This window comes from Mustela erminea, chromosome 5 (genome assembly GCF_009829155.1).
Source record: "Mustela erminea isolate mMusErm1 chromosome 5, mMusErm1.Pri, whole genome shotgun sequence".
Lineage (NCBI taxonomy): Eukaryota > Metazoa > Chordata > Mammalia > Carnivora > Mustelidae > Mustela > Mustela erminea.
The window spans coordinates 19,881,151-20,120,201 of record NC_045618.1 but is presented as its reverse complement, the minus strand read 5'-3'; the positions used below and the strand labels follow the sequence as shown (position 1 = coordinate 20,120,201).

Below are 239,051 nucleotides of genomic sequence, written 5' to 3'. Positions count from 1 at the left end.
CCCTAGTGCCTGACTGTGTGCCTCAGATGTGTCTGTAGCTCCTAAAAGCTCAGCCCCTCCCAGACCCAGCAATACGCTCTCCAGTGGGGGAACCCAAGGACTTTAACTCACTTCTTGGGTGACTTTTTTTTTTTTTAATTTTTATTTTTTAAAATTTCTTTTCAGTGTTTCAAGAGTTCGTTGTTTATGCACCACACACAGTGCTCCGTGCAAAACGTGCCCTCCATAATACCCACCACCAGGGTATTATGGTATTATATTATGGTATTACTCACCCAACCTTCCATTGGGTGACTTTTGTCTTAAATTTGTATATGTATATTTAAAAATATTGTGGTAATGGGGCGCCTGGGTGGCTCAGTGGGTTAAAGCCTCTGCCTTCAGCTCAGGTCATGATCCCAGGGTCCTGGGATCGAGCCCCACATAGGGCTCCCTGCTCAGCGGGGAGCCTGTTTCCCCCTCTCTCTCTACCTGCCTCTCTGCCTATTTGTGATCTCTGTCTGTCAAATAAATAAATTTAAAAAAAATCTTAAAATCTTAAAAATAATAAAAAAATAAAAATATTGTGGTAAAACACATAATATGAAATATACCATTTTAGCCATTTTTTAAGGGTACAGTTTGGTGGATTTAAGTACGATTATGGACCGAATCCTCATGTCCTCCCCAAATCCTTATGTTGGAGACCCAACCTCTGTTGCCATGGTATTTGGAGGTGGGGCCCTTGGCAGGTGCTTAGGTTTAAATGAGGTCAGGAGGGTGGGGATCTCGTGATGAGATTAGTGTCCTTCAGAGAAGAGAAGAGTGGCTGTCTCTCTGTGAGCACCCACCAAAGGCCACGGGCACGCACAGTGTGTGACTTTCACTTTCACCCAACCCTGTCCGCTCTGACACGTGCTCTTGGATTTCCATCCTTCAGAGCTGAGAAAGTAAGGGTCTGACAGCTGGGCCAGCCCATCAATATTCTGGAACAGCAGCCTGAGGGCCTGAGACAGGCACGTCCACGTTGTTGTGCCACCATCGTGACCAGCCATCTCCGGTCCCTGGAACTTTTCATGTCCCTCCATTGGAAACTCTGTGCCTAGTAAAGCCTCACTCTCCACACCTCCCTCTGCCCCTTTTTCTTTCCGTCTCTGAATTGACGACTCAAGGGACCTCACCTAAGTAGAACCATACAATATTTGTCCTCTGTGACCGGTTGCTTTCACATATCCTCGAGTTCTCCTGGTTCACCCATGCTGTAGCCTGGGTCTGAGTGATCTTTCTTTTTAAAGCTGAGTAGCCTTCCACTGTTTGTAGAGACCACATTTTGTTTATCTGGTCATTAGATGATGATACTTGGGTTGCTTTTGGCTATTGGAAGTAATGTTGCTGTAAACACGGGTGTACAAACGGTTCTTCTAGACCTGCCTTCAGTTCTTTCGGGTAGATGTCAGATGTGGAATTGTTGGATCGTATGCTAATTCTGTTTTAATGTTTCCAACGAACTGTCATACCACAGTGGCTGGCCATTTTGCATTCTCACCCGTGGTATGTGAGGGTTCCAGTGTCCCCACATTCTCACCATTACTTGTTACTTTCTGTTTCGTTTGTTTTGTTGGTTGGTTAGTTAGTTTTTTGGGTTTGCTTTCTTTCTTTCTTTTGGTAGTAGCCTTCCCAGTGTATGAGGTGATACTTGACCGTGTTTTGACTTGCATTTTCCTGATGATGAGTGATCTTGAGAACTTTTTCATGGGTTTACTGTTCATTTGTGTATTTTCTTTTCTTTTTAAGAATTTATTTATTTATTTGAGAAAGAGAAAGAGAGAGAACATGAGAAAGGGGATTGGCAGAGGGGGAGGGAGAAGCAGGCTCCCACTGAGCAAGGAGCCCAATGTGGGGCTCAAGCCCAGGACCCTGGGATCATGACCTGAGCCAAAGGCAGATGCTTAACAGACCAAACTATACAGGTGCCCCCATTGTGTATTTTCTTTGGAGAAATGTCTACTCAAGTTTCTTGCCCATTTTTAAAATTAGATTTTGTTGTTGAGTGGTATCTATAGCTGATTTTTAAAAAACTATATTTATTTATTTAGAGAGAGAGAGAGAGCAGGGGCAGAAGCAGAGTGGACAGGGAGAGAGAGAATCCCAAGAAGACTTCTCCCTGACATGGGGCTCAATCTCACCCCAAGATCATGACCAGAGTCAAAATCAAGAAGAGTCTGTCACTCAAGCGACTGAGCCCCCAGGTGCCCCCAAGTTGTGTCTATTGGTGATTTTGTTGGAGGATAAAGTGAGAAACCACTTTAAAAGTGAGCAAATGAACTAGTAGAGAAGTGTCTTTTTCTCCTTGGCTTGCTAAGCCGGGATGGTATAAGCCTGGGTCCCTTGTGGCTTCTCTGTAGGAAGAAAGAAAAAGTCAACACAACGTAAAATGAGTCAAGATGAGGAAAGTGAAGAGAGAATGTGAATAAGAGAGAGAATGGTATTATTCGAGTTCCTGGATCCAGCCATACCTGAAACTCACACCCTCTTGATATTTCAAATCCATAAGCCAATAGATTCCCTTTTTGCCTAAGCTGGTGTGAATGCAATTTTTGTCACTGGCAACAACAAGTTCTGAGGAATACAGAGTCTCCTCCCCAGTTCTTCTGTCTGTCCCACAGTGTGCCCACCCACCCGCGTCCCCACCCAGCTCAGATCTGCATTCTTCTCCTTCATGTCTGGGTGAAGAGCTGCTTCTTCTAGGATCTCCAGCAATCAAGGGGGAGGAGATGGCTTTGTAAGTGTTCGATTTTCAACTCTCTGCCTGCCCTATCCCTGAGAGACCTTCTGTATCATACACTTGCCATCTGTGCCTTGTGTCAGAGGGTGAGCCTTTATGAGAAAAACAATCCTTGTGGTGGCTGGTGTGAACTTGGGAGGGAGACATTCAGCATCTCCACATTCCTCACCCACACCTTGGGGCAGCCTTGGGCAGGGTCCAGCCCCAGCCAAGGAACGTGTCCTCCACAGGGACTTATGGAGGGCGGGTATGAAAAGGTGAGTAATTGCGGAAAACATGAGCTGGTGTCTCCTTGTTGTGGGTTTCAAGTGTGTGTCTTTTTCTTTTTGCAGCTGTGCTCTCCCCAGAGGGTTTCCCACCTCCAGCCCAGGAAGGGGAAGCCACCCCCGGGTGTCAGAAAGGGTTGGGCCGCTCCCATGGGGAACCACTGGACTTTATGGTTCAGTCCCTTGGAGGGCGGTTGGAACGCCTGGAGGGTGGTGCTTTGGGTCGGAGGTTTTGGGGAATGTCCTGGCCACCCTGAGAGATGGGAAGGAGATGGATATTGGAGTCCTATTTAGTGGGTCCAGCACCCTGAACAGCCCATTCCCAGACAGCATTTCCTCTGGGCTGTGGGGGCTCAGGGGGAACAAGTCCCCACACCTACGTAGTTTGGGGCTTATACCCTGTGAACGGGTTCCGGTATGACTTGCTCAAAGACAATTCTTATTTTTCAGTGTAAAACTTTTTATCTGAAGCACAAAAAAATGTCTCTAGCACCAAGTTATTATGGAGCACGTTCTGAGACGCTATACACATTCATAGGTCCATACATCACGTGGCGTCTTTCACTGTTGTCACTAGTGCTGTTGCGACCACTGGCAGCGTACTCGGGCCATTAACTCGAGGTTGTTTCTGTCCCATCTCCCGGGTTGTGCTTTTTGAGTCCTGCTTCTGCTGCTCTGACTTGCCCAGGGCATCAAGAGTCCGGCCTGGGAGAAGTGCTCGAAGAGGGTGAAATTAGCAATAACAGTAATCGTTAATAACATTTACGGTGGGCTTTGTGTGCCTCAGGGGTTAGTTCATTTATTAGGTTTTTTTTTTTTTTTTAAGACTTTCTTTATTTACTGGACACAGAGAGATCACGAGAGAGAGAGAGTGCACAGTCAGGAGGGCGGGGTAGAAGGAGAAGCAGACTCCTCACTGAACAGGAAGCCTGATGCGGGGCTTGATCCCAGAACCCCGGGATCATGACCTGAGCTAAAGGCAGATCGTTTAACCCACTGAACCACTCATGCACCCCAGGGACTGGTTTGACACTTTGTAAGTATTAGTTCACAAATAGTGGGTGCTCAGAGGGATTTTGTGATCTCTGCAGGTGGGCACCATCTGGGACCGACACCCACCCCGCCACTCACCCCCCGGAGCCGGGGTTCACCCTCTCCTCTGGAAAGCACGCTGAGCCACCTCGAGAGCCTGCGGGTTTATTCCCAGTGTTGTTCCTGCCAGCTGCACGTGTCATAATAAGGAAGCAATCTAATTAAATATGTGCCAATTAATGAGATATGAGGGTAATAAGAATGGATTGTTTTTTTATGATATGTAGGTTGAAACAGTCAATAAAGGTGAGTCACCTTGTAAAAAATGCTTGTCCAACGAGATGTGTGCAAGACAGCTGCGAGAGACCCGAAAAACCCAGTCACAGGGCCCCCGCCCACAAGTAGCTTGCTTTACCCTGCCTTGCAAGTTCTGGCTCCACTTTGGAGGAAACAAGAGCTGAAAGTCATAGAAACATTACCGTTATGATGTATGCAAAACGCCAAAAGCAGACGTGGAATTCTACCCTGGGGCTCGTTGTCAAATGGAAGGACTGGGAGCTAGAGCAAGGTGCACTTACGGAGTGTGTTTTCAGTTAGAAGCTTTAAATTGTAAAGAGTGGTCTTACGATTCCCCACTCTAGCCATCTTTCTCAATTAGCCCACCCACCTGTGGCTGGTCGGCGGGTTTGGCTTCCCATGTGTCCAAGTGTGGAAGAGAGGTCACGTGTCCACCCCACCTTTCTTAGGAAGATTCCGGAGACACTCCCGGTGTTGGTTCCCGTCCCCTTGTCGGAGCAGGGCCTTTCCTTCACGCCCCCCCCCCTCCTCCAGCAGGTCCCCTCCGGGCTCAGGTCACGGGAGAGTCCCCGTCCCTGTGATGACCCCTGCTGACCTTCACCTCTCCCTTCTCCCAGTGTCCGGGAGACGACATCTCACCTGACCCTGCGAGCATGTCCCCACATCTTTCTGTTTCTTGCTCTCGCACCTCCTTGGAGACTCTGTCCTGAGCTGGGAGAGGGACATGGCCCTCAGGACACCTGAAAGCGCACAGGGGAGAAAAGTCCGCAGAAGACACTCCGCGTTTGGATGAATGGATAAACTAAATGCGCTCTATCCATACAGGCGACTAGGATTCCGTCTCAGACAAAGAAGGAGATTGTGACACCTTCCCCAACAGGGATGAACCTTGAGGACGTGAGGCTGAGCGAAAGAAGCCAGTCACGAAAGCACAAATCCTGCGCGATCCCACTTACGTGAGGTTCCTGGGGTGGGCAAATTCATAGAGACAGAAAGTGGAGCAGTGGTTGCCAGAGCCTGTGCTGCGGGGAGGAAGGAACAGGGAGGGATTGTAACGGGGCAGAGTCTCAGTTTGGGAAGATGACAGATGTTTTGGAGATGGACGGTGGTGATGGTTGCGCAAGGATGTGAATGTATTTAATTCCACTCAGCTCTGCACCCACAAATGGCCAGTTTGTTGTGCATAGTTACACACACACACACACACACACACACACACACACACACACACGAGCCAGGCCCTGCCCCTCGGTGCTGCATCTCAGTGGGAAATCTTGAGGTTGTTTCTGGTAGAATTGTGGGATTCTGGACATCGCCATGTTTTTCTTTGAGCCTTAATATACTTTCCCAATTCCCTGCAAAGAGCACTTATTACTTTAATAATTGGAGGGGAGAGAGGACACTCCAAGAATCTAAAAGCAAATAGGAAGGGAGAGAATGGGGACTTACTTGTCTGGATCTCATCTTCCCCTTTCCCAGGGCCTGCCTGTGTCTTGTCCCAGTGAGCAAGGTCGCAGCTGATAAGCTCCGAGGATGGACTAGAGGGTCAGGGGGCTTATCGGAATACCGGGAAGGCTCATACTGCCCCACTAGCCCCTGCCCCAAAGAGAGGTTGGCAGGGCCTCCCACTGAGCCCTGCACTGGTGCCTGCTGGAGATGCTTCTGGGAGATGGGACCTGTTCGTCCAGCAAGGATGGAAGGACCAGTTCTGGTGATGGGACCGTCCAGCTCTCCACCCTGACAATGGCCCTTGATTTAACAATTAGAGAAATAGATGTTACAAATTTTATTTTATTTTACTTTTAAATATTTTATTTATTTGACAGAAGATGAGAGAACATAAAAGTGGGTAGAGGGGAGCAGAAAGAGAGGGAGAAGCAGACTCCCTGCTGAGTGCAGACCCTGATGAGGGGCTCGATCCTACAACCCTGAGATCATGACCTGAGCCAAAATCAAGAGTTGGATGTCGCTCAACCAACTGAGCCAGCCAGGTGCCCCAGATGCTACAGATGTTAGATGCTTGATCTGGTCCTGTCACGGAGAAGGGCTTTATGTGCATTACTTTCAAAGATTTTATTTATTTGAGAAGGAGAGAGCATACACATGAGAAGTGAGAGCTCAAGGAGAGAGGGGAGGGGCAGAGGGAGAAGGAGAAACAGACTCCCCGCTGAGCAGGCAGGGTTTGATGTCAGGATCCTGGGATCACAACCTGAGCTGAAGGCAGACACTCAACCAACCGAGACACCTAGGGGTCCCTGAATGGCATTATTTTCTAAAACATTCTTTTTTTTTTTTTAAAGATTTTAAATTTATTTTTATTTATTTGACAGACAGAGATCACAAGTAGACAGAGAGGCAGGCAGAGAGAGAGGAGGAAGCAGGCTCCCTGCTGAGCAGAGATCCCGATGTGGGGCTCGATCCCAAGACCCTGGGATCATGACCTAAGCTGAAGGCAGAGGCTCTAACCCACTGAGCCATGCAGGTGCCCCATTTTTTAAAAAAATTGTTAAAAGAATCTTGTGGTTAAGGATCTTTGTCTTAAATAATTTTTCCTGTAAGATATATGCAGGGAAAGAAGCAGGTGCAATATATTTGTATGTTTATTTTGTTCTTTTTTTAATTAGAATTAATTGCATTCATTAGGGTGACTACTAGAACACAGGGACTCCCCACGTGTCTAATGGCTAAACCACAAAAACTCTGAGTTCTACTCACCAGAGCAGTCCAGGGACAGCAGAGCCCAAGGGAAGAGGGTGGGCTGTCACTCAGGGATCCTGGCTGGGGAGGGCTCTGCTATTTTCAGCTCAGGGTTTCAGAGGCTGCCCTTGGCGTTGACACCCAGCCGGCTGGCAAGGGAACTCCCACAGCAGAGTTTTACAGGCCGGGCCTAAGGGTCATGACACAAGTTCCACTTCTACTTCACAGGCTAGAAGCCGCTCTCATGGCCAAACCTGACCGCACTTGAGACTGAGAGATACAGTCCAGCCCTGTGCCCAGGACAAAGAAGAAACGGCTCCGGATTTGGATCAGGGTGACCCGTGGGATGTACAGTTCAAACTGAGACCTTACACCAGGGAAAGTTGTCACCATGGGACAATAGGACAAACTAGAATGGGGATGGAAGGTCGTTTGATTTCTGGGAGCAAGAGCAGGCAAAGGCAAGCAAATGAAAATATGTTTTCTTATTTTCCTTGTTTTCTAAAAAAAACCCAGAAACCCCAAAAACCAAAAAAAAAAAAAAAAAAAAACCAAAAAACAAAAAATGAAGGCATGGTGCACTGCCTTTTCTACTCCCTGGTTTTATTTCTCCTCCTTTGCAATATCCCGGAGATCTTTCACGCAGAGATCCCATTTTGGATGGTTGCTTTCTAGCTTTGCCACCATGACGCATGGTGAGCCTCGATCTACTGAGCCAGTCCCGACAGATGGACACGAGTTGTTTCAATCGTTCACTCTTGCAAACAGTAGCACAAGTCGTGCTGTGCAAACATCATTTTAGGGACATCTTCAATAGTCATAAAATGAACGCCGAGGCGGTTAGCACCCTCGTATGTGGGCGTCTCAAATGAATGCATTGGAGGGTTTTCTCTCATTTTGTGTTTTCTAGAAATAAGATCAGATTAAATATACCCTTTTTAAATTCTGCGACTCTTTCCCCATTTCTGCCTAAATTTTTTTTTTAAGATTTTATTTATTTATTTGACAGAGATCACAAGTAGGCAGAGAGGCAGATAGAGAGAGAGGAGGAAGCAGGCTCCCTGATGAGCAGAGAGCCCAATGCAGGGCTCGATCTCAGGACCCTGAGACCATGACCTGAGCCAAAGACAGAGGCTTTAACCCACTGAGCCACCCAGGCGCCCTGCCTAAAATGTTTTTGAGAGTTAGCCATGTAATGAATGTTGGGTGCCATTGGGTGAATGTGCCACATTTCAAAAATGATGTAGTCTACATTTGGGGATGATCTGCATCATTGCCAGTGTTCTGAGCTTTGGACCACTTACCCCATCACAGGGAAGGTGGGTAGCCCCTTGTTAGACGCTGCCAGACCGTCCTCTGGGACCATGGTGCTGAAACACTCTCCCATTTAACAGATTCCCATCTGGAAATTGGCTTCTTTGCCATTTGAGGTTAAACAATGTTTCCTTTCTTCAGGATGTGAGCTCCTACATTTGCAAATGCCTCTTTGTGGCTTTTGCTCATTTTTCCATTGGACTCCTGTCTTTTCATTTTTCCACTGGACTCCTGCCATGGATCAGAGGAGTCCTTTCTATACTTTGCCTACGAACTCTCTGTCAGTTCGAATCGCTGAGGATCCTGTCGGTTTGGGGCTTGTGTTTACCCTCTTCATGGTGCCTTTTGAGAACGGATGTTCTGTTGCTGTGTGTCAAATAAGTATTTCCCTTAAGGCTGGTGCTTTTTTGTTTCCTGCTTGAGAAAGCTTCCCAGGCTGAAGTCTCAGTCCTCGTACTGCCTGAGCCCAGACAGCCTTTCAGATGTTTGGGTAGCGAGTTGCGGGCCAAGAATTGGTGCCCAGGTTCTGACCTAGCCTGTTCCCCCTGAGGCGTTGCCAGCTCAAACTGGTCACCCAAGGCCAGAGTGAGCCTGGGAGGTACCTGCGTGTCCCCAAACCTGCCAGGGACATGTTGATGCTATCTCCTCTGCTGACCACCCCAGGCGAGTCTCCCCATCTTCACACCATAATCAGCCCTTCCTTTGGGCTTAGAGTTTGGTTTTTCTAACAGGCTTCCCCATAGTGGGACTGGTCTGTATTCCTTGGGATACAATCCAGGATCCATCTCTGTGACTGCTACATGGTGCCTTCCTGGGGTGGTCTCTCTGGGGCCGGAGTCTCTGAAAATACAGATTTCTTGGGGGCAAATGTGGTTTAGCATGGTTCTGGCTTTGATGAGAAGGGCAGTGCTGATGACGATGCTTTTTTGCTGTGTGGATTGTACACGGGCTGAGAGGTAGAGCCAGGAGGTTCACCTATCTTTACCAAGAGGCACCCAGGCGGCAGGCACCCAGGCGGCAGGCACCCAGGCAGCAGGCTCTGCCTCTTGAGGACAGGCAGAAAACCCCAATGACCTCTTTTAAAGGCAAGAAGAGGGAGTGGAAGCAAAGAAGGAAAGAATGAAGAAGGGAGGGAGGGTCCCCTGCAATTCTGAAATCCCAGCACTGGGCGGTGGGTGCATTTCATGTCAGTTACTCCACCAGCCGATTTGTGTTCCTCTGTTTACCCTTGTGAAACAGGCATCATCGGTAACAGCCACGCAGGGCTCCATGGAGCTGATAGCCGTGCACAAACACAGCCATCCTTCCGGTGCTGGACAGACACAAGGCCATTTCCAGAGTCACCTTAGAAGTTTCAGTCAAACCCTGCAGTGGGTAGCTTAAACTATGCCCCCCCCCCTTTTTTCCTCCTTCCTTTTAATTATTCCCTTAAGCTACATTCTCAGCAAATGAGATTGCTGGGTAAAACGGGATGGACTCTTGATGGCCTTTGACAGATGGTGGCAAATTTCTTTTCAAAGGTGCTGTGCTAATTTGCAAAACTGCAAATGAGTTTCTTACAATTTTTGTAAAGCTCAAGCGAGGCAGGAAAAGCTCACCAGCCTGTCTCTCTGGCAACCCAGAGGGCACTGGCCTTAGTGCTTTTGGAAGGGTTCTAATCAGTGGTGCTATTTTTGAGTGGTCTGGCTGTGGGGACAGGAAGGCTCTGGGTTATCTGGACTGATAAGATTCTTTGAAGACTGTTCTGGCCAGTGTCAGTGCCTGCTGTGTGGGGCACCAGGCTGGGGACCTGGAAGGGGGGAGGTTCAGGCAGGCAAGCAGGGCAGGCTAGTCAGCCAGAACATTTGCCTTTGGTGATTGGGCCTTCTCAGGACCGACGGGGACCCACAGCGCAGGGATGAAGGGCAGGTGGCCTGATACTGGCTGAGCTGGAGACCCACATGCATCCTCCATCAGACATGGCCGATCTTTTTGCAGGTGCCTGGTGTGACCCCAAACCCCCTCTTATGGCCACCCCCAAAGAGAGGCCAAAGCCTCAGCAGGGGTCTGCTTAGGACAAAACTATGGCCACAGTTCACTTCCCCTCGGGGAGCGGGGTGGGAAGCTCAGTAGGGACAGAAACCCGAGAGGTCTGCACACTTAGAACAAATATCATACAAAACCAAACCACTTCCTGCGTATGTGGGGGGAGGGTGTGCAATGCTTGGGGCGTCGGGACCCCAGTGGGCTTGTGTGGCTTCTAGGGTCGGGTGGGTCCTGGCCGCCTTCCCCCTTTACTGCCCCAGCCCCATGGTTTCCGGGGCTCCTCCACCCACCCTGGCTTTCTCCAGAACACCAGAAATCATAAAAGAGCAAAAGCAGATAGTCAGCCCACCTGCCAGCCACAGCTCTGAGCACCTTACAGGGTCTAGCTGTCTGCCTGATGCAACTCTCCTGACCCCCATCCTCCAGATCAGGGAACTGAAGCACAGAGAGGTTAAGAAACTTGCCCCGGGTCACTCAGCCGGTGAGCAGTGGAACCGGGAACCACACCGAGACTGGCCGTCTTGCCAGTCTGTGAGTTTACTCACCTTCAGTTTTGGAAGATGACCAATGCACACACATGCACTCCTCCACAGAAATGCATAGTGGCCCGCAGCTGGATGTAGGGCTCGGTGGTGACTTCCAGACCTGCGCTGGGGCTACATGCGAGCACCGGGGCTCACCAGCCAGGCAATGTTGTCTAATGACCCTGTTTCTCTTAACCTGCTACTTTATCTGTAAAATGGGTATAATTCCCCCGTCACGGGGAGACTGGAAGGATTAAATGAGATCACATCCGTGACCCTGAGCAGCACTGGAGCCCCCTGGCTGTGGCGGACATCTAGGAAGCGTGGGCTCCCAGCCCCGGTCCTCTTCCTTCTCTTGTGTTTGCGGAGGGTCCCTGAGCTGTCCTGGGTGCACCACAAAACAGTGACGGCTCTAGGCCTGCTGCCACATGAGGCTGTTGGAAGAGGCAAAGACACTCAGCACCGTAAGACTCTATGGCACAAGGCTGGTGCCTTCTGGAATTCTCTAAGGTGCTGGGGGAAGGATAATGCTTTCCTGACACTTCCCTGCCCACCAGAAGGACCTGTGGTTTAGCTGCCTGACGTCCCGCTCTCAGTCTCATCATTTCCTCAGATGGCTACTGGGGACGAGCAGCCTGCAAGCCCAGGGCACAAGCCCCTGTGCAGTTAATCAGTTTCTCCTTCCAGAGTCACCTCTGAATTCCCAAAAGGGCCTTTGGGGAATTTACACATCTTGCCAACCTCCCTGTTCTACAGGAAAAGTCAGCCTGCCTGGCCAAAGCAAGAGTGAAATATTTATGAATGCCATAAAAATTTAATGTTGATTTAGATTTGGGTTTGGCTTTTCGATTCCACTTAAATAGATTGGGAGAATTCCCGGTGTGTAGCTCGCTGCCCCGTGAATATCACCAAAGTGTTGTTCCTGTCTTCGATAATAGATGGTATTAGAAAATGCTTAGCAAGCTCGTTTACTCCCCTGGGCTGCGCTCTCCCTTCCCCTCCTTGTCCATCTCCCTTTTATGTTCCCAGAGTGCTGCGTGCTCGTGCTCCTCTCCTAGCACTTCCTGCCTTGGTTCCTTGAGAGTGGGGTCGTATCTGACACTCTTGACAAGCTTGCTCTCCCACTGACCACCATTTCCTGCCTCTCCCCTCTCTCCTAACCTCCCGCATCTCTCTGGCTTCCTCTCACTGGTTGACGGCCTCCCTTCACACCGCATCGTCCCAAGATGGCTGCTGTCTCACCAGCATCACGTCTCCTTTCTGTGCTGGAAGAGGAGAGGGGAGGAGAGGCAAAGGAACGAAGGTAGTCTTTCTTCTAGCAAAGCTTCAACTTCTTATCTAAAAAGGGTTCTTCTCCCCAGAAAGCCACATTTCAATGGCCAGACCTGCATCCGTGGCCACCTCTAACAGAGAAGATGAGTATTTAGGAAACCCTTATACTTCCTTCTACACCAGGACTCTGTTAGCAGGAAAAGTAGGGTGCAATGGGTCCTGGAGAGGCCGCAAGCAGGAACTGCCACACAGGCTCCTTCTTTCCTTCCAATCTCAGATCCACCCCAGCTGCAAGTTGCCTTGGGCTCCGTGTTCAAAAAGAGCTCAATTCTCTCCCCTCCCCTCTGTCTTGCTATCATCACTATCATCTAGCTATGCCTTAGTTCTCACGAATAGGTCTCTCTGCTCCACTTGTGTATCTTCCAGTCCATTCTCCACACAGCAACAGAAGAGTGCCATTCCTCAGGCTTACGTGGGAGCCCTGTGCTTCCAAGAGCTTCCAACAGCTTCCTACGTAGCTAAGAAAAAAGTCCACACTTCTTATGGCTTATATGGCCTCAGCTATCTGTTCCTACTTCTCTTGTCCTGCTCCAGCTGCCTTAGTCTTTCAGGGCATTGGGCACAGGAACTTTTTCCCCACCCCAGGGCATTTGCACATGCTAGTTGCTATCTGTCATGTTTTCCCTTGCATTCTTTCCACCATGGGCTCACTCCCCATCCTCCCTATCTTGGTTGAAATGGCATGCTGTCCGAGAGGACTCTGATCACCTAGTGTTACTGTCTCAGTCTGTTTATTTTCTTTGCAATACTTGAACATTTACTGGTCTGTAATTGTCTTATTTATCTGACTGTCTCCTTATCTCCTCCTCAGATTGAATACTAGGCCCATGAGGGGGAAGATGGGCCCTGTCTTACTCACTGAGCGGCAGAGTCCCTGCAAAAGTCGGCACTCCATAAACGCATCTAGTTTGAATATGATTTTTCTGTCTCTCAAACCTAGTCCAGTCCCTGGTGCTCCAGAAATCTCTCTCAACTCATCTGGCCGGATTGCTTAGGCAGATGTTGCCTGTAGCAGGTGTTCCTGAGGGGAAAACAGGGTTTGGCCAACCCTGTGGCCCACTTGGCTCTCAAATGGCATTTACAAGGAATTGCCCAGCAGGGAAATGTGGCCAATCAGCTGGCCCTCAGGGGGGCACAGGCCCCTTCTCCCACCCACCGAGAGTCGAGGCTCCGTGGCTGTTCACAGGCTTGTAAAAGGTGGCTCCCCAGAAGCCTCAGACCTCCTGGTTGTTTGGTATGTTGACGAGAGCGATGAAAATTCTCCAAAGACTCAGGTGAAGCGTGTTGGGGGGCAGATCTCCCAGGCAGGTCAAAGGTGTTTTGATTTATGACATATTGCCTTTTCCTGTTGGGTACAGGCCAGAGACGGTGAGCAGGATGGTTTTGTTCAGGCTTGTGAAGTTATAGGAGGAATCCTGTGGGCCTCGAGTCACTAGTTGAGAGCAGTACAGTAGGTGAGAGTGGAAAGGGGGCCCTTCTCGAATGGTAACCATGCGTAGCACTTGCTAGGCGCCAGCTGTATGCCAGTCCCCAGGGAAGCCATTGTCCACATTGTGTGCAGTCTTTACACTGTTCTGCAAGGCCGGTGGGTCTGCATTTTGTAGTCAGAGCCTCTCGAGCTCTGAGCAGCCCCCGCAGCTCAAGAGTGGGAGAGCTGGGACCGTGGCCAGGCCCACCTTTTCTAAACCCTCTGCAGGGAAGCTGAAGCCAAAAAGGCAGCGTTGGCCAGGCTCCTCTGCAGGTGAGATCACCCCTTGGGGGTTCCTGGGTTTGTTCCCCTTGTGGGGCTGGAGACTTGGCAGCCTGGGAGTGGGAGCCACAGGGCAGGCAGGTGGGGTGCTGGCCGGGGCCCCGCCTTGGCCCAGTGGCCTGGCCAAAACAGGTCCTGGGAGGTCACTCAGCCTCCCACAAGCTTCCCTTAGGGTGTTGGGCCCAGTCCCGGCATGTGGATTGACAACGCCAGCCCATCCCGGGGGAGCACCTTCTCCTCGGGGAGGAGGGGCCCGGGCGGGCTCCTTGGTGCTCATCAGTTTTTACCATTTACGGTGTCTCCATGTGGCCATCATTCCACATCTGTCAAAGCACTTGTGCCACCACTGACAGCTGCTGTGCCGTTGTCGTTGTTATTATTATTATTTTGCTAGTGGTTTTCATATTGAGGTGGGAGACTGGCTCATTTGTTTTTGTGCCCACAACGCTTGGAAGGCAGGAGTACGGACCCGATGGAAAGCAGTACACAAGGATGGATGAATGGATGGGTGGACGAGTGGGTGCGTGAATGGGTTAATGAATGGTTACATGCGTGGATGGACAGGTGCACAGATGGAGGGGTGGGTGGGTCGATGTTCCGGTGGATGGGTGAGTGGCTGCGTAGATGAGGAAGTTGAAAGGATTTGTTTCCACTTGCCCCATCAGCCAACACAGAGGCCAACGGCACCCCCATCCTCCTCAACCGTCTTCCTCCTGTCTCTGTTGGTCTCTTCTCCCTTTGGGCCCCCGCACCATCCCATTGGTTGGTGCGACGGGGCCAGAGTGTGACTCTGGTCACCAGAAGTGGGGATTGTGGTAAGGGAAGCTGCAAGGGGGTGGGAGAATGGGGGCTGCCACTATAGCTCCCCAAGTGGAAACTTGAGGACTCTGAACCTCATCCTTCTGGGGCAGGGTTGCCTCCAGAACTTTCTTCAGTGATGGAATATTCTTTGTGCTGCCCAATATGGTAACCACTAGCCCCATGTGGCTATGGAACACTTAAAATGTTGAAATATTAGTGTGATAGAGGAGCTGACTTTTTATTTAAATTTCTTGTTAACTTTTTACTGAGATATAATTATATATAACATTATATTAGTTTCAGGTGTACAACATAATAATTCAATATTTGTCTATACTGTGAAATGACCACCGCAGTGCATCTAATTAATGTCCATCACCACACGTACTTAAAATATTGTTTTCTCGTGATGAAAAGTTTTTAAAAAATATTTTATTTATTTATTTGACAGACAAAGATCACAAGTAGGCAGAAAGGCAGGCAGAGAGAGGAAGGGAAGCAGGCTCCCCGCTGAGCAGAGATCCTGATGTGGGGCTCGATCCCAGGACTCTGGGATCATGACCTGAGCCAAAGGCAGGGGCTTTAACCCACTGAGCCACCCAGGGACCCCTTGTGATGAAAAGTTTTAAGACTGTCATAGCAACTTTCAGATATGCAATTTAATATTATTAATTGTAGCCTCCATGCTGCGAATTACATCCACAGGACTTGTTTTATAACTGGAAGTTTGTTTCTTTTGACCACCTTCCCCTATTTCACCACCCACCCACCCCCTACCCCAGCAATCACCAATCCTTTCTCTGTATCTATGAGTTTGGTTTTTTTGTTTGTTTGCTTTGTTTTTTAGACTCCATGCATAAGTGAGATCATATGATATTTGTCTTTCCCTGACTCCTTTCACTTATTTGCTATATTTTCTTTACCCATTCATCTCTTGATGGACACATAGGTTGCTTCCATGTCTTGGTTCTTGTAAATAAGGCTGCAGTGAATATGGGGGTACAGATACCTTTTGGAGTTAATGATTTCCCTGCCTTTAGGTAAATACCCAGAAGAGGGATCGCTGGGTGATGTGGTAATTCTGTGTTTCATTGTTCAAGGAGCCTCCCCCCTGTTCTCCATATCGGCGGTGCCCATATGCATTCCCTCCCAGTGTGCACAAGGATTTCCTTTTCTCCACCTCCTCATGGACACTGGTTATCTCTCGTCATATTGACGGCAGCCATTCTCGTGTCTGAGAAGTGACATCTCATTGTGGTTTGGGTTTGCATTTTCCTGATGATTCGTGATGTTGAGGGCCAAAATTTATTTGATTTTAATTCATTTTAAATTTCTATGTCAACAGCCAAAGACGAGGAGTGGCTGACCATTTGAGGAGGCCCAGGTCAGCTCTGGTGGGCTAGATCAGTTCTTACTAGTAAAATGACCTCATCCGAAGAAGAGTCCTAGGCCAGAGAGAATCCCTGCCTCCTAAGCCTGAGAACCCAGAACGGACAAGGGGAAGAGATGCTGCTACAGCAAAGACGTTGGCAGGCACAGTCTTGGGCTCTCGGATGCCCTTTGCTGTGCACCAGAAGCTGGAGTCTTACAGGGCAGGCTCCGAGCATCTCCTGTTGGCTTGTGGCCTCCCGAAATAAGACCCACTTGGGCTCAGCCTCTCTGACACTCGGTGGGTATCTGTCCTCATGGAAAGGGTAAAAGTAGAAGTGTTGTTGGGCAGGGATTGCTAAATATCCTGGAGACACGTCTGTGGGACGGCCTTTGCTCTCCTTCCCCTTTTCTCCTGCTGCTGCTTAGAGCACGGATGTGATGGCAAGAATTCCACCACCTGGAATGAGAACCAGGGGTCCCCCCTGCACCCCCTGCCCCAGCCAGGGATGATGGAGGAGAAAGCCCAAGTGGCCTCGGCCCCATGTTTCCGCATTCAAGCTCACCTCCCGTGGTGGGCAATCCTGGCAGGACCCGGCTTACGGGGCCTGACTCTCTTCTGCTCTCCGGACATATGGCTGGACTCCACGAAGCTCCGGCCATATGCCCCCATCACGCATACGCACCATCTAGACCTGGGCTGAGGGGCTCAGAGTGGCCGCTGCTCCTCCTTCCCACCCTCCCCCCTCCTCCTGCCCTCCCGGACCAGCTTCTTCCAGGAGGCAGCACTGGCTTTGAACGCATTCTTTCTTTTCTATGGTCTAACCCTTGTCCTCTGGGGTTTTTTTTTTTGGACCAAAGCCAAAACACAAAACCAAAACTTTCCTTCTCGAAAGATCTGGACTCTTCGAACATTAAGCTTTGGCACCTCCTGTTCCTCTTCCCCGAGTCTCAGAGCCTGCAGTGGACGCCAAAACCTCCCCGCGCATGCTCTGTTCTCTGCTGCCTGACCCCGCACCCTGAGGACCTCTGGTCTGAAATAACGCCCCGGTCTGAATGGACTGAATGATGGAGTAGCATGAAGTACCAAAACCCCCCAGCCAGGAAACAAAGCCCTTAGATGGTCAGAGTAGTATTCCGTCACAAACAGAAATAGCTCCGCGTGAATCGAAAAGAACCCTTTCCCTCATTCTGTCAAGGAGGAAGAAACTTCTTGGCCTGAAATGTGTTTGGATCCCACAGGGAGCAGGTGGGAAGGGCAGAGTGGAGGGATGGGGCGAGAAAAGAAACCTACTCCTCCAAGCAGATAGAGGAGCCTGAGTCAGGCCCCGTGACAACCCCCTGCACACACACACACACACACACACGCACACATACACATGCACGCACATACTGCTGACCACCACTCTTGGCTGGCTTGATGTTTTCACTCCCTGCCTCTCAGCTCTGTCAAAGATTTCCATTGCCATTTTTTTTGGTAGGCCCTGGAGACTAAGGGGTTATCAGAGAAAAGGAAACACATAGAATTCTTCACTGACCATCATGAGTTCAACGTATTGGAGCCATAGAGGGCGTCTGTGCCCCAGCAGAAGCTGGGAGTTCTGCAGCTAGCTCCAGGAGCCCTGGATGGGGGGTGGTCTTGGAAGTTGCCGGGGGGGGGGGCGTGGTGATGTATTTTTTTCCTAGAGCAGTGGGTGGGCAGGGGGCTGGGCCTGCCAGATTGTGACACATGTCTGTGAGGTGGGGCTCAGGCCTAGACAGTCCCCAAAGTCTGTCTAAGTCCCCAAGCTCCTCCCCAATGCAGGGGGGTGGGGGCCTCTTTCCAACCTCAGGGCCCAGGCACCTCAGGGTATCTGTCGCATTGGTGACGTCTGCTCTTGGGAACACCAGAACCCTTAAAGTGAGCTCCTCAGGGAGGTTGTGCATAAACAGGGATCTACTCCACATTTAAGAATGAATGGTGGAATTTCAGGCATCAGCTAATGGGTGGACAGCTCGATTTCAGTGTCTGGCCTTTTCCGGTACCCTTGAAATTACTCATCGTCTGGGTTTAAGGCCCTGACGGCAGGGTTGAGACCAAGTATATGAAGAGGACCTTCGTGAGGCCTCTCGGATGACCATGAGCTCCAGGCTGTATGCTTAGAACTGAGCAGCCTAGCAACCTCTCCCCACCCCAGAGAGTCTTGGGGAGTCGGGAGGCTGGAAGCTTAGTCCCCACTCCGCCCCAGCTGCCTGTGGGAACCGGCGGGCCCCAGCCCCTCTCTGCTGTCAGATCTTTCTTCTGTAAAGGGAAGTGGGTCACCTTTGCAGCAATGAGCACAGGGACAGGACGATCCTGGGTTCTAAGTCCTTCTCCCATGTGGGGGACCTGAGGCTTTTGGGGAGGCCAGCTGGTGCTAGGCCTGGGGCAGGAGCAGCACGAGGCAGACCTGGGACATCTTGCGCCGGAAAGCAAGCTAGTGCCGAGAGATTTCTGGAATAACTGGGACATCGAAGAGCATGATGACCGTAATTGAGCACAAAGAACAATACATACAAATCATGGGCCTATTGTGATCATCGGAAAAAAAAGAAAAAGAAAAAAGACAAGGAAGGGAGAGAGGGAGGGAAGGAAGAGAGGCCCATTTCCCACCATTGGGGGTGAGCCTGACACCTTTTTCAGAGAAACGCTTGTTCCCCCCAGGGAGTAAGGAAAGATCTTCATAGGAGGATGCCCGAGGCAGCAAGGAGAGAATCAGGAAGTCAGGGATCTGCAACCCTCAGTGTGTAACTGATTCAGGCCGGGGCTGTCTGTGGAGGCTGAAACCATTCAGTGAGGTTGCTGGGGACTGGGGTGCTCACAGGACACCAAAATATCACCCTGTGGATAACTTGGCATCACAGAAGTACACCCGCCCTTTGGGAAAGAGAACGAGCCCTCTCTGAGCTGACAAAGAGCTGCCCTGGGTGAGGGTCCCTGCCCCAGCTTCCCAGACCCCTCCGTGGGTCCTCAGGAGTGGAGGGCAGTGAGTCTGGTCATGTGTGTGGCTCAGGGGTCCGGGGCGCCAGGGTCCACTGTCCACAGTGTCAGGGGCTGTGCTCCTGACAGATTCTTTCCTCTGAGCTGATGCTTTCTTTGAGCGTGGTGGGCAGGACCCTGGGCTTCTGACTCTACCCTCTGGCCACCGTGTGGCTTCTGGACCTCTTGATCTCTGAACCTGGAAAAACACCCCTGCTAGTTTTGGACAGTTTAAGAAATAAAGATACGATGACAATCTATCATTATTGTTTCTCGGTCGTTCTTTGTCTTGAGTGAGTTCTGAGATAATCCAAACACTGCTCAGCAGGGGCACCTGTCTACAGAGGACTTTCTGATGTCCCGTCAGAACAAAGACCTCCCTAAGTCCTGGTGTTAAGTGGCAAAAGCAAGTTGGAGCTACACAGATGCTACGAACACATCTCCAAGGTGCACGTGCGCATGCGTATGTGCACGTGCTCGCACACACGTGCACACACACACTCCTCATTTGGGGTGCCAAGCATATGGGTACTAAGTGTAAAAGAACAGGACCCAGCCCACTCTGCTACTGATGTGGGGAGTGTGTGTGTGTGTGTGTGTGCCTGTGTACACATGCACACCTGTAAGTCCCTGGCTTGGTCAGTCCTTGTATGTTACCTGCAGAACCAGAAACATAAAACAGGAAGCCCGGCAATCTGGAATGTGTATGGAGCCGGGAATCATATAGAGGAGGTGCTACATGTCCCAGGGTGTTCTATGTCTGTGTCCCGATCAGTCTCCATCACATCCCTTCTCAGGAAGCCACACAGCCACCTCGGTGCCAGCACCTTCCCTTCTGTCCTCACTGGCGCAAACCGGGGGACTCTCCACATTGTGTCTGCTCCCAGCTTACGCAGCTTGACACAGCTGTGGGCTTGACTTCCAGCAGGTTGGCTTGCGAGTCCCGCTTCACAGAGGAGAAAAGCAAGGCTCAGAGAGCATGGGGGACTTGCTCAAGGTCCCACAGCTGGGAGCGGATTCTCCTAAACCCACATTCTCTCCACACCCTATGCCAGGCCCCACGCTGCCCCTCCACTCCACTCCCGCACTGACGCCCAGCTCCCTGTCCGTGTCTTCTCCTGTTCTGGCCCAGAAAGAGACCCAAGTCCTCTTCTTAGTGGTTCAGCCCTGCCCTCCCTGTGTCCTTAATCCCAAGGGAATTGTTATCCACACTGCCTGGTGCCAGCTATGACGGCTGCTGCCTCCTCCTGGAGTGCCCAGACCTTGGTCTCTGCCATGCCACCATGGCCCACAAACACTACCCAGGAGATGCTGGACCTAGATTCAGAGGAATGACAGTCTTCCTGGAAGATGCATTGCATCTGGAATGAGATGTTCCTCCTGGTGGGACAGACGCATGAGGCCAGTCTGTGTGTATGCAAGATGAGGACTGCTTGAGACCTCTAGAAGAGGGCAGGTGACAGGAAGCGACACCAACAGAAACCCTCAGAGTCCCCTGTGGGTGTGGGGATTGTATCCTGTGGGCAGTGCATGGGAGCTGAGCCCAGCTCTGCACAGACAGACAGGTCTCTGCAGACACCTGGATGACCTCCGCCCAGTGCTGGTCTCTAACTTGGGAGCCTGGACTTCAGGTTCAATGAAATCCTGAATTAGCAGATTATAATAATGATAAACATTGACAATGAGCACTTGCATGTTGCTTGGCACTGACTCAATGTTTGTATGTATGTCTTCAACTTTAAAAAAAAATTATTTTGGGTCACCTGGGTGGCTCAGTCGGTTAGGTGACTTGGGTCATGATCCCGGGCTCCTGAGATAGAGTCCTGCACTGGGCTCCCTGATCATCAGAGAACCTGCTGTTCTCTCTACTTATGCTCTCTCTCTAGCTCTCTGTCAAATAAATAAAAATCTTAAAAAAAAAAGATTTGTTTATTTGTTTGTTTGTTTGTTTGTTTTAGAGAGAGCACATGAGCAGAGGGAGGGGCAGAGGAAGAGGGAGATGGGAAGCTGACTCTCTGTTAAGGGCAAGGCTGACCCTGGGCTCATTCCAGGACCCTGAGATCATGGCCTGAGCTGAAACCAAGAGTCAGATGTCTAATGATGTTTAATTGCCTGAGCTACCCAGGTGCCCCCTGTCCTAATTTGTCTTTATAGGTACTATTACTTACTTTTTCAGGAAACTCTGCATTCCTCCCCGCCGGGCCCCTGTAGGCATTGCCCACCAGAAGGGCAAAGCATAGCCTGTGGCAAGCTCTCCCTCTAGTACAGCCTCTGAGGTGAGTCTGGGGGTCAGGAGAGAGCATGACATGTGGACACTTCACAGCCCTGAGTTGAGAGCCCCCTGCCAGATCAACGGGCCCTTCCCTGGCTAGCGTTCAGAGCTGTGTTCATTGACATGAATGTACTCATTTCCCCAAATGCTAGGTAACCCTTTTGACATTTTCATGAGCCTTTTAAAGAGTGGGGTAGAAGGGTGGGGGGGAAAGATTTGAATAGATACTTCATCAAAGAAGATACACAGATAGCCAATCAGCACATGGAAAGACGGAACGTCATTGATCGCTCGGGAAACTCAAAATAAATCGAGGATAAGACGCCACCATACACCTGTTAGAATAGCTATATGAAAAACACTCACAGCACTTGGTGCTGGTGAGGATGTGGAGGAGCTGGAACTTCTGTGCACTGCCGGTGGGCACAGGGAGCCGTAAAACCATGCTAGAAACCAGTGCGCTGCTCCCTACAAAAGTAGGCAGATAACCTACAATGGGTAGTCCTACCCCTAGGTATTCACTCTGGAGTTGAAAACGCGTGCTCTCACAAAAACGTGTCCGCGATTGTTCACAGCGTCCGCGATTGTTCACAGCAGCATTATTCACCGTGGCTACGGAGCAGAAACACCCAAACGTGCATCCACTGGTGAATGAATGAACACAGCATGGTGTAGCCTCACACGCCGGCGCTACCCGGTGTAGGTGAGAGAGCGACTCTCCGAAGCTCTCGGTGATATGGTGGAAGCTCAAAAACATGAATGAAAGAAACTAGAGCCACAATTTTTAGGGTTCCAATTTGATGATCCTCCAGAAAAGGCAAAACTCTGAGTATGGAAAAGAGATCAGCTATTGCCAGTTTGGGGATGGGGGAAGGACAGTGACCAGAACAGGACAAGGTGATGGAGACATTCCTTATCTAGATTGTGGTGGTGGTTACGTGACTGGGCACTTGTCCGAGAGCACCAGGTTGTACGCCTAAAAAGCCAAATTTTATCCTATGTAAAGTACATCTCAAAAATCTGATTTAAAAATAGTTCAACCTGGGGGCACCTGGGCGGCTCAGTAGGTTGAGTATCTTACTCTCAGTTTTGGCCCAGCTCCTGATCTCAGGGTAGTGAGATCCAGCTGGGCTCCAGGCTCAGCAGGACTCTGCTTGGGATTCTCTCTCCCTCTCCCTACGCCCTCCCCCTGCTCATGTTCTCTCTCTCTCTCTTTCAAATAAATAAAAAAATAAACTTTTATTTTCAAATAAAAGTTTAACCTGAAGGGCCCCTCCTCTCCATATGATCCGGCCATGCCAGCCGGTAAAGGCCTCCCTTACAGATTCCACAATTGAGGAGGCCACAGCGGAGAGCCAGGAACGAGAATCACATTCACAGAAAAGACCCAGCCCTGTCTCGCAGACTCTGGGGAAATGGGTTGGTCATTGGGCTTCCCTTAAAGGAACACTGGGCATGCCTATCTCTGGGGAGGGATTGTGTCAGGACCTTTCAAAGCCAGATTCTAGAAGCATCCAGCCTGGGAAGGACCCCTTCTAGCCCCGGCCCTGCTGGGCATTCCTTGCTCCCCTGGTGGCTCTGGGCACCCTGGCAGGAGCTCCCTGGGGGCAGGCCAGGCCTGAGTGGGCAACCCCTCCTTGTTCCCACCCCCTCCCCCCAACCAGTGGCCTGGGAGCCCGTGGGCATGGGCTGTCCCCTTCCACCTCATGGCCCGAGTGTCAGGGAATTAGAAACATGTGGCTGAGAGGCCCTGGCAGATGGAGAGGTGTCAGAGGCACCCAGCAGCTGTGGCCCAGCCAGACCCAGGCCCTGGGGCCCCGGGGGCCTGTCAAGCAGGAGCATGAGGCTGGGGTGCGGGACGGCAGAGGGGAAAGGTCAGGGAGCACAAGGACGTTGAAAAGAGCAAATGGAGAATATTTCATAAATAAAGGAAGAGTTGCTGCTGGTCAAGAAGGGCCTCTGTGGTGCTGAGCTGGGCCTGGGCTGGGCTGGACAACTTGGCTGCTTTCTGCGGGGCTGGTCAGAGCCTCTTTCTAGAACACAGTGGCCAGATTTGGGCTGCTGGGATGTAGAGAGTCAACCCCTCATCAGGCCCAGGTGTGGGGTGTCTATGCTTCCCCCCACCATGTCACTTGGACACTTTATCTTTAGTGTCCTTATCCTTGACCTCAGGGCTGCCGTGAAGACCAAGTCAGGCAAGGTGGTCGGAGGTGAGGGACGGTGAGGGTTGGGGTCTGGGATCAGCTCAGACCCTAGAAGCCATGACCTGTCACTTTGCTCCTATCTCGGTGTGGGTTACTTAAGGGAGAGAGGCTCGGTGGCCTTTCCTTGATGGACAAGGCACAGTCACAACACTCACCTTCCATGAGGGACTATCATGGAAGGACATGGCCTGTTGAGGGGGAAAGGGGTGGAGCCAATGGGCCTCCTGGAACAGGCTGGGTGAAGACATTGCATCTCTCCCCTCCCCTCTAGCTGGCGGCACTCACTACGCTTCACCCTCCAGGCAGCTACAGGAGCTCAGGAGCAAGGGGAGCTTCTGCCTGGGTGTGAAGTGGGGACCACAAGGGAAGGAGGACAGGCTTTGAGTGGGGAAAGATGGGAAGAAAGGAAGAGGGGCCATCGTGGGAACTGCAGCTGAGTCGGGCCTCCCTACCCGGGCCGAGCAAGGCCAGCCAAGGGCCTCTCCATACACATTTCACAGAGACTTGCGCACTCCTAAGGCTAAGCCATCTCTTCCCTTGAATTAGCCTTTACGTTGGTACCATGCTTTAGTCACAGGGGCTCCACCAAGCAGCTGTGGTGGCCTCTTCTTGCCAGAGCTGAGGCCGAGGAATCACAGTGGTCAGCATTTATGAGTCTCTCTGTGCGGCCCCATGCCCTCCTCTCCAAGGGCCATGTCCCCTCCAGTCCCCGCTGGAGTGGGACTGAATGGACCCAGGTTTGTCCGTCGGGCCAAGGTGAGACGAAGTCAAGGGATGGACCAAAGCCCACATTTGCCTCCACTCTTACCAACCACTCATATCACTGGCCTGGTTCTCCTCCCCGTGGAGATCAGAAGGGGCCTTCCTGTGGATGCCCAGGGTGGTGGTGGTTATAGATGTGTCTGGTTTGGGGTCCAATCTGGGCTGTGCTACAAGGAGCACCTGCACCCTTGCCTCACTAGGGAAGAGAGCTCAACCCACACCTGGGTTTGTGCATTCACGCGTAGGTTCCGTGTGTCTTCCAAGCTGGGTGCTCACATAGAAAGACACTGAGCCATGGGGATGAGGGACTCTCTCAAAGTCAGAACAGGCCCCAGACCCCTGAGCGCCACGAAGTCCAGCGTTAATTCCCGTAGGAAAACAGGCATGGGGGGTGGTGTTCTGATTCTTCCAGCCCAACCTCTTCTCTTCCCTGGCCAAGCACCACATTCCCATGGCCAGTGTATTATATTTCTGCAACCACTTTTTTTAAAAAAAATTCTGAATTGACAGTAGTTGTTCATTGGTACAAAATTCGATATGCATCAAAAGGCACATAGTGAAAATCTCCTTTCTCATCCTTGCTTCCAGCTCGTCTCCCCTCGAGGCCAACGCTTTTCTTGGATTCATTTTCTTAGGTGTCTTTCTAAAGATAATTTAACTTACTTAAGTAAATACATTTATAGATTCCTTTGACCACGTTCAACCTGAATGGCAGCCTACCATTTCTCCCTTCCGTTTTTCCATTTACTATCCAATGAAGATTCTCCCTTGTGCTTGTAGAATTGCCTCTTTCATTTTAATGGTTGCATGGTATTTCAATGCAGCAGACAGTATTGTTTTTTGCAACTCCAGGGAGGTACCAGTGTGGTATTCAGGGTAACCCTGGAGAGATATGCTATAATTTATTTGACCCATTCCCTATTAATGGGTTTTTAGCCCATGATTCATCTGCTCCAATTGCTGTAGCAAAACGCCATAGACTGGGAGGCTTAAGCAGCACTCATCGATTTCTTCTCAGTTCCGGAGCCCGGAAGTCTGAGATCTAGGTGGCTGGGGTTGGTGTCCGGGGAGGGCTCTCTTCCTGGCTTGCAAGCAGCCACCTTCTCACTGTGTCCTCACATGGCAGAGAGTGAGTGAGCTCCAAGTCCCTTTCTCTCCTTTTCAGGCCACCAATCCTACTGGCTGAGGACCTCGCCCTTATGACCTCAGTTAACCCTAATTGCCTCTTTAAAGGTCCCATCTCCAAATACAGTCACACTGGAGATAAAGAATTACAAGAATTATAAGAATAAGAATAAGAATATAGAATAATAATAAGAAGAATATAAGAATAAGAATTATAAGAATATAAGAATTATAAATATAAGAATTTCAGGGGGAACGCAATTCAGTCCATGTAGCTTGTTTCCATATTCAATTATGATCAAATAAAAGACAAAACTGAGGATTAGGCAACCTGCACATTCTGCATCTCGGAACCAGAAGGTCGTGTTGGCCAAGGAGACAGTGCAGGACCTGATTGCCTGGTGCTCTGGTCTGACCTCTGCTCGACATGCTTGCTGCCTTCTTGGGGCTGACTGGCCCTCATCCAGCTCTGCTGGGCCATGGAACTGTGTAACTATGTGTTTAACGAACAGCCACAGATGGAGGGTGTCTTGGATGTGTCTCTTGTTATTTCTGATGAACAACAGGTCTTTCCAGAAATGGCCTCTAGGATTATTGGGCCTGGAATTTCATTGGTTGTACCTGATACAGAAGAGCTGATGATTGTGGTAAATGAAACTGTAATCTTGCCCTTATTAGCCACCTCTTTTCCTAATGAGCTGCTTATGCAAGCCTTCTTTCCCCACTGGAGATCCACATCGACAAAAACCCCCTTCAAACCAATACACTGCTTTGTCACCTTGCCAATTCCCTGGCTGGGACGTGAATAAACTTTGACTTAGGCCCAAAGCCGTTTGTGCTAGGAAATTTTGCTTCAACGCCACTACGAACAACCCCACAACATCATCGGTCATATGTCATTTCGCACGTGTGCAAGTCTACTGTAAAGTGCATTCCCGGGAGTATGGGTGATAGGTGGTGGCTTAGTAGCGAGCATCCTTTCCACCTTCCCTTTAGTGTTCTTTCAAAGGCTGGAAAGTGAGCAGCTGCATTTCCTGCTTCCCTTGCAGCTAGAGTGGTGTGCCAGTAAATACTTAACAACCAGCTCTCCAAAAAACAAACATATAAATAAATAAATAAAGTACACTCAGGCTTGTTGTAGTTCTTGCTGATTTTCATGGTGTAAATACTCCCAGCGTGGTCTATTTCAATTTGGCTATTTGTATGATGCCACAGAATGTGAACTTGGGATGCTGTGTACCACTGACCCTTGTGGGGGGAGCTGGCTCCAGCACATGCCCAATTCTGCCACTTAGGGGCATGCTACTATGGTTCGAGGCCAAGAGCATCCCCCCTCTGTTTTTGGCTGTTCCTGCTGGCCAGCAGAGTTGTGGTGGATGTTTCTGCGACAGTGGCAGCCCAGGGTCCACTTGGTCCTTTTGTGAGGTCTGGAGGCTGGTGCAGTCACCAGCGGTGGTGACCTCCTGACCCCACCTGGCTGGCAGGGCTGAGGCAGCAATATCTGGCCGCCTGGTCCCCAGGCATTGTTCTGGGCATCTCTCCAATAGGCCTGCTCCTCCAGCTCTTTCAATAAAATTGTAAGCCCATAATTTCCTGTCTAAACCCCCTTTTGCTTTAAAGTGTTTGAATGGTTTCTGTTTCCTGCAAGTAAACCCTGGAAGATATCAAGTGGAATCTGAAACCTTTTTTTTTTTTTTTTTAAACAGATATACATTTCCCTCAAGCCCATTCCCTCATCTGTCTGTGCAGAAGGACCATCATGAGTCATGAGGTCTTGGAGGACAATGATGAAAAATCAGCACATGTTAAGCTTGGTAAATCTGGCCAGTCTGGAGGGAAGCATCTGAGGGCACTGAGAAGGACAGAACCCGTTTCCAGGGTGTGTAAGGCTCTGTCCTTCCCCAGCCTCCTCTCCAGGCCCTACTGAGGCCCTTCATCAACTCTAGGCTTTAACGAGGCCTACTGTCAGGGAAAACCGTTAACCAGACCGATGCTGTTGGAGTATTATCAGAACTTAACTGTTCTAGGGGAAGACGGGTAATAAACTCCAGGAAACTATAGCTATCCTGTTCCAACTTAAGGGGAGAAAAACCTGAGACATTCCTGTGAGGTTCACAATCCAGAGAAACAGTCTTACTAAAAGATTGAGACATAATTCTAGGACCGTAGAACACTTCCCCTCCCCACACATCTGACCACATTACTAAAGGTTACTTATGGCAATTTCTTTTACCTGGTACATCATACCCAACTATCAAGAAAAATTACAAAAGCATAATATCACAGGCATTACAAGAGAAGAAGACTACAGACCAATACGTCTCATGACCAGAGATGCAGAATTCCTCAATAAACTATTATGAAATTACACCCAACAATATGTAAAAAGAATTAAACAACATGGCCAAGTGGGATTTATCCCAAGGAAGCAAGCCTGATTCAATTCTTGCAAATTATTGTAACCCATCACACCAATAGGCTAAAAAGGGAAATCACTTGATCATATGAAGAAAAAGTATTTGACAAAACCCAACAATTATTCATGATAAAAACATAGTAAACTATAAATAGAAGGGAACTTCCTCAACCTGATAAAAAGCATTTACAAAAACCTATCACTAACGTCATACTTAATGGTGAGAAACTAGAAGCTTTCCCACTAAGATCAGGAACAAGGCAAAGATGTCCCTTCTCACTACTCCTTTTCAACATCATATTGGAAGTATTAGCTCATGCAATAAGACAAGAAAAGGAAATAAAAGTATATAAATGGGAAGGAAGAAATAAAACTGAAGAACAAATCAAGAAAATTAAATATTACCAAAAATGTAGTAGTTGCCCAAGTTTTATCTGGTTCAGATATTTTGGGGTCTTCTGCCAAGATATAATTTACAGACCATAAAACTCACCATTTTAAAGTCTACAATTCAGTGGTTTTCAGTATTATTCACAGGTTTAATAATCATCACAATTATTTAATTCTAGAACATTTTAGGAAAGATTTTATTTATTTATTTTGAGAGAGAGAGCATGAGCAGGGAAAAGACAGAGGCAGAGGGAGAGAGAGAGAATCTCAGACTCCACACTGACTGTGGAGCCCAATGCGGGGCTCACTCTCACGACCCTGAGATCATGACCTGAGCTGAAATCAGAAATTTGATGCTTACCTGAATGAGCCACCCAGGTGCCCCTAGAATGTTTTAATTACCTGAAAAATACCCCCTTTAGTAGCTGTCACTCCTCATTCCTCCCCTTCCAAATCTCTGACAACTGCTAGTCTGGGTCTCTAAGGATTTGCCTATTCTGAGCATTTAATATAAATGGAATAATTTAATATGTGACTTTTTGTGTCTGGCTTTTTCACTTAGCATATTTTCAAGACCTGTCTACACTGTAGCATGTAACAACACTTCCTTCCTTTTTATGGCCGAGTGATTTTCCATTTATGGATCTATCATATTTTTTATACATTCATTAGGTGATGGATATTTGAGTTGTTCCTACTTTTTGGTTATTATGAGTAATGTGGCTATGAAGATCCATGTACAAGGTTTTGTGGGGAAATGTTTTCATTTCTCTTGGGCATATACCTAGGAATGGAATTGCAGGCTCATATAGTAACTCTGTGTTTGACTTTTTGAGGAATCACCAAACTGCTTTTCAAGGTGGCTGCATCATTTCCCATTCCCATTAGCAGTGTAAGTGTTCCACTTTCTCTATGTCCTTGCAAACATTTATTATTTGCCTTTTTATGTTTACTTATTTATTAAAGATTTTATTTTTAAGTAACCTCTATATCCAACGGGGCTTGAACCTATGACCCCAAGATCCAGTGTCTCATACTCCACCAACTGAGTCAGCCAGGAGCCCCAGCTTTTTTTTTAAATTATAGCAATTCTAATGCATTTTAAGTGGAATCTCATGTGGTTTTCATTGCATTTCCCTAATAATCAGCCATGCCAAGTATCATTTTGTACATGTTTTGTGCAAATACGCATTAGCCAGTTGTATGTCTTCTTTGGAAAAATGTCTATTCAAATTCTTTGCCATTTTAAAATCAGGTTACTGAGTTTTTAGAATTCTTCATGTAGTCCAGAAACAAGCCCTTTATCAGGCATATAATTTACAAATATTTTTTTCTCTTCCTTTGGGTCTTTTCACTTTCTTGATGCTGTGCTTTAAAACACAAAAGAATTTAATTTTGGTGATGTCCAGTTGATTGATTGTTTTATTTTGTTGCTTATGGTATCATATCTAAGAAGATCTTGCCCAATACAAGATCAAGATTTATGTCTATGTTTGCTTCCAAGAGTATTTCAATTTTAGCTCTCACATTTGGGTTTTTGATCCATGTTCAGCTAATTTTTTATATGGTGTGAGTTGGGGGTCCAATTTCATTTCTTTGCTTGTGCATATACAGTTGTCCCAAAATTGTTTTTTGAAGACTTTTCCTCCCTCCATTGATTTGTGTTGGCACTATTGGTAAAGCATCTATTGACCATATGCAGCTATTTAACGTCTCATTTCTGCTGGACCCCCTCTTCTTATCTTGAAAAATGTAAGTTGCAGACCTTGACTCTTCCCTCTTGTTTCAGTTAAAAATTCTTCCTAAATCGGTCAACAGGTGGCCCCATTCACAACCCTGGTGGTTGGTTGGCTTGCTGGCTGGTGCTTCTGTTGTCCTCCACATGCTCCCTGAAGCAGGCTGACTCGGTTTTCCTCCCAGAGAGTTCCAAACAAATGCAAGTGGAAGCTGCAAGGTCCCTTGAGTTCTTGCTTGAAGTCACATGGTTTCACTTGTGCTACAATCTACTGCTCAAAGCAAGTTTACAAGTTGGCATCTATTAGAAAGGTGTGGAAATAGACTGTGCCTTTTGGTAGAAGCTGCAAAGAACCTCCGAAGAATCTGTGGCCATTTTTAATTCACAACAATCTCTAAACACACCTGTGTATTTTCTAAGAACAAGGAAATTGTGGATTACTTATGGATTACACATGGTTGTAGAGTCAGCCTTTTCAGGGGAAGAGACATTTAATAGAGGCCCAAAGGAAGGGAATGCAACATGGGAAGAGTGCTAAAAGCAGGAGGGAGAGCATGTGCAAAGGTCCTGGGGCAGGAAAGCATTTGGTGTGTTCAAGGAATAGCACAAAGACCAGTGTGACAGGAGAGAAGTGGGGCTGTTGAACATCAAGTGGAATAAAATATGTAATCATGTTATATTATGGGATGGGAGAGGTGTACTATTGCCTATGATTGCAATTCTCTCAAGATGTTTCCAGAGGGTGAGAGAAGACAGAAAGCAACAACAACAACAAAACCCAAACCAAACATGCCTTTAGTAATAATATCCAGCTGTATCAGGGCCAGGGAGAAGCATCAGGAATGCCACATTCAAGGTGCCTGGGTGGCTCAGTTGGTTAAGCGTCTGCCTTTGGCTGCCTTGGGGTCCTGCGATCAAGTCCCACATCAGTCTCCCTGCTCAGCGGGGAGCCTGCTTCTCTCTCTTCCCCACCCCCTCCTTGTGCTTGCTCTCTGTTTCTCTCTCTCTCTGACAAATAAGTAAAAAAAAAAAAAGAAAGAAAGAAAGAAAGAAAGAAAGAAAGAAAAAGAATGCCACAATTCCCTTAGTGTCCAACTCCTGCTACCCAAAATGGGCACTGTATTGGGAACCTGGGCCAGTCCATTCTGGTGGGCTTGAGCACCTGCTTTGGATCCCCTTTCTTCCTGGCTGCTCAGCCCCAGCTAGGTGGACCTCTCATGTGCCAGCTGGCTCCCCAGGCTCCCCTGCCTTTCAGGGTCCCTGATTCCAGTGACTTCTACGGGGCAAGAGGGCTCAAAGGGGGAATCAGAATGAGCTTCCTGCCCATTTAGCAGTACAGGGCTTTCCCTGGGGCTGCTCTAGGGCCTAGAGCCAGTGATGGAGTCCACAGGAAGCCGGTCATGCTCTCAGCCGGGGCATCTCCAGAGCCACACTAGCCTTCCAGGTGACCTCAGGTGGAGGCAAGACTTGGCCGCTCTTGCTTTTGGAGCCTTTCAATACATTAAGAAAAGAGAGGGAAGGGAGGAAGAAAGGGAGCCAGGGAGGAGAGAGGATGGGGAGGAGGGGGAGAGGGAGGGAAGGTCAGCCGAGGAGAGGGGAGCTGGGCCGGGAAGCAGGGAGCTCTGCTCACGTGCTGGTTGGGGAGTTAGTCCAGCAGGAGGGGGAGCCAGGAACCCAGGCATTCAGGAGAGAGCTGCCCCACCTCGCTGTGATTTCCAGCTGCCCTTATCCTGTCTGAGAGTTAGAAGGTCTCTCTCCCTGTGTCTCTGTCTCTCTCTTCTTTGTGTGTCTTTCTTTGTTCTGTCTCCGTTTCTCTCTCTCTCAATCTCTCTCTCTCTCTTTCTCTCATTCTAGCTGCTGATGCAGGGGCCTTCCCCTCCCCACCGCCAGCCCTCCTAAAGCTGCCTTTGGACATCCCAGCCTCGGAAAATAGCAGAAGGTTGCTGGCAGGCTAGGGAGTTTCTTCTCTCCAGGCTGGCCTTCGTCCAGCTGGAGGGCCCAGCCGGCCCTGCCCCCAGGACCCCCTGCCGTGTGTGGTTTCTGGCCTGGGCTGTGGCCAGGGCCGTGGTGTCTGGTGTCTCAGTGGGGCCCACACGGTTGGAGCAGATGAAGGATGCGGTGGACCGTGAGGGCGTTTCTCGCAGGCCTGCCCACACTCCAGTGTGAGGGAGAATGTTCTGGAGAGGCCTTTCTCTCTTGGTCTCCTTCTGACCTTCTTTCCTCAGCAGTCACTATTTTCCCCAGATGCCAGGAAGTAGGGATGTGTGTGGATATCACAGGGTTTATCCTCTTTCTTGGCCCTGCCCGGCCCCTCCAGTGCTGGCGGCACGAGAGTGTCATTGTCCCAGCTGGCCGAGGGCAACGGCGTGCCTCTGAGGCCCGGGTCAGCCTGGTTCAGCCACACAAATGTGGTCTTTCAGTATTTATTTTTAGTGGCCACTAGTTAAATAGAGCCTTCCCTTTGATGGGGGCAACCCTAAAAAGTAAAAATAAATGAAATCTTTGCCTTGTCAGGAAGTACTACTGGTCCCTGCTGGGTGGACCCTGAGCCCAGTCCCCAAATGTCCAGGGCAACCGTCAAGTCTCGTGATTTGAGGGCCCCTCAGGGAGCCACGCCAGTGGTGACCACAGCCCCTCACCGGGAAGACCATGGACCTTCTCTCCCTAGCCTCCTGGCCTGCAACCAGTTCACCTGCCCCACACGGGCCCCGTAGAACCTGGCAGGCTTTAGACCATGACTGGGGGCTTGGGTTTCCTGCGAGCACTAGCTGACCTCTCTGACCTTGGCTCAGGTCAAGAGGTCCTACATGCTTGGAGAGACACATGAGAGTCTGTTGGCTTAGATGTTCTGGAAATCTGTATGAACCAACAGCACCAGCTCTCGGGGTTATACCAGCCAGAGCCCTTCTGCTTGTTCCAACTGAAGCTGGCTTTGGAAGTCAAGGGCTATGGTAGCTTCTCTTGTGCTAACGCATTGGAAGGCTCAGGTGAGGCTGAGTTCACCCTTGGGTTTGGGTTTGGATTTGAGAGTGTCGGTGGGGGGGGAGTCCTTGTCCCCCAGCAGAAAGGGCGGCTGGCCCTGGTGGGTCTCGGGGGACACTGCCCCAGAGCCCGCAGCCAAGCCATCTCCTATCTTGTTTGTCAGGGGCCTGGCATCCCCCCCGGAGAAGGGTTTTTCTTGGTTCAAGATGTTTCTCCAAAGGCATCTGGGTGCACCCGGTCCACCGTGGATAGGGTGATACCCCAAGGTCAGGGACCACCTAATCTTTACCCATGTTCTGGTTTTTAGCTGTGAAAACTGGCCCAGAGCCACCAAGTCCCTTTTCCCAGAGCTCATACCCAAAACTATCTCTGGGTTTTTGACCCTTTTCCAGGCTACCTTCTCATTGGCTTATTGTCCCTTGTCCCTATTGCAGACGGGATTGATTGTTTTATCACAGTGTTTCTTAAACCCAAATAATGTAGGACCCTCCCCGCCGCCACCTGCCTTTTGGAGGAAAAGCATTGTCTTGGTTCCCTAGGACTGATCTAAATTATTTTCATTATAACGTTACTTAAATACATTTTTAAAAAACCCCATGAAAACAGGCATAACACTTATGCTTGTAGCTGTTCTGGACCCAGACCCCCAAGACCATTCACCAATCACAGACAAGATGAAAAGAAGAAAGAGACTCCGACGAAGGCCATCAACCTCATGAGGTAGGGCGACACCCACCCAATCTGTGGCGTCTCCCCCTAGTGCCTGTACTTGAGCTGGGAAGCCCGTTGGACCATGTCACACAGTGGAGTCCCCTCGTCCTCCTTATGATAATGGCAGGAGCCTCCTCACTCTCCAGGAACTGGTCCGCGGGATGGAACACCATGGGAGTGAGGCTGGGGTCTGCGCCCTGGTCACTAAGCAAAGCCCCAGAGATACGTGGTGCTGGCCAGGGCGGTACTGGAGCAGGACTGGAGCAAGGGAGCTCAGCGCCCAGGGTGGACGGGGGAGTCCTGGGCTTGGAGCAGAGGACAGGAGGGGACAACTTTTGGCTAGAGGAAAGGTGGCAGGACAATCTCAAGGCTTTCAACCTGTAGGTACATGTGAGTGGGGGAATCAGAATGAACTTCCTGCCCATTAGCAGTTCTAGAACCCTCGTAGGCAGGTCTCCCCTGTGGCTCTTGCCTGGCCTGGGCCCCCAGAAATGCGTCACTTGGACCACCTGCCACTATTGTCTTGTTGGGCCCTCACTGACCCTGACCAGTCACTGTGTGTCTCTGAGAATGTTGGGTCAGCGCAGCATAGAGCCAGACACCAGGAAATGGCTGGCAGGTGGGGTAGGGAGTCCCTGTTCTCAACCTGGGAATGGCAGGTCACGAGCGGCTGGCTCACAGATCTGAACCCCACACCGACGGACGGACTTTGTTCCATCTCTGTTCTCAGTTACCCTCTTCAGCCCCCTCTCAGAAGGAACGGGGCTGCCAACAAGTGTGAGACCCTTTGTCTCTTGGGCCTTCTGTTTAAAGCCTCTCCACTTACTAGCCGATGGCCTTTGGGTTTGTCAGTTGATCTTTCTGGGCTGCAGTTCTTCAGTCTGTGAAATGGGTCCATGTGTGAATTCCACGAGGTAATAAGGATCTTCTGCTCTAGATTCTAACTCACCTAATCATACTTGTAACATGTATGTGTGTGCAATTACACATATGTGTATAGACATGGATATTCTTGTATAAGCAACCTAAAGACAGCAGCAACAAAAATAACCGTGAGCTTCTCTCCAGGAGCCTGGAACACTAGGCTTTGCCTCCCTAGGAGACCCGAAGCCATGTGACCCCAGGAGGAAGGAGCTGGATCAAAATGGCCGCCTCAGGAGCAACCTAGCAACACAATAACACTTTTGTTGTGTCTGTTCCTGGTTTCATTGGGGAGCAGGGGAAGAAAAGCGACTCAACTTTAGTTGACCTCGGTCAGGTCACAGGGCACCTCAGGCAGGAGGTTCTGCTCACTGGGGGCCCCCACTTTTTTTGGCTTCCATCTCTCACCATGGGCACCAAATGGAAGCCCTTTGCAAGGACTGCAAATAAGCCAAAGATACATGGTGGCCTTGGATCTCTTTTGGAAGTAGACGACATGTTAATTATTAATAAGAAGATGCAAAATATTATATCAAAGGTTTTCATGCCCAGAACTGTCCTGGGGAGCACAGTGAGCGACAGAGGATAGTCTTCCACATCTCTGAAACTTGCCTCTTTCGAGCTCTGTTTTATCAGAGCTGCCAGAGCTTTTACTTTCCCAGGAAAGAACCTGTTTTCAGATCTGGATGGGGATGGAGCATTGACAGCCCAACCATGAGGACCGAGGGGCTGTCCTTCCTTAGGGTTCCTAAGTTGGCAGGATGTATATTTCTAGCTCCCCTTATAAGAGGGAGGCCTGCCTGGGTTAAGGTTGAGATGGAGAGATGAAGAGGAGATCCTGGATCAAGCCATGCCTGAAGCCACATACGCAGATATCTGTTATATGAACTTCCCTTCCCAATCAGCAACCCCATCCCTGCCCCCTCATCTTTTCTTACAGAGGTGGTTTTAGCCAAAAGCATCCTGACCACCCACCAGTACCATTATGCAGTAAGAAGTATGTGGACCTGCTCACCCATCCACTCACAGGCTACCATTGTGTCAGGCCCTGGGATAGGTGCCAAGGGCACAGAGACAAATTAGATCTTCAGTTAGCACCTTGGTTGGCTGAGGGGGCAGAAGTGAGATGAATCCACACCACCCAGTGCTGAGCGTTAGAGGAAGGAAGGAGCGGGGAGAAGAAGTCAATCTAAGAGGGCTTCCCTGAGGAGGCGACATGTGCCTCAAACTTGAGGGAGAGATGGGGTTTTGCTAGACAGAGAGGAGGACCTATGGGCACAGACCAAGGAGCTAACAGAACACGGAGTATGTGCAGAAAGCCCAGGCCGGGAGCTGGCAGCCAGGAAGTTTCGGAAGACAGCTGCAGCCTCCACCTGGCTTCTGCGGGGGCCTCCCGGGGCCAGCCCTCCAACTCAGTCCCTGCCTGCAGCACTGGCAGGAAGAGACCGCGGGAAGCCTGGGGACACGCACGGCTGGGAGAGGGAGGGATGTAGTCACTTTCTTTCCAGCTCTTCATGGTAAAGAAATGACTTCCCTCCTGCACAAGTGGGACTTCCTCTGCAGCTGGAAAATAGATATTAATGCTGTGTTTGACGACGTGTCACCTGGCGGGATGGGGACCCCCCAGCAGCCTGGTGTGCTCACGGCCAGCCCTGCCGCCCTCCATAAGAGCCCTGGGACTGTCCCGCTGGCCCGGAGGCCCCCGAGTCCAGGCAGGGAGAAACTTGGCTCTGCCGCAACTCTCCGAATAAGTGGTTTTTATTTCGTGTTCACCAGGGAGGTTACAAAATAGAATTGGGGCTGCAGCTCCACATATTAGTTATGCCATGTTCCCCCATCTCCCTTCCCAAAAGCCACTCACAAAGGGGTCTTTGTTCTCCGCAAGTTCAAAGTCAGCTTCTTCAACGGGAAACGGATTGGCGATTACAAGGAGGAGACTGAGTTTTACTGGCCGTCCGACCAGAAATGTGGGACGCCAGGGCGAGTGCGGTCTACCGGCCGCAGAAGCCCGTGTGAATGGATTTCCAGTGTGAGTCGAAGGCAGGCTGCGGGGGGCAGCCCACAACGGCTCTCCCCCGGCGGCCACGGTCCACACTCTGCCTCCACTGCCTGGCTTTCCCCACCCAGAGCGTGAGGGTCCTCATACCCCAGACGAGAAGTAAATTAGAGGGTTTTGTTCAGTTCCTGGACCTTCCAGGGCTCTTAAGAGGGTCTTATAAGAGGGTGGGCAGGTCTCCGGGTACCCACGCCGCTACAACCCTTCCAAAGCTTGGACTGATTGAATGAACGTCCAGGTCAGGCTTTAAGGGAGAAGCCTTTTTCAAAGAAAGTTTGCCAAGGGCTGACCTGGGTGTCCTTTAGGCCTAGGAGATGCTAGGCGCCAGGAGATCGTGGGGGTAGGAGGCTCAGAGCCTGGGATCCTATGCAGCCTCGAGCAGGGTGGCTTACCTTTCTGAGCCTTGTCTGTCCCTTTGGAAAGTGGAGTCACAGTTGTCTGATGGGAGGTGGAGCCCAGGGCTGGGGACCACTGGCTCAGAGGTACAGAGGTGGGCACCCACTGCTTGGCTGAACCAGACTTTTGAAGGTCGAAGAGCCTTCTCAGGGCACCTGCTCCTCGCCTAACGTAAGCCCACCACCATGGTGTGGCCCTCACTGAGAGCAGGAGGGACAGGGGCTCAGCACTGTGGGCCCTGGGCTAGGACTCCGGCTTTCATCCCAAGGGGACAGTACTACACAATGCCTCTTACAGTGGGGGGCTCATTCCCAGCATCCTGGAGGAAACTGAGTAGTAGCATGTCTAGAACCTCGGCTCAGCTGCCCAACGCCCCCACCCCAACCATGGTGGTCCCAAGGAGGAGGCCAAACTACAGGGCTCTTGGTTGCCAGCATCGTTGGGGTCTTAGGACACAACAGGCCCACGGCGGCCCTCAGGGACGATGCTGGCATCCTTGGCTACAGAGCTGGCCCGGGACGCATGTGTGGTTGGGAGTCTTTGAGGCAGTGGCTGTGGCCCAGACCACACCCTCAGACCTCAGACCCACTCCCTGGGGCCTGCCCCCAGTGGAGCCTCCCTCCCTGCCATCCCCTGCCGGCCTGGTCCGCAACCTGCCGCGCACGACACCCCAGGTTTTGTCCCAGCAACAAGCCTCAGAATTTGGGGATGGGGTAGGGGCACGGTGGTGGGTCCTAGGTGCCTGTCCTGGTCGTAGGGTTTTCTCCATCCCGGAGTGGGGGCTGCTGGGATGACAGTGGGGACCACCTGCCTGCCCCTCTGCCAGGAGCCAGAGCTTCCTTTGGGAGGTCACTGATGTGTTTCGATGTGTTTCTGCCGCTCAAGAGTCTCGCTGGGACAGAGCAGGGAACTGCCGGCAGAAACGGGAGGGGCTTTAGGAAAACAAAACCTCCCTCTGGGCCTGTGGGAAGAGACCCTGAGCTCCCTGTGCCGGCAGGGAGAGGAGGCCCCTGTGTGAGTCTTACAAAGCTAGGAGGAGAAGGAGGGTCTCTCAGAGCTCCCCCGCCTGGCTCCAAGATTCCAGATCTTTCCACAGCCCTGCTCTCAGGATATTTCGGGGCAGAAGTCAGGCCCAGATGGAGGCTGATACAGGGGCCCTTTCCAAGTCTGGGTGGGGGCTTTGCAGAAATGGCACTTCCCGTGGTTCCCGAACGGCCTCCCTAGGTGGCCTGTCACCACCACCAGCCTTTGCGTTCCCTGATAAACACCGGCTCTGGCTATGGAGCCGTCACGGGCCCTGGTGACCTTCTGGGCAGGCTAGAGGTACTCTGTGGAAACCGTATCTCAGGGGAGTCCCCTCCGCTCACACCGTCAGGCAGAAAAGCGGAGTTTTTCAGTAACGGCTTCCACATCAACCAAGAGGCCAGCGGCGGGGGTGCAGGGAACTCTCCGCAATCGTGGGACCCTTGCCACCCCAGACACAAGTCCCCATGGGAGGCAGGATGCTCGGGCCGGCTTGCCCCGGGATCTGCTGTCATCTAACCAGAGGACGGATCGGGATTCTCCCCATGTTTTACCCGGGGAAAACCGAGGTTCAGCAAGTCAGGAGAATTTAAGGTTAGGGTCTGCTTGCTCCAATCCCGGGGTGCTCCCAGTTCATACTGCCTCGTGGGGAGCAGGCGCTATGCTCTGCCTTTCCTCTTTAATACTCTCCCCACAGCTGCGCTGTGGGTATCTACCCCTTTGACGGATCAGAAACTGAGGGTCTGAGCGGTCAAGTGAGTTGTGCTTAGTGAGCTAGGGTTGAAACTCAGACCTATTTGACCCTAAAGGTCTCACCACCCGCTCCCTGGGGGGCTTTGCTACCTTCCTGTGCTGCTCCCCTAAAGCTTTCCCTAACTATTCCCTGAGGAATTCCCCAAAAGGGCCATGTCTGGACTCCAGGCCCAGACATTCTGGGGTGTGGCCTGGGTGTCAGGGGTTCTTACAGGTCCCAGGGCCTTCTGAGACACAAAGACCCTTGGTGACTAAGCCAGTCCTCGGGACCCCAAGGATGGCTGAGAGGGGTTTGGGGAGGCCATGTTGGGGGATGGGGATTGAGCCAAGATGGAAGGTATGTAGGTTCTGGAAGGGAGCAGCTGCGTTACTAGGCAGATGCAAAGGGCTAATAGAGTAGAAGCATAGAAATCAGAGGCAGGTGGTTCATCCCGGGAGAGCCCCCAATGGAGGCAGGACACGTTAAAGTTTTAGTTCACAGGTAAAAGAGAACAGGGACATCTGCTCCTTTCCTGCCACCGCCCCCTACCCCCTCACCATAGTTAGGAATGACCTGGGTACCACCCAAATGTTAGAAAAAGTCGGTTTTTGTGAAAGAGTCCTCTCCTTTGGCATCCTGGGGGGTGAGTTGGACCCTGTTACCCTGTTAAGTCCCCTGTTACCCTGTTACCCTGTTAAGTCCCCTGTTACCCACCAATATTATTTTGTTGGACTATAACAACTAGTATCTTGGCTTCTGATTTCCCTGGGCTGGAAGCAATGCAGCGATGTTTAAGAATTACATAAATGAGGGACGCCTGGGTGGCTCAGTCAGTTAAGCCTCTGCCTTCAGCTCAGGTCATGATCTCAGGGTCCTGGGATCGAGTCCCACGTCAGACTCCCTGCTCAGCGGGGAGCCTGCTTCTCCCTCTGCCTCTGCCCCTCCCCCTGCTTATTCTTTGTCTCTCAAATAAATAAAATATTTTTAAAAAATTACATAAAGAACGTCATAGCATGTCATGAAGGCAATAAGTACCTCAAATATTTCTGTTATTATTATTATAATGTCCTTTGTGTGGTAAAGATCACCCCCATCCCCCACAAGTTGCAGCCACAACACCAGCATCCACTGTGTGCCTTTCCTCCTTGAGATCTCAGGCAGATACATCATAAACAAATACATGAAGAAGGGTCATATTTTCAGCACAAATACATGACATCCTTATCTGACAAAAAAATATATATATTTTTTTCAGATTTGTAAATTAGGTCTAAATATTGCAAAATCATTTTCACAGATTTATGATTTGCCAAAAAACACAGGCATAAAATCAAAGTATGCTTTGTTACCCAGTCAACAAAACCACAAGAATGACATGACCTGAGCAAACGTTGGGACCATTGCCAAAAAAGAGTCTATGAACGGGACATTTGAAAGTTTGAAAAGGAAACTTTCCCCCCCAGCTCTCATAGCCTGGCTAGGCTGAAATTCTCTTTTCTTCAGATTAACCTGTGGGTCACAGGGCCACAGGATGAATGTCATAAGGGCAGCCAGGAGATGGACTTCGTGAGGGGCAGGCTCCTGGGCTAGGGCTGGGGGGTGCTGACCCCTCCCCATTGTACCTCCATCCACCCTTCTGAGACTCTGCACCAGGCCATGTGCTTGCTGTTGCCTGGCGGCATTCCTTGCTTATCAGGGAAAATGACCCAGGGAGATCATGCAAGGTAGGAGCACGCTACATTGCTTCCCTAGTGGCCTCAGCTCCCTTGGGCCTCCCCCAAATATTTCCGGGCTCTGACGCCAGGGCACAAAGGGACATCCACATACGATATGCAAAACCATTGACAAGTTATAACTTCCTTTTTTTTTTTTTTTTTTTAGATTTTATTTATTTGACAGAGAGGGAGAGACATTTATTTGACAGAGAGGGACAGCGAGAGAGGGAACACAAGCAGGGGGAATGGGAGAGGGAAAAGGAGGCTTCCCACCGACCAGGGAGCCCAATCTCTGGCCTTGATGCTGGGCCCGGGGATCATGACCTGAGCCGAAGGCAGACACTTAACGACTGAGCCACCCAGGTGTCCCATTCCATTATTATTATTATTTTTTTTTTTGAGGAAATATTTTCTTCCCTCCCACCTGGGTAGATATATTTTTGTAACGATATGAAAGGCCTGGTTCACATTAGGGATTGTAATGCTTTATAAATCCTGCTGCATAAGAATGGGATAGAGAGGAGAGGCCTGGAACCCGGCCATGGCCTGCCCACTTCTCCGCCTCCCATGGAAGGCTCTGTTGGTGAAGGGTCATGAACCCACAGGTTCGAGCTTTATCCAGCCCCACGTGGTGTGCAGCCCAAGCGCGTACCGTTAGTGGTGTGGCCTCCCTAGAACGGATCAGTCTGGCAAGAGGCCCAGGCAGGCCTGTGAGGGTAGGGTGGGGGGTTCTGGGCTCTGGGGCGTGGGCTTTGTGTGGGCCAATCCCCTGCAGCCCCTCGCTCCTGGCCTCGCTGGGAGAGGGTAGTGCTGAGTAGGCTCCTCTCCACGGCAGGTCCCGGGGTCCCCACACTGCCTTTGCTGCCTCCTGCCACTCTTCACAGACTGCCGGCTGAATGAATAAACAGCCCAGAGGCTTCTTGCGAACTGGCTCAGTTCCCTGGAACCCACTGAGACGGGACAGCCACGTCCTTCCAGGTGTAGCTGGTGCTGCCTCACAGGTGGGGAGGGGGTAGGCAGTGCGGGAGCTGGCAATCAAGGGAGGACCAGCACCTGGAACAGGTCTCGAGGTTGGGACCTGGCTAGGGGGCCTGCTTCCCAGCAGAAGCCGGGGCCCCCAGCTTGGTCTCTGCTCCTTTTGCCCTCATGGTTACCTCTCAGGGGCTTCCTCTGTGTTCTGAGCCTTCCAGGACAGCTCAGGTAGGCAGGGCCTCCCGGGCCTGGAGGGAGGGAGGAGGGAGGGGGAAGGGTCCATCCACATTGTAGCAGGTACCAGACTCTCCTCCCTGGGGTGCCTGGGTGGCTCAGTGGGTTAAAGCCTCTGCCTTCGGCTCAGGTCATGATCCCAGGGTCCTGGGATCGAGTCCTGAATCATGCTCTCTGCTCGGCAGGGAGCCTGCTTCCTCCTCTCTCTCTGCCTGCCTCTCTACCTACTTGTGATCTCTGCCTGTCAAACAAAAAAAAAAAATAAAGAATCTCCTCCCTTTTCAGGACTGAGTAATAGTCATCGATGGATCGGCCACATTTAGTTTATGCTTTTATTTGTCAGTGGACACGAGTTTTGGCCACTTCTTGGCTATTGTGAATAATGTTGCTGTGAACATGGGTGTGCTGCTTTTGGGGGGAAAAAATCGTATCATGAATATTTTCCTTCTTGGTGTCTGGCTGCAGCGGGCATCAGGAGGTGGAGCTGAGAAGGTCAGGGAGGGGGTGGGTGCGTGCTGAGCAGCACGTCTGAAGGAGCATCAAGTCAGGAAAGAGGGTGCCATGAGTACGTGGCTTGAGTCCGGTCCTGGCTCGAGTGTGTGGAGTGTGTCGAGGGGTGAGGAACTCTGCTCTCGAGAGTTAGATCCACTGTCTGCAAATGGACCACGACAGTATCACTTGGCGGATGTTGGTAGCAAGCAAAGTAGCCAGTTGGCAACTGACATGAAACAAAGAGACGGGTTTTGAAAAACAGCCCCGTGTGAAAGTGTAGTCAGCCAAACAGAGAACGAGCGACTAACTTCCCAAGGAGGTTTCTGTCTCTGTGGAAGGGATGAACAGAAGGGAGCCTGGAGCGACTCTGAGAATTTGGGACATGGCGGTTGGGGGTGCGTGTAAGATCTGCCATCTTTGAGCCAACACTGAGGGCCAGGAGTTGTGGGGTTGCTTCTCAAACAAACAGTAACAATGGGGGAAAGGTTGGCCCCTGCGTCTGGTTGAATGGTGACTCCCCAAAACATCTATCTCCATCCAGATCCCTAGAAACCTGTGAATACGACCTTGTTTGAAAAAAGGGTCTTCGCAGATGTAATTCTGTTACAGGTCTTAAGATGAGATCATTCTGGATGATTCTGTCGCCCTCATCCAGCGATAGGTGCCTTATAAGAGACAGAGGAGATACAGGTCATGTGATCAGGGAGGCCAAGACTAGGGTGACCGAGTCACCAGGTCATCCCTAGAGCCTCTGTTGGTGAGCATGACCCTGGGACCCTTTAACTTGGGACTTCCAGCTCCAAAACTGTTAGAGAAGAAATTTCCATGATGTTAAGCCGTTTGGTGTTAACCAAGTTTATGGGAATTATCATGGCAGCTTCAGGAAACCAATTGAAAATGGAATCATTAAAATCTGCTGACAAGCAAATTCCATTTAATGGAATTCCGTGTAATGGAATCATTAAAATCTGCTGACAAGGGGGGAGTGGTTTAATTAAAGTGAATTCTGGGATTCTCTGTTGGTTTGACATCAGCTAGCACTTGGGCTGGGTGAGGCAGGACAGGAGACAGATGGTTAGTAGGAGGTTTGCGGAATGAAGTGGTGTTGGTCAGCATGAGGTGGGTTATAGAATCCTGAGGCTCTGTGGAAGATGGCCCAAATGTTGGATTCGAATTTCATTTATCAGGTATTTCTAACTACAGATGACCTTTGAACAGTGAGGGTTCAAACTGTGTGGGTCCACTTATATGTGGGTTTTTTTTAAAGTACAGTCCCATAAATGTATTTTCTCTCCATTATGATTTTTTTTATTATTACTATTATTTTTTTAAGATTTTATTTATTTGAGAGAGAGAGAGAGCACAAGCAGGGGAAGGGCAGAGGCAGAGGGAGAAGCAGACTCCCTGCTGAGCAGGGAGGCTGACATGGGGCTCCATCCCAGGACCCCAAGATCATGACCTGAGCAGAAGGTGGGCGCTTAAAGACTGAGCCACCCAGGCACCCCTCCCTTGTGATTTTTTTACTAGCATTTTATTTTCTCCAGCTGATCTTATTGTAAGACTACAGTATAGAATACCTATAACACACAAAATCTGTGTTAATCTATTGTTTATGTTATTGGTAAGGCTTCCAGTCAACAGTGGCTATTAGTAATTAAGTTTTAGGGGAGTCAAAAGTTTTATGTGGATTTTTGACACTGGGCAAGACCGTTGGTGTCTCTAAACTGTGGTATTCAAGGGTTAACTCTTGTATTTGTAAATTGTCTTGAAAATCTCTCCCTCTCTCCCTTCCTGCCTCCCTTCCTCCTCCTCGCACACACATGCACACTCGTTCAGTGTGACCAGCTATTTATACACCGGTGGCCACCAACACATTGACCTGTACTTCCGGCTTCACTGGATTTCATGTAAACCTTAACATAAAGCTTCTGCTATGTCTCTGACAAACTTGTTAACAACAGTTACCATTTGCAACTAATTGTCTTTGTGAATCAGAATTTCCTTAAAATTCTATAGCCAGGAAAAAAGAAAAAAAAAAAAGAATTGGAAAACAAGGCTGATACGGAGCCATCAACCATAACCTTCGATTTTTAATTGCATCCAGACCCAAAGCTGTGTCTTGCTTGTAGTGAAAGAAATACAACCCAGAACGTAATTTCCAACTTGATTCACATCTTCCAAAACATTTAAGAATCTGGTCCATAGCGATTTTTACTAAAATCTCCACATGGATTCTTTTTTTTTTTTTTAAGATTTTATTTATTTATTTGAGAGACCGAGAGAGAAGGATAGAGCAGAGAAGCAGATGGAGAGGGAGAGGGACAAGCAGACTCCCTGCTGTGTGTAGAGCCCGACATGGGGCTTCTTCACACAACCCTGAGATCATGACCTGAGCCGAAACTGAGAGTCAGACTCTTGGTCTGGGGGCAGGATCTCCCACAACTCCTCACCCCCGTGCACACCAGTGCCACCATTCTTACAATTTGGCTTTCTAGAAATTCCAAATGGCCCACAAATCCTTCTGGGCTATCAATTAATGTCAACCCCTTGAAAAGAGCATCCCATCAGTGTGAACGATCACTTGGCTGTTCTGTTTCATCAAGAGTTGGCTTCTGCAAGTCGTCTAGTTGCAACACACGGACAAGATCCTGGGCCACCAAGAACCATGGGCCATTTGCCTGTAGAAGGCCATGCTGGGGTTTCCTGGTGAAAACCCAGGTTGTCACCAGCTATTGCCAACTTTTGTCCAAGTGGAATCAGATGATGAACAACAGAGGGGTCAGCATTAGTTGTTCGAGAGTGGAACACTTTGGTGCAAGACACCCAACTTCAGGCAGACCACCACCAGGAAAGGGTTTGTGGGGCATGGGACACTCTGGAGAGACTCTGCCCATGGGGAGCTGTCCCCCATTATCCCAGCCTGAATGTCATGGTTCTTCTTCATGGATGCTTGGCAGCCACTCAGGGTCTCTGTCTGATCTGTGGCACGGGTCTTGAGGGAGGCTTTCTAGTGTGTCTAGAGCCTTGGAAGAGTTTCTGTGTCCCAGTGTCTGAGAACAGTGGCTGAGTCCCTTAGAGGAGGGTTTTTGGTTGAAGCTTGGATGTCTGCTAATCTCATCTCAAACTGTCTCTCTCAAGGAGCTGGGGTGAGGGATGGGCATGTTCCTGGGCGTCCAGGGGAGAGAGTCCTGTGCTTATCCTTGAGGCTCCCCTGCAGGGACAGACTCTAAATGAAATCAGACTGTGGACGGATAATGACCCTGGGCAGCCCAGCTCCTGGATCATGACAAAAAAGCAAGCAAACAAGCAGAAACCATGCATTTAAAAAAGGCTTGCTCTTCTACCTTTCTGGCAACGACAACGTTTTCTTCCTGACACCTGGAAAGGGAGCCACCCCCGTGAGTGCACTCAGAGCTCCTAAGGCTGTGTGTGTGGGGTGGGGGGAGGGTGTCCTGTAGCAGCTTGTGCATTTGGCTTTGAGATTGGTTGGCAGCTCCAAAGTAGGTCTGAGAGCGAAGTTGCCTTTAATTTGGAATTGACGGAGCATGCCTCCTCAGTTCCTATTAGCATGTGGGGCTTTGAAAGGAGCTTAATAAATCCCCTAATGCTGGCGAGAAATCAATGTTCTAATTAGCATTCACAGCAGAGAGCCATTTCCAAGAAAAACCTCCTGTCCCAGCAAAATCAGTGTGGATTTCCTCTCTCAAACTTCTTTTGGAGAGTAATATCACACCCTTTAAATTTATTAAGGCACCTTTCAAACAGATTAATACGATTCGCGGCTATGGGGAATAGCCCCCTGGGGTCTGGCTCCTCTGTGTCCAATGGGGAGAATGTTCTGGGATTTTTGATTTGAAGATGGTGGCTCCAGGAGGACTCTCGGGGCAGACATCTGGGCCACCTCCTCCCAGCATTACACCTGGGGCAGACATCACCAATTGATCACAGCCCCTCTGCCTGACTCACACACCCTTCCGGACACGGTCGTTCCGGCAGCCCTCGGCGTGGAGCAGAAGAGACGAAGTCCTTGCTCTAGCACAGTTTACAGTCTAAGAAGGGACTGGTGGGGTGAGGGGTCCCCAGGAAAACATGCACAATGACAGCAACAGTACAGGGAGGGAGGAGTGGTTCTAGAACATCTTATTCTGGGGACGCTGAGGAGGGACAGTTGAGTTCTGGAGGATTGGTAGGTAGTAGCTGGAGGAGGAAGGCTTGTCCAGGGCACAGAAACGCGAGGGTAGCTATAGCAGACAGGCTATGACTCTGGAGACCTGGGAGGACCAGGCTGCATGGCCTTGAAGGCCACACTGAGAACGATTGTCTTCATGGAGAAAGTGAAAAGCAGCCTCTGATGCCCAGGAGCTGGCTTGGCCCCCGGAGCGGGGGCCTTGGCTTTGGAGTAGCCTGGCCTGGCTCTCCCAGGCCAGCCCCTGTGTCCTGTGGGCCCAAACAGCCTCATGGGGTACCCATGCCAGGCAAGACGTCGCCGAGGCCATGATGGAGTACAACAGAACAAGGCCACTTTCTAACCGTGTCTAAGCACAGACACTAACAGGGTTGCTGTGCATGTCACAACACAGCAAATGTCCTCTCTCAATTACAACGGGTGACCGCCGCTCCCTCACCTTGCTCTAGGCTGCCCTCGTGGCAGACAACATTAGTTTATGGGGACACTCTTCACCACACTGCATCTGCTGCCCGAACATTGCCAATCTAGAGCCACGTCCGGCTTCTTTGGGTTGGCCCCAGAGCCACCGCACAAGCTAGGCCCTCTGCCCCTTTCTGACACCCTCTGCCCAGATGGCCCTTGGTAGCCCTGGGTGTCCGGCCTGGTTTGGCAAGGTGCTTGTTTCTGGAATCTTCTCTTCTTCTAGCTCCTCATCTGGCTCAGGTTCTGATGTCCTCCTGCTCAGAGGGCAGAAGGCAGATGAGGGGGAAGCCAGTCAGGAAGCTATCGTTGGGCTGGTATTGTCACTGTGATCTCACATGGGGTCCCCCTGGACCAGGTGGCTGGTTTTTTTTTTTTTTTTTTTTTTTGAAGAACTTGCTTTCCTGAGCACTGAGTTCTCCAGGAAACCCTACCCCCAACCTCCCTGGGGTAGGCTCTGCTGAGTGCCCTTGGCCTCAGTAAGCATGTTTCCTCGAGGATTGGCATGCCCAGCCTGTCTCTAGCTGGGCCCCTCAGCGGCTCTCCATGACACGTGGCCTGCGGGACTTATCCTTTGGACTGACATTGAGGGTGTGGCCCCCCTCACCCTCACTCTGCCATCTGAGCGGTGGGCTGGCCCACTGCATGTTTCAGATTGTCCAGGACCCATTGTGTGTCTTGTGCTGCAGGGGACAATATGAACATTCAGAGGGTTCCTCTTGGGGCTCGGCTTATGAGATTTAAGGGGAAGGCTTCTTCTCTTTTGCAGGGAGTAGAAGAGGGACTCATAGGACATCAGTGACTCTTTCCAAGACTCTGCTCCCCATCCCCTGTGATCCCTGGGGCTTTTGACCCTCAGTGTGAGTGAGGAGTTTATGTACTTTCACACTTGCCACTGGAATGTGAAATTGATTGTCCTGGTGTGCCAGAGGACACTTCTACAATATTTAGAGGGCCCTCACTGTCCCCGCTATCTGCCCTCACCCCTCAGAGGCACCCTGGCCTGGAATGAATGATATCTTGTCTTACACGTCCTCATCCTGGGGCGGCTGCTGATTCTGGCTGCACTCCGGAGGACCAGAGTTTTTGTCTCTGTCCTATGTCCCATGGTGCCAGGGCCCGTGGCCATCAGGGTGGAGTGGAGATCCAGAGCCAACGCTGGTGGTGGGACCCGGCAGACAGAGGAGCCGAGGGGCCCATGCCAGATGGCCTCCCCTCACAAGAAGAGGCTATGACAGCCACCAGTATATCCCTTGGAGGCTGTGTCAGACCCGGTGTGAGTTGAGTGGACCCCGTCTGTCCTCCTAAAAAGCGTGACCACTTAGTTTGAGGGGACAGGGGTGTCCCGAGGCCCAACAGTGGCTAAGAAGGCTTCCAGCTGCTCATCGGTCCTCTCTGCTCCGCCGCAGAAGCCGTGCCAAGGCCCAGCTGTGGGACAGTCTGCAGTTCCCCATGCCATCCACTTAGAAAGGCTCTTGGCACAGCCAGGGACCGGCAGGACAGGGAGAAAGAGCCCAGTTTTCTTTTCGGAAGCTGCAGCCAAATCAGGCTTGTTGAAGCACTTTACTGAATCCCGAGAGAAAGACCCTTTGCGTCCAGCTCTGAATGTAGGATACCCGTTCTCATGTGGATTCTCTTCCAGTGGAATTTGGAGAGAGGCCTGGGCTTGGAGGCTGCCACTCACTGTGTGATCACCGGCAAGCCACCCAACCTTTGTGAGTTTGGGTTTTCTTGTTTGCATGGTTGGCAGTAGGAAGCACCCGTATGCTGAGTTGTTTCTGGACACTGGATCGCCTCTGGTGCTGGTCACAAGCATCATGGCTGCCTCGCAGGCGGTGACTGTCCCAGGGGCCACTGGCTGGCCCCATTGGGTGACCTACTCTTTTTCTTCTGGCGCAAAGTCCCCAGCCCCTCGACTACAGAGACTGTGTCTTCCATTCCAGGCCCTCAGTCCTGTGACTACCACAAGGAAGGTTCCTGACTAGATGTTGCAAGGATGAGTGTTAATCGGGAGGGAGTGGACTTCCGGCGTTCACACGTAACATGAAGTGTTCATGAACTCATGAATCAACAAGAGAAAATAAGTAGCATTTTACCAAACACCTACTGTGCCCAGTGATTTACATACGTTTTCTCCTGTGATCTTCACACTAGTCCTGTGAGGTACCATTTCCCATTTTACTGGTGAAGAAATGGCGGAAGCTCAGGCTTGGTCAAGATTGGTCAATACGTAAGGAGGAGTGGTAGGACTTGTATGGAGTCTGACCCCTCACACGGTGTTCTTTGCATGTCTGTCTGCCCACAGACAGACATCTGGTAGACCATTACAAAGTAGACTCATGGTCTAGCAGGGAAATAATGAACTCCAGACCCGAGTCTGAAGAAGGTGCTGGCAGATGGCTCATGTCTCCCATTGGCTGTGGGGATGAAGGACTGGCATCCGGGCCTTCCCAGGGAGCACATGGAGACTCCTCCGCCCTGACTGACTCAGCCCTAACCTCAGAGTCGCCTGAGGAAGCAGCGAGGGGTGGGCCAAGCTCAGTCTGTCACCTCTTAACTCCTTGATCCTCCAGATGCTGCATTCTGCAAAAACCACACTATTTTGTTTTGTTTTCCTCTGGGGTTCCCAGAAAGTTTACTCACAGAGGTGAGATCGCCTCATAACTTAATTTTTTTTTTATTATGGTGAAATGTATGTAACGCCAAACTTCCCTTTTTAACCATTTAACTTAAGAAGTATACAATCTCATGGCTATAATTTGCAATTATGCATGCATTCCCAATGTTGCAAACCATCCCCACCATCTGTCCCCAGGACCCGCAAACTATTAAACACTTATCTCCCATTTACCTCTCTCCTCAGGCCCTGGTAATATTTAGTCCCTGTTCTTTCTTCCTTCCTTCCTTTCTTTTCTTTCTTCCTTCCTTCCTTCCTTCCTTCCTTCCTTCCTTTCTTTTTCTTTTTTAATATTTTATTTATTTATTGGACAGAGAGAGAGAGAGAGCACAAGCAGGGGGAGCGGCAGGCAGAGGGAGAGGGAGAAGCAGACTCCCCACTGAGCAGCGAACCCGATGTGGGGCTTGATCCCAGGACCCTGGGATCATGACCTGAGCTGAAGGCAGATGTTTAACTGACAGAGACACCCAGGCATCTCCCATGTTCCTTCTTTATGAATCTACCTACTCGAGGTGCCACATAGAGGAGGAATCATACAGTATTTGTTCTTTTATGACTGGCTTATTTCATTGAGCATCAGGCCCCACGAGTTCATCCACATGGCAGCCTGTGTCAGAATTTGTCCTTTTAAAGGCTGAATAATATTTCACTTTTTATCACATTTTGTGTGTCTGTTCATCTATCGATGAATACTTGGGTTGTTCCCACCTTTTACTTATTGTGAATAATGTTGTTATGAACAGGGTTGTACAGACACCTGTTCGAGTCTGTGCTTTCAGAACTTGGGGCATATACCTAGGAGTGGAATTGCTGGATCATGTGGAATTCTACATTTAATGTTTTGGGGAACTGCTGTATTTTTTTCCACAGCGGCTGAACCATTTTTACACTCCTACCCACACCGCCCGAGGGGGTTCCCTTCTCTCCGCATCCTTGCCAAAACTGGTTATTTTCAGGGTTTTTTTTTTTTTTTTTCCACAATATCTATCCTAAAGGTGTGTTCTTGTGCCTCTTAACTTTCTTGGAAACCTCATGCCCAATTAAAAAAAAATTGTCTACCCTGTTTTACCTTATTCATTATAATATTTTTTATTACATATGCAGTACCTGAACATATTTTTTGGGAAAAAAAAATATGATGGAGCACCGGATGGCACAGTCAGTTAGGTGTCCAGCTTTTGATTTCAGCTCAGGTCATGGTCTTGGGGTTATTGGATTGAACCTGTGTCAGCCTCTGTGCTGGGTGTGGAGCCTGCTTGGGATTCTCTCTCTCCCTCTGCCCCTTCCTGATCATGTGATCTCTATCTATCTCTAAAAATAAAATTTTAAAAAAAGATAAAATAAAAATGACAATAAAATAAAATCACAAATCTTAAAAAAAAAAAAAAAGGGAAAAAAACCTTTGAGGAAATGGAAGAGCTGTGTCCAAGAGTACACGGATTTGAATGTTTAAAGGCCACTGTCAAACTGCTCTCCAAGGCGGCTGTTCTTAAACACCTTTCTGTCGACAGTATCCAAAGGGTAAAGTTTCCTCACAGCCTCACTGATATTTAATATTATTCATCTTTTAAAAACTTGAAAATCAACGGGGGAAAAATGTGGTGGGTAATGAGATTTCCAAGGTCTTGTTGTTAGATGTCTCTTGGGTCCCTGTGGTCAGCCCTTGGAAAGGACAGGAAACAGCACAGTCCTGTTATATCAGCCCTCTTCCCCTCTGCTTGGCTGCCCCATCTCCCCTCACTCAGCCCTGCAGATGTGTGTCCAGGAGCTGCGCTGTGATCCTCCTTCAGACCTGAGGTGTCTCAGAGGCCTTTGGAGAAGGAAGGCAGGGCAGCCCTGTGAGAAAGAATGGGGGCCTGGGGCGATGGCTGGGAGTCAAGAGAAGGTGGTCAGCTCTGGACAGTCTGGCTGGCTTCCAGGTTTGTTCCAGCAAAATGCTCAGGATGTACTGAGTGGAAGGAACCTCCAGCCGAGCGATGCTGACTTGATTTCTTTTGAAACTAGGGGAGCTGGAATTCTGCCACTAATTATCTCCATGACTCACAAAGAAATCTGGAGTCATGTCCCACGCAGCTGGATTAGCGCTGCTCTTTGGTCTGATGTGACAATTAATCGAATGTGTGTGACAACATGAAATCACGACAAATGGCCCTTCCACTTGGAGATTTCTTATTGTTCAGAGAAGAGAAGATATGGCAACTGCAGCAGATCACGAGCAAAGAACTCAATCTTTTAACTTCCTTCGTGCATAAAATTTGCTGGTGGGAATGAAAGGGACAAATACCCAGAGGGAACTTTGGTCTTGGGCAAGAGCCTCGCACGGGTGTCTGGGAATCTGCAAGGGTTTCTGTTGGAATGTGTCTGCGCTCTGCCTGGATCAGCCCCTACGGGCCGTCTGCAGTGGGACTGGGTCCTGGAGCAGAATTTTAAAAAGTTGATTTGGTTCAGGCTTTTAAAAAAATCAAAACAAAACAAAAAATACCCGTCCCCACTGGGCCGGGACAACAACTCTTTCCCAGGCTGGGGAGCAAGCAAGCCCCTCAGCCAGGTTGCCCCTGGTGACGACACATTTTGCGTTGGCTGCTCCTCTGGGCCTTTGTTTCTCCTTTGCGCAATGTGGTGGGAGAAGGTCAAGGTTGTTTCCTGCCGCACATTGTGGGAAGTCAAACCCATACCTTGGAGCCTCTCACCTACCCCCTGGCTCCCTGGTGGGCAACCGAGCAGGCAGAATAAAGACATCTGTGTTGCTGGTTTCCCGGAGGCCTGGGGGGAGCCGATCATCTGTGGCTAACAAAGGCGGCCATCTTGGGGCCCTGAGTGCTGTGGACCTCTCGGGTCCCTGGGACTGGGAGCCCTTGTCCAGGAGACCCAGCCCCCTGCCCAGCCCCACCTCTGCAGCCCTGGGGACTTGACATCTTTTTTCCCTTTCCTGGAAACCTCCACTCATCTGTCCACTCCCCAGCAGCGAGAGTAGTTGAGGGAGAGGTGGGCGGAGCCCAGGCCTACAGCAAGGGGCAGAGGGAAGGCCTGTTCCCTCTCTAAGTTCACCAGTCGGTGGTGACAGGAGTTTGCTCTCCACTTGTGAGGACCCGGGTGCTGCATTCATCTGCCAGGCTCAGAAACACGGAGCACAGCCTGGAAGATCCAGCCCTGGAGCTCCGCCAGCATCAACGGCCACTTCTCGGCTACCAATGCCTTCCTTGGGCCTGCAGGACACAGACCAGCTCTGCCTGATGGGACCTGCTGACTCTGGTTCCCTGGGCCTGGGGCCTCAGGGGCTTGTGGTTAAGCTGTGTCATAGGAGGCAGCTCCCATGGCCCAGAACCCAGGTCATTAGCTGCTAGAGAGGGCAAGGGGCAACTCTCCAAGGGACCCGTGGCCTCTTGTGGCCTGGTGACATTCACAAAAGGGAAAAGGGACTAGAGGATGGATTGGCCCGGCTTTTGGAATGCCCTCCTTGGCCACCTGTTCCAGATTCCATCAGAAAATAACCAGTTACCCCCGAAAGTCACTGCGTACAACGATCGTCCAATGCTCACAGTTCTGTGGGTCTGGAATTTGGACAGGGCACAGGAGGCTGGCTTGCCTCTACCCAGTGATGGCTGAGGCCTCAGGCGACAGCTAAGGATGACCAAACAGCAGACAATCATCTGCAGGCACCTTCCCTCATGTTTCCCCCACATGGTGCCGACTGCTGGCGGGGCTTGGAGGTCAGGGCAGCTCTGTGTGGCACCATGTAGCTCGAGCTTCCTCACAGCATGGCGGCCTTGTCAGAGCCACACTTCTCACATGGTGTCTCCAGGCCCAGAGGCGAGCACCCGGCTTCACTGCCTCTTCTGCCTGAGTTTTGGAAGTCCCCTGGCATCGTGTCTACTGTATTCTTTCACAGGAATGAGGTCAAGTCCAGTGGGAGTAAAGCACATGGGAGGGGAGGCTGTTGTGGCCATCTTTGGAAAGCCTCATTGGTTTTCCTCTCACTCAGCCCCAGCCATGGTCCAGCTGCACAGGCATCCTTGAGGAGGCCTCTCCCATGCCTTCTTCCCTTCCTGACCAGCGATCGGGCAGGTCCTCCACAGGCCCATTAGTGAACCGGGCCTCGCAGGACGGGGGAGGTCCCTGCATCTCTGCCTTTCTCACAGGGGCTGTGCTAAAGGGGCACATTCAGGGTTCATGGGAGCTCAGAGGGCCACTTGGTTTTGTAAAAGATCCCAGGAGGCCTGGGCTTGCCTGCCTCCCTCAGTATCTGTGGCCGTTCATGTGGCTTTAGGTCCTGTGTTTCTTGGCTACTAACCTGAGGCTCTGGAATGAGGGGAGGCAGGCAAAGCCTCACTTTGGGGGCCCAGGAGCCCCCCCAAGTGGTCCAGAGGTTCCTCTGTGGATGGCGGTCCCCTCCGTAGTTGTGGTTCAGGGGTGTTGGGACAGAGCCCTTGACATGCCCTTTCCTATTTGTGTAGAGGTTGTTTTCTGTGGAATGCAGTGTCTGTGGGGCTGAGACAGAGTGAGCTGCCAAAGCGCTTCCTGTGGCCTTTGGGGCAGAAGCTGTAGACCGGGAAAGGAGAGTATGTCCCAGCTGTGAGAACTGTGGCATCTTTGCAGTTCCAGAAGCTACTTTTTCCAGAGACTCTCACAGGAATAGTTTTCTCTGGATTTTCCAGACCCCCTCCTCCACTCTCTATCTGTTGCCCATGTGCTGCTCACCCTCCCACCCGAGCAATCCCCAGAGTGGACATGGGGCCCGACTCAGGCCTGCACCTGGCCGTGGGCAACATGCCAGGGATGGAAGCCTGTGTGTCTGTGCACACACACACACACAAATGCACGTATCTACCACCTATGACACCACACATACCTCGTGTCACACACCACACACATCCACACCACAGGTATACCATACACAACCACCACACATGCACACATGCACACACCACATTCTACACACAACCACACTACGCACTCCTCACACATCATATACCACACCCCCCCAAATACCACACATATCTGTACCACACAGAACAGGCCAAATACACATGTACACTTCCACACTCACATCACACACACACACAAACACACACACACACGCACCCCTTTATCATATAAACACCCATTCCACACCTCCCAGATAGACACACATCCACAAACCAGACCCATACCTGCACACAGACACCAGACACAGCACACACGCATTCATCTACATGTGCCACACATGCACACTTACAGACCACACACGTACACTAGACATACCTATGTACATACAAGGACACATACCACGCAAGGACTCACATTATACATCACACCCACACCCACAAGCTTCACACGCACACATGCACACACACACCACTACATATAACACACACACCACACCTCACACATGCACACACCGTACCCATGCGTGCACAGACTACATGCGCACATGTACACACACACACCACACACATGCACACACACACCACACCACACACATGGACATACACACATGTACACACTGTACCCATGTGTGCAGACACATACCACACGTGCACATGTACACACATACCACACCAAACACACCACGCACGTATGCACACACACACGTACACCAGACACTCCCTCACATGGGGACTCACTCTACACACCACACACACACCACACCCTCTGCACACATGCCCATGCACCCCGCATATACAGAGAAAAGACTCCACACCAGCCCGCAGCGTATGCAGAAAAGCCAAGTTACATTCTTAAAAATTTCTTTCACACAGAGAATGCAAGCTGTCGGTCAGAAAGTTCCAAGGAGTCAGGAGGAGAAGACGGGCGCCGCCTCTACCGCAGTGGGCCCGCCAGGACCCCAGGCCCTCCAGGCCTGCTCTGGGCCTCCGCTCGCCCCCGCAGCTGGGGCGGCTCTATTTACATAGGTCCACACGCAGCCACAGGGTTCCTTCTTCCCCAGATGGGCTCATACTTGGGAATACTTGGTAAAGTAAACTCATCAAGCCCACAAACTCTCCTCAGAGGGCCAGGAGCCCGGAGACATCCATTTCTCCGCAGACCCCATCGAGGCGGGAGGGCAAGGGCCGGGCCTCCGGGCGCAAGGCGCCCCCTGGCTGCGGGTGGGGGAACCACCGCGGGGAGTCTCGAACTTGCTGGGGGAGCCGGTGGCTGTGAGGAATGGGGGTGGAGAGGCCGCATCCCCTTCCTTCCTGCCCGGGTCTCCAGGGAGGGAGAAGGGCTCTTCTGTTTTGGGAAACAGCATATCCTTTGGCTGAGCACCCAGCAGCTGGCCACCATGGTCTGCCAAGTCACCTCTGTGCTGTGTGAGAGGCGGGTCTCCACTTCTGGCCTTGCCCATGGCACCATCTAGAAGCTTCTAACCGGGGCCGACTGGTTTTCTGAGAGGGCCTCATAACTGCGGCACACTTGCTGGGGTGCAGAGGAAGTGTCTGCCCCCACCCTCTCCACTGCCTGGCTCAGGGTCCACCTGCCTGTCACCCATTAACTCGTAGGTCCTCTGGGAGGACTGGGGGTCCTGGTCCTGAAGGGAATATTCAGGAAGGTCGGCCTGTGAACATACCCTCACAACCTGTTGTGCCAGGCCTGTGTGAGGCCCCCAAACCCGGCCACTGCTCCAGGGACACACACACACACCCCACTGGGCATGCTGCTGGGTCAGAGACATTCATTCTGACTCTATCGAATGCCTATTGTGGTCCCCAAGTGGCCCTTGAATTCTGTGAATGAGGAAACAGGAGCCACAGGGCTGAGACACTCTCCTGGGCCTTTCAGGGCGGTGGGTAGTCGCAGTACTTGAACCTGGGTCTCCAAACCCCTCGGTCTCCAAACCCCTCGCTCACCACCTTTTTGGGGAACAGCTACTCCTTTAGACCTCACCAACCCTGAGAGGGAAGCTTGGGGTGAAAGTTCGGGCATTTGGCTTTGGGGGTTTAGAGAGGCTGACTATAGGACCTGTCAGAGACCTCAGGCCACCCCTTCCCCGGGCCTCTCTGTTACGAGGACTGCCCTGCCCCCATGCTGGGGCTGAGGGGTGTACTGAGCGCTCACTACGGGCTCTGGGTCACCGCGCAGGAGATGGGGGGGACAGGAGCTGCAGGTCCCAGCAGAAGGGGGCCGCTGTGGCGAGGCCAGGTGGGGGTAGACAGAGGGAAGCCCGAGTTTCCTGACTCCCGCCCAGCTGCTGCTCACCACGCAGCGTAATTCAGTGTGACTCTCTCTGCTCTCTCAATTCCGACCTCTGAACGTGGCTGTGAATGCAAGGCAAACCGCTAGCAGGCAGCGTCAAGGTCAGGAGTGTGGGGGATGGGTGGCCCAAGGGCTGGAAGGGGTCCCCGCCCAGCAGACCCCCGTGGAAGGAGGTCTCCCTCACTGACGCGCAGGCTAAGCGCCAGCCCATACTCCGCTCCACAGAAGGTGACCAACCCCTAGCGTACTTTAAATACAAGTTAAACCATTTTAATAAATGAAATTGAGCTGAAATGTGAATTCACTTTCATTTCTTAAGCTGGGTCTGGTTGGAGGCCTCAGTGTCCCGTCCTAGCTATCGCAGAGGTGAAGGAACCTTCTAGCTCCCAGGCATAGACTGTCTCCTCTGTGGAAGCTTCCACCCCACCCGCCTCTTTCCCGCCCTCCTTCATCTCTGCCATACCTGGGGAGAAGTACACAGCTCTGACACAGGCTGACCTTGGCTGGCCTTGAAGACAAAGGATCTATTTAGGGCCCATGGGAAAGATGTCCCCTTGCCCGGTGCAGCACACAGCACATCTCGGAGGAAGTGAAGAATCTGTCTTCCTGAGGAGGAAGTGAAGAATCTGTCTCCATGTCCGGCTGCAGCGGAAGTCCGGCCATCAGGCAGAGCCCCCGAGGGACCAGTGTGTACTTGGTGGGGAGGGCAGGACAGGCTCTCTGGGGCCGTCCTGGAGCTTCAGAACGTGCCCCGCCCCCTACTCTGATGTTATTTTTTCCCCCAACATTACTGAAGTATCATTGGCAAGTAAGAATTGTGTGTATTTAAAGTGTACAGTGTGACTTTTTTTTTTCAAGCCATGTAAATGTATTATTTATTTCAAAAGAAATAAAATTCACATTTTAGAAACAGTCCTAACATTGACTCCTTACGCCATCAACACTAGTGAGTCAAATGTCACAAAGCAAACACCAAAGACCTCTGAGAAATCCCACTTACACGAAGCATTTTACAATATAGGAAAATGCTTATAGTAAGTTTGAAGTTGGCCCCTGAATTTCTGCTTCTAGAATTCCAGGTGGGACACTAGAACTACAGTGTGACTTTTTAAAATATTTTATTTATTTATTTGAGAGAGAGAGAGAGCATGAACAGGTGCAGAAGCAGAGGGAGAGGGAGAAACAGACTCCCTGCCGAGCAGGAAGCCCGATGCTGGGCTCGAGATCATGACCCCGAGCTGAAGGAAGACACCCAAACCACAGGGCCACCCAGGTGCCCCGTGTGACGTTTTGATACAGGTGTCCGTTGTGAACTGAATACCGTAATCAAGCTAATCACCACCCATGACCTGAACCACTTTTTCTGTGTGGTGAAAACTCTTAAGATTTACTCTTTCAGCAGATTTGAAGCATGCAGTGTATTACTATTGAGTACAGTTGCAATGCTGTACATGAGGTTTCCAGAACTTGTTATTGAAAGTTTGTCCTGGGGCTCCTGACCAGCTTGGTCTGAGGAGCATGTGACTCTTGATCTCGGACTTGTGAGTTCGGGCCCCACGTTGGGTGTAGAGATTATTAAAAATAAAATCTAAAAAATAAAAAGAAAGGAAGAAAAGAAAAGAAAGAAAGAGAGAGAGAAAGAGAGAAAGAAAGAAAAGGAAGAAGGAAAGTTAGTTTGAACCATGTGATCAGCACCTGAACCTGAAAGGGGTTTCCATCTGTCCCCCAGCCCATGGTAACTACCATTCTACTCTCTTGTTACTGACTTTGACTTTATCAGATTCTGTGTGTGAAACCAACCAGTATTTGTCTTTCCGTATCTGGCTTATTTCACTTAGCCTAATGTCCTCCAGGTTCATCCGTAGCGTGGCAAATGCTAGGATTTGTTTCCTTTTAAAGGCCAACTAATTTTCTGTATGTATGTATCAACACCACATCTTTATCCATTCATCCATTGACAGACACGCTCTTTGCGTATCTCGGTGGCTGTGAGTAAGGCTGCAATGAACGTGAGAGTACAGGTATCTCTTGGAGATAGAGATTTTGTTTCTTTCGGATGCATACCTGGAAGTGGGATTGCTGTATATGATGGTGGTTCTATTTTTAGTATTTCGAGGAACCTCCATACTGTTTTCCACAATGGCTATACCAATCGAAATTTCCACCAGAAGTATGTATAAGACCTCCTTCTTCTCCACATTCTCACCAATATTTGTTATCTTTTGACTATTTTATAATGGCCGTCCTAACAGTTAGTGAGGGGCTGTGCCATTATTGTTTTGATTGGACTTGCTAATGATGAATGACATTGAGCGTATTTTCATAGACCTGTTGGCCATTTGTACGTCTTCTTTTTTGCCCATTTATAAATCCGGTTGTTTGGAGGTGTTTTTTTTTCTTTCTTTTTGTTTGTTTGTTTGTTTGTTTGTTTGCTATTGAGTGGTACGATTTCCTTAGATATATTTTGTATATTAACCCCTTAGTGGATATATGGTCTGCAGATATTTTCTCCCATTCCATAGCTTGTTTTTTCACTTTCTTACTGCTTCCTTTCCTATGAAGAAGCTTTTTACTTTGATGTAGTCTCACTTGTTTGTGTTTGCTTTTGTTGCCTTTTCAGTCAAATCCAAGAAACCATTGCCAAGACCAATGGGCTTTTCCAAGAGCTTTTCCCTTTTGTTTTCTTCTAGGAGTTTCATTGTTTCAGGTCTAATATTTAAGTCTAAATCCATGATATTTTCCCCATTGTGTATTCTTGGGGCTTTTTTTTAAAGACTAGTTGACCATATATGGGTGGGTTTATTTCTAGGATTTTGACTATATCCCATTGGTCCATCTGCCTGTTTTTATGCCAGTACCATGCTGTTTCAATTAGTATAGCTTGGTAATATCAAGAAGTTTGATACCAGGAAGATAACTCCAGCTTCGTTCTTCTTGTTCAAGAGTGCTTTGGCTATTTGGGATCTTTTGTGGTTCCAAACAAATTTAGGATTGTTTTTCCTATTTCTGTGAAAAATGCCATTTGAATTTTGAGAGGAGTTGCATTTATATAGATGACTTTGTATAGTATTTATATTAATTCTTCTAATGTATGAAGGGGTATCTTTCCATTTACTCATGTCTTCTTCAATTTCTGCCACCTGTGTTTCTGGTTTTCAGTGTACAGATATTTCACCTCTTAGGTTAAATTTACTCCTAAAGTATTTTTTTTAATGCTATTATAAATAAGATGGTTTTCTTAATTCCTTCTTGGGGTAGTTCATTTTATTTGAATAGAAACACAACTGATATTTGCATGTTGATTTTGTATCCTAAAATCTCACTGAATTTGTTAGTTTTAACAGTTTTTGTCTATATATGGAGTCTTTAGGGTTTTCTTTATATAACATCATTTTACCTGCAAAGACAATTTGACTACTTCCTTTACTATTTGGATCTCTCTCTATTTTTCTTGCCTAATTGTTTTGGCTAGGATTTCCAGTACTCTGTTGGATAGAAGTGGTGAGTGGGATCCTTGTTTTGTTCACAGTCTTTGAGAAAAAGTTTTTAGCTTTTAACTGCTGAGTATGATGTTAGCTGTGGGCTTATCATACATGATCTTTATTATGTTGAGGTATATTCCTTATATGTCTAACTTGTTGAGAATATCTTTATATCGTGAAAGAATGCTCAACTTTGTCAAATGCTTCTATTGAGATGATCATGTGACACTTGTCCTTTATTCTGTTAAATGGAATCTATTGACATTGCATATGTTGAGACATCCTTGCATTCCAGGAATAAATTCCACTAGGTCATGGTGTACCATCCCTTTAATGTGTTTTTAAATTAGGGTTGTTATGTTTTGTTGGGGATTTTTGCAGTTGTGTTCACCAGAGATACCGATCTGTACTGCTATTTTCTTGTAGTGTACTTGTCTGGCTTTGGTATAAGGATCGTTGCTAGCTTCAAAAAATGAGTTTGGAAGTGTTCTCTTCTCCTGAATGTTTTGTAAGAATTTGAGGATTGGTATTAATTCTTCTTTAAATGTTCGGTAGTATTCACTAGTGAATGACTTTTCTTTGTTGAGAGATTTTTGATTCAATCTCTACCCATTATTGATCTGTTCAGATTTTCTATTTCTTCATGATTCATCTTGGTAGATTGTATGCTTCTAGGGATTTATACATTTTTTCAAGGTTATCCTATCTGTTAGGATATAATTGTTCCTTGTAGGTTCTCAAGACCCTTTGTATTTCTGTGGTATCAGTTGTCATCTGTATCTACCCTTTTGTTTCTAATTTTATGTATTTGAGTATTTTTTTCTCAGTCTAGCTACATGCTTGCCAATTTTGTTTATTTTTTCAAAAAGCAAGTTCACTTTCATTGAGGTTTTCTATTATTTTTCTAGTCTCTGTTTCATTTATTTCTGCTCTGATCTTTGTTATTTCCTCCTTTATGTAAACTTTATTTTTTAGTTTATTCTTTCTCCAGTTCTTTGAGGTGTAAAATTACATTGTTTATTTAAATTTTTTTTTCCTTCTTATTGTCGGCATTATCTCTGTAAACTGGCCCCCTTAGAAAGCTTTTGCTGTGTCCTGTAAGTTTTGTCGTGTAGTATTTCCATTTTTGTTTGTTTCAAGATATTCTTTGATTTCTCTTTCAATTTCTTTTTTGATGCAATGGTTGTTCAAGTGTGTTTTGCTTAATTTCCACATATTTGTGATTTTCCCTGTTTTCTTCCTGATATTAACGTTAGTTTCTTACTATTGTGGTAAGAAAAGATACTGATGTGACTTCAATCTTCTTACATTTCTTATAACTTATTTTGTGACCTAACATATGTTCTATCCTGGACAATGTTCTGTATGGACTTGAGGAGAATGTGTATTCAGATGGTGGTGGATGAAATATTCTGTGTATGTCTGTTAGGTCCATTTAGTCCAAAGTGTAGTTCAAGTCCAGTGTTTCTGAAATGACTTTCTGTCTGGGTGATCTGTCCATTGTTGAAAAGGGGGTATTGACCTTCAATGCTTTAAAGAATCAGATAAAACATACATAAAATGCTACATCTATTACAAAACTGAGTACTGCTATAAAACAGATCCAACATCTACTGCCTTAGCTTCACACCTTCCTTGTTCCAGATGAGTCCCCTTCTTACTCTTAGTCATAGTTCTTCCAAGCATTTCTGAGCCTTCCTAGATTGTAATTACAGGGGAGAGGGTGGTCACGACGAGGAGGCAGGGGAGGGCGTCCTGGCCCTGGGTAGGGGGCTGGGTTGGGGCTGTCATGTACATTGCCTCTCCCGATCCCAACAGGGTGAGAATTGTCATTCCATTTCACAAAGAAGAAACCAGGGCCACAGAAGTGCGGTAGCTTGCTCAGAGTCGAGGGTTTAGATTTGCAAGACATCAAAGCTGGCCTTTGGGTGACTAGGGTGCAACCCTGAACCTCTTTGTGATTGTGGTTGTTCCAAGGACAAGAACTATAGACCAGGTCCAGCTCTCACGATGCAGAAGTAAGCTCCTGGGGTAGTTCTGGCCACGGAATGTTCCAGTTCATCATTGCTCAGGTCCCTCTGCTTGAGCTTAAACAGAGACTTGTGAAGACCAGCCTGAGAGCATCCCTTGTTTGCCTCGGGGCCGGGTTGTGCTAGTGGAAAATGTACCTTCACTTTTAGGAATTGCCCTGGGCCGCTGGTAGTGGAAAGCTGGAAAATACTGGTTTAAACCAGGAAGTGATTTCCTGGTCCATGAGGTAATGAGGAGGCTGGAGATCAGCATCCTGGGCTGGCGTGGTGGGCTGCCTCCCCATTGCTGTCCCCAGGTCTTCCTGGTATCCCTAGAGGGCCCTGCCCTCAAGCTCTGTTGAGGACGGGGGGGTGGGGTGGGGGGGGGAAGATGGGGTTGAAGGGCTCCCACTGAGTCAGCCATCTGATAGTCCTTCCCTGAAGCCCTGCTCAGCCATCTCTGCTGAGCTCCCTCCCAGCCTCACCCCTCCCTGGGGTGGGAGGCTGAGAAACGATGTGCCAACAAAAGCAGGGTCTGTTACTGAGCAGTTTCTGCCAGTGGCTCTCCAAGTGCTATTTTAACTAACTGCTCCCACCTTCCTGCCCCTATTTCCTTCAAGGCTGCTTCATTCAGCCCAGGATGGGAAATACCACTGGATGCTCAGGGAGGCAGAGGTTTTGAGGCCCCGGGGCCCTGACATATCAGACACTGTGGCTTCTTCTGGGGCATCGGTCTGCTGGCATCTAGAGGATGGGGTTCACCATGATGTCTTTCTGTACCCTTGGTGGGGGGGGTTCTGCATCCCCATGCCTCCTCTGGGGGGTCAGCAGATACTGTCTACAAGAGACGCAGACAGTCTGAGGGGCTGTGCAGGGAGGTGGGATCTAGGGCCCCTCCCAGGTAGGGCCATTGCAGAGATTCCGAATGATCAGTGGCCCTGGCAGGTGGTGACCAGCCGATGACTGGTCATCAGAAAGCCTGTTGCGTTCCCTGGTGCAGGGCGGTGGCGGGAGTTGGGAGGAGGCTGGGTGCTCATCTGGTGGGTGTTGACCCTGCAGCTGGGCTGCACGTGTCCACAACACCAGGGCAAGGGCAGACTGGGGACAGAGTCCATTGGCCTTTGCCAACTGTTCCCAGTCCCTCCCACCTGTCCTCCTCAGCCTGGGACTCTCTGCCTACATCCCAACGACAGCCGGGCAAGGGGGTGTGGTTTCTGTATGAGCCAAGCCATGGGGTCAGGTGGATGTGACAGATTACTGGCCCTGCCCCTGGGACCTGATATCCTCCAAGGGGACTTCCTATGACCTCTGGACACCAAGGTCGAGGAGTGTCCTTCCTGGGGCCCTGGGGAGAAGTCCCTCCCAGCCTGGCTTACTGTCATGGAAAGGCTTATCTATAATTTAAACAGTGCAGTGAGGAAGTATAACACAAAACCTGGGGACCTCCTGCTCTATGCCAGCCCTCGGCTCACCTCCCCAGGGGCAGCCAATGTCTGCCAGACTCCTGGGCACCTTCCGGGTAATTTCCCCTGTGCATGCCCATGGAGCTTTACTTTTTTCACTCAAAGAGTATCTATACTCACACCACACTGTGAGTCGCTTTTTAGGAAAACAATGCATGTATGATACCCCGGAGAACATGGCAGAGCAGGACCTCTGGCACCGCCCCGTTCTCTGACCAGCTGCAGAGGACGGCAGGGTTGGTGGGTCAGACATTTTTAGACTTTCCTCCTGCTAGAGGTTTAGGTCGTCTCCTGTTTGGGGCCACTACAGGTGATGCCACAATGACACTCTTGTTCTGTAGCATTGGGCCTTTTCACGGAAGGTTTGGGATCAAATGTTGAAGTGGGACTGTTAGGTCAAAGGGTATGTGCATTTGAAATTTTGATGGGTATGGCCAAAATGCCCTCTAAGGGGTGGCCTGACTATCAATTAGCTCCCCTTTAGTCCACTTGCCACTCAGCAAAAAGTTAAAGACAATCAGGTCACCAAACATTCCTGCTTAATACCACCAGCAGATTTGATGGGGATCCATGCTAACAAAGCCATGCCTAGCAGACCTCTGAGCTCCCCCTTCTTCCAAATGCTCCAGCCCCACTGGCTCTTCATCTGTCCTTCTGGCACAGCAGCTCATTCCCGCCACAGGGCCTTTGCACAGGTGGACCTTTCAACATGGCATCCTTGGATCCCCACAGGAATGCCAACATGAGGGGTAAAGGACATTTTGTTGTCCTCACAACTACTTCCCAACTGTTAGGGGAGGGTGAGTGCTATTTATGTGCTCTTCCTGTTTTCCTTTTGTGTTTCCTCTTTCTTATCGATCGGTACCAACTCTTTGCATATAAGATAAATTAGCTATTTGGCTCTCATTTGTCACCAACATTTTTTTTCTCCAGTTGACTGTCTTTTGACTCTGTGGTAGTTTTTCTGTTTAAGTTTCTAATTTTTATGTAGTGAAACCATTTCCTGCGCGGGTTTCTGACTTTTGCGCAGAGGTGCCCTAAGCCAGCTCCGTGAGGCCATGGCCTAAACACCTGGCCTCTCCTCGCGGCAGCTTTGGGCCTCAGGCTGGGAGGAGGCCAGGTCAGAAAGTGGGTTAGGACTGGATGGTGGGGGCCCTGAGCGTTGGCCTGGCAGTCTGGCTGCAGGTGGTAGAGCGTGGAATGGGGGCGGGGGAGGGACGGGACCCGGTTTGCATGTGGGGAGCAGTGGGCAGCTGTGAGGTGCCGGGATGGCAAGGGAAGGAGAGTGATGAGCACCAAGGCTGAGCTGAAGGACCGCAGCAGGATGTGGTGGTGACGTAGGTGGGAGGCATAGACCTGCAGTCCCCATTGGACTCGATGCCCGGCCAGCAGCGAAAGGAAGTGGGTGGGCTGAGGCTGATGCAGCAGCTGTCTCTGCTCACAGAAGCTGTGATGGGGCTGCTTGGATGGGGACAGCTGTGCACTGGGGGTGTGGGGGGCTGCTATGGGGCTGCTTGGATGGGGACAGCTGTGCACTGGGGGTGTGGGGGGCTGCTATGGGGCTGCTTGGATGGGGACAGCTGTGCACTGGGGGTGTGGGGGGCTGCTATGGGGCTGCTTGGATGGGGACAGCTGTGCGCCGGTGGGGGTGTTCTGCTCATTCCACCCCAGCAGCAAGCGGGCCTGGGTCCTTCCAACACGCTCTATAGTCAGAGGCTGACATCATTCTCAAGAGAACCGGTTTATTTTCAAATAAAAGGAGCCACCTTTGCCCACATATCCCAGCCAATCTTAAGTTTGATCTGCATAACTTAATTTTAGAAGAAGGTCAACAACTTGAACCAGGGGATGAGCTCACGTTCACACCACCGTTCCGGGTCCAGTGGTCTCAGATGATTACTTTCAGGAGCCACGTGATCCGTGGGCACCTGTGTGTGCATTAATTTATACAAACGGTGACTCTCAGACCCATAAATCCCTCATTAACCATTTCGCTCCTTGGACTTCGTTGTCCGTGAGCCCCGTCAATGCTGAGCCGACGCCTGATTTGGTGGAAGCCCCGTACGAGGTGATTTTACAACCAGGGCCTAACCACCGAGCTATTACTTAATTTGTTAAAGTGATAAACAAGATTATTACGTGCAAACAAACAGGGCTTGTGCTCCAGCTGCGTCCGAGTTTACTTTACGAAGCTATAAACACACGGCCCTTTCTTAAGTCCTGCTGATTGAGTTTCCCCGGCCTTTTGTCAGCAGAAGAATGTAGAGGCCGAGTGGGTGCTCCGGTCCCTGCTCCGGTCCCTGCACGAGCTCTTGGCTTTCTGGCTGTGTCACTTAAATGAACTCATTCATCCCCCAGATTGGGAGTGCTCCTCCCTGACGTCCTTCTGAGGGCTTCTCACACAGAGACTTTCCTGAGCAGGAGACATCTGATCTCTGCTTGCCCAAGCAGGGCCCCAGGGCCCCAGGGACTTGTGAAATGGGCTGAGAGCCTGGAGACCACTGGGGGAAGGGGCAGGGGTCACGGCACCCTCCCGCCCCTGCCCCAAACTGCTCCCCAGCTGAGAGCGTCTAGTGTAATTCCATCTGAGACCTGGGGAGGGACCAGGAAGACCCAGCCCCGCTTTGTGTGACCCAGGCCGGAGCGTGGCCCCCCTCCCCTGCTCCTGGACTTCCAGGGAGGAGACAGGGGCAGTTACTCCCAACCAGGCCCCACCGTCTTCTCTTGGGTTGCAAAACCCATAATGGGAGAATGGAGGTAGGCAGCTAGCTCTGCCCTGGAGAACCGGGGAGCCCCCTAGACCACAGCCAAGGTGGTGACTTCTCGGCACTTCTAGCAGCAAATGTTTCAGGGTCTTCTGGGTCCTCAGGGGGCGGCAGGCGGCAGGCAGGGGTGGTCCAGGGCAGCCAGGTCTTCACGACTGTCATTCCATAGGAATCACCTCCTCTTCCGCGTGCAAGCCTCCAGCCTGCCCAGCTCCTCATAGGACTGGTAGAAAATGTCAAACTCCCTGGTGCCCCAGCCCCTCCAGACAGCGAGGCACCACTCTGTGTTTTCATTCTCGAAGCCACACACGACTGTGTCCTTTGCCACCACGGCTGCGTCCACAAGCACCCTACAGAGAAAGGAGGGGTCTAAGAAAATCTATAGGGGTCCCCACTTGGTTGGGGCCAGGACCCTCAGTGTGCAATTTCTTGGGAGCCTGGCTGAGGGGGGGGGCATCTGGACATCCTAGCCCGGTGGCAGGCTGTGCTCTGCTGCACCGGCTTCCCCCCCCCCCGGGTTTCCAGAAAGCACCATCACCCCCGACTGCTGCTTGTCAGCGGACACTAACGGATTTGAAGCACTGACTCGGTTCTCCTTGCTGTCAGCTCAGGCCCAGCTCTTCCTCCTATGCTAAGTTCTCGGTGCTTAGGAAATCCAGGGTGGTATAACTGACGGAAACCCGTGCCAACATGCCCTAACTATACGCATTTGTTTTTGGAGGCTGTGGATTGTTTTGCCGATCTGTGCACACACCACAGGTTTCCTGCTGGGTCTCAGCCAGACCGGGAAGCCCATGTCCCAGCGCTCACTGCCTTGCCCTGTGGCCAGCGTGCAAACTGGTATCACATGCAGGGCCTCTGGCCACCTCAGGGCCCTGCACACTGCAGGAATTCACTAGTTATCTGCCGAGAGAATCAATGTCTCAGATGCATGGCAAAAAGCTGGTGGGATCAGGCTATGGCCCTCAATGTCAGCTAGCTGCCTGGGCTGCTTTCTCCCTACAGAGAGTAAACCCGTCTTTGGGGGCTGCACAGGAAAACACCACCCGTGAAAAACTTTGGGACACTAATGATGGGCAAGGTGAGGTTCCCAGGCCTGGGCTCTACAGACATGCCTGCTTCCCCAGAAGCCCCCCGACCCCCCTGACCTGTGATGTGGTCACTACTTCACCCACAAACTCAGCTGGGGCTCAGCACACACACACACACACACACAAAACACATCCCAGATCTTGCTTCTGGAATCACTGGCAGACCAGGCGTCCGTGGATCTGGTAGGTCCTTGAGGATGCCCCGTGCTTTCGGGCAAGGAAAGGGACCTGTCACAAATGTTTCCTCTTTCACCATTATCCTGCTCTGGGGCAAAGAGGCCACATGACATTTCTCCATCAAGGAGGTTCTCAGGATGGGACTCAGTAGACAAAGTAAGGTGTGCATACTGCCCGCTGGCAGGGGACTCTGGGGATACCGGCTAGTGCCAGCCTCCCATGCCCATAGCCACGCACACTGCATCCAGATAGGCTGTCTTGCCCCAGAACAACCTTCTCAGTGGAGTCTGGTCTGCCTCCTGGTAGGGCCTCCCGACAGATGGGTATGGAGCCATGGCAGAGCCTGGGCTCGGGCACAGGGAGGGATGGTGTGTGTCAGGTCTGTGCCTCCCCTAGGGGCTGTCTGGGCAGGCGGAGACCCCAGAAAGGGCCCTCCTACTTGGTGGGAAGGACAGTGAATCAGTCAGTTCCCCGTTTCAATGGCAGCTGAACTCCAGCCCTGGACATATAGACCCCAGGCAGGACCCTCAATCTGCAGGTGCACTGGGAACCCCAGAAACAGCCAGCCATGATCTGTGGACCCATGACCCGTGATGCCCAGTTCAGCTAGTATTTGCTGAGCTCCGAGGAGCTTCCTGGAGGACCTCAACTTGTTCCTTCTCTGCCTTCTGGCCACCGTCGCATTTATTGGTGGAGGGCAGAAGGGTGAGAAGCCCCTGAGGGTGTAGGGGGTGCTGGCAGAGGGGTCCTGATTCCCCACACCACAGCTGGGGGGCCTAAAGGAGGCATCTTCAGGCTTACCCATGCGGAGTCAGCTCCCGGGCTTTTAAGACAGCGAGGACGCGGCCCCGTTGGCCCCCGGCATCCTTCTCCAGGCCGATGACAATGACATCGCCGCCGCGCCTGCGAAACCAAACCCGAGAAGGGGAAGCGTTTTGTCCAGGGCCGTGCTCTCGGGGGGAAACGGAGCCAGCGTGCACAGAGGCGAGGCAACAAATGCGCCGTCTCTGTGAGAACGGATTGGGTTACCGCGAGGGCGCCGCGGCCAGGCCCAGGAGGCCTTTCCCAGCTGGAAACCGAATCGCTGCAGATCAGGGCTCTGCCTGGCAGTCCCCGGGGGGCAGATGAGCACTCATGGGGGCCCTTCTCAGGTTTCCTAAAGAGACCCCTCGAGGCTCCAGAACACAGGGAGCATGGTGGCCTCGGCAAGCTCCCGTGGGCAGTATGGGAGCGCTGCCCCGCTCGCGGGGAAACATACCTGGGGACCCAGATGACGTCTTTCACGGCTAGGATCCTCACGGCCTGCAGGTGCTGGCTGAAGGCGTCCCCGTCCACGGGCGTCAGGTCGTGCTCAGACCTGTCGGAGCTCACGGCGGGCTCGTGCAGCCGGTCAGAGTCCTCGCAGTCGGTGGAGAAAGGCACACTGGAAGAGCTGGCCGGGGAGCAGGGCAGGCTGGAGGAGGACGCGGGGGCCCGGTGGGGAGAGGATGAGGAGTAGGAGGACATGGAGCAGTAGTCAGTCAGCGAGTCCTGGTGCGTCAGGATCTGTGTGCCTAGCTCCTCGCTGTACATGATGCTCACGTCCGCGATGGAGTCCCCCTTGGGCTCTTTGGAGCCAGCTGCGTGGCTGCCTGGGGACTCTGGACCCAGGGGGCGCACTGGAAACATGTCTCTGAGTGGGCTGGGGTCCCCACAGAAGTACCGGGCACACAGCTGGTAGGTGGCCGCGTGGTACATCACCAGTGAGTTGGCCCTGTCATCCAGGCACCAGACGACCTCCTCCCCGCGGCACTCAGAGCTGCACACGACCGAGGTGACCACCGAAGGGGCCGAGTAGGGCTCCAGCCTCCTGCTGATCTCCAGGGCCGCACAGTCGATGACCAGCAGGCCCGGCCCGTTGCTGTACCAGACCTCGGAACCGCTGTTGACCACCTCCATGGCCTTCACAGGGTAGGGGTTCTGCCGCGTGTCTTCATCTGGGATGCTGAACTTGGACCTGTTGGCCGTGTGTGAGCACAGGTAGGAGCAGCTGCTGTCCGGGGCGCCCCGCACCACAGGAAACACCGCCACAAGCCCGTCATCCAGGCCTGCGAGCACCAGGTAGGAGTTCTGCGGGGAGAAGACAGGACTGCCCGTGAGCCTCCCGCAGGCCGGGAGAGAAGCAGAGTGGGCACAAAACTCCTCTTTGCACTGACCCCAGCACCCTCAGAGGAGTGATGTATCCAGAAAGGCAGGGGGCCGCCAGCAGGAGCTTCTGGGCATGCTCCCAGAGCAGGTGCAACTCTGGCCCAGAAGAGCCACACCCGCCCTCCCTGCCAGGAGCTGGAGAGGAGTGTGCAGGGGAAGAGCGTGGCCCCTGGCACATGGGGGAAGGGCGGGTGTGCCCTGAATCAAGGGGCCTGCCTGCAGGCTGGCTTCTGGCAGTGTGAGTGGGAGGGGGCTGCCTTCTGCCTCGGGTCACACGGGCCTCCTTCAGAGGCAGGACGTGGTTCCCTCCTTCCCATGAGCTCCGCTTGTTAACGATGTGACAGCAGTCATGGTCAGCATGTGGGCGTGCTTGCAACCTCCTGCCGGCTGCCCCACCAGACAGGGCTCCATGGCAGCAGGCTTGGCGTGCCCGCCACTGCGTCCTCGGTGTGGGCCTGCCACATGGAAGGGCTGAGTCTCAACCATCTCTGTGAATCCACCTGGCGTTCTGCCCCAGCAGATGATGTGTGTAGCTGAGCCTACCCTTGAAGAAATCGCTTCCAGCTCAACCCTCTCATGGAGGCACTTCTCGGACCCTGTGTCTATACCCCTCCCCCCCACTTCCCACACCTATTCTGAAATGCCTAGATGGCCACGCTAGGGTCCTGGGGTTGCCCTCCACCCTCACAGTGAAGCGTGCCATCTTCTATAGGCAAAGGTGCAGGGACAGTGCTGGATGCTGGCCTCCCTGAAGCATCTCTGTGGAGCCGAGAACAGAGGGCAGCTGCAGAGCCCGGATGCCTGGCAAGGGCTAGGTGGAAGGGAGGAATTCAGGAGAACAAAGCCGAAGCCACCACAGAGCAGGGACCCAGGCTTCGTGCCAGCACGGGTGGGCAATAGAAAGTCCCCTTTCTGGGACCTGGAGCTACCTGGGAACTGGGGAGGCCAGACTGTCCAAGGTAACGAGAGCACAACAGCAAGGTCAATGAGTCCTAAGAACATTTATCAAAATCCATCCTCAGAAGTTTCGGGAAGAAGGCAGCCAAAGCAAATAGGAGCAGCGTCTCTATCTGAATCCCAGCTCTGGGCCCCAGTCCGGGCGGTGAGCCCCACGGTCCGGCTGGGTGTGAATGTGCGCGTGCAAGAATGCAGGGGCCTGCCGTCGTGGCCGAGGGGCAGCACAGCCTCCGAGGCGCAGGCATGCTGACAAGGAGGCTCCGCACAGAGCCCGCTTTATTCCCCTTGGTCGTGCGGGTGGTGGTGCCCTGGTTTGGGGGCTCTGGCCAGCAGTGGCCTTAAATAACGCTTTGTGTCATGTCCTCCTGGGCTCTGGGCAGACGGGGTCCTGAGCTGCCCAGCCTTGCCCATGGGGCATGGTTGTAAATGATTCTAGGGTTCATTTCAGACTTTTTAAATTTATTTTTTTTTAAAGAAATAGACTGTAGTTGGGCAAAGAGCATATCTACTTCACGACTGTTAAGAAGTCATAATAATGCTCTCACATTTACCCAAGTGCACAGGTCCAGAGCTTGGAGGATGTTATGCTCAAAGAACCCTTTTCAACCTCTTCTTATCCTTGTTTTCCAGATGGAAAAACTGAAATTGGATGATGACAGCCAACATGTTTTAACCAAACACCACTGATAATGACACCCTGAGCGTTGACGAGGAGCAGGGAGAACCAGCAGGGGACGGGGCGGTGGGGCAGGGGGCAAAGGCAGAAGAGCAGTGCCTGGATTCGGAGGCCTGAGAAGCCAGACGGCACCACTGAAGGGCTGGGGCAGCTTCTCAGAGCAGGCTCGGTGGTCCCTGACCTTGAGAACTGAATAAAAGGTGGTGTGGCAGAGGTGCATTCCTAGCAAGAAGGGTCACCCCAGAGCGCGGTGCTGGATGGGCGGGGAGGCTCGTCCACCTGCAGAGGGGCCGGAGACCCAGGCTGTGGGGACTGACCACCTGGGGCTCTATTTCAGAGAGGTGGTGGCTAGAAGATCAAGGACAAAGAGGGACCCAAGGTCTAGGGCTGACTGTGGGCACTCCAGAGGTACATGGAGCCCGCTGCTCCCCAGGGGTGTGGGCAGGGCTGCCTGCACATGTCCACTGCTACCCGAAGGGGAAGGGCACACATGCAACGGCTATTTATACCATCTGTACCCCAAAAGCGCTTCACCTGAATCTGGGACTGTGGCATTTGCAGGTGAAATGCAAGCTTTCCCCTCAGCCCCGAGTTCTGCTCTGTGAGTTCCATAGGCTCCTGAAAAGGCACTCATGATGGTCTGTCTCTCTGAGGCTGACTGGGACCTGACGCCGGGCTCGGTGGTCCAAGAGGAACTGGCTTTGCTCCCGCTTCTCATACCCCCACACCCAAGCCGAGGGGGGAAGCCCCAACAGAAGGGCATCCACCTCTCCCCACCCAACCTCACCTTTTTAATAACAGGCACTGCCAACAAGCAGGTGACGACCGCCGGGGTGTCCAAAGCCCGTTGGGGTGTGTTTAAGGGACACATGCCCTTGAGGCTATAGATGTAGATCTTCTGGTCCTATAGAGGCAGACAAGCCAACATAAGACCCCAGCAGGAACATGCCTGCCATTTTCTCTCAGGGTCCCTTCTGCCTTGGGAATCCCTTTGTGCCTTAGGAAGCAACCTTGACCGGGCCTTTCTGGTTGGCTGGTTGCATCTTCCTGTGCTTTGTAGGGATCTTGAAAATGACACGAGTTTAAAGAAGAAACACAGAATTGCCCCTACCCTGTTACCTGGAGAAAACCACCACAGGGACTTGGGGCCCAGACTTTATTTCCCCTGAGTGTCTGTGTGTGTGTCTCTGCATTCCTGGCCAAAGTGGGACTGCCTGACTGCGTTGTTCCTCACCTTTCCCGTGACATCTCACGGCAGGTGGAGGGAAGTGTGTGTGAGCCCGCAAGGGAATTAGAGCGCCTCTGCGCTGCCCATCGCCCCGGGGGCCACAGCCTAACCTGCTGTCAGAGCTCGGTCTGTTCCCAAGTTTTCACTACTGGGACTTACACTGGGATGAGCTTTCTGGCAGACCCTTGTGTCTGTCCTCTGAGAGGCGGGGCAGGAGGCACGAATGCCCCGCCCCCTCACCACGCCCCCTCACCACACCCCCTCACCACGCCCCACACAGCTCTGGAGCTTCCAAGCATTCTCTGGGGCCCGTCCCTCTGGATTTCTCAGAAGACAGCTCCTAAGGCCTTCGGCTGACTTCCTTGATGTGAAGGCAAAATGCCTTTAGGGCTGAGTGGAGGACTGGCTGGGGAGCCCCTGCAGTGCTCTGAGAAACCCAGTGACTTCACCAGCCTAATGGAGTTCTTTCGCGGGGATCCCGCACCTGAGACTTCTCTCGACTGAGTCCAGGTCACAAGCAGGGACAAGGCCGGTCGATACCTTTGGGGACACACTGCGCTTCTGCTTCTCAGGGCCGCTGGCACTGCTCTGGGGGTCTCACACGTGCAGGCTAGGGTTATCTGGTAATCCCACGTACCTGGGCATCCTGTGTTCCTCTTTGCTAAATCGCCACCACCCCCCCACCCACCCACCCCCCCGCCCAAAAACGCGGCATGGACTGTGCCCTGTGTTGCCCAGCTGGATGAGAGCCCTGCGTGGGGGCACTTACCTCGGTGGCCGTCCACAGAGAGTTCTGGACCTTGAGCTGGCAGCTCAGCTTCATTCCCGCACAGCTCATCCGCTGTACTTCCATAAGGCCCTTCTCCGTGTTCACCACCGTGTAGTTCCTAGAATCGGGGACAATTGTGGGGTCAGTACACAGTGGCCTCCCTTCTCTTGGCTTGGCCTGAGCAGCCTTGGGGGAGGACGTCAGCTGCCTCCTCCAGCCCCTCCAACCCAGGGTTGAATTTGGCCACGTTCTGAGAGAATCGAGGACCCTTCTCGGCACTGGGTGCAGGTGGATTCTGCTTCCCTTGCTTGAATGTTTGGGCCATGGGAGGGCATTCCCAATGGGAAGAAAGGCTCTCTTCTGCTGTGATGTTGGAGGGTCTGAGAAGTTGTCCCCCGGTGTGAAGAAGGGGCACAAGTGGCCGCATTTCCATCAAAGCCACTCAGCCTTCCCGCTGGCCATATCTGCTACAACCCAGGAACAGGAGAGCTGCTCCATATCAGAGCAGACAAAATCAAGGCTAAAGACAGATGGGTGCATGTCAGAGTAAGCTGGGGGGTCCTCAAAACACATCCCCCAACACGAGTACTCTGAGAACTAATAAGCTGTCATATATTAGGGCTGCTGTTTGCTCACTGGAACTGACCTGCCCCTCGCATTTCTGTCTCCCCCCGATTCCTCATGGGCATCCAGTGTCCTCACTGTCTGAAGTGGAGACTGAAGTTATTGACCAGGGTCACACACATCTTTTGCACATTTATGTCTCTCAGTCTATAGACTGGCTTCCCCTCCCCTTTCTCTTTTTTCTCTGGCAGGTTATGTGCAGAGGATGCTGGGGGTGTCCTGTGCAGTCCCCACATCCCTTGGGTGTCATCTGTCTCCCCCCTCCCCCAAGTCTGGAGTCTTGATCAGATTCTGTTTTTTTTAGGCAAGAACATTTCCTCAGTGGGGGTGTGGATTTCTGTTGGGAATGTCCTGTTCTCACTCCTTTTGTGATCATGAATGATCACTGCCTTATATCCATTATTTCAATAGAGATTGCAAAAGGCTGACATTCTATTTCTGGCATTCTTTATTTATGTATTAGCTTCTTTTATTCTAAAAAGAGAAACTTCCTCCTTTTCTCTCTTTTGTTACCCTGGGGTAGAATTCACATAGGAAAGGCAGAATAAAACCTTGATTCTTTCCGAATATACTAGTTTTCAAAATAATGGGTCGGAGCCTCCAATGGTCATCAACGAGGGGTTTTTGTTTAAGACTTAATTTATTTAGAGAGTATGGGCAGAGGGAGGGCACAGGGAGAGGGAGAGAGAGAGAGTTTTAGGCAGACTCCCTGCTGAACATGAAGCCCCCTGTGGGGCTTGATCTAAAGACCGTGAAGTCATGACCTGAGCTGAAATCAAGAACTGGACACTTAACTGACTAGAGCTACCCAGGCACCCCAGTTTGTCTGTTTTTATTTTTTTTTGTTTTGTTTTTTATTTAGTAGCATTAGAAACACATGAATTAAAAAATTTTACGTGTCTCAACCCACTGCAATTCTTCTTACTAAATGGCCAATTGCCCTATCCTTGGCCAGCAGGAACCTCTCTGGGTTGACTCCTAAATCCCTTTAATCTCCCCTCATGAATATCTGATGGCATCCTTGATTCTGGTGTGTCAGATGTTCTGGCCATCTTCCTGTCCCAAGCCCTGGTTCCTTATGTACTTAGAGTACTAAGTACTAGGGTGCTTAGACCCACCATCTGGGTCCCAGGAGTCATGATTGCTAAATGGTCATTACTGGTAGGCCTTATCAATGGGCAGGGCCAGGAAACATGAGTTTATTTTTCATAAAGATAAAATCTATATGAATCCAAAAATTTAAATTCAGAAGTACTGTTTTTTTTAAATTTAATCTATCTTTCATACTTTACATGCCAAATATCACAATGTGTGATGCCCGGCGATGTAATTACTGAAAAAATATATATTTGCATATATAAATATTAGTAAAAACAAGTAAATATGCACATGCACCAATATACATATTTCTTTAGGGCATGGTTTCTTACACCATGTCTTATGTCAGAGCGCTCAGTCCCCACGGCATTCATCGTGGTGCAAACGTCACCTGGACGGATCTTGGGAAAATGGCAAAGTTCTTCCATTTATCTCCTCGTGTCTCAAGCTCCACTTTATCTAAGCATTATTCGACTGTGAACCCGCCTATGTTTTCCATGAGGCTTAGAAGACGATTCAGGCCACGAAATGCTCTTGTGACTCTGAAGATGTCCATGAGGGGGCGGGAAACACCTCATACCCTGACCAGGACTGGAGGATCTCACACCAGATGGGGGGTTTTGGAGACTACAAAGCTGATCTTCCCAATACCTGGCATCTTGGTCCTGTGACCTCCTGTTCGTTTCCCAGTGATCTTATTCTCAGCTTACCCCAGCCACCCTCTCCCAAAGTTGCATGTTGATCCCGTCTTTGCTAATATTTGCAACCCTCCTACCCACTCAGTGTCAAGGATCTATTTTCTGACCTCTACCCCTGAGTTTTCCAGAACATTGCACCCACTACCATAATATCACAGGGTTTTTGGTTTTGTTTACTCTCTGCTAAGATCTAGGACTCTCTGGTACTTTCCATTATTCCTTATCCATTTTATGGCCCCATTATTTTATGATCCATCTCTATCATGACCCTTTTGAAAATACCTGCACTGCTCATGTCCTTCTCTCCCTCCTGCCAAAAACCCAACTCTGCTTAAAACCAACTGTTGCCCAGCTTGCAATCTGGAGGCAGCAAAGCATGCTGGGGGCACATAACCCTGTGGATGAGCCTTATCTCCAACATATGACCTCCAACCCCTGGAGGGCCTCAGGGCTGCCGTCACCACCCTGGTCTCATGTGCCCATGTTCACGTCACACGCTGTGGTCTTCTCGAATATTCAAAACCTATCCCGATGCTTCATCCTTCCTGTCACTTCACTGAGAAAAAGATGTGACTAGAAGGGAAGGCCCACAAATGGCTTATGTAAGGGCACCAGTCCTGCTTGGCTCTGGGTCCCCTGCCCCTCTCGCTACTCGACAACCCCACCCCAGTCACTGTCCTTTCTCCCTGACCCCCGGCATCATTTTCTCCTTCTGCCATCAAGCTGCAGATAGCACCCATCTTAAAACAAAATCCTCCCAGGATGGGAGAACTATTACAACTAATAGGTTACCGGGGTAAAGACATGGGGTACAAAATTAATATACAGGAATCTGTCATGTTTCTGCACACTAGCAGAAAGAAAAGTTAAGAAAATGATTCCATTTACAGTTGCACCAAAAAGAATAAAATACCTAGGAATACCGTTAATCCAGGAGGTGAAAGACATTGATAAAACAAACTGAAGAGGACATAAATAAAAGGACACATGTTTATGGACTGGTTGAGTCACTATTATTCAAACATCCATACTACCCAAAGTCATCTACAGATTCAACGCTCTCCCTATCAAAAGAGCATCAGCATTTTTCATAGAATGAGAACACATAATCTTAACATTTGCATGGAGGCCACAAAAGACTGGAAAAGCCAAAGAAATCTTGAGACAGAAGACTAAAGCTGGGAGTATCACAATCCCTGGTTTTGAACCATTAATGACAAAGCTGGAGTAATCAAAATGGAATGGTATGGGCCCCAAAACACACATAGATCAACAGAACAGAACAGAGAGCCCAGAAATAAACCCATACTTATGTGGTCAGTTCCTCCACGACAAAGGAGGCAAGAATACACAATGGGTGGGAAGACAGTTTCTTCAATCAGTGTTTTTCAATCAGAACTTGACAGCTATATGCAAAAGAATGAAACTGGGCCACTTTCTTACACAATACACAAAATAAACTCGAAGACCTAAAAGGTGGACCTGAAACCATAAAAGTTCTTTTTTTTTTTTAAAGATTTTATTTATTTATTTGACAGACAGAGATCACAGGTAGGCAGAGAGGCAGGCAGAGAGAGAGAGAGGAGGAAGCAGGGTCCTGCTGAGCAGAGAGCCCGATGCGGGGCTCAATCCCAGGACCCTGGGACCATGACCTGAGCCGAAGGCAGAGGCTTAACCCACTGAGCCACCTAAGTGCCCCAGAAACCATAAAACTTCTAAAAGAAAACAGAGGCAGTAAACCTTAGGACATCAAGTTAAGCAATATTTTTTGGATCTGTCTCCTGAATCAAGGGCAACAAAAGCAAAAATAAACTGGGACCACAGCAAACTAAAAAGCTTTGGCAAAGCATCAGCAAAACGGAAGGGCAAGCTACTGGATGGGAGATATTTGCAAATGATAAATCTGATAAGGGGTTAACACCCAAAATATATAAAGAGTTTATACAATTTAGCACCAAGAAAACAAGTAATTGGATTAAAAAATGAGCAGAAGGGGCACCTGGGTGGCTCAGTGGGTTAAAGCCTTTGCCTTCAGCTCAGGTCATGATCCCAGGGTCCTGGGATCGAGCCCTGCATGGGGCTCTCTGCTCAGCAGGGAACTTGCTTCCCACTCCCCCTCTGCCTCCCTCTCTGTCTACTTGTGATCTCTGTCTGTCAAATAAATAAATAAAATCTTTTAAAAAAAGTAAAATATAAGCAGAAGACCTCAATAGCCTTTTTTTTTTTTTAAAGAAGACATCCAGAGGGTCAACAGACACACGAAAAGATGCTCAACATCACTGATCATCAGGGGAATGTGAATCAAACCCACGATGAGGTATCACTTCACACCAACAAGTGTTGGAGAGACTGCAGAGGAAAGGGAACCCTCTTGCACTGTTGGTGGGGATATGAACTGGAAAAAAAGTACGGAGGTTCCTCAAAATATTAAAAACAGAAATAGCATAGGATCCAATAATTCCACTTCTGGGTATTTACCTGAAGAAAATGAAAACACTAATTTGAAAAGATATGTGCGTCGCAGGGTATCTGGGTGGCTCAGTTAAGTGGCTGCCTTTGGCTCAGGTCATGATCCAAGGGTTCTGGGATCGAGCCCTGCATTGGGTTCTCTGCTTAGTAGGGAGTCTGCTTCTCCCTCTCCCTTTTCCTCTGCCACCCCCATGGCCCTGTTCGTGCTTCTGCTCTCTCTCAAATAAATTAAAAACAACAACAACAAAAAAGATATGTGCATCCCTGTTCACTGCAACATTTTTTACAGTAGCCAAATATGGAAGCAACCTAAGCGACATGGATAAAGATGTGGTGTATACACACACACACACACACACACACACACACCCCACACACACACGGAATATTACTCAGCCATAAAAAAGAATGACATCTTGGCCTTTGAAACAACATGGCTGGACCTGGAGGCATTATGCTAAGTGAAATAAGTCAGAGAAAGACAAACACCATATGATTTCAATTACACGTGGAATCTAAAAAACAAAAGAAAAAATAAAACAGAAACAGACTCCTAAACACAGAGAACAAACTGGGGGTTGCCAGAGGGGAAGGGGATGGGAGGTGGGTGAAATAGGGGATGGGAATGAAGAAGGGAAAAAACAAGTACAAGAGCGAAGGCCTCTGTTGACCCCACGCACCCCTTCTCTTTGCCCCTCTCAACCGCGAACGCCTACAGGACTTTCTTTTTGCGGGGACTCAGTTTTCTCTCTGGAGCGAACTCCACCAGGCTTTCAACCAGCTGTCCACTAGACTCCTCTCAGCATGGTCATCCCTGACTGCTCCCCAATTCCACAGTCCCCCCCACCCTCCAATACTAGCAGGGCGCGGCCAGCCTCGGGACATTACCTGGACTCCTCTTTCCCGTCCCAGAACACCACCATGTACTCCTGGCCTTGGGAGGAGAAGAAGGACGTCTGCTTCCCACAGGGTAGCTGGTACATGAATGTGGCAAAGGTTGGGTCCTTCATCTGGCTCACCACCGACAGGGCCAGGGGTCGCTGAGGGAGAGAGGCCACCGGAGCCGTGAACAAGGGTCGCTTGTGGCCAGATGGATGCCTACCCTTCCCATGAAACCGATGGTCTTGAACAAGGGAGGAAGGATGAGAAACTGTTCAGAAGAAGCCAAGACAACTCCAGGTGCCAGAGCGTCTGGTGGCCTGGGTCCTCACTCTCTATGGGAACTTGAACTTAGGTGGTCCCATCAGCTTAAACTCGATATTCCGAGCCCCATGCCCACAGACATGCTATCTTGTGGAGAACTTTCCTCAGACCTTACTTACTCCCAATACATCAAATCCATACTGTCTAATTTGATAAATCATTTTATTTAACCTTGAAACCCCTGGCCTTTTGCCCCAAACAGCTAAGCTTTAAAATATTATGACTCCTGCAGACAAGGGTTGCCCCATTTGTTCTAGACCCTTAGTGAAGGATGGGCAAGTAGACATACATGTGGGCTCTGGACATCCAGAGCCTCCACCACCACAGGAGCAGGAGCGGCCAGGCCCCCAGGCCCCAGGCCATCAGGTACCTTCTCAGGCTTCGTGTCCCAGCACTCCATCATGAGTGCCTGGAGCCGATGGAACTGGACTTCCTCCGGCTGCCCCAGGATAGGACGGATGCCCTTGGACAGCTTCTTGGCAATCTGAAGTTGGTGGTGGCCCAGCGCTGGCCGTTGTCCCGACAGCAACTCGTAGAGCACCATTCCATAGGAGAACATGTCTACCTGGGCAAAGAGGCAAGCCAAGTCAGGTCCCCGGCCTGGGCCCAGCAGCTTTCATAAGCTGGCCCTGAGACGGAGGGAGCAGAAGACCAATCGGACCAGGGATCCTGCCCAAAGGGACACAGTCATCAATTCATCCATCAATGCATCCCTCACTCCCCACCTGTCCAAACCTCCAACCAACCATTTGACCATCATTTTGTCCCTTTAGCCATCCATCTTCCAATCCTTCCCTCCTTCCTTCCTTTTCTTCTTTTCATCCATTATCCAACCATCAAACCATCCATCCATCCATCCATCCATCCATCCATCCATCCATCCATCCGACGGCCTATCCTTTGGTGTATTTATCTATCTATATTCCTGTCTACCCATTCATCCACCTGGTGATCTGTTCTTCCGCCCACTTACCTATCCATCCTCCCATACTTCCTTCCTTCCATCCAACCATCCACCCATCCATTCATCTAACCATCCAATAAACACACATGGCGACCCTGCTAGCCCTCAGGTTAAGGGCTCCAGATATGCTACACTCCTCATCCTTGAGAATCAAGAAAAGGCAAGAGAACACGGACCCTCAGCTAAATGTGCCTGGCACCAGAAGGACAGTGTATGCAAATCATAAAGGGGGAATATCTCCTAAATCACTAAATGTTGACTCCTCTAAGTTTAATGTTCTCAAAGGGCCCCAAAAGGAGAAGTTAGTTTAGGCCTCCGTGAGGGCCAAGAGGTAGATAACGTTTTAGCAGGAGGATGGCTGAGGTGGACCTGAGAGTTTTCAGTGTGAAGGTTCCTGTTATAATCTTGGTTTCGAGGTGCCTGGTCTGTGTCACCTGCCACTTAAGAAGCTCTTATTTTTATCACTGTGATTTGCCTTTTCTATTTTGGTTAATAGCCACAGGTGATGAGTTAACCCACACACGCTAAGGTCATTCCTTTTTTTAGAAGGATGGAGGAGAGGCAGAGGGAGAGGGAGAAAGCGATCCCAAGCTCAGTGGGGCTCAATCTCGTGACCCTGAGATCGTGATCTGAGCCGAAACCAAGAGTTGGACAGTTAACCAACTTAGCCCCGCAGGTGCCCCACTAAGGTCATTCTTTTCTCCTTTTTTTATTCCAAGGTGGCCAAAAGGTACAAACATCCAGTTATAAAATATCGTGGGGATGTAACATACAGCATGGGGACTACAGGCCTGTTTAGGTCATTCCTGAAGCAATCAGGCAATGACTCATCTATAAATCACCAAATAATGAAAGACTGTAGACCAGGGGAGTTTCAGTGCTGCAGGACTGAGGAACCAGGGCTGGCACTAGCTAGAACATGGGTCTAAGTTGTCTCTGTGCCTGCCGCTACTAAGTGGCTTTCAGGGAAGAAAGTAAACCTTCAGCTAACATCTTGGCTGAGGCTGGCCAGGCAGTGGCTCGGGGAGGCCATGCCTGTCCTGTTAGAATTCACTCTCTTCTCCTGGCTTTGGCGATGCTGCCTTAGCACTGACCTTGGGCAACGCCTTGGGGATAGCACCTATGGGCCAGGAGCCTTTGCCGTCCTTCTTCTGACTGTTCCATATGAGCGCCCACGAGGCTGGTTCACTGTCCCCACTGTATATGTCTAAACGGCAGAGCTGGGAGCCGAATCCAGACCCATTTCTGTCCTGGACTCACCTTGACTATGTCTCTGAGTCAAGGTTAGAGACTTCAGAGGTGAGAGACTTCACTGGTCCTGAAACTAAGGAGAAGTTAACCTTGACATTCCTAGTGGGCACAGACCTCTGTGCCTTTCTGGTCCAAGCCAGAGCCCCCTGGTGAAGCACGGGAGAGGGAGGGTACTGTGCCTGGGGAAACAGAGCTCAGAGGTTGCCATAAGTTCTGCCTGGCAGGCCTCCCAGAGGCCTGGGGGCCAGCAGTGAGCCAGGGTGTGGGTACCTTCTCGTCATACACGATGCGAGGCCTGATCTCTGGGGCCTGGTAGCCAGGGGTGCCCTCCACGCCGAGGGCACCCTCGTGAAATGACTGTCGTGAGATCCCATAGTCCGACAGCTTGATGTTGATGTGCTCCTTGACGTCCAGAGACCAGACCAGAATGTTGTCCGACTTCAGGTCACAGAAGATGATATTTTTCTTGTGCAGGTAGGCTAGGCCGGACGCAATCTGGTAGGCTATTTTCTGGGTAAGCATGTGTCCCAGGGGCATAAAGGAAGAATCTTTGCAAAGAAAAAAAAAAAAAAAACCAAGCTACCATTACGACAACAGTCTTTCCTCACCTTCTCTGTCCCCAGATACTTTATGTCCTATGGACACTTCTCATTCTCCATGCTGGAGGCCCACGGAGACAGAGAAGGACCTTCTGAAATAAAACAGTATTTAGGAGAGAGATGCTTATTTCTACAGCGTCATACATGGTACTTCATGTCTGGAATTGTCAGTGTTTTTAACGAAAAGGGCAAGGATTCAAAATTCCTAGAGTTCATCGCAGGCCAAGCTCGTGCTACGATCAAGGGGTGGACTGTGGGAGTAAGAGTTTCATTTAAAAAAAGTTCTCCTCCGCTGAGGGAGACATGATGTGAGATTAATTGTGTTTCTTCTGCCTGAGTCACGAGACCACAACCTCTCTCCTTCGGTCCGCTCTTTGGAACTTAGTTCCCTATTCATGTCCTGAGGAAAATTACTGTAAAATTTCATAAAAAAAAAAAAATGACCTCAGTTTTTTGGGTTTTTTTTGTGTGTGTGTTTTGTTTTGTTTTTTTTGTTGGTTTTGAGCGATGATGGACATGCGTTGTGCGTTCTGGGGAAAGGAGAGCTTTGTGTGGCTGGTGGGCATGTGGGCAGCTCAGGCTGCCCTAGGCTGCCTCGTTTGAGACCCTCAACTGCACCCCCCTTAGTGGGACTATTATCACCCTCCTTTTACAGGCCAGCACACGAGGCACTTACAGGATTACAGCAGAGAACCGTGACTTGGAATGGGGTTCCCTCTGACTCTAAACCATAAGCTTCTCTAGCCTCACCAACAACACCACCACTCAGGGTATAGACCCGGGGAAGTGCCTTTCTTGGCCCACAGGAAGTCAGTGCTCTGCCCCTGACAGCCAGGCCGGGCAGGAGGGGGGAACCCCCGGGGATCCAGCTTCCCTGGGGTCTGGGCTGCCAAACTCCCACGGCGGGGGCAGGGGGGGCTGTATCTGGCCGGGCCCCAGGCAATGCCCAGGGAATGTTCCGGAGCACAACTGGTACCTTTGGCGTTCTCCGACAGCACAGTGTTGAGGCTGCCGAGCGGGGCAAGCTCCAGGGCGAAGCAGAGCGGGTGGATGCTGATGCCGATGAGAGACACGATACAGGGGTGCTGCAGGGCGTGCAGCATGCTGGCCTCCTGCCGGAACTCCGAGAAGTTCTTCATGGCGTCGGTGGCCCGCAGGTGCCGCAGCATGGTGTCTGCGAGGGAGGGCGCGGCCGTCAGGGCTGTCCGGGGAGCCCCTCGAGGGCCACTCGGTGGGGGGAGGGGGGTCCTGCCACACTCAGAGTGGCCCCGCGGGGACCGGGGACCGGAGGGGCTGAGGCGGCAGCACTCACATTTTAAGGCACTGACACATCAGAGGTGGGAAACTGTGCCCTAGAATTCGGCCCCAGCGGTGGCGTTCCTGAGGCATTCAGGCTGGTACGGGGCCCCTTCCTCCTCAGGTGCTAAATGCATCCCAACACAGTGGGTGGTTCCCGCCCCCCTCCTGGGTGTGTCCCTGCCATCCTGTCACTCTCGGAGCCCTCACCCCACCCCCCTGCTGGGGAGGGAGGACCCCTGGAGGGTCACAGCAGTGACTTATTCTGGTTCTGCCTCCCCGAGTGTCACCTGGAGCCTGGCTCAAGCCCCAGGATGGGCAGGTAACCAGGGCTCCGGCTGCTCACCCACAGGGATGCTGAGGGCGGGCCCACCTGACTCCCTGCTGGTAGCCTGGACCTCCAAAGGCAAGAAATAGCCAGCTTTCTCTCCTCAGCCAGAGAGAGACCCGGGGCCGCCATGGGCCTGTGACACGTCATCTCAGGCCAGAGGAGCAACATCTATTGGCAGGAGTCGCCAATTTCCAGTCTGTGCTGTAACCACTGGAAGGTGGCTGCCCAAGGGGTCCCCCTCTTCCTCCCAAAGGGTCTCTCTTGCCAAGTGGGGGGTCGGCAAGATGCCACCCACTGGTCTTTGGCTGGCCCTGGGCTCGACCAGGCCTTCCTTGTCCTCCTGCGTCCCCATCTGTACCTCCCCTACGTTCAATCTCAAAATCAGGGATCCTGCTGGGCAGGTCTCTTCCCTTTGTCTCCCTCTCTAGGACTCTCAGCTGTTCTGGGGGATTTTGCCATTTTATACGCATTTAGACTCAGTGAGTGAGACCTCCTTCTGTCTCTCACATACACACAGGCACGCACATGCTCGCTAGGATTTAAACGAGAACTGAACGATACACATTATTTATCCCTCCACACTCTACGCTTTATTGTTGCCTTCACCGTCCGTGGGAACGCTGCGGAATTCTGAGGTTGAGCTCAGGTCTGGCAACTCTGGGAAGCTCTTACTGGCTCTCACATTTGTCAGCAGACTCTCTGGAATTTTTCGGTGCAGGAAGTCATTCTCTTCCTATAGTAACAATAGGTCTCTTCCTTTCTGATCTTTTTTTTTTTTTTTTTAATTGCTCTGATTCTGATTGTCCTACCAAGCGTATAAATGACCTGAATGATCGTAAGGATGAACACACTGAGCCGGACGGGGGTGGGGCAAGACACGTGATATCCCGCCGGATGGGAGTAAGGGGGTCACCCAGTACCCGCACCAGCCGGGTGTAGAGTGGGGATGGGTTGCTCTAGGTAGAGGACATCTCTGAGCTGCACACAGAGTCTGGGCCTGGATGTACCAAAGCAAGAGATGGTTTCCTCCCTCTTGCGGGTGGCGGAGAAGCCGTCCCACGCTGGCTTCCCCATCCATTCACCCGGACCTGGCCTCCCACCTTCCCTCCTTTAGTGGACATGGCTGAGAGGGGTCCTACAGGATGAGGGTCCACCTGACATCTGAGTATGTACCCACCACGTGCCAGGCCTGTGCCAGCTGCAGAGCCGATGGAAACCGTAAGGATGGCTCATGCTCTTGGGGTCTTGCCTCTAGACAAGAAAATAATCTCCCAATTTCCAAGTATGGCTCAGCCCGACCTTTAGGCATGTCCCACATCCTGCCCGGAGCAAGGCAGGTCGGCTGCCCAGGGACCTCCGCCAGCCTCGCCCACCCTCCTCCTCCAGTGTCCCCAAGGTGGCAGCAAGTTTGGACCGAGGGAGCACGGGTCTCGTGAGAAATGACATGGGGCCCTGTTTACCCGCTGGGGCGTTGGCCAAGTTCTTGAATTTCTTGATCTGGAACCGTTTCACCGCCACAGGCTGGCCTTGGTACCGGGCCCGGTAGATGACCGTGCCGCTCCCGCCCTGGCCCAGGACACTGCTGTCGTCCTCGCTGTGCTCCAGCTGGCTGTTCTCCAGGAAGAGTCTGCCGGAAGCACAGCACGCGGGTCAGACCGCACCTCCCCAGCTGGTCCCTTACCACCCCCTAGAGGGGCCTACTGAGGCGGGGGCGGCCCTGGGATGGGTGGATGGAAGGACAGCCTTGGTCATTTCTCCCTCAACAGGGAGTCATAGTTCAAAGCCACCCATGGGGTCTGAACCGGGATAAGCCATGGCCGCGGGCAGGTTACGTAGCCTCAGCAAGCCTAGGTCTCCTGCATCAAGTGGGCTCGTAATGGAAACTGCCTCGTAGGCGTGCTGGTGGCACAGGGGGACAGCACAGGGGGATGTCTTGCAGAGTGGCCCACATGGAAAGAAAATTCTTTGGGTGTTTCCTTCCCAAAGATTCTGCGCTTTGAGGGCTAACACCCATCAGACAAAATACATTTATTCACTGCTAGGTTGATCGTTTCCTTATTTCTTCTTTTTTATTAAGCGGAGCATGATGTAAGTGGCCACGGAGGGCTTCTGAGGGGCACGAGCTCTGTGTGCAGTCGCTGCCTAGGGTTTCACCCAAGGGCAGGGAGTTTAGACCCCACTGGTCGGTGTGTTCTAATTCTAGGTAAAGGGGAGATTCCTTCTGGGCTTTTGGGAAGACTGTAAGTCACTCCTGGAAGGGAGGAATAGAGAGAGAGAGAGAGGGATGCTAGGAGGCAGGGAGGGACGGGGAGGCAGCCCAGAGGTCCTCCGACTTTGGGGCCTTGCCCTGCTGTGCTGAAGTCTGTCTGGGTCCCTCACAGGCTGCCTAAGCCAGGTGTCCCCCCTGGAGCCATCCTGGCTGTACAGGCCGAGCCCACCAGGCAGTTTGGGGCGGGGGGTGCCGCAGAGAAGCCAGGCTCTTCTCCGAGTGCCCTCTCCACAAAACTGCCTGCACGGGCCATGTGGGTCTGTGGGGAGCAGCAGCAATGCTGGGGAATCCCCTCGGGGCATTCTGTTAGGACTCCTGTAAACTCGGGGCCACCAGACAGGGCTTCCCGGATGCCTGGTAACCCCTCTCCCAACCCCGACTCGCCCAAACTCCTGGTGTGGGGGGTGCGAAGCCTCAGTGCCAGGGCTGGGCCCCAGCTCAAAATTTCCAGGGAGCCTCTGCTGGGCTGGGAATCCCGTCCACATTGTCCGGCTTTTCAACTAGCCGCCAAGTACCTTCAGTGAAGGACCAGGCTATGCCTGCCATTCGATCCAAACCCAGCAGGCTTTCCTGATCACATACAGTAAACGCTCCAGCCCAGAGTCAGTGCGGGCATAAAACCCAACAAGGTTCAGCAAATAAATGAAAATCCTAACATTTGGGGCTGCCCCATTGGGCGCCCCCCAAAACATGATCCATGCTTCTATACAACTCTGGATATGGTCTCCAAGAAAAGATAACCCTCACGTTAGGGTTCTAGGAGTAAAGAGAGCTCGTTTTGCAGAATTATCATGTCGACCAGCGAGGTAACTAGGGCACCTGGAAAGGGTTATGGGGTGACATCATCCAATGTAGGAAGCAATTTCTTAATTCGATAGACCGACCCATATCCTGCCCTATTTCAGACTGCTGCACATGGATTCTCCAGGATAGGGGCAATTTGGAAAAATGAGAATATAAATATTCTTAGCCCCACCACCCAAAAGTTTACTTTTCTTTAAAGAAGCTAGGTATAGCTATCTTTTGACTAAGGCAACAACAGGACTTCATAATTGCAAAATAGTGGGTCACCGCCAATATCCAATTATTGGATATTGAGACTGAGAGACTGAGTCATAGCTTCCAGTTTCCACGACTATAGAACAGCCCCTCTCTGACCCAGCACTTGGATTTTGTGACCCTTTCCTGTTGGGTAGGACCAAAAAGCCTTTTCTATTTCTCCAGCCTTCTCTCTGAAGTAATTATCTGAGGTTATAGGTCGACTTAACTGCAGGAACAGAGAGGTAGGGGACCCAAATGCCCAGCCTCGGGGCAGCCGGTAGAAGTCAGCATTTGCCAAGAAAGGAAAGTGAGGCTGTAAGTCTGGAAGTGCCTCCTTCTCAAAGGCCAAGGAGAATTTTCCTTCTTTTCCTAGAGCTGGCAGGAGAGTAGGGGTCAGGGGAGCAGCGCTGTGGCCTTACCTGGCCGGGAAGTCAGTCATAAACAGCTCGGGGACCAGCTCCTGGAGAGGCACGGGCAGGTCGGGGTGTCTGGGGCAGGAGATGAAGTCCTGCTCAATGGCCGTGAGCACGCAGTCTTCCATGTCAAAGTATTGGACGCCCTCCGCCTTCTCACTCGGGTCCGTGTGCTGGGCCCAGGAGGTCTCGCACACCGGGCAGGGGACATACTGTTCCATGAGCGGGGTCCCGTCACTCTCTGTGGCTGTCAGGGCTAAGTGCAGACAAAGCAGGAGACGGTTTACATGAAGGCGGCCACAGGTGGGTCCCCAAGCAGTGTCCTGGTTGGGTGGGCTTTTCATAGGAGGGGATCTGGGTGACCCTGCCTGGACCTAGGGAGTGGCTGAACCATGACTGTGTCCTTGGGTTCTTTTTTGGAGAGCCAGATCCTGAAAGCCCAGCATCGGGAAAGGTCAGGGATGCACTGGACAAGACAGTGGGTGGTCCAGACCCTCAGCAGGCTGGCTAGGGAGGGGCTGAGAGGTCGGGGATCCCTCCTGCACAGCTGGGCCCCGACAGGATGCCGCGGGCTGTGTCTGAGCTATGCCACGCTCCGGCAACTGAACCACAACCAATAAGGAGCCATTCTTAAAATTAGAAACATAAGGCTTGCAATTACTATGATCCCTCCTAGAAGGGCAATGCAGGGGAGAAATGAGTACAAATTATAACAGACAGAACCCCGTCATTTTACCTGGGGTCCCCGGGGCAGGAGACACACAGCTTCTCTGCACTCTGAAAGGAGGTGCAAAGAAGTAGCCTCCGAGGCACCTCAGGGAGAACTAATGGCCTGCCTTGTGCAGGGTTGGAGGGGGCACTTCTAGAACCTTCTGGGCACATCTTATATCTGCAGGCCTGGTTGTAACACACCCTGCCCACTGGCTCCTGGTGCTGTCTCCTGAGCAGCCCTGTCACAGGTGATAATGGAATGCCCCTCCCCCACCCAGCTGTCAAATCTCCCCCAGGACCAGCTGTGGGGGGGGGGGGGTCACTGGTTGGCGGGGCATCCCAAAAGCCCAGGGAGGCTCATATGGATCTAGAGGCTTCCTTGGATGACCAAGGACACCCAAACTGCCACAAGTCACACACCAAATGCCTTTTCTTGGGCCCCTTTCTTTCTTCCATTTTTTAAAAGACTTATTTATATATTTTAGAGAGTGAGAGAGAAGGGGGGAAGGGGAGAGAGAATCGCAAGCAGACTCCCCGCTGAGCACGGAGCCTGACATGGGGCTCGATCCCAGGACCCCGAGATCATGACCCCAGTCGAAACCAAGAGTCAGATGCTTAACTGACTGAGTTACCCAGGTGTCCCTCATGGGCCCCCTTTTAAGCTTTTTTCCTTATAGGTCAGCTTTTCCATCAGCCCTGGAAGGCCCCTAGGCCCCAGGGTCCAGACCATGCCTCCGAAGCATGGCCTGCCATGCTCCTCTCCTGAGGCTGGCCTGGGATACAGTGATGGCTGCAGGAGACACGCCAGCTCAGAGAGGTGAGGGCACTGGCCAAGCAGGTCTTGGCGTCCAAACCCATTCTCCACTCTCTTGCACGCCAGCCTTCAGAGGCTGGGGTCTCGTGGGGAAGAAGCTGCCAGGTCTGCCCCATGCAGCCTCCTCCTGCAGGACACCCCACCGGTTTGTCTCTACTCTGATAGCAAAAGAAACAGGGGGCCTCAGAAGCTTCACTTCAAACAGTATTTTCTTTGGGTGGTTTGTCAATGAAGAAGTGGATCAAAGGACCATGTGGTGGTTGGTCACCTCTGGGATTTGGGGGTGGGAGCTGGCAGGAAAGGAAAATGGGGGTCCTTGACAGGTGTGGCTCCCTTGCCTTCCCACCCCATCCATTGGGTCCTCCCAGATTTCAGCACCGTCCTGTCTGTATATAGGACTTGTGTGAAGCATCCATTGAGGGTCTCCTTGGACCAGGCAGGTCACCCAGGCCTGTCTGTCTTCCCAAACACTGTGGGAAGCCAGGAAGCCAAGGCCTGCACACGCCCTGTGGGGTCTGGGCCCACATCTTCCCCATAGTGCCCAAACCCATGTCACAGCCGGGCTCCACCAGGGATCAGGATTCTGCCAAAGGGTCATTAGGCCCTCTCTGGTTTCCATGGGCTGAGTCCCAGTGAGACTTCTGCTCCCCGCAGAACGAGCCCCACCCTGATTTGTAAAGAAATATTAACTGAACAAAGACTTGGTTCCAGAATGTTCTCTTACCAGGAAACCACTGATCGATCAGGGAGTTGACATGGTCTGTGATAAACGCCATGGCGGAGAAGTCCCTCACTTCTGACTGGCAAATGATTTTTATTCCTCCGCTTTTCTTCTTTTTCCAGTTCACATCTGATGATTCCACGCTGCAACCCAAAAGGGAGAGCCCACTGTGATCTTGCCGTGGAGGGCCCTGGGATGATCTCCTTGCCTCCAGGCTGAGACCCGAACCCCAGGGAACACCTTACCCCTACCCTGACCCCAGGAACCTGTGCCCAGGCAGGACAGTCAGGGGGACCCCTGTGTTTGTGTACTTGTGTGTGTGACCCTGCCTTGTCCCCCCACCACTTCCCAGTCCAGTGATGCAGACATCACGGGGACTTCGCAGAAACTTATGTTCAGGCAGGGATCGACCCCTAGGAGTGACCTTGGGGCAGGTTCTCACCTTCTCTAAACTACAAGACACTTATTTGCCAGGTGGCGGCTGTGAGCTTTAAGTAGAAACATCCATTTTTTAAAAAAGTTTTTGAAAGATTTTATTTATTTATTTGACAGAGACAGAGACAGGGGGAGAGGGAACATCAGCAGGGGGAGTGGGAAAGGGAGAAGCAGGCTTCCCGCTGAGCAGGGAGCCCAACGCACAGGGGGCTTGACCCCAGGATCCTGGGATCATGACCTGGGCTGAAGGCAGATGCCCAACGACTAAGCCATTCAGGCGCCCCTGGGAACATCTATATGAAAGCACCAGCCACCGAGAAAGGTTCAAGTCAGGCTCAAGAGAAGATCCTTTCTCCCTCCCTTCTCATGGAGCTGAAGAATATTTTGAAAAACTCAGTGTAAATACGGAACCATCCTGTGTGTTTATTAAAGCTGATTCAAAGTCATTTATCAAACCTCTCGAGCTGGCTTTGTCTTTCTGTCTCTCAAAAATGGAAAGAAACCAGGAAAAGGGAACTAAGTTATATATCTTGTTATGTCACGTGGGGGATCAATGGTGTCCTTTGGGCCATCATCGCTTAGGACCAGGGGACAGGGCCAGATGGCAGCAAGGCTCCTGAAGGTGTCCCCTAAGTGACCACGGGGTTGCCGGCATCTCTTACCCCAGAGCTCAGTGGCTACCCACTTCCCTCTCAAGTCCTGGGCTGTGGTCACCATACCTCCCTTCACCTTCCCTGTCCTGCCAGGGAGAGAAGGAGGGGTGAGGAGATGGGGGAGGTTGGGACAGCTGCTGCTGGGGAGGGTCTCCTCTTTCTAGTAGGCTGCCATGATACGCCGCTCTTGGAAGAACTTTGGACACGAAGCAGACGGTCCCCTGGAGGAGGCCGCTGCGGGGGGGCTTCTCCCACGGCACCATGGTGACCCAGTCAGGCACGATTCGGACCATTCCTACCTGAGGTAGCCCCCGTCAAAAGTGACCAGGAGCCCTTCCTGCCAATAGATGGTCTGATTTCTTTTCACTCTGAATGTGCTGCAGCGATTTCTCTGGCTTCCTGTAAAACTATAGATGGTGACTTTCCTGTGTCTGCTTTTAGTATTCTTCCTGTTTTCGAAGAGCTGAAAGAGAGAAAAGACCCTGCTTACGCATTCCAGCCTCCTCGCGGGTGCTGGGCGGAGCTCTGAAGAGGCCGGCCGGGTCCCATCGTGATAAATGACGCCCGTCATCCCCGTCCCTCCTCCCGCACCGCACATCCCGTTGCCAAATTAAACACTGCACGATCTGGAGGGGTCCCCACAACACTCTGGGAGCACAATTTTCCCAAAGGGCTGATAATAGGCTCTTCTTTTTCAAACCTTTTCCCTCCCTGATTTGACAAGCAAAAACTCATGTTAGAAAAATGTAGAAAATACAGGAAAACGTACAAAAAACAAAAACAAAGGCCCCCAAACAACTTAACACTAAGCAGAGAGATTTTGGTGTCTTTTATTCCAGGATTTTTTTTTTTTTTTTCTGTCTACGTATATGTTTTGGAAAACAGCCGAAGCCGTATTTTCTACTTTTGTATTTCTAATTTTCTAAATTTCTCATTTTGGATGCTTTCAAAAACTTCACTTCCCCTCGGCCACTAAAAAACTCACAGAAGTCATTTTCCTAAAGCGCGGTATTTTGTGAAGTATAGTGACTTCCCGATCATTCGTTTTTTGGAACGTCCGGATTGCTCCCATCATCCACTCCCTCCAGCAGGCCAGGCCAATGATCCATGCAAAGTCACAGAAAAGCGTTCTCTGATTCTAAGTGATTTCCTTTGCTCACGTTTTTAGCGGTAGGATTACTGCGCCCAAGGGTCTGAACGGTTTTTAGGCTCTGGATATGGACCGAGGAGCCGCTGTGGGAAGAATTCGACCGTACATACACGGGCCACGGCATGGGAAGGTGTCCTGCTTCTGGGGCCGCCCACTGTGGCTGCGGTCTGGGCCTTGAGACGTGCGAAGTGGTCAGCATCTCATCTGTTGCTTGAATTTGTATGCCTGTGACTACTTTTGAGACTGAACTCCTCCTCATCTGAATTTTAATAGGACTTCTCCTCTCATTTGGAGGGAGGGCTGCCGCCTGGAAGGGCGCCCACCCCCACGCCCAGCTGGGTCTCCTACCCTCCCTCACGGAGCCCACTTGGGAGCTCAGGCCTCCCACGATGACAGCAACGCTGTGTTCTGTGACCTCCCACTTAGAACGCAGCAGGAGGACAGTTTAAAGGGAGGGCAGAGTGACCGAGTCAGAACTGTAGACCAGCCAGCTCCTGTACCCACTCTTCCCGTCATCAGTGGGCCCCCCAAGCCTTTCAAGCAAGCCCTCCCCCCACCCCCCGCAACATGGGCCACAGCAGTTACGATTAGGCTCTTGTATTGATTTTTTAACATTTCAGTAAAATGTTCGGAAGATCAAAGAACATCTTTAGTCAGCCACGGGGTTGTTAATTCCATAAGGGCCTTTTTCATTAGAATGTGGCAAAAATAAAACTCAGAGTGAATTTACCATCAATTATTCAACAATTATTCATAGTGAATTTAGCATCAAATATTCCAAGTTTATGCCAGGGGTGCTCATACTGGGTCAGAATCCTCTGGAAGGCTTGTGAAAATCAGAGCACTGGGCTCCATCCTGGAGTTTCTGATGTAGTGCGTGTGTGGGGGGGTTGGGGGGCATGGATTTGCATTTCTTTTTTTTTAGAGAAATCTTAAATATTTATTTGTTTCCTTACCATTGCATTTTATTATTTTTTTAATTTAATTTTATTTTTTCAGTGTTCCAAGATTCATTGTTTATGCACCACACCCAGGGATCCAGGCAATACGTGCCCTCCTTAATACCCTTCATTTCTAACAAGTTCCCGGGTGAGGTTCTGCTGGTCCAGGAATCCCACTTTGAGAAACGCCATTCTAGACAGACACTACTTTTGTGTTACTGTTTTGCATGAAATTAAGGGTGGTGGAAAGCCAGCACTCCTTTTGACCCCCTACCGGGTGAATCCATGGGAAGGAACTGCTTGGGTCAGGTCTTCATTGCTTCCAGCCCCAGTTAAAGATCCACACCAGTGGTTCTTAGACCTGACAGTGAAATCACCTGGCAAGTTCTAAAAACTCCCAATGCCTAGGTGGCGCCCCGAGAGAGTCTGATTTAGGCAGCCTGCACTCTGATTTCAACTCCCCAGGTGAGCTCAGGGCACTGCCTGAGCGGCAAAGCCACGGTTCTCTAAGCGTGGTCTCCAAACCCGGGGCATCACGGAGGACCATGGTTAGATACACAAAATGCTGGTTCCCAGTCCTCACTCACTGCATTGGAACCTCGGAGGGGGCCCGGCCATCTCTGTTCTAACAAGGGGATTTCTGATGTGGACTGGTTTATAACCACAGCTCTTAAAATGTGGACTCTGAGCCAGCTAGGGGCTGGTTTCTTATTTGACAGAGAGAGATCACAAGTAGGCAGAGAGGCAGGCAGAGAGAGAGAGAGAGAGAGGAGGAAGCAGGCTCCCTGCTGAGCAGAGAGCCCGATGCGGCACGCGATCCCAGGACTCTGAGATCATGACCTGAGCTGAAGGCAGCGGCCTAATCCACTGAGCCACCCAGGCGCCCGGGGGCTGGTTTCTTATTCACAGAAGGGCGCAAAGGGGTCTGTCTGCCAGCCACAGAAGAGAAGGCAGCTGTGCTCATGTTGGCCTCCTGGGCTTAAGGCAGCAGCTTTGCTATAGAAAAAGGGGTTTCGGTCAACCCCTTCCAGCAAAGGGCCTCTCCTTCCCGGGAGAGCTCAGCTCTGGGTGTCCTTCGTGCATTCCCCTTCCCTCCACCACCCCCCACCCCCGCAGGTAGAAACGACCATTACCTGCAGGTCCATCTCCGCCAGGCTGATCAACATCCGTGCTATAAACCTTTGCCAGAAGCCGACGGGAACAAAACTCATCTTAAACACTCTCTGAATGGTGTTGGCCTTGGGGTGCCGCATGCCGTGAGTGTCCAGGCCGGGTTTGGATGGAAGGAGGTGTGGCAGAAGGTAGCTGGAACACATCAATGGGGACAGGTGAACGGTGTGGCCTGCCCTGGGCCCCCTGCCCCAGTGCCTTCCCCCTCGCAGGGCCTCTGGAATTCTACTTCTATTTTTTAGTTTGTTTTAAAGATTTTATTTATGTATTTGACAGAGAGAGAAAGTGGGATCACAAGTAGGCAGAGCAGCAGGCAGAGGCAGAGGGAGAAGCAGACTCCCTGCTGAGCAGGGAGCCCGACGCGGGGCTCGATCCCAGAACCCCGGGATCGTGACCTGAGCCAAAGACAGATGCTTAACCAACTGAGCCACCCAGGTGCCCCTGGAATTCTACTTTTAGAAAGACAGGGTAGTTTCTGTGCTTGAGAATAAATGCTCCAAGAGGAAATGAAGAAGGGGGATAGCAAAGAGGCCTCTTGAAAGGCCTCTAGGACAGCAATTAGAATATGCTAAGGTAAGACATGAGAGTGTCTGTGGTCATAAACACATCAGACATAGCAAGTCTCGGTCCGCTCACTGCAAAGGGGGCTGTGACTGGGGAATCGCTTAAAATTAACTGTGGATGGCAAAGGAAACACAAATACAGCCGCACAGTTCCAAGGGCCATGGAGACATTGGGGTCAGAGTCATGTTTCTGGCCTTCGAAGCTATTTATTGTTCTTGGATGGCTGAGATAACACCATCGCCTTAAAAGTTAGAATGAGGCTGTTTGTGCACGGAGCGATGTTTTATGAGAGCCCTCTTGCTCAGCATAAAAGTGCTGAGTCACCGAGTCAGCTGACAACAGCCGGAGCTGGGGAGGCCCCTCCAAGAGCATGCCTGAAACCCAGAATCTTCTGTGTGTGGGGAGCTGCAGGGGCAGGCACAGGGTGGCCTTTTGAGGGTTCTTTTCTGAACAAAGTCCGTGCCTTCAGCTCCCCTGAAGCTTTTAAAGACATCAGTTTAGCTCCAATAAAGTGTCTTTAGAATGTTCTGGATTCTATTCTGAAAATATCGTAGACGCGTCCATCTCAGCTCTGTGCCTTCAACCCTGCAACCCCATGCAGACTCTCCTTTCCGGACATGGGAAGAGAAAGGACACCTGCCCCACAGGGTTGGTGGTGGTGGGGGCCCGACAGGGCAAGCCAGTGAGGTTTCAGGTCCTTTTCAGCCACTTCGGGTCTGGGGTAAGAGGACCTTCTCATTCACCCCAGCTAGACTGTCTCTCCCTCCACCCCGAGGCCTTTAGCCCGACTTAGTTCTTCATGTTCTGAAAAGTCCTTGTACATCTGCTCCCTGCCCCTCCCCAATCCAGAGGTCCTCATCAGTGCCTTGCCATGATTTACGCCACTTTTTTCGCCCACACCACACTCAGCGTGGAGTTCACACCGGCCACATCTTGCCGGGTGGTGCCGAGTGAGGGGGTGGAGTGGGCTCTGCGCCCCGGGGCCCCAGCGTAGCCCACACTGAGCAGCTGCTCCACGTGGCCAAAGGCAGAGACCACTCTGAAGCCAGTGTGGGAGAGGAGAGATGCCAGCCGACTGGCCACGGCCGCTCTGCTCCAGACCACCGACACCGGCTCACCTACTGAAAAGCGATTGCTCGCGGCGAAAAGATGAACCGGGGGATGACCAGAGGGTCAGCAAGATGGGCATGAAAGAGGCAAATTCTTTCCATGTCTGCTGAACAAAACCTTGGCGGGGGGGGGACGACCATGTCTCTACGGAGGAGCGAGCTCACGCTACACCACCGTGACTGCCAGGAGCTCCGTGGGCCAGGAGCTCTCAGAGACGCTGGGCAGCACTGTTAACCAAATACACATTTGTGTGCAAGGAGAGGGAACTTGCCTAGGGCATAAGGGAATCATTACACCTGTGCTAAAAATGGAAAATGCCCGGACATTTGTGACTTTCTACGGAATCAGATACCACTGGCTTTGAGTACTTAACACAGAGGGAGGGTAACAATAATAATGCTTATGACATCTGATGTCCTTGGAATTTTGTTTTTTTTTTAAGATTTATTTATTTTAGAGAGAGCAAGAGATCACGCGAGGGAGCAAGCATGTGTGCACAGGCACAAGCAGGGGAAGGGGGAGAGGGAGAGAGAGAATTGCAAGCAGACCCTGTGCTGAGCAAGGAGCCCAACTTGGGGCTTGATCTGAAGACCGGGAGATTGTGACCCGAGCTGCAACCAGGAGTGGGAAACTTAAACAACTGAGCCGCCCAGGTGGCCCATCTTTGGAGCTTTTAAGAGTAAGAGACACTTCTCATATTCTACATGTATTACCTGATTTAATCCTCACAATAATTATAATACCAGTTGACGATAGTCTTATTCCTGTTGTACAGATGAGACAAGAAAGGAAGCTGGGATTCTTGGCAGAATGCAAGCATTCTGGCCCTGTGGTCTCACCCACTGGACTGTAAGCCTTCCAGAAGACTCGGCCATAACCTGGGTAATTTTATGGTTCAACTGGTCATACGTGTGTGCAAAACCGACTTGCTTTTATTGAGTCCGGGTAACCCCTATTTCCTCTTACCTGTTGGTAAAATAACTGGAAAATTCTCTGATTTCGGCAATACCGAACTTAGAGGCTGCCTCATTGTGCATGGACCAAAGTCAAAGACACCGCTTGTTCACGGTATGAGGATCATGCAGACTTTCAATCCCTCCTTGGGGTTTCTCCTTTTAGGACCCCCTCGTGGCTCCCAGGGGGCTTGAGTGACAAGAGGCCCTCTCCCACAGTTATAAGATTGCGTGGAAATCTGCGGGGTGCCTCGGGCACAGTGGCCCAGCTCTGGCTCCTAGAGGCCCAGTCTATGCAGGTGGAGTCTCCGGGCTGGCACACAGGGTCCAGGCCAGCTTCCCAAGAGTCTCCAGAGGGCATGACCCCAGAGCTCTAGGACCAGCTCTAGCTCCAGGGAGGCAGGTGGTGACACAGTCTATGGTAGGTGCGTGGAAAAGGTCTGCGGGTTTAGGGTCCTGGTTACGGCCTCGTGGGCAACATCAACATCAGACCCAGGAAGCAGCTGAAACTGAAACTGGGACATGGAGGCCCTGAGTGCCCAACCAGTTCAGAGGCAGCGTCACTGGATGGGACCCACATGTACCCACTCCCACCCCGGCCCCTGCCCCCTGCATTTGGAAATCAGGTTGTATAATTAGTATCTCCTTGTCACTTATCCCAGTTGCATTCACCAAATAACCAAGCAATCCACTCTCTAAAATATGAGCCCCCCCACCCTGCAAGATATTTTTAATGCCATTCATGCATGTTTTCTTGCATTTTTCTTTTCAGTGAATGCGTTTCTTTTAAGTCCCTGAAAAGAGACGCCCCGGGGCCCAAAGAGGAGAGGCCAGCCCAGGTGGGCAGGTCATCTGTCCCCACGGCCCGTGCCTGGAGCTCTTGGTCAAACCCCCAGTGACCCCAAGCCCCGCTCCCTCCCTGGGGGCGCAGCATGAGCGGCCCGGCCGTGGTGGCCTCACCTGTCGTTGGCCACAGGCAGGGCGATCTCAAACTTGGCCAGGAACTGGAAATACTGCTCCTCCGTCTGCTGTGTGAAGCCGGTCCCCACCAGCAGCATCCTGAGGTCCTCTGCCCGGATCACCCCGTTCTTGGCCACCGACCGGGAGCCCTTGATGTTGAAAATCCTCTGCAGACATTCGGACAGCCAGATGGGGTCAAGGAAGTAGAGGTTCCTCAGGCCGTGGCTGGTGTCCGGGAAGTGGAGCAGGGTGCCGGTTTCTATGAGGAAGCTGATGGCTACCCAGGGAAGGGGAGCAGTGTCAGACAAAGGGTGACAGGGACTCTAGGGTGACCTAGTCCCTAGGGGGCCGGGTCACTGGTTCTTCTTGGGAAGCAAGCAATGCCCCCAGCACACGTGGCCCTGCAGATGGCTCTGCTGCCCCGTCCCGGGCACCCTAGTGGCACCGTGGAACTCTTGCCAACGTGCTGATCTGACGGCACGGCCCGCCAGGGAGCTCCGGCCCGCCCACCTCCAGCATTCGCAGATTCCATCTTTGCAAACGTCCCTACTCTTTAAACCACAGACCCGCCCTTCGTGTCACAACCATGCCAAGTGCTCTGACGCTCACTTGCAGACAGGTGCCGAGCAGTGAAACATGGGACTGCCCCTTCCCAGGGATCCCCCTGCAAGCCCCCTGCCACCCGGGGCGCCCACTCACCGGACTGCAGATCCTCATAGTCCTTGATGTCCTTGTCGGGCATCTGCTCTACCAGCTGCTCCAGCTGCCTGTCCGTCAGGTACTGCACGTCGTCGCCCAGGCTGCGGCGCTGCTGCTCGGCCAGCATGGCCTCCCGGAGGCTCAGGTAGCTCCTGGGGATCTGGGCGACAGGCGGGCTGGCTGGGCCCCCCGCAGCTCCCGAGCCGCGCCCCGCCCACCCGGCCCCGCCTGCTGCCTCCTGCTCCCCAGAGGCCTGAGTGGGTGACTTTCTCCTCTCACCCGCTCACCCCTGCACCCCCTCAACCTTGCACCCTTGCACACCCCTCCCCCAAAACTGCTTGCACAGGGACCAGAGCAACTGAGCACCCAGCATACGTGCTGGGATTCCCTACAGAAAGGGAGCGTCCCCCTCCGCTCCCCCGCTCCGGGTTGCAGCCGGAGGCCTGAGCACGCACCAGCCTCCCCGCGAGTCTCTGGCAGCCGATGGTGCTGCCCACGTCCTTCATGTTGCACGTGACGTGGAAAATCAGTTGCCGCAGCCCCTCGTGGCCTTCCAGGCTCTTACAGGAGAGCTCGCTGCGAGTGCAAAACAGAACGAGATGCCTCGCCACACGGCTCCTCTCCCACAAGCTGGGCAGCATCTCTCTGTCCCCGGGTTTTGTCCCTCACGCTGGCACGTTAAAAGGACCCGGGAGGGGCGCCTGGGTGGCTCAGTGGGTTAAAGCCTCTGCCTTCAGCTCAGATCATGATCCCAGGGTCCTGGGATCGAGCCCCGCATCGGACTCCCTGCTCAGCGGGGAGCCTGCTTCCTCCTCTCTCTCTGCCTGCCTCTCTGCCTGCTTGTGATCTCTGTCAAATAAATAAATAAATCTTAAAAAAAAAAAGGTGAACGCAGAGACACGTATTAAGGGCTCACTTGGTGCAACGCTCTGTGTGGGGAGCAATGCACCGTGTCCCGAGTGCGCCCATTTTACAGAGGAGGAATGTGAGGCCCAAAGGTGCAAGGTGACCCCCCAAGGACACAAGCTGGAAAGGCAGAGGCGGGTTGGACCCAGGTCCTGTTATCATAGGCCTCAGGGGTGTTCTCAAGGGCACATGAAGGAGTCCTGAAGCTCTGCATCAGGGCTGAGGCAAGTGGAAGTGACCCCAGGCTCATCTCTGCACCAAGGTCTGCGGCACCCCACCCAAAGTGGGGGGACCCGAGATCCCCCAGCACAGTATAGCAACCCACACTTGCTTCCTATGACAGAAGGCTGGCTTAACTCGCTGAGCTCCTTCCATCATCTGTGAAGAGGGTACAATGATCCCCATAACCCATGAAACCGTCATGAGCCCAAGGACAGGAGGGGAGAGAAGCAACACGCTCAGTGCCCCGATCCCACTGGCACTGGCCTGGACCACTCAGACCCAGCGTGAGAACCAGGACCACACGGGGTGGGGGGTCTGTGATCCGTCCGAGATCAGCAAATGTGACAGATGGTATACGACTTTCAACACAGGCCACAGGCAAGGAGGGGACCCTGAGGAGGGGACCCATGGGGTAGGGGGGACCCACACACCTGGGGAGGGGGTGTCCGGGCTCTGCCCTGCCAATCCGCGAGCGGGAGCTTGTCCTACCCCGGGGCGGGGAAGACGGACACGTGAGGGCACCGCAGCCCCAGCAACCTCTGGGCACCAGGTGCGAGAGAGCAGGACACTCACTGCAAGTGTTTGAAGGTGATGTCGGGGAAGCCTGTGGCCCGGGACCCGGAGGGCGAGCGGCAGAGGGCCAGCACGTAGGCGCGTAGCGTTGCGATTCTCTCCACTCGGAATTTGGTTTCGATCAAGTCCAGGTGCGTTCCAACCACCAGCACCACTGCATTTGGGGCCTTGGCCTGCCGGAGACAGCCCCACAGCTGAGCACAGACAGGACTGGGAAACAGCTCCCAGGAAACCTCCAGAAACCTTGAGGGCATGTTGTGCACGGAGGGGTTCCAGGAGAGGCATCCCAGATGGGCTGGATCTCTATTCCCTCAGCCAGTGTGTCTGCCACCTGGGACCTGGCCTGCATCCAGGCTCTTACCATCTTTACCTGTGAAAGGGGGGGGGTCTGTCTTCCTTTTGGGTCCAAGGAGGGGGTGGGCTCTTAAATTTAAGGTAGAAGAAAAAGATGAGGGCGCGGACAACCATCTGGCCGAGAAGGGTTTTAAGGGCTCCACGGCGACCTATGAATCAGGGGCCTTCCTAACGCCCACCATGATGCCCAGCGTTTCTCCCTGACCATTCCCCAGCCCCCCATAAAGGGGGATGCTTCAGAGAAGTGGTGGGCCCCCTGTGAGGCTCTGCGGCCCGCAACCTGAGGGTCTGGCGTCTCCTCACCTCGATGTTGAGCAGCCAGAACTGGAGGCTGGCCACGGCCTCCTCACCCAGAGCCAAGTTCCAGACCACCACATACAGGGCCTTGTCTGTGAAGAAGCACTGGTTGACGGTGGCCATGCTCGCGGGGCCGCCGATGTCCCAGACGGTGAATTCCACAGACTCCACCTGCTTGAGCAACAAGAGCTGCATTTAGGACCACAGCCATAGTCACAGCCACACTGAGGTCACCGACGGCTTCTGGTGCTGCGCGTGAGGCCTAAGAAAGGCACAGCCATGGAAGGGCTCGGCCGGTCCTGCTGTCTCTCTTGGGAATCAAGGAACCCAAGCGAGGGAAAGGGACCCAGCAGTGCCGAGGTGGGACTTCTGGAAGCTTCTATATACCGCTCACAGAGCCCAGGGCCAGGCCCTGGACGGCGGGTGCCCACGGGCTAGGGTGTTTGCGTCCACCTATGTCTGTGGAACACTGGGGACACGGTCGTGTCTCTGTCTCTGCAGCAGACGGTTAGACCTCCTGCTAGAGGGAACCCCCGGGGCTGACGGTGCTCACGCCAAGGCTTAACCTCCATCTGTGCGAGGGCACGGCGGAGGACTCGGGCAGAGCGTGGCGCCCAGTGAGGATGATGGGAAGCCACCTCCTGAGGGTGATGGGAAGCTGCCCCATCGTGGGAATCAAACAAAAGATTAGCTGTTGTGCTGCCGGGAAAGGCTGTGTAAACGGTGGTTTCCCTATCATCCTGTGAGCTCAGAGTCTGGCCCGAGCAAAAAGACGGCAACTTTCTGCAGCAAAGGGTCGTTTCCACGATGTAGCACGCTGGCCACCGAGACAAGGCGTGCTGACCTGCTTTTGCAAAGGAGTGAAAACACAGCTGTTCTCAACTGGCTGAGGGCCCAGACACACGGGCAGGGACGGGCCTCCACATTCGAGAGATCAGGTGCTGGTGGTCCCTTGACAAAGGAGGGGAAATTATAGCACCGGCTCAAAGGAAGTGGGGGCCGAGGGACAGGAAAGATGGAAACGGCCATTCACCCCTAGGACCTCAGACAATCATTTGCTGAAGACCGGCTGGAAGAAAGTGATACTGAGTAATTGCTCAAAAAACAAAAACAAAACAAAACAAACCAACAAATCCCAACAAAACGAAGCAGGAGAGAATCCAGAGATCCTGGGTGGTTTTTAAGAGCCTCCCGACATGAGTTAGTGAGATTCGCTCCTGGGGAGTTCTGCGCAGGGAGGGGTGGTGGTTCTGGTACTACCAGGCGGAACTCTGCTCTCTAGAGAGCCGGTGTCTGAGTCTGTTAAAATATATAGCTTAAATGCTTAATGACCCGAGCTTAGAAAGCCTGACTTGGCAAGCGATCTTGTGCAGAAGACTCTGCAAGGGAAGCTGTTTCTAGTCGGCCCTGTGCTGGGGGCCGTGGGGGGCCATCGTGCAGCCTCTGGCCCCAAGGCTCTTTGGTTTTGCCCTAAACAGCCTCCTCGCACCCGGGTCCTGGTGTGGTTCCACGTGACCACAAATACAGCGGCAGCTAAGGGAGACATGATGGGGGTGCCTTCCTTCCCTGAGCTGGGAAAAAGAGCTAAGCACTCCTGCTGTGCTCTATCCCCCCCAGCTCTTCCGCAGGCTCTTTCCCCCGGTTCCAGGGCGAGCCCATGTTCCTTTTCCTTTGGTTCATACGGAACAGAAAACAAGATGATTAATGGGGTTGCCAGAGGATTCATTTTAAATAGGGCTTAAGAACTGGACTTTTCAGAACCTGGGGTGGGAGTCGGTGTCCACGGGGATGGACATTCATCCCAGGGCACCCTCAGCCTCCCCATCAGGGGCAGGTGAGCTGTGTCTTGCTGCCTATGATAGCAGTTTGCTCTCTGCTTTCGGGGACAGCTACTCTGGACGCTTTGAAATGCCATCCTTAGGGCCAGGAGGGGCAAGGCCGGGCCACTGCTATCTTTAGATGCCCATCAGAGAAACCTAATGGACAGCAAAGAATAAGAACCACTGGCCCGAAGCCTCCATTTAACTATAACAGAACCACCACGAGATCATGTGAAGAAATTATTAAGAAATTATTCACCAGCCTTGGCAGGAGCTGGTCTGAGACAGCAGACAGTGGCCCTTGTAAATATCCGGGGCCCGAGGCTCCAGGCTGTGAAAATCCCAGGCTCTCTGGAGAGGGGAGAGAGAAGGGGCCCCGGGAATCTCCCTCCCGCCCATGGGGACTCAGCACGCCGACCATCCTTGACCTTGGCTCTCGAGCCAGCTGGCCTCTGGAGCTCCCACTTGGTGGTCCTGATGGTGGCCTCGCTGTGCACCACCTGGGGGGCCCTCCCCGTCTGTAAGATCTCCAGGAGGGTGGACTTGCCCTGGCGCGGAGGACCCACGATGATCATTTTCATCAGCTTGCACTTCTCTGCTTTCCGCAGCTGAGCACGCAGGTAAGACAGCATCGCTTTGGGGCCTGGGAAAAAATCACAGAGCAGGGAAGGTAGACGCTGCTGACGTATGGACGAGAACATGCTCGCAGCTCTTGGGAAACAAAATCCTGTCTTGAAGGAACGCTTTCCACATATTCTAATGGGGGATGTGGAGAGGGCGATTGGGTTGGACGATGCAGCGAAGCTGCGGTCATAATTACCCCAAAAGTGGAGTCCAAAAGTCAAGGACCTAAAGACGGTATCATTCCCGCCCACAGAATCATAGTTTCATCACGTGGTTAATTGCAGCACAATGACGCCATCATTTTCTGGGTCATCTCTCTGCACCTGCCCAACCACGGGAGCTGAAGCTGCTTCTGGCCCAGGTCCTTAATGACTGGACTCGAGTCCTCTCTTCCTGGGGCAGCTGGGGTGGGGAGGGGTGCTGCCTCGGAAAGCCTACCTTCTTTTTTGATCTCCGCGGGCACGTTGGTGATGTTCAGGTCTTCGATGTCCAACTGCCAGAGGTTGCTCAGCTGCCCCAGCTCCGCCGGGAGCTCGCGGAGGCCAGGATTGCTGAGGGGACACACACACCGCAGGAGGACACAAAGAACTACATGCAGGCGTGCACGCGGCAGGCTGTCAGCCTCTGGGCCCTGCACCCCAAGCCCAACATCTCGAGCGATCCGTCGAGACAGTGAACTCCGAAGCCTTTCTCGCTGGAAAGCCAGCTCTGCCTTCTGCAGAGCCCCGTGGCTTAGAACCAGATTTCCTCCCCCAACATCCTCTCTCTTCTATCGATTATGACGCCATAAAGATTATCAGTGTCTCCTCTCAGAAAGGCAACGTAACAGAATTGATATTTTCATTGTTTCTCACGTTGCACGCCCCAGCGGCGCCCGGCGGTAGGGGAATCGGCGAACGGAAGGATGAAGGACTGAGCAGTTCTCATTAGGACAGAAGGCGTCAGGCATCACGGCCCCTGCCTTCCCCTCTTCCACCTCCTTGACGAAGTCCGGTTCTCAAAGTCCCCCTGCTGCCTCCCCGTACATAGCTGGCTTCCTTCCCCCTCCCCCCCGCCCCCAGGGTCTGCGTCCTCAGATGGGAGACCGAAGCACACTTAAGCCTCCCCCTGCCGGCCGGGTACTCACTTTCCCAGGTAGAGCTCTGATAAACTCTTCAGGAGGCAAACCGAGGGAGGGATGGCGTCCAGGTGATTGTCGTTCAGACAAAGGACTTCCAAAGACTCACTTAGGAAGGCCGGAAATTCCAGCACCCCCGCTGCAAAGAGATGCCAAAGCAGAGGGGCTGTTGGCAGAGGATTTTGGACCATCCTGGCATGGCATGGAAGGTACCCGGGTGTGCTAGCTGGCAGCAGCCTCTGGGGGGCATTTTGGCAAGTTGACCTGAGTAAGGTGCTCATCTTCCTGACTGAGGGGTTCTAATTCCAGGGGCTGGTCCTGCAGACATCCCTGCACGTGTGTGGCCAGGTTGTAAGGCCAGGACACTCCCGGGCACACTGTTTGTAACAGCAAAGACAGAAGACAGCCCTCCCCACCCCCAGGGAGGCAGCTGATGAGTGACAGGGATAATATATAATTATTGCAAAGCACGGGGCAGGTCTACGTGTGGGGGTGAGGCAACACTCGACAGCTACTGGTGAGCTGAAAACGGGTGTGTGCAGGTGTGGGAGCAAACGCACAGCCTGTGCCCTATGTACATTTCACATATATATTTTATACGCATAAAGATATTACGCGATGTGGGCCACAGGCATACGACATCACAGGTGTGTACACACGCACCACACGTGTGTGCATGTTATACGCCGCTACAGGCATGTGAGCACACGCAGGCATACATGCGTGTACACGGATGTTAGACACAAACATAACGGTAACGCACCCCACCACTGTCTCCGGGGAGGGGAGTGACTAGGAGACTGGATATTCATGCCACACCATTTGATACCATTCAAAAATTCTTTTTACGGCGGACACATCTTCAATTAAAAAAAAAGCCAATCCATTAGCAAATGGGCTTGGTTTTTATGCTCCCTAAGCATAAATAAAACAATGGGCTTGGTTTTTATGCTTCCTAAGATGCCACTCTCCGAAAAGCCAGCCAACTCTCTAGTGTTTAAGTGACTTCTTGAATGGGGTTAGTTATGGGATTCCCATTGAGGTGGTGTCATATAGGTGTTCCTTCCTCGGGCAACAGAGCGTGGGAGCCGAGAGTGACTGGGGCCGGGAGCTTGGACTCACACACTGATGGGGATCAGAGGCTTAGGTTTCAGCAAAATCTCCAAATCTCTTATCCTTCCTGGTAAGGGGGGGCAGAACTCCATGCCCGCAAGGGTGCCTTTCAGCTCCAGCTCCCAGAACTCAAGATAAAAGACGGCCCCAAAGCCCTCTTCCCCGGTCCCCTGCCAGCCCAGCAAGATAGAGAAGCCGGGATTCTTTTGTTGGGCTGGAGCCACTTTTCCTGCCCTTGATCACAACTTCCTCCCTTCGCTCTGGCAATTCTCCACACGTGTCACCCGCGGTATCAATGCTAATGGGGTAACTTGGCATCTGAGAATGTTCCAGAAGAGGCGATAACAGAATCCCGAAATCGGCGCCCGGAAAACCAGCCCAGCGGGCCCCCGTGGGAAGTGGGGGCGGTCAGAGCAGTGCCTCCTGGAGTGTAACGAAGGTGCCACAGACTTTTAAAGATGGCTTTGAACGTAAGAAAAATGTTCAAAAGGACTGTTTTCTCCCCAATGATAAAGAGCGATTCACTTTAGCCTGCCCCGACGCACACCGAAGGAACATACATGCACGGGAAGGAAGAAAGTCTCACTTTCTTCCCCGAGAACACACTCAGAACACCTGGCCTCTGTGTTTTCTGATTTTCAGGTCGTCCCTCGGTGTTTACGAAGCCTCCGTAAGTAGCGGGTGGACGGAATAAGGAATTACTACTGCAGGGGCAGCACCTGTCACAGAGCCGCTGGCCCCGCGCGGCGACGGGCCTGGGAGAGCACAGCTCGAAGTATTTATGAACTGTAATCGTTCCTAAGTTATTTATGACTCTGCTGGTCTGAGTTTTACCGTAAAAACGGCTGTCCAAATTATTTTTGGACAAGGCCACCGTGCAAGTAGGGCTACTTCATTGTACACAAATCTCCTTGGAATTTTTACTATTCATCGGCAGACAAGTTAGCTTTTACAGGTCATTCCTTTCCCGAGGATCAGCGGCCCCCCTGGAGGATAAGCCCCCCGGGGGAAGAATTTGCAATGGGTCCCCTTCTTTTCATGCTGGGGTAGGCCTCTACTTTTGAGACGAAATGGACAAACTCAAGAGGCCTTTGTCAAGGGCCAAAGCCAACACCTACCTCTGCCAGGGAGACTTCCACGGGGTGCGGCCTCCTCACCTGGCTTCCCAGACGGGCTCCAGCTGGCCACCGGCAAAGCCGTTTTCCAGAACATTAGTACACGCTCCTGTCGTGTTTCTTCGTGGTGTGCCTTTGGCCTTGCACTCTGGCGGCTTCACAAGGAAGCGTCTGGTCCCACTGAGTGCTGGGCCCTACCTCCTCTTGCCCTTCTGCATTTCCATCCTGGAGACACCTCTCTGACCCACTCGAGTTCACGAGGCTCAACAGACAGTAACAGAAGCCTGACCGAGATCCATTCCCCAGCTACACTTTCCACGGGCAATATACCCTTTCGGCGTCAATGAGAAGAAAGTGTGTATCCTTCCTTCCAGTCAAATCCCTATGTTTGGACTCAGTTTCCAAAGTCCTAAGCCCCTCCCCCCCCCCCGCATTTTAAAAAGGATGAGTTATGGGGACGCCTGGGTGGATCAGTGGGTTAAAGCCTCTGCCTTCGGCTCAGGTCATGATCTCAGGGTCCGGGGAACGGACCCCCACATCGGGCTCTCTGCTCGCCAGGGAGCCTGCTTCCCTATCTCTCTCTCTGCCTGCCTCTGCCTACTTGTGATATCTGTCAAATAAATAAATAAAAATCTTTAAAAAAAAAAAAGGATGAGTTATGAAATTCCTCATGCTATGTCCCCATGAGTGTGGTTTGGGGCCTTCTCATCCATTTCTGGGCCATCTGGATTTCCTTTCCTGCAAACTGTTTATACCCACTGCCCTCCCCTATTTTTTTTTTTTCCAATTGTGTTGTCCTTTTAAAAAAATTAATTTGTAAGCAGTCTTTGTGTATCAGGGACTTAAGCCAATTTGTGTCGCAACGATTTGCATTGAAAATATTCCTTTTCAGTCTGTCTGCATCATGGCTCGGTTTATGATGCCTTTTACTGAACAAGACTTTTCAATTTTTACAAAGCCCAAGGTTTTGGTCTTTTTCTAGTGACTTCTGATTTCCCGCCTAGGTTTTAAAGGACTTCTCCATCCACAGATTTTACCTATATTATCTTAAATGTTTATAGTTTTCTTTTTCTTCTTTGTTTAAATCTGAAATCTACATTTTTGAAATGCACATTTTTGCAGTAGAGGTAAAGTAGGGAATCCAGCGTGGTCACTTTCCCCTTCCCACTGGACAGGCAAGTACACCACAGTATTTATTAAAACAATTAAGTGTGTTTCCTCCCCACTAAACTGATATGCCCTCTTTGTCATATACTAAATTCCTATTATTTACTTAGGTCTGTTCCCTGTTATTTTTAAATCACACGTGCAAACCCGTACACACTCATTCATGACTGATGCGTATGGATACCGTATGTATAAACACACATATCAGGTCATTAAGAAGTGTAACAGGTGGACAGACTATTTAGGTCCACCTCCTGCAAATGTGTCCTGGCCTCTGGCATTTCTCATCCCCGTCTTACATCACCTGTACTAAAAGAGCGCTTTGCCAACAGACATGGAGCCAAAGAAGAAAGTTATGTTCCATTGAGGATGACCTAAATATTGGTTCCTGTTCTCCGGGACAGCGTCTTGAGGGATATTTCTGTGAGCATAACTGGCTTTACAAGTCTTCGCTTTTGGGTTAAAAAAGAGGGCTGGCTGAGGAGCTCGAGGGACAGGTCCACACCTTCCCCCATACCTCCCAGAAGACGATGAACAAGAAGAAGTAGCTTTCCTGGAATACTGTTGGCTGATCTGGCCTGGTTGTGAGACCAGTCAGAACACTCTAGCAACAGTCCTGTTTCTGATGAGTTTGGGGGACGAGGCCAAGCCCCTTCAGACACTCAGGCTGGCCAGGACTGTGGGGCTGTGTTCCCACGAGGCCTTCACCAGCTGCTATAGTGTGGCCGCGAGGACTTCATGGTACTGCTCTCCCTAACCTTGGGCCTGGAGTCACACAGTGCTGGGGTCCCACAGTGCTGGGATGACACCTGGTTCTGTCACTGAGCAGCCACATGACCTGGGCAAGTGAGTCAGCCCCTGTGCTGCAGACTGGACTGTGCCCCCCTGCCAAAGACCTAGTCTACCCAAAGTCATGATGATTAGAGTTGGAGCCTTTGGGGGGTAATTAGGTTTAGATGAGGTCATGAAGGGAGGGTCCCCATGAGGGCACTAGTGCCTTTAGAAGAGATACCAGAGAGCTTGCTCTGTCTCTCTGTCTCCCTCTGAGAACAAAGCAAGAAGACCCTCACGAGGAGCCTGATCGCAGACTTCCAGCCTCCAGAACTGTGAGAGCATACATTTTCAGCATCTCAGCCGCCCAGTCTGTGCTTCTCTGTTATGGGAGCCTGAACTGGCTGCAACCCCATGGCCTCCACTTCTTCATCTGCAAAATGGGGGAACTCCAAGCCACACCCCATGCCATGAGCCTTACAGAAGGGCACTAACAGGTGTACCATCTCTCGGCGGTGCTCACTCACAACAGAGCTATCCACACATATAGCGACCAGTCTCATCGGACTGCGAGCAGGAAAGAGGGTTTCAGGGTACATGCAGGCCAAAAGGGTCTGATGAGGCCCAGGGCGCGCCCAGGTTTTCCCGGGAAAACCCCGTGCAAGGGCGACCCCCGGTGGTGGAGCAGGGAACTGCCCGCCCGGCTGTCTCCTCTGCCCCTATGGACACACACCTGTCTCGGTCCCAGAACGCTGGCGCCCTCTGGTGGTGAAAAAGGAAATACGCTTTGTTTTCAGTCCGTCTTCATTTCTGCAGGGGCAAAAAAAAAAAAAAAAAAAAAATCAGATTTTGAGGAGACCGTGACAATTTTTGCTGTGACTATATAATGCCGAGCCATGCGGATATAAGGGAGAACATTCCATCAGGAAGGTGTCTGGGTCCCTGCAGCTACTACGTAAGCACAGACCTTGCCTACTAATCGCACTGTGGGGAAAAAAATGTCCAGAGGAGGTGATCTAATGCTGGCATGGTCAATGGTGATTTCCATTCTTGAGCTTTCCATTACAGGCAGGTGGGAGCATTTCTGTGCCTGCCAAGAAGGCCCATTCCAGTCGCTGCTCCACATCACACACTCTCACCTGGGGGTGGGGGTGGGGGTGGGGGTTCCCTTTTGGGGGTCAAGTCCTGCTAAGAAGTGGGCTTCAGCAAGTGAAATAGGGAGGCTGGTCTCCAGGACCCCAAAGGCAAGCTGTGCTCATCCCCAGATTTTCATCTTTTATTAGACGGCTCTGGGACTGACTTTTATTCAATGGAGGTGCATTTTTTGGCTAAAACTTTAGAACAGAATGACAGGTTAGGCTGATGTGAGAAGATCTTCCAGGAGCCCTTAAAAATTAGAAATGGAAGGATGCTGTCACAGGTGAATTGTGACTCCCCTTCCAATTTATGTTTTGAAGTCTTTTTTTTTTTTTTAAGATTTTATTTATTTACTTGTCACAGAGAGAGAGAGCACACAAGCGGAGGGACAGGAGAGGGAGAAGCAGAGTCCCCGCTGAGCAAGGAGCCAGATGTGGGGCTCGATCCCAAGATCCTAGGATCGTGACCTGAGCCCAAGGCAGACACTTAACCGACTGAGCCACCCAGGTGCCCCTATGTTTTGAAGTCCTGACCCCCAAGACCTCCAAATGTGACTGTAATTGGAGGCAGGTCTTTAAAGAAGTAAACAAGTTAAAATGAGGCCATGTGAGTGGGCTCTAAACCAGTCTGACTGGTGTCCTTCTAAGATGAGATTTGGACACAGGCATGCACAGCGGGAAGACCACAGGAGACACGGGGAAAAGCCGGTTCTATGCAAGCCCAGGGGAGAGGCCTCAGGGGAAACCAGCCATGTTGTCACCTTAACCTTGGATTTCCCACCTCCGGGCATGTGGGGGGAATAAACGTCTCCTCTTTAAGTCCCCCTTGCCCCTCCCAGGCCTGCGGCGCTCTGTAACAGCCGCCCTGACAAACCAACAGAGACACTGGCCCACGGGGCTGCCGGACTGAGGTCACACATGCATTCTGGAACTTGCCAGAGCCTCCATGCTTACTTGCCAAATTGGTTTCTGGAAAGATCCAGGGTTTTGAGTTGCCTGCAGGTCCACTTCTCTTGAGGCGGCAGTGCCACGAGCTGGTTTCCCTGTAACCTCAGGAACAGGAGGGCCTGGAGAGAGAGAGAGAGAGATGCAGAGACACCATCAAACACCACAGGGAGAAGGGTCAGCTCCCTGAGACAATGCAGCAAAATGATGACAACCGATTCGCCTTCGCGAAGATTCTAATAGTGTCGGGCTAAGGAAAGGCTCTTACTCGCAAGATTATACCTAACGCAGCAAACGGGACGTCTGTACACGGTCTGTCCCTCCTGATCAATGGGAGGCAGTTATTCCAGAACGAAAGGAGGACAAGTATGTCTCAGTGTTGGGCCCTCTGAAGAGTGACAATTAGCATGGCCCGTCCGGGGAGCAGCGGCCAACGCTAAGGGTCCTCGGGCTGAGGCATTCCACGGGGGAGGGACTGTAGCACACTGTGGGGCGCCCCTGCCTCCTGTAACCTCCTCAGGTGATGCCCTGGGCAGGGGAGGGCGGCAGGGACACCTGGTGCCCCTTGCTGACTCCCTGGCCACGGGCCCTCTGTCCGCCCACCAGGAACTGCAGGGAACAAGCTCCGTCCTTGGACTTGTCACATATTTTACCTTAGTGGGCGCACAGGGGGCACCCTACAACCTTTCTCAACACCTTTCCCAGGGACACAGACTCTCCTGTCCTCAGTGGCCGTGGCTCAGGAGTGCGAATGGGCTCCCCCACCACTTTGTACTCCTTTCCCCATGCCGTCGCCTCTCCCATGTCAAGGGAGGGCCCAGGACTTCCCCACCGTCACAACCGGTTTGTCACGGAATGTCTCATAGGGCCGTGCACGCGCCAAGCCCCAGAACCCTGGGGTCATGCAGGGCCTCCCACGACCCCCATCTGGAGGGGGAGACCCGTGAGCAAACACAAGGTCCCACAGGGCCAAGTGGTAAGGTCCTGGGCAACATTCTTTCCCTCAGGATCTCCTGCTTCTGGCCTCAGTGGAAACCAGAAAACCCAGTGAGCAAACAGCTGGAGTGAAATGAGGAAACCGACCCAGAGCAGGGGACTCAACTCATGGCCAGGGGGGCCTCTGAGGGTAGCAGTGACCTACGCCCTCACCTACCAGGGTCCCGCTTGATGTGTGCATGCCTTGGGGCCTGAGACTCGATGGCCCTGCTCCCTGAGAACACACAGATGAAAGGTACCTTCCTGGCCCTTTAGGGGTCCCTGAACACGAGGGGAAGCAGTGCTTCTCCTGGCACGAGAATCTGTGGGGGCCCATGAGGCCAGCGTGGCAGGACGGGGGTGCCGAGGTGTGCTCTGCCCCGGGTTGCCCGGGTGCCTTCAGCCCACGCTGGTCAGGCCCTGAGGCGGGGCAGCCCTCAGTGCCAAGAGATGAACAAGAGCTACGCTCGCCTTCTAGGGCTCCTGTCCAAGTGGGGAAAACAGAGACGGATCAGCAAAGCAACTAAGACAGGAAAGCAGCCCCAGGTGGTTGGGTCGGGGAGACATGGGGGTCTGGAAAAAGGCACTTTCTTGGGTTCCCAGCCAAGGAAGGTTCCGAGCCCCAGGAATTCCAGTTCTGCCACCTCTGGGGAGGGAGGTGGGCAAGAAGACCCCGCCCCACGGTGCTCCCTCAGCTTTGCACACCGGTAGGCCTTGGGGGAGTGGGGGAGGGGTGGGCACCCGGGAGTCCCGAAAGAGGCCAGAGAAGGCCAGACAGGGCTGCGGGGCTATGCTCACGCTTTTCAACATTGAAGAGTCCTGGAGGATGAAAACCTGTGCTCTCGCTTCCCCTCACAGAGCTGTTTTCATGCTGCTCACTTCTTTCCAATCTATGCTCATAAACATGCACAATTTTGAGAGTTGAACCTTTTTTCTTTCTTTCTTTTTTTTTTTTTTTTTTTGTTTCAGAAGCTCAGGAGAAGCCAACAGATTGTACAGCGACGTGGACTGATTTCCTCACAAAAGCCAACAATGAGAAAGAGAGGGCCATGAGGCTTACTTACGTCAAGCTGGAAAAGCCCCAGGGGAACTTCCTTGAGCGCATTTTCTGAGAAATCCACATCGCGCAGGTGGTTTTTCCAGAAGACAGCCATCTTGTCCGGTAGAGATTCCAGGGCGTTTCTGGATGCTTTACAACATTTCTAGGAGTTTGACGAGAAAGAGAAGGAGATATTAATTTGCTTTTGAAGTGCAGTGAAAGACCTTTTCCAAAACTGATGTGAAAAATCAGAACTCGACAGCTAAGGCTCTGTTATAAATACAACACGGTTACGAGGCTACAAACTGTCATGTCCCGTGTTCCTGTCCTTGCTCCAAGGAAGGGGCGGGAACAGCTTCCTGAGGGAGACCAAGGTGGCTCCTGCCCCCATCCCTTCATTCCAGAACATCTGGCCCATTGTCCTTGGAAATAACGGCATCATTCAGGATCAAGATCTAGGGACGAGCGGGTTTCCCGCACACAGCTGTGGAAGCCAGAAAGCGCATGCGAGCGATGGAGAGTTTCTTGGTTTGAAACCAACAGCAATAACACATAAATATTCTTTAGGCCGGCTCATCTGTTTTAACAAGCAAACTTCCCCAGAAACAAAAACACCATTTAATTGTCAGGGAGGTGGAGGCGAATTATTTCTTCTTCTCTTCTTCGTTTTTATTTCACAGCTCATGGAAAGGAACCACACCCCCACCCCACTTTGGGGCAGAACTCCTATGTCAGATGGGCAGGCTGTAACGGTGGAAATTTCTATGGGGGGTTATGGCAGGAATCTCGAGCCGGGAGCTGGGCCTGGGGTGGGGGGAGTAGAGGAGGCAGGGCTGGCTTACAGGTGAGTCGCCTAAGACACTCAGGGGCTCGATGCCCAGTGACACCTCTGAGTGGTAACAAGGGAACAGCAGTGCTGCTACCCAACCTGGTCACCAAGAGGAGGAAGTGAGACAGAGCCCTGACCAGAGCTCCGGTGCACATGAGATGCTGGCTTGACCGGCCTTTCCTGATTTCTGGTACAATACTCACCAAAGGGCAGGCCCAGGCATCTGGGAACACCTTCAGGTTATTTCTGGAGACGTTGAGAAAACTGAGGGACTTGAAGCAGTGGAGGAAAAGTGCAGGGAGTTCTGTCAATTTATTGTCAGAAATATCGAGTTCCTGCAGCTTCCGCAAACCGATCCAGTTAGTGGCTGGGGAAAAAGAAAATAATAACGTGGTAAGAAGACGCGGTCAAGAACTCAACGACGACTGAGGTCAGGGCGCCGATGATACAACGTACCACCTTCTTCTTCAAACAGTTTCTCTAAGTAGTTTTTGGAAGCTGTCAGTTTTTGGAGTTTGGAGAGGTGCAGGAATCCCGGTGGGAGGTGCGGCAATTTGTTGCTGGAAATGTCTATCTCGAGGAGCCTGTGGTTGGGGAGGGAGGCAGTCAGGGCATCAGAAGAAAGAGGAAAGGCAACCCTGCGACATGTTTCTCTGTATTTCCCCTCGTGCAGTGCTGAAGAGCGTGCACTGAAAATGTCTTTTCACCCCATTAACTGTTACCACGTCCCGCAGAGACGAAGAAAATCACACGTGTCTTTGGTGGGCCCCGGTCTCACTGACCAGGAGGGATACGAACCTTTCTCAGGAGAGGAGAGCAAAGTCAGCTGGTGCCCTCGAAGCTGCTGGAAGGCCACAGGTCTGTGTTTTGGGCCACCTGGACCCTCCCCCAGCTTGCCCTGGCTGAGGACCCCAACTCAGAAGGCCCTCGTTCTTGAAATGTTTGTGTGGCTTCCCTGTGGCTTGCTTCCTGACCCTGTGCCCTGTGCAGCATTCTCTCTTAGCTCACTCTAGGTGAAGCCTTAGCTTTTGAACTTGGCTCAAACCCTTACAGAGTGAAGGTAAGGCCCTTCCCCTTCTCATGGAGCTCTAAGGGCCATGCTCAGGTTTCCTCCCAAGGCCTCCTGAGAAAGGAAACTAGGAGCTGCCCATGCCATCCACCCACTGCCAGAGTGCTTTTGGGGAAACTCTTTCTGGGAGGCCCTTCCCACTGTCCCTGGGAGGTCAAATAAAAACGGGCTCCCGTGGGCCTCACTGTGTCCCCCAGGCAGGCAACGTCCAGCCTCCTTGGATTTCCGTCTGCAGGACCAAGAGGGGACATCTCGGGTGAGCAGCGGGCACGGCCACCATGCACATAAGGTTGGGCTGAGACAAACCACTCCCCCCCAGACGTCTCTGCATTCCCCTTGAAAGGAGGGGGGGCCGTATTCCTCGGAACTGTGTAAGGGCAGCAAAATTCCCCTCCTTTTACGGAGAACCGGATTTCCAACCACAAACTCTGATCCAGGAGTACATAGCAGGAGGACTGGGAGGAGTGGGGGGTCGTGCTGGGTTCGGAGGTCCCCGTGCGCACCCCGAGGGGCCTGCGAGGGGGCGGGTGCCCACCTGGAGCAGATGATTTCATCTGATGACTGAACGGCAGGCAGCTCCCCCAGGTGGTTCTTGGAGAGGTTCAGCTTCCGAAGGTTGATGAGTCCCCAGGGGATGATGGAGGGGAGGGAAGCCAGGCAGTTGGCAGAAAGATCCAGCTCCGTGATCTGGCAGGAGATGTCTATGAGCCAGTCGAGATCTACCCAGGGCAGCTTGAGGTGGGCCCACTTCACACAGAGAGCCTGGGTTTGGAGAAAGGGGAAAAGCCCCCTCGGGCAGGAAGCCCAGGGGCCAGTGTCGCCTTAGAATAGAGCAATGATTTATTCAATTGTGAGTTTGTCTGTTTCTGTTCATCTCAGCTGGAGTCCCAGGGTGTCAGGACCTTGGCCACCTTGTGGCTGGCACTGGGGGTGTGTGTGTGTGTGGTGGTACCTATTTCCATCCGCATCTGCATCTCACAAGTGACCTCTGCAAAACTTTGCTCCCCAACTCTCCAACCTCTAGGGGGAACCCATTTCGGGGGGGGGGGGTCCATGAATGTTCCTTCTTCCAGGGCCGGAATCCGCGGGAATGACACCTGTTTTGTACAGAGCCACCCATGCTTGGAGGGGGTCTCCCCCAGACTGGAGAAGAAGACAGAAGACCCAACCTGGGTCTCCCAAACCCCTCTGAGAGTGGATGCCACCTGCAATATGGCGGACCCCACACTGGGAGCTTGTAGATGGGCTGCTTCCAGACTGAGAAGAACCAAATACACAGACAATGGCCAGGCCATATATAAAAAAACAGAACTTTGACACGCCACGTGTGGCAACCTGCCTGGGAAACTAACCCTCTTCTCTACAATAATGAGCCCAGGAAGCCAGCCCGCTCTGAGCCAGGCTTGTAGGGAACCACACCACCATGGCTAGCCCACCATGGCCAGTAACTTCTGTAACAATCAGCCCCGAAGGGCCAGGACTTGATTAATCACAGGCAGACTCCCCAGTCTTTGTCCCCACGTCCCACTCAAATGAGCCAGAGGAAGCCAAAGTGCTCCCCCAACCAATCACACAGGACAACCTCTCTTCTCATGAGCTGTCTCCAGCTTCCCCATCAATGGCCCCCCAGGGTGGGGGGGGCATACCAGAGGCTTCCCTTTTCTCCCACCAGAGAGCGTCCCCATGGCTCCACCAAAACTGCAGGAGAGGGTAGCTGACGCCCTTGCTACGGCAAACTTGGAATAAATTGCCTTTGCTTTTCTCATTTGGTTGGCCTTCGTTTATTTCCACAAGAGGGAGTCAGAAAGGCCAGTGGTTTGCTGGGGTGTGGTGGTTAAATACACATGAGCAGGGTTTTTCTCTTTTTTTCTGGATTCTCAAAGGATTGGTCTCAATTCGGTTTCTGGGGGGCAGGAAATCAGCTTTTTGGCTTGTTTCTCCAAAGCAACTGTAAGTCCATATGAAACAAAAAAATCAGTGCATGGCCAACGGGAAAATGTAACAACCAAGCCAGGGGCCTGCGTGGGGCGGGGAGGGGGCGGGGAGCGGGGAGCAGTAACGTGGATTAAGTTTGGATTCAGAATAGGCAGCAGCACACACGCTTCCTTATGTGGCCACTAGATGGCGATGTGTGCCTGGTCTTTATCTCCTTAGCAACGCAGCCCGGATTGGAATGCGTGGGTCTGGGGGTCTGGGACACCCTCTCCAAACTCAGGTCTTGGACCCAGGAGGTGAAGGACTCTGTCTTGTCTCTCCATTCACCTGGATGGACACGGACAGGTGAGGCTCTGTTGGATTTGGGGTCAAGAGAATGAAGTTTTAGCCTCAGCTGATTTTTTTAAAAAAAGACAAGGTCACTCTACTGCTGCTTCCCTTGTCCTTACGGCTTTCCCCACACTTTTTTATTTTGAAAAATTTCAGAACTGTGGAAGAGCTGAACTTTGTGAATACACATGAAATGCCCTTCATTTAGATCCCACTGTTAACCTGACACCACATTTGCTTTCTCTCTTTTCCCTCCACACACACTTTACTTTTTTTTTTTTTTTTTTTTTAAGATTTATTTTGGAGAGGGGAAGGGGCAGAGGGAGAGAGTCCCAAGCAGAGTCCATGCTGAGCACGGAGCCCACACGGGGCTCGATCCCGTGACCTATGAAATCATGACCTGAGCCGAAACTAAGGCTCAGATGCTTAACTAGCTGTACCCCCTGGTGGGCCCCCTACTCTTCCTTTTTTGCTGCATCGTTTCCAAGTAAATCATAGCTATCGTGGCACTTCACCCCTGAATACTTCAGCACGTGTCTCTACAGAACAAAAATATTTTCCTACTTGACCGCCATATACTGATCATTTTCAAGAAACGAAATCAATACAATATTATCAAATCCACCGTCCATGTCCACATAGTCCCGGTTATCCCAAAGGGTCTTCTATGACTATTTTGTGTCCTGATTCAGGATCCCATCCAGAAGCACACATTGCATGTCCCTCTACTTTAACCTAGAAGAGTCCTCATGGCTTCTTAAAGATTTTATTTATTTATTTGACAGGGAGAGAGATCACAAGTAGGCAGAGAGGCAGGCAGAGAGAGAGGAGGAAGCAGGCTCCCTGCTGAGCAGAGAGCCCGATGTGGGGCTCCATCTCAGGACCCTGAGATCATGACCTGAGCCAAAGGCAGAGGCTTAACCCACTGAGCCACCCAGGCGCCCTGAGTCCTTGTGGCTTCTTATGTCTTTTTTCAACACTGGCAATGCAGTTTTTCAAGTCATTCCAGCAGTCTCGTAGACTATCCCAGAATCTGAATTTACTTAGTTGTTTCCCCTCTTGTTCAGATTCAAGGGAAGCATTTTTGGCAAGCATCTCAGACAACACTGAGTCCTCTCAACAGAACATCACCATAGGTCACCTGCTGTCAGCTTGTTCTGCTACTGATGATGCCAAGTCCGCTCCCTTGTTAAAGGTAGTGTCCGTCAGACACCCCCCCCCCTCCGCCTTTGTAAAGGTACATTTTACTCTGTGATTTGTAAGGATAGGTAGAGTGATATTCTGAGTGATATTCTGTCTTGCGTTCCTACATTATTCCACCCAGTGGTTTCAGTGGCCATTGTTGAGCCTAGCCTGGCTCAGTCAGTATGCTGATGGTTACAAAGCAGTGATTTTCCTAAAACTACCATTCCTTCTGCATTTGTTACCTGGCATTCTTCTGTACACAATGGGGTCTCCCTGCTCCTTTTAAGTATCGCTTTGGAGTCATGGATTCTTTCTTTATTCTAAGTGTTACAATTATTATTCTTATCATTATGTCTTTTGTCGCTCTGGTCACCCCCAGTTTGGCCAGTGGGAGTCCCATCAAGGGGGCTCCTTCATATTCCTACCTGTTTGGGATATTTACTTACTTCCTAGAAAAATCTGACACCCCCGTTTCTTTCCAAGCCCCAGCCCCAGAATCTGCCCTGATTCCCTTGAGCAGAAAATGGTATTTAGAAACTAGAATCTGGGTGCTAGGTGTGCCCACTGCTGCTGGGGTGTCGCTGCTTCTCAGCCCATGGATCCGACACAGCTCTGCATTCCACAGGAGTGAATCCTGACGCCTGCAGTTCAAATCCAGCCACATGGGCTTCTTCCTAATCTTTCTATAATTCGTAATTGCATCATCCTTGGTCTGGTTATTGTTGGTTTTCATTTGTTAAAGAAGTGGTTGGGGCCAGATGATGTCTAGGTCACTTCAGGACCCAGGATTCTCCCTGGCTTGTGTGCTGAGGAGGACAGTGTGCTCCTGAGGGAGCCTTGGGATCAGCATGACGGCCAACCCAGGGGCGGGCTGAGAGGAAGGTTCCAGGCTCTGCAATGCCCAGTCAAGGAAGGCCCTCCAAGGGCCTGGTGTTCTTCTCTTCCTGGGTTCTTGGAGACACACACTGGTCCCGGGCCCAGGACCAGAGAGCAGATCACAGTCTGACTCTCCACTCACCCTGTGTGGCCATTTCTGATCATTCAGCACTAAGGGGATCTGTCTTGGACTGACCCAGCAGCCAAAAGGAAGCTGAAAAGGAGGCTGGTTTTGATTTTGATTTTTAAGACACATCTTAGATGTCTACGGAAAGTCTTATAAATCAAATGACAGGACCATCAAAAAATCCTAACAAACTGGAAATGAGCCGGATTGCAGTCTCCCTCTTGCATTTCTGTCATGTTCTGGGAGTCTGGAGCTGCAGCCTATAATCCCATCAAGAGCAGGCACTCCACCTCAGGAGCCCCAAGCCTGGAGTCTGCCTGCCTAGTTCTGCGTGGGTCCTCGGGCAAGTTGTAGCAGACGTGGACACCTTCTCGGGCTCTGTCTGGCTCATCTCCCCTTATAGGAGCCCACCTGCTGATTTTGCTCCACGCTAACTCAGACTGGGGCTCATCCCCTGTGCCCCAGCAGGCAGTCCAGAGCCCATCCCGTGGGTACCTGCTGCACAGAGCCTTGACCGACAGTCTCAGGTGGTCAGCAGTGTGCCCCGCGTGTGGCAGACACTAAATAAATGCTTGTGCACTGGCCCAGAATCCAACCACTGAGAACCTAGATCCGTCCATTCACACCTCCAACCCAATCGATCGCCCGAAAATGTCACCACCCTTCAGCCCTCCCTCCCTCCCCCACCTAGTCTGCCTGCAGCAAGGCCCCCGAACTCCTTCCCTGGGGAGCCCCCACACCACCAGTCTCCCCAGCCACTTTCCAGCTGTCTGCCTCACTGTCTCCTCCCTGCCCTCTGCTTGCCCTCTGCGTCCCCGCTGGCAGAGGGCTTACGGAGTTAATTCATTGTAGGTAGAAGCGACTGAGGGATGGTTGTGCTCCCAAGAGCAGAGGAGTCAAGGCCAAGGAGAAAATGTCAATGAAACCCAGAAACTGCCTGTTCATGAACAAACCATGGGGCTCAGAATGCGGACCCGACGCTGAGATTCTCAGGTAGGCTGTGGGGACCCAGGGAGTGTGGCCTCACCGTCAGTAACTGACTGGCCCATCTGCCGGGGGCAGGGGGCTGGCTGGGGAGCTGTCGACCCTCCCCCCGGGAATGTGTGTGGTTTGGCAATGCCTGGACACTGTGGGAAGCACAAGGCTGGTAGGCCTGGAGCTAAGAGAGCTATTCCTGAAAACCAGCCTCGTTTTGAAGGGGGGTGTCATGAGGTCTCTCGAGGGTCCGAGCTTCTGCAGGCCTGCTGGTCTCTGCTTTCACACCCAGGTCTGTCCCCGCATTGGCTCTGGACCCTGCTCTGGGGTGTCTCCCCTGGAATTCACAGCCCTTCTGCCTCCTGTCTAAATCCTGCCAATCCTGCAAGCTTGGGTGCCCGGACTGCCTCCTTGTCTCCCACGAGGGTCTGTATCATGGCAATGCCATCTTGCTTCATTTGGAGGGCACTGTTCTAGCAGAAAAAAATCATCGAGAAGAACAGAGTGGCTGTGTGCGCCACCGAATTCGCCAGACACGGGGAAGTGGAGGAAGCAGATGCCGCCATTTCCTAAAATTGAGAGTTCTTTCTAGGTCTTACTCACCCCCCCAACCAGAATTTCTGCAGGGTGGAAATCTGTTAAACTTACGCCCCAGAAGAAGGAGTCAAAAGCAGAAGTCTGAACACAGAACAATACACTTGGAGTCTGGACATTCTTGGGAAAGGATTTCTGTACTTGGCGGTTGAAAAAAAATGTGTGTGAGATTTCTACCTCGTCTTGGGTTGGTTTGAAAATTTTCATTGACAAAAGTGATTTTCCTGTTGGGGCCCAAACATGACAGGGTGTCTGAGTGTTTACAAAGCGGCAGAAGGGAAGTTAACAGGCACACCGCTCAGCAAATGACAGGACACTTGACGTGGAAACCAAGCAGGGTGAGCCACGAAGCCCTTGTTACTTATTTGTGTTTAGCCCGGGGAAGGATCACAATAAACAAGTTTCTGAGAGAGAGAGAGAGAGAGAGAGAGAAGCCAGCGCTTGCATAATGAAAGCCATGCACGCCGAACTGCAAAATCAAAGACAGCTGGTGTGGAGGACCCCCTCCTCCCGGCCCCCATTCATCAGTGCTATGGCCAAATCACCCCCCACCCCCACTCTGGAGCAAACAGACGGAAACACACTCATGTTTGTCCTCAAGCACGAGCTCTCTGAATGTCAGGCAACAGAGAAGGAAGTACTGCTCTTCCAGAAGGCACAGGGGCTGACCTAGACACATGCTTCCTGAGGCCGAGGTAACGATTAGGACCGAATCAGGGAAGGCCTAGATGTATGGAAGGGCATGGCTCAGCAGAGTGATGCTTGGGGTGCTTCTGTGTACCAAAGACCTCCTCGTCCTGCAATGGGGGCTGCAATCCGGTGGGGGAGGGGATGGCAATTACCGGACTTTACACAAACTTTCTTGAAGCCACCGGACCTAAACCACCATAGTGGAAGAGCCAGTACGCCACAATCATACCACTTATGTTTGCACTTACATCAGTGCAACCCTCATTGGTCAAAGAAAGATGATTGGTAAGCGAAGGGCTAGGGTCTACGATGCTTTCAGCCTGGATTTTGACCTTGACAGTTGAGGGCTGCTAGGGGCCTGTGTGCCTCTGCCACTGGTTAGGTGGGGAATAGCCTCACCAGAGTGGAAATTCAATTTCACCTCCTCCCGGTCTCTAAAGAGCCTGCAGAGCGGAACTCAGTCTTCTCTCTGTGTTGCCAATTCATGGTTCCTATCAGTTGGTCTGTGTTTGACCTTGGCCTATGGCTAACTCTGTAAGAACCTTCCCTCCTTGAGGCTGTAAATCCCTTGAGGGGACCAACTCAAGCTCCAGGGCATGACACAAAGAGGCAGCTTACAGAATCAGTCCATTCCATCAAGACACACATGTTCAAAGAGGATGGGGGAGATAGAATCTTCTAAAAGAAGAGGGGCGCCTGGGTGGCTCAGTGGGTTAAAGCCTCTGCCTTTGACTCAGGTCATGATCCCAGAGTCCTGGGATCAAGCCCCACATCAGGCTCTCTGCTCAGCAGGGAGCCTGCTTCCTCCTCTCTCTCTCTCTGCCTGCCTCTCTTTCTACTTGTAATCTCTGTCAAGTAAATAAATAAAATCTTAAAATAAATAAATAAGTAAATAAGTAAATAAATAAAATGTATTTGTGAATCCTTGGCAACATAAAACCCAAGCCTTCCTTTTGGTGGTTAAACAAAAATTCCTGGGATGATGGCAGAGGATGCCTTCTCCTCGTTGGGCCAGCCAGAGAGCCAAGAGCCACCTTCTGACGTGGGAAGCAGCAGTCAGAGCACCCAGACGGCTGGAGACATGGCAGAACCCACAGATCTAATTGAAACAGAATGAACTTGGCAAAGAGCTAGAAGAACAAGTCAAAAGAAACCCTGCAAATGAAGACGTCTGCCAATGTTCTCTGGGAACCCCGACTGTCCGAGGAGGCCAGAGAGGACAGGGATTTGGGTAGACAAAGGATCAGCACATTGGAGACCGTGCTCTGTCCCAGCCTCCTTGTGCAGGTCAGGGCTACAATGGACAAGACCCGACCCATGGCGCCTGCTGCTGAGTCCACCTCCTTGCCCCCTGGGGGGAATCCCTTGGTGTGACACTTCCAAACACCTGGCTGCTCAAGTCCTTGCGCTCAGGCAGGGAAAGGCTCTCAAGAAGAGATGGGACATTCAGCATGTAAGGACAAGCAGGAGATCGGACACCTACTCGTGCATCGGAGGTGACCGTGACCGGGGGACCCAGGCCATGGGCAATGGAGCGGTGGCCACAGGGATGGTGTTGTGGGCTGAAATGTGTTTCCCATAAAAGATATGTCGAAGCCCTAACCCCCAGGACCTCTGAATGTGGCCCTCATTGGACAGAAGGTCTTTGGAGACATAAAGTTAAAATGAGGTCATGAAGATAGGTCCCCAAGAAATATGACTGGTGTCCTTATGAAGAGGGGAAGTTTGGTCACAAAGGCAGGTAAGTGCAGAGACAGGATGATGTGAAGATGTGCAATGACAAGACAGCATGTGGCTGGAGTCATGGGTCTATGACCCAAGAATGCCAAGGACAGCCAGCCACCACCGGAAGCTAGGGAGAGACAAGGAAGGACCCTTCCCTGGAGCTCAGAGGGAAGAGAAGCTTGCTGCTACTGCCACTTTGATGCCAGACCTCTAGCCTCTAAAACTCGAAACAGTAAATCTCTGTTATTTTAAGCCAACCGATTTTTACTTTGTTACTAGAGCACTGATACAGATGGTAACAAGTCAAATAAAGAGGGGGAGAAGTCAAGACCTGAGAACCCAGAACATTCCATGGACAGAGGCCCACGCATTAAAGAAAGGAAACGAAAGAAACAGATTCTTAAAGGCCAAAAAGATGCCTGTTGAGACAAGTAGTTTAGAAATATAGTGAACAGGTAAGGAAAAGAACAGTAAGATTGGTTATTAAACAGGCCAGAAAGCCTGTGAAGGAGAGTTTCGAAAATGACCCGAGAATGATTACAGGTAGTAAATGAAGGGCGAGAGAAGAGAAAGGGAGCCTTCCTCCCAGATTCAGGAAGAAGATGAATTCAGTGATTTAGTTAATGAATGATGAAATGAGAAAAAAGGGGTAATCAGCGCTGAAAAGGCACGTCTGCTCAAAATACTGTAAATATCAGAATTAGTAGCGGTTAGCTGCCACTCTGATTTAAGGTGAACAAACCAAAGGAAATATTACCATAGAAACCAGATCAATGGGAAATAGAAGCACAAAAATAACTTAGAAGCAAAGCTAGGACGGCATTTTAAACCATCAACATGGAACAGTCTAGTGCCTCCAAGGGCACACTCAAGGTCAGACTGTAGGGAAACCCTCTGTAGGGAAATTGAGCTGTGATGTTATGATGACACCATCTCGCTGACCCTTCGCAACGCACATGCAGACTTCCGTGGCCACTTTTTCAGCTCACCCTCACAGTGACCCTGTAAGGTCTAGCAGGTGAAGAACCTCAGAGAGAGGCACCTGGGTTAAGCCTCTGCTTTTGGCTCAGGTCATGATCTCAGGGTCCTGGGATTGAGCCCCGAATCCCTGCTGAGCAGGGAGCCTGCTTCCCCTTCTCTCTCTGCCTGTCTCTCTGCCTACTTGTGATCTCTCTCTCTGTCAAATAAATTTTAAAAATCTTAAAAAAAAAAAAAAAAGAGATAACCTCAAAGAGACAACTTACTCAAAGGTAGCATAACCAAGATGGTGATTCAGGTGCCTGACGCTCTGATCACTTCCTACTCGACCAACATGTTCCCTTCCCATGGCTGGGGAAAAGCAGACACAGTGTCGAAGGCATTCAGAGAAATAACCAAGGCTCCTTGATAGTAATCAAGATGCTCAAACGGTCATAACCCCAAAATATAACCATGTTAAATCTTTATGTTCCAACCCAGGGCAATATAAGGTAAAAGAAGAACTAAAGCAAATTCAAGAAAAATGCCAGCATACTACAATAGATCAAAGATATAATGAATAGAGAAATTATAGAGTTACGTACTGTCATAAAAATGAGCGATCACCAAAGGGGGGGGGCAGGAGAATGAATCCTGTGTTCAAATAGATAGGAACTTGCATTTTTTTTTTTAAATAAATTCTGAGCATGAAGGAAAAGTAAAGAGGAAAAAGGAGTAAGAAAAAGTGCAGGGAGACACAAACATCCGCTCTTATTTGAGGACAAAGGCAAACTAGAGGCAGAACCAATGAGAGAAGCAGAATTAGAAGGTGGCCAATCTTTTGAACGTGAAAACATGACCTTTTAGTTCATGCTCATGTAGGAGAGGAAAACCAAGTCACAACAGAAGATATTTTTAGAACAACAAAAGTTATTACAAGTAATGGAAAAGACAACGCACAACTCTGATCACTGTTACAAACAGAAAAAATGAGACATAATAAAGCAACCCCGCCCTACTTAGAGTAGCAAGCTGAAAGAAAACAGGAAAGTTAAAACAATTAGACCAAGCACAGAGAAACCAGAGGGAAGTCAAGACAAGGAAGTCAATAAACAAAGCCATCTCAAGGGTCTTTGAAAAAAATAACAGTCGACAACCAACTGACTAAATGAAAAAAAGACTTCAATGTAACTTTAATAATCTAAGAATGAAAATGACAATCTGACGATCAATGTAAAAACAATGTTTAAGTTATGAGAGGGGTTGTCCTTGGCCACAGTTGATAACAAACCAAATAATGATGTTGAAATGCAAGATTTACTTACAAAAATTCTCAAAGTGACATAAAAAGAGACAAATAAGGAAAATAAATAGAGACTCACTCCCCCGAGGCTCCTAATTCAATATAATTCTTTTTTAGTATTGTATCCCAAAGTTTTTCTTGAGTTTTTAATTCTTTTCTCTGAATTTCAGTGGAGCTAATATATAGTGCTATAGTAGTTTCAGATGTACAAGATAGTGACTCGGGATCTCCACACATCACCCGGTGTTCATCACACAAATGCCCTCCTGAATCCCCGTCACCTATTTCCCTCTTCCCACCACCCACCTCCCCCCTGGTAACCATCAGTTTGATCTCTATAGTTAAGAATATCTAATGCCAAAAAGTGTTTAATAAAATTGATCACCTTTTCTTCACTAAAATTTTTAAAAAATAGATAGGTTTTTTTCCTTAAAAAAAAAAAAAAATCACAGGGTGCCTGGGTAGCTCAGTTGGTTAAGGGTCTGCCTTCGGCTCAAGTCATGATCCCGGGGTCCTGGGATCTAGTCCTGCATCGGGCTCCCTGCTCAGCGGGGAGCCTGTTCCTCCCTCTCCCTCTACTGCTCCCCCTGCTTGTGCGCTCTCGCTCGCTCTCTCCCTATCTCTCTGTGTCAAATAAATAAATACAATCTTTTAAAAAAAAGCACTATGATTTTTCCCCCTGTAGTATTTCAGTCATTCCTTTTAAAAATAGGAAGCTTACAAGAAATATTCCGTCACTAGTTCCAAGTTAATATTGCCAACGTCTATTTGAGAAAGGGGGGGGGGGCAGGAAATAAAACGTCTGCAGTTAACTAAACTGCTTAGCTTACTGTTGAGAAAAAAGTCAGTTTCCTCCACTTTTAAATAAAGGCAAAAATTTTACCTCATTGGACTGTATAGGTGATTCAAGTCATTGGCACAGTCCTTTGTCAGCTCATAAGTTCTACGTAAATGGGAGATTTGCTGCATATATAAAGTTTCAGCCATCCATTCATCCATCCATGCTAATCATCCTGTTCCAGCCCTACACCGGGGCTGGGTCGGGGGTTCAAACACAGGGTAAGCAAACCTGGCAAAATCCCCTGCTTTTGAGAAGCTTCCTTTCAAATGGGAGAGTTGACATTAGATGAGAGTGTCACCCAGACAACCTCCAACTTTGTTCACTGCTATAAATAAAATGGACAGGAAGCTCTGGGAGATATAAGGGGGATCCGACCAGGCGTGTGGGTCAAAGAAGGCTTCCTGAGGATGTTGTGTGGGGTTCAGAGTTCAAGGGTGTCCTGGAGCAGTGCTGTGCTGAGTGCTGAGGGCATAGGCAGGGTTGTTCCTGGCTATGTGCCATCCACTCTGAAGGTTCAACAGGCATGGTACAGTTTTTTCCTGCAGCTGGACATTTCTGTTTCCATCCCCTAGTTTCCTCTTCTTTTTTTAAAGATTTTATTTATTTATTTGACAGACAGAGAGAGAGAGAGAGCACAAGCAAGGGGAATGCAGAGGCAGAGGGAGAAGCTCGATCCCCACCGAGAAGAGAGCCCGACATGGGGCTCAATCCCAGGACCCTGCGATCATGACCTGAGCTGAAGGCAGACGCTTCACCCACGGAGCCACCCAGGCGCCCCTCCCCTAATTTCTTCTTCTTATGAATAGCAGTGTTTTGACCATGTTTGTGGGAATTGTTTTTTCCTTCAAATTATGCCCTAGAGGTAAGGAAATACACATTCAGAACAGTTCCCTGGGAGAAAAGGGTTTTATGGCTTTTGTCACATGATGCCAGTGACTTTCCGCACGTATGGAACAGACTGTGCCAGCAAAGGCATCGGTGTGCCCATTTCTCGACCACTGTGCCAAGTGTCTTACTCGGCATTCATGTTTATGTTTGCTCGTTTCACAGGCTTGTGTCAATACTCTCCAGTTGCCTTAATGTGAATTTCTGTAATTGTCAATGAAGTTGTATCTGTGTTCGTGCCATGATACACTGCTTTGGTCCCCTTCTGGGTAAATTAACTCCTCATTTCTCTTCCTGCCTGGTAGAATTTGTGAGCAATGTGGTGGCAAAGGTCACGGTCCTGGCTTGGTCACTGCTGAGTCTTGGGCATCTAGTGGGTGATCTATAAACATTGGCTGAATGAAATTCAATGATCGACTGACATGTACATTGTATCCGTGATCTATTTGTGTTTTGGTGAGTTCAAAAATCTTCCATTGCTCTCTTATATTTCCTTTTTTTAAAGACTTTATTTACTTATTTGTCAAATTGAGAGAGAGAGCACAAGCAGGGGGAGAGGCAGGCAGGCGGAGGCAGAGGGAGAAGCAGACTCCCCGCCGAGCAAGGAGCCTGATGTGGGGCTCGATCTCAGAACCCCGGGATCATGACCTGAGTTGAAGGAACATCTTAACTGGCTGAACCACCCGTGTGTCCCTATATTTCTTTTTAAAACTATATTTTCCTGCAAGTTTTTTGCTTTAATCTATAAAGCATTCATCTTATTTCTGACGATGTACCTTTATATCTATTTGTAAATTTGTAAAAAAAAAAAAATATAATCATCTCCCTTTTACAACTGGGATAAACGCCCTTTTAAAAATATATTCTGAGGAGGGTACCTGGGTGGCTCAGTGGGATAAAAATATATTCTGAGGACTTTCCAGTGCCTACCCCTTACCTGTTTGAAATTGATCTGTATCATTACCACTGTAATGAGACGCAACTGTCTACACGGATATCCACGGTTGTGCCGACATTGGACCCCGTTCTCATACTTCCCCGACTGTATTTTCTGGTTTGTCATTTAAGGTCAAAGAATAGTTTTACTCTTCCTGCATCTCTGTTTCATCCATGATTTTCCCCATTTGAACTAAGGGCAAGCGTTTTCACCCCCCTGCTGTGTAGTATTGTTTTAAGATTCAGCAGGAAGCCTGTCGTGAGCAGCAGGCATGGTTGCTCCTTGGCTCTGCTCCTTGGCTGTGCTGTGTCACCTGTTGCCCGATTTCAGGCTCTGAGGGAGAATGAACAGCGTGGCCAGGAGCCACGGGGAGGGCACCCAAACGAGGAAGGCACAAGGGGCAGGGAAGAGTCAGTATTTGGAAACCAGAGGAAACAGACGTGTGCGGGACAGGGCACAAGAGAAGCAGAACTGACGGACAGAGGCCGGAACAGTCCTTTTACAACTTTCGAGGAGCTGATGAAAGGCTGGATCTTCCTCTCCCACCAGTGAGGGGTGAAAGGGCCAGGGGGTGAAAGGGCAGTGGGTCGGTACCTCGCGCTGTCCGTCACCCACGGGGCACTGCTGCTCCTCCAGAGGCTGACTTCTGGGGACGCGGGTTCCGACTCCACTACGCTACGGCTGTGAGGTGAGAAGGACTAAGAAGGTGGGGATGTGTGTGCGTCCAAGTGTTCTGGAAAGCATACAGCTCTGGAATAAAGACTTTGCGCCAACCAGTAGACCTAACCCAAAACAAAGGTGCTCCCCAGAGGACTTGGGGTCCACTGGGAAAGGCTGTTTGCCTATACGGTGCCTCAGGGGCTCTCGGGAGCACGCAGCCCCCACTCAGCCTACTCTGCATGAAGGTCCCCCTTTCCCCCCAACAGCAGCCGTGAGGCCGTATTTGCTGCTTTCTATCCTTTCTGCCATTCTGCGAACACAAGTCCTCAGACCCAGCAGGTCACATGGGTGGAGAAAGGCTGCTTCGGCTGTGAAAACGTGCAGCCAGGATGTTTCCTACTGAGCACAGACAAGGGCATCTGAATGGTGGGGCCACCGGGAATTTTTAAGGTACACCAGCCCAGAGCTGGTCCAAGAAGCCATGATGATGGTCATAATGATACCTGTTCCTCTCTAGGTGAGCTATGAGATTTAAGACATTAGGGACTTTTAAGAGGATATTAGTAATTTCTCCATTGGGTTGTTTCCCAAAATTCAGTCCAGCTCTGTCTCCTTGCAACGGCTCAGAACAGCCCCAGAAAGCCCTCTCACTGCTGCATGGGGACAAACACCACGGTTATTCCAGGACCTGCTGGGCTGGCCTTTCCTGGCACTTTGGAGATTTCTTGCTCCTTTCTGGGCACGCCAACCTCAAAATGTTGCTGTTTCTCATGGAAACAAAGCAGACGGCGACCGGGCTCTTGCCACGAGCACAGCCGTCTCGCTCCATGTTCAGGCAAGAGTGTGGCAGCTTTCAAGAGGGACACCGGCCAACCCTAGCCCAGAGACAGCTCTGGCCAGGTCGGACTTGGCTTTGGGTTTGCTCTCCTGAAAGTATGTCCAGACCACGTGGTGTGGGCTCTCGGGCCTGGCTTACCGGACACCCACAAAACCGAAATGGCCTATTCCTGCCAATGGGACACCAACGTGGGGTTCTCTGCAGTCCCCTCCCCCCGCTTGTGGCAGCCTGGGAACGAGGGAACGCCTGGCCCAGAGGCACGCAGGAAGGCTCTGAACCTTCCCTGGCGGTGGCTTCCACCAAAGCAGCAATTACATAAAACAAAGCAAAATAAAACCCTCCTAGCTGGTGGAGAAGGCACAGCATAAACACACCAAAGACAACATGACTAATGCAACAAAGTCACTGTCACAAATGCCAGTAGGCCAAGGTAGCTCTCAGGCCGTGTACTCAGGGCAGCAAAGCGCTCTTTGCATGGCCGCCCGTGTCTACTCTTTGGAACCAAAAATGCCAGGTCAGAACCACTGCACGCCTGGGAAGGTTAAGAGGGCTCACCTGTGGTTCCTGAGTCATTGTTCCTGATGGCCGGGTCCCTCTGGGCAGCCTGGCTCCCTGTCTTCTGCCAGCAGCACTGAAGGAATGTGCTATGGCAGGTTCTAGATCACAGGCAGCCAGACACACCCACTTGCAAGGCCCTTGGCCTTTGAAATTTCACATGAATAATCAGAATACCACCTGCTTTGGGGAAGCCCCAAAAAAAGCCTCCTGACTCAGCCTGCAGTGTAATTTCATTTTCTCTTCTAGGTCAAGGAGAAGAAGAGTAACATTGTCTTTTCTTTGTCTTCTCCTTCTAAAATGCAATGATCGCTTTCACGCTCTACCTCAGCAAACGTTGCTCAGTGAAATCCACGGCAGACGGAGATGCTCAGTGAAATCCACGGCAGACGGAGATGCCAATCACTTCGGCTTTTAACCTTTACCCAAGAAAATCAAAGTTGCTGGCTCTCAAGCCCGGCTGCACACTGAAATCACCTGGGAAATTTTTAAAATGAAACCGAGGCAGGTCCCATTAGCGATTTAGATTCAATTAGTGTCAGGTGTGACCTGAGCGCTGGGGTTTTTAAAAGTTCCCAGGGAGTCAGTGTACAGAAAAGTGTGACAACCACTGATGTACATGGGAGGGATAGTCCAGGAATCATGAAACGGGAAAAGCCCTGAGTTCAGGAGACTCAGGTTCTGGGCTGAGTATAACTGTGTTGTAGTTGCTGTCCTTGGACAAGTAACAGGAGGTCTCTAAACCACAATATTTTCATCAGGAAAATATTCTGTTCCCCACAGTTCTTACCGAGGTGTTATAGTGAACAAGTAGGAAAGTGTTGGGAAAAACACCAAGCACAATATACAGGAAAGGGCTGCATGGTCCCTATTTCCTTTTACTAGGTGAGGCGAATATTAATTATTTATTGTACGTTTACTATTGATAAGAATGTTGGCATTCTTTTAAAAACTAGGAAACCAGCAAGAACAAGAGAACAGTTAAAAGGAAATAGCAATAAATATAATATCATAAATAAGTATAATAAATATATTAAATAACATATTTAATATAAATAATATATTAATATAATAAATATTATTGATATTATTAATAGCAGTAAATATAATAAATATAATTTAAAAGATGTGAGTAATAGATGACTATGTCAGGTCCCACACAAACGTGAATCGAGTGGACTCCTCAAAGACACACCCTCAGATGGGATGAAAACTAAATGCTATCTATAAGAAATACACCTAAGAGGGGCACCTGTTGGCTCAGGGGATAAAAGCCTCTGCCTTTGGCTCAGGTCATGATCTCAGAGTCCTGGGATCGAGCTCTGCATTGGGCTCTTTGCTCGGCAGGATGCCTGCTTCCCCCCCCCCCCCCCGCCCATCCCCACCTCTGCCAGCCTCTCTGCCTGCTTGTGATCTCTGTCTGTCAAATACATAAATTTTAAAAAAAATTCTAAAAAAAAAAAAGAAAGAAATACACCTAAGACAACAAAAAAACTGAAGATGAATGTCTGGGAAAACTTGTATAACCCTGATGCAAAGAAAAAGAATGCAGGGTGGCCATGTGAAGAGCAGAGAAGACACAAATCCTAATTTTAAGGACAGAAGCATGAACAGGATGAAAGGTGTTTGACATCATGAAATAAGTCAAAAGGGGGCATAAAGCCATTAAATGGGCCTGTAGACCAAAAACTTGTAGAATAATGTGAAAGAACTAGAAAAAAATCACAAGTAGGAAATACATATGCATATATACACATACATATGTATATTTATAAATATGTAAATGTGTACATGTCACATGTCATGTGTGTGTGTAGTTCAGATTCTGATAAAGAAAGCACATGAAAGACTTGCATCTACAACTGACAAGATAAAATTAGAGGAAAAAAGAAAAATATTTACGCCAATAAATCTAAAAAAAGAACTCCAATAATACCAGATATCATCTGTTAGATACTTACCATGTGCCAGGCACTGGTTTTAGAATGTTCTAACTATTACCGCATTTAATTGTCAAGTATCCTTCCAAGATAGATACTTTCTCTCTCTTTTTCCTACTTCTCAGATGAGGAAACCAAAACACAGAGTGGTAAAGTTATCAGATGAAGATCCGGAACCCAGATCAGACCATGAAGTCTCAATGCTGTGCCCTTACCTTAACTACAACACCCTAAAATATTCAGAGATAAATAAAATACTTGAAGAAGAAAATATGAAGATTTTAGTGCAGATAAAAGCTAAAGTTAATGAACTAACAGACAGAACAAATCATAAAGAAGTAAATAAAAGCTAAAAGTCCTTTGACAAAACCACTTGAACATCTCAATTCTCCTTGGCTGGTCTGATTAAGTTCCAAAGAGAAAAAGTAAAACTGTCTGATGTCATAAATAAAAAGGAAAATATATCATCATCATTCATTATAACAACACGTTAAAGTAGAAAAGCCACATGAATATATCAATAGCTCCTCCCAAAGTGGGATTTGACAAAATCTAGCATTCTTTCCCAATATCAACTCCTAAGCAAAAAAGGAATACATGGAAACTACCTAAATCTAACAACAGTCTATTTACCAAAAATCTACAGCAAATGCCTATAAATTGCTGAGGTCAAGACCTTTAAAATCAGGAATAAGAGAGATACGTCTGCTATCCTCATGATGATTCAACTTTTGAAATTCCTAGTGATACCATGAGACAGGAAATAAAATAAGTTATACAAATATTAGAAAAGAAGGGACAAACCTACTTGGACTTGATCATATATCTAAAAGTCTCAAGGAACTCTTCCGAAAACGATTAGAATTAATAAGAGAAGCTGGTAAAGGGGCTGGATAAAATATAAATAAACAAAGGAGCTTTTCTCCATATCAGTAACATTGGATTGGAAATAGAAATGGAAAAGAATCATTTTCAATTCATATAGTGGCAGAAACAAGAAAGAACACACAAATAAACATGGCAGGTCCAGGTAGTAAAATCTCATTAAAAATATAAAAAAATAGATAAGATAAACAAAATACAAAACCTTATTAAAGAACATGAAAGATGTTCTTTAATAAGCTGAAAGCTGCACAAATAGAGTCATCATGGGAAATGCACAAAAGAAAAAAATGTCTAATAACAGTCAAGATATTTTCAAAGAAAAAAACCAAACAAGTAGAAAACATGCATTAATAGTCTGTAAGACTTAAATGAAATGTCTGTTCTCAGAACAGGATGGCATTTACCTAGAAACAGATTAATAGGCCAGTGGACCAGTACGGAGACTCCCAAAATGCATACAGATAGATACTGGGGAAAATAACAATGATGACATCTCAATTCAGAAGGGAGAGGAAGCTTTATTTTAAAAACTGTGCTAGAATAACTGATCATCCCTGTAGAAAAGATGAAAGCTAGATTCTCCCCCTCATACCTCACATACAAATAAATACCTGAAAAATGAAAGCTTAAAATGTAAAAACTAAAAGAAAAAAATATCGTGAGATATTCCAGGAGGATAATATTTATATAAAATTGAGGGGGAAATGACCTTCTTATATAACCCAAATGCCAGAACAAAAAAGAGATTTGATTACATAGTCTATCTTTGTTATCACAAAAGAAAAAGCAGTGATTGGGGAGAATATTGGCAACATGTATGATTTTAAAAAAAGGTTTAAAGTCTGAGATACAAAAAAAGATCCTCTAAAATGAGAAGGAAGAGATGACCAACCCTTCAGGAAAATAATCAACAAACAGTAACAGGCAACTCAAGTGAGGGGAGATGCAAAAAGTTCATGAAGGTAGGAGAAGAGGCTCGATATTCTTCATAACAACAGTGTGGACATCAAAACAAGGAGATCTCATTTTCATCCAGCAGACTGAGAATTTTAAAAGGCTCCTGGACATCTAAGGCTGACCAAGGTGTGGAAACAGAGATTCCCACATAATGCTGGTGAAAGTGAATCACCATAGCTTTTTGGGGAAGTGATTCCCCAAAAAAATCCACTTTGGGGACTTCAATCTACAGAAGCCAATATCCTAAAAAACAGATTATATAACAAAGGGCAAAACCCAGAAATAATCCAAATGTCCACCAATGGGATGGATTTAGGGCATGTATTTAAAGAATGAGTTGTAGACACAGTGATCTGTCTAGAAGGAGTCCATGATAGAGTGCTGAATCTAAGAAACCAACTTGAAGATAATGTGACTAATACAACACTACTTTTATTATTAAAAGGAAAACTAAAACTATGTCCTGCATATTTTTCCAATTTTATTCAGATATAATTGACATATAGTAGTGGGTAAGTGGGGTGGGGGTGGGGCGCCTGCATGGCTTAGTTGGTTAAGCAATTGCCTTTGGCTCGGGTCATAATCCCAGGATCCTGGGATCCAGGTGCATCTGGTTCTCTGCTAAGTGGGAAGGTCTGCTTTTCTGTCTTCCTCTGCCCCTCCTCCATGTTTATGCTCTCTCTCTCTCTCATCAAAAGAAAAATCTTAAAAAAATCTTGGGTAAGTTGAAGGTGTACAACCTGCTGATTCAACACACTTATCGCAAAATGATTACCATCAGAGTGTAAGCTAACACCTGTATAATGTTATCTAATTACCACTCTTTTCAAGTGGTGAGAACACTTAAGATTTACTCTTTGAGCAACTTTCAAGTCTAGAGCACAGTATTATTAACTATAATCACAGAGCTGTGTATTAGGTCTCCAGAACTTAGCCATCTCGTAACTGACGTTTGTACCCTATGACCAACATCTCCCCATTTTCTGCACCCTCTAACCCCTGGCAAATCATCTACTCTCTGTTTCTAGGAGTTTGGCTTTTTCTGATTCTACATGGAGGTGAGATCATACAGTATTTGTCTTTCTGCATCTGACTTATTTCGTTTAGCACAATGCCCTCAAAGTCCATCCATGTTGCTGAAAATGGCGGGATGTCTTTCCTTCTTATGACTGAAAAATACTGCCTTGTATATATGTACCACCTTGTCTTTATCGATTTATCCACGGGCAGTGGCTACTCACCATTTTCCCTGGACAGCTGCTGGACAAGGCACTAGCTTCGATGAAATACTTCCTGAGGAGATGTTTGCTGGGATCAGGACTGTCCAGTAAGATGTAGGAACAGAAAAAAGCCCCGTGCCGAAGCAGGAATATGGCGATGTCTTCATTTCCTAAAGGACAGAGAATGGCGTTCAGATGTCCAAGTGTGTCGCAGCTGGTCCAAAATGGCAGACGCTGATGTGTGAAATGGGAATGAAAAGGGTCGTTGTGCTGGTGGACCTTCTCTATGACTTCTCTTGAGGTGGTAAATTCCTGTTCGTGGGAGACATTTTGTGGCACTCTGCCCTGTGGAGTGGCTCCTACTATGGTCCCATTTGCCACAGTTGGTACCTGTCACTGAAATCCCATTGCAGGGGCAAGTGGGGCCAAAGAGAAACGATGCAGACATTTTGAGAGAGAGCAAATAATGGAATTTGTAAATGGCTCTACACAGATGTTTCAAGAGCTAGAGGGGAGAGGGAAGACAAGGTCCCACATCTCCAACCTGCAAGGGTTCCCATGGGTGGGACTGACCGGGGAACCCACCTGACTTGATGGCTGCGTACAGCGGTAAGCGCACGATGACAGGAAACTCGTTCTTCCTGACGGCGTAGCTTTCTGGGTCAGCCCCGTGGGTCAGGACGAGGAGCTTCACCAACCCCAGGTGCCCTCGCTGGCAAGCCAAAGCCAGCATCCAGTTCAGCAGCCGCTGGGGGCTGCAGGGACCTGGCAGGAGATGACAAGACAAAGGGAAGGGGGTTTTGGTTGTTCCCACCCTGATCTCCCCTCAGACCATTGGTAATACTGAGCTGTCCCATTTCCGGCCAAAAGTCGCTTCTGTCAAGTCAGTAGTGTTTTCTGCAACAGTCCCTCTGAATTGCATATGCCATTTTCCCACATCATAATAAATCTGCCTCTTCATCACACAATGCCAAGTGAGGAAAAGAAGCATTCCCAACAGCATATATGGTACGATTGTGACTGTATAAAAAAAAGTGCATACAGTTTTTGTATGCATTTGTATGTGGAAATAAGACTAAAAGGTACTACCCCATGTTGTAGTATTATTTCTCGGTAGTGGGGATTGTGACCATTCGCCTCACCTCTTTCCCCATCCCCAGTCCTGACCTCATGCCCAGAATAGCATTACATACAGGGACATGAGCTTTGGAGACAAGCCGCTTAGGGTTAACTATTTTAGCTGTGTACTCTTAAACAAATTTCTTAACTTCTCCCTGACTCGGTTTACCTGTTGGCAGAATGGGAGTAATAGCACTCGCCCTCCCAAGTTTAATGTGAGGATTGCATGACATAATGTATATCAAGCGCCTGGCTCAAAACATTCTAACTCATTATTTGTCATTATGTTTTTAGAGTACTAACACTTCCCTGCATTTCTAAATTATCCATGAGTACATATATTACTTTCAAAAATGAAAGAAAAAGGGCTTTGGTGAAAGAAATCGATCAAACTATCCAGCCTAAAACTTTGCAAATTACTCCCTGCAAGAACCACCTACTTAACTTCAGGAGGAAATAACACTTACCGCGAGGAAGGAACAGGGACAGTGTGGGCCGAAGTATTACAGTATCTTCAAGTTCAAAGTAAATGCAATGTCTTTTGGATGTAGCGACCATGGAAAAATGATCTCACCCTCCACGCTGACACTTCCCAATTGCATCATAACATTGTCTCATTTCCAGAGGCTGGGAGTCCTTAGGAACCCAAGCGTCCCAAGTATGGAGAGAGGGACCCTCCTCTCCATGGTAGGAAACTGACCAGGAAGCAGGGGGGAGGTCGGGATGGAAGAAATGAAAATCCAGCACAGAGGGTGCCTGGCGTAGTGCCTGGGTTGCAGCAGATGCTAAATCAGTGCCTCTTCTTCTCCCTCTGATAACTAGAATTAATAATTCAAAGGAGGTGGTACTCCAACAGATATTAACAAGTGATCTCCAACTCACTTCCTGCAACTGTATCTAGAGAAATCCAGTCATCATGCTGTTAACAAATTCTGTTGAGGATGGATGTCCACCCATCCGAGGAGGTTGTCTAAGGCTATATTTCACAGCCATGATTTTAATAGGAGGAAATCAGAGCTCAGAGGAGTTTGGGAATTTGCCAGGAAGTCCCACAGTTGGTAAATGACAAAGTCAAGACTTAAACCCTGCAAAGCTTAAGGATTTAAACACTTAAAACCAAAGGGTGCTCTCTTAACCATATAAACCCCACACATATCTTCTGAGGCCCAAATCCAATGATACTCGGGGAGAGTCCCTGTAGGGTCTCCATTCTTCCTCTTCCTCCTTTGCTCCATTTCCACTCAGCTACAGAGACCAGACAGTAGATAATGACGTACTTGAAACGACGTCCACAACTACACAATGATGTGCCTACCCCTATGAGCCTCTCATCTCTCCTCTTCTCAAACCCTCCCTTGTTCTCAAGTTGTGTCTTGGGTGTCTTGGGTTTCACAGACAGACTCCTGACAGTGGCTGCCTTCCCCCCAGTTTGGGAATTCATAGGGACACACGCTGTTTTGCCTATCTCTGCACTTCCCGCAGGGTCCAGAACGATGCCCTAGACTCCTTCGGTCCTCAGCAACTCTGTCCCTGGTTGAGGTGAAGACAGGACGCCCCAAAGCAGCTGAAAACCATGCTCATGTCCAGCCAAGCTCCCTGCTTTGCGAAAGTGGGCGACCGAAGCTCTTCCCTCTCTCGTCTGCCAAGTAAACTCCTACCAACCCTGCAAAACCCAGCTCAGACGTCAGCTCCTTATGAAGACCAGAAAAGACCATTCTCTATGTGTGCTCCCAGATCACTGTGTAGATACTTCACCCTCACCATGGTTACACTACACAGAATTACTGGGCTTTCTATTTATATTGTCTCTGCTTAGCCAGGAGCTATGAAAGATTTGGGATCACCTTTTTAAAGAAGTCTGTGTATCTCTTAAGTTCTTCAGAATGCACGGGAAGGCAATAGTGAGAGACTCATAGATGAATGTTCAGTAAATTCAAAATGCACAATTAGGTCATGAGCCAGCCGGCATGGATGCTTTGGGGCTAGAACTGAGCTAATCTTGGGGATCCCTGAAGAGAGGAAGTCTGCCCTCAGGGACACCTAAGCTCCTCCTTGGCCTCCTATGTCTCACCGGACCCAGTATGCACCTGTGAGCCATAACAGGGTCCTGATTTCTACCCTTAACCTCATTCTCCCTCCAGACATGTGAAGGGGGCACTGGTTTAGAACCAAGTCCAAGCACAAATCTACTCAAAGCACACTGTGGGACAACCCCCCTACCCCTGACAGGACGGCTACATAATATGTGGGGCCCAGTGCAAAATACAAAGGTGAGCCCCTTGTTTAAAAAAATATCAAAAATTTCAAGATGGTGACCGTGGAGTGTTGAACCAAGCACAAGCCTTCTGAGGGCAGGGCCCACACCGTTGCACACCTGTTGTGCAACCGTTGTGCACTATTGACGCTGGCCGTGCTCCCAAACAAACCTTAACTCCCAAAGACTGCTAAGGTAATAATGCCTTGTGAAGAAATGAGCTACCGAGCCATAAAAAGGCATGGAGGAACTTTCCATGCATGTCGTCAGGTGAAGGAAGTTAACCTAAAAGGTAGATGGGGATTCTCTGCACTTCCACATCCACATTTCCGAAAACCTAAAACTTCTTTCAGGACAAATACTATTAAATTTTTTAAAAAGGGACATAGGTCCATATTCTCTATCAAATATGGCGTCAGAAAACTTACCTCCTGAGGTCAAGGGAATGAGACGTGGGTTGTGGCGGTTTTTACTGTGGACTGTCAGTGTGATGGCCTAGAAACCTGGTTCTCTCTCTTGGTGAAAGTGTCAAGAAACAAGAAAGCCCATACCCACCCCCACACCCCCCAGCCCCCACTGACAAATGTCTGTCGAATCCTGAGAAGAGGTGATTCCCGAGAGGTGGGCAAGGAGCTCAGGGCCTGGGATTTACCTGGCAAAGATTCGAGCAACTCCTGCACGACGTCAGTATGCCCAAAATGAGCCGCCACCACAGCTGGATTGTCATCGGTGGGCTCGGTGGGCAGCTCCACCCGTCTCTCGGTGAGAAGGTACCGGACAGTCTCCAGGTCGCCGTAGGCCGCCGAGATGCTCAGAAGCTGGCCCTGGTCAACACAGAGCAGGGACAGGACTTCAGTGAGGTGGGCGCTGTTAGAACAGCCAAGACAATCCGCTGCACCTGCTTCCCCAAGTCCACGGGCCAGCCGGAGCCGGGCTGTCTGGGATCATGCCATGGGGTCACAGACGGCTGCTGAGGACTTGAAACGAGGCTCATGCAAAGTGAGAGGGCCTGGAAGCGCCCAATCACACGCAATTTCAAAGATTTAGTGCAAAAATGTCAACTATCTCGTCGATCAGTTTTCTATGGAGTACGTGTTGAAACGATCTTTCATACATTTGGATCAAAAAATATGAATATTTCACCTGTTTCTGTTTACTTTTTGAATGTGACTGCTAGACCATTCGGTATAAATGTGGCTCCCATTCTGCTTCTTTGGGACAGCACTGTTCTTTGCCTTAAGCTTCACGAGGCCGGGGAGTAAGTATCCCCATCTGAAGCAGTGTATTAATACATGGACAAGGAGGTGGGGTTTCAGAGATGTGTTGTGACTCGCCCAAGATCACACAGCTAGAAATGGCTCTGAAGGACTGTACAAATGGCCCCAACTTTTCATGGGCTTGCTAGGTCTGCAAAAAAATGCTGGACCAGCCTGTACAGAGGTTGGCTGCATTACTGAAACTTTAAGTCCTCCTGAAACCTGGCTAGTTCCAATGGACTTGGGTGTCCGTAGGGTTCAAGGAGGCGGATGCAGAATTGATCCACATTGGAATGAGGCAGCCTGTGCCAGCGGGGGCATTTCCCGAGGACCTACTGTGTCTAGGATATCCGGGGCAACCGGTGACCTTCATGAGTTTACTCAGATAAATCTGAGTCTGGAATCTGCATAACACAGACATAAGCAAGCATATTTTACTCCTAATACAAGTGTATTAGGAGTCAATTTCAGGTGAGACAGGCAGGGATGTGTCAACAGGATCCCATGGATGAGAACTGATATATTAGGGAGGCTCTTATCATGTGCGGGATGCTGCATGGAGGGTTTTATTTATATGGTCACACTTAGTCCTGATAAGTCTTAACCGTCTTATCTGCTGTTGATTAAATAAAAAAAAAAAAGGAGACAGTTATTTTACCTGCAAAAAAAAAAAAATTGGGAATAGCCAGGAATTGCAATTCAGGACAAGGAGACTACAGTGAACCATAGGCAAGTTCGAAAAGAATAGAGGGGCTTGGTTTTATAAGGGAAAGGAGGAAGCTGGGGGTGTTTTACTGAGTTCCCATTAGCTGGGCTGTTGCTGGGCAAGGAGAAATTCTTCCTTCTTCCTGCTGGGCTACGGAAAGGAAGCTGCTTCTCCCTGGGTATGAGAACTTGCCCTTCAGGGCTTCCAGACTCCCATTTTAAATAAGGTTTCCTTTATTTATTTTCACACTGTGTTTCCATCTTGTGGGTGAGGAAGGAGGAAGTTTGCCACCTGCAGAACTCTCCAGGATTTGAACTGGGCTCGGTCTAGCCAAAGCCCATGTTCTCTCCACTCTGTCCAAGACTTCCCAGGAGATGTGGGACTTGGAGGGAGGCCTGCGTTGTCTAAGTGGAATGAATGAGCTGGCCATGTGAGGTATGCATTCCATATGGCCAGGAAAGAAAACCCCACTGGCCTGCCAATCTGCCCAGGGTGGGGCCCACCAGGCCTGCCATTCCAGGAAAGCACTTGAATTAGGGAGAAAAGCCACAGGGACTGATGAAATGATTCACCACACACAACCAACGGCTGTCTAGACTCTAGCGGGTGAGAGGCTAAAAAGCCCCGTCCTCACAAAGTGATGATGTCACAGGAGCCAACCCAGAGGCCAAAAGGAACCAGAAGGCAGGAAGGGTCAAGGCTGGCCTCTGGCTAGAGACAGCCCAGAGGCTCGATAGCATGTGTTTGTTTGTTTGTTTTTTCATTCAAACAGCATAGAAAAGTTTAAAATGCAAAGGAGGCCTCCCTCCATGCCTCTCCTTCCTAACGCCCTTTTGCAAAGGAAACTGCTCTGACGTAGCCTTCCAGAATGTGTTCATCTACATCCACACATGGGTAATCCCACCTGAAACAAAACAATTTTTTTCACTTCACCCATGACGATTTTTACTGCCATATAACAGCCCCGCAGAAAAGAGCACACACTGTGTGTTCAGTCTCACAAATGGTTACAGAGTGAACAAATTCATGTAGGGGACACCAGACCAGGGATGCGAGATTATCTGTGCCCAGAAGTCCCTTTTCTGCCCCGTTCTGGTCACCATCCTACCCAACCTAACCACTGCCCTGACTTCTGACATCATAGAGCACTTTTTGCCAGTTTGTATATATTATTAAAGAGGAATTATACTTTGCTTATTTTTTTATGGCTTCCCCCCCTTTTTTTTTTAAATTTTGTTTATTTATTTATTTGACAGAGATTATAAGTAGGCAGAGAGGCAGGCAGAGAGAGAGGAGGAAGCAGGCTCCCTGCTGAGCAGAGAGCCTGATGCTGGGCTCGATCCCAGGACCCTGGGATCATGACTGAGCGGAAGGCAGAGGCTTAACCCACTGAGCCACCCAGGCACCCCCTTTTTTCCCCTCTTTTGCTCTGAAATAGAGATTCTTAGCAAAGACAGTCCTGAGGGGCATCCATATTACTGTCACTCCATGTCCCCCCAGTGGTGACAGCTTACACAATTGTAGTTCAAGATTAAGACCCGTAATTTGACATGAGTGCAATGTGGGTCTATCGTTCTGCCATTTTAGTCACATGTATATCCATTTGAGTGATCATCACCAGGTAGAACTACTCCATTGAGAGATCAGCCTCTCCTGAGCCCTCCACCATCACGAACCCCAGCAATCACGAATCTCTTTTCCATCTCGATTATAGCTCCATCATTTTGAGAATGTTATACAAATGGGATTGTATAGAATGTGACCTTTTGGGATTTTTTTTTTTAATTTCCTGCTCAACATAATGCCCTCGAGATTCATCCGAGTGGCTGTGTATTTCAAAGAGTTTATTAATTTTTTTTTTTAGTTTTAAAATTTAAATGCAATTAACTAACATATTGTGTACTGTTTGTTTCAGAGGTCGCCTTCGGTGACTCATCGGTGTTATAGAACAGCCAGTGCTCATCACATCAGGTCCCCTCCTTAGCGCCCGTCCCCCGATTACCCCATCCTCCCGCCCTCCACCCCTCCAGCAACCCTCAGTTTGTGTCCTATGATTAAGAGCTTCTTATGGCTTGTCTCCCTCTCTGGTTTTGTCTTGTTTTATTTTCCCTCCTTTCCCCTGTGATCCTCTGTTTTGTTTCTTATGTTCCACATATGAGTGAGATAACGTGATAATTGTCTTCCTTTGACTACTTTGCTTAGTGTAATACCCTCTAGTTCCATCCACGTCATAGCAAATGGCAAGATTTTGGGGTTTCTCTTGATGGCTGAGTAATATTCCATTGTATATACACACCACATCTTCTTTGTCCATTCATCTGTCAGTGGACATCGGGTCTCCTTCCATAGTCTGGCTATTGTTGTCCATTGCTGCTATAAACAGTGGAATGCGGGTACCACTTCAGATCACTACATTTGTAGATTTGGGGTGAACACCTAGTACTGCGATTGCTGGGTCACAGAGCACCTCTATTTTCAACTTTGTGAGGCACCTCCATACTGTTTTTCAGAATGGCTTTACCAGCTTGCATGCCCACCAACAGTGTTAAGAGGGTTTCTCCTGGGGCTCCTGGGTGGCTCGGCGGGTTAAAGCCTCTGCCTTCAGCTCAGGTCATGATCCCAGGGTCCTGGGATCCAGCCCCACATTGGGCTCTCTGCTCGGTGGGAACCTGCTTCCTCCTCTCTCTCTGCCTGTCTCTCTGCCTACTTGTGATCTCTGTCTGTCAAATAAATAAATAAAATCTTAAAAAAAAATTAAAAAAAGAGGGTTCCTCCTTCTCAAAGAGTTTCTTTATAATGCTTAGTATTATATTTATATTATATTTTTAGTATTTTACATATTTTAATGTTTATATTACATGTTAAATATTTTTAATATATTTTATTACATATTTTATATATTTGCATATTTTATATACTTACATATTTATGGTTTACATCTATATTATATTATTTTCCATTGTATGTTCAATAATTCATCTGCTAGGAATTCTATGCTGTGTCCAGTTCTTATTACTAGTAAAGTTGCTATGAACAATCACACTCAGATTTCTGTGTGTGCATAAGTTTTCATTTCTCTAGGTGAAATGTTCAGGAATGCACATGCTGGGTCATAATGTAAATGTATTTTTTGTTTTTTAAGAAACTGTTGAACTATTTTCCAGAATGGTAGTTCCATTCTATATTCTCACGACGGTGTATGAGAGTACACTCTCACCAAAATTTCATGTTGTCACTATTTTTTTTTTTTAATCTTGGCCATCCTAATAGATGTACGGTGATATTTCATCCTGGTCTTAATTTGCATTTCCCTAATGGCTAAAGATGTTGAACAATCATTAAGTCTTTTCATGTACTTATTGGCCATCTGCACTTACTCTTCAACAAAATGTTTCTTCAACTGTTTCATCCATTATTTAATTGGATTGTTTGCTCTTGTCGTTGAGTATTGGGAGATTTTTATGTATGAACTTGGTATGAGCCCTTCATCAGATAGGAGATTTGCAAATATTTTCTCCAAGTCTGTAGCTTGTCTTTTCACTCTCTTAACACAGTCTTTTCTCAAAGCAAAAGCTTTTTAATTTTGATGAGGTCCAATTTATCAATTTTTATGGATAATTTATTTCATGGGTATTCTTATTTTTTTAAGATTTATTTATTTTAGAGAGAGAGAGGAGGCATGAGCAAGGTTGGGGGAGGGAGAGGGAGAGAGAGAATATCAAGCAGACTCTGTATTAAGCATGGAGCCTGATATGGGGCTCAATCCCACAACCCTGAGATCATGACCTAAGCTGAAACCAAAAGTTGGATGCTTAACTCACTGAGCCACCCAGGTGTCCCTCTTTTATGGATATTCTATGTAGACTGTCATGTCATCTGCAAATATAGTTTTATTTCTTCCTTTCAGATGTGTATGCCTTTTATTTCTTTTTCTTGCCTTACTGCACTGGTCAGAACTTCCAGTAATAGACCGAATATAATTACGTATAATTATTCTAAAATAAAACTGTTAGTATTATATTGAGAGTAGATATCCTTGCCCTATTTCCAATCTTAAGGGTAAAGAAGTCTTTCACTATCAAGTATAAAGTTAGTTGTAGGTTTCTCTAGCTGTTCATCAGGTTGAAGAAGTTCCCCTCTGTTCTTAATTGTCTAAGAGTTTCTATCATGAGGGTATTACATTTAGTCGAATGCTTTTTCTGCATCAAGTGTTATGATAATGTGATTTTTCTTCTTGAGTTTATGGCTTAATTCATCCAAATTGTTGTAACAAAATACCACAGATGAAGGGGCATAAAAACAACAAAAATTTATTTCTTACAGTTTGGAGGCTGGAAGTCTGAGATTTAGGGTGCTGGCCTGCTCAGGTGAGGGCCTTCTTCCTGATGGCTGATCTCTTGTTGTAGCCTCATGTGGCAGAATAAGGCTCCAGGGCTTTATGGGATCTTTTACAAGAGCATTAACCCCTTTTAGGAGACCTCCAGCCTTATGACCTAATCACCTTCCAAAGGCCTCAGCTCCCAACACCATCACATTATTCAACATATACATTTTGGGGGGGGACATCAACATTCAGTCGATAGCAGTCTATTAATAATGGAGGACTTCATTGATTGATTGTTGAGTACTGAACCAGTCTTATATCTCTGGAATAAATCCCACTTGGTCACGGTGTATTACTCTTTTTATATGCTGATGAAATCTATTTGTAATATGTTGAGATTTTTTGCATCTATATTGAAGACAGACAGTGGTCTGAACTTATTTCTGTACTGTCTTTATCTGCTTTAGGTATCAGGTAGACTGGACTCACAGAAGTGTTGGAAAGTGTCCTTAGAGTTGGTATTAATTCTTCTTTAAACATTTGGTAGAACTCTCCCATGAAACCATCTGGGATTTCTTTTTAGGAAGTTTTAAATTGTAACTTGAATTTTCTTAATAATTAAAGGGTTATTAAAATTATGTATTTTATAAAGGATGTGCTTTAGTTTCTGTTTTTCCAGGATTGGTCCATTTCATCTAAGTTGTCAAATTTATGTGTGTAAAGTTGTTCATATCATTCCCTTACAATCCTTTTGGTATTTGCAGGGTATGTACTGATATTCCCTCTCTCCTTCTTGATATTAGTGATCTTCCTCTTTGTTAGTTTTGCTAGAGGTTTGTCAATTTTGTTGATCTTTAAAAAAAATACCTTTTGGTTCATTGATTTTCTCTATTGTTTTTCTGTTTAAATTTCATTAATTTTCTACTCTTATTTCTGGCATTTCTCCCACTTGCTTTGGATTCATTTTGTGACTTCTTGTAGTTCCTTCAGGTGTGAGTTTGGATTACTACTTTGAGATTTTTCTTCTTTTTTAATGGAAGTATTTAGTGCTATAAATTTCCCTCTCAGCACTGAATTAGCTGCACCCTATGAATTTTGACATGCATTTTCATTTTCATTTAGTTCAATGTTTTGTGGTTTTTTTTTAGGGATTTCCGTTGAGACTTTCTCTTTGACCCATGGATTATTTCAGAGTTTGTGATTAGTTTCCAGGTGCTTGGAGATTTTCCTATTATCTTTTTGTTATAAATGTCCAATTTGATTCCACTGAAGTTAGAGAACATATTCTGTCTGATTTTAATTCTTTTATAACGTGCTGAGGTTTACCTTGTGGCCTGGAATATGCAGTCTATCTTGAGATACGGTTTGCAGATCCTTGAAAAGGATGCATTCTGCTTTTGTTGTGTGGGATGTTTCATAAATGTCAGTTCAGTTCTGTTGGTTGGTGGTGGTAAGTTCTGTGTCCTTGCTGATTTTCTGCCCGGTTGTTCTAGCACTTGTAGAGAGAGGGCGTCAAACTCTCCAACTATTATTGCAGATTTATCTAGTTCTCCTTTCTGTTATATCAGTTTTTGTTTTGTTATTTTGCAGCGCTGTTGTTTGGTGCATGCGCATTTAGGATTGCTATGTCTTCTTGGTGGACGGACCCCTACACCATTATGAAATATCCTCCCTGTCCATGGTAATTTCCTTTACCCTGAGGTCTACTTTACCTGATACTTAGCCACTCCTTTCTTTTGATTAATGTCTGCATGGTATATCTTTTTCTATCCATTTACTTTCAACCTACATCTATCCTATTTGAAGTGAGTTTTTCATAGGCAGCATATAGTTGCTCATGTTTTTTTAAAAAATATACTCTGCAGGGGCTCCTGGGTGGCTCAGTGGGTTAAGCCTCTGTCCTCAGCTCAGGTCATGATCTCAGGGTCCTAGGACTGAGCCCCGCATCAGGCTCTCTGCTTGGCTGGGAGCCTGCTTCCCTCTCACTCTCTGCCTGTTTCTCTGCCTACTTATGATTTCTCTCTCTGTGTCAAATAAATAAATAAAGTCTTAAAAAAAATAAAATGTACTCTGCAATCTCTTTAAGTTTATGTATTTGGACTAATAATGTTAATATAGCTAGTTATTTATATGTTAAATCTAAGTCTGTCATGCAATTTTTTTGTTTTGTTTTCTGTTTGCTCTTTCATTTTTCTGATTTTTCCCCCACCTTTCTGTGGTTTCTGAGACATTTTTAAAATTCCATTTTGATCGGTCAGTAGTGTTTTTGAGTGTATTTCTTTGTATTGTTAAGGTGGTTGCTCCTGGTATTACATACGTATCTTAATAATTCTACTGGTTCAGTGTTTTATCAACTCAAGTGAAGTATAAAAACCTTTCTTCCTTTACAGAATTTATAACCAGATGGGAAACGCTTGATGTCACATTATGTCAGGATAAGCAGCATACAAATCTATATATACAATATGACTGTATCTATATCAGAAACAACAACATATGCACAGATCAGCAGACGGAGAGAAAATATAACGAAACTGTTAAGTGGGACTGTTTGGATGCATTAAGAATAAGGTTACTTTCTTTTTCTTTTCCTCTCTACTTTTACATATTTCTAAGTTCTCTTTTTTTCAGCATGTGCTATTTTTATAATGGAAGACAAGTGAAAAGACTACAATAAGTTGAACCTTCAGATCGGCCTTTCGGTGTTCACACTTGTTATTCCTCTGTCCTCCGGGAAGGTGAAAGGGTGTGCATGGATGGTGGCAGGTTGAGAAGTTGGTTTGAAAGGACCAGCAACCATATGTTTTCATGTGAAAGGAGGTTTAAAAGATCCCCATTAAGACTGTGATGATAACAAAAGAAATAATATGAGTGGTAACATTAGTCCAAGCCAGATCCACAGCCTGGCTTGAGGAGCCAGCATCGACCCTACCTTCTCCAGCTGGGATGTGCTTTCATCGCAAGCCTCTCGGAGCAGGTGCCGGGCCCTGCTGGGGTCTCCTTGCTTGTATGCAGCATGAATGCCTTCTGTCCTGGGGCACTGTGCTGTGGGGTCACCGCCTGGTGTGGACGGTTTGCTGCCCATGTCCTCAGCACCTAGGTAGACAGAAGCACACATGCCAGGTCACCGTCACTGGGCAGGGCTGCTCATGGGGATCACGGGAGAAGAGCCACACGTGCTCTCTATGACATCCATCTGAGGCTTTAGAAAGAGAAAGGGATGGGCCTGAAATAATGCCGGTGTCATGGATGACAGCAGACCCCGGGACCTGCAGCCCTGGGCCAGGGTGGGGGCATGGGGGTACTTCCAGTGTGGGGCTGGTGCTCAGCCTAGCTGTCTGCACAGCCACACTATGCTGTCATGGAGGGGGTCCAGGACACCTAGGATGGTTGTCTGGCTGGTGACAGCCAAGCTGATCTCTCTAACAGGAACAGAGAAGCAGGGACTTTGGTGGGAGAATGGGTGGTCCAGCCAAACTATCCCCCTGCAGTCTCCCTCATGGGGATATAGTATCCAGTGGTGGTAGAAAGAAAGGCCTCATACTAGGGATTTGGAAATCTAGCCCCTCTCTGCCTAGAGAACCCCACTAAGGGCATGGGATTTAGAATCAGCAGCCCTCATCCATACCAGCCCTTGCATGAGTATGCCACATTATGATCTGGGCAATCCCCTGAAACTCTGGGTCTTGGGACCCTGGCGCAGGGTGTCCCTAGGATGTCTCCTGACTCTGCCATTGGGTTATCTGCAATGTGGCTCAGCCATCGGTCAGTATCTTGCTGTTCTCTAATAGTGGACACTGGCTGTACGGGGTGGAAGGTGGGCCAGGCTGCTCCACAACAACTGAGCAGCTGGAAGTATTTAGCAGGCGGGGTCAGCTTTGCAGGAGGCCAAGAGGCAGAACGCTGGGGCATTCTCCTGCACTCACTGAGCTAAGTAATATTCCTTAAAAGACTCCAAAGAATGAGGAGTTATGTTCTTATCATGTTGGTTGAAATAGGGAGAGAGTCTAACCATTCTTGGCCAGGTCCACACAGTCAGTAAAAGGCAAGCCTGAACAGAAGTTTGGTCCCCTAGCTCTCAGGCTGGGGTGAACCCGTTCCATTTCTCTGTGGCCTCTTTGAAGGAATGAACAAAAAAGAATCTTCTCATGTGAAAATCATGCTGAGCAAGGCTGGCTTCCAAATATTCCTATCACAGAATCAAATCACACTATAGCAGCTAACTTTTAGGAAAAAAAATTAATTTATTTACAATAGCATAAAACTATATACTTAGAAACAAATTTAACAAAAGATGGGAAGACCCAAATAAATGGAAAGAAATCCCACATTCATGGATTAGAAGAATCAATATTCTTAATATGTTAATTCTTCCCAATGTTATCTATAGGTTCAATAAAATCCCAGCCATAGTTCTCATAGGTTTTGGGGGATAGAAATTAACTATCTGGGGGAACCTAGGTGGCCCAGTTGGTTAAGTGTCTGCCTTCGACTCAGGTCATGATCCCAGGGTCCTGAGATGGAGCCCTGAGTCAGGCTCCCTGCTCAGTGGGGAGTCTGCTTCTCCTTCTCTCCTCTGTTTGTACTCTCTCTTGCTATCTTTCTCTCTCTCTCAAATAAATAAATAAAATCTCTTAATAAAAATAGAAATTAACAATCTGATCTTCAAGACTGTACGGAAATTCAAAGGATCTTAAATATCAAGTAATCTTGAGAAAGAATACAACTGGAAGACGTATACCACTGGTAATTTCAAGACTGACTATTTCAAGACTTACTATAAAGCTGTAGTTATCAGGCGGTGTCTGGGTGACTCAGTGGGGTAAGTGTCCAACTCTTGATTTCAGCTCAGGTCATGATCTCAGGGTTGTGGGATCGAGCCCCATGTCAGGCTCTGCACTGAGTGTGCAGCCTGATTAAGATTCTTTCTCTCCCTCTCCCTCCACCCCTCCCCAACTCATGTCTCATTCTCTAAAAAAAAAAAAAAAACAACAACCCTACAGTAATCAAGACATTGTGGTACCAGTATAGACAGGTAAATCTATGGAACAGCATAGAGAGTTGAGAAATACACTCATACTTGTAATACTTGTACATCCAATTGGTTTTGGACAAGAGTGCCAAAGCAATATAATGAGAAAAGCAGTCTTTTCCACAAACAGCGCTGGAACAACTGGACATCTACAATAAGTGAAAAGAAACCCAGACTCCCACTCCCTACCACCCACAAGCATTAACCCGAGATGGACCATGGACCTAACATAAAGTTTAAAATTAAGGAACTTCTAGGGGAAAAAAAATGACAATACATTTATGCTTTGAGAGGCAGCAAATGTTTCTTAGATGGGACAGAGAAAACAATAACTATGAAAGGAAAAACTGCTAAATCAGACTTCACCAAAATTTAAAATTTCTGCACATGAAAAGATTGCTCTACCATTTAAAAATGAATAAGCAAGTCATATACTGGAAGAAAATATTTATAAAACATAACCCCCCCACCTCCCCCCAAAAAGGAGAGAATGGTATCCAAAATACACAAAGGGCTCCTATGACTCAATAATAAAGGATAGCCCACTACAAAATGGGCAAAGATTGGAACAGAAGGTATTAAAAATGCTCAATATCGGGGTGCCTGGGTGGCTCAGTCAGTTAAGCATCTGCCTTTGGCTCAGGTCATGATACTGGGGTCCTGGGATTGAGCCCCACCTGGGGCTCCCTGCTCAGCAGGAGTCTGCTTCTCCCTTTGCCTACCACTCTGCCTGCTTGTGTGCACTTTCTCTCTCTGTCAAATAAATAAATAAAACCTTAAAACAAAACAAAACAAAATGCTCAATATCATTAGTCATCAAGGAGATACAAATTAAAACCAGAAGGAGACACCAGTCCACTCCCAGCCGAATTACTAACATTTAAAAAGTCTCCCAGTACTTGGTGAGGATACGGAGCCACGAGAACACTCATAGCTTATTGGCTGGCGTATAAAATGGTATAACCGCTTGGAAAGAGGTCTGGTGGTTTCACGTAAAACTAAATATACAGCTACCCTCCGATCCAGCACATCTATTTTCAGATATTTACCAGAGAGAAATAGGTCTAAAAAACCTATCGAAGAATTTTCAGAGCAGTTTCATTCATAGCCTTTCTAAACTGTAAATAGCACAAGTGTCCATCGGCAGGAAAACAGATTGACGACGCCTGTGGTTTAGTGACTCTTCAGTAATAAAAAGGAATGAAATACTGATCTGTGAAATGAGTGGCAGGAAATCTCAAAACATAATGCTGAGTGAAAGAATGATTGCACAAGAGGATTCCGTTTATATGGCATTCTAATCGACGGGTGGGGAAAAAAAGTCAGTATAGTGCTTCCTGGAGGCAGGGTCAGGCGTGAAGTTTACTAGGGAAGGGGCATAAGGAAACTGATTTTTTTTTTCATTACACTGGTGTTATTTGTCAAAACTGACCAAATGGTCTAAAGAAGAGTTGTGCATTTTGCTCTATACGGATTTTATCCCCAAATGTTATATAAACAATATTGAACTGTAGTCAAAAACACGAATGCTGAAGATTGTGAGGGGCAAGTATACAGATGCTTGCCACTTTCTTTGAAATGCACTGAAAATTCTGGATTGATGGATGAATAGAGGGATGGACAGATGGACAGAATGTGAGAGAGTGGTTTTAGAAAAGGTTAATGGTAGACTTTAGGTGGTGGGTAATGGATGTACATAGTTCAAGTCTTTCAACTCTATGTTTAACATTTTTCCTAAGAAAATGTAGAGAGAAGTGAATCAAAATGTCATACCCTAAATGCAGGGCTCACCATATGGTATCCTGAATGAGCTCCACCAATGGGGCAGAAAAAAATCCTGCTCTGTAGAAAGGCAAAGACAATCTGCTTACTGTAAAGGCTCTCGAACCCGCTTGGGGTCTTTACAACCATTCACTTATGTGGCTAATGTATCACACACACTCTGCACCATTCACGAAACACCAGTGCAAGATGACCGTGTCTGAGTATTTTTGCAAAGAGCAATCAGAAAACGACTCAGTGTGTAAGTGGCCGCACTTCTGAGTAAGGCAGCCTTGCTCCCCATCACACGCTAGGGATCCCATTAATTATTCACCATCAGAGACCCTGGGACATCGGAGAGCTGGCTGGAAGGAGGGAGGCGCTGGCAGGTTGCGAGGAGGCAGAATCAAAAGCAACAGCATGCATCAGAAGAGGCACTTAATTATGTCATTGCTCATCTTTAAAAATTAAATATTTCCCTTATCTCTGCAAAATACAAGTGTGTGTGTGTGTGTGTGTGTGTGCACGCACGCACGTGCGCGTGTGGGTACAAGCAAGTATGAAATGACCTCTTCTGTTTACTGTAGGAATATAAATAAAAACAGTTTACCTTCAGTCCCAGTTAAGCAACTCCGAGAAGGCAGAACCCAGGGATTAGGGTGCGTGTCAAATTCTTGTGCCTGGTGGCTCAGTCAGTTAAATGTCTGCCTTCAGCTCAGGTCATGATCCCGGGGTCCTGGGATCCAGCCCCTCACAGGGCTCCCTGCTCAGCAGGAAGCCTGCTTTTCCCTCTGCCTCTGCCTGCCACTCTGCCTACTTGCACTCTCTGTCAAATAAATAAATAAAATCTTAAAAAAAAATTACACGGGGGATTTTACTTTCACTTGACTTTTAAATAATGCAGCATATGTGCAGTAAATGAGGTAATCAGAGCCAAGACTCTGCTCGATTCTATTTATATATTTTTTAATATTGCCGTGTTTTCAGTTTTGAATCTGATTTTCCTAGGTTGTGTGGACCACGCAGGTGCACCATCACTGAGGGTTCTAGGACAATCGAATTGCTGGGAGGACATTATGGGGAAACATCTCCTTGTGCACATGCATTTAATTTAATCTGCCAACTTCTTTTAATTTTCTGAAATTATAAAGAGAATGGTTAACATATATTTATATTGAAAAGGGGGGGAAAAAAGACCACAATGCTAATAGTGAGTATTAAGGGTGGGCTGGGATAGAATTAATAATGGAATTAAAGAAGATTTTTCTTCTTTATTTTCCAAGTTCCCCATAATGGAATTAAATGAATTTATTTAATGGAATTAAATAAAACTATTTTAAAATTTAAAAAGATTACACAAGTAATACAACAACACATTCTCACTGAAAATAAAAATACAGAACTACATCATGGAAAAAGCAGAAACCTCTCTTCCCCACCATCATACACCTTTTCTTAGAGGTAAAATTTACTTTTGTAGTACTTTTCCTCCAAATAGTACAGTTTTGTAGCTGAGAACTGGTGACCTCTGATTTACACTTAAAGTGGAGGGACGAATTTATCCTATGAGAGATTATTTAGTGATTTGTGCCTATTTCTCAACCACTGTCCATATTAAATTCTTGTATTCAGTAAATAGGACAGTTCTCAATATTTTTCTCACATGGATATACAACTCATATTAAAAATATAAACACTCAAATGTATTCTATTTCAAGAAAATATTAATGTGCCAAAGAAGCAACTAGAACCCATAGGAAAACAATCACAGAACATTAGAATGACTCAGCTTCAAAATTTAAAAAAAAAAAAAAATTCCTTTCAGTTCTCCATTACAACGTCATTACTTTCTTATATAGCAATAAACATTCCATAGATAGATAGAGACACACACTACAAATAGGCATCTCACTTGCTTTTAATGCAAAATTAATATGCTTAGTGAAGTAAGTTACCAAGTAAAGGAGCAGAAGGGAAAAAAACCAAGGGCATTTTTTTTTTTTTTTTTTGGTAGTGTTACTTGCTTGATTTTAGGAGTTTGTTCGTTAGAAGTAGGAGTCAGTGAGAGAACACTGCAAATACAGTGGATGGCTAGGGTTACGGATTCAGCCCTATTCTATAATAGAATTATTAAGAAGACAAGAAACATGTACTGTCAGCCATGAGGGGGTAAATGGACAACACATCTGCAGTTGGCGACAAATGTTAATATCTACAAAGCCTGGTATTTAATATGGTATTTAATATTTGAATATGCTGGACAGGGACAGTAATTAAAGTTCATTATATGAAGAAGTATTGGGTTAAAACAATATTTAAAAGCCTGTGCAATGAGGACATTATTTAGTCCTCGATAATCACTTTCCATTTAATATTCTATTTATAAACAAATACTTTCAGTAACACTGTATGTGCTCAGATTTGGGCATTTTGAAGAGAAATAGGTTTGGTTGCCAATGACCGGGTGTCTAAATATCATTTCTGTAATTCAGGTTCTAGAAATACAAGTTATTTTGACTATAGAAAACTAATGGGAATTATTCTCTTATTTGGGAGAAACAGTAAAATAGAATTCCACGAATATTATAGTGATGTCCATTATAAAAGCCATGTCCCTTACATGCACAGTTCCTTGTGGATGTCCCCCCTTAAAGAGTCCTCCTTTGTTTGTCGGTGCAGAGTCTGTCCTGTTCTCACACCCTTTTTGTTGTTGTTGTTCTGTCCTTATAACCTAAGGAGAGTCTTACCTTTCCTTTAAGAACAGCATTTGATGTCATCCCTCCTGACCCAAAAATCAGAATAAAATTCTCTCTCTACCGTTTTTTTTTCCTACAAATCTAGGGACAATAGAGAGGTAATATAAGAATATATACATACATACATATATATATATACATATATATGATCATGTAACAATATATAATTATATTACTATTATATAATTATGTTATAATTATATAGATTATGTTATAGACATATATAACATATATTATACTTAATTCTCTCTTCGCCTCCAAAGAAAACACATATGATGGAAAGACAATGTTGTTTGTCAATTCAAAATCTGTTGCATCCTAGGTATCTCCCAGAAAAGACACATTTTACTTGCACACCCATGAATTTTTTTTTATTATCTTCATCTCTATCAAAAGAGTAGCAAAAAGTAAAAACATCTCTACCAAGCTCCAGTTCACAGCAAAGCAAGCAAAAGTAAACTTCAGGATGCTACTGACCTGGTCACATTTGCTCAAGGACCTTGCTGTGCCATCGTCCTCCGAGTCCCTATGCAGCCAGAGCGCGGGGGCGGGGGCCGTCCCTCCCCGGAGGGGATACCCTCCTGGCTCTGCAGGGGCTCACCTGCTGTAGCCCCAGGTTTCCCAGCCTTCAGCTGGAAGGATGCTTCTTTCTCTGCAGCTATTATTAGTCTAGGATTTTAGCCTCAGTAAGCGGTTTTCATCTCTGGGTCGAATTACGGTGAAATCCAACCCTTTATTTATTCGAGGAAGAGGCAGAGGCTGGGAGTGTGTGGAGGGCGACATGACCCCCAGGGTGACCCCCAGTGATAATTCCTCAGCAGCTCCAGATGGCTGGGGCTCAGCCCCATCACGCGGGGCCGCCTGGATGGACCAGCATCAGCAAAGAAAGCGCAGGGAGCGAAGGCATCCTGGCTCATGGCTCACGCAGAATAGCGCTGGGCTCTGGCAAGGGAGGCTGAGTGCTTCCCGTACCTCGGAGGCTCGCAGCACAGATGCACAACTTCTCTGTGGATCTTCTCACCAAATGGGTTTTTATTAATAGAAGGAGGATGTGCAGTTATAGATACAAACAGCTCACACAAGGGAGAATCGCAAGTAAAAGCGCTATTTTCATTAGAAATAAAAAATATATATACAATTAATCACCTGATGCTATGTGATGCCCACCGGGCACAGTGAAAAATCTAATAAATTCTAACCTTCGTTGCTGGTTAGAGTGCGGTGACGTTTGTTATTGCGGGAGGCTGGACAAATTGCGTGGCTGTTTCAGAAAGCAATAGGACAATATTAACAAGACCCCATTGTTCTAGGAAGAAATAACAGGGCACACCCAGAAAGAGTCATTCCTAAGGTATGACGCAGCCCAGCCGAGTTACCTACATCGGAGGGAAGAACCCGCTAACCCCGGAAATGGCCGATATCAGGGAATTAGTGAATGGCTTATGTTAAAGGCAATGTCTAGGTGCCCAGTGCTGACTGGTGCTCGATTTTTGTCATTTAATCTAATGCTCACGGCGACACTCTGCATGGCTACCATTTTATAGATGAGGGAAACCAGGATGCAGATGTTACAACAGATAATAATGAAGACTAATAACGAAAAATGCTTCCATAACATTAACTTAAAAATGTAAGATATGGGCACAGACGGAAGCATCACAGGGAAATACCTAACAGTTGGGTGACACCATCTGAAAATATGCAAAATAAGAGAATTTACTCCAAGTTGGTAGATAATACGGGAGTAAAAGAAAGAAAGGTTTCTAATGTGAAAGTCTATTATTTTCATTTATAAACACTGAGTCTGCCTCTTTCTCTGTTTGGAAAGAAAGCCTAACAGTCCATGTATGTTACCTGCCTTCAGCAGAGAAATGAGTGGAAATTTTTTTTTTTAAATTTGGGTTTTTCTGTGCTTTCTGGTATTTTTGTTCCTCACCAAGTGTGCATTGACTTTGAAATGAAGAAAAAGAAATTACAAGATGAAAGACATCCAGTCCACGTTTGACTGCTTCCACCCTGACTTCATGATGGCCCTATCTAAGCTGAAGGAACCAACTGTTGGAGAAACCAATTGTTTCAGTTCTGGGAAAAGCCAGAGAACAAGAAAACCCCTTGGGACAATAATCTGTAAGCATGTCGCAGATTTTTAAAGATAAAATAAAATGGTCTAGTAATAATACTTAGTATGCCAGTAATCAGTGCCATTTATCGAGTTCTGCCTGATGATGTAAGGGATGTCATCACCACCCTCCATGAGCTGCCCAGGGCTCTGAGGCGTCAAAGAAACTCCCCCTATTCAGCTCCCCACAGCGGAGATGGGACTTGGACCTGTCCCCAACACCTGCCACCGAAGTCCGACCCCTAACTCCCCAGGCTGTGCGCTCTCAGCCAAACATATCCTGCCTATCCAGAACATTATGTGCTTGGCAAACACATAGGAGCTAAAAGGTGAGATGATCCTATCTCATTAGATGCAAAAAACCAGAGGAAATGATGGACATCAACTCCTCCATGAATTTTCTGGGACAGCGGAAGAGAAACACAGAAATACAGAGTACAGAGCTACAAAGACGAATTCTTTCCTTGCTTAGTTCCTCTTCCAAATGCTCCTTCATTCTAGAAATATCATTTATGCTCCTTCAAATGCTCCTTCATTCTAGAAATATCATACATCCAGTATACACTGATCTAGACCCCGGGGACACAGCTGGATGGAAACGGAAGGAAAAGCTAGCGTGTGAGACTATCTTCTTCCCAGATTTTAAACATCTACCACAGAAACCAGGCTCGAGAGACTTGGGACCTGCCCTGGTAAAAGAAAGAGGAACCATCCTTCTGGGGAAATAAAAATAACAGAAGTAAGACAGTTCCTTTATTTAATACTCACATAATATAAGATGGCAGAATCTGAGGACAGAAATAGAAATCAGTCACACCGTGGGGAGACGATTGTGTTTATAAACACGGAGGGTGAAGGCCACCCCTTATCACACCAGTCCGGCTTCTGGGCAACTGATTTCCAAGGGAATAATTCCACACATTTAAAGACACGATGCCAAAAAAAAAAGTATGAAGGCACTGATTGTTTTGCAGAGCAAAGAAGGGTGGTTATGCCAAGGACCTAATGCATTCTAAATGCTTATGGTGTTGAGCACATGGAGGGACACTGTCTTTTTGTCAGACAGACTGACAGAAGGAAAGACCCCAAGATGGTAACTCTCTGTTTTCTTTAGGTGGTGGAATTTGAGGGGATCCCTCCCCTTTGCTCTATTTTCTAGTTCCTTCTGGAACTGCTGACATGGAGGAGTGGTTTTTAAAAATATACTTTTCAGGTTAGCAAAGTAGAACTTCTGGCTGAATCCAACTTCTTCCTCTTAACAAGGATGGGCACAAGGGAAGGGAGAAAAGATCTCAACCTAGAGGGAAATGAAGCCTGAGGCAGCCAGATTTTTCCAGTGGTGTCCCCAAAGCTATGAACGATGCTAGAATGTGCTAATGGAAATGCCATTCAACTCGGATTGGGTTCAGGTCCTAGCTTCTTGGCTGCTTAATGGCTGCATGGTCTTGACATGGATTTGTGTCTGAATCTTGTCACCTCTTGTAAAAACAATGACAAAAAGACACATTAAAAAACTACTGTAAAATTCATGACCAAAAAAAAAAAAAAGACGGGCTCACAAATGGGGGTTATTTGCAGGAAGCCTCCCCTCCTCCCCACTCCCTTCCTCACACTGAAGTCTCCTTCCCACCGGGGACTCTGGGCTCCCTCGGCCTTCACTCCTGTGTCTCTCCCACCTGGAATGGGGCCACCCCCCTTCACCATTTATCAAAATTCTCCTCCTGCTTCCAGGCTTGGCGATTCCCCGGGGAAGACTTGGGGGGCACTCTCCGCGGGCTCCCCTCTCCTTCTTTTGCCTGGCCAAGACCATTCTCTTGTGAAGTGTCTGAACCCCCTCCTTTCTGCCCAGTAGTGCTGCAGCCTGGGGCCTCCTTCCTCAGAGTCACGTGGGCCTCGCACTGTGCCACGCACACAGGAGGTGCGCATCCAGAGCTCCTTGCACTTAATTTGTTGAACCTCCAGAGCTCTCCTTCTGTCAGTAAGGGGTTCCCCTACACTCTTGCTCACCAGCAGTATCATTCAACATGTGCACGGCGGGCACCGACTTCTCTGGGTCAAAGAGGAGAAGGAGGTCTTCGGGCCTTTCTGGATTTACTTTCCATGAATGGCTTCATTCTGGCCCTATGGCCTTGCCTGCATGTGTTCCCCCCCAAACCTGCTCCCGCAGAGCTGCAGTGGGGTTCACGTCAGGTCAAAATCTAGACTGTTTCAAGGTCATACTCCGGGGCTTTCCAGTCCATGAAGGTATTCCAGGACTTAAACACGCTGTGGGAGGAGGAGGCCCAGGGTACACACAGCCACATGCAGGAGTGGAAGAGTGGAAAGGCCTTGGCCCCCTCCGTTCGTACCCAGCTGGCCAAGCATCTCTACATCACCCCCTTGTGCCTCCTGGAGGTCACAGCAGCACCTACCTCACGGGGGTGCTTGTAGGGTCCAATGATTGGAAGTATGTTAGCATGGAAAGCGCTAGAACATGACCTGACCCTAGTGAGCTCTAGATCGATGCTAGCTCTTACTATCTTCCCTTGAAATTAAGTGAAATGTGGCCTGTGTCTAAGAATCTTGTTAAGTCCTCTGGCATCTGAGGTCAATCATGTGAATTCAAATGGACAAGCTGGTGATTTTTCTATATCTGCTCTACTGAACTCTGGATCAGATGTGAGTGGGGGCCAAGCAGTGGGAGAAAAGGGCTTGCCTCTAGCATCCCTGAGCTTGCGGGGGAGCAGGGGTATGGATGCACCCCAAATGTCTGGGCACCCCAAATTCCAGATAGTGCGGTGTATGCCGGTGGACACAGCCAGACCCGTGCACACTGCCTCGCACCCAGCTGAAGCTCAATAAATAGGCGTATAAGTGCTACTGGCCAACATAAGGGGCCTCCATTGTTTACTCTGGCAGTGACCTTATCTAAAAATGCTGCTGAATGAGATCAGCCAAGTTCAAGTAAGGGGCTTTAGAGTTCATTTTGATTAACAGCTCTCTTTTAAGTTGGTCTCCGTTCATGAGGGATGCTCTAACCAAATACCACAGACTGGATGACTTATAAACAACAGAAACTTGTTTCTCCCCATTCTGGAGGTGGAAAGTCTGAAATCAGGTTGTTAGCGTGGTTAGCGAGAACCCTAGGCTGGGCGGCTGACCTCTCACTACATCCTTGCCCGGCAGAATGGGCCAGGGGGCTCTGTGGGGTCTCTTCTGCCAGAACACTAATCCTATCATCCTTGTGATTCAATCAAGGCCCAAAGGACCCACCTCCTAATACCATCACCTTGGCGAGGAAGGTTTCAGGGGACACAAATATTCAGGCCAAGGCAATGATCTTATTTAAAAGCATGGGAAATGCCCGATAATATTCCCATGTAAGAGGTAACCTTATATTTAATATAGTTTTTAATCCTGGAGGCAGTGTTCAGAGTTAACTGCTTGGTTAATCACTGCAAAATCTCTGTTAGGAAATGACTGTGATTAAAAAAACAAACAAGCAAACAAACAAACAACAACAACAAAAAAACAAAAAAACTGGTTATCATCAAAAGCCTGACCAGCAAATTGATACTTTCTCCCAGGAAAGGTGCTAGGAAACCAATGCTCACTGTCCCTTCTCGGAGAAGAGAGTGGCCCAGGACAGGAGTCAGGGCAACCTTCCCCAAAAAGAGCATGCTAATAAATGGTGTATGTACAACTGTGGGGGGGGGGGCACATGGGAGAGACACGGTCAGATCCATTCCTCACCGAGAAACCAGGATGGTTCCACATGGATCAGACAGACAAATGTAAAAAAAATGAAACCTCAGAAGCAATAGAAGAAAACAGGTGAATTCCCTTTTAACCTAGGAGAATGTAGCCTCTTAACTGTGACTCAAAACCCAGTAGCAATAAAAGACTAATAAATCTGACTATAGTGTTATTAAGTATAAGTGTTATCAAGTATAATTCACATATCATAAAGTCCACTGATTCCATTTACATGAAATGTCCTGAACAGGCAAAGCTACAGAGACAGAAAGTCAATTTGTGGTTGTTATCAGCTGGGGGAGGGACAGGTAGAGAAGGACTGCTCCTGGGGACAGGGTCTCTTTCTGGAGGGATCAAAGTATTTTTTACCTTTAGAGGATTGATGACTATTGCGTGATGTCAGGAATATATTAAAAACCACTGAACTGTGTGCCCTAAGATGGTGAATTTACGATGTGTGAATTTTTTATTTTTTTTGCACATAGATATCCAGCTGTCCCAGTACCATTTGTTGAAAAAAATGATTATCTTCCCTCTGAATTACATTAGTGCTCTTAACAAAAATCATCTGACCGTAAATGCAGGGGTTTATTTCTAGATTCTTAATTCTCTTCCACTGATCTCTATGTCTACCCTTACGCCAATCCCACACTGTCTTGATTATTACGACTCTGTAGCACATTTTGAAATCAGGTAGTGTGAGTCCTTCAACTTTGTTCTTCTTTTCCAAGATCGTTTTGGCTATCGAGTCTCCTTTGTTTCCACATACATTTTAGGATCAGCTTGTCAGTCTCTGTGACTCTTTCAGCTGGGATTTCTTATAAAGACCGCATATGCAGACCAATTTTGGGATTACTGCCATGTTAACATGACTAAGTCTTCCAACCCATGAACACAGGATGGTTTTTCCACTTATTTAGGATTTCTATAACTTCCTTCAACCATGCGTTGTAGTTTTCAGTGTATCAATCTTGTAATTCTTCTGTTACATTTATTCTTAATCGTTTTATTTGTTCTGGTGTTACTACTAATGTGTTTTAATTTCATTTTCAGGCTGTTCATTGAAAGTATATGTAACTACAATTGATTTTTACATTTTGATCCCGTATCTTGAAAACTTGCTGAACTGACTTATTAGTTCTAAGTTTTGGTCGATTCCCTAGGATGTTCTGTAGAAAATATTATGTCATCTCCAAATACAGATAGTTTTACATATTTCTTTACAATCTGGATGCCTTCTATTTCTTTTTCTTATTTCATTATGCTGGCTAGACACTTGAGTGTAATGTTGATTGAATTTGTGACACTAGAGATTGTGGTTTTGTTAAGAAAGCATTCAATCTTTTATAATTAAATATGATGTTAGCTGTGGATTTTTAATAGATGTACCTTATCAGGCTGAGGAAGTTCCCTTCCACTGGCTGACTGAATTTTTTTTTTTTTAACATCAAAGGGTGTTGGATATTGTCAAATGCTTTTTCTGTGTCAAGATGATCATGTGGTTTTTTTCCTCCTTTTTCTGCTACTTCGATATATTACATGGATTGATATTAAACCAAGCTTGCAATCCTTGGATAAATCCCAGCTAGCCCTGTTTTTATCTATTACTGGATTTGGTTTGCTAATATTTTGTTGAGGATTAACTTCTGTATTCATAAAGAGATATTGGTCTGTAGTTTTCTTGTGGTATCTCTGGTTTTGGTTTTAGGGTAATGCTGGGCTCCTAGATTGGACTGGGGAATATTGCCTCCTCTCCTACTTTTTGGAAGCGTTCGTGAGGTTGATATTAATTCTTTAAATGTTTGGTAAAACTCACCAGTGAAGCTATCTGGGCCTGGCTTTTCTTTGAGGGAGTTTTGGGATTACTAACTCAATGTAGCTACTTTTTGTAATTCTGTTCGGATTTTCCATTCCTTCTTGAGCCAGTTTAGATGGAATTTATCTTTCCAGGAATTTATGCCCTTCATTTAGGTTACTGAATCTGTTGGTGTACAATGTGCTTGGTATTCTATCATAATTCTTTTTATTTTTGTACAATTGGCCATGATGTCCCCTTTTCATTCCTGATCTTAGTAACTTCAGCCTCGTCTCTTACTTTTCTTGGTCAGTCAAAGCGAAAGTTTGCCAATATTGTTGATTTTTTTTAGAAACCAACTTGTGGGCTCACTGATTTTCTCTCTTGTTTTTCTAGTCTCTATTGCATTTACTTCTGCTCTAATCTTTGTTCTTCCTTCTGCTTGCTTTGGGTTTAGTCTGTTTATCTTTTTCTAGTTTCTTAAGATGGAAGGTTAGGTTATTGATTTGAGATCTTTCTTTTTTTTTTTTTTTTTAAAGATTTTATTTATTTATTTGACAGAGAGAGATGACAAGCAGGCAGAGAGGCAGGCACAGAGAGAGGAGGAAGCAGACTCCCTGCTGAGCAGAGAGCCCGATGCGGGGCTCGATCCCAGGACCCTGAGATCATGGCCTGAGCTGAAGGCAGCGGCTTAACCCACGGAGCCACCCAGGCGCCCCAGAGATCTTTCTTTTTAAATACAGATGATCATAGCTAGAGATTTCCTAAGCTCTACTTTAGCTGCATTCCCTAAATTTTAATATGTTGTGTTTTTGTTTTCACTCACCTTGAAGCATGCTCTAATAATTTCTCTTGTGATTTCTACCCTAACCTGATTACTTATGAGCATGTTGTTTCATTTCCCCATATTTGTGAATTTCCCAAACTTCCTTCTGTTATTGATTTATAATTTCATTCCATTGTGATCAGAGAACCTATGCTATAGGATTTCAATCCTTATAAATTTGTTGAGGCTTGTTTAAAATTCAAATAGGTAAGGAACCCTCCCCACACATAAAAGTCTGTGTGCCACAAAACAGGGTAACAAGACAAATGACAAGAAAAAAAACCTGCCTTAAATCATAGACAAAGGGTTAAAATGATAAAACATGCATCCATAAGTAATGATGGCAGGGACAGAACCTGTAAGAAGGTGTCCCCCCTTCCAACTCCCACTCCCCCACCTCCCAGGCAGTCTGAATGCACCTACCCTCCAGACACATACATACACCAGGACAAGCTGAATTTGGGGAAAACACCTGGGGATCTCTTGAGAGAATAATGAGATTAGAGATTGAGGACAGAGACGCTATTTTGTGAACTTCTGAGGAAGATCCGAGCGGAGGAGTTCTGAGGTTTGGCTGTGCACTTTAAGTGGAATTCCCCACGGATGCCTTGTCAAGAAACTTCAGTCAAGATTTAAGCTGCTCTGTGATTTTAAGATTCCAGACTGCAGTTTCCTTGAAATACATCACTGTATTGTGATGACAGAGCCACAAAGTGGCTCAGATTCCCCTGGATCTCACATAAATATTCATTTATCTTCCACTCCTTTATTTTTTTTTTTAAGATTTTATTTATTTATTTATTTATTCAAAAGAGAGAGAGAGCGCAAGCACATATGCAGGAGGGGCTGAGGGAGTGAAAGAATATCAAGCAGGCTCCGTGCCCAGGATGGAGCCCGACGTGGGGCTCGATCTTACAACCCTGAGGTCATGACCTAAGACAAAATCAAGGGTTGAACCCTTCACCAACTGAGCCACACAAGCACGCCTTCCACTTCTTCTTTTTTTTTTTTTTTAAACAAATAGATTATACCATGATTCTGTTCTGCAACTTGCTTTTCCCACCTAAAATTTCTTCTGGTTCTGCACATGGAGACCCAGACATCTTATTTTATGGCAGTTCTTTGTCCTCACCAGTGGACTTTTAGGGCATTTCTAATTTTTTTTTTTTTTTTTTTGTAATTCCCTTTCATGCTGTGCTGAACAGCCCATGTGTGCATTTCTGCTCACCTGTGACCTGTATCTTCAGGTTAATTCAAAGCAGTGGGAGAAGAGACTCTATTGAGCCTTACTTTTGATAAAGATGGCCAATTTACTGTTCCAAAAGTTGTACCAATTATAGCCTTACTTAGTTAGCAACTCAAGATTAGTTAAAAATATGAACAATGGAAGAAAAATTATATCCTTGCTTATATTAAATTATATCAAACTTTCTGATTTTTGCCAATTTGAAAAACAAAATAACATATCTCATGGTTGGCTCTGGTTTGCATTTCTTTCCATATCAATGACATTTAGCAAATTTTCATTGGTAGACCCACCATTTCTATCTTTTTCAATGAACAAGGCTCTCTACTTCTATTTTGTGGTTCATTTGGAAATTGGACTGTTCTTTTCCCCATCGATCAGCAAGCGTTCTTTGTGGTACATGTTAAAAGTAATTTTTACCTGCTTGTTGTTTGTCCTTTGAGGAGGATTTTCGGCAGAAGAGTGCCAACTCTTACGAAATCCTGTTTATTAATCTCCTCTATGTTAACTAGGTTTGTGTTGTGATTATAGCTTTTATGTACAAATGTGTGGAAGAGGGAAGGTACATACCAGTAGCCGTGATCAGCTACATTTTGTATAAAGGAGGGAGAAATAAGAATCTGGTTTTGCTTGTGTGCATACAAACAAAGCAATTCTGGAATGACATAAGAATCTAAGAACTGTAGATTGATACTTAGGGTTTTGGAACCCTAAGTGTGATCTGAAGATCCGTAGTCAAATGGCTAAAGTTTTTGAATCTTGGCAAGGGGGAAGATAATGAGGTCATTTGCTCTTCCTTTTCCTCTGCATATCTTCGGGCAGAGACCCACACCCTCAAGTTCAAACAACAAAAATTGACTCCAGCTGATCCTCCTCAATCCTGGGACGGCCATCTGCCTTCAAATCCAAGCCCAAGCGGACACAAAAGAAGCAAAAAGGCAGGATCGGGGATCCCGCGTGGCTCTCAGAGTTCTAAGTCCGTGCACATAACATTTGCATGGGGATTTGAGGGGAGCCCCACGCGTCATTAGGGGGATGACAACGTGGCCTCTGAATGGTTAAAAGCCAAAGCCATGGACGCCTACGAGATAATGCTTAACAGAAGCCAAGGCGCGCAGCCTCTCTCCGTTGCCCTAAGACAGAAACGCAGAGGAGAGGGTCCGTCTGAGCGGGAGCCGACATTCCAGGGAGCTGGGCTGGTCTGGGGCCGGGTTTCTAGTGTGGGGCGGGGGTGCACCCCGCCGTCCGCGGTTGTCGCCTTCACGGCCCCTTTTCCTATTTGTCAGTGTCCACGCGCGCAGTACAAGCTTTCTCCGCGCAGTATTAGCACCGGCCGCCTGACAAAAGGGCTGTTTGTTTTTTATAAGCGATATCCTGATTATTAAAGCGAGGAGCTCCACGATTCTCTGTGACCACAAACATCCCAAGAATGCCTGGGCTCCGGACCATGGCCCTTGGCCCACCAGAACCTGCCTCCCGGCACCCCGTACCATTCCTCTGTGACCCGTGTCCCAGGCTTTCCCTCTGGACGGCGGGAGGCTGAACGCTATTATTCTTGACACTCAAGAATATTAGAACTTCAAACCTTAGTAAGAGGGCCTGTCTCTTCCCTGAGACATTGGCATTTTGTTGATTTGGCCAAGAGGGGGGAAAAAAGAAAAGAAAAGAAAAAAAAGACTCTGAACATGAGGGAAGGAAAGATTTTGACTTTAATGAAAATGTTTTGGATTTAAAACTTTAATCGACCGACTTTTAATTCAATTAAGTTTTAATTAAAACGATTCTATTTTGAGGACTGGATCTGGGCTCTGCGCTTTTTAGTTCTATCCACATTTGAACATGAGGACCGGCCCCATCCTCAATCCTGTGCCTTCGAATAAAATCAAAGACACCTCCGTATTTAAGAACTCCCACTTTAATCCTCAGTATTATTGATCATTTTCCCTGGCAGAAATCCAGCCCAGGGGAGGCTAGAGAACTTGCCCCACAGAGAAAGAGAAAGAAATGGACACAAATTGAGGGGCTACGGATCACACAAGCGGGGGTTCACACCTGTCTGGTGTTAAGTATTCTGCGAACACATTCTAACAATGCCTATATTACAGAGAAGGACTAGGCTGTGGAAAGACTAGGATTTTTTTTTAAGATTTTATTTATTTATTTGAGAGAGAGCGAGAGAGAGAGAGCATGAACAGGGGAGGGGCAGAGGAAGAGGGAGAAGCAGACTCCCCACTAAGCATGGGGCTGGACGTGGGGCTCCATCCCAGGACCCTGAGATCGTGACCTGACTAAAGGCAGATGCTTAACCGAATGAACTACCCAGGCGCCCCAGGAACCAGAATTTGAAACCAGCTCCCTCTGACTGCAAAGCTCACATTCTTGCCATTGTCATCCACTTTTTCCCACAAACTACACACCTCAGAGATATCAAAAAGATGCTAGAAGATAGAATTAAGACAGCAGACTGAACTCTGACAGAATCATCACCTCCTGCCCCAAATCCTTGGAAATTTTATTAAAAAAAAAAAAAATTACCTGGAGCCCCTGGGTGGCTCAGTTGGTTGAGCATCTGATTCTTGGTATCAGCTCAGGTCGTGATCTCAGGGCCATGAGATGGAGCTCCACACCCGGTTCTGGGTTCAGTGGGGAGTCTGCTTGGGATTCTCTATCTCCCTCTCCATCTGCCCCTTCCCCTCAGCTTGTGCTCTCTCTCTCTCAGATAAATAAGTAAATCATTAAAAAAAAAAATATTAGCACAAGAAAACAAAAAGGACACTTGAGAGGATAGGATATCACGGTGTATCAGATGGAGAAGGTTCGAGCAGTGCTCAGAGCATAGAGGAAGCAGGAGGGCCACCACGGTCACCAGCAGGGGACTGCAGGGAGGGACAAACCACAGTGAGCCCCCGTCCAGCCTTTGCTGGACAGTGGGGCAGGGGGCAGGGTTCTGCCTCTTCTGTACCAGATGGGAAGTGTGGCACTTCTGGCACTAAGTGACACCCGGGAGGCTCATGAAGCCCCACCCCCCACCACCAAGAAGACAGGCTCTAGGCACACTCCCGGGGAAGCCGCCACAGTCTCTCTGCCCTTCTCTCTGTAGGCGGCGGTGACTGATGGCCGCATTCGCAGACAACCAAGGGGAATCCCAGCCCCAGAGATCAGCATCCAACTCCACAGCACAAACATTTGAGGAAGATGAACACCATAAAGAGAAGCACTTGGTTTCACCTACCGAGCCCACAAGCAGAGGGCAGATTAGCAGGAAGAGCCCTTCCTACCCTCCACTCCCATGCACAAGAAGTAAGGCGAAATTAAGCTCTCTGCTTATAGCCGAGGACCCCGCACCACTGGAAGCACAGGGTCCCTGGGGCAGGAGAAGGTGGTGGCATATCCCCTCTCAGCCCTCCTTGGGCCCGAGTGTCCCCGAGGGGAAGTGAGCATACAGTGACAACACTTGCACAGGCAGGGTCTTGCCAGGTCTGAGAGCAGGCATTGCTTTCTGTACCCTTACATACTGCTCGGGGTTCGGCGGGGGTGGGGGGCTCGACACATAACCCAGTCACTGTGATAAGAGAGTATGGGCAAACTCTGGATTCTCCCAGTCCTGATAAAACAGCCACCACCCTCAACCACGAGGAAAGGACGAGGCAGTGCCTGAGCTTCTCTAAGCAGCATCTTGGGCTCTGACTTTCCAGCATCTCAAGGGCCCGTCTCCACCCAGAAGCAGTATTTGCAAAGCGAGAACAAGACCTCAGAATGAGTATGAATGATGTCTTCCAAAGAGATAGGAGGACATGGCATCCACAAACAAGGCTTGACTAAAAAGCTCAGAAGTGAAAATTACAAGAGTTGCACAGGAAGGCTCACTGCATGGATGGCAGAGTGGAACGGATGTGGCTGGCGGACGCCTCTGTCACCTGCAAGGACAAGCGGGAGGTGCGGCATCCAGACTCGAAGAGGACCGACCAAAAAATTAAGACACATGGGAGAGGATGCTCAAAGCTTTGCAAAACATTGTCTGGGAAGAATTCCAGAACTATCTCCTCAAATAAATAAGAAAAATTCTCAAGGTGATAATGGATGAGTTCCCCAAAGGGAGAGGATAGCACTCCAGAAGTTGGAAAGGAAAAGTGAGTTTAGAAAACAAGAGAAAAAAAACCAGAAAATCAGAAATTGTATAAAGTGAAAGCTTAGAGATAAAAAAGAACAAGAAGAAGAAGATCCAGAACTGATTCTTTCAAAAGATTCATGAGACAATCTCACCGGAAGATTGATTGACACAAGAGAAGACGGAGGGGTGGGGTGGGGAGGGAGAGAGAACAATGGTGTCTTCAAGGAGAAGGGAGACGAAACTACACAGTAGAGAATTAAATCACGAGACCACCAGAGGAAGCGCGCCTCCTTAAAGAAATGGTGGATGGCAGGAATATTAGACAGTAAGTTCTAGGCCTGGAACATCTTGTCACATCAGAAAGCAAGGAGGGCATCAAAGACTCCTGGGGTCATGTCCAAAGACAGAGGAACCAACCCAAAGGAGCTTCTACTGGTTAAAGATGAGTAATTTTAGCATCAGAAATCAAGTAAGTTAAAATCCATGAGCTAATGATGATACAAGAAAGACCGGTCATTGGTGATCTTTGAAAAATACTAGGGAATTGACTCATTTTCAGAAAAGGGAATAAATAAAGGGAAAGAATGACCCATTCATTCTGACTTCCCCCCCAAAACTGTAACTCGAGTTACCACAGAGGTGATGGGAGAAAGCCCTTTGAAGACAGACTGCAGCCAATAGATGAAGGACAAATGACAGACTCAAAATAGCACCACTTTGCAAGCCCGAATGAGACAGCCAGTCGAAGTAAGGATTGATGACTAATAAAACATTTGGACCTTTATAGCAGATTATCAGGGTGAGAACATCCGAAAACACTGGACAAATCCCCCCACCAAGGAGAGACCATTAGACATGATTTGACTCCCACCACGGATGAAACGGGAAGTACAAACTGTCTAACATTCTTGCCAGAGCATCTTACAGAATCAGGAAGCCTCTGCATCTCTGGAAACACAGACAGGAATGTGTTAAGCAACACACACCGGATGCAGTCACCAAAATCCAGACTGTGGGAGACGGGCCAGTGTGGTCTGAGCAACAACCGAATTGCAAGGAAAAAGTAAAGGAGGGAGACAGGGAGAAATGAAGAACCGTATCACCAGACAGATCGCAGGGACCTTGATTCAAAATACCAGATTCAGACAAAACAGTGATAAAAACATGTGACGGGCACAGGGACGCCTGGGTGGCTCCAAACCAGTTAACTGTGTGACTCAGCTCAGGTCCTGATCTTGGGATCCTGGGATCAGGCCCTGCGTGGGGCGGGGATTCTGCTCGCCCCTACCCCACCCCCACGCTTGTGTTCTCTCTCTCTCTCTCTCTCTCTCTCAGACCATGATGTCTAATGGTCTAAATAAAATAAAACAGAACACACTATGGGCACAATCAAAGGCATCTGAACACTGACTAGATATCTGATGTATTAACGAAACGTTTTTATTTTTTAAAAAGATGTATGTGAAAGATACTGGGGTTTTTTGTTTTTTTTTTTTTGTTTTTTTAGTCTTTTTAACACGGAATTGGGTTCTAAAATCATCTCAAAAGAGAGGGACCAGGATATAAACAGATCAAGATTTGGCTGTGCTGACGATTATGGGAGTCGGAGCAATGGACACAGAGATCCATGACACCATTCTCCCTACTTTTGTAATATGTTCAAAAATTTTCCCAAAATAGGGGCACCTGGGTGCCTCGGTTGGGCATCTGCCTTCGGCTCATATCATGATCCTAGGGCCCTGGGATCGAGCCCCACAAAGGGCTTCCTGCTCAGCAGGGAGTTTGCTTCTCCCTCTGCCCCTGATCCCAGCTTGTGCTCTCCCTCTCGGTCGGTCACTCTCTCTCTCCAATAAATAATAAATACAATAAGTAAATAAAATAAATAAAATCTTTTTTTAAAAAAAGTTTTATAATATAGAAAATGAAAAATAACTAAGATAATAACATAACATTTCAAAATTCTGCCTAAGCTAAAGATTTATGATAAGAAAAACAGCTGTTTTAAATCCAGGCCAAAAAACTGTGGTTTCTGTGGGAAAAAAAAAAAAAAACCAACCAAGATGGGGTACTTTTTTCTCTGACTTTTTGGGAAAGGAACTGAAAGACTGGGGCCCAGGGTGGGAGGGAGTACTTTTCATTATATTCCCTTTTTATATTTATATACATATATATATATTTATTTTTTCTGAATTTTATATCAGGTATATGATTTATCTGTGACAAATGAATAAGATAACTAAAAAATATATTTTAAATCCTAATGTCCCATGAACTTTATGCTAATACACTTGAAAATCTCGATGTAACAGATACCTTTCTAGAAAGATGTATTGCCAAAATTAACTCAGGATGAAATGGAACATTTCAATCTTTAAATAACCGGAAGCAATGGTAAAATATCGACCCATAAAAAAAGCACCAGGTCTCGATAGTTTTATAGGGAAAAGGTTTTATCTAGCTTCTTGGAAAATAACCACCTTTATCCTGCACAAACTTCATGTGGGTTGAAAAATCAAGTTACAACAAGAGTAGCCCAGTAGGAAAATACTTATTTTTACATTTTTAAATATTTAAACTGTTCGGAAAGGAACAGGATTGCCAAAATATGAGTTTGGATGCCAACTGACAGCTTCCTGCCCTTTCCCCACTCCGTATATGGGGATAGTGAGCCAGTGGAGGGGTGCCCCCCTTTCTCTCAGCCCAAGGTTTGGAACCCAAGCTCAGTTTCCCGAGTCCAGTGGCTGAGGGATGGTGGCACCTCGTGGCTCCAAGATGTCCTCTGTTCACAGCCAGCATGCACACCATTGACAGGCTAGTCTTCTGAGAGGGCAGGTCCATGCTGGACCCTTCTCGGAACCAGAACCCACCTCTTTAAAGCCCTGGCAGGCCTGCCTAAGAGAGGATCAGAGACTGGGGACCACATGTGCTCCATCTGACAGAGCCAGGCTTAGGGATTTCCTTTTCCTCCATGAAGCCTCTTCCTTAACCCAGTCAGGAGATGTTGTGGAATTTATGCTGACCCAGCCCCTTGGGGACCCACCTGGCAAGACAGAGATAAGATTACTGGACTGCTGGACTGTAAAGATTCCCATATATTTAGCAATGGTATAAATTAGGGCAAAGGGTTCTAAGTATCTTCAAAATAACAGTTACCTGGGGCACCTGGGTGGCTCAGTGGGTTTAAATTAACCCTGCCTTCAGCTTGGGTCATGATCTCGGGGTCCTGGGATCGGTCTCCGTATTGGGCTCTCTGCTCAGTGGGGTGCCTGCTTCCCCCTCTCTCTCTGCCTGTCTCTCTGCCTACTTGTGATCTCTGTCTGTCAAATAAATAAATGAAATCTTTAAAAAAAAAAAAATAACAGTTACCTTCAGAGACCCATGGGGGACAGTGATCAGGGAGAGGTCCAAAGTCATGTTTTGCATCTGAGTCTCCTTTCTCTTCCTCCTCGTCTGTAATCCATTACAAAGTTCTGTGGTATATTAAAGAGGGCCACAACTTTTTGCTTTCCCTCCCTTTAGGATCATCTCTCCCGCCCTACTTGGCACCTGGACTGGCCTTTTCAACTGTTTTGACCAATGCGGGCAGCGGAGGTGATAAGTAGACAGTAACTGGCCTGAGCTTCAAGAAGGCCCTGGGAGCTTCAGCTTCTGAATTCCCCTCAATGCACCTGCTATGCTGCAAGGAAGTGGGGGCAGGTGTTTGATGGAGAGAAAGCACATGGGGAGGGAGAAGGCACGTGGGGGAGCGCTGAGGGGGTCAGATGTGCCGGAGATGGAAGAAGGGCCCGGTGCCCGGCTACTTCCTGGCCCACAGAATCCCGGGGAGTCACACACTATTGCTTGGGACCAGTGGGTTATGGGGTGGCTTGCTACGAAACAATAAACACCTAAAAAGTTGTAATGGGTTCTGCTTCAGAACAGATCCTAGATCTGTCCTCCTCTTCCCGCTCCTGCCCAAGAGCCTACGAGCTCCTCAATCCCACCCTGCCACTCCTCTGACTGCTTGAATTACTCTCAGAATAAGACCTGAGCCCTTCCCTGGCCTGCCACGGAGGCCCCCCCATTCAGCCCCCACCGGACACTTCGAGCACCTGTCCCACCACACAGGCCATCTCGGGGCTGTGCCAACATGCCCAGCTCAGCGCAACGTGATTGCTCTTGCCCTGGGCGGCAGCCTTGGCTGGGAGAGCCCTTCCCCAGCCCTTTATGGGGCTGACTCCCACCTTCTGTTCACCTAATTCTGCTTCAGTAATGCCAGCTCTCCCCAGATGCCTTCCCTGACCTCTGAGCTAAAAGAATGCCCTCTGCCCCCCACACCCCATCCCTGCACACTGGTTGACTCCCTTTGTGGCCTTCGCACACAGTGTATTTCTCCAGTTTCCCCCTGGAACGTAAGTATCATGAGGACATTTTCCGGCTTTCCCGATCCTCAGTCTATAGAAGGTTGGAAACAACGTGGGGTGAATGAAGGGGCACAGGAAGGCGAGCTGGGCATATCACCCTATCTTGTTTTTCAGGATATATATTTTTTAAAAACTCTCTTCTTCCCAGTCTTCCCTTGGCTCCCTCCTTCTGCTCAACTGAGCAAACCTGAAATTCAAAGTCCCCTCCTCGGAGAGGTCTTACCCAATAACAATGAAAGAGAGCCCCCTAGTCCCTCTTGAGGCCCTCCTCTTGCTGTAATGTTCTCCTCGTCCAGCATCACTCTCTGATTTTTCCTGTTTGTCGCTGTCTATTCCTGCCAGAATTACAGGCCCTATGAGAGCAGAGGCTCCTGTTTTGTTCTAAGAACCTAGAACAGTGTCCACCACAAAGGGATGCTTAATGACTGTTGACAGAATCATGCTGAATGAATAAAACAAACAGAAAGTGAGGTCCCAGAAGAAACGCTGAGAATGCAGGACATTATAAAGAACTCACATGGGGCGCCTGGGTGGCTCAGTGGGTTAAAGCCTCTGCTTTTGGCTCAGGTCATGATCCCAGGGTCCTGGGATCGAGCCCCCCATCAGGCTCTCTGCTCAGCAGGGAGCCTGCTTCCTCCTCTCTCTGCCTGCCTCTCTGCCTACTTGTGATCTCTCTCTCTCTGTCAAATAAATAAATAAAATCTTTAAAAAAAAAAAAAAAGGACTCACATAATAAGTGACAATGGAAAAATACTTTTCTAGCAGCATGTTCACTGGCTTTTCTTGGCATCATGGGAAGTTGCTTCCCGGGTCATCTATACACATGCACTGCCTATCAAGTCAACTGACTGCAAATTTCCTTAATAATGCTCTGAACCATGTAATCATTGGTTTCCTGTAATTCATTTTAAAAATTCACTGTAAAAATATTGATCTTAATAAATCTGACATAAGCAATCAATTTAAAAATCAACTGAGAAGGTAATAAGACTGACATTAAAATAAAATAAGATAAATGCCCATCAGGATCCTCAGGAGAATTCAAGAAGTCACCTCAGATGTAACAGAGGAACAGAAGGCTCGGAAAGAAACAACCAAGAAAAGGAAAGAGCTTTCTGGAAATCACAGATGAAACATTCAGGAGACGGGACAGAAAATGAGTCAAGAACATCTCTCAAATTTTCAGAAGCAGCAGTGGCACTGGAAAATGCGGGAGAAAAGATGAGCAACATGTATCATAATTACAAGAAGTTCCAGAAAAACAAATAAAACCAAACCCAAAAGAGAAAAAGCAGAGAAGGAAGATATTATCAAAGCAAATACAAGGAATTTTCCCGGGCCTGAACAGCTGGCCTAACCAGTGCCCAGCATCAGGAATGAAAAAGGACGCTCACCCAGGTCTTGTGTTACGAAGATCAGGATTGCAGAAGACCAAGCATACAGGGAAGATTCTAGAAGCTTCCAGAGAGGAGGAAAAAAAAAAAACCTCAAAGGTCACCCACAAAGCACATGGGGGAGTCAAACCACATTAGAGGACAACAGAGTGGGTTCTTTCATGGTCTGAAAGTGGATGATTTCCAATGGGGACCCCAGGGAGGGCAAAATGAAGATGTTTCTGGGAACACCCAGTCTCTTTGGTGTGCCTGCATAAGTCCCGGGCTAGGCGTCTTCTTGATGTGCTTCCAATAAAAGAGGGGCCAACGACTTCTGAGTATGAGCCAGAAACGTGGGATGGAGGTAAAAAGAAAAGAAGGGGTCCTCGCCCCCAGGCCCCCACAGGACAAAGATGACATGGAGTCCTCAGGCCAAATCACTGCGATGGGAACATATCACTGAGGACCACGAATACGACCCAAAGATGAGAGGACACCGACAGAATTCAGCACGGATGGAGCAGCTGGGAGACGTGGCATGGAAGGGAAGGAAATCGTTTATCACGGCAGGCGCGCCACAGACACTGGCTTGGCCAGTGGAGCAGGTATACAGGCATATATTCTCCACGTAGAGAAACGGTAATGACCTGAAGAACTAGACTCAGATGCAGAAAATAGAGATCCTTTTGGGAGCTGACACTGGCGCTTTGCCTTAGAGCCTGCCCTGTATCCCCTGCCTCTTTAACTAGGGGTGTGTATTACCTTGAAAACATTTCATGTGCATATTCTTGGGTCCTGCGATCATGCTGGGTTGTAGGCAGTGATAATCAACTCTTAACCATAATAAGCAAAACGGAGAAATCATCTAGAGGCACTTGAACAGACGGCTGATTGGATAAACATTCTTCTATTCATGCCATCAAATTTGGCTCATGCGGATTAAGCCTCCAAGATGACTGGAGGGGAACAACGTCGCACAACATCAGTACAGTTGAATATCATGCAGGTAAAACCAGGAACACACACAGGAGAAGTGTGTGTGTGCATATGTGTGTGTGTGTGTGTGTGCGCACGCGCGCACACCCGCGCACAGCCATGGGCACAAGTACAGGGAGAGGTTGGGAAGGAAACTCACTCAATGAGTTTTGTTTTTTGTCTTTTGCTCTTTTCTTCTTCATGACAAATGTCAATAAATAACAAGATGTCTATGTGAAATCTGGATAAACTGAACCCGGGGGAGGCCAGGCTGGTCAAGGACTTCAAAGGCATATTGGGAGTGCCCTATTTTCCTTCATCAGGGTTCCCAGAAGTGTGTGCAAAAGATAGATACTGAAGTTCAGGTTTATAGGCTACTGCTGAGAAGGGGTCCATTCCCAGAGAACTCAAGAATTTCATGCAAATCCCTAAATATGGCTACTTCCAGTTCTGACTCATGGGGACCAGGAAATCGGACAGGTAGAAGAAAATCCTTGTTCTTCTGATCCAGGACCTGGGGAGGTCTACACAGACACCTTCCTGCTCACAGGTGTCTCCTTGGGGGCCTGAGGGTAGGACTGGAAAGAAAAGGTCCCCTCTTGGCCACTGAATGCATGCCAGGTGGGCCCGTGCTACTCCCCAGCGAGCACAGAGGCTGTCCAGTAGGACTGCCCTGCCTGTCCCTGAGAAACGGAGCCAAGTAAGGGCCAATGTCAGGCAGGCGGAGGCCGGAGGTCAGGGCTGAGGGCTGGGTGAGCTTTAGCATCTTAGCCGCTAGAAGAGATGTTCCCAAGAGTCCACCTGCCCCAAGGCAGAGGTGGTTGTGGCAGGGGAAGAGGGAAAGTAGCTCTTTCCCTGGGCCCAAGTGGCCATGGCCTAATGGCTCCACAGACCAAGAAGCCAGGAAAAAAAAAAAAGCTCAGTGATACTCAGTGATAACCAAGTAGAAGGCTGCTTGCTCTTGAGGGCAGTGAGTCGTTTACGTCAGCCAGAAAAGGATCTGCAGGGAGGGAGGACAAGGAATCGGCTTCTAGTTATTTCAAGAAAGGGCGTGTTAAGGGATTCTTATCAGCCTGGGTGGGTGGAGCTAGATGCCCTGAGGGCAGGTCTGGTCTTGCAGCATAAACTTCCTAACACAGTTGCCCACAGCCAGGCTGGCGTTATCTGAGAGGGAGTCAGTTCCCCATCACTGGGAGTAAGCAAGTACATTCTGGAGAAATATCCAGGTCTAAGCCTCAGATTCAGGGTAATGTTAGAGGCCCCATCCAACCCAGAGCTTCTGTGTTTGGGCAGGACTCTGTGGGCACGAGTCACAGCTGTACTAACCACTGCCTCATGGATGGATGCCCGCGGCCGTTTCTCCCACCCCCCAGGCCACCACTGGGCCTCTCCTCCCTTCACCTTCCTCAGTAAGGGACTCCTTACTGGGTACTGACTACAGTCCCTACAAGGCCTAGTGCTGCTTCTGAGGCCAGGCTGAGGGTGAGGCCGCCCTATGGACCACAGACTCCTTCCAAGCAAAGCCCTGTCTACCCTGCTCACTCCCAGAGTGCAAACCTGGAGGGACACGGGCTCTGGAAACCTGCTGAAGATGTGGGCGGGCAGTTCTGCCGGGAGAGGCCCGGATCAACGCGGACTGGCCCCCTGTCCCTGGTAGGATTTCTTACATTGGTCCTCCAAGAAAGCACGCTCCCCCTGGAGGGGCACTTCCTGTTTCAGCCTCTTTCCTGCTTCTCTTTCTGGAAGGCAAGAAGAGCCCCGACTTGAGCCAACCACCTGACTCTTCGGAAGTCATTTTTAATGCAGATTTGAAAAAGCCAAAAGAAAAAGAGGAGGGCACTGAAAGTAGCTGTGTAAAAACCTGGGGTTTGAAGACCTTCTGGAAAGTTCCTTGTCCTCCTTTGGTCCATGCTGGTTCAGGGAAGGACAGTGCTCTGAGAGGCAGGCAGTTGAAGTCAGGGCTGCTTGCAGAGTGGTGGGGTCCCTGAGCCACCCCTTCCCCCCGGGGGATGTGACGTCTCCCCTAACCCTCCAGAAAAGTCTCGCCAAGAGTCCTTGGCCTGAATTATCTAGAAGTTTGTTCACCTCTCCACTTGCCAAGGGAGCCTCACCTCAGCTGGCAGGACAGGTTTTTCCACTCTGAGGAGTGTCAGGCGCTGAAAAATGTGTCAGGGTGTGTTTGTTCACACAGACTGCCCCGCAGCCCCAGCCCCCTATCTCACTGACCCTCGTTCTATCAACTCAAGTTCTCCGCTCCTCCAGGCTTTCTAAATGTTCCTCTTGCACCACAAGCCAGCTGACTGCTGACGGAGCCAATACGGTTGCAATGTGCCTTCCTGGGACACACTGGTGCCCCACAAACATGGGATAGGCACACCCAGAGCCCTGGCCCCACCCAGCAACTGGAGAAGTGCTCGCACCTTCGTGGGCTTTGGAAGGGCTAGCCATTCTCAGCAGGAACAAGGTGACTTATGTGGTCAGAACAGGTAGGGGCGCGAGAAACACACCTAGGGTACATCGGTATGCAAACAAAATGCCATCACCCAAAACCCCGAAGTAAAACACGAATTCTTCCCTGATTTTCATTAATGGTTGGATCTTTTTCTAAACTATGTTTGGAAGCCTAATAATAACTTCATCGTTTCCAAAGCATGATGTCTTCCAAGCATTTTTTAAAAAGAGAGAAAGCTGCTCCTACATGGACTATAATTTGAGTCTTATCAGTTTGCTTCCTGGCCAATTTTCCTTCCTTGGCTCTGGGAGGTGGCTGTGTGATAAGTTTCCCTGGAGGGGGGTGCGGGGAGACGTGGGAGGTGGGTGGATGGGGGAGGTGCGGAAGGGATGGAAGGGCAGCAGGGCTCCCTGGGATCCCAGGAGGTCTGGGGAGAAGGTGAGCAGAACAGATCTGGTTCTTCTGCTGGGGACACAGCCCTGGGCAGTGGGTGCAAATATTCCTCCATTGGTTTCAGAAAGAAACGGGGAGGAAAGAGGCCAGTTGGAGCAACGTTGGCCTTCAAAGTGAGCACTGAGCTGTGCCAGTTAGTTGTGCCACAAAACATCGGTATTTAACAAGGCAACACTTTTAAAAATAAATGGCAGTGTTATTCTGCCAGCTGCAAATGTAATGCAAAACAAAGCAACACAGAAAGGGAACACTGCTCAGTGCAGAAAACATAAATCCTACTCACGAGCCAAGAGCAATGGCTTTGATCTCCAGGTGACTGTGTTACCCTGGGAATGTGCCCTGCCCCCAGGCTGTGGTCTTGGTGTGCAGATTTGTGTTTTGTGAAAATAAAATCCAAACATGGGACGTTTTTTAAAATTGGGCCTGCAGAGCTTTGGGGTCAAGGGGAAGGCCAGCAGGGGGGATTCACCAACCCCACCCCTCAGGGCGGCCCATCAGGGCAACTCCACGGTCCAGTGGTACACAGGCTTCAGGCAGGAATTCCTGCAGGCTGCTTAACCAGATAAATAACAATATAGAAGTACAACACATCGTACTTTTCAAAGGATTGAAGCCCACCAACTCCCATCACCACAGACAGGACAGGCACCTCTGTCTGCATCCACAGCCCTGGCCATGGCCTCCTGGTGGAGGGATGGAGCTCTTCATTTGGGCTCCCCCGTGCCATTCTGGGCCTCGGCCTTAAGAGACCTGGTGTATTTCTACTTTCTCCACTGGAGTCTCTGCCCCTGGGGGTGGCAGGTTTGGGGGGGGCAGGGACGGACGTCATTAACATTAATGCTCATCACTTTAGCTAATGCGGTTAGTAGTGGCTCTTAAACCCAGAGTCACAGGTAACAGACGAAACCTTCTCAATGCCTGTGAGGTCCCCGCGGGGATACTGTGCTGAGGAAGAGACAGGCAGGAAGGGCAGGGGAGGGTCCTCCTCAGCCCTCACTCTTCCACTGCTGTGGGGGGAGGGGGTGGGAGGTGCTGGGGAAGGAGGGGTGGGGCTGACGTCTGGCCACCAGGTAAACAGTCCATGGCCAGCAGGACGGGAGTGCTGAAAGGTTTCATCCCCTCCCTCAGCTCCGATGGCCACTCTCCCCTCTCAGAATATGGGCACCTTTGCACTCCATGCAGTCCTCATGAGAACTCAGTCACTCTTATAATTCCTTAATAGAGAATATAATTTCCATAAAGCTGAGCCACAGGACAGAACTTTCCACTGCATTTCAGGCTACTTGCCTCTTACCTTCTTCAACTCTGCGGTTTAGGTGTTTTGTCTGCCCATAAACACCTCCCTCAGCAATCCGGGATTCTCAAGACATCACCTCCCATGTGGGTCCCCCTCCCTCCAACCCCAGCATCTAGAACAGCACCCAGTGGGGGCTACATGACTCCCCTAGGCTTCTGTCCCCTTGTGCGTGTTCCGTGGTTCACTCAGAACAGAATAGTGGGGGGTCCTGAGATTCCCCTGGGGAAGAGGCTCTGTAGCAGAAAAGGCATTTCTGAGCTGCTTCCTCCAGCCTGGTGGGGAACCTACTGTAGGAGCAGGGGAAAGTCCAGACAGATCTCAAAAGGAAAGAAAAAAAAAAATGGGGGCTGGGGAGTCTCAAGCTCGGCCTCCCAGAGCATCTGAACATTTTCTGGGTATCTGTCCTATCTTGGGCCTGGAAGGCGGGGCTGGTTCCAGGTCTGTTCGGTGTCCCTTGGCGCAGGTCCCAAGGATCTGTAAGACTCAGTGGGGATCCCTGGGCCCCTCAGAAAGCTATCATATCAGCCTGGCAACTCTATGGGTAGAACAGAAGGTCAGCATGGCCTGGGCATCTATTAGAAACAGAGAATCTCGGTGTCCTCGGACCGACACAGTAAGAATCTGCATTTCACCAAGGTTCCCAGGGGGACTCGAGTATATATTGCAGTTTGAGAAGTTCTGTTCTGTGGGACCCAAACACTGTAGACCAGTTGATTCTCTGCACATTAGAATCATGGAAAGGGGGTAGAAAAATTTTTTTAAATGCCCATACTTGCCCTTCCCCCAAAATGCTGCTCAAGTGAGTCTAGGGGGTGCCTGGGCGTTGGTGGTATAGTCACCCCCAGTCTTTCTAGTAGGGTAAAGCCCTACTCATTTAGATCATTAGATCACCAACTCCTGACCAGGAAGGGGACAGGGCAGATCCCCTCTGGGACTTTTCCGGCTGACACTGTCTCCCACCCAGTAAGCCCCAGTGTCGCCGTCCCATCCTCATTCCTCAGGATTGCTAGGAGGAGAGTCAGGTGGGATAAGGGAGCTGGAAAGTAGAGGCACTACTCAAAAACCCGATATCGTGTTCTACTGCAGGTCACCTTGATCTCAGGCTAACAAGGGGAGGCCTTTCTAACAAGTAATGGAAATAAGACATATATCTTTTAAGACAGAAACAACTGTTCAAAAGATGCGAGTCGAACATTCTGAGAACATTTAGTGCTCGGTGATGTCGAGAAACCAATTCTTAATTGGTTTCTCAATTCTCACCCTTTCATAATTTGATTTATGTGCAAAGCAATCTTCCAGAAACATCACCCTAGTTAGCTTTGGGGCATTTTCAATGGAGAGAGACACTCAAGTTAATGAACAAAGTGTTTGCCAAGACAGGCACAATGCTGCACCCCTAACTTCATGGAGGGTACAGTACCCTGGCCCTCTCAAACCCTCTCAAACCCCACATGGTGGCCTAGAGAATTCTAGAGCTAAGACAGGGTTCCAATAACAGTTCTGCCACTTACAAATTGTTGACCTCCACCAAGTGTCTATGCATCTTTTACTCTCAATTTCCTTGGCTATAAAACGGGGATAAATGACCATTTTCTAGGTTGTTGTGAGGATCAAATGAGACAATTTCCTAAAACACCAAATCCAGTGCCTGGTATGCACCCAGGGCCAAATACTTTTCATTAACAGTGTCAAAGCCAGGGGCACCTGGGTGGCTCAGGGGGTTAATTAAGCCTCTGCCTTCAGCTCAGGTCATGATCTCAGGATCCTGGGATTGAGCCCCACATCGGGCTCTCTGCTCAGCAGGGAGCCTGCTTCCCTCCCCCCCCCAACCTCTGTCTGCCTCTCTGCCTACTTGTGATCTCTCTCTGTCAAATAAATAAATAAAATCTTAAAAAACAAAAACAAAAACAGCGTCAATGCCATCCTCTCAACTTGGGTGAATGGTGTTAAAAGTGGTACAACTCTAGCAGAACTCTGGCAATCCACAGAAAGAGGCTTAAAAGTGTTCAAACCTAATAATCGCACTTCTATACACGTATTTTACGGAAATGGTCTCAAACCATGTAGAAAAAGATGGCAGTGGGATGGTTTTGGAAGAGTCAGTAAACAGAAGCAACCCTAATATTCCCACACATCTGACAGGGGATTAAGGACTAAGTCGATCACTTTATACAGTGTTCCCACATGATATGCTGTTTTACTAGATCACATGAACTAGGTGACTGGCAAAGTTAGGAGAAAAAAGTAGGATACTAAACTGTATACACTATAAAATTAAAACAAAATCCCTGACACCTAGAGAACAGGACTGGACGAGAACGTACCAAGCTATTAGCAGTTCTTGGATTTAGGGCAGTGGGACTCCTGGCGAGTATTTTCCCCCTACTTCTCTTTATTTTTTTTTCCTTTTTTTTTTTTTTTTCAATTTTTCTTTAATAAACATGCAAAACCAAATCCCCATTAAAAAAATCTTTTTAACCAACATGAAGTAATGCCCTGATTCTTAAGGTCTTTGGCTCCATAATAAATTTTGTCCCCCAGCCCTTCAATGCTCAGAATTTAAGTGAGAATCCCAAGATATACTTTATGATAAAACTTTCGCCGAGTCATTGGCCTTTTTAACCTTCGGTCGAAAACCCTTTGCTCTGGACTCCCCGCAGCACGCGAACGGCAGGTGACGCCCCGGGCCAGTCTGGGGCTCTTACCATTACGGGTCTCCATGGCACGTTCCGGACACACAGCTGAGCCCTCTGGCCCCACACACCAGTACATGCTGGGCGGTCGCCGAGACATGCCAGCCATCGACTCTTGGGTGGCCGCTCTCCGAGTCAGTCCTGGCCTGGGTCACCGCCGCCACCGCTGCCCAGAGGATGGACTAAGGCACAGACACACAGTCATGGCTGAGCAGAAAGCGTCTGGTTCTGGTGGTGAAAAATATAAAATCAGAAAGTTTCTTCTTGTCAAGTCCCTTCCTGCTCCCTTGCATACATTTACTATTTTGTGTCGCCCTTTGGTGTCCTTCCCCTTTGCCAACATTCCTTCTTGCATTCCATCTGTCTAGTCACGCCCACTCAGGTGGGGGCAGGGAAAGACGGAGCTCCCCCCACCCAACCTTGCTCCCATGGATCATGGCTACTTAAAGAACAGCCTCGAGGGGTGCCCAGGTGGCTCAGTCGGTTAAGCCTCCGACTCTTGACTCTGGCTCAGGTTATGACCTTAGGGTTGTGAGACTGAGCCCCACACTGGGCTCTGCAATGGGTATGGAGCCTGCTTAAGATTCTCCTCTTTTCCTCCCCAACACCCCCCTCCCTGCTCATGCTCTCTCATGCTCTCTCTCTCTCTCTAAAACGAAAACCAAAGAAAACAGTCCCGAAGCAACCCCAACAATTGCAGACACCCCTGATAAAGGGTTCAGTCATTGCTCAAACAACATGTTAAGGTTGTCAATAGCACAGGAACACCAATAAAACTAAATGAGGCTTCTGCTTTCCGAGGTTCACACTCTGAGTTAGGGTGGGGCAGACGCACTTCACAACTGAACACAACAGGAGACCTTCCCTTTGCCGAGAACAAACTCTTCCGGAAGCCCGGAGGCGAGATTGTAATCGCAAAGAGGCAAGCAGGCAAGGATCCCGAAGAGAAGGGGTCCAGAAGGCTTTGGTACTGGTTATGAAGACAAGTCTGTCTGAGCCCTGGGGGATAACAGAAAGGAGCCCTACATGTTTTGCCTGCCTGGGTACCTTTGGCCGTAGCTGGAGGCATCAACTTGGGGTCTGGGGTTCTACAGGCATCTAGCGGGTAGAGGTCAGGTTCATTACTAAACATCTTATAATACACAGAGCAGCCACCCACAACAGAGAATTATCTAGCCTGAATAGTTCCAATTATCTGGAGAAACCCTGAGTTAGATTAAGCTTGATCTCCGCAAACTAACCAGGCTGTGATAACTGCTGAACCAGGGTGTTGCTCTCTCATGCTGGGCTCCCACTGAGCCTGGGACTGGGGGGGTGGGGGGGCTGTCCGTCCCCCAACACAGGTGCCTATCCTGCTATAATGATTAAATCTCCAGATCTTGCCTTGAGGGCAAGACCCAGGTCCAGCTCGGGCCTGGCATGGGATAAATTGTACAATGAGAGGGAATTACTATGTGAAATGCACGTATTTCTATTAGTGTTTGCAGAGTCTATCTATATGTAAGTACAGGGTCATTAGCTATTATCCTCTGAGACAAATAACGGAAATGGAAAGTGATCTAGTGTAGTAAGAAACAAAAAAAAATGAAGGTCATGTAAGTCATGCCCAAGACAATATGGAAAGGAATAAAGCACAATCTGAACATCAAAGGCTTAGACCGTCTTTGTCACATGTCAGCAGTATGACCTCAAGCCGAAACTTACTTACATGTGTCTCAGTTTTCCCATCTGTTAAAAATAGACATGCACCCTCTCACCCAGGTGACCTTGCAGGGCTGCTGTGTGATTTCAAATAAGGTAAATTTTTCCGCACTTTCTATAATAGGGACAGAAGTGGTCCTCCCCTAAGTACCAGCAGGAGGCCAGAGAGACCATCTAATTATCAAGTTCAGAGACAATATCAATGCTGGAGGGCAGACACATGGTCTCCCCACCGAGCAGGTTATAGACGGTGTCCTGAACAGTGTGGGCACTGAGCAAGCCACAGAATAAGGCTAGGAGGGCACTGGAGCTTTCTCATCTTAGGTCCTGGAAATCAGGCCCAGGTAGGCTAGACTCCTACAGGCAGGGGAAGGTCAAGGAGCTAGGAAACCCCTCCCCTAGAAGCCATGTCCATTATGACCACCACCCCCACCCCCCCGCCACGTTTCTGAACCAAAGAGTGAGAGGTTGCAGCAAACCATATTTAGGAAAACCTGTGTTTGGAGTCTGGGAGCCTAAACAATCCAAGGAGGAATGATCCACCTGGACAAAATGTAGGAGACCATCAAAGCTTTCTAAATTGTAAAATTTGATTAGGCAAACCAGCTTGAGACAAGAACACAGCAAAGCACCAAACCATCTCATCTCTGTTTTAATCTAAAAGCTCCGAATCCTACAGCAACATTCAGAAACCAAGGAACACGGTGGCCACCTGCTTTCAAACATCTCTTAAAATCAGCTACCGCATCTACCCAACAACACCTTAAAAAAATCCAAATGCTGGTAGATGTTCCTTCTGAAAACAGAAGTGTCTTGCCATAGAATGCTTTTAAGTTAAAAAAAAAAAAATCTTTAAAATATTTTAGGCCAACCCTTGCCCAGCACATTTTGTTCCCCTTTTCATTTTCAGTTTCCTTTTGAAAATCTCTTTACCGATGGAGGATATTACAACTGGAGCAGTTTTTCAATTGTAATTTGTATGTCGGCTTAGACTCTAAGGTAGAAGTTTTAAAGTGAGGTAACTCAACTTTTGCTTAATCTTCGCCCTCAAACGGATCTTTGCTTCTTCTTACTTCCTTTGGGTTCAGACCAGTGCAACAAATCATGGTTATAACTTCATGTCTTGTTTTCATTATGGTGTACACATCCTTAAGAGGGCTTCAAGAGGTTTTCTGTCATGATCATTTTAATACCTTTTAAAAACCTCACCAATTTTTCATTTGCAAATCTTTATACTGGCATTAATGAACAATACCTGAATACTTAATGGGAAAAAAAGGGGGGGGGGAACCTGACATTCATTGGGCAAATGTTTTTATTGGGCCCTCCTCAAACTTTACAGCTTGTGGGGAAGGCACAGTTAAGTGAGTGCTTGCTGCAAAGTTTCTGACAGAGGAGAAAGGCAGGAGATTCAGGACCTGCTCACCTGTCTTTTCAGGAGACTTGGAAAGGATTGCCAGTACCAAAGGGCTGGAAGACGCTTGCAAATGAAGCATGTTAGCCATGCTCATATTATCCAGTAATTTTCTGAATGAAAAGTGTGGTGGTAGAGATGCTTGATCCAAAGTCTTCAATATCCCTTTGGCACTACTGGCCTCCCCTGATCAGTTACTGGCTTGTCTCCAAAATGTGCTTAATGGATTCATGGACATCAAAATAACAAGGAGCTGCAGACAAGAAATGTGTAGGTCTCAGTCCCAGATGAACACCCAAGGGTTTGGGAACAGAAGTTCTTCATGAGTCTGAAACCACACATAAATTACACCTGTCCATTAGCCATTCGATTCCTGTGCCTGTACGTACTGCGCACCTCTTAGTTCTGGCAGAGAAGAGCAGCAGTGAGCAATGCTGGTGCCTACAAATGGTCTCGGACCCCTGGAGCTCCAGTAGAGTGTGCCAGGCAGTTAAAGGAGAGAGCTAATAAATGAAGAAGGACCATAATACCAGTGGGGACCCCAGATGGACACTGAGCAAGGGACGTAAAAAAGAGGCTGGGTTTAGAGGGGGGTGGCTGGCCCTGTGAAGAATCAGGGGTCAAGACAGCAGACACCACATGCTGGAGAGTGAGATGGGCCAGGGTGGCTGGGGCGGGGGGACTGTGGTGGGGTGACATGGGCAATGGTCATGTGGTTCATGATGCCAGACTCCAAACAAACCGAGGGAAAGGAGGTATCCTATATTTCATGCCAGTCACAAGGAGAAATTATTGTAGGGCTCTAAGAAGAGGACTGACACATTCTGATTTACCTGTTTTTTTAAAAAAAATCACTCTGGATGTCAAATAGAGAACTGGAGAGGGGAGGATTGTAATCATACAGAAATGGGTGCTCCTACTTTAGACTAGGATGAAGACTGAGGAGGAAGGGCTGGACCCAGACACACAGGCAAGCCCAACTCAACTTGGTAACAGACTGAATTCAAGGGATGAGGGGACAGGATAGAGGAAAATTCCCAGCAACTGAGCAACTGAGTTGAATATGGGCTTATTCCCTGAGATGTGGAAGCTTGGGGGCAGGAATGTTTGGCTGACCCCAAAACCTCCTTTAGGGACAAGTCAGGTGTGAGGTTTGTATGTCTGTAACTTAATTTTTTCATTCTTCCCAGACAGAAGCAAAAATACTTGGTCAGTCTAGTCGACTGTTTAATGTCTGGGTAACTCGTTACAATGCTGACTGGCTGGCAAACTGTAAAAAGAGTGTATTCAGTGAGAACCTTGCTAAAAGGTTCTGGGGCTCCTGTTTTCTCTATCTCTGAACCCTGTCGATGTGTTTGGGGAGAAAACTTCTGGCCTCTAAGCATGCAGGGACAAGGTGGGCTGGCCAGAGGTCCCCAGATTCTCCCTTACCATCTCCCTCTGGCCACCAGCCTTCCCAGGCTCCCTCCTTGCCCTGTCCTGGACCTCACTCATCTCTGCACCCCTGCCAGGCAAGGTGGCAGAGATGGCGGGTTTTACGGGGACCTGCCAGAGCCTCGTCCCTTGGGCAGAAGCCCGGCCCAGGCTTTGCAGGGCGGGGTGGGGGGCCTGGAGCACTTGGCAGACCCTCAGAAGCAGCCTCCCCCTCCTGCCCCCGGGGGCCAGAGATCCTGGGCAGAGCCTCCCCGCCACACACACACACACACACACACACACACACACACACACACACACACACTCACCCGCACGCTGGCTTGCTCACACTGGGCCCGCGCGGGGCTGAAGGAAATGTCTGTAGAGACGTAGGTAGAGACGTCCTGTGTCTCTTCCCGACTTTTGTTTTTTTGCTCCTGCTCCCCTAGCCCCAGCCGCGGCCCGCGCGGAATTTCGGGGTGGCCCTCCCGGGCCCCGCACCCTCCCCCACTCCGCGGGCCGGGGAGGCCGCGGGGCCACGAGACCGGGGTCGCCCGCGCCCTCGGTGCACCCCCCCCACCCCTCCCGCAAGGGCCACCTCCGCGGAGCACGCGACCGCCCGGAGCGCGAGCCTGGGCTGCGGGGGCCCGGGGCTCCCCGAGACCCTCCGCAGGAGGCAGCCAGGGCCCCCGGTTGGGGCGGGGGCCGGACGGGGGCTTACCTGCGGCTGCGGCGGCGGCGGGGCAGGACCCGGGGCGCCGGGGACGCGGGGCTCCGCGCGCGGGGCCGGGCGGGGCGGACACCAGCGGGCCGGGGCCTGGCCGTCCCCCTGCCCTCCGCCCCCTGCGCCTCTGGCCGCGCGCGCCGGGGCCGGGCCGGGCCCAGACGCACTTCCTCAATCCTGCGGCCCGCGGGCGGGAGGCGCGGAGAGCGCGCACGGCGAGGGTCGGCCGCGGCTGCTGCGGCCCGCGACGGGCACAGGGCGGGGGGTCCTTGTGGTGGCCCGCCTCGGTTTCCCCAGCCAGAGGTACCCAGATGCACCGCTCCTGCCCGGGAGACGACGGGGCCCGTGGGCCCTTGCAGCGCGAGGTCTCCTCCAGGTTTGGGTACCCTGCCCGCTCCTGGCGGGGCAGGCGCAGCGACAAGATTGGTCGGTTCTCAGCTCAGCCCAGCTTTCACTGCCCCCTTGGCTCTGCTCGGGGGCAAAATACAACGACTAACGTCTGACTTGTACTAGGTGTAGACTCGCAGTAAATACTTAAAAGTCAGGCAGATATTCATTTATGTACAATTCCGTATAGGGCAGTATAAAAATACATATTTTTAATGCTTTTGTATTTTGCAAATTGTGCCCCTCCCGTTACAAGAATGTATTTAATTATGGATGTACATATAAAGATGTCACTATTTGGTGAATCATTGTAAATGGTGTGGGCTGTTTTAGTAGGTAAGACAGGATGGGATGTTGGCAATTTGTTTTGTTTCGACTGAATGTAAGTATGTTCATCACACCGCGGAGGCCACTCTGAAGGCGGATCGTAGAGACGCACGCCCAGGCTGCGGACAGCCCTCAGATTTGGCTCCACGTGCCAACCCCAGAAAGAGAAGTCTGCTCAGAAAAAAACAGATGGTTCTATGGTTCTGCAGCCTGGCAGGACCCGCGCCCTAAACGCTTCTCATGTAACGTTACATGAGATTTAGGGCAAGACGGAGGCAAATCCCCACCCACCTCACTGCCATTTCACAAAGGCCGGGCGGACGCAGGGCCCCCGCACGACCCCCGCACGACGTCGCGGGCACTCTGAGCAGTGGCCGGTTGGCTAGGGCACCCCCGGGGCAGCCTTGCTTTGCTCCCAGGAAGACCCCCAGCTCTCCTGCCACGGAACGCCCTTGCAAAAGGGTGGATGCGGTTTTCAATCCTGTCCTCAATACTTCGGTCCTAACGCCAGAACTCAAAAGGCAGGAGTGGGATTGCTACCGAAAAGTCCCTAATAATTTGCAGGGCGTGGCGTCGCAGTGCTGAGGGAGCTGGGCAAACCCTGCGCCGCGCCTCTACGGCGCGCGGCCGCGCCATCTAGCGGTACCGCGAGGAAGAGCACGCCCAGTGCCCGGGCGGACGCTGGAGCTCCTGTGGCCAATGTGGTTGGGGCAACTCAGCTTCCCTTTTTCAAGAGTTTGGGAATAGAGGCTAGGGAATGTCTCCAATGTAAAACAAAACAAAAAAACAAAAACAAACAAACAAACAAAAAAAACCAGCCGACTTGAGTGTTTTGAGCTGGTTACATCTCAGCATTTAACTCTATTCATTAGGCATGAGTTAGTCACAGGTTTGCACGGGAAGGTTATTACAGGTCAGTTAAGATCTCTTCCTACTGCTTCTTGGTCACTTCCCCTAACAACGCTGACTCGTGGTCTTCTAGCTTTTGCTCTGCGTACCCAGGTTCTCAGCATCTCAGTTGGAATGACCGCTCCTAAGGTATAATCAACTGGAAGCTGCCTCCCCCACCTCACATTTCTGCCTCCTGAAGGTCTAGTAGCTGACTGCTACCATGCCATCCCACCCCCACAGCCTTTTAGTCATTTCTTCGGCGGCGAACTTAGTTTCCTCAGACATTTTTCTCTGGATAGTTTATAAAAAAATCCTTTATCATCTGCATTTTAGGCTTAAGTCAGATAAATGCTAGGGGCAGGACAGTAATAATTCTTTGTCCTCTACCAGGAGAAGCTAGGACATTCCATAAGGTCCACTTTGAGAAAATGTGCCCCCCTCCTGTGCACCCCCCACCACATGCACACCCATGACAGCCAGTGTGTGTCCCCAGAATGGTTCCCTTCAGAGAGTAAACCAGTAAAGGAAAAAATAAGTAAACCAAAAAAGGAAAAATAAATAAACCAGTAAAGGAAAAGGCCATTTTCCTAGAATGTTCTGCTCACACTGAGATTGAGAAATGAAAGTTTTCTAAATACATGAATACCTATGTAAGTGGATACATTAAGCGAGATCTGATCCAGGCCTCTCTTAAGTGTTCTCTTAAAAGGTGGCACCTTGAGGGGCGACTAGGTGGCTCGGTGTGTTAAACCTCTGCCTTCAACTCAGGTCATGATCTCAGGGTCCTGGGATCGAGCCCCACATCAGGCTCTCTGCTCGGCAGGAAACCTGCTCCCCGCCCTCCCCCGGCCTACTATGATCTCTCTCTGTGACAAATAAATAAATAAAATCTCTCTTAAAAAAAAAAAAAGGGGCACCTTGTCACCCCATAGCCAAAATGATCTTGGATGATCAACATCAAATACACAGATGTAACTGGATGGACTTAACCGAGTACAAGGGAAGCTCTTGATCCAACCTCAGTGTCAGCTCATGACTTGCTGACTGAGGCATGTTAGAAACTCAAGGTTGGGTCAAACCCAAACACCAAGATCCTTGTGACAAAGATGGAAACGTGTGCAGACGGCAGCAGAATGCAATATTTTCTCTAACCCCCTGTGCCATCCTCCCCACCATTTTCCAGACTCACCTGCTCATTAGTAAAAGGACACTTGGGCAGCTTAGGTGACAGCTCACACTTCACCAGCTAAGTTGTGGAGCCTTTGAGGCCGAGCTCCCTGTCTGCATAACCGGCAAACACAGATGAGTGGGTTTCACACTCAGGCGAAATGTGAGGCCTGATCAATTGAGCAAATGGAATTTGAATCTTAAGCCACAGATACTGCTTTATGACAAGCCATTTTGTACATTAGCTCTGAGAAAGAGAAAGGTCTGCCGCAGAATTAAAGTGAGTTTGGTCCTTAAATGAAAAAAAAAATAATGTTTGTCAAATATCCGATTTTATTTTATCATTGTTGCATTGTCGGACACAATCGGTAGTTGGGGGTCAGAATTCCCAGGCCAATAGATTTTTCTGAAACCATACCACAGGAGTAAACCTTAAAAGAAGTGAAATCTATTACTATATAGATTTCCATTTCTAAATACAGTATATTACAGAAGGTTGAATATACCACCTCTGTTTACTTACAACTATAAAAAGATACATTAACTATACCAATTATAAATAATGTAGCATTTCATAATAAAGGCATTATTGTACAATGAGAGAATAAGAACCCTCTAATGTATTACTAACAAGATTAGTGTCTATAGTTGCTTGAGATAAAATCCTGAAAATTCAGTGTACGAAGTCAACCCCTGACCTAGCGAGTTGCTGACAGTTTAAGTGATAAGTGTTAACTGATGCAGAGAAGGTGAATTGCATATTGCCTATTTCTGACAAGAACGACAACCCCATTCCATACAGGACTTTCTTTTATCCATCACACTGGTTTTGATGTTTGTCATCTTACTGCCCTCCCCCCCAATTTAATTCTCAAACATAATTTAATTCCAAAATAGAAGCACCCTCAGAAAAGTAACTAATTAGTAACAGTGGAAGTATCCAAACAGCGCAATTCCATTTGGTTTTGTTGTTTTAGAAGCAACTGGGGAACACTTTAAAACTTGGGATTGCACAGCATTTGCAGATATAAAGAGGAAAAGAAACATTCACAACATGTTAGTGCAGTCCTCAGGCCACTTGAGTACTGAGGGACCCAGTTCTTCCACGGAGTCCCGGTGTTATTTGTTAATTAATCATTAATATCAAAATAGGACTTTAAAAAACCAAGTGGTATTAAAGCAACAGCCTTTCCAGTTGTGTATGCTTTGCTAATCTAACATAGATCACCAAGCTGGAGACATAGAGAGCTACACAGGCAGATCATAAACCGTTAATGCAAGTAGCAGAAATTCAGAATTTGTAAAAGGGAATTATGGCTCTGGTTTGTAAAATGCAGTTGCTAAGCTGTCATCACTAGGTCACCAGCAGCAAAGGTGACACTAGCAATGTTTTCTGCCTAAGAAAGTGCCTTGGTTAAGGTCGCCCGTGACATAGCTTTAGATAAGCATGTTGGGCACTGATTCGGTCATATTCCAAAAGGAGTTTTCGTTTTAAGCGGAGTCCCATGGTCAATGTCAAGAGGCAGTCCTTGAAGAACCCACGTCCTTTCACACCCAAGACCTTCAGTACCTTTCCATGGCACCTGCTTCCTCAAAGCGCCCCCCATTGGATCCTCACAATCCTGTTCGTATGTTTTGAACTTCGTTCTGTTTCTTTTCCGCTAACTGGTAGGAGGCGCTTGGGTCATGGGCAGATAACCCCGAGAAGCCACAGGTGCAGGGCCCTGTTTGCAGAGCAAGCCAGGCGTTCTTCCAAGTTCTTAGCGGAGTCAGAATCGGCCAAACATTTTTAAGGGACCTCTGGAGACTTCAAATACCACTTCCCATTGGCCACGCCCTGAGCCCCTTCACTGTCCCCCAGGGGGACCTGGTTGAAAGGGAGAAACAGAAAGGGCCCCGAGCTCCATCCCCAGGCGGGACTGCAAGCCCACATATACAACGGATGGGTCACTAAAACAGGAGTGTGAGAGGAAAGTGGAAATCATTCAAATCCAGTAGATTTAAAGTCTCCAGCGCAAAGGAACCCCGGGAAGACGGCAAATGCAGTTTTTTCTTCGGCAAAGTTCGATCTGCCACATTCAGCTGTCAGATGTTTGAGGAAGAAGCCCGCCTTTCCTTCAGGGGCTCTTGTCATCGAGTTTGATGGTGACAGTTTTCACCTCTGTGTACTCAGCCAGTGCGTACTCACCACTGCGATCACAGAAAAGAGGAGAATATAAAACAGGCATGTCACCTTGCCATTCTGTCGCCACTGTGTTCTAACGCTTGGCTGGCCAATTACTCAGCTGGGCGGTTTGGAGTCGGCGCAAAAGGTCAGAATGTGATGACTTCACAGGGGAATATCCAGGACGGTCACACCATTAGTATGTTTGAGTAACCCGATGTATAACTTCAGTTTAAATATGAGGTTTTCTGGTGTGTGCTGCTTTGGAAATATTCAGAAAGACTAAGGGTTTGCCTTAAATGGATGAAAGGGATCAGGGGGAGGGGAGAGGTGGATCCCCTGGGTGGGGAGTACAGAGTGAGAAGAGGACCCACGTGGGTGGACAAGGAGGGGACCGGGGGATGTGGCCAGAGGATCCACAAGGAAGAGGGATATGGAGGGGCCCAGAGTGGACCTCGGAGACCACAGCCGGTGACCAGCTGTAGGGGGAGTCAGGCCAGCCCAGAGCAGTGAGGGGAGCAGATGTGGGCACAGACTAGACACGCAGGGGGGCCACAACCTCTGAGTTTGCATCTTTGCTCTGTGTCCTTTCTCTACGTCTTGCAGAGCCCAGGGGCCCCTTCTCAGGTATCATGGGCCTTCCTCAGGGCAGCTCCCCTTCCCAGAACTGAGATGCAGCCTTGGACAGATTTAAATGCCTCTACGACACTTTCTCTGCGGTTAGGTAAATACAAATGTGTCCCTGTTGAGGAAAAGAGCTCAAAATTGAAGCGGCCACTGGAGGGTCTGCAGAGTCCCGTTTCCTCCCTTCGATCCGTGGCTCTCAAAGTGTGGTCTCAGTGCCTCAGTGACACCTCCGAACTTGCACCAAATGCAGATTCCCAGGCCCCCTACCCTTCCCCAGGGGTTGACAGAATAATGCCCCAGAGTCAGGGTGACCCTATCTGAACCCTCCGAACTGGTGTTAGGTTACACGGCAAAAGGGGATTAAGGCTGTAGATGGGATTAAAGTTGCCAATTAACTGGCTTTAAAATACAAGGTTAGGGGTGCCTGGGTGGCTCAATGGGTTAAAGCCTCTGCTTTCAGCTCGGGTCGTGATCCCAGGGTCCTGGGATGGAGCCCCGCATCGGGCTCTCTGCTTGGCGGGGAGTCTGCTTCCCTTCCTCTCTCTCTGTCTGCCTCTCTGCCTACTTGTGATCTGTGCCTGTCAAATAAATAAATAAAATCTTAAAAAAAAAATAAAAAAATAAAATACAAGGTTATTCTGCATTATCTGGGTGGGCCCGATGTAATCACCAGGATCCTTAAAAGGGTACAAGGGAGGCAGAAGAGAGTCAGAGGGAAATTAGACTGCAGGAGCAGGGTTTAGAGGGCTGCAACGGTGTTGCCTTTGAGCACAGAGGACAGGGCCACCAGCCAAGGAATGTGGGGAGCCTCTAGAAGCTGAAAAAGACAAGAAAACATATTCTCCGCCTGGAGGCCCCAGAAAGAAATGCAGCCCCATGCATGCCTTGATTTCAGCTCAGTGAGACCATCTGATTTTTAGCCTACAGAACTGTGTAAAATAGTTTTTAGTTAGGTTGTTCAAACCACAAATTTTGTGATAATTTATTGTAGCGGCAATAGAAAACTAAGACACCTACTGAAGTGGGGCCCAGAAATCCGTAACAAGCCAGGAGATTCTGATACTGCTCAAGCTAGAGAACTACTGACTTAGACCTATGCAGGCAGGTAATTAGGCCTTCCTAAGCCTCCAACTCATTATCTTTAAAATGGGCATACCATTGCCTCCTTGATCTTATCTTGTTTGGAGATGATTTATTATAGAGCATCTCCTACGTACAGGTAAAAAATAAAGGGTAGGGGTGCCTGGGTGGCTCAGTCCTTAAGCATCTGCCTTCAGCTCAGGTCATGATCCCAGAGTCCTGGGATCGAACCCTGCATCGGGATCCCTGCTTGGCAGAAAGACTGCTTCTCCCCCTCCTGCTCCCCCTGCTTGTGTTCCCTCTCTTCCTGGGTCTCTGTCGAATAAATAAATCTTAAAAAAAAAAATTAAAAAAATAAATAAAGGGTAGAAAGTATTATTATTTCTTAATTAATAGGTCATTAAGATTTTTTTTTGGTAGTTCCCTGAAACAAATAGTTCAAGAACCCGTGAGAAGGAGTGGAGTATTTTGTAATCTTTTTAAAACATAACACAAAATACAAAAGCCATACGCAGAACACTGAATTCAATTTTTGCAGAGTGGAAAATCCATTTCAAAACCCCCCCAAAACAAATGACAAGCTAGAAAAAAAATTACAATCACAACCCTGTGTGGGAAACAGTGCCATTTTCCTTCATATACAAAGAGCTCTTAAAACCCAATTTAAAAAGCCCACAAACAAATGGAAAAATCAACAAAGGGCATGAACAGTCAGTTCACAGAAAAACAAATACAGATTACTAGTAAGTGTGAAAAACATGCTCAACGCCCTTGCAATTAAAGACACACAAACCAAAAGACCAGAAGTTCATTTTTCATGGAGCAGATTACCCAATTTTAGGAATTTATTCTGAAAATAATCTCCCACAAGTGCATAAAGATTTATGCCAGAATGGTTCGTAATAGGAAAAGCCCTTGGATATAACACAAAAGTCCATCACAGGAGACCCTTAATAAAAAGAATGGAGGAATATCCAAAGCCCATTCTCAAGCCCCCAAAATAGTTAGCTCCCATTTCATTTGAAAACGGAAAAAATGGGGCACCTGGGTAGCTCAGTGGGTTAAAGCCTCTGCCTACGGCTCAGGTCATGATCTCAGGGTCCTGGGACGGAGCCCGGCACTGGGCTCTCTGCTCAGCAAGGAGCCTGTTTTTTCGCCTTTCTCTCTGCCTGCCTCTCTGCCTACTTGTGATCTCTCTGCTAAATAAATAAATAAAATCTTTAAAAAAAAGAAAAGAAAACAGAAAAAATGCACTGCAAAGAAAATACACAAGTAAATTCTAAAAGTGAATATCTAGTATTGCGTTGTTAAAAACGCAAAGTAGTTAATGATTTAGCGACTTCGTAAAGAAAAGTAATAAACCAAATGATGAAAGCACGTTCAGTTACTTAGCTGATTAACTAATCAAGTCCAGTCTTAAACCATTCCTGTAGGATGAAGTACACGAATCACCTTATTCCTCCTATTCTGCAATTCCTGCCAAGGTTCCAGTTCTGGACCCCGTGTGGCATCTCCTAATGGGTTTCTTGACCAGTCCTGATGGTCTTGGTGCTCGAGGCTAATCATGAGCCCGGCCCTTCTCCTCTTGGACCCCACCAGCACTTTGGCAGGGGAAGGTGTGATCGCTGCTCTGGGTTCAGAACCCAGCACGTGCCCCAAAGGTGCTCATTAAATATTGGCTAAGTAAACAAATGGGGGAAAAAAATGAGTGATGGGACCGTGCTTATCTCTGACAAACGGGATTAAGAATCCGCGGAGGGAGGCCTAGCTTTCCACCCCTCTCGACTGTGTGGATTTTTGTTGCTTGTTGTTGCTGTGATTGCAAAACCACCAAGAAAAGTGCCCAGGAGGAAGAGAACTTGGAGGCTTCATCCCAAGACATGCACAGGACAAGATCCCCGGAGGGGCTTGTGGGTGGGCGGCAGAGAGCCAGCCCGGTCCAGGCTGCCGGGGCTGGGGAAAACCACGGAATCCCCCTCCCCGTGCTCCAGCACACAAAAGGAGAACTCGATGGAACATGAAGACATTAATCAGAGACCAGTGCAAATGGAAATTGGTTTCCAAGTCAGTTTCCAGGCCCCTTGTGAATTACGTTAAAGTGCTTTATCAAAAGCCTTGAAAAAATATATGCCAAGGGTCAAAAAAACACATGGAAAAAAGTCCCGGCTGGGATGAGAGCCGCACTCCGCTCTGCGCCCTGAGCCAGACTGGGGTGCTGAGGCCCTGAAAGCCAGTTAAAACCCGGGGTTGGAGGTGGGTGGAGACACAAATGACACAGGTGAGGAAAGCCGTAAGCCAGAGTCAGTGTGAGTTAGTACACACTACAAGTCAGGAGAGCCCCACACACCCTTTCTGCAGCTTCGACATCCAAGGTCGTCTGCTTGGGGCCCCAAACTCTTACTGCAGCAGGAAGCTGCATCTGGCCTCTGGGGGGAGGACCGTGTGGGGTCCTGGGTCCCCTCCCCATCAGTCATGACCTGACTGGTTGAAGGCAGCTGATCAGAGGAGATAAATGACCACTTATGCCCTGTCTGGCTTCAGTCCATGTGGCTTACAGAGGTGACAGCCCCGCTGAGCAAGGCGTTGTGGTGTGGTGGGCCCAAGGGCTCAACCCCGCCTCTGTCCCTTACTGGCAATGTGACCCCTGGAAAGGCAGGGATCCTCCCTGGCATCCCTGGGGTAGTACCCGGAAACATGGGTAGTTAGTGGTAGTAGCAGGCATCTACAATGGATCCGATGTTTGTGTCCACCTAAAATTCCTACACTGAAGCCCCAGCTCCCAATGGGAAGGTATTAGGAGGTGGGGTCTTTGGGAAGTGGTTAGGTTAGGAGAGTTGGAAGCCCTCATGAATAGGTAAATGTCCTTAAAAGGGAGATCCCCGAGAGCTTCCTCACCCCCTCCACCATGTGAGGACACAGTGAGAAGACACCCCACTAGGAGGGGAGCCCTTCCCAGACCCCAGATCTGCTGGCACTTGGATCTCAGGCTTCCAGCTTCCAGAATGGTAAGCAATCAGTGTCTCCTGTTTAAGCCACCCCGTCTACACAGTATTCTGGCATGGCAAGCAGAACAAAGACACACCATCTTGTGGACTGTCGTGAGCACGGCGTGAAGGCACCCGTGAAAAAGTGTTCATACAGAGCCTGCACTGTCTGTGCTCAGTACCGGCCAGCGGTTACCCGTACTGCGGCTGGTGGTGGGCCCTGACAGGGACCCAGGTAACCCCAACCCAGGCCCCATGCCTCTCTCAAGCAGGAGGGTGTGGAAACTGAAGCAGAGGCACATAGAACAGAAAACAGACAAGCCATGTGGGATGAAACATGATTTCTACAAAGGGTTCTCACGGCTGAGAATTTACTGAGGTTCCCTGAAGGGGAAACACGTCATAGGCATGAGAGGGACACCAGTGGACATATTTTCCTCAGATGTTTGGATGTTTCTGGCATATTTGCCACGACTGGATCAAAAAGAAAGACCAAGTTTGGGGGCGGAACCTCAGTTCCATGGAGAAGAGTCGAAAGCATTTGTTCAGAGAGGGAAGCCAGCCCCATTCTCTCGTAACGTCCTTAGGAAGAATTGGGAAGGGGAGCTGCCCAAGGGCCCCATGAAGGCCAAAGCTGAGGGGAAGCCTCTGAGTTCTCCCATTGGAAGATCTACAAACAAGTACGAGGTAATGCATTTGTATATAAATAACACACACTGTTTAACAAGGAGTAAGAGCTCGGAGCCCTCTGAAATGTTCCAGGAGCAGCCCTGCCTGTTGTCACAGATGGTCCCCCTGGGAAGAGGGATCCCAAAAGCTGTTTGTCCACAAAGGCTAATAAAAACCACCAAGAAGGACATGGGAGAGAAGGCCTCGTCCAGCTGGAAACGACAGTGCGTCCACTCCTGGAACACTCTGTCCGGCTCCGTGCCTGGACCTTTTATCTTGGGCCAGACACAAGAAAGCCTGTCCATGACTCTCTGCCCACGGAGTGCCTCTTCCCAGCGGGCAAGATGGAAAGCAGCCCTTTGGGAGCATGTGGTGGATTTGAGGGAGCCACGAAGGGCACAGAAGTAGGTCTCCCAGAGAGGCATGGAGAAGGAGTCAGAGTACCCCGAGTCTGCCCGCGGAGCCTGGGAGAGAGCCTGTCTTCCTTGCTGAGGGCTGGGGTTTGTGTGAGTCTGGCAAAAAGTGCCCTTTTCCAGTTCTGCCCCCGTCCTCGTGTGGGGAGCCTGGGCCAAGTCTCTACTGGTATCTCCATGTGTGGCAGGTGCCGGGGAGGACATGGAAGCCGAGGCTAGAGATTGGTCCCAGGGCCCGAAGGAGCAGGGGATGAGGATAAGGGTGGAGGACAGCAGAAGCGGGAAGGCAGGAGGGACAGAGAGGGTGAGAGAGATCCATCGCAGCCCCGGAGGGAAAGGGGCACCAGCCGTCCTGGCATGGCGACACAGTGGGGCATGGGGCAAGGCCGGGGGACTAGAGCACCTGCCCGCACTCCTGCCCGCCGCGAATCTAGGGTGTGTTTTGTTCACCTGCCTGCAGGCGTGCGAGGGCAAATACTTACAGTTCTCTGCCATTTCCTGACATTTTAAAGCCACCAAATGGAGCCTGTGCGTAGATGGCGTTATAGCAGTTGATCCTAGAGGAGGAACGAAAGATGCTCACGATTACCGGGGGAAGGCCGACCAGGGTCACGGGTGTCCCCGCTCTCAGGGGCCTGAAACAGACCGTTGCCTAAAGGATGACTTTCTGTCAAAGTTTTAGTAATGACAACAGTGGGTTTTCAACTTCTGCCTTTGCATTCTTCCCACCAGAAGCTAAAATTTAAATATTCCTTAAAATTTTTTTTTTTTTTAATTTTGGGGCATCTGTGTGGCTCAGTGGGTTAAGCCTTTGCCTTCGGCTCGGGTCATGATCTCAGGGTCCTGGGATCGAGCCCTGCATTGGGCTCTCTGCTCAGCGGGGAGCAGCCTGCTTCCTCCTCTCTCTCTCTGCCTGCTGCTCTGCCTACTGTGACCTCTCTCTGTGTCAAATAAATAAATAAAATCTTTAAAAAAATTTTTTTTAATTTTAATTTATTTATTTGACAGAGAGAGAGAGAGAGAGAAAGCACAAGCAGGGGAGGGCAGCAGGCAGAGGGAGAGGGAGAAGCAGGCTTCCCACTGAGCAGGGATTCTGATGCGGGACTCGATTCCGGGACCCTGGGATCATGACCTGAGCTGAAGGCAGGTGCTTAACTGACTGAGCCACCCAGGCACGCCTAAAATCTAAATATTCCTAAGCATAAAGCTTTTCGCCAAGATAGGAATGGAATGTCAAGGCGAGAAGAAAGAAGAGGGAAACTGCGGCATCGGGGCGTAAGATTTAGCTTTGAAATTGGCCAGACCTGACCTCAAAGCTCTCCTGCTTCTTGGCTTGTAAGGATTCTGGGCTTGTAACTTAGCCTCTCTGAGCCCCAAAGCTCTATCATTGTTCCAGTGAGGATGATGTCATTGGCAAGATGACTGGGGAAGCAGGGACTTTGGTTCACATTTCGGACAAGACCATGCCCTGCTTTTAGAGTCAGAATAAAAAATAAATGGGGAGGGAGTGGAGCGTGAGGGTTAGCACAACACGGCAGTTAGCAACAGGGGCAGCGGGGCTGGCCGGCCGTCGCTGGGCTCTGCTCTGCTCTGTACCGGCTGTGTGACCCTAGGCAAATCACCCAGCCTCTCTGTGTCTCCATTTCCTCCTCTGTTAAACAGGGACAATGATGGTGTCCGTCTCAGACGTGGTCAGGAGGATGGGCCAAAGCTCTAAGACAGTGCTTGGCCCGGAACATGTGACTAGAAGGTGTCTGTCCGTAGACGGGCCGTGAAGCGAGCAAGCCAGCCGCTCCGGAGAGTGGAGACGCACGGATCTGCTACTCACCATACGGTTCCAGACTCCAAGGCGGAAGCCAGCTTCAGTGCTTTGTCGAGGTTTTTGGTGAACACAGCTGCCGTGAGTCCGTATTCAAGGCTGTTGGCCCTTTTTATCACTTCTTCGATATTTTTGAACTTCAGGATTGGCTGCACCGGTCCAAAAATCTAATGTGGAATTGCAAGAACGGCGGTGAGAGGGGCGTCCGGACGAAGGGCGTCCGTTCTGAGCGAGTACGGCCTTCATTTCATCCCGAGCACTCACACGTGTGAGGAACGAGGACCGGAGAGCAAAGAACCTGCGGAGATCTTTTGAGCTACTGGACAGTTGACATCTGAAGGGAAGGGTTACGACTAAGCTCAACTTAAGATACCAACCGAAAGCATGTTCCAGGCTTCTTTTTCTTATTGTCATCAGGGCTTCTGAGAAGCCCCATCCTGCTGACGTGCCCATAAGACAAAACTTGGAGAGTTTTTTTGTGGAAAGTTATTGCTGAGGGGGGTTGTAGGGCACAGCTGTAGGACTGTGTGCCCCGGCCTCTTGGCGGTACGTTTTCCATCAACAAGGCACCATAAAATGTCTCCCTAATAACTCCCAGGGGACGGAGGAAGACACTGTTCCTCGCAATGTAAAATAAAAATAAAAATCCCATAAAAACCTCCAGGAGAAAGTCTATAAAATACCCACACAGGAAACGCTCAGCGGTGATTCACTTTTTCTGCGTCCCAAAACACCCCACAGCCCAGGGTCTGACCCCCCGGGACCCTAGGTGGGAACCAGTGTCCATCCAGACTCACAGTGAGATTGAAAGACCAAGTTAGAATCCCACTTTTATTGGAGCGGGGTCTCCTGAATTTCCAGCATTTCCAAGGATGCTCGTGACAGAAAACTTCAAAGAGAATTCCAGCCCCGATGTGTTCTTTGAATGAACACACTTTTCATTTTAATTCCGTCTAGAGGGGCTGAAGGCAGCTTTAGGCTGTGAATCCACTGGTAAAACCCAGAGGGGGCAAGACCCCTCCACCATGAGCTAACCTGAGGATGTGTTAAAAGAAAGGAGAGGGACTGAGGCTCCCCAGAGACGTGTAAAATGGGGGGTTTAGGACAAACTCTACAGCTGCTATAGAGGACTAGGGGTTCCCAAAGGCAGGTAGGCAAGATGGCTTCCCTCAGAAACCAAAGGAGAGGAAGAAAGCCACGGGAGAAAGGAAAACTATCCCCTCACAATGACTTCCGGGGTCCCTAAGCCCTGGAGAAGACTTCTCTTTGTAAGACCCCCTCCTCTCGCCCTCCCACCCCACAAGAGCCCCCTGGGGGCTCTTGAAGATTTTCCTGCCACCTCCAGTACCTCCTCTTTGGCAATGCGCATGGTGTCCGTAACTTCTGAGAAGACAGTGGGTTTGATGAAGAGCCCCCTGTCTTCCATGGCTGAACCCCCACATTCCAGCTTGGCTCCCTCCTTCTTCCCACTCTCGATCAGATCGAGGATTTTGTCAAACTGCTTTTGGTCTATCTGCAAAACACAAGGAGAGGTATGGCTTGAAGTCCTTTCGGGTGGCGGCTGCCATCTTATGGGTCCAACGGCCATTCACATGATCAGCTGTCCTACCCCTAAGTGTTCTTGTCAAGTCATAATTCATGGGACAGATGTGCCTTGTATGTGAATATTCCTCTGATGCACAAGTCTAGGCTTTTTGGAGCAGGGGAGAGATGGGGAGATAGGTTCTCCTCATCCTTTCCCGTGTACCATCTATCCTACCACCCACCCCTTCCATGCTATTAAGCAAACCTCTGAAATGGTGACATTCTTTGCTCTCCCAACTTCTTGCATCCTGCAAGGGTTGCTAGGTTTCGCAAATAAAACTACAGGGCACCCAGTTAAATTTGCGTTTTTGGAAGACTTTCTTAGCATAAGTATATCCCAAGTCATGATTGGGATATGCTTATGCTAAAGAAGTCTTTCCTTATTTGGGATATGCTTATGATTAAAAAAAAAGTCTTCTTTGCTCATTTAAACTTCCAGTCTAGCTGAGTGTCGTGTAGGTTATCTGGAAGCCCTGCCCTCTTCTTACAGGGCATGTGGGATGAGGGTGACAGTTGTGGAACTGCCCATCCATGGTGCAGAGGAGAAGGGAGAAGGAAAGCTGACCACCTCACCCTGTACCCCCAACCCCCAGCCTCGTATAGAAAGCCCTTCCAAGTTTCTTACAAGGGCACAAAAACCAAGGTGAAAAACAGGACAGATATCAGTTACCCTTTGGGTAAAAAAAAAAAAACCAGGGGAAATGAGAGCACATATTCATATTTGTTTCTATATCCATAAAGAAGTTCTGGAGGGATACATGAGAAACTAAGACTGTGTGCTATCCATAGAAGGAAGGTTAAGAACCAGGCCTATGAACGGAGAAGGGGGGATGGAAGAAAGCCTTTTCTCCACTGACCTCTCTATGTGTTCTAGGTTTTAATCCCTGGGAATATACTCCCACCTAAGCAAGTAATTCAAACAACTCCAATGATTCCAGTAATATCTCAAGGTTCTTTCAACTTCTCTTGGGTGAACCAAGTTTGGGGTTAAAAGTTCCAAGATACCCTTCCCTCCTCCCCAGAGGCCAAGAGGGTTTGAAGGGCTTCACCAAATACAGGTCCTGAATGGCTGTGACCATTTTCTGTCTGTCTGTCCTGGGGGCAGTGCTGGGTCCCCGTGGAAAGCCTGCATATCCAGACTCCATTCTTCCTGATGAGTCCATGTGAACACATTGTCTCAATCTAATAATCCCCCAAGAAATGTCAGCTGGTGCATTCCTGTGCTGGAAGGAGAACCTTCCAGAAGTAAAGGGCATGGCCGGGCACAACACCAGGGATAGAGTCAGGCAGACTCCGAATGACAGGTTGGAAGCTACACTTGGCTCTGCTGCAGAGGGCACCGGAACCACCCCCACCAGGTGTCTTGTGCAATGTTTATGTGCCTCGTTGCTCAGTTGCCAAATAAACCTGAATGATTCTGGAGCATTTGGCTGGCTGTCTGCAGTGGACACTGATCTAGGTCAGCTAGCTGTGTAATAGGCAGGAGAAAGACAGGACTATTTGGACAGCTGTAAATCCTCTCTGAGTAAAAATCTTATTACCGTAGATGAAAAAGCACTTTGGGAGGAAAAAAAATCCAACATCGTCCTAAAATAATATGCTGAGGTTAGGCGGCTTAAGTGAGCTTTCAGAAGGACTTTTAGCAGCAGCATCAAAAGCACCGACGAAATCAACACCCATTCTGTTTGAATCTGCTCTCTTGGAAGAGATTTCTCTATCTGGCTTCAGAAGTCAAGCCTGGAGCCTTGGAAAGAGACTTACGAATAATGATGGGGTGAAAGGTTTCCTTAGTATGGGATCAGCTCACATATTTCCCACGGAGTCTGAATTAGCTTTACAACCACGGTGGATTTGATAATGGCTTGTGGCCATGTTTGCATTCAGACCTGAAATCCAATCGAGGTCACTAGACAACTTCGTATCACTGGCCACTAGGTTTGGAGTTGAGGTCTGGCAGGGTAGAGGGTTTTGGCCACAACTGGGATGCTTCTCTCCACCAGGGTCACGTGGCATTGGAGCCGCCGTGCATGTGGGCTGGGGCTAGGCAAGGATGGGCACAATGGCCAGAAATGCACCTTTTTCCACATGGTCCTCCCCCTTCCCCGGCCAGGGCACCCCCACGGGATGGTTAAGCAAGACCTGATAGACATGGCCTGAAGTCATGCACTTCTTTTGCCACCTGGATCAGGGAGCCTGTCATTGAATGCTTCCCTTGCCTCCACCTTTAAAAAATAAACTTATTGGGTATCTTGAAATATTCACAATATTCATCCATTACTTCCATTTTCCAGATGGGGACTTCCACAAAGTCACAGAGCCAAACTTGTGTGGCTTCCCATGTAAACATGTGGTGCCAGTGCAGTGCGGAAGCAGTGAGCTCCCGGGACAGACACAAGTACAGAGTCTGGACATGTGATTTGCAACTTCGTGGCTGGGGCAGGACTTTGGCTCCCAGCAAAATGGGTTGCTGTCGAGCTCTATTTCAATAATGCATGGATGGTCAGGCTGCCCTCTTTTAAATATTTATCCATCTGCTGTACTGCATAATTAGTAAGAAAGTGATACACGATGTGCCCTTTTAAAGAGGTTATTAAACCTTGCGGTTATGATCATTTTCATCCCGTCGTTAGTTTTGAAAATCAGGCCTCCGGAGATGGGCTCCTCCTGCCCAGAAATGCAGCCCTGTTCCCTGAGCCCTCTGCACTCCCTCTCCACTGGGATTCTTTGGTTTCTGACCGTGACCTTGTCCTACAGTGCACGTGAGTTCCAGGGAGGGCCTGGAGGCTCAGACCGTGGGCTCTAGGTATTTGGCCTCTGCCTGTACTTTGCTGCCTTTTGGCCATGGTTACAACCCCTCTTCTGCAGGGAGACCAGCCAGGTAACACAGCCTCTGCCCGAGTCTCTCTTCTGGGAATCCTGGTGGCTCAGAGACTGGACGGCCCTCTTGGCTGGAGGGCGCAGGCATGGCGCCATATGAACTGGGAATGCCTCCCTCCTTGCCGGGGCGCCTTACGCGTGGCATTATCAGCCGCAAAGAGCAAAACCTCTGTGTGTCCACTCCCGCTTTATAAGCCCACAGAGACCCAATGGGGTGGCGTCAAAACGAAAGCAAGTGGAAGGCGAGGCAGCCTCCCTTCAGTTTGGGAGGGACCTGGGAATTGATGGAAAAGCACCAGAGCTGTAAGGGGCCAAGGGCGAGAGGGGCTGCCTGGTTCAGCCCCCAGAGGCACACTGCGGGTTCTGCAGCATCAGTGGGTTACCTGCGGCCCCTGCTCCGTTCTGACGTCAAAGGGGTCTCCCACCAGACGCTTCTTGGCGTGTTCCACGCTCCGCCTCACAAACTCCGCGTAGATCTGCTCCTCCACGAACACCCTGGAGGCGGCCGTGCAGCACTGACCTTGGTTGAAGAAAACTCCCTGATGGGCGCACTCCACTGCCAAGTCCACTGGACGGAGGGGGTGGCGGGGGCAGAAGGAAGCGATTAAGTCGTTAGGGCAGGACGGGTGACAGCTGCAACGCTAATTGCCCGCACCAGAAAACAGGCCCTGGAATGGCCGTGTTGCAGAAATTAGTTTTATTCCCGGCATTTCCCAACAGAGAGGACAGGAACAAGGATTTTCTGGGTGCACCCGAGTGTGGGAGGAAATCAGTCCCTTAGTGCAGGCCTTCCTGCACTAAGAGAGTTTGCACTCCCCGGTTCACCTGCTTCCGGACCCCCACTCCTCCCCCTTTCTGGAGGACCTGCATTCTAGAGAGTTCTAGAATAGTCTTCAGGAAGTAAGTACTGATGCAGGCCGACAGGTGAGAGCTAGTCCACCTTGAGGTTCCTTCACTACCAAGTCCTACGAAGTCAGCTTCTTTTGCTTATTAAATCTTAGTAACATTAACTCCATTTAGGACAGATACGGGCTAAAAAGAGAGCACCGATTCTGCCTAAGGAGGTCTGTATCCGAACTTGAGAGCGGGCATCGGGTTAAAACCAGAAGGGTGCTTAGTAAGGAAAACCTTTGGGGCCGTGCTTCAGGGAGAAGAATGCTCAGTGGGGTATCGCTTACAGCTCACAGTGTGGTCTCCAGCGTTCCACAGTAAGCTGGTTTTTCTGCACCCCCGCCCCCCTCCAACATGCCTGCTGCTGCTTAGGAAATGCACTGGGCACACTTTGCACACTTTGCACTGGGCAAACGCATGGGCCCTGCAGGGCACGGGCAGGCTATCCAGACACCCCGGCACCGCTCTGAAGCAGCTCTGGGGAATGCTGCCCTCGGCGTTCATGAGCCTTATAAAACCAACCGCTGAACGGAAGGGAGTTTTGTGTTCTAGCTGCAGTGTCCTTCAGTGCCAGGGAGAGAGGAGGAGCTGAGGTGGAGACCAGGTGCCCAGATATGGTGGCACAAGAATGCGAAACAAGGGTTCTGGCTCTTCAGGACTGGAGTTTGGGACCCCAGATGTTGCAATAGCCAGAACTGCTCTGTGTGGTTCCAGAAACCAGTACCAACACTACCAAGGCTTCTACAAGGAAGCACCAGCCCAGGCAACAAAGGAGCCATCTGTCCTCATGCCCAGCCTCCTTCTCCTTCCCTGAAGCTTGCTGCCTCACCCAGGTCACTTGCTCTCCCACAGAGATATCAGTCCTTTACACTTTAGCAAGAAATTGTACTAGGGTCCCTTTTCTCAGGGATATTTGCAGTGCCCACCTTATCTGAGAGTGGAATGTAAAGCTTTGTTCTCCAGGAAAGGAATTTCCAGGGGGCAGGTGAGGAAGGCTTTTCTAGAAGGTGCTTTGGGGTACCTGGGAAGGCACAGCTTTTGGCAGCTGACCCTGTCAGCAGGAGACTGAATGCCCAACATGGCCCTTCCTTCCTCTGGACATGGCAGCCAAGAATAGCATACAGTTCCATATCGTCTCAGGAACCTCTAGCAAGACACACACTGTCCCCAAGCCGCTGGGCAGGGATGCTTGCTCAGAGAAGATGTGGTGGCGAGAGACAGACAGACAAACAGGACCCAGACTAGGGGGACATGTTTAAGGGTCCGCTGCCACTGTCCTCTCATTTGTTAGGCCTGAGACAAAGAAGGAAGAAACATCTCAAGTTTCGGAGAGGGGTAGGGGGTGACTAATGCCTGTGAGTGGGGAGCACCTGCCCAGCTCCTCCCTCTCCTGGCCATCTCCCTGCACAGGGGAGTCTGGAGAAAGATCTGGATTGGCTCCTTATGGCCCCAGCTCTGCAGGGACGGGGAACACAAACATAATCTTGAAGGTCAGAAACAGGCAGCCCCTTGCCCCCCACCCAGGACACATATTTCCCCAAGGCAGCTTTCCATGAGCAATAAAGCTGGTGTTTTGATCTCATCTGCCTGCTTAGGACAGGAAAACCCAAGGTGGATAAACATCGCCATTTCGTGTGTATACGTGTGTCTCTCTCTCAGCTGGTTCTGAGCTTGCACAAGGAATCAGGAAGAGATTTAAGAACTAAACCCCAGCAACGTCCAGAAGGGGAGACACTCACGGTCAGCATCTGCACACACAATACAGGGGTTCTTCCCCCCAAGCTCCAGGGTCACCCTCTTCAGATTACTCCGAGAGGCAGCTTCTTTAACCAACTTTCCAACCTTCAGGATGAAAAACAGACCAGATGAAACCTTGGCTGGGGCCAGATGTGGGCCGGACGTTCTAGATAAATCTATGGGTCTCCTGCCTCTCTGCCCAGGAGCCTTAGGCCTCTGAGGCTGCCTCCGTAGGCCCCGGCCTCTCCCTGTGTCTCCTCACGGATCAGACCTTGACATCACTTGGTCTGAGCTGCTCCACTTACAGGGGTGGATGAAGTGGGAGCCTCTGGAGGGCCCAGTGATACGCCCACAGCCACACAGCGGGCTAGTGGCACAGCCGGCTCCTGGAAGCAGGCCGGTCCAGCTCGTCTGGAAAAGGGCTCGAGGGGACCCAAGGGTAGCTGTTCCAGGGCTCGCTCATGGGGGACGCGGGGCTCTTTAGTATAATCTGCGGGAACCTCCAAATTTATGGTAATAGGGAAGCTGACCTTCAGAAGGAGAAAGAGCCAATTCTCTGGCAACAGACTCAAGACCGAGGCTTCCCCAGGGGGAAGGGAGAGAACCGGTACATGCGGCAGGAACAGGACCCCTCACCAACCTCCTTCATGTACCCAGAGGGTCTCTCCTATCACAGCACACACTGCCAGAGTCAAGGGCCGGACCATCATTCGGCGGGCCCCACAGACTCTCAGGAGACCGAGCCGCACACAGACACTTAGAACCAGACAGCCAGCAAGAGGCTGTTCCCCCAAAACTAAGATGTGAGTACATTTTAAATATTGACCAGCTCATAGGTGATGGAGTGAATGACGTTTGGAATAGTCCTACAGTGACAGGGACGGTCCCCAGAGAGCAGCAGAAGTAACACCAGTCTGCCACGGACTGGCAATTCCCTGTGGGGTTGAGGTGGGCTTTCGTGGCTGGGTGCAGCAGGGGGGCCTAAAGTGGGAAAGCACCCCATCCCCCTTCTGGAGATGCCTGCCAGCCGAGCAAGGCCACTGGCAGAGGCCACTTTCTTGTCCCTGAGTTTGGCTGCCCAGTGAGAAAAGCACCCCACTGGACCCATGGGGCAGCCCTAAAGGCGCCTAGAGAGGGTTCAGGTGTCTCTGCAGAGAAGCCGGGCATGGGCAGGAGAAGGGACGAATCTGCTATTGGGGGAGAAGACAGCTTGGGCTCCTGGTGACTAAATTTGTGGGGAGATGGCGGGGCAGGGGGGGCGATACTTAGTGTTTGGGAAGCATTTATTTGTTTCTTTTTCAAGGACAGAAGAATATTACATAGAATTCCACACAGAGATGTGTGTCAGGGCAAAGGGGAAAAGTTTTCATCTCCCCTTTCCCCTATGCCCCAGGACCTGCACAGACATGGCCACAGGAAGAACTTCTTGGGTATCCTTACGGATTTATCTCCACACATACTTTTCCCCGTGGGATCATTCTGTACCCACTTTCCCACGGTTTACTTTTTTGTGTGCTTCAAACTCAGCCAGGAAACAGTCTTCCTTACTGTAGTGGCTGTAACGCCCCGCACAGAACGGACACAGTATACAGGAAGACATGTCCTTGAGGGCTCGTGAGAAGCCCTCTCTCTGACCAGTGGCTTTGAAATGGAATTTCTGAGTCAAATGAGGGATCGATACTACGAGGCGGCCCTGTGCCTGGGGACTGCCATGGGGGAGTGTCGGTTGGCTTCCCACGGCCTCAGACCAGATTCCGATTTTTACCCATCTGACAGACAAAGACTCCGACTTTCACTGGAATTTGCGTTTCCCGGATGACCAATGAGCCAGGTCAAGCTTGTTGGACATTCGGTGTTTCCCTTCTCTGAGTTACCCACTGCCCCACCACTGAGAGCGCTTGTTTTTTGTTCGTTTGTTTGTTTTTCCTTTTTCACTGATTTTTAAGGGTATTACGGATTTTAAGCCTTGGAGAGCTGCACACATCATGGCTTCTCCCAGCTTGCTATGTATCCGTGAACTTCGATTACGACACTGTTTGTCCTCTGGATGTTTTACATTTTTATTTTATCTTATCTACCAATCTTTTCTTCTCAGGCTTCTGAGTTCTATTAGATACTTACTTAGTTTGGAAACTGGACCAGTGACTTTATTTATTTGCCTTTTTTTTTTTAACTGATTGTTACGCACTGAAACGTGGCCACACTTAGACGAAATAATCATAGCTCAGCTGCTCAAGGGGAACGTTCCCAGCCAGCGGCTGCCACGCTGGCTGACCGTGGGTGAGGAGGGTTACCTCTGTGGACCCCGTGAAGGCGATCTTGCTGATCTGAGGGTGAGAGGAAATCGCTGCTCCCACTGTGGGCCCAAATCCCGGCACGATGTTGACCACTCCTGGAGGGAATCCGACCTGGATGGAAATCAAGGTAGCCATCAGTGCAGGAGAATGGACAGATGTCGGCCACAGACCGCGCTCAGGCTGAGGGAACCAGGGCTATAGGATGTTCCCCTCTTTGGGAAGCCAGGGCCCGGGTCTTACAGCCACCCAGGGACCCAGACCGAAGTGGGCAGGGTGCAGGCTGGGCCCGGGCGAGGCGTACATACACCCTTCCTTCCAGGCAGTACCTCATAACCCAAAAGGGACTTGGAGCAAAATGGCAGTGAACCCCCATGGCTGAGCTCTATTCTGTGCGTGTGCGTGTGGCTCTGTCTACACATACGTATTCTCAGGGAGGAGAGATACCCTGGTTACATCCTCCAAGGTTCAGAGGCCCCTGCAAAATATCCTCTCCCTGGGCACCTGGGGGCTCAGTGGGTTACTTCTCTGCCTTCATCTCAGGTCATGATCCCAGGATCCTGGGATCGAGGTCCGCATCAGGCTCTCTGCTCAGCAGGGAGCCTGCTTTCCCCAACCCCGTCTGTCTCTCTGCCTACTTGTGATCTCTCTCTCTCTCTCTGTGTCAAATAAATAAATAGAAAATCTTAAAAAAAGAATATATTTTCTCCCTGGGCTTCAGCTCCCATTTCTTAAACCTGCCCCTCAATGTTCCAAATGGCAATGTGGTATCACGCTCTCCAAGCTCCTGCTTGTTGAACCTGGGCCACACCCCAAGCTGGCATATCCTGAAGGCTGGGGACAGTCACTTCTTTCACATTCATGCCTCCTGCCCTACTCCTCCCAGGCCTCTTTATTCACCAGGAACACCACAAATGAATGAGGTGGGGGATGCGATTTAATGAACAATTTATTAATTACCATCTCATACAAACACACTATTTTAGAAAGGCAAGACTTTGGGACACAGTGCTGGAGTCTTTCGTTTTCCTAGGTGCTGTGTGTTCACGGCTGTGATTTTAGAATCTGTCAGTCTCATTAATATGATGTAATCATGTCCTACATCCCCAGTCAAAGGAAAGTGGGAAACGGGCCAGTTCCTGGCGGCTGTAGCGTTATTTCTAAGTAGTAAAGGTGCTGCTTCCCAGCTGTATGAGCCAGCTGAGAAGTGAAAGGAACGGCTCTCTCCTACCATCCCTCATTCCTTCCTGTTTCTTTTTTAACCTCTCGGCGACACACAAGCTGGGCTTGGCAGGGCTGAAGCATGATGCCTGGTGTGTCTGGAAGGAGGTGTTTCTTCGGGCTGCTGGTTTCCCAGCATGGTAGCTGTAGGGGGCGGGGAGTAGAGGGGACAAGACAATGGCCTGAGCACAGAGCACTGGAAGGGAGGCTCCGGTGAATGAGCCCAGCTTGCCACAGCCCCTTCAGTAGGAGCTGGCAAGAGGACCCCTCCAGGAGAACAGTGGACCATTGGCTACACCACAGAGGCCAGCCCCAAGGAACCTCTGACACTTGGAGGGACCCTCCTGCAAACCCTCCAGACAAAACATTTGCTCCTAAACCATAGGTCTGAACCCATAATAAGAGCTCAGTCTTCTCGTTAGGATCCGTGGGAGGAATGGAGTTGCCTCTAGCTCAGTGACCACAAGCAGGAGAGAGAGCGCGCGCGCCTGCCAAGGACAACACAGGGAGCCATTCCATTTCCCACTCAGCTGTGAGCCGGCTGGCACTGCCACGCACCACTTGGCATGATGGGGCAGCTTTATCTGGTGACGGTGGTGGGGTGGGGATGTTATCAACAACACATAATATTTTCTTTCTTTCTCGGATGCCTTACCTCTTTGATCAGGGAGCCCAGATAAAGGGCAGTGAGGGGTGTCTGCTCCGCCGGCTTCACAACGATGGTGTTCCCACAGCAGATGGCGGGTGCCAATTTCCACACCAGCATCAGCAGAGGGAAGTTCCACTGGGGACAGAACATAGAGGAGCTTGGTGAGGGTGGGGGGAGTCCGATCCACCCCACCGCCCTGTCCTGGAGGCCCAGGAAGGTCTCCAGGGAGGAATTTGCTTTGGACGGTCTAGATTTGGGGCGTTGGAGGTAATATAGGAGTGTGCAAAGATCAGACCTGCATTCCTGCCATAAGTTGTCTTTGCAAAGAGGATTCTGCTGTAGGCACACTACCTTCTCCTCTTAGAGGTTTATGATGCTATCAGCGTGTTAAAGGAGCTGAAAAATACTGCAGGAACGAGGCTCGCCTCTGCTAAACTCAGGTATTACAGGATCTTTTTCTCTTCTTACAGAATACATACTAAACCCCCACTGGATTGCTGTTTGGTAGAGATCATGCTGGGAAAAGTGTCTCTTGTCGTCTTTCAACTACAGAGGCAAGGACACCAAAATCACTGTGATAAGAAGCCTAACACAAGAGGTAACAGCCACAGAGCGTTCACTCTGTTCCAGGTGCTGTTCCAGCCACTGAACACTTAACTCATTTGATCCCTATCAATGCATATGGGATAGTCCTATTATCCCCTCCATTTACAGATGAAGCACAGAAGGGAGAGGTCACTTGCCCAAGGTCACAAACTAGCAGGTGAAGGCCGGGATTCATAGGGAGCCTTGTGTCCCCCTGTCCCCCGCTACCCTGCCCCTCCGAGTATCATCTTCGATGAGGCACAATGAAACCGAGCATCTCCAAGAGAGCAGGTAGCTTGATGGTTGGGGTTGTCCCCCAACCATCCCATCCCAAAGCAGTCCCTTTGGCTCCTTATGTTCCAAGGATGCCGAACAGAGGAGCTTTCTGTGAAGCTGTACGTACAGGGCTGGCTGAAGGTAGCTACCTCATGATCAGACCACTCTAATTTCTCTCCCAGCTCCCTCTGGAATTCTTACCACGAGACAACAAATCTAAGATCCCAGTTCCCAAGGGCCAATGTGCTTGGCTAAATGATGGCAGGCATTGTTTTGGGGTACCCCCCACTAATGATTGGGGTTCCCTCTTCTTCCTGGACCTCCACTCCTTAGCACAAAAATACCATCATCTCTCCTCTCTGACAAGCAAATCTGTACCTTCCCTTGGCTTCTGCCACTTCCAGCAGCTCCCTTCTCTCCCCTCGAAGCTTCTTGTTAGAGCTGTGCCCACATGCTTAGGTCCCCTTCTGTAAGCCCCAGCAATGGGACTTCCACTGCACCCACCCCAAACTCCCCACACTGCTGTCAGCGAGCAAATCTAACAGTTGTGTCTTTTTTAGTTGCTACGAAGGAGAGGACCCTATTGACCATAGTCTTTTTCTGGAAATGTATTCCATTCCAGGGATGCCCCTGACCCTAGCTGCTCAGACTTCTCAGTCAGATCTCCTAACAACGTATGGGGGATTTGGCCCCAGGCCCTCTTCTCTCACTCTGCATCCCTCTTTGCAGGATCCCCCCCTCCCAACCTGATGGGCAGGAAACTCCTCTGTTCTGACCAGTGCCTGTGGCCGTCTCCAGGCCTCACCTCTCTCGAGCCCCCAAGCCAAATATGCAAATGTCTGATGGGACCCTTTGCTTGTCTCTTCCACTAGCCCCTCTATGACAATCTGCCTAGAATGACCTTCATCTGTCACGGCACTCCACCCTAACCTGCTTCTCCCCCAGTCTTCCGCAAATCCACCAGCAACACCATCCACCCAGTTCCAGCCATGACTCACCCCCGACCTCTGATGAGACACTAAACTCGACCAACTCGACCTCCTTAGGAGCTTTCAAATCCATGCTTCCCCTTGGTCTTCCAACAGGTCCTATCTTACCATTTTTCTTGGGGCTTCCCTTCTCAGCCTTTTAACTGACCTGTGAGTTCCTCAGGGACCCTCAGAGGGCTGAGCCCTCTGGCTTCCTGTCCTCAGTACCTGGGACCCTGACACCGTGCCTGGCTCACAGTGGGCTCCCAACGGCTGGCAGAAGGGACACACGGAGCACACTTCCAGTCCTCTCTCCACGCTGCTGCCTATCTGCACAGCCTCCTGCTGTGCAGGTGCTGCAGTGGCCCCAGGCTTTCTCCAACAGATAGGCAGCATCACTCCATTCCCTGCTACCTGTCAGGCTCCCCACTGCCCAGTGAATAGAGTCCCAGGCCCTCAGCAGCCACGCCCTAGTGGGTGCCCGGCCTGGACCACTGGACATGTGCTCCTCCTCTTCATCACTTTGTCCTTATCTAAGTGTGGCCTTACCAGCTGTCCTGCTATTGCTTCCCCCTCCCGCACAGCCACCCCCCTGGAGTCCAGACACCTTGACACCCTCACTCGGGCCATTCCTACTGCTTAGAAGACCCATTTTCCTGTGGAATGACTCTTTCTCATCCTTCAAGGCCCTCTTAAAAGACCCCTGCCCTAGAGAAACTGGCATTCTTGAGCCCTCGGCTGGAATCCACAGTGCCTTCTGCTGTGCTCAGGAGTCAACCCTGTGAGAGCAGGTACGGGAGCTAACCCACCCCAATAATTCTGAAGCACCCAGCCTCCTGACAGAGAGAAAATACTCAGTTAATGCCAGTGTGACTGAAACACACCAGAAACTGATCCCAGAGGCCACCGGGCAGTGGGGCAGAATCGACATGGATCTATCTAGAGAAGTTGCCATACTTACAGGAGTGATGGCCCCACATACACCTATGGGCTCATGCCTGGTGAAGCATACCACGTTGTCATCTGAAAGAGAGGTTTCGTGGAGTAGAACATATGGGATTAATCTCGGCTGAGGGTTTTATGTTGCAAAAAGACAAGAAAGAAACCCAGAAGCCCACCAACGTGTCAGCTCCAAGTCTTGTCTAGTCCACAAAGAAGGGACATTTAACTCAACGTTAAAAGTAAAATTCCAAAGGAGAAATCAGCACAAGCCCACTTCCTTTTGCAAAAGGGAAGGGGGCCCCGAGGGGAGGAGTCAGTGGGGAACAAGGGTGCTCTGCAAAGGCTACCAGGAACAAGGAGAAGACAGAGCCCCCGGGACCCCCATATGAGGCTGCGAGTCCCGCATTGGCTCACCTGTGGGGATGGTCCTGCCCTGTATTTTGTCAGCCCACCCTGCAAAGTATCTGAGGGTTTTAATACAGCCCTCCAGATCGATGAAAAAGGCGTGAAGGAACGGCTTCCCTGTGTCCATCGTTTCCAGGGTCTGCAGGGAAAAGACAGTATCTGTCACATGCAGTTTCCTTCTTCGCCATCAAGGGGTTAAAGCTGGGGGTGGGGCCAGAGAACACAGTCCGAGGACACCGCGTCTGCCTTGTTCCTTGTGTCCCTTCTGCCATGTTCCTTGTGTCCCTTCCAAAAGCAGGCCACTGTGTTTCCCCCTGTCAGGCCTGTCTCAGACTGTCAAGGATTACTCTGCTTTCAAAAATGCTCAGTTTGGGAGGCACCTGGGTGGCTCAGTCATTAAACGTCTGCCTTCACCTCAGGTCATGATCCCGGGGTCCTGGGATCGAGTCTGGAATCGGGCTCTCTGCTCGGCGGGAAGCCTGCTTCTCCCACTCTTACTCCCCCTGCTTGTGTTCCCCCTCTCTCTCTCTGTCAAATAAATAAATAAAATCTTGGGGGGGGGGGAAGTGCTCAGTTTGTGGGGGGAGGGGATGGCCAGGGCATGGGCAGGCGTCCCTGCGAAGGAAGGCAGGTGGAAGGGTGATCTGGAGCCTCCCTGGGAAGGAAGGCACAGTGTCATTTGGTCTTCTGTCTAGAGCCCAGCTGGGGGACCTGGCCACGTGGGCTTGTGGCATCCTAGGGAAGCTTTCAGGAGGTTAGCTGATTTTCAGGGGGGCTCTAGAGAGGGCTCGCATCCTCTAATAAAAGGGGGGATGCTGCGGGTTCTTCCTTCCTGGCTGGGCTGACCAGCATGGCTGTGGAAAGAGCGACGGAGCCCCGAAGGGTAGAGACACCAGCACAAAAGGCAGTGTCCTCCCCAACCGGGCTGCCCAAGCCGGATGCGCAGTCGGGAGGGAGCGGGCTCGCCCTCGGTGGTGAGGGAGGTGATTACCCAGGGCGAGTGGGCAGCCACTCAATGGCCGGGATTCTTTTCTATTTCCAGCCTGGGGTTTAAGAGGACCCCTTTGTCCCTCAGACAAGCGGCCCCAGTGGAGCCCGGCGCCGAAACCGCCTGTCATGGATCTCTGCAGGAAGTGGCCACCCGGACACATAGCCTGGGGCTGGATTCTCCTTTTAGAGTCCATGTAGTGAGACGGTGACTCACTGGGGAAGAGAGGGGCCTCCACGTGCACCTGCATCGGCCTCATCTCTGACCCTGACACCTCTGGGTGCCCACACCAGGGCTAACAGAGCCAGGTGTCACCTAAGGTCACCCAGCAGGGGCACTGATTTCAGTGGCATCTAACTTCTGGCCAGCACACTGACTACTCCTTAGGCTGCTGCCCCAGGACATTTGCATCTGGGAAGACTGCAGAATGGCTACCCAGGGTGACCAGAGCGACTGTCTCAGAACTTTGCTTCGGGGAGGAGCAGAGCCTTCCTAGGAAGGAACGACCACTTCCCAGAATGGCAGGCCGCCAAAAAAAAATCCCTCTCTGACTCGGTTTCTTCATCTGTAAAGGAAAATAATAATAGTAAGAGTGATACTTGCCTCTTGGGGCTGGGGTGAGGGCTAGGACGGGGCCTGCCCCCGGGAAGGGCCATGCTAACTGTTTCATGATGACATTTTTAGGTGGGATGACTATGTTCATTATCTTTTTTGGCAGCTTCCTTTTCGGCGATCCTTATTTGGGGACACCAAGGAGACAGGAGTGTGCGTTGCCGAAGATGACAGGGCTGGTCTAGGTCTGTGATGGATCCTAACCCCTGCAGGACGCTGTTCAGGGACCAAGTCAGGCCAAGGTAACATCTAGTACACTGTACTTTGGCTCCTACTGTTTCCAAGCTGAAACTTATTTTTCCATGGGAAACGCAATTGTGGCAGATCATGCCGAAAGGTCCTGGCCCGGGCACTCCGGACACCATCTGCAGATCTGTCTGTGGGACTGGAGGTTTATTCTTGGCCCTTTTCTGGGATCAGATGAGGAAGAGAAAGGCAGAGGACCTTAGCGTAGCATTGTGCGGCAGCCCTGCCTCTAGTCCTGGATGACTTCCTCTGGCTGGATAACCTTAGGTCCCTTAACCTCTATGGGCCTCAGTGTCCTCCTCTCTGAAATGGGATAATAAATGTGCAGGCCAAGTGGCTACGAAAAGCCCGGCCCGTGGTGAGTATTCGGCAAGCATTGGCTAGCTTTCGTTATTAATTTGGGTGCATTTGCTTCCTGGAGTGACAAGACAAATTTGCCAGGTTGGTTCTACGGGAAGCTATCCAAGCGAATCAGGGTCATAGATTTAGACAAGAAATTCTTTTTAAACACAAAAAAAGATTCACAGATGACCAGATAGGGCTCAACCCGAGAAATCAATCGTTAGCTACCAATGGGGACTTTTAAACAGTTATTGGAGCTGGACCATGAGCAAACCACAGTTGCTCCTGAGTTTACTTCCCTTGACCTTTGAAGAGGAAAAAATATGCCTTCTGAAAAATTAACACACTGTAACCTTCAGATAGGAAAGAGTGAAGACAAGGGCTGAGGGAACCTGCCCCGAGACTCAGTGACTGTGCCAATATCTTAAAATGAGGAGGCCCAGAGATGGGGTTTGGGTTGAAAAGAGAGTAAACTGGAAGGGCCCCTATTTGGGAGTTTCCAGAAAAAGCACCCACAGAGCCAGAGTCTGGACCCCAGGTGCCTCAAAAAGGGGGAGAAAGCTAGGGCTGCTGGATCCCTTCACATCTGTTTCTAAACATCGAATACAGAAGTAAATACGGAGCTTTGTCAAAACCACTGAGGCGGCAAGAGAACATGATGGAAAGAAGCACTTCGCAGCATGAAAATGCAGGAAAACCATATCAAGGTGGAGGGCAAGGGTGCTTTCCTATGATGTGGTCCCGGTTTGAAAAACCATATTTGCCAGTAATTCTCTTGTTCCTTTCATGATGTGGCAAAGAGCTGTATCTTATTTCTTGTGGGCAGCGAGGTCCCAACGGCAAAAGGCAACTTGCTCCATCTGCGATCGCAACCCAGTCCCGGCCAGGACCGTGGGGCGGGCTGAAGGCAGAGGTGGCAGCCTCGCCACTAGCTCCCACAGATGATACTGACACTTGAGGACAGGGTGGGGAGGGGTGCCCAGGGCACATCCTCTCCCGCCTATTAGTCCCCACGGACATTGCAGACTGATGAGCTCATGCTGGGTGAAAACAGAAATGTTTTTGAAAAAGCCAGTCTGGCAGCTTGAGAGTTGAGGCTGGCTTTCGTTGCAGGAAGAAACCAGAGGCTCCGTGGACAGAAACGCTGACCCCGGGACGGAGCCATCCGTGCCCGGACTTGGGGGCAAACATGCTGGCTTTGGCTGGCAGGGCGGGAAGGAAGGAGAGCTGAGCTCCCTGGGCAGACGAACTCCCAGATACAGAGCTCCCCCACTGTCCAGACCCCAAACACACACACATTCAGGCACAAAAACAGTATCAGCCTCCTGGATGACACGGTCTCCAGGAAGGTCGCTACTCTACGGCTCAGTCCAGACATCAGATCAAGAGAGGAAAGAACCATTTGTTCAAATCAGAGGCTGAAAAGGAGATTTAGCTCCTCTACCCACTGGGCCGCAAGGTTTGGAGCAATTTTTCCAAACAGGAGCCCGAGAGCCGTGGGAGGGCCGCTTGTGCGGGTTGAGAAGGACCTCAAGGCAGGAGGCGGGCCTGGGATTTCCTCTGCTCACTGACTGCAAGACCAGAGGAAGGTCTTAGGATCCCTGTAAATAATGCATTTACAACCTATAAATGTCTTCACAGCCCGGTCTGGCAGGAGCGACCCAACCTCACAGAGAGGGCTGAATTCCCATGCTTATTCTGCTGCACGGGGACTAAGGTGCCGAGAAATTACTGGCCAGGAAGGCATGAGGCTGGGCGGGCAGCATTATTATGAGGACCGGTGTTCCTAATAATAGCTATCATCTAGTTAGTGCTTACTGCATGCCAGGGACTCTGCTAAGGATTTCTCACACCACTGAAAGATCATTATTATTGATATCTCCCATAAAGAAACACATGCTCAGAGATGTAAAGCAACTTGTCCAAAGTCACACAGCGAGTAAGTGACAGAGCTGGGATTCGAACTGAGGTCTCTCAGAGCCCGAGCTTTTCCCCATAAACAGGTTACGCTGCCCTCACCATCACTCCACATGTGCTCCCCACTGCCCAGTTCAGGGGTGAAACAGGGGTGATTTCTGAGTTCTATGGGATCAATGTTTTCTATGCTAACAGGCGGCATCTATTTTAATAAGTATTCAAAAAAATATATACCAGCCCATTAAACCTGTAATGTCCCGAGTTTTGTCACCTAAGATGAAGTTCAACTTAATAGTAAAAGAGATTTCATGTAACCAAAAAAAAAAAAAAAAGTTAATTTCCTAAACATACAGGCAGGACCAGGATATGGCCTAACCCATCTGCCTGGCTGGGACCGTCTGGAGTATGGGAACCACCAACACATCTGAACTTCCTCCAGGCAAGTTCTTGGTCAAGAACGTGAAGTGTGGAGAACAAAAGTCTGACTTCTAAAGGGAAAGGGTTTGAGCCGGATGGCGTGGACACAAGCTTACTGCCAGAGAGCTTTACCTCAAAGCACCTGCCATACAGCTCCACACAAAACCAGAGCCCTGGGTCTCCCCCAAGCCCCGTGGGTGCCGGGTGGTTCCGCACCTGCCCGCCCATGGGCGTGTACTCACAGCCAGAACGGCGCGGTCCCTCTCCACGAGGTCAGCCAACTGATGCAGCAGCCAGCCCCGGCCCAGGGCATCCAGACGGCGCCAGGGTGAGCCCCTCTGGAAGGCGGCATGTGCGGCCTCCACTGCCTTGTCCACGTCGGGCTGAGCGGCCAAAAACCAGAGAGAGTGTGTCACCTTGTGTCGCGACCGTGTTTTGGGAGAGTTCAGTCTTTCTTCACTTACAGAGAACGGCAGAGACCTGCGTCCATCAGCACAGCAGAGGAAGGTAGCAGCTAGGCTCGAGATTGCTGGGCCCCCTGTTTGGGGCTTTCAAGTGACTTTTTCCTTCTTTATAGCTTGGGTCTTTTTCAACATTTCTACAATGGCCAAGTATGAACTTTCCTTCTGATTATAAAAGCATTTTAAAATAGCTTGCAAGACTACAGACCTTAATTATTTTTCTTGGTGACCCAAGTAGGAAAAGATTTTCCATTTGCTTGCCCAGTTTGGACACACGCACACTCCCACAGTTCATCAGTTAGGTGGGACATGTCTGTCTCGGCATTCTAGTCAAGCCGAGGACTGTGGTCCCATAGTGAGAACGGAGCATGAGCGCTTCTGGGGATCTCGGAACTGACCACATTGGAAAAGTCTACAGACAGACAGGGAGGATCTGGAACTTCTTCCCTGTCTTCAGCCTCATCTCTACTGCCCCCCCAACCCTGCCTGGGGGCAGAAGGGTTGCACCATTCCACTGGCAAGGAACTGGATTTTCTGTGCACCCATAGAAGAATTATAATGGAACCTTCTTCTTAAAAGGCAAGAAGTGAGAATTGTTTAATGTCACCCATTCTTATTGCAGGAAAATGAGTTCGAGGCTCTGGTTGCTGAGGAACAAAGCCTCATCCCCCAGGCCCCTCTCCCAGGCCCTTCTGAGCCTCACTTCCCTGGGGCAGTACGATAGGCAAGGGCTGCCCAGTGCAGTCAAGAGAGACACCTCACCAAGACTCTGTGCCTCCAAAGCGTGCTTGGAGGCAAGTGAAAGCTTTGGCAAAGGAGATATTATGACTTAGAATTCCTTGTCCCATGCTCTGGGGCGGTGGGGAAGCCTGGGCCTCTCTAGCTGCGGGGAACAGGACCATGTCTGTTTGTGGGTGCTGAGAGCAGACCCCAGACCAAGGGAAAAACCAGAGCCTGGGGCAGGGATCTCATTCTCCTCTTTGATACCTGGGTCCTGTACCTGGAACCACCCACTGGGAACCTTGCTCCACACCCCTCCCCACCCCAGTCGCCCCACATCCTCACACCATACAAAGACGAGTTCCTTGACGCTATTATCTTTGCAAACAGAGTTTAGCTTGAAGCACTGTGCATGGGAGGGTCTGGATGGGTGAAACCACTGCGTGTTTCCTGCCTGTCACGGAACTCTCACCGGCGGGATCCAATTCAAGCCTCTTTTTGACATGTCTTTCACCTTGTCCCCATTCAACATTACCCCTACACGTTTCGGAATGTCAGATGATTATTCTGGGGGTGGAAGAGAGGGTTAGATTTCCTTTCCCTCCTTAGAAAAGTTTTACCTTCAACCTTTCCTCTAAAGGCATGTATATTTAAAAGATACTTTGTGGCTTTGCAATGTATCAAGGACACATCCAAAAGTTACATAAATACACAACTACATATATAGTTATAAAGGCTACAGCTATCCATGATCCCTTCAGGTTCTGATAGAAAAGAAATCTGGTGACTGCATGACGTTAACTTTGCATGACTCGGTTAGCAAGTCTTTTCCCCTTCCAGCCCTTCTCTTTCAAGTGTCTCCTGCCAGAATGCGGCATTTGGTGAAACATACCAGCCGGAAATGCTTTCTGGAAAGAGGGCTCCGTTCCTCCAGGTTCAAATCACTGATAAAAACCTTTCGTTTAGCCATGTGATGAGGATCGCTGAGGTCATCCTTATAGATGGGGAAACTCTATCAAAGGAGAATGACTCTGCAGTGGCTCGTCCCTAATTAATCCCATTCTGGGCCACGTGTGTGAAAAGCAGCAAAACCAGGTCCCACCCCCAGTATGGGCCAGGTCTGTCTTAGAGCTGAGCCAAACTGCCTCCTTATCCTCTAGTTATCTGTAATTTAATTACTTGGTGGGGGGAGTGGGGGTAGGGGAAGCACTCACCTTATCTCCTTCTTCTACTTCACATATTTTTTCTAGAGTTGAAGGATTATACGTGGCAAACTTTTTTCCACTCTTGGATTCGTGCCATTCATTGTTGATGAATATCTAACCAGGAAAGGAAGTTGTAATGCATTAGGGCTTAAATCAAAATCATATCATTCCAACATGCTGAGGACCTTAGGTAATGTCTTGTCCTCCCCGACCCTCTTCTTCCCCCCTCCCCACTCTTTTACAGATGGGACCAGGAAAGGAGATGGAGTCACATGCCCAACCAGGAACACACTCAGAATTAGAATCCAAGCCTCCTGACTTCTAATATGTTTTCAGAGAATTACTTTTTGTCCTAATGAAACTAAAGTCATTTAGAATTTTTCTAAATATCTTGTCTCTCTTATTTATTTGTTTCAAAGATTTTACTTATTCATCTGACACAGAGAGAGAGACAGCACAAGCAGTGGGGAGCGGCAGAGGGAGGGGGAAAAGCAGGCTCCCCGCTGAGCAGAGAGCCCACTTCGGGGCTTGATCCCAGGACCCTGGGGATCATGAACTGAGCCGGAGGTAGCCATTTAAATCATTAATGTGGATTCACAAAGAAGAGCCGAGTCGAATAGTTAAAGGGTATAAGTTAAATCCTACACCCTCATCGAGTTTGGGGGGGAGACCAAATAGGTTTATACATACAAAGTGCCCAGGGATCTCCCGACCTTGAAGGATAGGTCAGTAGCAAGCACTCCCTTCTGTTTCCTCCCTGTTGAAACCCCCAGCTGGATTGCCAAGGAATTAGCTCCTCCCCCATTCCCTTTAAAATGCTTATTTTCATGTTGGGCTTAATAAAAGCTTGTGTTGGAAAAGAAAGATAAGCTATCTGGTCTGGGAAATGTTCTGGTTATATGAACAGATGTAGCAAATAACCGTTTATATCTAGAACCAAAGAATTAATCCACAAAAATCACTTCGTTGGGGGCCTCCATTATCTAGAACACAGCTGAAAAGAAGGACATTAAAAATAAAAACAGGGGCGCCTGGCTCAGTTGGTTAAGCATCTGCCTCCCACTTAGGTCATGATCCTAGAGTCCTGGGATCTAGCCCCATGTAGTGCTTCCTGCTCTGCAGGAGCCTGCTTCTCCCTCTCCCTGCCACTACCCCCCCTTGTGCGCTCTCTCTCTCTGTGTCAAATAAATAAATAAAATCTTTTTAAAAAATAAAATAAAATAAAAAGATATCACGAGTGAACTAAAAGGAATTCACAGAGTTCCCACGCTGAAAAGTATGTACTATTTATTCTTAGTTTACTCTTACTCTAATTGCCCTAAAAAAGTGCCCCATTAGGGGCGCCTGGGTGGCTCAGTGGGTTAAAGCCTCTGCCTTCTGCTCAGGTCATGATCTCAGGGTCCTCGGATTGAGCCCCGCATCAGGCTCTCTGCTCAGCAGGGAGCCTGCTTCCCCCTCCCTCTCTGCCTGCCTTTCTGCCTACTCATGATCTCTGTCTGTCAAATAAATAAATAAAATCTTTGGGGCGCCTGGGTGGCTCAGTGGGTTAAGGCCTCTGCCTTCGGCTCTGGTCATGATCTCAGGATCCTGGGATAGAGCCCTGCTCTCTGCTCAGTGGGGGGCCTGCTTGCCCCTCTCTCTCTGCCTGCCTTTCTGCCTACTTGTGATCTCTGTCTGTCAAATAAATAAAATCTTAAAAATAAATAAATAAATAAAATCTTTAACAAAAAAGTGCTTCATTCAAAGAGAGGACCTTCAGAAAAGAACCAGGAACAGAGGTGACAGATGATACACAAAGCACGGTCTGACAACGTGGCAGTCCCGGCTACCCAGAAGACAGCGGATCCGCTGTACAGGTGTGGGACAGGCTGGTCATCACACCCCATCATGGCGTCACAAAGACCCCCAGTCACAGACATGAGTAAGATGCTTTAGAAGCATTTCCATCAAACAAAACGCCATCAACAATTTCTAAGCACACACCTAGCTCATCGAATTCCATTTCTGTACCTATATACATATCATTTGCTTCTTTTTGAGTCCTTTAAAAGAATTGTGTCCCTCCAAGGACTAATTTCAATTACTGTGAATTTTATTCATTTGGAACACTTGACTTCCCAGTGATGACAGATCAGAAAGTCGGCTTCCGTCCTGGGCTCTCCTGTAAAAACTCCAAAGCTCCCCAGGAAAGAAACTCGCTCTGGGAAGCTGCTGGGGGAGACCGTTTTGATCACTCTCCCTGTAAAGCAGGGACGGCTCAGTTGGGCAGGGACAAAGCATGGAAGGCCAGTTCTTATGGGGCAGGTGGGCAGAGGCACCCTGTCCCCCATGTGGAATCCAGAGCTGAAAGCATCCCTTGCCCATCTCTGTGCCCATCCGACTTCTGGAAGCTCAGTGCCTTCACCATGAGGCCAGGCCCCCAGGGAAGCACGTGGAATCGGCCAGGCTACAATTACAGGTTTATTCTTCCAGCTGAAACCAAATCCAAGAGTTCACTCTTGCCATCCAGCAAGCAATCGCTCGGTAACAGTGAGAAATTAATAAGTGGAGAAGAGAGGTTCAGTTAGGGTGGGGAGGGAAGTGCAGCCAGAGAGAGAGGCCCATTTGTCGGAAGATGAAATTTCGTGGGTTAGAAAATACAGACCATCAGTGAAAACTGCTGATTCTAGATCCTTCCTGGTATCAATTCCAAGGGGGAGGGAAAATGAGAAGACGGTGGAAGAGAATATAAATAAGGAGGATGGAGACGGATTGCAACGATCAGATGTCTGTTACACTTCATCTCCAAACATGTTCCTCCAAAAAAAAAAAAAAAATTATTTCACACACAAAACCAGACTTCTCAACTCTGACCATATTTTCCCATTGCAAGGTTGCCAATTTTGCAAAAATTTTTCTCTGTATACTACGCTGGTAAGTAATCTTGTAAGTGGTTTCTACTGTTGATTTTCTCTCCACTAAAACAAAACAAAAACACAAAGAAGGGGTCAGTAAGTGTGGCCTACCAATTATGCTGCCTGGACTGTTCTGAGCCCCAATTCAGGATAATGGATCCAGAAACAAAACAAAACAAAACAAAACGGTGCTTCTTGACTTGTGAATTGGTTTCAGATAAACCTTACAGAGGTATAAAAATTAGGTTCCGGGATCCACATTTTACTGAATGAGCGGAATGGCATGTCACCCAGGCTGAGCCGGAAAACCACAGCCTCTCAGAGGAGCCGGGTGCCTGGGGGTTGGGGTAAAGATGGCGGCCACACAAGTGAGGTCTGCTGATGCCATTTACAGTAACTTCCACCGGACTCCAGCTAAACCTGAAGGAGTATGTTTTCAGAACAGGATATTGGAGCGATTTGTAGCTTTTATAAAAGAGATCAGAAAAACGGGTGTTTGAGTGAACCAGACAGAAAGTCTTACAGAGAATCTCTGTGACTGGAAGACATTCTCTAAGGAAAGGAAAGGACCCCCCACCCCTACCCCACAAAGTGAAAGAGAGGCTGCTATCCTCTGAGATCTGGCGGGGGAGGATCCCAAAGGGGATCCTTCCCCCCCTGCTATTGGAGTCACATAGCAGAGCCCAATGTTAAAATGAGAGAACAGGGGTGCCTGCATGGCTCAGTCAGGTAAGCGGCTGCCTTCGGCTCACGTCATGATTTCAGGGTCCTGGGGTCCAGCCTCGCTTTGGGCTCCCTGCTTAGTGGGGAGCCTGCTTCTCCCTCTCCCTCGGCCCCTCACCACCCCCCGCCCATGCTCACCTGCTCTCTCTCGCTCTCTCATAAACAAATAACATGAGAAGAAATGAAGAAGTCGGGACAAGGTCGTCCTTCTGAAAACTGGACTTTGCTGGGAAATGGAATCCCCAAGGCTGGGGCTCAGACCCACCATTTCTGGCGTGTTCTCCATTAGCAAGAAGCTCCATGAGTCAGGTTTGAAAACTAATAGGACTTTACGGGGCTTACACCCTGCACCCCTCCCCACTGCCGGCTCCGCTGTCTGCCCCCAGGTCTCGGTTCTGCAGTTCTGGCTCTCCTGCCTCTTTCCTAGGCCCTGTCTGCTGCCTCTCCGGCCAGAGGCTCCTGAAGCATTGCTTGTTGGGGTTCCTGTCCCTCAGCCATCACCACACAAGCTGCCTGCGGCCCACAGCCCCTGGGGTAGGCCTCTGCCATGGTGAGCTTGAGGGCCGGGACAAGGACAGAACGGCTGGAGGTCTCATCGCCTCTCCCCAGCCTTAATCACACAGCCACTTCTGTTCCACTAGAAGAGGGGGCACCCAGCAAGACCACAGACACTGGTGGCTCTGTGAATATGCTAAGATCCTCCCCTCTATCCACTTGTGAAGGGCCACAAAGAATTGCAGAGAAAGAAGGAAACTTCCCATAAGTGGCTGCACTGCTCAGATAGGACTCAGAAAGGTAGAAAGGCAAAGGACAATAATATAGTAATTTCTGGCTCCTGTAGCATTAAAAAAAAAACCACAAAAACCTTACAAAACAAAAATAAAACAAAACCTCCACCACCACCACCAACAGGCCAGCACCAACAGTATAACGGCCTGAAAAGAAGTAGGTACTCTGCTGGCTGTTCCCAGAATTGGTCATTGGAATTTTCACTCTGAAGCCGATACCACTACGGAAACTACATTAAAAATAATCTCCAGCGTTTATGGCAAAGTGTCTCTGTTGATTACGGAACCCTCTGAAAACAGTTAAATTAAATGTCATGTGATCAGAGGCAGAGCCGACATGAAGTGCCAACAGACCAAAATCTGAAGGCCACACATAGTGGCCGGCAACTTTCTCCGCTTGATTAAAACTATTTGAGAGACATAATTGCTACTTTTGAAAGTAAAATTGATGGGGAAATTTTCTCAGTGCTGTGTCAGCTGGAGTTGGGGGTGGGGAGGTTTATGGATAAGAAGCAAATTAAAAAAAATAAAATAAAAGGAGGGAAAGTTGGGGAAAGAGAAGCCAACCGAGGCTCTCGGCTGGCTGGCGACCCGGCCGCACTCCCGGCCCTAGTCCGCAGCCTCCGGAGAGCCTCGGAGCTCCAGGCCTCGCCATCTTCCTTTCTGCCCTAGGCAGGTGATCTCACCGCTTTCCAGACGCTCGACCCTCCCAGCCCAGCGCAAAATAGCAGACTCCATGGTGCGCGGCGCGCTGCGGCCTGGCCACCCACGGCTTCCCAGGCCCCGGTTCGGAGACCATTGAGAACGCAGTCTTTGTCAACACCAGGGCCGCGGGGCTCCAGGGCAGTTTCATCTGTGCTCACCTTCCTACCCGCCCTGGCTCTACTGGTAAGGTAGGTAGGCCAAGCACGGAAGGTACGACGTCCCTCCTGTGTTCCCGATGACCTGGTTCTGGAATCTCCAAGTCGCAGCTCCCCAGGGCAGCCCGAGCTCTCAGACCAGCTCGGTGTTCTCAGGCACCTTCTGACCCTCGCGAGGCCCGACCCATTGAGCCCCGCAAACGGTGCCGCAGGGACCGCGGAGAGACCAGTGCGCCAGGGGCACGGCGGCCCGCACCTCCGCTCGACTTGCAAGCGGACCCGGCAAGGGCACGTCGGGGCCACGCCGGCGGGAGCCCGGAGCCGCGCGGGCGCTGCGCAGCCGCCCTCGCCAGGCTTGGAAGCTTAAAGCGCTGAGCCCCGCCACCCGAGAGCCCGTCCGGGAGCGCAGATCGCCGAGTCCCCTCGGGGTGCGCGGCGGACGCGCTCCCACCCGGGACGTCCTACGCCGCCAGACGCAGCTTCGAGAGGATCGGCCTCGGGCGGAGAGGCTCCGGTCACGAGAGCCGGGGGACGAATTCGGCTGAGGGCGCGCTGCCCGCAGCGCCCCGCACCCTCGGAGCGGGGCGGCTGGGCTCCCCGCCTGCTGGCTTCTCGTCCCCGCCACCGTGGTCAGGACAGCCCAGCGCGGAGCCAGGCGACCGTCGGGTGGGCTGGGCGCCCGCCTCACCTGGGTGAACTTGACCTCCAGGTTGCGGACCGGGCGCGGCAGGGCAGGCGGCTTCCTGTCCGGCTGCCCGTTCTCCACGGCCCCGTTGGTAGTGGCCATGGCTCTTCTGCGCTCCCCGGCCCGAGGCGCCCGAATCTGCGGCGCTGGCTCCGGCCTGGATGGTGCGCAGCCTGCTCGCGGGGTGACAGCTCCGCGCCGCTTTATGGAGCGACCCACGCCTCCCGCCCAAGGGGGCCGTCTAATTGGCTGCAGGACCGGAGGAAGGGAGGGCTGGCGGGAGGGGAGGGGGCCGGCCTGCCTCACCCCACCCCGCCCGCCGCCCCTGCGGGAGCCGGGCCACCCCCCGCCCGGCCACCGCGCCGCACGCTCCCCCGCCCCCGGAGGCTGCCCTTGGAGGAGCGCCCCCGAAGCGCCGCCGGGCCCCGGAAGTGCCGGGATTCGGGCAGCGGGCCAGGGTAGGGAGCGGGGGCGCCGGGGCCACAGCACCCGGCTCTCTCCCCGAAGGCGGGCGAGCTCGCCCCGCCGCACCTGCCGCCCCCTGCCCGCCGCGGCTCCGCGCACTCCGGACTTCGGTCGGCGCGCCGCGCTCCGGGAATGCGCGCTCCCCCGCCGGGGCCCCCCACCCCGAGCCGCATCAGGGGTCGCCGAACCCGCCCGGGCAGCCCCGCTTCGCAGCCCACGTGCCTGGGCCTAGAGTCCGGCCGCCGGGTCCCAGCTCTCAGGACAGACGCCCGCCTAGCGCCTAGCGCCTAGCGCCCCACTAGGCCCCTGCTGGGACCGCCTCCAGGGCCAGGCTAGCCCAGATGGCCCGACTTTCCGTGGCTCTGGGGCTTCACACGCCCAGGGCCAGAAGGCCGGGGGAAAAGTGTTTGGCCCTTCGTATGCTGCCCTGGGCCTCTGACCTCAGCAGGCGCAGACTGCCCTTCAGCAGGGGCCCTGGGCACAATTATTTCGACTTCCAAATGCATAAAATATACGTCAATTTAACAGAATGAAAAAAACAAAAAAACAAACAACAACAACAACAACAAAACAAAGAAAGGAAGCACAGGAGATCTTTGCGGCTTTGCGTTTTAAGAGTTGAAGCTTTTGTCCAGTAGGCTGCTCATCTTCTCCCGGGGAAGCAGAGGCCTGTCCCGCTCCTCTCCTTTTGCCCTTTGGCGAACACTACACCAACCCTAGAGACTTGCCCTGGGTCCCATCTGAGACATGGCCGTGGCTTCTCGTGCTTGTCATACCTCAGGTTTCTGGAACAATGATGTGGGGCACGAACTGAGCAACAAAAGCATGGGCTTAATCCCCAGTTAGGCTCAGCCCCTCGGCCCGTTTCCTTCTGTGAGTCATCTCAACTGGCGAGACCGGAAACGGAGGCGCTCCTCGCTGTCGAGATGTTCTTTCTGTTGGTTTTGCGGTCATGGTGACCACCTCTGTCCCCTCTCTCCCTCCTCACTGCAGTGCTACTGGATGTCCTTCTAGATAGTGGAGTAAGTAAGCTTTTAAACGTGGGTCAGAATGCACAGGTGAGGGAGGGAAAGGGGTAGGAGGTCCCCTGCCTTGATTAGCACTGACGCGCATCAGTGAGTCTGCCTTCGGATGCCTGCCATGTTCACTAACACTGATGAGTCCCTGGGGCAATGCTGCTTCTTTTCTTCAGTGGCTCCTACCCAGTCCCTTTGGTTCCCTGCCCTGCCTGACTGGCCTGTGGCCCCCATTCAGCCCTGTTGGAAACGCGTGGGCGGATGTCTCATGTCAGGGCTCCTGGCTGGATGCTGAGCCCCAGCATCTAGGAGTCTGGGCCCACAAAAGCCTGTGGGGTCCCGCAGCAAATGCTCCCTGCCCTGAGCTCCAGGACCGCAGGCTGGTGGGGGCCCCAAGCCGGAAAAGGCTGCAAGTGGACAAGCTTTCTAAGTGGAACTCCCATTCCAAGAGTTTCTGGAGGATTCTGAGTGGTTGAACTTATGTCGTTTGTGTCGGGCTTAAAAACAAGTCTGAAGAGTTGTGGAGGAAATTCTGCTAATAACCGCTGGATGGTTGGGGAGAGGCAAACAGGGCGGGGACTTAGAACTGTGTCCTCCAAGAGAGCGGAGTCTGATTGCTCGAAGGTAGACGGCTACTGCCTCGCTTGTCATGAAATCTGGAAGAGGGGCCACGTCAACTGCCACCCAAAGACACACTTGTCACCTGCTGTATCCGGGCTTGGGAACCAGTTGCAATGATGCCGACCACCTCACCTGCAAATCGTCCTGTTGACAGCTACCCACAGGGTCCTGGGAGCCTGCGATGGGAGTGGGGCCCTCAGCCGGAGCAGGGAACTCCCAGAGAACAGGTCAGGAGGATGAGCCTGCTGCCAGGCTTGTCTAGACCAGCAGACTACCGCTGCTCCCGTCTGGCCACCCAGTGGGAGGGATGAAGGCAAGATGCTCTTCTTCCCATTTTACAGGTGAGTAAACAGAGGCATGCAGACACTTGCCCCAGACGGCAGCAGCCGTGCAGGAATCAGGGCCAGACTGTGTGGGGGTGGGTGGGGCAGACAGTAGAGGAGGGATTTTTCTCGCCGCCTTCTGTCTGCCCTTCTTCTCTCACCAAGGTGAACACCTGTGTCCTGTGGCCCCACGCGCCTGGAGCAGCACAGAACAGAGTGAAGGTCCCGGTGCAAAATGGTGACCGCATCCCAGGAGGCTATGCCTTCCTTAGGGATCAAACCCTGAGGTCCTGACCTCTGAGGGAGTCGCCGCTGCTGCTAAGGGAGGTGGAAGAACCCTTTCCTTCCACAGTCTGCTGCTGGGTATCCACGTGCCAGAGAGAGTGCCAGAGAGAACACCAGGGCACCAGAGGCCCAGCCCCTTCTGCCCACATCCCGGGGCTAGATTCCAGCTGTGTTTTCTTGGGTTGGACACTTCATCCCTCTGAGCTTCTCGTACTTTCTTTGTAAAATGATCTCCTTTCCACTTCGGTGTTTGCGGAAACTCAAGCAAAAGAATGGTGCAAAGGCATGCTTTCTAAACTGTGAAGTGTTGTCTAAATGCTGGTTCTCCATTTTGCCATTCTTCTCGGAGACGGATTTCCTCTCTGCAGACTTTTCTTCTGGGAAGTTCGTGAGCTCGCCTGGCTTCTCTGACTTGTGGAAACGTCTCTGATCCACGGTCGCTCTACTACTGTCATTGTAAAAATGCTCTTTTTATTTCGTATTCAGCTCTGTGGTGCTGCTATGGTCTGGCTTCTTGGCATATCTCATTAGGAGTCTGAGACATTGCATGTGGAGGGGTTGGTTGTTTGATGAACACTGAGTAAAAGGAATCGTGAAGAAATAACTCAGATAAAATCGAAGTTAGATGACCTCTCCACTCCTACCCCAGCATTGAAATCTCCACCTAATTCCATTTTAAACTTATAATACATTGCGGGAGATATGGAGAGTCTGTAGCAAATGTAATGAATAATGATGGAGATAGTCATGGATCCCATATTTTGTTATACTTTATTTCAAGTCTCAGCAGGAGGGCCCAGAGATCTGCTGAAGGTCCTCAGCATCCCCATAGCCGGTGGTTCTCTGCAGAACTGCTTCCCGAAGGCCACTCACCTCACCCAGCATCTAGACGTCAAGGCCAGGCTCTGGACCCCCTGGGTGTTCAGAACACTTTCATGGAAAGCCAGGCTCCTCATGGGGACAGTGGTTCTCAGAAGTTGGGAAGCAGGGTGCCTCAGGGCAGGCGACCTAACCTCAGTTTTCTTGGCTATAAAATGTGCTGAGAGGTGCCCATTGAGGGAAGATGGTGGGATGCCTGGGTGGCTCAGTCGCCAGGGCCTTCAGCTCACATCATGATCTCAGAGTCCTGGGATCGAGTCCCACATCGGGCTCCTTGCTCCACAGAGAACCTGCTTCTCTCTCCGCCTCTGCCTGCCACTCTGCCTGCATGTGCGTGCTCTCTCTCTCTCTCTCTGATAAATAAATAAATAAATAAAATCTCAAAAAAAGAAATGAGGGAAGATGAGCGTTACTGCCAGCATCTCCCCGCCGGTGTCGATAAGGTAGCTTCCCCCTTTCATGTGAAGTGTTCAATGTGGCCTCAACTTGACTTGAGTAGGAAGCTACTTGGCTTTCACATTCACTATAAGTCAAGGTCTGTGAAGATCGCTCTATGTTTCTCCATCATTCTGTCCTTAGGGAACACACCACCCAAGCTGTTTTCCTGTGAGTTTTCATCAGTGATTATACCAGAGACAGGAGCATTTGGGCCTGAGGAAGATGAGCCAGCAGACAACCCCCGCCCAACCACGTCAAAGCTCAAAGGGCCACGGCACCACTGTTTTCAGCTACTTCCTCCTCCGGTCCTTTCTAGACCTGAGGGAAAATCTTCACACACAGTATTGGTCTGAGGTATATCAGGTTCAGACCGTGCAGATGCAGAGAAGCAACTACATAAAAGCAAAAAGGATACATCAAAATATTTGTGGATCAGGCCTTGGTTAGGCCTTCCACACACTCAGCCTGACAGTCCATGGCTGCTGGAAATTTGCCCTGAGGTTCCGTCTTCCACCAGCAACCTCAGTGATTAAGAGTGGTAACAAGACCAGGAGAGGGCATGGCAAGTAAAGCAGAAAGAGCTGGTTGATCACCCAATTCATCCCTTCCTTCCTGCCAGTAGAACTTCATATTATTGAGGACAGCAGTGTGCTTGGATAAAACATATTTTCCAGTCTCTCTTGCAGACAAGACTGGCTAATGAGATCAAAGCCAAAGTCTTTGGTTCTGGCTCCTGAAGGAGCTCTTTTCATGGGGCCAAGTTAGCTCAGAGGCTCTTCTTCTTTCCTGCTGCCTGGAACAGAAATGTGAGGGCTGGGGCTCTTGCAGCTATCTTATGACCATAAAGCAATTCTGAGAATGGAACTTATATGATAAGGAACTTGGAGCAGACACACAAGAAGACCCTATGACCCTAGAACCAGGCTTTCTGCCCTGGATTTCTCCCTTGGATTTCTTTCATGTGAGCACAGGGGAAATCCCTGTCCTACTACAGCCTGCTTTTTGGGCTTTCTGTTATATGTGGTTGAATCTAATCCTAAGTGATGCAACTGGCTACTTAAATCACACTATTTCACTGAGGCTAAAAGAAACAAACTTCTAAACCCTGGTAGAATAATTGTGTTTTCTTTATATGCAATAAGCAGCGTGTTTGAAATCTTATCACCATCTCTCCCTTTTCTGGTTTTAATTAAATGTTCTGAATATCTGTGCTCAGGTTTTTAGTAAATTAAAAAACAAAGATGAAATTAACCCTGGGATGGAATAAATGAAGCTAACCTACTCGTTCATCCACAGCTTTGATTACCTAAGTTGGATGCTGAAGTCCTTCCCAGGGAAGAGAATTTTTATAGGGCTGGGCAGATAGCCCACCATCCTATATTGCCCATGGGAATTAGCTGCACCTTCCAGCCTACCGAGTGAGTAAGGTACCAATGCTCAGAGAGCTCAGGTCCCTGGGCCACCCAGATCTGGAAGCTGCTTGGTCAGGCCAGCACTCAATCTTTGCAGCAAGAAGTCAGACTTCTCGTTTTAAAGTACACGAAATGTCACTACATATAATCATCGTGTCTCCCTCATAACATCCCACACTTTTTAGTATTGCCACCGGACTTTCTCAGTGACACGAGGAGTTGTTTGTCAAATTTGCAACCCTCTTCGAAATTCAGGGATTCTAAGTTTTGAAACAAATTATTTGTATGTGTGTGGGGGGGGTGAGCTCAATTGATTCTGGCAAAACACACTTCCTGGTTAGAAGGAAAGGTATTTAAGGGGCTTATAAAAGGGATCTGGAAGATTCTTGGACAAAAGTGGCTTTTGCTAAACAATGGCGCTGAGTTAAGCCTAAGTGAATCAGAAACATACATATTAAATTTCCCCTGAAATCCACATGGGCATAAGAATGTTGGGAAAGGGGGCTTAGCGAGATGCAGTTTGCCAAACCCAAAATGTTTGAAAACTAATTTGAGTGTGTTAGTTTGGCGAATCACTCTTGGACTCATCTATCCTAGCCTCTCAGTGACAAGACGTTCCTTTTGCCTTTCAGCCAGGACTCCCTGTAAAGGAGCATCGGTTACGGAAGAATCTTCCTTTGGATGTTTGCCACTATTTGAATCCTGGGGTAGAGATGGGGGTGGAGAGTGGAGGAGCTGTTAAAATCTGTATTCTCACGAAATAGCCTGGGGATTCTGTTGTCGTGCCTTTGTGGCGTGGAAGTTACTCGAGCAGTACCCTAGAAGTTCCCCTATAATCAGAAAGTCTCTGTAAAGCCCTCAGATCTTATAATATGTTTAGGCATAACCGATGGGAGGCCTATTTATGTATATTGCCCTGTTTGCTTTTTTTGATAGGGCATTATGGTGATCCCAAAACATCCACCCCTCCCCCAGAGGAGTAGACCAATTGAACTCCTATAGCAGCTCCAACTTTATATTGTTTTTCATTATTGAGCATGATGCAAGAATTGAGCTTCTATTATATTTTAGTATGCCATACTATAAATTATAATCATTAAACATAGTTTATCAATTAAAAGACAATGGGCTGGATAAACTGTATCTTCTACCAGTGATAGTAAACAAGCATAAGGAGTAGGAACAAAAACAAGAATTACAGATTTCACATGGCTTAAATGGGTATTTTCTAAATTCCATGGATACTTCAATTATTGTGACTTTCAGCCCATCTTTTATCAGCATTTGCACCTGCTAACCAATGTCCAGTGTGGTCCCACTGCACTCCTTCAGGTGGCCACTAGATGTCATGGGACCAAGTTCAGTAGGAAGTTACCACTAATGTTTTTTCCACTGTGAGAAACAGGAATTCCCCAACTTACAAATAAATGGTGCTGCAAAAGCTTATTGGTAGTACCCAAAACTTTACCCGTATCATAGACATGATGCTAGAAATGGGGATTCGTGCCCAGGCAAGCCCACAAAATCCCACTCACTTCTTCATGAGCCTGTAAAGGGGTCCTAGATTTGTGATCAGACCCATGTGCGTGTGACTCTTTGTCCAGGGAGCACTTTGGACCTGGCACATGAGCTAAGCGCATATCACCGCTTTGTCCACTTCCTCTTCCGAAAACAAGAGTCACAATTCCTTCCCAGCAAGGTCATGGGACTTAACAAGAGAACAGGTAAGACATGCCAAGCACACCTGTGGTAAAAGAGACAGGAAGACATCACTGCTGCCCACATCATAACTGACTGGCAGCATCACCAGAGCCCTATCCTGCCTGTCCTCAGCTCCCAGGCATCTTCCTTCTGGATGCTGCCTGATCTTCATCCTTTCCTTCCCCTCACACAGGCAAGACAGCCAAGGACCCTCTAATGGAAATTGGCCAAGAGACTACAGAAAATAGTTGTTGTTTTTTTTATGCCAAAAGATAAATATGTATGAGCCCCGGGGGCCAGACAGACTGGGTAGGACTCCCATTAAGGCATTTATTAGCCTCATTCTTGAAGCTTCCTGGATTTCACTTTCCTCATCTGTCAGAAGGAGGTGTTGGGACCTCCCACACAGGTAGAGAAACCTAAGTGACATCACAGCTTGTGTCAGCGCCAGTCTCTGCTTGGTGTGTGATGAATGTTCCACGTAAACCACCTGAGTCTCTCATGCCAGTGGGACACACCCTAGTCCCTTCCTTCAGCCCCAGCCAAGAAACATCCAGCCGGGTGGGCAGCTTTTCAGCCATTCTAGAACCTTCTTCCTGGCTTTCTCTCTGATGGATGTCATAGCTTTCAGCGGCTGCAGACACGGGACAGAGAACCTTCTTTGGCTGACTCTAGGCCTGCCCCCTCTGAACCACATCCCTTTCGTATGTATTTATGCTTCATCCTGACAATGCAGACACTTCCTGGGCTCCTTCTAGAAACATTTTGGTTTGAAAAGCCTAAATTTGCCCTAGCTTGTTTTTCGCTCCCTTGTTTCATGTGTCACATGTTAGGGATGATTCTTCCAATCTTTCTAGTGCATTCCAGCCCCAAGGCAGATGCTCAGGCATAAGAAGGGCATTTGCAGCTCCATGCAGAGAAGGATCTTAATTCATCATCAGTGCGGTGATTGATTAGCCATGTCTGCCGTGGGCACCACATAGAGCCACTCTAGAAACCAGACTTCTCACACTGTACCTCGCACAGGAATCACTTGGGATCTTGTTAATGTACCGACTCGATCCCTGAGGTGGGCTCAGGATTCCGCACCATGTACCAGCTACTAACAAGTATTTAAGAAGTGTGCTGTCTAGAACGGCAGCATCAGTGTCTCATCTGGGAGCTTTTTAGAAATGCAGACTCTCAGGCCCTGCTCAAGAACTACAGAGATAGAATCTCTTGTGAACCAGAGCCCCAGAGTTCTGTATGCATATCATGGCATGAGGAGGCCCACTAGGCTCTGGTCTCTGCTTGGCCAATACCGTATGAAAGGACACTCTTCCCCCGCCCCCAAGCTGAAGCCCAACTAGTCCCGATGGCTGAAACGAGTCCTTTTCCTCTCTCCAGCTCTCTGTTTCTTTTCAAAGTGGAGATCCACCGTAGGCCCACATTTCACCATAAGCCTAACGAAAATCGAATACCCATGGCAGACAAGAGCCAGCTGCCCCTCAGTCTTCAGAGACTCCCTACAGCTATGCCCAAACGGTTTTACAAAATCAAAGCCCAGGAACATCAAGGCAATACTATGAAGAAGAGGTTATATGTTCATTATATGGAACAAAAATTGTTCTTTCGACTGATGTTGAATGCTGGAGCTTGAAGAAGGCAGGTTTAATGGAACGGGACACAGACTCAGGGAGGGTGGGACTGACTTTAGGGCACTTTGGAGATGAGGTTCTGTGTCACTGGAGGGGCTGGGATGGATATTATCAGGTCAGGAGGCTCATTTTGGGACATGAGACCACCCTTCCCCCTGGGGGTGGCGGGTCCTGACAAGGTGATTGCCCAGAATGGCTCAAGTAATGTCAGCAAAGGGCCAAGTGTAGACAGCGGACAATCAATGTAGGAAATGAGAGGCCAGAGCGGGGAGATGGCCCCGAGCCTCAGGTGTCTTTGTAGGAGTGGTAACTCTCACCGTTGTACATACTCCGACTCACGGGGCAGCTACATTGTAAAATACATATGATTTTGTATATGCAAAATTATAATTACACATCTCTTTGTGTAGTCACTGATTTGATATGGGTTTTCTTTTTTTAAAAAGGATTTACTTTATTTATTTTGGAGAGAGAGAGAAAGTGCATGCAGGAGCAGGGGGAGGGACAGGGAGAAGAAGAAGAAGAGAAACAGACTTTCCACCGAGCGGGGACCCCGACGTGGGGCTCCATCCCAAGACCCCGAGATCATGACCTGAGCAGAACTCAAGAGTCAGATGCTTAACCGACTGAGCCATTCGGGCATCCCTTCTTTATGAGGCTGGAACTCTGGGGGCAGGAACACTACCTAGTTTCTCCCCCATTGTCCATATGTGGCTAGCATAGCGGATATGAAAAAAAAAATCACGCAATTTTGAATCCATGTGTTGCTTCCATATTATGCTATAGACTTAGGCCAGGTTAGTAGTTTCTAGCGTCCTGAATCTGGAAGTTGTTGGCCGTGGGGCCTGAGGTGACCTCTAACCTCCAACTTTCTACTCTGTAAGACAGGACCATTTAGCAGCACATGGTTCTGCAGATGGCTGCTGCTCAGGTGCTAGACTGTTCTGGAAACAGGCCTTTCCAGGTGAGGGTGCCTGGTCAGGCTGCGTGTGTGGTTGCTCTTTATCTCCTTAAGGAGGGGTCCTCCAACGCCACAGGGTCTACACTGGCCAAGGGTAGGGTCATTTTGCTCTCAATGGGATGGAAAGGAAGGCTGATTAAGGGAGAAGTTTTGTTTTTTTTTTTTTAGTTACTTGAATAAAGCCTGGAATAGAAAGAAATACTGTCTGAAGTAGAATTGACTGAAGTATAAAGAATGGGCAAGAAAGGGAAGGCATCCAGCATAGGAGTAGCACATTCCTCTCCCTGCTGGTTCCCTACCCCTCCCACTCAGAATCAACTCCTCACACCCGGCGACGCCTCTCCTGGTCTGTCCTCCATCTTGTGCCACATCCAGGCGCCACTGCATGATCGCCAGACACCAGCTTCCCAGTGTGTCTTTCTGTTCTGAAAACACGTCCATCTCATTTCCACCTCAGGGCCTTTGCACCGGCAATTGCCTCTGCCTGGAATGGTCTTTTGTGACCTCTTCTGTCATGACAGTCTTGGCTCAAATGCTGCCTCATCAGAAAAGCCTCCTTGACTAGTGCACACAACGTTCTTCCCTCACAACATCCTGTCCTACGGCCCGTATAGCACTTACCATCCCTTGCCAAGTTGGCTTATTGTTTGGTCTCCTGCTTCTGCTTCTTCTTCTTCTTCTTTTTTAAGAAGAAGACTTATTAGAGAGAGAGCGCGAGAAAGCATGCACAGAGGGAGAGGGAGAAGCAGACTCCCTGCTGAGCAGGGAGCCCAGTGCAGGGCCCATCCCCGGACCATGAGATCATGACCTGAGCCAAAAGCAGATGCTCAGTAAACAGAGACACCAAATCATCCAAATCCAAATGTGTAACTGCAGAGACACCACCCACACTGGCCACCAGGGGGCGTCATGGACCCAGGACAGCTTGGTACTAGATCTCTAAAAGGACCCCAAATATTCAAAATGCAAGCGGTTGTTTACCTATTCCGCACTTCCATCAACTGTGAGTTTGGTAGTTCATTGGCGGGTCTGCAGTGAATGCATCGCCATTGACTCTCTTTCTAGAACAAGTTAAAAGCCTTGAGTTGGAGTAGTACAAGTAAGTCCCGCTTGTTTTCCCACCTGTCCCGGGGATGTTCCTAGATGAGATGCCACTCTCAATGGTTAGCCTATGCTGTAGACCTGGTAAGAGGCCACAGAGATCTCCAAAACCTATTTCTTTATTTCACAGGCCAATCAGCTCTGGACTCGGGAGGATCAGCATTGTCCAGGTCAGGGCATTCGTTGTGACCAAGCCAGGACTAGAACTCACAGCCACCTGGCTCCCAGACCTATGGTGGCTTCTACAGATGGGAAACTATGATCCCTTGCATATGCCAAAGTACCCTCTTGGTTTTTATCTTGGAAGAAGTAAAAAGGTCAATCCCAAGTGAAGTTTTATGCTTTGTTAAAAGAGTTGGTTATGATGACTGCAGAGAAATGGGACATGGTTTTTGCTTTCAGGGAGTTTCTAATTTAGTTGGGAAAGCATGTGCAGGTAGAATAATGCCTCATTTGCCATCCCAGAGAGATAGAGGTAAGAGATGGTACTCTAGGGTAGAAGGAAAGGTTTTAAGATGATATATTCAAGACTCTACACTTGGACCTTTGTGTCATTACTTAAGCTGGCAGCATTGGCTTGGCTGCCACTGAAGGTGCCAGAGTCCCAGCCTCACCTCTGGGTGAGGTGTAAGGGTCACGCTGGGGCCACGGGGCTGGCAAGCCTTGGCCCGACGTCTGGCCTAGGCATCCTGTCATCCTTCAGACCTGCCATTTCTGTCTACCTCCCAGCATCTCCCACACAAGGCATTTCTGGTGCGTGCTTTAACGATGAACAACCCTGGGGCGCCTGGGTGGCTCAGTGGGTTAAGCCTTTGCCTTCGGCTCAGGTCATGATCCCAGGGTCCTGGGATCGAGCCCCACATTGGGCTCTCTGCTCAGCAGGGAGCCTGCTTTCCTCTCTCTCTGCCTGCCTCTCCACCTACTTGTGATCTCTGTCTGTCAAATAAATAAATGATATCTTAAAAAAAAAAAAAAATGAGCAACCCCTTCAGAGCACCCCCGAGTGGCTGTAAAAGGCCAGAAATAGGGCCAGAAATAGGCCTGACTTGGGCTATTACTAGGCAGTGCTGACATGTTTGGACACAAAATAAAGGCCACCAACTTATAGCAGAGCTTTTTTCCAAAGCAGAGGGAGGCACTGCTGCCCGTGCCCCCAACCCCCTCCATCTCCCTCCGTCCTGACCTCAGGAAGCCACATCACTATGCTGCTGGGCACTGCCATGTTG

At 49.5% G+C, this 239,051-nt stretch overlaps 2 protein-coding genes and 1 long non-coding RNA gene across 9 annotated transcripts; all 3 read right to left on the bottom strand.

Moving 5' to 3' along the window:
* Positions 1 to 4,038: 4,038 nt before the first annotated feature.
* On the bottom strand, positions 4,039 to 7,153 carry LOC116590452. The gene is made up of 3 exons (XR_004285616.1): positions 7,075 to 7,153; positions 4,999 to 5,099; positions 4,039 to 4,519 (listed from the first exon to the last, which is right to left on the bottom strand). It is a non-coding gene; the product is annotated as an uncharacterized LOC116590452 (long non-coding RNA).
* Positions 7,154 to 65,481: 58,328 nt separating this feature from the next.
* Positions 65,482 to 187,591, bottom strand: LRRK1 (leucine rich repeat kinase 1). Of its 7 annotated transcripts, none has more exons than XM_032342214.1 (34): positions 187,169 to 187,591; positions 181,932 to 182,147; positions 147,825 to 147,988; positions 139,259 to 139,430; positions 135,819 to 135,998; positions 135,255 to 135,403; positions 115,354 to 115,580; positions 114,206 to 114,333; positions 113,953 to 114,116; positions 112,946 to 113,083; positions 110,916 to 111,028; positions 109,559 to 109,635; positions 104,669 to 104,798; positions 103,981 to 104,093; positions 103,347 to 103,561; positions 101,105 to 101,269; positions 100,448 to 100,620; positions 99,202 to 99,322; positions 98,747 to 98,906; positions 98,048 to 98,324; positions 94,424 to 94,595; positions 91,499 to 91,662; positions 90,115 to 90,254; positions 87,872 to 88,121; positions 85,603 to 85,769; positions 83,492 to 83,689; positions 82,187 to 82,464; positions 80,072 to 80,266; positions 79,387 to 79,538; positions 73,610 to 73,727; positions 72,400 to 72,516; positions 69,051 to 69,901; positions 68,594 to 68,695; positions 65,482 to 66,874 (listed from the first exon to the last, which is right to left on the bottom strand). In XM_032342214.1, the coding sequence occupies exons 2-34, from the start codon at positions 182,026 to 182,028 to the stop codon at positions 66,697 to 66,699; spliced, it is 6,045 nt and encodes a 2,014-aa protein (XP_032198105.1). In that variant the 5' UTR covers positions 182,029 to 182,147; positions 187,169 to 187,591; the 3' UTR covers positions 65,482 to 66,696. The 7 variants fall into 7 exon arrangements, with proteins under 7 accessions (XP_032198105.1, XP_032198107.1, XP_032198106.1 ...); XM_032342216.1 differs by lacking the exon at positions 187,169 to 187,591 and adding an exon at positions 185,047 to 186,710; XM_032342215.1 differs by lacking the exon at positions 187,169 to 187,591 and adding an exon at positions 182,755 to 183,837.
* A 4,451-nt stretch (positions 187,592 to 192,042) lies between these two features.
* Positions 192,043 to 227,320, bottom strand: ALDH1A3 (aldehyde dehydrogenase 1 family member A3). Its single transcript, XM_032342212.1, has 13 exons — positions 226,990 to 227,320; positions 221,046 to 221,150; positions 218,893 to 219,033; positions 214,138 to 214,267; positions 213,743 to 213,804; positions 210,959 to 211,087; positions 209,083 to 209,196; positions 206,791 to 206,893; positions 204,544 to 204,728; positions 201,048 to 201,212; positions 199,709 to 199,866; positions 198,363 to 198,437; positions 192,043 to 192,133 (listed from the first exon to the last, which is right to left on the bottom strand). The coding sequence occupies exons 1-13, from the start codon at positions 227,086 to 227,088 to the stop codon at positions 192,061 to 192,063; spliced, it is 1,539 nt and encodes a 512-aa protein (XP_032198103.1). The 5' UTR covers positions 227,089 to 227,320; the 3' UTR covers positions 192,043 to 192,060.
* Between the last annotated feature and the right edge of the window lie 11,731 nt (positions 227,321 to 239,051).

Excerpts from the sequence above, each read along its gene's own strand:
- ALDH1A3 (XM_032342212.1), bottom strand. The coding sequence starts at position 227,088 with ATGGCCACTACCAACGGGGCCGTGGAGAACGGGCAGCCGGACAGGAAG. Across the intron at positions 209,197-210,958 it reads TGGGCTCCCTGATCAAAGAG|GTCGGATTCCCTCCAGGAGT; the intron begins GTAAGGCATCCG and ends ATTTCCATCCAG. Across the intron at positions 201,213-204,543 it reads GAACGGAGCAGGGGCCGCAG|ATAGACCAAAAGCAGTTTGA; the intron begins GTAACCCACTGA and ends TGTGTTTTGCAG.
- LRRK1 (XM_032342214.1), bottom strand. The coding sequence starts at position 182,028 with ATGGCTGGCATGTCTCGGCGACCGCCCAGCATGTACTGGTGTGTGGGG. Across the intron at positions 139,431-147,824 it reads GCACATCCCAGCTGGAGAAG|GGCCAGCTTCTGAGCATCTC; the intron begins GTAGGGTCGATG and ends TGTGTTGACCAG. Across the intron at positions 111,029-112,945 it reads TGGGGCTTTTCCAGCTTGAC|GCCCTCCTGTTCCTGAGGTT; the intron begins GTAAGTAAGCCT and ends CTCTCTCTCCAG.